Genomic DNA, 275,828 nt, shown 5'->3' with positions numbered 1-275,828 from the left:
GGAGACACCCCCTCCCCCCGCAGCCCTGATCCAGCCCCGGGGCAGCAGCACAAGAGGGACGTGGAGCTGCTGGAGCGAGGCCAGAGGAGGCCATGGAGATGCTGTGAGGGCTGGAGCAGCTCTGCTCTGGAGCCAGGCTGAGAGAGCTGGGCTGGGGCAGCCTGGAGAAGAGAAGGCTCCTGAAGGGGAGACCTGAGAGCAGCTCCAGTGCCTGAAGGGGCTGCAGGAAAGCTGGAGAGGGGCTTGGGACAAGGGATGTAGGGACAGGCCAAGGGGAATGGCTTTAACCTGCCAGAGGGGAGACTGAGATGAGCTCTTAGGCAGAAGCTCTTCCCTGTGAGGGTGCTGAGGCGCTGGCACAGGGTGCCCAGAGAAGCTGTGGCTGCCCCATCCCTGGCAGTGTTCAAGGCCAGGTTGGACACAGGGGCTTGGAGCAAGCTGCTCTAGTGGAAGGGGTCCCTGCCTGTGGCAGGGGCTGGAGCTGGGTGAGCTTTAAGGTCCCTTCCAACCCAAGCTGGTCTGATTCTGTGACACAGCTTTGTTGGGGCTCTCTGCACACGCAGGAGGTGCCTGACAGGACACAGCCTCTAGCTCCACAACTCGCTGATAAAAATCAGTTGTGACAATGTTGCCTTGTAGATGACACCAAGGTGGGTGGGAGCGTTGACCTGGTGGAGGACAGGGCTGATCTGGACAGGCTGGAGCAGCAGGCTGTGGCCAGTGGGATGAGGGTCAACAAGGTAAAGTGTCAGGGCCTGAACTTGGGTCATGACAACCTCATAGAACGCTTCAGGCTTTGGGAGGAGTGGCTGGGAACTGCACATGGGAAAGGACCTGGAGGTGCTGACTGAACACAAGCAGCTTGTGTCCAGGAAGCCCCCAGCATCCTGGCCTGTTTCAGTACCAGTGTGGCAGCAGGGCCAGGGCAGTGGTTGTGCCTCTGCACTGGTGAGGCTGCACCTCAAAACCTGCATTCAGTTCTGGGCTCCTCACTACAAGAGAGACATTGAGGTGCTGGAGTGGGGCCAGAGAAGGGCACTGGAGCTGGTGCAGGGCCTGGAGCACAAGTGTGATGGGAAAGGGCTGAGGGACCTGGGGGGTTCAGTCTGGAGAAGAGAAGGCTCGGGGGGGACCTGATGGCTCCCTACAACTGCCTGACAGGAGGATGGAGCCAGGAGGGGCTGGGCTCTGCTCCCAAGGAACAAGGGATGGGACAAGAGGAACCGGCCTCAAGCTGCACCAGGGCAGGTTTAGATGGAGCTGAGGAACAATTCCTGCCCCAGAGGGTGCTCAGGCATTGGAACAGGCTGCCCAGGGCAGGGCTGCAGTCACCATCCCTGCAAGTGCTCACACAGCGTGGAGACGAGGCCTCAGTGCCATGGGTTAGTGGTGGCCTTGGCAGTGCAGGGAACGGTTGGACTGGATGAGCTGAAGGGGCTTTTCCAACCCAGTTGATTCCATGATTCTAAATCCATATACAAAGAGCACATGGCCATTATTGGGGGGAACACTGTGAGGTTCTTCACTCCCCAACCATGATGAGACCTTAGCCCCAGTGTTATACACCAAATACAGCAAAATTAAAACCAACATCATAATAAATAAAGAACATGGAGAGATTTTACATTCAAATTCCTTCCACAGCCCCGTGACTGAGTGACCCAATGGGGCCATTTTCCAACAGCATCCATCCAAGTTCTAACCTTCTTCCCAACGTCTCCTCAGTCCTTGCCCACAGTAGCTCAAGTGGCACCGTGCACACACAGCACAACATCCCTCTGTCCTCCTCTTGCTGAGGAAGAGATGAGGATCAGGAGTATGTGCATCCTTAGATCTTCACTAACATCAGGGAGATGATGCCATGGCAGATTTTAGGACATTAATGGAGGTTGGGGAGATTTACTTTATAATAGTCTCTCTTCCATTTCTTCTCCCTGGGAAACACACAGGCACCATATTGTGTTGTTGCACCAGCACCTTTTCCTCCCAGATATCCTCCAGCAAAAACATAATACAGGTGTTTGCACCCATCAAGCAAGCTGGAACTTGGAACTGAACCCAACATGGGGTAACAGATCTTCAGCCAGTCCACATCTCAGATGTCTTCTCCAGCCAAAGCCCTCCCTGGGCCCGCAGCCTTAGCGCCAGGCCCGGTTCAGAAGCTTCACCTGTGCCAGTCTCTTTGTGATCATGGTAGCAAAAACCAGCCCAAAGAGGACGCTGCTTATGAGCACGTAGTCATAGTCATCCTTCAGGACGTCAAACTGCTTCGATGGGTACACTCGGGTCTGGTAGATGTCCAGGCCGTATGCAACAACCTGCAGGGATGAGATCATGAGCTGGTAAATGCAGGTTTTAGTGTAGAATCATAGAATGGTTTGGGTTGGAAAGGAGCTTAAGATCATCCAGTTCCAACCCCCTGCCATGGGCAGGGACACCTCACACTAGACCCTGGCACTCAAGGCTCTGTTCAACCTGGCCCTGAACAATGACAGGGATGGGGCAGTGTAAATCTGGTATAAAACCAGATCATGGAATCACAGAATCAACTGGGTTGGAAAAGCCCTTTAAGCTCATCCAGTCCAACCCTCACCCCAGCACTGCCAAGGCCACCCCTAACCCATGGCACTGAGGCCTCATCTCCACTGGGTGCAAACACTTGCAGGGACGGTGACTGCAGCCCTGCCCTGGGCAGCCTGTTCCAATGCCCGAGCACCCTCTGGGGCAGGAATTGTTCCTCAGCTCCATCTAAACCTGCCCTGGTGCAGCTTGAGGCCGGTTCCTCTTGTCCCATCCCTTGTTCCTTGGGAGCAGAGCCCAGCCCCTCCTGGCTCCATCCTCCTGTCAGGCAGTTGTAGTGAGCCATCAGGTCCCCCCTGAGCCTTCTCTTCTCCAGACTGAACCCCTCAGGTCCCTCAGCCCTTCCCCATCACACTTGTGCTCCAGGCCCTGCACCAGCTCTGTTGCCCTTCTCTGGCCCTGCTCCAGCACCTCAGTGTCTCTCTTGCAGTCAGGGGCCCAGAGCTGAGCACAGGATTGGGTGCATCAAAACTGACTGAGTGAAGTCCATAGTTCTGATTAAAAGAAGAAACACTGAAGCAGTGAGCAGCCACTTGATCAGCAGTCACAGAGCTCCCTGCCACAGGCTGCAGCACCTCCTTATCTCTACACTGAAGCTTCCAGCCTGTGCTCACCAGACAAGTAGACTCTAGGCCAGAGGGGGCTGTATAAATCCCTCTCATCCGGGATATGGTTTGATTGTAGTTGATAAACCTCTCAGCATGGATCTGCACATCAGGGGAGTATGGAATCAGGTTCTCTTCTCTGAAAGGCATTTAGAGAGAAATCAAAACCCAGTCGACCAGCACATGGAGGACATCACCTGCATTTCATGTCTGATCATCACAAGCTGACCTGAAACAGCAAATTTAGTGGCTTTTCCCAGTGCAGATTCATTTCTGATGCACGATGAAAACCACACATGCCACTGGGTCAGACTGCACTGCAACAGCCCTCTGAAGTGCTAAAAGTAAGTGTAATTCTAAAAACTTCAGGCACTCACTCTGCCTGCTACTTCTTACAATGGAGATAACACTCATGTTGCTAATGGTAAGATCTATTGTATCACAAACATTTTCCATGGTCACAGACTGGGTGCGGTGACCTCACTTCATTTAATGCAAGAATTGCCCTGAATCTGTCCAGGACAAGGTGTTCTACTTGACACAACTCTACTACACACAAAACAAATCCCTCCTCAAAGCCGTCCAGGAATAGTGGTTATCCTGCTTTCCTTACCTGCTTTGTTCTGTGGGGATCTCTGGGCGGCGAGGATCCAGCAGAGCCTTGGGAAGGGAGAGGATGGCCCCAGAGGGAAGCCCAACTGTGCGTTAAAGAAACACATCTTAAGAATGGCTCTTTCTGACTGTGTTTCCTAGCAGCTCACGTAAGTGCTCTCTTGGTGCCTATCCCTGCTCTTGCCAGGAGGCCAGAGCAGCCCACAGGCATCACTTTTGCAGGCAAACTGATTTTGCTTGAATTTCAATGTGAAACTGCCTTGTGCAGGCAGCATCAGCACATGCAGAACAGAGCAGGACATACTCACCGAGCAAGTGCCGGCTGGTGATGCCCCGCTCAGTGATGGTGGCCTCCATGGCACTGATGGCAGACGGGAAGATGTAAGATTGCTGGAGAACCTGAGGTAAAATGGGGCGGTCCAGGGAGCTGAAGGCTGTGGCATTGTATTGCTCTGTCCCCTCATACAGCTCCAGCACAGTGAACTCATTCCGACGTGCCTTTGTGTTCCAGTACTGGTACTGAAATGAGAAAAGGGTTTTAGGAATACAAGGCAAGCAGAGTCACTGATACAGAGAGGCAGCAAGAAATCCCAGCCTGGCTTGGGTCGGAAGGGACCTTAAAGCTCACCCAGCTCCAACCCCTGCCACAGGCAGGGACCCCTTCCACTAGAGCAGCTTGCTCCAAGCCCCTGTGTCCAACCTGGCCTTGAGCACTGCCAGGGATGGGGCAGCCACAGCTTCTCTGGGCACCCTGTGCCAGCGCCTCAGCACCCTCACAGGGAAGAGCTTCTGCCTAAGAGCTCATCTCAGTCTCCCCTCTGGCAGGTTAAAGCCATTCCCCTTGGCCTGTCCCTACAGGCCCTTGCCCAAAGCCCCTCTCCAGGTTTCCTGCAGCCCCTTTAGGCACTGGAGCTGCTCTGAGGTCTCCCATTAAGGAGCCTTCTCTTCTCCAGGCTGAACCAGCCCAGCTCTCTCAGCCTGGCTCCAGAGCAGAGCTGCACAGCATCTTTGTGGCCTCCCTTGGACTTGCTCAAACAGTTCCATGTCCCTCTTGTGTTGGGGACACCAGAGCTGTGCACGCTACTGCAGGTGGGGTCTCACAAGAGACACATCTCAAAAAATCCCAGAGAATGATCAGAAAGTCTTTTCCAGACAGGTTCAGCAATTGCCCAACCTCCCAGACATAAAGAACCAGCTAAGAACAACTCCTTACCACCACCCAGTTCTCTGAGTGAACCATATGGACAGGTCCCTTCGCTTTCTTCTGCACTGAGGAGTGAATGATCCTGCCTGTGACTCCATCAATCAGATATATTCCAATGAACGTGCGCTCGTGATGTGTATCTGTGCTCTCTGTCACCACAGCAAGCAGGTTGGGATTCAGGGACTGGAGAAAAAGAGAGAATCACCCTCACTTTAGTGCTGTAGGCCCCTTATTTATACACATTTCATCTGGAGCTAAGCATATAATAAACAAAGTATGTGGTCAGTGAGCCATATAGAGCAAAAATGGCACCACAGGGCAGTTGCTCTCCACATAGCACCTAGAAACAGTGCTGAGATCTGCCCCTGAGATAACACAGCAACAAAAAGCCAACAACAAGTTGCAAAGGCACCTTATAGAGAACGCTGCGGTCTCCCATCACCCGGCCCTGGGAGTGCACGTGCTCATTGGACCTCTTCCCCTTCACACTCACTATCCTCTGCACTTCAGTGGGTATGACCACCTCCCAGCTCTCCTCTGTTGTCAGGTCCTGCAGGAACAAAGCACCATGTTGGAGGTTTTACGTTGTCCTCAGAAGACACCGCCTCTGCCCGTAAAATGCTTTTGAAATGCAAGTTTCTTGGGCACATTTTGAGGCTGAACTGTTTCTATCTGGAGCAAAATGCCTTAAATCCAATGAAGAGAGCTACCATTAGCCAGAGGATGTTCAGGACTTGGACTGTAATGAGTCTTCCATACCTTTTTCAGCCTGAATCCAGAGAGTCTTCCCTGCTCAGCATCAACTAGATAAAAAAAGATGGAATGAGCCATTTCTCTTAGCTGGCGAAGGACATTTTTAGTCGCTGGGAAAGCTGTAACCTGGAAAAGAAGAATTGAAACAGAGGTTAAAGACCAACTGACACACAAAATAACCCCAAGCCACCAAAACCCAAGAAAACAGCAGCACAGAAAGATTGTTTCAAACAAATTTATCAGGATGAGGGCTGTTTTACCAGAATAACCTCATCGCTTTGTGGGAACTGTGACTCAATGGCATTTTAATCTTGCTCCAAAGGGAGGCAAATATTAATCAGAACATGAGGAAAACTGTCTCCAGGCAAAGCAATTTACCTTGTACTCATCATCAATGAGGAGTAGTACTTTGGCATAATCTTGATCCATAATAGGCAGAAGCAAAGTCTGAAGTATTGGACGCTTCAAAAGAGGGGGAGCTACTTGACTTCTCTTCCCAAAGATGGGGTTAAAGACATACAAGAAGCTCATTTTGGTTTCCTATAAAACAAACAAGATGCAAAGCTTTTTCTAAGGCAGAAAAAAGAGCTGATTTTCTATCTGCTGCTTACTAGTGTCGATTATTCACAACCTGGATTCAGGGTGTTCACATTCTCCTCCTGTCCCCACGTCAGTGACAACCAGACAATACCCAGAAAAGAGACTTTTTTTCCACTCCTTCAAAGCACACATTTCCAAGCTCAGTAAGTTCAGTGGAGGGAGAGAGGAAAGGCACTCACCTTGTCCTTCACAAGCAAGGTGCATTGTGGAGGGTGTGGGAAATGGGCTGTTGTTCTCTGGACCATCAGCTTAAAGGAGGAGCCTGGTCGCACATTCCTGAGATATTGCTTCCACAGGATGGTGCCAGAGCTGCTTTCAATACCAAAAAGCTGAGCAGAGACACAGGAAAACCCAAGTTTAGAACAACACATGTCTGGCACTCAAGCACTGCATCTTTCTTCAGGCTATGACAAAGAAAGAAGAGACTTAGTCCCTCTCCAAAGCATTCTGCACATCATCTCGCCGTGTTCTGCCCAGAGCCTGACGAACACCAGAGCTGAGACTCCTTGGTACAGGCTAGAAGCAGATTCCTACCCTGGCTTCCTCACCTTTCCTGAAGCAGTGACCATCACCATCATTTTCTGGAGGTTGAATTCATCTCGGGCCAAATTGTCAATGTTAATCTCATTTTTAATCTGGCTCCGGGGTTTCCTGGCATCATAGAACATCTTCCAAAGATGAGCAGTCCAGGCTTGCAGCAGGATGAGCTGGGAGGAGAGCCTCTTCAGAAACATCCCCAGCAAGCCATCTGCAAATGGGGCCAACACAGTAGCAACATAAACCGTTATGCCCCACTCCACAACAGAAATGATGGCCTCAACCATAAAGAAGAAATGCTGCCATGCATGGACCTACGGGAACTCCTTGCCTCTGGCTCCTATTCCAGAATAGCACAGTTCCAGTTACCATTTGTACAGCAGACTCTGCATTTACCAACCTCTTCCCACTTGACAGTGGTACAGCTCATTCCAGAAGACATCCCCATCAACTGAAAGCAAACCTTCATGCAGAATGCAGCACCTCTTCCTTTGTATCCCTTCTTTCTCACTGGTACACCCCCAGTAAGTGCCCACCTAAAGCCTACCCACCTAAAAGGTTTATATCTCCTTCTGTACTCATTATTCAGAGCAAGAGAAGCCTTTGAAGTAAAGAAATACTTAATTCTGCCCAATCGAGGTTTATATTTAGCTCCTTGAAACAAAGAGAACACCAGACTTCAACTATCTTTAACCACTGAGGAAGACAAGCAGAGATCAGACTTCACTAGGAAGCAGTTGTAAGAAACACCAGGAACACTGCATGCAGAGGTTACCTTGAATGGCTGCATCCAGGACAGCAAGGAAAAACAAAACAAAGGGCAAAAAAAGGCTATTGCAAATGAGTCTTACAGAAAGAGTCAAAGGGAAGTATTTAGGAGAGGTGGCCAAAATCCCCACTACTGCTGCTGACTGCTTATTTAATATAACTACGTAATACACTCAAGTCATCTGCATTTGGCATTGGACTTTCAAAGTTCAGACAGAAATGGGTTTGTTTCTGCTTGGTTTAATTGCCATCAGTAGAAAATGGAATCCTCTCAGCTCAGATGAAAAACAATCAATACATTTATTCAGGAAGAAAACCAAACTCACAGGGGTAATCCTGGTATGTCTATGGCTTACCTGCTTTCTTCCCAAATTCTCCCTCCAGCTCAGCCTGGGCACCTGTCAGAGGTAGATCCACCATCTCCAAGCTTACCACTTCTGCTAGGGACTCCTCTCTATTCCACACAACTTTTCCTGGAAAGAAATAAGGAGTCAAATATTGGAAAAAGAAACTTAATATCTGGAAATAGACTCACTCAATATAGAAATTATCTTCCAGGGGACCCTTCAGATGCAAATCACTGCTCTTAATGAAACACAAAACATCCATCCCTCCCTCCATCCATCCCTCCATCCATCCACCTACCTACCTAATATCATGCAATTAGCTCTGTCATAAAAGACAAATATATTGCACAACTGGAACCACTTTTGGGGAAAAGCCACTGGGTCAGTAAAAGCCATTGTATGATGGTATGATTCTAGGATCTGGTGTTTTAAAAGGGTTACAGTCATTACGTCTATTTAAAGTATGAGATACAGAGTGTGAACTACTGGATTCCTTTTCAGCCCTAGAAAGTTCATGTCACTGAGAAGGACCTCGAAACCTTCCTGCAAATGAACATTTTTGCCATGAGGATCTTTTCCAAAGAAACTCTGAGGAAGATCTATAACAGGACTTGGACTCTCCTCCTACCACAAAGAACATGGCAGAATGTTTTCTCAGATGAGATGTCTTGTGAGGGTGAAAGAGTCTCCAGGATCATTCATAGAATCATAGAATAAATGAGGTTGGAAAAGACCCTTAAGATCATCAAGTCCAACCTTTACTCCCAAGGCCACCACTAACCCATGGCACTGAGGGAATGGAACTTAGACCAGTTAAATTCATTTTGGTGGTTTCCAAAGAAAGCAATGATAAAACATAATCATTTGGGACTTGGAATTTTCTCCCTGGCCTACAGGGACAAGGTGTGCACTGTTAAGAATGGAGCAAGCTGCTGTTTGTGCCAGTTACCTGGCTGCTGGAGGAACATTAGCATGTGGTCTTCTGTTTGTACCAAGGCCCGATAGCCCACGGAGTCATCCTTCTTCAGGAAGACTTGGATGTATAGCTGGAACAAAAAGCAAATGAATCAGTGAGGTTAATGATCACATCATGTCCTTAGAGAAAACAAAACTCTTGGGTAAATCAAGAGCAAACAGCATGATTGTGTGCACTAATCCAGCACGCCCTCAGAATGCTTTTCCTCTTGTCCTCCACAGGCACAGCTCCTTGGAAGGCTCTATCAAGTCTGCCACAGCAGGGTAGGGAGGGCATTGCAAGTGTGATAATCTCTCCTCACTCACCTGCTGTGGCTTGGCACCACTCGGCTCCAGGGTAAAGGTAATTGTGGTATCCAGCAATCTTTGTCCAGTTTCAACCAGGTAGAGATTAATATTGTAGGTTTGATTGGAACAGGTCAAGGAGTCCTGTAACACCAGGCAGAAAATAGCAGAGTTAAACACATGTGTCACACCAAGTTCTGCAGAGGGATTTCATATTCAGCAAGAACTGTGGCTGCAGGAGAGCTTTAGATTATATATGTGGAGCTGCTACAAACAGTCTTCAAAAAGATGGTGTAACACCTTTTGCATTCTGTTCCTGCACGCAAAGGAACAAAAGGACTGTCAAGAACTTCTGCTGTTCTTGGGAACCCTTCATACCTGCCTCTGGGAATCCTCCAGAGCACGTCCAGCATGCAGGCCATCAGAACTCCCAGGCTTCTGAAATGAGGATGAGAAGAGATAACATGGCAGTAAGAGGACAAAATAAAACAGGTTTCTGAGTGCCTGACAAGTCACGTTCGGCCTGACTCTGAAACCAGGCAGGAAACAGTCTGTTCTGTTCTATTTCTGATAAAAATGAGAGCTGGCTAAGTTCAGTACCCCTCAGAACTGAAATCCTCTGCAAGTCAGTGAAGCTGATTTCTAGGTTACCTGCCCACCTCAGACAAGGTTCAAACACGCCGCACACAGGACAAGATGCTTCACCAAGCCACAGATAGCCTTATCTGACAATAATCAAGGCCTGCTTGCATTATCATTGTCTTCATATGCCCAAGAAGCTAATTAAATCCTCCTCCATGAAGGAAAGCCCTTATGCAACCCACCCCCCCGAGCAGATCCATGCTAGAGCTGTGCTGGTTCCATAGTACAGGCAAACTGTGCTCACCAGCTCGCTCCTGCAGGTCAGGACAGCAGCCACAGTCTTCTCCCCAGTTGTTGCAAAACTCACCAGAGCTGCCTGAATAGAGAAAAGAGCAGGAAATTACAAAAGAAACAAGAAAACACCCCAAACCCCATAAAACCTACCTGTGCACCAAACTAAACCATTAGAAACAGATGATCTTTCACAGCCAGGCTTTAAATGTCATTGTTTCACCAAATGAAATTACCTAAGACTGAACTAATACTATCTAATACTTCTCACACATGGAAGCAGTTGACCTGCCACAGGGTTTTGAACCATTATGTCCAGTGTTCCTTGGCTTTTTAAAGCTCATTTGCTTTCAAAACCTCTCAGCTGGTGTACCAAAAGTACTGCTGCACCACCAGCCACTTAGACACACATCTGTACCCACCTCAAAACCAGGGCAGCACCCCAGTGCTGACAACTGTTGGCAACAATTCAGTTGTTGGAAATAGTTCAAGTAGTATAAATGTAATCAAATGGTGTTCAAGTGTTGCAGCCAAGAGCACACTGAAATAAGCAGCTCAGCAGCTCCTTCAGAAAGCTCAGTACAGAGGTTTTAAAGAATTTTAAGCTGTATTTGGCCCTCCCACTGGAGTACATTCATCCTGGTTACCTGCTGGAAGTCCCGGAGGTGGCTGAGCAGCCCGTGTTTGTACTGCAGCAGAGAGAAGTGGCTTGGAGCCAGCTGCAGGAAGAACTGAGTCCGTGAAGCACTGACTACATTGGGTTGAGTGGCCAGTATCCTGGGCTGGAAGCCATCAGCAAACTCCAGGTCAAGTGACTGTGAAGGGGAGACACATGTTCATGAGTTTTCCCAACTGAAACTAATAGCTTCCTTTTATCAGCAGCAATATAAGCTTTATGAAGAGATTCCCTGTGTCAGGGTAAATAAAGCAGAAGCAAGGAGGCTAAGCATCCTGTTGGAGCCAAGATCTGAAGGCACTGATCCAGAATGAATGATTAGACAAAGACTTTTCTCTCTCGTCTCAATGTACAGATTCCAATCCCCTCCCTATCTCTTCAATCGCTCTGTATTTTAAAGATAGAACCCCCTCTGCTGCCAAGCACCAAACCAGCCGGACAATGAATTACACACAACTCTTTCTAAGGACTTCTCACCTGCAGTGGGATCTGCCTCATCTCCTGCTCGGTCTCCAAGGAGCAAACATAGAGTGAACGTGTGTCCATGTCCATGCACACCAGCACTGCCTCCCCCACCACGCTGCACACGCCGTTCAGGGTCTTCAGCCACGGGGCTGCTACTCTGATCTGCCAAGTGAGACATGAACAAAGCTCTCAACAGAACTAAATCTTCCAAGAACCAGCTTGGACACAACTAAGAATTTAAGTCAGTCTTTTCTATTCATGACCCTGGGTGAAACTGAGATATCCAGGTTTTGCTTCCAGCAAAATGCTTCCACCCATTTATTGGCCTGCAGCAATGCCATAGTGAAAGGGAATTTCATGACACCACACCAATTACTCTGCACACCACAGCCCATCTAATCAGAAGTACATTTGTTAACATCAACTTCAGTATTTTGGATCCACAATCAAGCACTACCTGTTTTGTAATTTCTCCATCTTCTACACTGAAGGTTAAAATGTTCAGGTGGCTCTGGGGAACAATTCCAAGCACATGGATCACTCCAGTCCCATGGGAATACAGCAGCTGGTACTGAGTACTCTCACTGCAAGAGAGGTAGCAACCATGAAGCATCATCTCCTCACATCAGTTTCCAAAAGCAGAAGGCAAGCACAGCATCCATTCCTCTCCAAGGCAACAAGCTCCCTGCCAGAAGTTTACACTTAAAAGTCGTTCTTACCTTTCTGGCAAGTATTCCACCCATTTCTGGTGCCCGTTGGAAAGGTAGTGAAGAGAGATGGCTGCTTTCTTCAGGACTGCCACGTATTTCACCACGTCCTGCAGCCCCACCAAACCAGCCACCTGGAAACTAAGCATAGGTCAGAGGCAGTGAGTTAGAGAGCTGTTTTCTTCTAGCACAAAATAAAACCACTCCAAACACTCAACATCAGTCGTGAAGTACAATTTCTATCCCGCTTTATGTACCCTTGCTGATCTCCGCAGAGAGCACTTGGCTGAATCCAGGCACCCCAAACTAGATGCATGTGAAACATGTTGTAGGTTTAAAGTGAAAATTAATCTATTTAAAAAAACATGCACCTCTTCCTCTTACTGGTTTGCTAAGCAATAGAAATAGATTTAACTGGAAGGTTCAGCCCTTCCTAAAGAACTCATCCCGATGTTATTTTGGAAACGTACTTCCACCTAACCCGTCTTTCTCCATAATGCAAGCCCAGAGAAGGTCTACAACCCCTTTTTTCCTTCTACAGCAGCATTACAAACAGGAAAGCCTACCTGCCCGTGTCCAGGGATGTCTCCCAGTTCAACCCTCCAATGTTGGTCTCCCAGGAGCGCAGAATACGTCCAGCATTGGACACAGTGATGGCATCTGCCCAGGAAATGAAGAGAAAACGAACATGGAACATGTACCCAGCACAGGTCAACAAGGCAGGAAGTTCTGACAAGTTCAGCTCCTGCTCTAATACATGGTTGAGATCCCATGTATGAAGGCAACCACGAGCCCCAGCACAACACCCTCGTGTTCTCCTTACCCTGTCCATGGATCAGCATTGCATCCACTGCTCCTTCAGAAGTTCCCTTGTCTACATGGCGCCACACTGAAACAAACGGAGCGATGTGAGAACAAGATCTTCTCCCCCAAAGCATTTGTTTGTGGTTATTTTTAAACTCGGCTCTTTCTGGCCATAAATGTACACAGAGAACAGTCAGCCTGCCGAAGCAACAGCTTCTGAACTGCCAGATGAATCCTCTTAGTCTGACAAAACAACGTTGCCAGCATCACTCTCTATTAAAACACAGAATCATGGAATGGTTTGTGCTGGAAAGAACCTTAAAGCTCATCCAGCTCCAACCCCTGCCACAGGCAGGGACACCTTCCACTAGAGCAGCTTGCTCCAAGCCCCTGTGTCCAACCTGGCCTTGAACACTGCCAGGGATGGGGCAGCCACAGCTTCTCTGGGCAACCTGTGCCAGCGCCTCAGCACCCTCACAAGGAAGAGCTTCTGCCTTATCTCCAACCTGAACTTCCCCTGTTTCAGTTTGAACCCATCACCCCTTATCCTATCCCTACAGTCCCTGATGAAGAGCCCCTCTGCAGCATCCTTGCAGCCCCCTTCAGACACTGGAAACTGCTCTGAGGTCTCCACACAGCTTCTCTTCTCCAGGCTGAGCAGCCCCAATGTTCTCAGCCTGGCTCCATACAGGAGCTGCTCCAGCCCCTGATCATCCTCGTGGCCTCCTCAGGACTTGCTCCAACAGCTCCCTGTCCTCATTATGCTGAGGACACCAACACTGCACACAGTGCTGCAAGTGGGGTCTCACGAGAGCAGAACAGGGAGGGGCAGGATCCCCTCCCTGAGGTGCTGCTCACGCTCTGGGGATGCAGCCCCGCACACGGGCAGGTTCTGGGCTCAAGCACACACTGAAGCTGGATCATGCTCAGTTTCTCATCAACCAACACCCCCCAAGCCCTATGTAGCACACAGCTACAAGTCCCACACAGCACAACCCGATCAACCCATTATCCCCCGCACAACAAAACCCACTTCACTCACGGATTTCACCACTCCTGGAGTTCAGGGCAGCCACGACGTTCTTCTCGGTGGCCACAACGAGCTTCTTGGAACCCTGCGAGGCCTCGAGAGAGGCGAACTTGAGCTTCCCCACGTACTGCTGCCTCCTAGGACAGCAAACGTGAGCGGCTGAGATAGGACCGGGGGAACGGAAGGCCCCAGGGAGGCCGCAGCAGCGGGAGGCAGCACGGCGGGCCCCAGGCTCGCAGGAGGCCCCCGGCGCGGTGGGACCCCCCCGGCTGCCCCGGCACTCACCAGTCGAACTTGCCCACTTGGTCCTCATAGACAGCGGCCGCCAGCGGCAGCAGCAGCGCCCACAGCCCCACCGCCATCGTAGCGCCAGGCCGCGCTCCCGGCACCCAGAGGTCCTTAACGCCGCAGGGCTGCCCCCGCTGCTGCCTGCGCCGCAAACCCGCTCGGAACCGCAAGGCGGACACACAGGCACCGCGGGAGGCAGCCCGCCGGCGCTCCCGGCAGCCCGCACAGCGCCGCCTCGGGGGCCTCGGAGCACGACGGCCGCGGAGCCATGCCGAAATCCAAGCGGGACCGCAAGGGTGAGTGCGCCGGGGCCCGGCACCGCTTCTACCGCACTAACGCGTTCCCCGCTCCCCTTCCACACTAACGCGTCCCCTTCTCCGCTCCCGCACTAACGCGTTCCCTTCTCCCCTCCCGCACTAACGCGTTCCCCGCTCCGCTCCCGCACTAACGCGTTCCCCGCTCCGCTCCCGCACTAACGCGTTCCCTTCTCCCCTCCCGCACTAACGCGTCCCCTTCTCCCCTCCCGCACTAACGCGTTCCCCGCTCCGCTCCCGCACTAACGCGTTCCCCGCTCCCCTCCCGCACTAACGCGTTCCCCGCTCCGCTCCCGCACTAACGCGTTCCCTTCTCCGCTCCCGCACTAACGCGTTCCCCGCTCCGCTCCCGCACTAACGCGTTCCCTTATCCCCTCCCGCACTAACGCGTTCCCTTCTCCGCTCCCGCACTAACGCGTTCCCTTCTCCGCTCCCGCACTAACGCGTTCCCTTATCCCCTCCCGCACTAACGCGTTCCCCGCTCCGCTCCCGCACTAACGCGTTCCCTTATCCCCTCCCGCACTAACGCGTTCCCTTCTCCGCTCCCGCACTAACGCGTTCCCCGCTCCGCTCCCGCACTAACGCGTTCCCCGCTCCGCTCCCGCACTAACGCGTTCCCTTCTCCCCTCCCGCACTAACGCGTTCCCTTCTCCCCTCCCGCACTAACGCGTTCCCTTCTCCCCTCCCGCACTAACGCGGTCCCTTCTCCCCTCCCGCACTAACGCGTTCCCCGCTCCGCTCCCGCAGTCTCCCTGACGCGGACGCCCAGGAAGGGGTTGGAAGCCAAGCAGGCGCTCATCGCCGAGGTGAGTGCGGCGCGGCCTGGCCTGGCCCCGCGTGGTGCCGCGGTACCCCGGCCCCCGCTAACGGCTGCCTTGCAGCTGCGGAGATGCGTGGACACCTACAAGTACATCTTCGTCTTCTCCGTTGCCAACATGAGGAACAACAAGCTGAAGGACGTGCGTAACGCTTGGAAGCACAGCAGGTGGGGCAGGGGGCAGCGGTGGGCAGAGGGTGCTGCTGCGGGGGGAGCGCGGACCGGGAGCTGATGGCTCCTTCTCCTCCTCCCGCCGGTCCAGGATCTTCTTTGGGAAGAACAAAGTGATGATGGTGGCGCTGGGACGCGAGCCGAGCAGTGAGTACAAGGAGAACCTGCACAAGGTAGGGGTTGTGTCCTGAAAGCTTTGCCCCCAGAAAGCTGGGCTCCCTCGGGTGCTGTAACAGAAACCACCGGTGTTGTGGCACCCATCCCTGTTGTTGGCAGAGCTTGGCTCCGGTGCAGGATTGATCCCTGGACACTGCTCAAGTCCCGTGATGGCTTCTGTCTTTCAGGTCAGCAAACACCTGCGGGGAGAAGTCGGTCTGCTCTTCACCAACCGCACCAAAGAAGAGGTGGACGAGTGAGTACACGTCAGTGCAGTGAGGGTGTGAAACAGAGCAGCTGCTTGGTTTCCTTCCCCTTGTCTACATCACTCACTGACGTTTCTCTTCAAGCAGTCAGGATCTTGTGAGGCTTTTCCACTCATCTTCCCAACAGCAGGGAAGAAGTCACTGCAGCTAAAGCTCTTGTGACCAATCCCTGTCCCAGGTGGTTCTCCAAGTTCAAAGAGGTTGACTTTGCCCGCGCGGGGAACAAGGCGACGTACACGGTGAGCCTGGACACGGGACCCTTGGAGCAGTTTCCTCACTCTATGGAGCCACAGCTACGGCAGCTGGGGCTGCCAACGGCACTGAAGAAAGGTATGTGATGGGGCTGAGGGGAGCTCAGCTTTCACCTGCACAGGTAATGTCTTTGAAAGAGAATGTTAAATAAGAGTTTAGGAGAAAATGCCATGGGCAGCTTTATTCTTCTTTGGCTGGTGCTAGAAGTCATTGTATTCTTGTGCTGCTCTTCCCAAACCGTTGTCAGAGGATGAGCAAGCAACCAGCTCTCTATCAGGTATTGCCTTCCTTCAGTGGTGACCACCAGCATATCTGTATCCTGTTCAGAAACTAGACTTGGGGGTTTTAGAGCTTATCTCACCCAGCTTCCTGGAGAGCTCCAATACGTGCATGGAATGGTGGTGTTTGTGAGAGCCCCGCTTTTCCCTGGGCTCCTCCAGGATTTCTGAGCCTATTTCAAGAGCTTCTGGTCCCGCAGGAGTGGTGACGCTGCTTTCAGATTATGAAGTCTGCAAAGAAGGGGATGTTCTCACCCCTGAGCAAGCCCGAGTCCTGGTGAGTAACGCTGTAACATGGCATCTCTGTGAGCCCCCAGTTAATTTCTCAGCTTAATTGTGGTGTAGGGTGTGAGTTCTGGGGTGAAGGTGAGCAGCACTGCTGGGTATTGGTCAGTGGGGTGTGCAAGCTTCCTTACCCCTTCCTAACACGAGTGCTAAAACTCTGCAGCAGTTATTTTGGCTCCTGCTTTGCCGCAGTTCCCAGCTGGAAGTGGTACTTATTTCCTTGACATAGTTTTGCTAAGCAGGCTATGGACGTAAGGCAGCAATGACAACTTTGTGTCCTTTCCTAGAAACTCTTTGGCTATGAGATGGCAGAGTTTAAAGTCACCATTAAATTTCTGTGGAATTCGGAGACTGGAGACTTCCAGAAGCTTGTGGGAGATGCAGCGGAGGAGGAGGATGAAGAAGAGGGGGAGGATGATGACAGCAATGAGGACTAGCAGCAGTCCTTGTGCTTGGACACCAGACAGCTCTATTAGAAACAGAGGAGGATGTTTCCCTTCCCTGTTTGCACCTGGAGGACAAGGACAATCTGCTCGAATACACTCTTCATAGAAATGACCTAATTATGCTTTTTTATATATATAAATGTACATATAACACCTCAGATGGTTGTTGCTACTGCCTGTTACTGTTGGAGTACCCTGGGATGTGAGGAAATGCTCCCTCCAAACATGAAAACACATAAATGTAACAGCTTAGATACAGTGTGCCTGCTACTGGGGAAGATCACAGAGTCACAGAATGGTTTGGGTTGAAGGGACCTTCAAAGCTCATCCAGTCCAAACCCCTGCAGTGAGCACGGATGTATTCATCAAGGTGAGGTTGCTCAGAACCACATCCAGCCTGGCCTGGAATGTCTCCAGGGATGGGGTATCCAGCACCTCTCTGGGCAACCTGTGCCAGTGTTTCACCACCCTCAGTGTAAAGGATTTCTTCCTCACATCCAGCCTGAATCTCCCTCTTTCAGTTTATATCCATCACACCTCGTCCTGTCACAACAGGCCCTGCTAGAAAGTCTCTCCCCATCTTTCTTAATGGGCCCCTTTTAGGAACTGAAAGGCCACAGTAAGGCCACCTGGAGTCTTCTCCAGGCTGAACAACCCCAGATCTCTCAGCTGTTCCTCACAGGAGAGGTGCTCTGTCCCCCATTGTTTTTGTGGGTCTTCTCTGGACCCCCTCCAACATGTTGCAGAGGGTTTGCTCCCATCTTCTGACCCAGAGGAGCTGTTAAGCTCGAGGTTGCAGAGCATGGATAAGGAGAAGCCAGCCAGGCTGTGGGTTAAGAGATAGACTGCAGTTAGATGGGGGCAGTGTGAGAAAAAGGTTTTATTATACATAATTATTTAAAATCTCATATTAAGGGTGAACTGGGGTTATGTGTTCATTTTCCCCTGTCCATCCAGTTACGTGTTCATTTTCCCCTGATTAAGTACACGTGTACATCACAGTGTGCTGCACAGAGCTGAAAGTCAGGAGGGCAGGAGGATGAAGGCACAGCCACCACACCAAGTGCTGACAATTGGAGTGGATCCTGCAAAGCTTCATTCATATTAGTACAGGAAAAAAACCACTTGCACATTGATCAAAGCAGCAGGGTTGGCAAGTACCTCTCCAGTGCTCAATCATCCACCCCCATGGCACCCACTTTCTTGTCCCTATCCTGGTCTCTAGCGGAAGTAGTTGGGGCAGTCGGAGGCAGCCAGGCTCCAGGCCTTGTCAAACGCCTCCACCACGGCCGGGAGCAGGGGCCCCTCTTCACTGTAGTTGAGGTTCTGCTCAAGCTGCTCCAAGTTGGACATCCCAACGATCACCGCGTCTCCAAGAGAACCCTGAGAAGTGATAGGAGGTGTTGATCCCAAAAGAAACCTGGTTCACCTCTCAAGCCACAGCTGAAACCCTTCCAGTAAAAAAGGAGGCAGTGGCTCCTTGGTGTTTACACAACTGACACCATGAAGTTCTGTTCATAGGGCAAGAACATCTCCATGTTGTGGCAATGCCTCAAAAGCTGCCAAATCCTACTTTACAAGGAGCTACAGGAACATTCTGGGGAGATGGGGAATATAACCATTAATTCCCTAGTTTGATGAAAACTCATCTCCTTGCTGTCTGGGTGGGAAGCCAATACCCCAGTAACTGCCCCTTACCATCTTCCACTTCTCCCACTCCCACAAACACAGGATATCACGAGGAAATAGAGAGCCAGCTTGCTCCTGCTGCATGGCAGGCAGTCATGTAGCAATATTCCCTTGGGAACATCAGAAGCCCACAGGATAAGCAGATTAAAAAAACCTTGCCCTGGCTGTGAGCCACAACAGCTGCCTGGTGCTCACCTGCAGTTTAGAGTGATGGTACAACCAGCGCAGAGCTGCGGAGGTCAGGCTTGGTGCATCAGAGCCATAAGCATCTTTCAGAACTCTTTCTACTATTTCAATGCCTTCAAAATGGTGCTTTTTCCAATATCTGCAAGAAAAAAAACAACAAAATCACTCTTACTGCCCTCAGGATCTAAAGTGACTGGTACATCTATATTCCCATCTAGTACAAGAGGCTTTCAGGAAGCCTCATGCAACTCTTTGTAGCCTCCAAGGACTTCCACAATCCCCCACTCTAAGCCTGGAGGAAGCTGAACCTAAAAACACTCTGTGAAGCTGTCACAAGCTACAGCCCCAACCACATGCACAGACACAAGTTTTGGTCAATTCTGCTTCCTCTTACCTGATTACTACTGCATTTCTATGCAATCATTCCTGCCCCATCTCCCTGCTCATCTATCAGCTCAAAACATACCTGTCCCTGTAAGCTTGAGCCCAGTCATTCCCAAAAAATCTTCCCGTGGGCTGACGTGTGTCTTTGTCCTCATACTTGTATTTGCCAGTCAACAGCCCTCCTGCAAAGGGTCAGCAGCACGTTTGGGGTTGAGCTGGCTCCTCTACAGCCCCCATTTTGCATAGGTTTGGTTTCCAAGTCTCACCCTTTTCCTCCCCCTACCTGCAAGTGGGTTGTAGGCATAGAACCGCAGCCCGTAGTGTCTCAGGCAAGGGAAGAGCTCAGCTTCCACCTGGCGAGTGGTCGCATTGTACATGCCCTGCACGAGGATGAGGGAGACAAAGAACTGCAAACACCAGCTCAGGGCAGTGGGCACCTGAACAGCCTTTTCCCCACCCTTCCTTGACAGCACTCTTACAGCTCCAGGTCACACAAGGTTATCCTCTGCTTAGGAACAGACTTCCTAAAGTCATTGATTTCTAAGTTCCACATGAAGGGGGTCACTGACTCGGGGAACAAACGCAGACTCAGCTTTCTAATCACATGTGTCCTGACAGGACCTCCCAGGCTGACTGCCACAGCTTCCTCTGCTGTTACCTGGGAGCTGGTCCAAGATCTGGGAGCCCCAGACACTTCCCCACAGTAGCTGTAAGGGCACTGAGAACCATTTCTATGCCGCTCTGAGCTGAACCTTTGTATTCCTCTGGTTGGATTCATCTCAGACTCCACAAAAGATGTGCCAGGCCATGGCCAGCCCCCACCCCTCACCTGGTACACAGTTGGCATCACCCAGTTGTTGTATTTGCAGATGGTGCAGATTTCTGCTACCTCCCATGCTGCATAGTTGGATAGACCAAGTTCCTTAAACTTCCCCTGCAGAGAAATAAAAGGCATATTCAGGTCCTGGTTTTAGAAGTGCATTTGTACCCAGGCAGTGCAAGGTAACAGTGAAATGAGCAGGCACCAAATTTTAGCCCAGAGTTCCCTGGTCATCCGTGTTCGCCTTTGCTATGAATTATAAGACCCAACAGAAATATTTCCTTTTCATTCTGAACTCACACCTTCTAATTTAAATGCCACCACTGGACTAATGCCATTCAGAAATTCTTCTTTCAGCCATTACCAGCACTAATCTTAACCTAGTCAGTTAACACTGAAAGCAAAGTCCAGATAGTCTCATGCTTCCAAGAGCTCTTGGGCACAAAGTACACCACGTGAGCACGCAATGCAGAGTTAGTCAGGGCTTTGCCCTGGCCATTCTGTGTCCCCTCCTCGTGTTGTGCAAACCCAGCGCTGAAAAAGTGCACAACAAGCAGCCCGGGTTTATAAAAGGTTAAGAGAGGGAGGGAACCAAGAGACAGCCCAGGCTTGCTCTTCCCACTTTACCTCTTTGTGCAGCTCATTGCAGGCACGCAGCGTCTCCTCCACCGGGGTCCCGTGGTCAGGGGCATGGAGGTAGAAGAGCTCCACACTCGTCCTCTTCAGCCTCTCCAGGGACGTGTTCAGCTGTGACCGCACGCTCTCGGGCTTCAGCGTCTTCCCATCCCAGGGGTTGGCCTTGGTGGCGACTTGCACTGGCAGAGAGGAAGGCGGAATGAGCAGGGATGGCTCCAGCATCAGCAAAGGGATAAGGGGCACAACGCAAGCGCTGCTTGGGGTGTTTCAGGGGAGGCGCCTCTCCTCAGGAACCACATCAGCCGCTCGGGGGTAGGGTGGGGGGGTCTCTTCTCCTCAGGGACTGCAGGGCTGCCCTAAATGCCCTTCCCAAGGCACAGAGGGCAGGGGAGTCCCTTCCTTTCCTTCAGGGATGGCATCAGGGAATAGGTCCAGGGGAAGTCCCTTCTCCTCGGGAATGGTGCCAGCCCGGCGGAGGAGACCCTTATCCTCATGCAACAGGTCCAGGAGTACTCCCTTCCCCTCAGGCCCGGTGCCAGCCTGTCACGGAAGCCCCCTCTCCTCAGCGCCCGCCTCCTCCAGCCCCACTAAACCCACCCGCGGCCGTACCGGGCTCGGTGCCTGCAGCCAGCAGCGCGCCCAGGATCTTCTCCGACTCTCCCCCCGCGTACATGTACGCGGTGTCGAGCAGGCGGTGCCCGCGGCGCAGGAAGGCGCGGAGCAGCGCGGCGCTGGCCTCCGGCCCTGCCCGCCGCCCCATCTCCATGGCGCCCAGCACCACAGCGGGCCGCGCTCCCCCTGCCGCCATCGCTGCCGGAGCCACCGCGCATGCGCGGGGAGGGCGAGAGGCGCGCCCAACCCAGCCCAGCCCGCCGGCACATGCGCGGTGCTGAGGGGAGCGCTCAAACCCCGGCCGGGTTTGGGGCGAAAACCACCGGTTTCCGGCAAAATTAGGGTTGTGGGATAGCAGCGGCTTGCTGGGGAAGCGGAGGGAGTGGGAGGGCACCAGCAGGTTCTGATAAAAGTGGTGGGTTTGTAAAAAGTTACCTCACAAAGCAGCTGGCAGCGAAGCAAAGCGGGCTCCTGAGCGCGGCTGAGGGACCGGCGGGTGTGGAGGGAGCTTGCGGGAGGCGGAACAGCAAAACACGGGTTTCTGAGGAGAACTAAAGGCGGTTCCCAAAGGGCCGCCGTGGAGCGAGGTAAGGCCCTGTCCTGCAGCGAGCAGCGCTTTGGGGCTCAGTCCTGGCGGGTGGCGGCATTCCCGGCCGGTCATCCCACTGCATCCAAATGAAGGCCAGTAAAGGAGAGGGGTGAATCCCTGTTCCATAGAGGCTCAGTTCTTTGAGGACAAATCCTGCTGGGTGGTGGCATTAATCGCTGGCTATCCCACTGTATCCAAAGTTAAAGCCAATAATGAGGTTTTTGCGAGGCTTTTGGAGGAGCTCCAAGCCTCTTCCTAATACAGCTCTATTTTCCCCCGGCGTTATTAACTTTTCCCTATGTTTTTCCCATGTTTTTCTCACGTTCCCATGTTTTCCCCCAGCGTTATCCCACCTGACCAACACCCGAGCACCGGCGGCCATGGATCCGCAGCACTGGAGGCGTCTTGAGCTCGGGAACCTTTCCGACTGTCCCAATGGCTCCCGCTGGGTGATGGATGTGTTCAATGAGTGTGCCCAGGACGGCCGGGACATCGCCAGTGTCGTCCTGGGGCTGGTTTCCATCTTCTGCTTTGCAGCTGCCTCCTTCCCGTAAGCATCCCTCCCAGACCCCTTCCCATGGGATAACGCTCCTCTCCTCAATCCAGCTTCACCCTTGAGCTCCCTGAGTTATTAACTCTCCCCAGCAAAGACAATCAGGGCTTGGAAAACCGGGGTTTAAGGGGTGCAGAGGGAGCCGGCAGCGCAGCCCTGAAGCCTTGTTTGTTGTTGTATTGCTAATACCGAGCTTGGCAGCTGTTATTATCCACGTAAGCCAACTGCAATGCAGTCCTTGCAGGTCATGCGTGTGGATGAAGTGTTTCTAGGGGCCCTGGGCTTCTTGGAAGTGCTGGGACAGCTGCGGCAGGGGGGACGTGGTGGGTCTTGGTGTATCATCAGGTTATTTCATCACCAGAGAGGCACTTTCTGCAACTGGTGCTTCTCCTCGCTGCTTTCTACCCCTGCATGAGGGACGGATCACAAGGGCTTGAGCCCAGTGTATTGATGCCAGTGGGTCACAGGACTTCTCAAAGGGGTTGGCTTGCAGATGGATTGCCTTAGGTACAAGAAATCTCTGCTTCCCGCCTCCTGGTGCCAAGTGCTTTGCAATTGCAAAATGATCCAGGTGGGAGCAACAGGGAATCCTGGGGATGATTCCCAGGTAGCGCTGAGCCATACAGGGGTTATGGGTTGTGTCTCTGCAGGCAGTTTTACCAAGCCTGCAAAACGGGCATCATGGACCGGGCTCTCTCCATATATTTCCTGCTGGGATGGCTGGGCGGAGACCTCCTAAACCTCATCGGTTCCTTTCTGGCTCATCAGTTACCCCTGCAGGTACCAGCTGAATTGCTGGGGTTGGGTTGGCTCTCAGGCACCCTGAACTGCAGGGAGGAGGGATGGGTGCTGCTTAATCCAACACCAGAGACCCAAACAGCCCCAGGATGCTCCCTGTCCTTCTCCTGGGGATACTTCCTTCTCCTCCTGGGATGCTGCCTCATCTTGGCCATTACCTGGAAGCCTTTCTGCAGGTAGAACCAACCCATCCTTCTCCCCATAGGTTTACACAGCTATTTACTATGTGCTCGCAGACCTGGTGATGTTGGCTCTCTACTGCTACTACAAAGTGAAGAACCGGGGTGGAGGATGTGAGTTGGGGTTACGAGGGTGGTGGGGCTGCCTTTTGGGCTGGCTTGTGCCTTGGCTGTGGATCCAGGAGGGGGAGGAAGCCCTGAGGAGATGTACTGGGGCAGAGGTGCTTTGCAGATGCACTGATATTGCTTACTGCTTACTAGTCTTTTCAAACCCCAACATAAACCTCTTTGTAGGGGTTGTTGTTGCCTCTTCTTGAAATTTCATCATTATATTCTACCTGGGATGAATCAAGAGTAGTCAGGATGGAAAAATGGGATAATAACCAGGGATCACCGAGAGAGGAAATGGTATTGCTGTTCCCGAAACCCAGCATTTCCCCCTGCTGATCCTATGCCTGCTTCTGTCTTCTGCAGTGCAGAACATGCAAATCTAAACATGTGAGCACAGCATCTTGGAAGCCTCTGCACATGTTTTCCCTTCCTACAGTAATTCTTAAAGCAATTTTGCCTTAGTAGCCGTAACAGGCTCTTCAGGGTCATGGCACCAAGCCCATCAGGGTTCAAGGAGCATGTGGACGATGCTCTTGGTCATATGGCTTGGTTTTAGGTAGTTCTGCCAGGAGCAGGGAGCTGGATTCAATGATTCTTGGGGTCCCTTCCAGCTTGAGAGATTCTATGCTAACCTGAGCACCTATGAGAGCCAAAGTCTGCAAATAGCTACCAGCCACGCCTGGGGCTTCTGCAAACAGCCGTGCACAGTATCTGGGTGGAAAATAACCCCCCTGGGACTTGCATTAAGTACAGAAAGAAATTCGGAGGTCAGTGCACCTCTTACAATTAGTGGCAGCCTTGATGTGATGGAGAAGTTCCTCCCTGTTCAAATGGAGTAAAAAGGGAACCTGGACTGTTCTTGCAAGGCTTGAACAGCAAGGGAAAACCCACTTTTTAGCATTGCAGCTATCTCTGACTACAACAGGCATCCCTGGGACCCTGATAAATAGTTAACTTACTAAAGCCATTGACTTACTAAGCCAGCTGGTATTTGGCTCATCAGCTGTCTCGCTTTGTTAATACTGGAGAGCTTCTTGACAGAATACAACCCAAGTCTTGATGTTGAGGTTCTGGCTGGCAGGGATTTGAACATGTGCTGTGGTGAGTTAAGCCTGTGAAAAGCTTCTAGATGGAGGAGATGGTTTTTGAAGAGCCCTAAGCACAAAGAAGCTCAAGTGCTCTCGGCCTGCTGAGATAGGAGTAGTTTCCGACCTGATAACTTGCCAATTGCCTGTATTGCTGTGAGATAAAGTGCCCACAGCAGCTATTGGCGCTGGCTGTGCCACCGCAGAGATAAGAGAGCTTGAAGGGCTCTCAGAGGGAGCCCTGGCACCCACCACGGCTGCTGAGCTGCACTGGGGCCTGGGAGAGGAGCTCTCCTAACCAGCCTCTGCTTGATCCCCTGCAGTCACTGGCCATATCAACGCAGCCTTCCTCTTCCTTTCCCTGGGGACACTGTCTACTGTCTCCTTCCTGGGCAGAGGTGCTGCCGTGGCACAGGACCCAGTGGTGTTCAAAGGAAGGTCCCTGCTCTCCACTCATGTGGGTGAGCTGGTGCCAGAGGTGAGCCGAGTCCTAAAGCTGGGTGATGGGGGGGGGAGGAGAAGATAAAGCTCTGGTGGGGTGGGCACATCCTGCTGGATCAATGCATCCTGCTTGGTGCGGAGATCAAGGGCAGGGGTTTGGCCATGCTATGGCCTGGCACAGAGCTGTGGTGAGGGTGATGAGCGCATCTCTGAGAACATGGGGCTGCTCAATGCCCCCCTTTGCCTTGCAGCCTTTCACCAGGAGCGAGATCATTGGCTTCACAATTGGCTCTGTCTCCTCTGTGCTGTACCTGTGCTCCCGAGTCCCCCAGATCTACACGAATGTAAGTGGTAGGACAGGTCCTGGGGTCCTGAGGTGTCAGATGGAAATGGTGGTGGGATCATCTTTCTCCTCGTTGCTCAGAGGTCCTATCTCTGATCACCTCATAAGAGACTATTTTTCTGTATTTCTGCTCCAAAACATGATTAATTGTTCTCCCTTCCCTTTAACAGTATTTTTAGGGTGGTGCTCTCACTTTGTCTTAATTTATAAGCAAAGGGGGGAACTAAAAGGCTCTTGGCATTGAGTCACCACCTTTTTTCTTCTTTTTTTGGGGGGGGAGAGTGATTAATACTGCTTCCTAGTGAGATTTCAGAGCTGCACCCAAGCTCCTCTCTCTGGCCTCTTTTCTTCCAGTACAAGAGGAAGTCCACCATCGGGATCTCCTACTCCCTCTTTGCCCTGGTGATGCTCGGGAACTCGCTCTACGGCCTCAGTGTCCTCCTGAAGAACCCTGAGCCAGGGCAAAGTGAAGGGGACTACGTCCTGCACCACCTCCCCTGGCTGGTGGGCAGCCTGGGTGTCCTTTCCCTGGACGTGGTTGTATCCTTTCCCTGGCCAATGTTTCCCTCCTGGATCCAGTCCCACCTTGGGGCAGTCAGGGCTAGGCAGCAGTGGGTGGGACTGGTGCTCATCAGTGATTGCTGTGAGCTGTGCCAGTGAGTAATTCATGGTGTTGCAACAGCTGAATGCTTCAGGCCCTTGTGTGCACTAAGCTCATCCTGTGTCCATCTCCTGGCACCAACAGCCTTTTTCCAGGTGGTGAGACCCAATGCATCCATAGACCCGCCCTTGCTTGTGGGAAGAGTCTTAACTTCTTCTCAGATCTCCTTCCAGTTCCTTGCTTATCGGGGAGGAAAACCTGGCACCCATGAAGAGAGGGGTGCTCTTCTCGGCGAGCAGGGGGACAGCCTGGAGAGCTGACAGAGGGACCTACCCTGGAGGGAGAAGAGGAGGATGCAGACACAAAAGCTGACCCCAACGCTGGGCAAACCAGCTCCTCCACCCTGGCAGCTCTTGGGAGAAGAGGACTTGAGCCAGGGGGTGACGTGCTGCTAAAGCCCAGCTGGGTGGCAGAGGGTACTGCTGAGGGACCTTGTGCCTCTTTGATACCAATGATGCTATTGGGATAAACAGAGAATAACTTAAGTACCTCAGAAGGTTGCTCTTCGTAGCTCTTACAGCTGAGCCCAGTCACTTCTCTTTATCTGCTGCCTCTGGGGTGATCTGGAGCTTTCTCAGTGCTGTCAAACATGAGAAGAGCTTGAGGGGCTGTGGGGAGAGGATGGAGATGTGCGACCCACCATAACCATTTACCTCTGTGGGCCTTGTGTCTCCACTGCCTCTTTCTAGAAGATACCTCAGTGACTGGGCCCAGTTCAGAAGGAGGGAGGGAAGGAGCAGCGTAACCAAAGTGTTTCACTCCACACAAACCTGTTTGAATTAGCACGGCTCATGTCTATAAACCAAGTCCTTGCCCATGTGCCTCCTTAGGTTTTATTTGCCCGTTCCTCTGGCAGCTCCTGCCCCTTTCTCGCTGTGTCTCATAATCCCCATTACTGACTTCTCGTTTGAATTGTGTGGGTTTCTTGGGGAAGTTGTTCCATTGCTCTCTGGGAGCTGCGGAGGCGGTCGCCCAGGCTGCTGCTGCTGCCTCCCCTTGCTCTGCTGTTTGGTTCCTACTCTCTTGTTGATGGATTTATCATGCTCCCAGGGCCCTGCACACCACACAGTGGCTTGTTGACCACAGAAGGAAGCAGCACCTTGGGAAAAGTGGCCTCTGCACGTGCTGAGCTCCTTCTGCTGGGGAGGAGCAGCTCCATGTCACAGGGCAAGAAAGAGGAGAATCGACTAATACTTGTGGGCCCTTCAAGGAAAACTAACACGGCTTGTCTTTTTACAAGGGCCTGCAGGGACAGGCCAAGGGGAATGGCTTGAACCTGCCTGAGGGGAGACTGAGCTGAGCTCTTAGGCAGAAGCTCTTCCCTGTGAGGGTGCTGAGGCGCTGGCACAGGGTGCCCAGAGAAGCTGTGGCTGCCCCATCCCTGGCAGTGCTCAAGGCCAGGTTGGACACAGGGGCTTGGAGCAAGCTGCTCTAGTGGAAGGGGTCCCTGCCCGTGGCAGGGGTTGGAGCTGGATGGGCTTTAAGGTCCCTTCCAACCCAAACCAGGCTGGGATCTTATTAACTTGTCCTTCTAAAACCAAGAATTCTCCCTCCCTGCAGTCACCATTAACTCTAATTTCACTCCCTTTTTCTCCACTTCCCCACTACCCAGCACTTCCCTGTCCCCGGTCAGCTTTAGCTGCCTCATCATCCACTTACAGTGCCAGTCCCGTGACACTTGTCCTTCCCGAGGAAGTAGCTTCCTCCTTGCTTCACCCTCGCACGGAGGCAGCAGAGCCACAGCTCTGAGCCTGCACAGCACAGCTTAGATCAAATGTGGGATGGGAGTCCCAGTGCCCATCAAAGTGCACCAGCAGGTTAATTCAGACACTCCTGTGCCCATCTCTGGAGCTGCCAATGTGGTTTTGGAAAGAAAAGGTATTTTTCAGCCTCTCTGAGCCCCTTGAACAAAGTGGGTGGGTTTTTCACAGCATTAATCCATGATTCTCCCCTCCAGGCTCGCTGGAGCTGCTCCGCTCTTCCCCAGCTCTGAGCCAGCAAGATTTCCTTTGCTGTCCTTCCCTAGGAACTGCAGCAGAACAGCCTGCATCCAGCCCTAACACAAACCAGGAGCAGACTCCAAGCAAGGTAGAGAGGACAGCTTATTAGACCTCAATTCCTGGTCATTACAAAGACCCTGGGGCTTGCCTCTATCCAAGGAGGGGTTTTAGCCTCAGCTCTGGAATGCTGGGGAGGGTCTGGCTAAAACAAAGAGCCACATTTCTGCCACTCACAATACTGAGTAACTGCCCTGCTTCACCGAGGCTTTTCTTAGTGCTGGACAAGGATGTTCTAACATAAGAGGTAAATATACACATATATATATATTTTTATGTATGTATGTGTATGTATATATATATACAAACCCCCCAGTTTGTTCCCAGAGGTGCATCCAAAGCACAGGTTAAGGACAAAGCTGATTTCCTGTTTCTTTCCCTCAGGCTGGGGAGCATGGCACGAGGTAGGTGGCTGCTGCTGCACGGGGCAGGGGAGTTAATGCCCCAGCAGCCATCGAGGTAGTGGTGAGTGGAAACTGGTGTCACAAGGAGCCTCTGGCTGAGGTTCCCCTCCCTCTGAGGCTGTAACAGCCCGGTCCTGCACAGAGCTGGGACCTGCAGGTTCTGCACAGGGAAGCTTAGACAAGAGGAGGCACAAACCATCAGTGGCTTTGAGAAGAGAAAGGAACAATGCCCCAAGGCTGGACAGGGCTTGGAGCAACCTGACCTGTGTGAGCTGTGCTGCAGAGCAGAGGCCCCTCAGTGAACACTCCATAACCCCCTGCAGAGGTGTGGATGTGAAAGGGGTCGCACTGGAAAAGCAACATTAGAGCACATTAATCAATAGTAGTGCCAGGTCTCACTTTGCACAGGTTCACCCAGAGGCAAACTCCACTGTTCCACATGCAGGAAGAGCCCCACAGGTATTTGCTGCCTTGGGTTCACCAGGTTCAGTTGTGACCACAGCAGATGGGAGCCAGGCAGGGTCCCACCACGTGCTTATGGAGGGGGAAGTCTACACGAGGCTCACAACTGACAGGGACCCAACCTGAGGAGCTTCTGGGCAAGCATCAGTGGCTGGAAGCCCCCACCTCAAGCTGCCAAGTGAACTGGAATGCTCTGGCACATGGGTTCCCCCCCCAGCCATTTAGAACAGACCCAGCAACGCTGGACTAATCCTTCCCTAAATCCATCTGTCCCATGTTTGCTGGATGCTGGAAGTGCCAATCCCAGCCACGGGATTCTGACATCCCAGTGCCAGCATCCTGGAAGGGCATCAGGCTGGTGAGTGATGCAGCTACACCTATGGGGAGCAGGACATTCCACCCTCATTAAACCAGTTTCAGCTCATCTGGAGATGAGAAGAAAGGGGAAAAAAGCCACTTTCCCACTTTCCATGGCCAGATAAAGAGAGGCTGATGGATTACTGAATTTTGCCATCGTTTTCAAGTCCCATCCACCTACCTCAGCCCCAATGATGGCCTCAGGCACTGCAGAAGAGCGTTGCCAGCGCAACCCCCAAGTTACCCTGTAAGGAAGGGAAGAGAAATAAGAAGGACACCAGTGGCACACACACTGCTTCCTGGGAGGTTTTTTTATTGTCATTTTAGTCTTTTTTTCTCTTTTTTTTTCTGGTTTTTCTATGGAGGCTCAATCTCAGATGTGGATTCGATTTAAGCTTTACAAAAAAAAATAAAACCAAACCCCAAATCAAACCAAAAAGAAACCCCTTTTTTTTTTGCATTCCATAAAAATTGACAGAAAAGCGCCTCGGAACCAGGCTCTGGAAGAGCAGAGCTCTCAGCAGGTCTCCTCATCAACATCTCCTTGCAACGGGTTTACTCAGTACAGTACAACCCCGAGAACACCCTCTCTCCCCTCCCTCCCTCCCTCCCGGCAGCCATCCCCTGTGCCCAGCCCCAGACATACGTGGAATAGATTTATTAGTCTTTTTTTTTCCTTTTTTTCCAGTTCTTCTTTCACACACCACAGTATTTAATAAATTCTTGTTTTACATTTTGTACACCAATGTAACAAAAGGCAGGAGGAAGGGGAGGAGAAGACAAACAATGATCCGTGGTTATGCATATAGATGGGGAGGAGGGGGGGAAGGTGGAAGAGGAGAAAGGGAGGAAAAAAAATACATGGACTTCTACAGACATAGCCTAAGGTCTCAAGAGTAAAACGTGGTGCAAAGTAGGCCTCAGAGACTGAAAAAGTTTGTACAGCTTTATTCATGGGGAGGAGATGGCGTTGCATGGGTAGTACTGAATGCAAATCGTGACGTGACAGAACAGAAAAGGGCAAAGGGGGGGGATGAGTTCTCTAAGAAAGGAATCTAACGAGTGCATGGCATGTCTTGTTAGCATGGAGAGGACTTTAACTTTGCTGCTTTCTCTTCAAAGCCTCCACCAGGTCGTTTTTAAGAGCTTCTTGTTTTGATTTGTCTGCAAAAGTCTGCACAGACCTGCAGGGAAGAAGGAGACGCGAGTCAGAGGCCAGAGGAGGTGGCTCCAGGTTCTCCTGGCACGTGGGGCAGGAGGAAGGAGAAGCACCTCAACCCGGCTCAGCGGACACCGACCTCAGCGCACCTGGTTTACCAAGGGAAGCAGAAGGCAAAGTGAACACTCCAGTGAGAATATCAAAGCAAACGTCACTCCAGCAAGAATGGCACCAAGAGACACGCGCTGCCCCAGCGGTTCCGCTCAGCCTCCAGCTGCTGGAGGGAGATTCCCAGGCCTGGGTTGTGTTAGAGCTTGGAAAAGCCCCAGTGTCCCACCAGCGAAGGGTGTTAGCGCTCCTGCTCGCCAAAGGACCACGATGGGAAGGCAGAGAAAACCCAGCCTCACCCCAGGAAGGGGAGAAGGCTCAGGGCAGCTCCTGAGCCCTTTGCAGACTGTTCACCCAGGGTCCGGCAGCCGCAGCAAAACCTCCCTCCCGTGGCTTCACCAGGGGGAGTTCCTGTTCCCAAATTGGCTTTTCCAGTTTGTACCTTGCCTACAGGCACTGGGGAATCAAAGCAAGCTGAAGAACAGAGATTCTGTCAGCAAGGCTATGGCAGGGGTTCCCTGTTGCTCTGGGTTTGGTTGTGGAAGAAAAACGACATCCTTTAGGAGTCATCTTGGCTCACTGCCCTGGAAGAGCTGTGCAGGAACCTCTGTTTTCAATGGGACAGGAGGAAATGCCCACTTTTCAAAGCCCTTTTCAATATGCTCATCGATAGACTAACACTACTGGACCTTTCAGGAGCTGCTCCCACAGAAGTGGTCAGGATTTGGTAGGATTTCTCCCCACACAGACCCTATCTCACCCCCCTTCCAGGACTCAAAGCTACCTTATTTCCCTGGATGCTGCTCCTGTAAACACGGCTGCTCTTTGTGGCAGTTGTTTTCCTAACAGTTTTGTAACACTATTTCCATTCTCTTGTCTCTGGAGACTTCCACTGCTTTAATAAGAATATATACATTTGCTATTTGCATTTGTCACAGGCTGAAGAAGTGGTTCTTGGCCATTATCAACAAATAAGAGCATTTTTCCCTTCGTCAGCTCAACGTGTTTAAGACAACATCTGCAACTCATTATGGAGTGGAAGGTGAAAGTGGCTCAGGGTTAGTCACTGCTGGACATTGAGAGCTCCGGAGCAAATGTGAGCACAGGAACAAAGCCCTTCAGAGCACGAAGCAGAGACTCAAAATGTTTCATAGAGCTTGACCAGGATGGGATTTCCAAGCTCCAAGGGATTCAAGATGCACCAGGCAAACAGGGATGTGCATGTGGCGTGAGCTCACGTTTACTCAGGAGTCATGGAGGGGGGTAACACTAGTTTTTTTGGGTCCCCCCCCCAAAACTGTGAGAGTTCCAGGATTTCACTCCTTCCTGCAGGGAGGATGCTCAGATTACCAGGAGTTTCTTCACTGAAGTGGTGTAACAAGGGACAGAGTCCCAGGGATCCTGGATCGAATCACTCCAAGCTAACGCCACTTCGGGGATGTGACCACATGCTCCTTCCTTGCTCCCAAGCTAAGAGTGCCAAGTGCTAAATCCTGCCACATCCCAGAGCATGACATTCCAGATGTTACTCAAGCGGAGCAACATCTCCAACATCCAAAATCACAGCGTTTAGTTGGCTGTATTAGGAAACAACCCTTGGGTGAAGCACGGCTCGGACGTCGTTGCTCAGTCTGCGGGAGTTAGGGGTTAGTTCTGGTCTGGGTTATCATGCAGAGGTCTTGGCTGGTGAGTCCTGGTTTAGTGCTGGTTGTCACCGCACAGGCAGGGGTACCTGGAGTGCTTTAGTTATCAGGCTGGATGTAGATCTGGCGCTGGGTCAACACTTGAGAAAGCTCCCTCTGCAACTGCTTATACTTTTGGTTGTCGGGGATAGCATCGACAGATCTACAGAGAGCAGTTCAGAAACGAGGGAGGTAAACAGGGAGAAGAACAGTCAGAAGAACTCAGTACCAGAGCTGCTATTCTGGAAACCAAAGAGCACACTCGGGAGGAATGAGTGGAAATACAAAGGTTAGAAGGAACAGGGAAAAGGCAAGAGAAAGAGGTGGATGCTCTGTGCATTACCAGCGCTGAGCTGATCACCCCACCGCTGCACAGAGTGCCACGACTCAAACTGAGCCATGGGGAGACACAGGAAACAGATTCAATTCCAAAAGCTTCTGGCAACATTCACAAGGAAAAGGACTCTGGTACACATTTAATGTTCATAAATGCCTCCTGGCGAACCCCCTGCACACCACAAATGAAAAGAGAGGCCTGTCCTGAAAGCTGGGCTTGGAGGAAAACCCCAGCCTAGCTGCTCTCTCAGACACCCTCATCTCCCCTGCCCATGCTGCTGCAAAGGCAGCACAATATTTAATCAGCACCATTATTCCATCTTCTTCCACATTTCAGGATGTGAGAGCGGGGCAGCACACGGAGGTGTGAACTCTACATCACCACACTGTGCTTGGAGGTGTGGCTGCAGTCTGAAAGCAAATCATTTGGCATCACAACTACCAGCTTGGGATTTCCTGACCAGAAGTGAGCAGGGGTTGACAAGCAGAGCACAGGTTCCTTACAGAAAGGCCATGGGGATTTATTTGCTTCATCTGGACACTGTCTTTTGACCAGTGGTTTTGAGAGAGGCACAGTGCTTAAAACAAAGTCTAAATACCACAAACCATTAACGTTACAGCCCTGGGACCAACCTGGCTGCTTCTGAGAAGAGTAGAAAGAGAAGTGAGAAGTTAAGCACAGCTTTCAACTGTGAAAAGTAAAACTCCTCATTAAAAGTAATCCTGAAATACAAGTGTGGCCAAGTGGGCTGCTTCCTTCCTGCTGAGGGAACAAAGGATTAAAACATCACTTCAGATCTATAGCTACAAGGTAGAGGTGTTCCATAAACCACACAAGAAATCATGCTTCCAAAGCACAGGGAGGTGGACAATGAGGGACATGACAAAGCTGTGTAGGAGAGCAAAAGCAGATCTGTGCTTGGCAGGGGTGGTGCCATGGGCCCTGTGGGAAGCAGAGTGTTCAATGGGCAGCTGGAAGCCCCTTACCTCAGCCCATTCACGATGTCCTTTGTTTTTCCAAAATAAATCTCATTCAGTGTACTTCTGATTTTGTTTTCCATGTCCTAGAAAGGAAAAGGAAGAAACCAAACGTTCAGTGAGGTCCTTTGTTCTCAGGACCAGGGCCCCCACACTCTTCTGTGCATCGCATGCATTCGTCTTGAGGTACCACACTTCATCTTGGAATCCCAGACTGGTTTGGGTTGAAGGGACCTTAAAGCTCCTCCAGCTCCAGCCCCTGCCACGGGCAGGGACCCCTTCCACTAGAGCAGCTTGCTCCAAGCCCCTGTGTCCAGCCTGGCCTTGAACACTGCCAGGGATGGGGCAGCCACAGCTTCTCTGGGCACCCTGTGCCAGCGCCTCAGCACCCTCACAGGGAAGAGCTTCTGCCTAAGAGCTCATCTCAGTCTCCCCTCTGGCAGGTTAAAGCCATTCCCCTTGGCCTGTCCCTACATCCCTTGTCCCAAGCCCCTCTCCAGGTTTCCTGGAGCCCCTTTAGGCACTGGAGCTGCTCTATACACTTGACTTCAGCCCAGTGTATTCCTACTATCTAAATTCTCACAAGCCTCTCTCTCTGCTCTTACCAAAGGAATGAAAGCTCAGCTCTGTTTCTGCCTTCTCCTCCCAGCCATTACTCCAGACTACAGCACATCCTTGTGCACCACGAGAGGGCAGCTGCTCTCCAGGTATCACTTATGTGCACTGAGCTGCAGAAAAGGGGAATGGATTTCATCCCCACCTTGCTCTGTAATTTCCTGGCACTGAACAGCCTGGAAGTGGCCAGTCCCAGTCAGCCATTCAGCACAGCCACCAGGTCAGCTGTTGTGTGCCATGGCAAACAGTTTTGGGAAAGATCCTGCAAATAAGGAGCAGTTTTTCATTGAGTCACTTTCCTTCAAGCCAAAAACTTGGGACTGACAAAGAAATTCCTGCCCCCTTTCACTTCCCAGTTCCTTCTGGAAATCCAGCACCACCACACAGGACAGTGCAATGAGACAGCAAAACAGTGTTGCAGCAAAGCCCTTCTGGGTAGGTGACACCTTCAGTCATCATCTGAACATCCACAGCTGACAGCAGCCATAAAATCAAGTGCTAAACCCGCTCCAATGGATTTAATGAGCACTTGATACACTCTGAACCGTCAGGGAAAGGGGTGGGCCTGTGCAACAAAGCTTGACTTAAATAATGCCACCCAAAAGTGACTGTAGAAGCAAACAGGGGGGTTGGAAACTGTTAACTACTTCTACTCCACATACAGGAGACAAAGTGCTGAGCAGTGGGTTTGTATCTACAAATGCAAATGCCTGGAAGCCCTGATAGGAGAAATACTGATCCCTCACACACTGAGCAGCATGCAAACCATCAGACTTGATACAACAGAAATAACTTGTTTGTAAAGACAAAGGCAACAAAATTCTAAGGCACAGGACCTGGAGAGGGGCTTTGGACAAGGGATGTAGGGACAGGCCAAGGGGAATGGCTTTAACCTGCCAGAGGGGTGACTGAGATGAGCTCTTAGGCAGAAGCTCTTCCCTGTGAGGGTGCTGAGGCGCTGGCACAGGGTGCCCAGAGAAGCTGTGGCTGCCCCATCCCTGGCAGTGTTCAAGGCCAGGTTGGACACAGGGGCTTGGAGCAAGCTGCTCTAGTGGAAGGGGTCCCTGCCCGTGGCAGGGGTTGGAGCTGGATGAGCTTTAAGGTCCCTTCCAACCCAAACCATTCCATGGTTCTATGACAGGACCAAATACAGGCAAGAGAACCTGCAGCAGGCTGAAGCTGAAGTGGTTTCACAGCACTCACCTCTACCAAGCGTCCGATATTGGCTATGTGTGGGGAGGAGTCACTCACAGTCTCATCTTTCTCCATCTAGAAAGGAAGGACACAGATCCATTGAGAACACGGAAATGTGGCAGTGGCTGCACACCAGCTTCCCTTAGCAAGGGAAGGGATGGAACAAGTGGGTCTCAAATCCTGGAGTAACTTCTTTATGCACAAACAGATGCGAAACCTACTGAGAGTTTCCCAGCATTCAACAGTCTCACATGTTGATAACAGAAACGTAGTGCAATAAACCCCAGGAACCAAAGTGATCCCTGCTGCAGATCCCTGGTGCAGACAGGCCCTACAACACTGTCAGCCCCTACCTACACGAAGGGGCTGCAGGAAATCTGTGATAGTGAACACGGAACACGCAGCAGCACAGCATGGGGATATGAAAACAAGGTTGTTGGTGACGAGACACACACGAGGATGGGGCAGGCAGTGTAACAGATGTGAACTACCCCTACAAAACCAGCTGCATCTCTTCATCGTTGCCTCAAATGCTACTTCCCACCACACGCTGGGGACATTCTCCATTCTCAGCATCTCCTGGCAAAACACTCCTCCTTAGACATTACTTACCTGCCAGTGGAGAAGGAAGGTGCAGACAATACAAACCCCACAACTCCCTGCCACACTGGTGAGGATTTCAACTGCTGCAGCGTTACGGAAAGAGAAACGTGATGCTTTGCAGGTTCTTTTCAGACCAAAAAGCTGAACCAACATTTAGCTCTGAGGGGGAAGGAGGCACAAAGCAGCGAGTGGGGGGAAAGCAGCGGACTTGCCTTTTGCAGTAGAAGTTCAGAGGGGGATCAATGTAAGTGTATAACGACACCGTGCTGTGGCTGAACAAAGGCAGGGAGCTGAACTGGGTGACCCCTAAGATCACAACCTGGGAGCTGGTTCTGCAGAATGCAGCGGTTGCTTTATTTCTATCCTACTTTGCCCCATAACACATCCCTCGTGGCCTTGGCTGACCGTCCACGACACTGCTAAGGAAAAGACTCTCTTCCCCAGTTCATTCTGGCTGGACATGGACAAGCTGCTGACCAATGAACACCAGTCCCAGGAACCTCGACTGATCCAAACTGTGCTGAGGTGGCACAAAAACAAAACCAGGAGAAAAATGTAGTGGGAAGAACAGGCTTCAAAGGGTTTTACTAATCCCACTGGATTCCTGTATCCATCTGTTCACATCCTTCCCTCAGGGTAGAGCTGAAAAATCTGGGCCAGCTACAGGTTTCTTCTCATAAGCCAAGTCTCTAACAGGCTTGGGGAAGCATGTAATTTAGTTGGAACCCTCAAGGCAAAAGATAGCCTAGAAGAGGGGGGGGGTGAAGAGAACAAGGACGTTTCATTTCTCCTTTAGATTGCAGTCAGCTTGTTTACACGGCATGGACACATCCTGCCTGGAGAGCAACCTCTGAGCTACACACACACACATGAACGTGCTGTGGTGAGGACAGAGCTACCAGCAAACGGCCCAGAGCTGGGGCAGGGGCCCATTTACTTCCACAGGCTCCCTACTGAGTGTCCTCCACACCTGGGCAGGCCGAGCTCAATGGTGAGAAGCAGAATCTGAAATTAGAATGATTTGATCTTCTTGCAAAACATCTATTATTACATCTCCATAAAAACTGCTGCCAGAAGGAAAACATTTTCATGTGCTGTGGGAGCCCAGATGTTCCAAGAGGCTGTTTTCATGGAGTCTGGAGTCAGTAAGCAGTCATCTTATCCAAACAGCAGTTGTTGGGGGCTTTAAAGGCTCCTTCCGCACCCAGACCTAGAGCAGAAAGCCTATAGCTGCTTCAATAAAGGGGTTAATTTGCTTTAGGGGGAAATTCCACTCTGGAAGTTGATGTTAACAAGCAGCCCATCTCCCCACTGTCACTCCCCATCTGCTGTAGAGCTCAGCCAAAACCCTGATGCTAAGGAGCCAAGTCCAATGCGCAGGGCCCAGCCGCTCCTCTCCCGATCGAGATACACTGCTTGGCTTCCTCGCCTCATTTCCCAGCCATCTGCTGCAAGTCTGCCTCAGAGGGAAGCTCGCTCTGCTGGGTGCATTAAGCTCTCGATGGCTGGCTGGTCACTTTGGATGTTTCCTGCATGGAACAGAGCAGCTGTTTGGGCTTTCCGTAGATGTGATTTGGAGGAGGAGTTAGGACGAAGAGAGAAAGTTCCGTTGGAGAAAACGCTTTGGTTCATCATAAAAGCATCTAAAAATACCAGGAAGATAAGAAGGAAACTCATCCACCATTTTGCTGTGAAGCACTGACAACATCCACAGCTGCTCTGGCCACGGAGCAACATGGAATCTCTTTAAGGAAACATAAACAGGGAGTGTGAGCCAAAGGCTCCCAGGCCACAGGCAGTGGGGCAGGCTCCGGTCTCCAGGTGGAAAATATGTGGAATTATTTGGATATCAGCAAGGCAAAATCTGGCCCTGCCTCTCCCACTCTTAGTTCAAACTGTAACAAGATAAATGCAGGTTGTGAGCTATACAGGGCTTGCAGCTTTGTAGAAATCGGCTGAGAACTTACCTCACCCTCTCGTGGGTATTTATTCGGTGTAACCAAAGTTATCCCACATCCTTTACCAAATTGTCCCAGCAAAACCAGGAGGAAATCTGGGAATGCAACATCAGCTTTGGATGCCACTAAGTCCAGAGATGTTCAACTCTTCTACTCTCTCTTTTTCTAAAGCAGTCATTATAGAACTGATTATATGGATGTTCGTGTGAGGCAGAAATAACTCCCTGGACAATTACTGTTCAGTTCATCCCTGCTATCCTGCACCCCAAAACACTGCTCAGTTAGCAGTGAAAGAGACAGTGCTTCCAGGAACCTGGACAACCGATGAAGAGGAGCTTAAGGATTGCAACAGCTACAACTGGAAGATCCCTCTGGTAGGAAAACACTCCCCGACTCAACTCACACTCTCACATCTGGAAGTCGGTGGGACAGACCTAACATGAAAGCTCAACTTGATGAAAATATATGGCTCTCCTAATTGCAGAGCACAAGCCGCAGGGGATTTACCTATTATGATAAATGGCAGAATGTCTCTGCTGGTGTTTTATGGAGCACTAACAGAGCACAGGGCACATCTTCCTGAGCACAGGGAGAGCTCAGGCTGCAACAGAGCAGCCTTCATCCAGCCCTGCAGAATGTTCCACCTTCGCTAGAGAGCATTTCAAGCAGGAAAATCAACACCCATCTGTGCTGGTTTAATGTGACAGCCCAGGCTTCACTCCCCCCTGCTTTATATCCTCCCCTTTCCACACCTCCGGGGGTAAATAAACGATAGGTTTGGAGCCAGCTTCTTCCTCAGCAAACCTGAACTTCCTCACAATGGTCACGGTGCTGAAGGAAACACACACAGGTTCTTTGTGCCCAGCCAGGCCCCCGAAAGGCACCTGCTAAGCCTTGCTTTCAAGGAGGGGGCTGCCGAAATCTGTCCCACAAAGTGCAGTTTTGACTCTTTGCCAGAGAACGGGAATGCTACATCTACTTTGCATGAAAGGAAACCGGATCATCCAGCTGCTCTTACCTTAAAGTGCAGCCTCAAAACCTCCAAACTGAGCCAAAGCAACGCAGAGCCACGGCAAACGACACAAGTGATTCCAATGTACACAGAGAGGACGGGACCATAATGTCTGTCAGGGAGAAACCCATCTGCCAAGCATCTGGCTTCAATCAGGAGCAGGGCAGTTACCTGCAGCCACTGGAGAATGTGCAAGGTAACCGAAAGGCTGCTGCCATTCCTCATTTCCCTTGAGCACTTCTCCCTTTGTGGTAAATAGAAGGGAGCAGGTCCTGTCCTTTCCCTTCAGATACAGAGCACGTCCACCTGGGGCCCCTCATTGAGGCAGACGGTGTGGAACACTTTGCTCCTTCTCTATCCCAATTCCAAAACCATCAGGTAAAGTAAATGAAAGCTACACAAAGATTTACAACTTCCCCAAAGTGGCCAAGTCCTCCACCTGCTGTGGTTCTCCCTCTTTACTTATTCTGGCCACTTACAAACATAAAATGCTTGTACAACTACTTTCCCCCTATAAACAAAGGCAGAGACAACTCCTGTAGTAGCACACGAACCACGGCATGGGATACCCACTGAAAAGTAGTAGTTTGATGAACTGGAAGGGATGTGTCACTTCTCAGTGCCATGAGTAGACAAAGTCTAGGGACATGGCCTCCAAGTAGTATCTACCCAGCACATAACATCACATGGCCACCATCAAGGAGTAAGAACAGATACCTGGTGTCCTGGAGGGAGACAAGAATCACTGTTAGCCACTCGGTGCAGCACTGAGGAATGGCCTCAGTGGAAGCCTCGCAGGAACAAGAGTCTGGGGATATTCAAGAAATGCAAAGCCAAGTTCTTCCAAATAGCCTTGACAAAGGTACCAAACCTCCCTCTGTTTGTGTCTGTGCAGGACAAGGGTACTTCAGTGGTGGGAAACGACAGCAGTCTAGAAATCACTGTTCTCAAACTTGCAGACCCCAGCTGAGCTCTACCACACTGTCCATGCACAGACCTCAGTTACTTGTGCCAGGTGTAATGTGCAGACATCAGGAAGGGCAGTTACGGAGCAAGTGTTTCCACCTGAAGCTGCAAATGCTTCCCACAGCATTTCAGTGTCAGCCATGCCCAGCTCTCCGTGCCTTACAGAGGTGGGGAATCAGGAGGCATTCCAGGAGCTGTTCTCTGCGCCTGCTCCCAGCCATCACTCCAGTCACCACTCAGGAGGTGCCTGATGTGCAGCCACGAGGCAAAACTGATTTCAAAGTAATGGCTCTCAACAGAGTTCCCTTTCAAAGCACTCAAAGGTTCTCTCTGCCACCAGTTTATAAGCCAGGATATTACAACGCTTGTGAACACTTCAAAAGCTTCCACTGAAACACAAGGACATCTGCTATTCACATTGCAGGATCAAAGGTGGGCAAGGAGCTCCAATGCCGAGTTGACCAAAACCATGGACAATTTCCCATGGACAAAATTGTGGTCAGGAGATCAGATTACTGGTGTCATCCAGGTAAAACTGGACCACAGCAATCAAGAGATAACTAAAACCTACTTTTGGAGCCTAAGTTTGCTGCAGACCCTACAAAAAGCCTACCAGAAAGTAAAAAATAACCCCTGCTGTCCTTAGGTGATGTAGCAAACTGGATTTACAGCAAAGTTTAGTCCAGCTACAGCTAAATAAATGGCTCAGGACAAACACCTCCTCCTCCCATAGCACAGCTCAAGGCAGCATGAAGGTTTTGCTGTGGATTCTGTCCCCTTAAGCCTCCTATGACATCCACAGACAGAAAATCTCCAGCCCAAAGCTCCACTCTGAAAGTCAAGTTTCCATTGTTTGTGTAGAAGCAGTGCATCATTACCCCAGTGGCTTTTTTATGGATACTTCCATTGGAAGCAGGCCCCTGCTTTAATGCATCACATATGAATGAAATGCTCTGCTGTTCAAATGATGACAGAAGCATGAATCTCCCTGCTGAAGCTTAGAGAGCGAAAGTCAAACTAAACAAGGCCTAAAGCAGTTCAGGCCAAGGTGTACTGAGGACACCCATTCTCAACAGGCTCTTGTTTTCCTTGGCACAGCTCTCGTGCACCGTAAGGCCATGGCCAGAGTCAAGCCCTTGGCCTCCACTTCACAGCTATGATTTCAAGCATTAGGGAGGCCTGCGATTAAGTATTTGTCCGGGTCACCATAACTCGGGTGTAACTACTGCAAAGCTTTGCAATGCTCCAAACCACCTCCACACGCCTCATCCCTGCCTGCTTTTCCATCAGCTTCTTCTGGAAATCAACCACGTGGAAAGAAACATCCCGCAGGTCTAGGGCAAGCTGCTGCAGCTGCAATACTAACACAATCCTGGTTCCTCTTTGCAATCACAGAGCCTTCTTTCCTCCTCGTGCCTCAAACCTGTACATGAACATGAGGTGTTTAACAGAGTCTTCATTGTCCTTTGTATCGAGAGCAACAGCCTGCCCTGGGAAGTCTCATAAAGGAGTTTTAGCTACTGCCAATCTCTCCAGTCACTCATGACCATACAATATGCCTTCTGTCCTCCACAGTTTATTACCCTGCTCGAGCCACTGATTTCCACAGCCCACATCTTAAGCAGCCACACTTCATCAGCAGCATGAGGCAGGGAGATGGCCTCCTCTGGCAGGTGGCTGGGGCAGAAGCACCCTCACCCAGGGAAGTCAAGCCCAGCAGATCCTGCCTGCCAGAGCCTGAGACAGCAGCACTGCCTCAACAGTCACCAGCCTGGCACCTTCCCTGCCAAAAGCAGAGCTCTCAAGAGGAAGCTGAAGTAACACTGGCACAAACCCCAGATGTTTAGAAGAGATTCTCTTCTTCCTCTTCAAGAGATTTTATAAATCAGAGTCTTCGTACTGCAGGAAGAAAATACTGATGAAGGATACTAAAAAATAACTGATGTCTTGAAGAGCAGAAGAATCCTACAGTCAATGCAAAATAGAGGCTTGTTGAAGGCTTTTCAAAGAGAGATGTAACAGAAAAGGTCATCTTGGATTTTTATAATCCTATTGGAATCTTCCAGTGAGAAAGTGGGCAAATCTTACAAATAAAACTATCTGAGTAATGCATATCAAAGTATAAAACCATGGGAATACCAAAGGACAAATGAAGACTTAAAAGCAAGTTCAAACTCCTACTGAATGTTCTCTATGTTTAATTGAAAGCTATACTGCCACCAAAGCAAAGTTCAAGGGGCTTCCCTGTAATCACACACTTACGTATTCACTGTTTCACGGGGCTGCACACACAGCAGGAGAAGAGATCTTTATACAACACCTCACAAAAGCAACCTTCTGGGCCTCACTGGGGCTACTGGGGACATAAAGAAGAAAAGGCATGCCTGGGGGCTGCAGCATCCTCTCATGCCAATATAGAGGCGTACCTGTCTGGTGAGGCTCCCTCCAAGGTTCATAGTACCAGAACCAGTTTTATTAGTCTGCAGCCACAGCATCACTGTGGAGGTCAGCTTGTAATGAGCAGTACGACCGCTGGATTTCTCCTGGATAACAAAAGGGATAGAGACAAAAGGTTAAAATCCCTCCCCAGCCTAGCTGGTGGCTGGCCCTGCAGACCCCACAAGCACTAGGACGGGTATGCGTAACCTCACTCACACAGCACAGCCTGTTTCCTAGAAAGAAGTGTGCACATTCCCCTAATTTTCCAAGGCAAATCTAGTTGGAGCAATCTCACCTCCCATTACCTTGGCTTTATTACCTCATTAGTGATATTTATCTGTAGGCCTTTATGTTAAAAAGAATATCTATAATCTCAGGCTCACATGCACAGAAAGTGACATACTTCCAATTCTTCTGGGATTCTTTTTGATTACAGCCCTGACTTATCTCTATCCAAATTGCTCCAGGGAATATCCAGAAATTAACAGGGGAAAGCAGCCACAGCCCCTCAGACAATATTGCATTGTTCAGCAGAACACCTGTGCTCTTCGACAGGCTGGAATTAACTGGTGTTTGTTTGCACTTGGGTGTATCAGCTACCCCAGAGGCTGTACCTGAACCTCCACCACGTGGATGGAATCCCAGCATCCCTTTATCTTCTTTGATCCATCTCCAGCTTTCTTAATGAGGATCACCCCGGCAAAGCCATGATCCAGATCCCAGAGGTAGACAGAGGAGACTCCACCTTCAAAATACCTGCGGGATGAAATGCAATATGCACGTTAAAAGTAAGCAGGATCCCAGCCAGAGTCAGATATCAATAATAGTCTTAAATAAGCAGAATCTCTATATCCTAGGAAAGAGTTTTCCTGCTTTTACGGCAGCACCCTCTCAGCAGTTACACACCTGCAAACACCGCAGCTGGAGTCCTTTCACAATACAGAGCCTTGCCTTACAAACTCCTGGACGTTTCTCTGAAGGAGGATAAAAGCCTGCTGAGGACCAGAGCTAGTTACAGATTCCTCCAGTACTTGAGCAAACAGCTCCTCTGATTCCAATTAACTACAGCAGCCGGCAAAAGCACAACTACAAAGTAGGCCGAGAGTAAGGCTTTATTTTACAGGTCGGGCCTTCCTCCCCCCTATTTTCTCTCTCTGTTGGGAAAGCCTGGAAGTTCTTTACAACCAAGTCTGCTAATTGAGACAAAAGGGAGCAAGCAGCTTTGTGCTGCTGCCACACAGCTTTGCGTGAAGCCGAGTTATTGATTTATTGCAAATAGAGCTGAACTGAACCCAAGGTTCTTCGAAACGAAGGGATGCTGTGGAGGTTTCGGTGTTATTCCAGCTTTGGATACAACAGAAAAGAAGCTGGACTCCCTAAAGCTCAGGTTTCTGTTAACAAAAAGCACACTCAGAAAACTAGCAATGCCATGACCTCTGCAGAGCCTCACTTCTCCTTTGTAACAGTGGTGCGAGGCGTCCCATGTGCCAGACGGAAGATGCACTCTGAAACAACAGTAAACGACCCAACACCATAGGGAGAAAGATGCACAAGAAGCACCATCTCCTGCGAAGGGGCAAGGGAAGGAGGAGAGGCAACTTCAGCTGAGCCAGCAGATGAGTGATGCAAGGTTTCAGTAGCCAGACATTTCTGTTCTGAGCACTTGCTGCTGTTCTCTATGTAAGGCTCACGGGACACCTGAGAATTCATGGTCTGGAGGACAACAAAAGCTCACCATGCAAAGACACGAGGAGCTGCTATGACTGACAGTCACACAGATTAAACCACTCTATGTTCCTGCATCTTACTCATGAGCAAGATGATCCCATAGACCTGCAAGTGACTGCATGTTTCTCCTCTTCTACAAGAAAGAGGTGTATCACTCACTGTCAATGTGAAGAACTTGCTGAACTCTCCCACCTGCACACTCCCCTCCTTTCCAGCCACAAGCCTCATGGTTGTAAGTGGCACTTAAGATGTGATTTACTGTGCAGTTTGGACTTCATGAAGTGCTGTGGACTCAAGAACACTAACCCATCCTTTCTACAAGTCAGGAGAAAAGATATTGGGAAGTTGATGTGAACACCACAGGAAACTTCCAGTGCGTTCTCTGCACAGAGAAAATGACCAAAAGAGCCCCAATTCTTTTTAAGTGCGTGCATCCAAGCCTGTATCAAACCCAATGCTGATGCCAGGAGGGGTATATGACTTCATAGCAACTCACTACATCATTTTTAATAGGTGACTACTGCTACTCATCACCGGGCTTAACCTGAGCATTTAAGTAGCCAGCACACACTGTCCTATGACATTTGTCAAGTCACTGATTATATACCGTTAAGAAAAGAAACCCCTTTGCTCCACAAGCATGCTAAAGCCAGACTTCCAGCAGGCAATTTAAACCTAACAATCCACGAAACACCCTTTTTATATCCCCAGGGGAGTTCACAGATGGGTTTTGGTTAATGCAGTTAATGGGAATTTCAGTCCTGCAGCAAACCTCAGCTCCAATCGAAGTGACCTTTCCTTTGCCAGAAGGGCAGTGTGAATCGAAGGGCAGAGACCTGAAGCTCTTTGTCCATTTCTAGACCAAGTTTGCTTAAGAAAATATTCTACTGCCGTGAATCCACTCAAAATGACCTGTCAGGCACTGAGAACGGGACTGTGAGCACAGTTTCCCCATTAGCCACTTTATGAGCTTGCTGTGAGCATGAAACGTTCATTAAGAGAGGGACCAAAACAAGGCTTTTGGAAATTTCTTCTTACCTACTGTACTTTGATCCTAATGACATGAAACAGGGGAAAAAATCATTTTTATGTGCTTCACCTTTATGAGATTTTACATAAAGGCTTTTGTGGGTATTTTAAGAATGTGCTAAAATGTTGTCTGAAACCACATAAAACCAGCTGAGGAACCTCCCGCCAGAACTAACAGCGCACACATGGAAACGCTTTAACTTGCCTTTGTGTATTTAATGAATCAAATATAGTATTAATATTGTTTTAAATACCAACATGCTATTTCAATAAAGTTGCTTTGCCACGGCCACATCCAGGATCCTGAGACTCCGACAAAACAGTGCCAGTGATTGAAGCAGTATGAATCCAAGGCACATTGGGGCACGGACTGGCCAAAGCCTCCTCTGGGCTTCAGCATTATAATGTCACTCCTCCTTCCTGGGGAGAAAATACATGTCACTGAGCTCTCTTCACCTTTCCTCACACTAAAACGCACTGTAGTGGGTTTAAGATGATCCAAGCCCAGGAAAGGCATGTTTGGAGAGGGGAACATTCCTTGAAACCTGGTTTTTTTCAGGAAAAATAAAGAAGTGCTACAGGTTAACTGGCTGCTACATAACAGAGAACGGGATGACAGACTGGTAGGAATTTAAGTGTACATTCATGAACCTGGATTTGCTGCAGGAAGGCTGGACTACCTCCAAGGAACCCCTTCAGCACAGATGAAAAAGCAGCACTTAGTAAAACCCAAGCAGGAGAGGTAACCAGCTTGGAAAAGGTTCCTGGAAGGCATCTTCTTCTCTGGTAAAGAACTGGATGGGCAAAGCAGAGCACAGGCTCAAAGTCACATGCAGTGGTTGCAGTAAAACCCTTTGAAGCACTACCTAGCTTCTGGGTTGAACAGAAACTTCACTGATGGCCTGCTCTGGATGCTCCTGCTTGTGGCATGTTCTCCTTCTGCACAATGTAGTCATGGATTCAAGAAAATCCTAAAGCAATCTGTCTTCTGCCCCCAAGGCTCAGCACAACACAATGAGCAGATGCTTTTGAGACGTACAAAAGATCTGGAGGAGGAATTCGTATTGGGACACCTCAAAAACATCTCCAAAAGATAAACCCCTTTCAAAGGGCGGCAATTCAAAGCAAAGCCATTGCTCCTCTTGTGCCTAAGGACACGGAGCTCTCCAGGATGTACCCTGGGTTTACCTATAGACAAAAGATTGCTATGAAACAATGAGAAAAAGCATAGATAGACCTTGAGTTGTCGTGTCCCTTTGTTAAAGACCAAAGCTCTGCCAAATCAGCCACAGGATGGTTTGGGTTGGAAGGGACCTTAACAGACCAAATGCCGTGTATGTCCTTTCTGAGGGCAAACAGTGTTCTTCCACCTCCAGTAAAACTGCTTCCTATGCAGTTGCCCAGGAAGATGACTACAAGGAATAAGGCCCAACGTAACCATTCATTCTCTTTCCACAGCTGAGAACAGCTTTTCCCTCCGAATCAACTGGAGTCAGAACGGCACGCTCAAACACTGCAGCTCTCTATCCGTTACTCGCCAACCACAGAACTCCTGGAAAAAGCTGTTTTATACAAAAAATGTCACACTTCAACCTGACCTACTTTACAAATGCAAGAATAAAAGAAAATATTTAAGCTAAGAGTGATCCAAAGCTTTATGAAGTGTTTGAAGTTGAAGCGGGTGGAGACCCAGGATGGAAACTTGTTCAAGGAACTCCAGCTGTAGCCATGAAATAGAGAGGCTGTGGCCAGAACAAAGCCATAGCTTCAAGAGGGATGTGACAGGGGAGGAAATCCCCCATCTTCCAGCATAGACCTCAAGAAAGGAGGACACATCAATCACTTTGCCTTACCACTAAAGGACATATCAGCAAAGGCCCTTTCCTGATACCTTTCTGCTCCTCACAAGCCTTGCAAGCGAATGCTGGACCCTATACTGAGAAAATGAGTTTCCATCCCAGAGCAGTAAAAACAAGAGCTCTGCCTTTCAATTATACTTCAGAACCAAATCACTCATCCATAAAAGCACATCTGGATTTTCCAGTCAGGAAACTGAGAGCCAGAGACAAAAACCCACCCGGTGGCGCTGGCTTAAGGCTCTCGCAGCACTAAGCCACAAAGCCCTGAAGCCAAAGCACCAGGGCCTGGAAGCTCAGGCTATGCAAACTTTCAAAGCAGCTGCACAGTGTTTCAGACTGGCCCATTTAAAGCAGCAAAATAGATTTGCTTTTTTATTTCCCCTAAAGGTTGCCTCGCTGCTCCTTCCAGCTACAGAAACTGAGCAGGGAAGGAAAGGCAAATGGCTCCACCTATTTAGATCAACAGACTTCCAAGAAACCTGTCATTTAAACAACCTACCCCAAGGAAAACATTGAGCACACAGCTACAAATGTTTTTACAAGTGTGACAATGAGTAAAGTCACAAAGGGAGAAGCTGGTGTCTAAAGGTAACCCCAAAACACTACCTAGCTGAGGCAGCAGCCACTTCAACTGCTATTAAAGCAGATGACTATAATGACAAGTGACTTGGCACAATTTTTCCCTGAGTCCTTCCTCTGTCATTTCAAACCAGCACATAAATAGCAGCAGAAATATGAAGGAAGTGGCAAGTTTCAGCACTCCCCCCTCCACCAACCCCAAACCATCACTAAGGTACTCATTCCAATCACCTGCAACTCACAGCTCAAGCGAGGGGGGAAAGAACATCTTCAAGACAGCACCAAGAGATCAGAGTTGTCACTAAGGAATTTTGTTGCCTGTCCCCTCCATCCAGCTTTCTAGTAATGAGACTCAGGAGCCTGTTCTTTAATGAAAAGGACAGGTTGGGACCAGGAGCTCCCCAGGATGTAACACTTCTCCCACTGGCATGAGCACAGATGATTTACAGTTCCTCTCCCTCCTCCTCTGGTCCCAGGCGTGCAGCTGTGTAACACTTCCAGCACGTTACCTCAACCCTTCAAATGAGGAAGGTAAAATGTTTGTGTATACAGAGCAGGGCTGTTCCACCACCGTTTATGAACACAGCCTGAAGTATGCTTGTGCACTCTGTACAGGTATTTTACACACATTCTTTCCAGCATACACAGGTGCAGAACTCCCTGGAGCAAACATACCAATCTGGTTAGGTATGTGTAACTTCAATGCCAGTTGTACTTAAAAACACACATCTGGACCGCGGTGGGATGACTCAAACAGCGAAGCAGAGCTGTGAAGTGCAAGAACTCTGCAAGGAAGGAAAACAGTATCCAAACAATGGGATCCTGAAGGTCAAAAACCTCCCAGAACCTCCAATTTTGTGCTTTCTAGGACCTGTCATTATTGAAGAAAATTCTAAATGCATTGCTCACATTTGCCTTACCATCCAATTGCTCTTGGCAGATGGAAACTAATGACCCAATCCCTTTTGAGAAGTCACCTGGAAACAGTTCCATTAACCACCTCATAAGCAGGACAATGGGTCACTTTGTAACATGCCCCAATGTGTTCCTGGTTCATTAACTACCAGGAAGCACCGAGTGCTTCCCAGTCTTTCACCCGTAGCCATCTGCTGGCCCGACCTGCTCCGCTTCATCCACCAACAGTCTGGCACGGTTTGGACCCTGCCAGTTATAATTCAGCTGTGGGTCGGAGGGGAAAAGGCAGCAGTAGAAGTCCTCTGTATCAGGGATTAAGATGGTCAGAGTCTGTGCAGGCTACAGATTGCACGTGACCTATTTCTTTCTTCATACAGGTATCAGATGCGCTACAAGAAAGTTACTCTGTCAGCATTAAAACACTGTATTTGTGAGCACATGAAGTGAATTTCTATGAAGAGCAAGCACAGGCACGCGCTGTTAGAGATAATCACATCATAACAAACTGACACGGGACGACTGAGCCTCGCTCCTCTTTTGCAAGCGTGTAAGTAATTTCTTGCTGGGGATTTCAAACCTTCAGAGAGCGGTGGTTAAGCGGAGCGCTGCATCATCAGTGCTGACCTGCTAATGCTTCCCCTCTCCAGCCTTCACGTTTTATGTAATCACAGAGAACCGTGGGAACCCAAGGGAAAAACTCCTCCTCCTCCAAGCACCTCCGATTCAGAAGATAAGAATGTGGTCTGCATCAAGCTGCTCCAGAACGAAGCACCCACAGAAAGGAAAAAAGCAGAAGAAAAGCAACTAATTGAAGTTTTCAAAGCTTCATTTTCCCCTCCCTTCTTCGAAGCTTATTCTAATCCATGTAATATATATCAGCAAGCTCAATGTTGATTCTGGTTTGAGTTTTGAGCTGCCCACAGGCAAATTAAGGAAGGGACCTCAACCCCGCTCTGTTTACTCTTACATCAAAACAATGTCCCTGGGAAAACATCATGCTTGTGATTTTAAAAGCACAAGAACACTAAAGCAGCATCTTGGCAGTTTAGGTCTGTCTTAGGAGACTTCATCTTGGATTTATCAGCCTAACCCAGAGGCAAGAATCTCACAGATGACATAATCCTGATGTCACACCCTATTGTGCAGAAGCCCAGCCAGCAGTGAGATGGAAAGTCAGGTTTCCTTAGTGCTGGGATGCATAACAAATGCATCTGGATTCAATCTGCAGGGCCCTTGCTGTGAAAAACCACAGGAACCACCATGGCCAAGAGAAAGGCATCACAAAGGGCTAGTAACCATTAATGAGGAACAGTGAGCTAATGGCAATAAAGTCACTTCAAAGCTTTCCATGGGTTTTTAGTTTAGGCAAACTAGGTTTACATCTAAACACAGACTGAATGCTTATAGAAAGAGCTCACAGCTGCCTGATCATTTGAGAGCTGCACTGCAGGCAATTGAAGCTCCCTCATGCACACCTAGGGGCACGAGCTCTGGGGCTGTGAAACACTCATCACACCTCTTACATCTGATGCTCTCCTTTTACTAGGTAGAATCCACGCTGTTCCATGCACACAATAAATCAACTGGGTCAAACTGATAAATAGAGCAATTGTCACAAATCCTGCAAAGAAATGCAAGTTAAAGGCTAAGCTCTGTCTCTCACTGGGACTTCACTACTGTACCTGACCAGCAGCCCCTCCAAGCTCCCTAGCAAAAGGCTCCTGAATCCACATGCTCCTAAAGGTAGAGGCATACAGGGAATTTCTGTAGCCTTATGTCCTGCAGCTGAAGGAAGAAAGGTGGTGGAAGTTCAGGTTAGGTGCTGTCTGCACTGCAAAGGGTACTGCAAGTGCTTGGGTGGCAGGGGTGCCACGCTCAGCACTGCTAACACCATTGAGTATCTGAGTGCCAAACTGTTTGCACTGGATTCCAACCCAAAATTCAATCATAAAAGGATTACACACAATGAAGACATTCCAGAGGTCAATCCTCTCCCAGGCTTCCTTCCGCTCCTACCAAATTCCTTACCCACAGCTCTAATATAACAAATTGAAAATGGATCAACAGCAAAACACAGGGAAGCAAAAGTTCAAAAGGCTTCAGCACTCACTGCGGAGGGAACTCAAACCCCTCATCAACGACAACATTTTAAGGAGCAAAGTTATTAAGATGTTATTATCTTTCTTTTCTCTTTAATAAGGTTGTTAAAACTCAAAAGCACCAATAAATCCTCCTTAACCCAAGAAACAAAGTAAGGAAGAGCTTTCTAAATGTGTGCCTGCTCCCTAAAGCAGTCCAAAGTTGCCAAAACTCATCTTGTTTGTAGGAATACTGCGATGAGCAGCATCCTTCCCCAGGGAGGTCTATTTAATCACTTCAGGAATGATTTCTTCCAGACAACAAAGGGCGATTCCATTACTTCATTAAAGCACTGATTATCTGCAACCCAAAACAAGAGTCCCAAATAGATAGATTTACCCAGCTGCCCTGTTCCTCATTATGCTTTGATTTCAATCCATCGCACACACACGGCAAGCAAAGGGCAATAAATTACAACCATGTGTTTGAAGGAATTATCTTCACCATATTGGATGTGGAGAAGCAAGGCTCTAAGTGAAGGGTGTAAGATCCTAGATTTCCATCTGGCAATAATAACCTCCTGAACAGAAACAGAGCAGGGCATTAGCTTCAGGCAGTGTGTGAGTTAAAGCTGGCAGCAGGAGATCAAAATGAAGCAGTTGGCTTGGGGGAAAGTGACATCCATTTTGGCAAAGAGATGCCCAAGAAATATGGCTGTTGTTTAACAGCTATAACAGAGGGAAGGAAAACTTAGGATGATTCCTCTTCAACCCAAAGAGACATGAATGTGCCTCTAGAAATAAAAGGTGGGCAAGTCTAAAGACACTTAAATGTAGTTGGCACTAAACCAGGCACTTACAGGGAACAACTCGGCTCTGGTTAAGAGGTGCTGAACATTCAGCACAGTTGTTCTTCCCAAGCTTCCGTGGTTTGAAACAACCCTGTATGATATTACTTGTTTGCCCACTGTAGTCACACACTGCTGCAGGCCAAGAAGCTTTTGGGGGGAAAACTAAGATTTAAGAGCAAATGTGACCAATCTGTGCGAAACAATCCATTAGCAAATGCATAACAGGCTGTTTCCCTCCAAACACCCACACCAGCAGGTGCCAACCCCTTGGGAAATGGCAACTAAGTGCAATGACTCACTAGATGTAGGTGGATGCTCACCACACCTGATTAAAGCAGAACTCTAGCAAGGAATGGTATGTGGGCCAAATGGGACTGCCACAAGGAAAAAATGAAACTATCTGAAGTCTTGGGAGATCCTGAGATGAACTTTGGGTGGTCTTACCCCTTAGTGTGTGTAAAGGTAAAGCAGGAGATCAGACAGAGGAAGCTTGGACCACATGCTGAGAGCAGAGTTGGAGTAGCACACATTCTCCATAGCACTTATTTTTCTGGAGAAAGCAAGTATCTTCCCCCTGGAATGACCCATGTCAGATGTATTTTAAAGCTGAGAAGTGAAGCAAGCATAGCGCAGAGCAAGGGACACCTCAGACAAGGTATTAAGACACACAACATCCTTCTACAAAGGGCAGTCTGTCCTGGCTAGACTGCAACAGCACAAATCCAGCAGCTTAGCCCAGTGAGGTTGGAAACAGAGCCACAAACTGCTTAGGAAATCACAGCTAAAATCTTCCTTCTAGGAATACAATGTCGAACAGCCCAGGAAATCCAAGCACACAGGGCCTGGTGTTCCCTGTAAACGACTGCCTACAGATTGGTTTTGTATTAACTGTTACCTCTCTCCCATAAAACACAGCAGAGCTGTGGTTAGAGGTGCCCCTCAAAAGCATTCTCTACCCTGTAGAGAGGGGCAGAACAGCCTCTTAAGAAACTGCTGTATGAGAAGCTGATGTATGAGACCTGAGGATTGTCTCTCAGCATCATTTTCATCATCTTAATCTCCAACGCAAGCTCAAAGTCAAACAGTGCAACAGGCACAGCACTTGAACTCACAGTTTCTAAGAAGAACTTTGTGATGTGGAGCATTCAGCAGCTTGGTGTCACCTATGAGCAGTCTGTTTGGACAGAACCCCATCAGAGTGAACAGACACCATTAAGGTCAATGGAAGAAAGGTTTTTCACACACTGGCTACAAAATGAACACTGTTACTGGAAGGTGGCTCTGTTATAAAACTTCTCATGCAACAGAAACCATCATTTCCACAGAATACACAGTACTGCCAGCATGCTACTTGCTGCTTTGCTTAATACATCAATGCTTTTAAATGAGCCTGAAATACTTCACAAAGCTGGAAAACCTCTGCTGTCATTGGCTCTGGAATCTGAAATGACACTGGTAACTCTGTCCTGGAACTGACACATCGTGCACTCCTTTTCCCATGCCACAAGCTGCCAAAGCAGGAGATCAGTGACACCTTTAATCACAGAACTCCAGCCTGGTTTGTGTTGGAAGGGACCTAAAAGCTCATCCAGCTCTAACCCCTGCAGAGACCCCTTCCACTAGAGCAGCTTGCTCCAAGCCCCTGTGTCCAACCTGGCCTTGAACACTGCCAGGGATGGGGCAGCCACAGCTTCTCTGGGCACCCTGTGCCAGCGCCTCAGCACCCTCACAGGGAAGAGCTTCTACCTCAGCCCTACTTCTGCCTTTACAGATACAGTCTTAGTTTCCAGCTCTATCAGACCATGGAAATTACACCCTGCGTTACTGCAGTTGCCCTCTTGCTCCCACTACAACCTTCCCCACACTTCAGACCCTCAGATGGCTCCAGCATATGTTATGTGGGTAACTGTTAACACTAATTCCCAACCCGCAACACTGGCACGAGCAGCAAGCAGCAGTGAGGAAAGCTGTGACCCCAACCTCATCCCCCCTCCAATCTCCAAGTAAAAATTAAGCTTCTGCTGTCAACATACAAACTCCAATTGGCTCATTAAGGAAACTAGAGTCCAAGTAGTAGAACAAAAGCATGTTTCTATCCAAATCTCTGTTGTACGTAAGTACAAATCACTTCCAATTTCAAGCACGAGGAACCCTTCCAATGGCCAGGTTAAGTTTCTTTAGCTTTGCAAATACTTTCCAAAGAATGCCCCAATTTTCGCACCGCTCAGCACAACGTCAGGCACCCTTCTCCTGGTTTTCTGACACATTTTTGAGATCAGAACATGCCCCAAAGCGCAGGGTGCTGACAGATGTGCTTATCTCGTCTGAGCACACCGCGAGCCACAGGGTCTCCGTCATTTCTGGCTGATGACACCAGAATGAAGTCTTTGTGAGCATCACTCCCTGTAACAATGTATTGCCTATAAAGCCTGGACTGGCCAAATGAAAGATGAAATTGGATCTAATCTTGCTTTTTACTTCCATACAATATATTGAGACTACTTGTACCATGTGCTGAACAGGTTCACCTAAACCTGAGAGCAGCTTGCACCACGCTTTCCCTCCAGCAACTGAACCTTCCTAAAGGAGTTATTGTATCCAGCCATGACTTCACACTCGTCTGATCAGAGAGGGGTTTAGAAAGACAACCTTGGTTCCATAAACATCCTCAGTTTCACCTTAGTGTATTTAAGAACCTGTTGGTCTTGGTCTGTTCTGCATCTGGGGAGTAACTGCAAACCTCTCCGCTGCACATACAAAACTCCTTTCTTCTAGTAAGTTCAGATACCAGAAACAACTGTTACTGGCAAGAGGAGTTGGGTATCTGTGAAAATAATGGATGAGAAGAAGCACAGATTGGATACTGTACCAAAAGTGTGAAGATTACACATTTGGACAGGCTACATTCACCTCAAGCCACATCCTAAAATGAGCAGAAACTCTAGCAAGAAAAGTACCTGCCAACCCGCTTCTGTTAGCACTGTTAACAGCACAGTGACACATGACGAGCAACAGCTAAGGATGTGGTTTATGTCCAGTTTTGGGCAACATGAAGCAGCAGTGGAGTTTCTTCACCTTTTTCATGCTCATTAGGCATCTCCAGTAAGAGAGCAGCCCGTCACTGGATAAAGCAGTAAGTTCATTTTGCTTTGCAACTCACGCTTGCTTTTCAGATTCGCTGTTACTATTTCCATTCCATCGCTGCCCAGGAGACCACAACCTGTAAAGATGACAGCTGATGGCATCACCAGCACTGCTCAGATGGGACTGCAGGTGCACGACCAGCATGCTCCCACCTTTTGGAAAAGTTGTTCAACTGGAAAGTCATCACAGAATCCCAGCCTGGTTTGGGTTGGAAAGGATCAGCTCATCCAGTTCCAACCCCCTGCCACGGGCAGGGACACCTTCCACTAGAGCAGCTTGCTCCAAGCCCCATCCAACCCGGCTGGGATGGGGAATTCACAACTTCTCTGGGCAAGTCAGCCAGCTTCCTACTGCTACTTAAAAAACACACTGCCTAATGTACATTTATCTTACACTCTATTAATTCCTTTGCTTCACGCCTCTTTAACAAGGCAGGGCCTAAAACAAGCATCGGAGGATGCCCCTGCAACACTACATGACTCCCCATCAACTGCTGCGTTTCAGTTTGCTAGCTCCTGTCATTTCACTGAAGATGTGAAAGTTGCTGCAGTATATATAGATATTTTGAGAGAGTACAGTCTTGAGGGAATGGAAAAAGCAGATGGTTTAAGACTGAACTGAGTCAAGATCACAGAGAACACAGGTCCTTTCAGGGCAAAGACACCATCAATATCTTAAAGGGGGGAGGGAGGCAGGAAAGCACCTGAGGAACTGCCTTTGGCATCAGCTGACAAATTTGATCATGTTTCCTATCATGGAATCACAGTGGATACACTTCCCAGCAGCAGCTCAGTGGCTGCCTACCCTCCTCCCTCTGCTGCCCCTGGTGTGCCACTCTCAGAGGCAGCCAGTGGCCACCATCTGGACCCACTGTGTGTCCCGCCTGCCTGCTGAAGGAAACAAAGAAAGCAGAGGGCTCTGTAGGGTAGAACTGACATACAAGTCTCTGTACTGGTCAAAGGCATTGTTGGCTTCCACCTCCAGCTTGCGCAGGCGAGCAGATGGCATGGCACCGTCTTCCAGGGGAGGATCGTATTTGTTACTCCATGGTGATCTGCCAAAGAGACAAGGGAAACAGAGGGTTAAACAAGCAAGACAAGCCCTGAAAGGTTGGAGATTGGTGGCTCTGAGCTGAGCCACAGATGCTGACTTCCCAAAAATACCACACGGCACCAAGAGCAATCCATCTGTGAGAATTCCACCCTCAAACGCCACCCCAACACTGAGGGCAAGGGAACACCAACTCCCCACAGCTCACAGTGCACCTGGGGAACGCTCCCCCCCCACTTCAGGTTTTTACTATATAAATAATCGTGTTCAGGTTTCAATCTGTTCCTTCTTAAATAGGCAAAACCCAGGCCTCAGATGTGGCACATTAAATACTCTCATGCAAATACAAATAGGTTGTGCAGTTTCCTTGGGATCTGACATTATGAGAGCTGAACACTGCTGCCTCCAAACTCTCTTCCAGTCTCTCCCTCTGAAATGAACTCTCCTTTTAGTCTAACATTAGGGAAACGCTTGAGCAGTTGGAAGGATTTAACAGGCTCTGTAAGGCTGCAGGTTTTACTATGGTTGCTGCAGGTGTGGAAGAGATTTCTGTGCTCTTAATGAAAGATTTGGTATTAAAAGATTAATGGAAGCCTTTTGCCCATCTGCTTGAGACTTTTATAATTCCCATTCTGTAAACCAGCATTCTCCCTTTCATTTCCCCTTGGAATAACCAACCTACATATATCACTGCTGGTTTCAAGAAGGGTGCCTCTACCCTTTACCTACTCATTTTTCACAACACTCCAGCCTACCAGCACCAGGTCTTAATGCAGTCCATACGTCAAGGCTTTCTCCTCAGTAGCCATTTGTTACTCATTTCACAGAAAGGCATCTAGTTCTGACATCTGTTTAATGCAAAGCATAAAGTAAAGGCCCTGCTTTGCCCTGGCTTTGTGCTTCCAGAGCCCTTCCCTCCTCCCCACCACGTCTGACTCAAAAGGTGAGACAGCAGGAAAAGCTAAATCATTGTGTCACATCTACCCCCAGCACCGGTTTTCACCTGGTGGTTCTCATTTTGAAACAGTTGCTTCCAACCTGGTTGCTCTGGAGAAGAGTGGACAGCTACAGCAGTGCTCCTTACCCAGCAACTCCAAAACCTGGAAGGGATCCACACTAATGCACTGCTGGTGCTACCTGTTGGATTCCAAATGGCACAGCTACACCCACGAGGCAGTACACACAAATCCAACTGACACCATGGCATCCTAGAATGCCAGGTTGGAAGGGACCTCAAGGTCTAGTCCAACCTTTCTAGGCAAAGCCAGGCCTAGACCAGAGACAGGCTGAGAACATTGGGGCTGGAGAAGAGAAGCTGCGTGGAGACCTCAGAGCAGCTTCCAGTGTCTGAAGGGGGCTGCAAGATGCTGGAGAGGGACTCTTCATCAGGGACTGTAGCGATAGGACAAGGGGTGATGGGTTCAGACTGAAACAGGGGAAGGTCAGGCTGGATACAAGGAGGAAGCTTTTCCCTGTGAGGGTGCTGAGGCGCTGGCACAGGGTGCCCAGAGAAGCTGTGGCTGCCCCATCCCTGGCAGTGTTCAAGGCCAGGTTGGACACAGGGGCTTGGAGCAAGCTGCTCTAGTGGAAGGGGTCCCTGCCCGTGGCAGGGGCTGGAGCTGGATGGGCTTTAAGGGCCCTTCCAACCCAAACCAGGCTGGGATGCTATGTCCCAGCACCCTGCCCAGCCAAATCTTAACTAGTGTCCGATGTTGGAGAGTCACCACTTCAGGCAGACAGAGCACTGACTTTGCTATCAAGAAGTCTGCAAAAGCAAAGCCATAGTTTGGATACCAGGCAATGCAGGAGTGTACTGCTGCCTCACCAGCACCATTCATGAGGATGCACTTGCTTTTTCTTTCTCTACATTAAAACACTGATTCAAAAACCCCTGTTTTCTGTGAATTCAGCACGCGATGCTTCTCCTTCATGTAAGAGGAAACCAGTGAGCACAGCACTCATGAAGAAGCCATGATATCAAGATACTTTCATTGTAAACATCAGTTCTCTTCCACAGGGTGCAGAAATGGCACTCAAAGGGCAGCACAGTAACACAGATCTGTCTAACCAGCAGACTGGGGCATTTTCAACCCATTCTGGTTGAGGCCAGCAGCTGCTTCACCTAAGAAACCACCCCAAACCCAACAAAACCTCCTCATAACAGAACCCTGTGCTTTTTTCTCTTCTGGTGGAAGAGTACTTGAAACATGTCAAAGCTTACACTGAGGTTATTTGAAGAAAGGCAGATGGACAAGCGCTTAAATTTCAAAAGTCAGACCTCTAATTTCCCTAAAAGAGAATGGTTTTTGTTTCAGCTAACAGGTTTCAGTGGTGCTGGCACCAAATTCCACATAAGGATTCCATTTAATAGAGTGATCAAACACACTCAGAGTGGAAATGTATGGACAAAGTCAGGGACCTTGAAGTCTTACATTAAACCAGAAAAGCTCTGCCTTCACAATGTGGATTCCAAGGCTGTTTTGATGTCCTCCACAAACCTCTGTTACTACAGGAGCACTCACAGAAGTGCCTGCAAGACTACACGCAGGAGAAGCTGCTCCCTCGAGTAGCAGTGCTGCAGTTGGAAGAAACGGGAAATTATCTATCCATGAAGATCCAAGGGAAGCTCCAAAAATCGACCTTCTGGTCTGATCCATGCCTGCCATGGAGAAAAGCAAGTCCAAATGTGGGGAAGGAGTAAACTGTGATGGGCTGAGCATGAGGATATTCATATCTGCGTATGCTGCCCGATGAGACTTGTGGAGTTATCACCTGAATGGCCAACATCCCACAGCAGCTTTTATCAAAGCCAATTCCCAGCAGGAAGGATCTTCAATCTTTAGCAGGTAATTGCTTTGTGGAACAAATGAAGCAGCAAATGCCCCATCCCTGGCAGTGTTCAAGGCCAGGTTGGACCGCGTGGTATAGTGTGAAGTGTCTCTGCCCATGGCAAGGGGGTGGAACTGGATGATCTTAAGGTCCTTTCCAAACCTGAAGACTGAGATCATAAATATACTGAAGCTTAAAAAGAATCAAAGAGAAAAGAATACCATTTATTAATGTTTTCATTCATTAATTGTAAAACCACTTTAAAAGAACACCTATAAAACTTGGTTCCCAGTAGGAAACCTGACTATCGAGCTCCACCTTTCCTGCTCAAGCAGCACGAGGCTCACTTGTCTGCAGAAGGCTTTGAAATCCTTGGGTTAGTATTAAAAGAAATGCAATTAACAACCCCTCCAATAAGAGGAAAGCCAGTGTTTGGTTTGAAGTGGGCAGTAATTGGGGCTGCAGCACGCTGCAGGTAGGGAATAGCGTTCCTTGAGACTTCTAATTGCCCGTGTGGTTCTGAGAAATCTTGGAAATATCAAAAGCTTTTAAAAGCAGAGCTCCAAGATTTGGGCCTAATTGATTAAATTAGTGTAAGAGGCACTTCCCAGTAACAACTTCAGGTTTTATGAGGTATGAATAACAGTGTCTGAACACAGGCACAGAATGGGATTAACACACGCACATGTGAGCCTTGCCTGGCTTTCAAAGGCTTTTGCTTTGTGCTGAAGGAAAGAATTTACTTCACAAAACAGAGCTGAGACCAATCAATTCCAGCAGGGAGAATCACTTCAATCCAGAACACTTGAATCCAAAGCCTTAAAGAATAGCATTCATTAATGCCAGCGATTAATATATTATGCCTATTCTAGAAGAACAAATGGAATAGTTTTTCTGAAACCCCATTACTTAATAAGGCCTGAAAATGTCAATGTGATTTAACCCCCCCTGAGTCCTCCTGCTTTCTTGTAACTCTTTAAATATCTTCTTAGAAAGAGACTGAGCAAATCTCAGTCGAGCATGAAACTAACCTTAAAGACAGGGCTTCCACATACACTCATTCAACACGGAGGGGCAGGGGGGCAGCAAGTGTTAGTAGTTACTGCAGCGTGTCACAGCACTGTTTAACAAGTACCCATTCAAGATTCCTGTGCCTCTGGTGCTAGATGTCAACAGCCTACACAGGATACAAGGGGACTGCAAGAAAAGATCACAACTGCAGGGAGAAAGCATCTCTTGAAAGGCCCAGAAGATAGACAGGATCTAATCCCTTCTTTTGCATCTGCCAGAGAGGATGCAGCTGCAGGAGTACACCCTGTGGAGGGCAGAAGTGATAAAACTATCCTAGCTACTAATTTAGAACTGATTCAATGCACATAGCTGCTACAGTAGAGCTGAGTGGCTTAGGCAGATGAGCTCAATGCACAAATGCTTTTAAAAGGCACCAGGCTGTTTTGTAGAAGGTTGAACACACTTTCAGTGTTAGACTAGAACCCTAAAGAACACAAGCAAACACTTCACCTTAGAGAACTTCTCACTTCTTGACCAAGAAAGAAAACCCCAGATTTACACTCAGCTGCAATGCAGATACACTGTCAAACTCAGCATCCATTATCATTTCCTCCTACTGCTTCTAGGGCAAAATGAATCTCAGCATGATCTCTGCGTACATCGTGTACAGATATGCTTTCAGTTTAGGTACGTACCTTTCCTACAACTCAAAGCAATTGATACCAATGAATCTAGAATCCTTTGTAAGCTTACCTGCTCCTGCAATGATGGCCTGAGCCAAAGGAAAAATGAATTGTCACAATATTCTCTGGAATTCCACTTTAAAATAGAATTCTTAAAACATTCTGGCCAGATGAACGTAAAACCCTACTGCAAACCTGTACAAAGCAAAGCCGGGTTCTGACTGTAGATCAGTCCCAATTGTTAGCACAGAGAATGTAAGCTGTTATACCCAAGCTACAAGGAGAGCCACCGATGTAACTCTTATAATCACAACCAGAAGCAGAGGGATGGCTGGGCTGTAACTCAGGGCAGAAGATGAGTTGTGGTCATCACTTCAAAGCTTAGTGCCCTTCATTAAGAGAAGAGAGTCAAAAGAAGGTGATGCAATATTCACAGTGTTTCTGCAGTATGAGCATTGTGATTCTTAATTACATATCTGGAACTAGGCCAGGGTCACTAAAGCTGTTAAGAGAAGTCAGGCAGTGCAGAAAACGGGGAAAGGGAGAAGATAACTAAGAGGAGGAAGCGATTATAGCCTCTCAACTGTAATCACCCCAATGGCAAGGTAGAAAATAAACACATTTAAAGAGAGACTCTGTCCAAAGTGGCAGCCAAAATACTGAAAACCCATTGTACCATGCCAGTATTACAGCCCCTTCTACTTCAAAACTCATTTTGTTATAATTACACACAGCTTATATTGGTCAGATATTTTCACTGGGTTTGTCCACAGCTATTTTGGTAGAGAGGGATTCTTCTCCTTTGCTAAACATTAGGGCAAGGATTTTCATCCAGAACTAATGGCACCACATGTCCAAAATCAGACTCAATCCTTTGCAAACAGGAGTGAAAATGCCTTTCCCAGCTGGCAACCCCCCCCCCCCCTTTGTATGGGAAGATGACTTTGTTTAAACCGAGTGCTTGCATCACCTCCTTGTTGCTGTATCCATGCCACAGATTTTACAACCTTGCAACAATAGATGGTTTCATTTCATAACAAGGCCATAATTTTCATCTCAAAGCCCTCACAGTCATTTCTTCTAGAGATGTGACTGGTTTTAATTCTCTAAGACGTAACTGTGCTACAGGAAGAGAAGTATGTTAGTCACCCCTTTAGCAACAGAATCATAGAATAGTCTCATCCAGTTCCAACCCCCCTGCCATGGTCAAGGACACCTCACACTAAACCAGGTCACCCAAGGTTCTGTCCAACCTGGTCTTGAACACTGCCAGGGATGGAGCAGCCACAGCTTCCTTAGGCAACCCATTCCAGTGCCTCACCACCCTAAGAGGAAAGAACTTCTTCCTTATATTCAATCTAAACTTCCCCTGTTTCAGTTTTAACCCGCTACCCCTTGTCCTGTCATAACAGTCCCTAATGAAGAGTCCCTCCCCAGCATCCCTATAGCCCCCCTTCAGATACTGGAAGCTGCTCTGAGGTCTCCACACAGCCTTCTCTTCTCCAGGCTGAACAGCCCCAACGTTCTCAGCTTGCCTTCATGCAGGAGGTGCATACTATGTTGCTATCATACTGTGCATACTGTGCTGCTATCAAGATGTTCCAGTCCCCTGCTCATCCTCGTGGCCCTCCTCTTGCTCTGGAGACAGACCATGGGACAGTACTGGCCTTGTGTGACAAGGTTTTAGTAGCAGGGGGCTACAGGGGTGACTTCTGTGAGAAGCTGCTTCCCCCATCTTAAACAGAACCAATACCAGCCAGCTCCAAGACAGACCTGCTGCTGGCCAAGGCCAAACCTACCAGCAATGGTGGTAGCACCTCTGAGATACTGTATTTAAGAAGGGGAAAAAGTTGCCACACAAGAGCAACTGAAGCTGGAGAGAGGAGTGAGAGTATGTGAGAGCAACAGCCCTGCAGGCCCCAAGGTCAGAGAAGGAAGGGAGGAGGTGGTCCAGGCAACGGAGCAGTTTCTCTGCAGCCCACAGTGAAGCAGGCTGTCCCCCTCCACAGCCCATGGAGGTCCATGGTGGAGCAAGTCTCTACCTGCAGCCCATGGAGGATCCCACACTGGAGGAAAGTGATGCCCAAAGGAGGCTGTGACCCCATGGGAACCCACGCTGGAGCAGGTTCCTGGCAGGACCTGTGGCCCCATGGAGAGAGAAGCCTGCACTGTGGCAAGTCTGCTGCAGGACCCATGCTGTTTGAAACTGAGGCACTCTACAGTGGTCTGGAGATGATGTTTATGCCCTCTCACGTTCCAAAAACACTAAGATCAACTTTCATAGCCAGTGTCTTTAGTACTAAAGAGAAGAGGATTTGAAACAGTCACAGTTTCATCGCAGAGTTTAAGACCCTTAAATTTCTATTTTTGCTAAAAATAAGAGGGAGAAGGGAATGCAAGCCTTAAACACAGCTCTCATTCACAAAGTAAACCAGTTAGCTCTGAGCTTTGGATATGAACTCACCTATATGAGTCTCCATCTCTGTTGTAGTCACACAATAGATAGTCTTTTCCTACCACCTTATCTCGCGCAATCTTCAATGGCTGATCAACGGAGGAGAGGAGATCTTCACAGAGGCTTGGAACCTGTTTGGAGGGGACGGAGGGTAACACATTCAGGTTAAAAGAGATCAGCATCCTGAAGAACAAATTCTGTTCTTCACAGCCCACATCTGCCCCAGAGCCAGAAACCCTTTCAAGTCAGAACTAAAACAAGCTGCACTTTACTCACAACACAGGCTTATACTCCCACCTCCAGTAATTCCAGCTTTCATTACCTAACCACTAGTGTGGTCCAGTACACTTCAGTATATACATCCTCAGTGTTAGCTTCTTGCCAAAGCCAGCCAGTAAAGTGATTGTCAAGGACTGATGAATAAAGGTAAATATTTATAATGGAGGGAAATGAGGGAGCTGCTAATGCAGCATCCACCATCTATCCACCAGAGTGGGCTTTGCACAGGCTCCCACTCTGGGTAGGGTTTGGAATAGTTTCCAGGCAGCTGGCCAAACATTACCACGTTGGCTAATAAAAATCTGTGTGTCTGTGTGTGCACACAGAAAGTCAAACACATCTCCTACACAGGTAGCTTTAATGGCTTCAGATCCCCAGCTGGCCCCTGTGCTTCACATAGAGAAAGACTACAAGATCTGCTCTTAACATGGCAGAGAATCTTTGATGTACTGCAGAGAGATGACACTGTGCAGCCTGAAGGTAGCATGAATGCAAGCACAAATTCCATCCCATGGCCTCTTGTGATCAATATCCATATCAATATCTTATGATCAATATCCATTTCCATTATCAGTATCCATATTCCCATACTGCAGGCTTTGGCCACATGGGTGGTTCCTCCAGGAACTCCATCTCTCTACATATTTCAGGGCACCAAGGGACCATCAACAAATCATTCCTGGAGCTATTACTAAACAATTAGCACATTGTGTGTTTCCCTTGGGAAAAGCATTCCAGATTTCACTGCAAGAGAAAGGGACTCAAGTAAAATGCCCTTTTCCAACAGAAAGCTGGGATTGCAACAGGATATAGGACAACTGGCAAGTTCTTGAATATATTGGTGACAACAGGCTGAAACAGAAGATAAAAGAAATAATGAATGTGGCATCTCTTCCACATTTCATTCTCCATTGTAGAGATGAAAACCTGATGGAGAACGTGAAGACAAAAGGCAATCAAGGGTAAAATGAATCATGAAGTGATGAATTCAGAACTCATAAGAAATGAAAAGGGGAGGGAGGAATAAAGACAATGTGGACATGTACTTTCTTCTTTTCCAGCCAGCTCTTCAGTGAGCTGGTGAGTACATTTTTGAAGGGAAAAAGCCTAGAGGAGAAAAGAAACCAAACAATTTGAGGTGCAGCAGCTCCCAAACCGTAAGCACTAACTATCTGGATGCACTAGATATGACATAAGAGACCCAACCACCTGAAACAAAACCATTCCCAATCCCAAGGCAGTAACATACAAGGGATACTAGTCAGAGTAAGCAGGCACAAACAGAAACCAACATAACCACAAAAGAACCCAAAAAATCCCACAAAACCAAAGGACAAGTAAGAAATGCAACACCTAAAGTTATCCTGCAGACACACACAGACGAAAATCAAGAAATGGTTGGTAACTTTACTGACAGTGATGAAAAGCCCAAACCATTAGTTTGAGGTGTTTTACTTTGGTCTATATACAGCTTAATGTGGCACTGAGTGATAACTGAAAGGCTCTGATTAACAAAGTATTTATATAAAGCTAGATGCTTCTCATAGGGGCTCAGCATCTGATACTCGAGACCTGGTTGAAGCAACGTCAAAACCATTCCACATTCACAGAGTAAATGAAGGTGGGCAGGAAGCAAAAAGCTTTTAGGAAAATCATATTCTGAAGACAGACAACCCAAATACTGCTACAAATCAGCAGTGTCATGGCCCAAGTGAAGTGAGATGATGTATCTGTGGCCACGAGCCCATCTGGTTCCACTTTGACTCTTCCTTCGCTTCTCCATTAGCTATTAATTTTAGGCTGACTCTTCAGGCAGAGAGCAACTTGACATGACTGCTTCCATTTCAGGTGCATGCAAGGCAGCCCCAAAGCACCTCATCATGAACAGCTTTGCTCCGTGTTGTTCCTAAAAGTGACCAGCATGAATGTATTTCTTCTTCTCAGCTGCTCCCTGGCCAGCTGCCCATCAGCAGAGATAAGTGTCCAGGAACAGCCTCTTTAACCTCAAATGCAGTCAAATGATGTGCATTTAAAATGAATAATGGTGATGAAAACACCATTTGGAGAAAAGTGGCATTTTTCCCAGACTCTGTTTGGGTTCCATTTCTTTGGGAAAAGCCCTACACTACGCATGTGGTAAGGGAGCACGAGCGGTCTTGCTGGACATGTCTTCAAGCTCCCAATATATAGATAGAAAGCACTTTCAAAAGAAGCCCCAAACTCAATCCCCTACATAAAAGCTCCCAATAACCACCTGAATTTTCAACCCTTACAAAATCCAAAGATTAATGTTTAGGTTTAACTTCCTTTTAAAAAAGCACATGGCTGGTATGATGCTTCCATAGCACTTAGTGGCAGAGGACAACCTCTCACTGACCAGAAGGAATTCATATTGGTTTCAAGATGCAATCCTAGAATCCCAGCCTGGTTTGGGCTGAAGGGAGCTTAAAACTCATGCAGTCCCAACCCCTGCCACGGGCAGGGACACCTTCCACTAGAGCAGCTTGCTCCAAGCCCCTGTGTCCAACCTGGCCTTGAACACTGCCAGGGATGGGGCAGCCACAGCTTCTCTGGGCACCCTGTGCCAGCGCCTCAGCACCCTCACAGGGAAGAGCTTCTGCCTAAGAGCTCATCTCAGTCTCCCCTCTGGCAGGTTAAAGCCATTCCCCTTGGCCTGTCCCTACATCCCTTGTCCCAAGCCCCTCTCCAGCTTTCCTGGAGCCCCTTCAGGCACTGGAGCTGCTCTCAGGTCTCCCCTTCAGGAGCCTTCTCTTCTCCAGGCTGACCCAGCCCAGCTCTCTCAGCCTGGCTGCGTAGGAGAAAGATACTCACTAGAGTACAATCCTACATTATACTAATCCATTGCCTCTCTGGTACCGACACTACAGGACTTAAGGCAATATATTCTCCTCTCCTCCTTCAGGATAAAACAGGGAAGAAAACTCACTCACCTACTTTGGATGAACTAGACAATTTCAGCAGTGTCTATAAAACGAACAGAGGTATTCCAGCTGATGGAACTCCTCCTGCAATTCTAATTATCAGAAAACCCCCAAGTGGCACAGTTATCCCAAGAGAACCATTTCTGTATCATTTATTACATCAACTTTCAAGAGCTGCTGTACTTCCTAAGAATGCAGTTACAAGATTCATGTATACTGGATTTCCTTTTGAATTTAGGTCCTTTGCATTGTAGAACATGCAGTGATAAGGTATTTGGCCCAGCCAGGCTATGTCAGCTGCTGCAATGCCAGCACTGAGCAGTTACTTTCCACTACACATATACCTTTCCTTCTGTTCTTCTCCATGTCAAGCACTGACCCTTCCCCAAAGCATTTTGGTCTCTTTAGGGCACATTCAGTTTATATTTAGCAAGAAAACACCCAGAATTGCTGATCCCGGCAAAGACAACTCTGCTCAGGAGACCAACCTATGCTCTGAGTTCCCAATCTCAAACAGTGGATCTGTGCTGTTAACTTTCCTTGTTAGCTTGTTCTGTGTTAACTGAAAAGCCAAAATGATTTTAGGTGCCAAGAGTCATTAGATAGGAAACTTGGGACTTCAATTTAGAAAGGCAAGAATTAACCCACTCCCCCAGCCAAACACTGCAATACCAAAGCAGGGGTTTTGTTAATTCATCACTGCACTGTAAATAAGTGTCACTGAGATGAAAACACTGAAGCAACGAGGAGTGTTTTATAAGCAAAGACTAGGCTCCCTTCTTTATTTTGACACAAGGTTTCCCCACCCCAAGCAGGGGGAGGCCACATGTTGAATACAGGCTTAACCTTGTGTCTTTAGCTAAGTCCATCATTAGTTTCCTTTGGTCCACAGTGTACTCTGGACTCTAATGCACCCATGTTTCCATAAATAAGCACTCAATCATCTATTATGGTGCTTGTAGGATAGTCAGGGAGCAAGACCACCCTCATTGGGAATTAGAAAAGAAGAAAGCAGAAGGATCTCTGGGGGTCTGGACTGAGTCACGCAGCTGAACAGCAGCATCAGTCAGGAGCACATACCACATAACAGAGCACTGTGGTTGGGGGACATACAATAAATGTGTAGTACGGGGCGGGGGGAAAGATGAATGAAAAGCAAGTTAAGCATAATCCTGCATGTTGAACAAGGATTCTGTTGTCTTGTGCAACAGTATTCTCCAGCAGAGCAAGGCAGGTATGTGGACAGTGTTTTAATTAAGTCAACTGTGCTGCCATCAAGACAAATAATCACTTGTGCCAAAGCTGAAACTGTACACTTCTTGGAGTAGCCAACTAATAATCCTTCCTTCTTCACTCACTATGGCTAAAGGAACTTAATCAACTAAACAACTGATTCTGAATTAGTTTTATATGATTAAACAAGCATCTAAAAGAGTTCAGCAGTGACAAGGACAGTAATTCAGCTCTTCATGTCTTAAACGCACTCCCCAGCCTTGCTTTGAGCCTGCTGGCTGAATTGCATCAGATTCTGAATCGCATCAGATTCTGAATCACAGAATATGAGGTTGAGGGGACCTCAAGGATCATCTGGTCCAATCCTTCTAGGCAAAGCATGACATAGAGTAGAAGGCCCAGCACCCTGCCCAGCCCAATCTTAGAAGTGTTCAGTGCTGGGGAATCAAATTCTGCACCTTACATACCCAGTGGCTTACTGAGGCACTCAACTAGAGTACATTAAGGCTGTTGTTTTCTCCTACAGCCTTGACTGAAGTGAATCATATTTACAAGTGAAGCAGCAGTGCTGTGTCGCAAGGTTGTGTCCCTGGAAATAGCCTCTTTTTTCCATGTTTATTCAGAGGTCAGCGGGTACAGAGCTCCACAGGAACCTTACACACTGGAAAAATATGCTAAATGCAGCAAAATTAAAGGTGAGAAGACACGTTTTCCTTAAAGACCCAGAAGGAAGATGAAGAGAGCTTCAAGAGCTTAGCAAAAGCAGTGCTCAGATCCATTTGTCTTTCGAATTCACATCTATAACATGCAGATATCTCAGCACACATGTGACTAGAGCAGGTTTTAATGTAACGTCACATCCAAAGAGGAAAGAGAGTATCTTCATTGCATGCAAACCTGATTTTCTTTCATAAGACAACTTTAATCATTACAGAAGCGGACAAAGCCACAGCTCACATCACCTGGGGACACCGCTCCACTGCAAAGAACCCATGCAAGTTACTGGGCACTCCTGCAAACTTCAGCTCAGATCCTTCCCCTCCGGGCCAGCATCTAATAAAATATTATTATACTTTTCCTGAGTCACTGCACAGCCTCCGAATTTCCTGCTCCTGCAGAACACAGCCACGGCCTAACGGATGTTGTGGAAACCCAAGAAGGAAGCCAGGCTTCACTCAGCTTGGACCTGAAACCACTTGGAAAGTCACTCCCACAGATCCGCACATTGCTCAACATTAATTTGATCCATCAGATGTCCAAGGGCCACACATTCTTCAAGCTTTGTTTATTAAATGGACTTTTGTGTTCAAGACCAGATGTAATTGATACTGGAGAAACAGCTCAGCTTTATTCAAGTATTTGCACTGAATCCCAGCACTGCAACAATCAGCAGAACCAAAATGAAAACTAAGCAGCTTCACTGGAAAAAGGCAAATGTTAATGGAATTGCAGATCCCAGTTTGTCTAGTTAGTGAGGGCATGGCAGCAACATCACATTGATTACAGGATTTATCTGGTCAGCTCCAGGAGCTCCATTTGAAAAGCTCAGAAACCAGGATCCTTGGTATTCTTCCGGTGATCTGCTGGATAAAATAGGGCTTTTGCTGCATTCCCCATCCTGTAGCTTACTGGGAAACAAAAGCCAGCCATCTGGCAGCCCCAACTGAAGTGCCCCAGCCTTTGACTAGTGACCTGCAGGTGAAGGCTTCTGTATCTCGTTACCAGTCCCAAGTCCCAGGAGCCACCACAGCATATCAATATCTTGGGAAGTCTTGACTATTTGTATCAAGAGTCCAGCTGGTGTTGGATACATCCAGCTACAATGAAGGGATATGCATGTTCTCACCAGTGATGTTTCTATATCCCAGCTTCCCCCCCCCCCCCAGGTTTCTAATCAGGATTCAAGCTCACCAAGTGATCCCCACACACACTCCTTTAGAAAGATACTTAAATAGGTATTTTAGGGGTCCCTACCACCAGCAGTGCAGAGGCAGGAGCCTGGAAGGAAGGAAAGGCAGGGTTTAGGCTTAAAAAGAACAAGTGACTATGAAGCCAGAAGTGAAATTCCCTTTTACAACCTTCTACAAGTGGGGCTGCAGCTCTAAGCCAAGCATCACATTAACAATTTACATACATTCACTGTTATCTCCTATTACCATCAATATACCCAGAGGTAATCCCTTCTAGCTGGAAAACTCCTGCTTACAGCCCCTCACCAAGTGGAAAACTGGCTCTCAGCAACCATAAACCTATTCAGAGAGCCAGAGCCTCTTGTTTAGCCAACAATCTTTGTGTTCACATCCCAACAGGCTGCTGGTGGCACAGAATCTGTCAGCCAAGGCAGGAAGAACAGGTCACACACTCTGCTTTGAGACCACGAGGCTGGCAATGCACTTCTGCTTAAGTTTGCATTGAGTCTGATGGGGTTTTTAAGCACCACCCCCCCTCACTAGATGCTCAGCTGCCATCTGCACTCAATTATTTTATCTCTCCTCCAGACTGCAGAGGCTTTTGGACTCCAAACACAAAAAGCTCCAGTGACAATTTCATGTTCTTTATGGGCTGTGCACACCAAACAAGGCACTTTGCCTGCGTGGGGGGTGGTGGGGAGGATACATTCTCTAGCTTCATCTACCTTCAGCTACTAAAGGCATGCAGGCAGACTCGAGCCTTGCCTGAAGGCACATCAGCTCCATGAAGCAAGGTCCTGAACATTGTGTAAATATTGCAAAATCCTAAGTTTGTTTTTAAATTCACCATTCTGGGACGTTCAGAGAGTAACACATTCTACTAAAAATACTGCAGCATTCTCCTGCGATGAGGAGGCAAAGATGATCACCTCCCAGCTCTTTAACTGCAAACAGAGCTGTGAAACATAACCAGTGTCATTACTGGCTGCTGTATCTATACAAAACTCCAGCTTTAATTCCTCCATGGCAGCATAACTTGATCCTGTACTTCAAGAAAGCTTCCCCTTTGGGGAATAAGTTGAGCTTTACTTGAGTATCAGGCTTGGAAAAGACAGGAAGGTGATTGCGGCTGTGAGCAACCCCACTCTCCTGGTGAATCTGCTTGTCCAGGTTGTGAGACAGTTCCATAAGGACAATTCTCCATCCCTTTTATTGCCAGCAGATTTTGCTGACTCAGCTACGTTTTTCATTTAAGTTATATTACACACAGGCAAACACCCAAATCAAACACTCAGCAGGAAACTCCTACTTGCAAGGGGAACTTGCTTAACTTCTACCGAGCTTGAGAGCACAGCCATTGAGACAATCGTGTCCCAGCCCCCTTATCTGCTGCACATGGCCCATGAGCACAATAAATCCACCTTCCAGCTCCCACCTCTCCCTTGAAGCCATTTCAGTGAAGCTGCTTGCAGAAACACCCACCAAAGGCTTCTGAAGGCTGTGACTGAGCATCTGTCACTGCCCTGCCCTGTCATTCTGCTGCCAAGGTGTCCTAGGAATAGATCCCATCACTACCTGAAAGCTGATGCCTCCCTCCTTCAGGGTTTCTCTTGGAAAGGACACTAAGCCCTGGCTTAGTGATCTTAAGAGAAAAGAAGCAGGAAGACAACTCTCAGCCTGTTCTATCTTTCAGTATAAAGCATTCAGCCACTCCAAAGGGAGCTCTCCCAGCTTCCTTACTGCGGTGAGACTTCCATGAGTCAGAACAAGATCTCACTCTTAAGTGATACCAAGAAACATCTCCACCCAGAAAACACCCCTAATATTCTCCTTCAGCAAGTGATGAGAACAGATGTGATTCATAACTGACTTCTGAAGAGAAGCACAGTATCAACAGCAGCAGCTTCTGGACAATGTGAGGCACTAAGGAGGAGTATTTATGCTACACAGTTAAGAGTTGTATTAATGTGACAAGTGCTATCACCAGGCCTATCCTCATCACAAATTCATTCAAGAGCAGGACAATCACCTTTAACACTTCTCTTATGCAAACTGCTTTACAATTCAGACTTGCCTCACAGGTACATGCTCCAAAGCTTCAGTTACCCCAGATTCCAAAGGAGCTACATGGAAAACCATTCTAATTTAAATTAGTTGTCATTAAAAAGGTATGTGCCTCCACTGAACTCTTTTTGTGGACATTTAGGACATTCTGGCAGTCCCCAAGTAATCTATTTACAAATAATGGCCCAGTGAATTCCAATCAGTGTGTCCCATGCCAAGGCACATTACCAGCACCAGCACAGCTTCTTTCAGACTGGACCTCTGGAGTCCTGTGATTGACAAGGTCTCTAATGAACTCTAATTGCAGACTCGGCAACAACAGATGTGGTAAAAGGGCAAACCACAAACTGGTTTGCTAATGAATGAGAAGTGTATGTTCTGATAAGGGCCAGTGACCCAAAAATTCTCCTCTTCCACCCACCCTTTCACTTCATGTTTAAGTTTAGGCCCTTTTCCTTGGCAGCCCAACGCTTGGGGGCAGTAACATACAGCCTTGAACACATCCCATGGACCAAGATACTCAGTAGCAGTAGAGGATGGCTTTGACAAAGAGAGACCTCAAGGAGGGACCTTCATGCCGTTATCCTTCCCACAAGGAATTCCAAGCCTAGGAAGTAGACATCAGCTCTTCGCTATATTTGTATATTAAATGTTTTCCAAAACTAAGACAATTTTAAGTCATAGAGTGGGTTGTGTTGGAAAGGATGTTAAAGCTCATTCAGTTCCAGCCCCCTACCATGGGCAGGGACACCTTCCACTAGAGCAGCTTGCTCCAAACCCCATCCAACCTGGCCTTGAACACTGCCAGGGATGGGGCAGCCACAGCTTCTCTGGGTAACCTTCAACCTATGAAAGTCCATCTTCAACTTCCTTCCAATGGATCTTAAGCAAGCAGCAAAAACAGCAGCTACACTCTCAGTCATAGATCAATTCCTATGGAAAGACCATGGGGAGCTGAGCTGCAGCAGACCTCAAAGTAATAACCTAAGCTTCCCATACAAAAAGATGATGTAGGCCTCTGCTTCACATCTACTGCAGCATGGCAGTGTAATGAAGCAAGGAAACCAAGCACAAAGGGAAAAAAAACCTGGGTGCCATCTTTTATAACTGTGTGACATGGTTTAGTGGTGGCCTTGATGATCTTGAAGGTCTTTTCCAACCCAGTTGATTCTATGACGCTATCACAAATGTAATGAACCTACTTACACTTGCCATACATTTGGAGTCTGACCTTTCCTTTCAAGGAGGTTATTGTCTGGTAATGGTACAGGAAATAGAATGAGAACATCAGCTTTAAAGGTTTGGATGAAACTTGCCAAAAAAAAGGTCAAAAAAACTATTTGCTGGAGTCTGGTTTATGCTGTTTTTGGAACTCTTACAGGTGGCAGTGCATCCAGTCTAACTGGAGTGTAGACTTCAGGCTTGTGGAGGTCAGGCTGAGAGCAGCTGCAGAAGAGCTCTACAGATGTCTCAACAATAAAGAAATCACACTGGATTTAACAAATCAGTTCATTTTTCCCCCAGAGAAGGGACTGCAGTGGGTAGTGTGGGAATCACACAGACTCTCCTCCTAACAAGCATCCAACTGCTCTGGTTTATGTTACACTTGCAATAGGAAGAGAAGTCCAGGGAGCGCGTTGCTGATGGAAAGCATGTAGAGCACTAATGAGCATTATCCAAAAGCAATTCCAACCTTCAGAGGTAAGCAGCAATTTTCTGAGTCTTTAAAAAAAAACTTCATACCAATCACAGAGCCAAGCTCAGCACAGCTCCCCAGGCAACTTGTTCTGAATGGTCCTAGGAGCTGCTCAAACCCCAATACCTGTCCAGTCCTCCAAACATCATCCGAATCCCAACCATGTCACCCCAGATCACAGCCGTGGTTTCATTTCTGGGTCCTACCTTCACCAACAGCCACAAAAGTGATGCTTCAGGTTGCCAAGAGTTTTGGTGGCACAGATGTAGCCCATTACTAAATGGTTTCAAGAAGGAGAAATAATCCCTTACTGCAAGAAGCAATTTCTTTCCCCATGCACAGAGCCTTCTTACCCGTACCTTGGCTTATGGAAGTAAAAGCAGTATTGCAGTAGAGCTTGATAAATTTAAGTCAGTCACTACAGCAAAGACAAAAGGCTTAATTCAAAGGTCTAACAGCCCTGTTCCAGCCTCAATATCATCTGTCTGCAAAGACTTAGAAGCTTAGGTCAGAAATAAGGCATATATTTTGACTGGACAACAGCAACAAGTTTTCCAAGCCACCCATACAGTAGGTTCTCTATAGATTAAATCCATATTTCAGGAAGTTACTCCACAGGTAATTGTGCCACACAGTGTTTTAGGGAACAACTGACACTCAGTAGCCTGTTATAGCCCAACTGTGCATCACAGGACGTGAAGCAATCAGAATCCTGTGTGATGAGCATACACCTCCTTCCTACATTAGTTTTCTTCACTAGCACAGACGGAAAAGCAATGTTTCAGGTGCAAGCAGGAAACAGGGACTGGGCACAAGACGGCTGGCCACGGGATACACACAGGAGTGCAGAATACCTGAGAGAAAGCATAAATTATAAACAGATTTGGGTGTTCTGACATATTCTGTCTTGAAAATCTCTTTGAAGCAAGTGCCACAGCACACTCACTGCAGGAGTCCCGTGTCAAGCTACAACCAGGCAGGAAGGTCATCAGGAGACACCACACATGTACAGGGACATGCATCAACTTTGCATAAACTCCCCCAAATTACTTCTACTGAACAGCAGCCTCCAAACCACTTATGACTTCATCAAGAAAGCTTTTACTACCCCTTCATCCCAAAGCATGTCCATGCAGACACAGTAGGATCTGCTGGCTTGCTCAAAGTAAACACATAGATTCCTGACATCGTTTGGGCAATTGCTGTATTCCTCAACATTGCCACTGGACAAGGAGAGAAACAGATCACCACACCTCTGAGATGCTTCAGAAGATGTTCTTACATACCAGATCCCCATCACATCCAGACTCAGGTTGGAGCATCCAATACTCACCAAGTCAATGAGGTCACTGAGATTCTTCTCTATCTGCTGTGGAGGCAGACGCCTCATCAAATCCAAGGCACAATCCAGCTGCTGGTCACTCTGCAGAAACAAGAACAGGGTTACCGATGGTATTCCATCACAATACGAGCAGGGAACACATCACATTGACACACAGTGCTTGCTGACTCCTCCAATACCAGAGATCCAGTTTCTAGTTCTAAGCAGCAGTATGTTTTGTATTAGTACAGATTTCAATAAAGCTCAGTACCATTTGAGCACAGACTACTGACTTGGTGTTGCAACAAGTGTTCCAGACTACGGATTCAAGCACACAGTTTTAACTAGTGTCATGCTGCCAGTTCAACACAGTGCTGTTGATGGAAAGGAGTCCAGTCCTTACCTCACCCAAAAACCGGTTCCAATGTTTGTGCAAATGTTTCATGCACTGTTTTTCTGTGCTATCAATAGGAATCTGGGTTAGGGAACTGAAAGTTCCTCCTCCCAAAGCAGTTTGAACATTTCCTCATCTCCATTGTGCCTTTCAGCCTGAGATAACTCGTATCCAAGACAAATTCTGCTCCAATACAGGGCGCGTTCTCCCTCCTTCAGCTTTATTGAAACACCAGAATGAAACACACACACAGTATGATCCATGATTTCCTTCTTGCTACAAAACACATCCCAAAAGCTGCCTGTATCTGAGAAATCAGAGACTTTAGAGTTATGTCAAGAAATCACAGCAACATATTCCAAAGGGCTTATTGCAGCTGGTCTCACATCCAATTCTGACACACAAAAGCCCCATTTACTTCAGAGGCAGAAAACACAGACAGTACCAGCGACACTTGATGAGCTGACCTATGTTCTTGACATAACTTTAGCTCTCCTTCTCACCAACAGATATAAACAGACACCTTCCTGCAAGCCTAACAGCACCCAAAATCTGCTGGAGTTACTTTGATCAGGTCAGCAGCAGCTGAAGCACAGCCACTTTGTTTCCACTGCTTCTTGCCCTCCCCTTTCCCTTTGCATTTCTCACCACCCATGTACAACAAGCTGTACATGGGTGGTGTACAAGCAGCTGAGCTTTAATTTCTCCCTCCTGTGGTCTGCCAAGCTCCAGAAGTTTTAGTTTAATTAAGAAAGGCTTCAAACCCAAAGCAGTTACATTATCACATTAGTCAAGCAGGAGCCCCTAGGTCAGGGAGAAGCAGGAAGCAAAGTTTCCTGCAATTAAGCCCTACCCTTGCAACGAGGAAAGGAGGGAGCCCTCACTTTGGTAGACATCCATCAGGAAAGCTGCTCGTAGAGGGTACTACCCATTCCCTATCAGGAGATAAGTATTTTACAGCCAGCAAGTCACACAGACTGGCCTGGGGAGATTATATATTTACTTCTCATCCAGTTCATGTTATAGGACATATCTTCCATGTATCTGCAATAACCTCCTGAAGATCTGAGCTTTCAGCCCAAGAAACAGGATGCACTGACACCAGGAACAGTCATGACAGTCTCCTGCTGTCTCTGAAGGAAGATGCCTTCAAGCAACATACATAAATCCACCCTATACTCTTTATAACAAATCCTTGGCTAAAATGAGTCTGGAGAGAAGTTATTTACCTTGGAAAGCCACTCAAATTGATCACTGAACTATCACCATATTCATGCATAAAAGCAACAGCCAAGAGCTTCAAAACTTACTTATCTTCATTAGATGTTCAGGGGAAGGGAAAACTACTCACTTTTCCCTACTAATGTTTCAGTCCCTGGAGGAAGATACTATTTAGATGGCCTAAGCCTGTGCAGCTCCAGCAGCCATGCTCAGGCAGGGGACCTTCTTCCCCAGTATTGTCTTTACCTCCCGCTATCTCTCACATCAAGGAAGCGAAGCTGGCACATGGTCACGGGGTCATGTTCCTCACTTTTGGATCGTGGGAACGCTTATGGAAGTGCTGCATCCGCCTCTGACAGATGGAATTGTTTAATAGACAAAGAAACCCAGGGAAAGATTATGTTAAAACCCACCACTACAGCCACAACCCCAGAGGAAGCGTTTGACAGTGCGACAGTTCAGAAATGAACTGCACTGAATGAAAGAGTATCTACATTAAGTTATAGAATCCCAGCCTGGTTTGGGTTGGAAAGGACCTTAAAGCTCATCCAGCTCCAGCTCCTGCCACAGGCAGGCACACCACCTACTACAGCAGGATGCTCCAAGCCTCATTCAACCTGGCCTTGAACACTGCCAGGGATGGAGTAGCCACAGCTTCTCTCCATACGGGAGGTGCTCCAGCCCCTGAACATCCTCATGGCCTCCTCTGGACTTGTTCCAACAGCTCCATCTCCTTCTTATGTTGAGGACACCAGCACTGCACACAGTGCTGCACGTGGGGTCTCACAGGAGCAAAACAGAGGGGCAGGATCACCTCCTTCAACCTGCTGCTCACACATTTGCACTGGTTTATGGTTTAGTCAAAAGAACCTGGACTGAGTGGGTCTGTAACAATATGTTCACTAGTTGCTGTAAAAAGACACAAGCAAGACTGTTCAAGGCAGAGATTCTTGAAGGAGTTCAGCCATGGCTGTGTGCAATGGAAAAACAAAAACACGTAAGCACACACTAACAGTATTTTCTGTTATCACAGCAGTAAAAGCACAGCTGAGCAGCAGGATTCTCCAGTCTTCTTGCTGGGTATTTAAATAATTCAACAGCTTGTCAACAGATCTCTTAAAGCACCGAAATAAAGGCAGGTTCTGTTGTATTTCTGTCCCTAAATCTGTGGTTGCATGGTCACTTTTAATCGGGTATAAATCCCTGCTGGCACAGTCAAAAAGGCAACACAAAGCACATGGATTACAGAGCAAAGTGGTACCTCGTGGTATTGCACACATCTGGTGTGTCCCATTTCAGAACTGAATGGGCAATTCTACCAGTACACTGTAAGTGAAGCTTTAATATCCAGGTCTGTGGTCAAACACCTCCTTTGGCTCCAGACTCTGGCTGGAGGTACTTCAGGTACAAAGAGATCAGAGCCACATCCCAGGTGCCAAAACCAGCAACACATGGTTCCCTGATTTCACAGAAGAGGGAACACTCCCAGGGATGTAACACTACTGCTGTTTTGAAATGGCACATATTAGTGGCACAAGATGCTCTTCAGGAGCTCATGGTTGGGCTTGATCATCTTAAAGGTCTTTTCCAACCTAGTTGATTCTGTGATCCAGGATATATGTCACCTACCTCAGTACAAGCTGACCCAAGCTGCCTCTGTGAACTTCACCTGTTCTGGATTTCCACTTAATTCTCTTGTAACCTGCATACTGAAGCCATGGTTTCTTAGCACACCTCCAGACAAAAGATCCCTACAGAGCTCTTGCCTTTAGCCATGGAGAGGCTCTTACAAAGCTTTGCTCATTGAGAAGGTATTAGACAGGCTGTCTCCCAGTCTGGGCTGCTCCCAAAGCCAAGCTCTTTGAGGTTGCAGAGTGTAATGAGCTTAGTGTTTACTTGATAGGAGGCTGTCTTCCACCATTGCTCTGTTTCATCCAGCACTGAGCTCCTGCAGGGGAGCAGGGAGCTCAGACAAACTCTAAATGAAGTTTTATTACAGCTCAAGTGCCTGAATGATTTAGAGATCACAAAGACTGGAAATATTAGCTTAGATGAAAGCTCCTTCGTGAGTTTCCTCTAAAGATGTTTGGCAATCCGGGATCTAAACGTCTACTATAGCATTCCCATGGCACCAATACAGGGAAAAATGATAAGAATGTCTATAGGAGTAGCTATGTTTGCTTAACTTCCTTCACCTACATCTGCTCTTCTCTTCAGTCTCTGCTGTACTTAGCTTATTGCCACAAGAGAAACCCTCACAGAACAGCCACAGGTCTCTGGGCACCTTGAAACTCGTGTAGAGGCTCAAAGACAAACAGGTAGTGCTGAAAAGCAATCAGCTCTGTAAGTGTGTAGCTGCACAGAGGCACAGCTGGACACTGTAAGGAATGCTGCTTAAAGGCTGAGTATGGACACACATCCTTCAATGCAGAAAACACCAATTAAGAAGCCAGGAAGTTCCTACAGGTATGCAAATTGTCGGGAATTAAACCAGGCAAAACACTGAACTTCCTTTTAACTCCCAGTCGTCATCTCCACTAAACCACACAACTCCTTTGGATCGTGGAACAGGAATAGCTGCTGTTCCTTAGGGGTCCCCTGGCCAGGATACTGTGTGCTGATAACATCAAGCAACAGGAGCTAACCTAAGATAACCCAAACCTGCAAGTAAACTACTTGCCATGCAGATGCCACAGCTCATGGCACCCAAACATGCTCTGCCAGAGCAAGGGATACCATACCCCATTTGCATGTTAGCTTGCACAGAACTGGCACCTGATAAACAAGGTTATTCCAATCCAAGATACATCCCCAGCTCCTCTCAAACATCCCCAGAACTGGCAAGACCAGTGAACCTAAACTGCCTTTCCTCTTCTCCACCTGATGAGTCCGCAAGCACTCTGCACTTTTATCCTCACCTATTTCACTGCACACACTTAGGAAAATCCACACACAGGAAAATCCACTCACAAGTTTTGACAACTCTCAGTTGCTGCTTCCAAGACTTAACCTATACTCCAGGTTTTAGGAGGGTTGACACAAACCTGTGACTCTACCCATTTCAAAGGCTAAGCCAGTGTGCTTGAAAGGAAGTAAAAGACTTCACTTAAAGCCCCCCAGCTTTACAGCTGGCAGGATTTGCTTCTAGTTATCACAAAGTCATAGAATCCCAGACTGGTCTGGGTTGGAAAGGACCTTAAGGCTCTTCCAGTTCCAGCTCCCTGCCATGGGCAGGGACCCCTTCCACTAGAGCAGCTTGCTCCAAGCCCCTGGGTCCAACCTGGCCTTGGACACTGCCAGGGATGGGGCAGCCACAGCTTCTCTGGGCACCCTGTGCCAGCGCCTCAGCACCCTCACAGGGAAGAGCTTCTGCCTTATCTCCAACCTGAACTTCCCCTGTTTCAGTTTGAACCCATCACCCCCTGTCCTATCGCTACAGTCCCTGATGAAGAGCCCCTCTCCAGCATCCCTGTAGCCCTTCAGACACTGGAAGCTGCCCTGAGGTCTTGCAGCACACAGCACACAGTGCTGCAAGTGGGGTGTCACAAGAGCAGAATAGGGGAGCAGAATCCCCTCCCTGAGCTGCTGCCCACGCTCTGGGGGTGCAGCCCTGCACAAGGGTTGGGTCTGGGCTCAAGCAAACACTGAAGCTGGGTCATGGGGAGCTTCTCCTTGACCAACACCCCCAGTCCTTCTCCTCAGGGCTGCTCTGAATCACTTCCCCAACCTGTAGCTGTGCCTGGGATCCCTGCAGGTTTAATTCCCTGGTTGGCACAGCTCTGTTCTAATAGCTCCTGCTCATTTGACTGTGTCACTGCTGAGCATAAACAGTCAGGTGGTTTCTTCAAGAAGAAAGCCAGGCAGCTTTCACTTCTGCACTGTGTTTCTGTATTAACACTACCCTGAGCTCATGCCTGACCCAAGAGAAACTTGCTGAGGTAGCTCAGTGATCCTGCAGTGGCAGCATCTCCCTAGTTTAGCTCTTTCTCGGAAATAAGCCACCTGGGCCACCAAATCTTTCCTGGCAGAAAGGAGCAAACCTTTTGTTTAAAGTGTTAAAGAAAATACAACACTTCTCCTGAAGGCCCATTCTGGGCCCTGTGATGACAGTGGTCAGGACCCTGCAGCTAGGTTATAACAACTAAAACAGAGGTCTTCAAGCTGCTTCACACACAAGGGTTGCTCAAGACTGGCATCTGAAAAGTGATCCAGATTTGAAGTACAAGCTGGCGTCTCAATTTGCAAAGACCAGAAGTCACAGAACCATAGAACGGTTTGTGTTGGAAGGGACCTTAAAGCTCATTCAGTTCCAACCCCTGCCACGGGCAGGGACCCCTTCCACTGGAGCAGCTTGCTCCAAGCCCCTGTGTCCAACCTGGCCTTGAACACTGCCAGGGATGGGGCAGCCACAGCTTCTCTGGGCACCCCGGGCCAGCGCCTCAGCACCCTCACAAGTAAGAGCTTCTGCCTAAGAGCTCATCTCAGTCTCCCCTCGGGCAGGTTAAAGCCATTCCCCTTGGCCTGTCCCTACATCCCTTGTCCCAAGCCCCTCTCCAGCTTTCCTGCAGCCCCTTCAGGCACTGGAGCTGCTCTCAGGTCTCCCCTTCAGGAGCCTTCTCTTCTCCAGGCTGCCCCAGCCCAGCTCTCTCAGCCTGGCTCCAGAGGAGAGCTGCTCCAGCCCTCACAGCATCTCCGTGGAAATATCAGATAAAAACCTGAAGGGACACCAAAAACCAGACCATTTGCTCAACTGATGCAATCTGAAGCAATCCCACATCAGATCACTTTGGTCACGGATCAGTTTACAGCCAAAATCTCTTCCTAAATTAATCCATAGCCAGAAGTACACAACCAGCAAATGACTTTTTTTCTCCCCTTCCTTTTATGTTGCAGACATACCCCAGATTGTAAATCATATTATTTCCTGTCAGTTCTCCCACCAGGAATGTCTGACTAATGGTTCAGCTTTATGGTACTAACACGCTAATTTCTTTTAATTGAAACAGATCCCCAGCTTCCCCTCCTGCTTGTCATTTTAATCCTTGCCAACTTCCAGAGCCCAAAAGGCAGAAGACTTCCTTTACAAATTACACAATAGGATAGTATTACTACAAGAAGCTTTCGCAAAGGGTTGAATTATTGTAACCCCCATGTAATAAGAAGTGCAGTACTGTGTTAAGTCACAGGATTCCCTTCTCGGCTGTCAGCATTCACTTTTGAGGCTATTGAATGGGAAGGGGAATAACTGTGTGTGCTCCACAAATCCCAGACAAGCTCTGCCTTCCTGACGCTCCCATCAGCTGCACATATTCCTTGCAATCTGGTTTTCTACATTATTTTTCCCTTGATTATTAATCCTCCTCTGGCAGGTCCCATCTAAAGCCATTTGTAATGGGCTTATAAATCACAGCCCCGACAGCAAGGTGGACTAGTGAGAAAAACAGCAAGAGCATATTTAAGAAGCAATCAGATACAATAAAACCTGAAGCTGCACTACGTTGTGCAGAGTAAAGAAAGAACAGGTCAAAGAGTATTGAAAGAACATGACACTGATGGAGACTGTGTTCTCCTTCTCTTGAGATACTTCTGGCTTTGTCTCCTCCGGTTAGGATGTGATCCAGTGGCTTTTGACCATGGGGCATGGTTAGTAACGTGTTTAGCTCCATTTGCTGTGGTCACAACCAAGCAGACAGAGCAATGGTTGAGAGTGCTCGTTCCAGGAATTGCAAGTGAGAAAGATTAAAGATTAAAACAAAAGCAAGAAGTGATGGATTGGTTGATTTTAGCAGAATTTGCTGCACTCTGACTCCCACAGCTCCCCTGTAACCGGCATTTATTTACAGAGCACTTTTATGTCAGCAAACCCCTCTCAGAGATGTTCTCCTGCAGAACACTATTGCTTTCATTCTCCTCTAATGTGTAAAACAATAGAACATGCTATGGAGAAGCAGAACTAACCCCAACTAATAACTGAAACCACCGTCACAGCTTGTGAGAGCTCAAGTGGAGGTGCTGTAGACACTGAGGAACGCACTGGTCCACGCTTGTCAAACGAGAGGTCTGCTCCAAACCTCAGAATCATTGGCCAGCTTTTACCCTACACTGGTCCAGAAACTGAGTACACACTAACTTCAGCAGGACAAGTGCTCAAAAGGGATCTCTTCTTCAAAGAGGTTCTACAGGAAAGAGTAACTTGTACATCTGCTCTGAAGACTCACACAGGGTCTAGTTTAGGGGAACTAAAATACTCTATGGGAAGCAATGAGGCAGGTTAAGTTTCACTGCCATCAGCATGCTGATGACATTGGATACTTCTCACCACGTCAGGCTCACAGCACAACTATGGCAAGTCCTAGACAGAGTGGAAACAGTCTTCTAGGAGCAAGCACCAAAGAGATCTCCTCCTCCATTCAAGTTCAATGAGCCCCTCAAGGTTTGAAATCAGCATTTTGCCAAATACCTGTTTGTTGCTTTACCTTTAGAGAGCTGCTTTCAAGCATCCTTTCAATCATACGCAGTATCTGACTTTGCGTCATCATTCTCACCTCCAAATCTGCTCAGCACTGTTCACAGGACAGTACCCAACATCCTGGTTGTCTAGAAACAATTGTCAAGTGAATTATAATACACTGAAGGCATTTCCAGTCATTAAACCAGAGGTGCTTGCTTGGTAGTAAGAAGCTCTATCTCATGGGACAGCTATTTGTTAAAATGATTTATACCTGTTGAGAAGAAAATAAAAACCCCTGATCATCTGGAGCTGACCACTGACTGCAAGTCACAATTAGCTTTAGAGGTAACAATTCATCGTCTCCTAAAGGATGCTCTGCACTCATAGCTGGCCTTCCACTAGATGCTTTTCAGTTCCCATTAGCACATCTAAAGATGTACAGTACACAGTGAAGAAAATGAACATTTGTTGGCACCTCCTTCCCACCAAGGATGTATTTCAAGACGGCAAATAACTGCACCTACTTGCAAAACTAATTTAACATCTATTGCTTTAGTTTATGTGAAGTCCAATGCAAATCCCAATCACCTCTGCAGTGAAAAGAGCCACCGCATATGAGGAGAAGAGCAGGATGAAGCAGGAACAAGGATTTCAACCTGGAGAAGAGAAGGCTCCTTAAGGGGAAACCTTAGAGCAGCTCCAGTGCCTGAAGGGGCTGCAGGAAAGCTGGAGAGGGGCTTGGGACAAGGGATGTAGGGACAGGCCAAGGGGAATGGCTTTAACCTGCCACAGGGGAGACTGAGATGAGCTCTTAGGCAGAAGCTCTTCCCTGTGAGGGTGCTGAGGCGCTGGCACAGGGTGCCCAGAGAAGCTGTGGCTGCCCCATCCCTGGCAGTGTTCAAGGGCAGGTTGGACACAGGGGCTTGGAGCAAGCTGCTCTAGTGGAAGGGGTCCCTGCCTGTGGCAGGGGTTGGAGCTGGAGGAGCTTTAAGGTCCCTTCCAACACAAACCAGGCTGCAGTTCTGTGATTCCACGATTTCTGGGAATGGGCTCTCCACCTTTTGTCAGGCTCACTAACGAGTTCTGCATCAGCGTTTGTCTTCTGGGTAACAGAAACAATGTTTTATTTATTAAACTTGTCATTGAACATGACAATGCAATTTAGTGACTTTCATCCAGTGCCAAGAATTCCTGCGAAGCATAAAGTTTGCAAAAAGTCATTTCCTAATAAACCACGGCATTGAGTGAATGTCAGTCTTCGAGCTCCACACCAAAGGGTAACACAGGAAGAGGAGCGAAACAGCTACACAGAAAAGTTGCACAGACTGAAAGTTAGAGATGCTTTTTTACAATAACTGGGATTAGAGACACTGAAGTCGACTGCAGAGCTGAGCCTCTTTGCCAGTTAACAGCAAGATGTTTAATTAGGCTCATGTTGCTGCACAACAGTGGGTTCCCCCATTTTATGCCTAGAGTTAACACAAAGTATCATTTTCTTTGTTAGATATAACTACAGAGAGAAAATCTCTGCTAAACAAATAAAACCAAACCTGTTACAACAATGAGATATGAGAACTTGTCCTGACTTTGCAAACACTTCATGAGGAAGTCCACAAAATCTGCTTGATAGCTTTGGTACCAGAGGAGATGCTGGCTTGAACATAAGCATACATGTACTCTAACAAGACAGACATCAAGAGACAGACAGCTTTACTGACAGGGTGACCATTCGGTATCACTTAGAATCATAGAATAATTTGGGTTGAAGGGACCTTCAAAGCTCACCCAGTCCCAAATCCCTGCAATAAGCAGGGGCATCTTCATCTAGATCAGGTTGCCCAGAACCACATCCAGCCTGGCCTGGAACGTCTCCAGGGATGGGGCATCCAGCACCTCTCTGGGCAACCTTCACCACTCTCAGTGTAAAGGATTTCTTCCTCACATGCAGCCTAAATCTCCCTCTTTCAGGTTAAACCCATCAACCCTTTGTCCTGTTGACCTTCTGATGTCTCTTGGTATTTCCCCGTCTCAGTTCCACACTTCAATACTTGGGTATATATTAAGGCATTGTGGACACAAATAAGTCCTGCTTTCTAAAAATCATAAAGCTATGTCCTAAGCACCCTCCTTCCCCACTCACACCAACTCACACCACACAGATCAGTGTCCAGGACACAAGAAGTCCTTCACAGGATCTTCTTCCGGATCTCGACAGCCCTCTTGTAACAACTCCCATGCAACTCACCTCTGCAAGCTCCTTTTGGGCAGCTCTGAGTTCACCCTGCAGATGGATCCCAAATTATTGACGTATACTCTCATCCCCATCCACCCACTCCATTGCTTCATTCTTTCTCTGTAAACCTACTACTAATTGCCTACCTGGGTTCATTCAGCCTTTGAAATGAGCTCATACAGTGGGTCTGGGTTGGTTCTCAAGTCTGATGACCTGGTTTTCAGCCTCATTGTCATCTTGCCTTCATTCAGACATTAATGCCCAACTAAGACTCTTTATTTTTACAGGGACCAATTATGGGTTTTTTAATTGAAACCATAATTACTCTAAATACAACAGCTCTTGAGATTCAACACTGCCCTTTGTCAGATGAACATCTGCAATGTATTTTCTGTGCTGCTGTCGTTTAATCCTCTTAATGCTCGATGGTCTTTCCAAAATGCTTTTATTCCGTGTGCTGCCTGTTTCACATTTGGATCAGCCTGGTCACAAGTGGCAGAAGAGGAACGGCTCAACAGAAATGAGACTTTCCTCTTTCACTTGTAGCAACAGCCAAGTTTGACAGGTTGGTCCTGGCCTGACAGATCCAGGTTCTCCTTCCAGTCAACTGTAACCCACGTTATTTTATGTGAGAAGTGACTTCCATCAGAAACATCTGAGAAAATGCTCATTATTACGTGCATTGTTAGGCACAGCAGGGAGGCCTATACTCTATTACCAAGGTGACAACAAACACTGACATGCTTCTGACAGCTGAACTACCACCACCATTCAACAGGTTCAGTGTAATGCTTTACACAGCCTGGCGATAGAGCCCCTGGTAAGCTGTTGCCAAGCTGCCCAGTTTAACACAGCAACTCAGCACTTCCCAGTGTCCTCAAATGGATTAGCCAGGGTTGTAAATTCACAGGATAACTCTGGCAAGGAACGGGATGCCTGGCAAGGCAGAGAGGACAGAGGGGAGGTTATCTAATTAGCCCTCATCCCTGAGCCTTCTCCAATTGCCTAGAAGGGCAGGAAAGTAGGTTAATATGCCTTGTGCTTGTGTCTAGCAAGACTTGCCTTGCTGACCACACCACAGAGCCTGCAGGACACTTCAGCTTCATCCACAGGGATTCATGCTAAAGATCTCAAGTTTTAAACCAGGAAGCTAATGACTTTGCATACAGATAGAGCATAGGAATACCCCACTCCCACCAAGACATTCATGCTCCCTGGAATCCCTTTCCTTGCCTTAATTCTCAGACTTGCCTGCTCTTTCAGTCGTTTTATGGCTTTCCTCCAAGCTTCTGAAAACGTCTGACCTAGCATCAAGTCAAACCTGCAGACAGTATGCAATCTAACAACACACGTAAGTTCTGCAAAACTTCATACATTTAAGTTGTAGAGGCAGTTTATGCAGGACAGCGCTTCATGTAATACCCAAATCCAGTTTCAATCCATGCCAGATTCCTAATTCAATTTAACACTAAGTTGATACTTACTCCATTTGGGCAGTTTTCACCTTACCAAGCTCTGAAATAGCTCTGCCTCTACCAAGCGTAAACTCATAGAATAGTTTGGGTTGAAGGGACCTTCAAAGCTCATCCAGTTCTAATCCCCTGCAACGAGCAGGGACATCATCTAGGTCAGGTTGTCCAGAACCACATCCAGCCTGGCCTGGAATGTCTCCAGGGATGGGGCATCCAGCACCTCTCTGGGCAACCTGTGCCAGTGCTTCACCACCCTCAGTGTAAAGGATTTCTTCCTCACATCCAGCCTGAATCTCCCTCTTTCACTTTAAACCCATCAACCCTCATCCTGTCACAACAGTCCCTGCTAAAAGTCTCTTCCTATCTTTCTTATAGGCCACTTTAAAGAACTGACTGGCAACACGAAAGCTGTATTTGACCATCCAGTAGGGCACTGTCAACACCGAGCCAAGATCACGCCTCTTCTTACTGTTACATCCAAAAGTCTCTGGGCTGACCCCTAAATTTGCCCAGCGACAGGACTCACTGGGTAAATGCAGCAAGTGCGTGCTGTGGTCAGCACAATGCAGCTGGTGTTTTACCTCATTCCTCCACTTCATGGCTCTCTCCTCTGATGAATTAACTCACCAAAGACCCATCTCTTGTTTCCTGAGCCCATCTCAAGTTGCAAGCAGAGGCACCTCTGCAAGCAGGAAGCTTTATTTAAATCCTGATATTTACCAAAGCAAAAATAACTGGTAATAGGCCAGCACTTCCCAACTCAGCACACTGCCTAATGGGAAAGATAGAGAGTATCACCTGAAGAAATGCAAACCAAATTCCCTGAGAGAATAAAGAGTATTTTATTTATGGTGGCTTCAGGCAACCACTGAGTTTATGTCTTCAATGCAGCCTCAACCCTTTTTCCTTCTGCAGAAAATCCTCTTACTTAAGTGCTGGTTTCAGTCTTGTTTTAGCTGATGCTGCTAAAATTGTTAGATCCTGGGTTCTGCTTTCACCCAGGCTGGGAACCTCCCACTTTGCAACAAGGACGTGATTGAAATTCCAAGTCGATGCATCAGGAAAGAACTCGGCTCCACTTTCTGTAACAGAAAGCCATGGAGGACATCCTCTCTGTACTAGCGAAAGAGCAGCAGCAAGGACAGGCTCTGCAAACACTTGGAGTGATGGCTTTAAAGTCAAGACTCCTAAACCAGCCCTGCACTGAGAAGCAACACAGGCTGTGCTGATGAAATAGAAACTAGAAGGTTTCATTTGCATATAGTGGAATAAAGTGTCATTTATGAGAAGAGCAGCCAGATAAGTCAAGCTGTAATTCTTTAGCCCAACTTGGAAGCTGTGGCACAAAGCAGGAGCTCAAAGCAAGCTGCCCTTTTTCCTTCTAATCCCCAGAAGAGGAAGGGAGGGCAAAAGAACAGCACCAGATAATACAGGGAAATTAATCTTACTAGTTGATGCCAAGGCTCAGGCCACACTCTAGGAAACCCAGCACAACGTATTATTTAATGCAACTACAGTAATTCCAAACAGAGTCTGTTTTGGGCACAAGTAAGAAACAGATCCTGGTTTCAATTCCTCACTCACAACATCATTGTACTTAAAAACCCAGACAGGATTGTGACTGCATTTGGCTTTGCCCAGACACCACCTGCTCTGGAAAATTACTACATTTTAATTGGGAACCAAGCAAAGCACCTTCCTCAAGTACACACTGCCTTTTCTTCCCAGAATAAATCCTCTCAGCTCAACCAGCACTCACCCTTGTGCCCTGTGAAGGACCTTTCAGAAGGAAATGTCTCATCTACCACACAGGCAAGAGCTCAAACTTATAGAACCATAGAATGGTTTGGGTTGGAAAGGACATTAAGATCATCCAGTTCCAAGCCGCCTGCCATGGGCAGGGACACCTTCCACTAGACCACGTCACCCAAGACAGCCCACTTGGATGCACCTGCTTTAGGACGTACAACCATGGAAGTGAATTTTGGCCACTCCATCAAGTCCAGGTGGCAGGAATCCTGTAGTATCCAACTCAAGTAAGCCACAACAGCTTAATGTTGCCCAACTGCACTGCCAGTCTCTGTTACAGTTCTTAGCCAGGTATCCACTCATTGCATGTGGTCAATCCCCACGTTAACATGAACATCTCATTTATGACTATCAAGTACTTAAGAAGGCATTACACAAAAGATGAAGAAAACAATCACTTTATATTTCAGCTTAAAGCAGCCAAACTTCCACCACAGAGGCCTGAATTCTTGATCTTTACATTCAAGGTAGAGAAGCTTTTTAGTTAACACAACCTATCAGCAAACACACCTTGTGCTAAAGCCCAGCTCCAGACAGCAGGAAGCTTGGGAAGCTTGTTGTTCAGATGTGGTGCTCCATCACACCACACACGTTTCATGCAGACAAAAAATTCAAATTTGAGGTCCCTTGATTTTAAATGAGTTTGGGGTTTTTTTTACCCTTTTTTCCATAATACACAAAGGATCAGGAAGAACTGAAGCACACACGTGCTTTGGACCTCGTGCATTAAGGAGAAAGCAAAGATTTCACAGAATCCTAGCCTGGTTTGGGTTGGAAGGGACCTTAAAACTCATCCAGCTCCAACCCCTGCCACAGGGACCCCTTCCACTAGAGCAGCTTGCTCCAAGCCCCTGTGTCCAACCTGGCCTTGAACACTGCCAGGGATGGGGCAGCCACAGCTTCTCTGGGGACCCTGGGCCACCCTCACAGGGAAGAGCTTCTGCCTAAGAGCTCAACTCAGTCTCCCTTCTGGCAGGTTAAAGCCATTCCCCTTGGCCTGACCCTACAGGCCCTTGTCCAAGGCCCCTTTCCTTTTGCTGGAGCTTTCTGAACTCTTAAGGACTCTCGGCAGAAAGAGTGGGAAAGTGGGAAATTAGAATGCACAGTGGCGGAATAAAAATATGAATAAAACCAGATGATTAATGTAATTCTCAGTATCTTCTACTTGTGTAATCATGTCCTTTTCTTAAAGTAAGTCCTTAAACATCACACTGGATTAAAGTGGGGTAAGAAAACAGGGCTTAGCATGGAGCTAAACTCCAGCTCATGCTGCCTAGTACAGGTACCTTCCAGAACTTCACACAACTCAATACTTCTCTCTTCAACACACAGTGAAAGATGTTCAGTTTTATTTCAACTTGAAGTGGCACTACTATAACATGCACCAGCTCAAGGGGGACAAAACACTTCTCTACAAGTTTACTTAGCAGTGTAAGGAGCCATTTGGACTTGACCAAACATCCCTCCAAATGGCAGGCAAGAGAACAAGCATCAGCATTCCCCACCCAAGTCTTCAGAAGTACCCATGAACCCAAAGTCAAACCAGAGGAGTATTCAGTGCTGCAGGACCATGCACAACCCCTAAGTGTCTTTCACTTACAGAAGCCAACAGAGGGCAAGCAGAGCTGACAGCCATACAAGCAGAAACTGAATAGGGCAGTAACATGTCTTCCCCTAAAGAGAGTAATTCCTCTACTCAACTACAGTAACAAGGATTAAACATAGTCATTCAAGAGACTTGAACTGAACTTTCATTTTGCTTTACTCCCAAATGTCAATTAGGAAGATATCAGCCTATACATTTACCATATGAGGAAATCCTGCTTGAACAACTCCAGCTTGCAAATGTTTTCCCTTCGCTAATAAACCACAAGATTAAGCATCACTCCAATGGCAGTATTCCCTATCCCAGTGATATCCTCTAACTTGATTACTTTGGGAATTTGCCTTTTAAGATAACATTCAGTTAAGCTCATGTACATGCCTTGCCTAATAAAACATGGACTCTACAAAACAGCTTAAGTCAGTATTTCTCAGAAGGCACGAGGTGCAAAGGCCTCATTGTGGGCACTGAAACCCTCCCCTGAGCTCCCTCTATACAGCTGGGTTTCCAAAGCCATGAAATCAGTTTGTGAGAGAGCAGCAGAAACAGCTCTATCTTTAGTTGTCCAGTTTGCCAAATCATTTAATACAGTTTTGGTAGTAGATGCACAAACCCAAGTGATCTATCAAGCAGCAACATGCTTGCCCAAGACAAACAGCCCCTACCCTGAACATACTAGCTACTCCAAACAGCACGTGAGGTTGATATACTGAGTATCAGTGGCAGAGCACACATCCTTGGCTGGGCTTCAGTGCTCTAACTGGATGATGTGCAGCCAGCACTACACCAGACATCTGAATTTATGGAAGATTAAATGATAAATCTTTGCTAAAATTATCCACCTTTTCCTGAAGAGTTGAAGAGCAGAGAGATCCTCACTAACGTGCTCAGGCCAGTTTACATAACCTGGAAAGGAAGATTTTTCTTTCTACAAAGAGTAACTCAATTCCATCCATTTATAACCCACAATTTCATCAATCTCACTAGATCCACTCTCCCAAGTCCTGCTTTGCCCTGCACAGTGCATTCAGCTTATTTTTAGCACCAGACACAGCATCCATGCGGGCAGCTTTCAAGCTCCATGTGTTGCCCTGCCCCATTTTACCAAGCACCTGCTTGAAATGCAGATGCACTTCAGCTCACCAGCAGCAACTCAGATGTGAGGTAAAGGTTCCCATCTCTCTGCTCTACACAGATATTGGTAACCCCACAGTCCCAAGGAGGTGTCTGAAATACTCTGGACCATGTCAGGTGCTCTAAGCTTTGGGGAACTTGCTGTAGCCTTCAATGAAAGGGCCATTTCAGCATTCCAGTGCTCCATTCTGGCTTCATAACCACCAAAATGAAGGATCCTGGAAATATCCTGAAGTGTGGCTTTGCACTTAAACTGAATGCTGCAATTGCACTACCTGTAGAACCTTAAGATAATTTTAAGAGTCAGTAAAGCTTTAAAAGGTGTCTTTTAAAAGCAGACAAGTCAGTGAATCATCTTTCACATCCCTACTGCACCAAGATAAGCCATGCTTAAGGTGGCACATTCTGTGAGTGACTCTTCAGGTGCTCACAAAGCCACCACAACACACAAGTAACAGAGAGGTGCTGCAGGTTCATCCCTGAAGTCCACTCAACATCAGAGACCAGCACAGAGTGCTGCAAGTTCAGGTCAGACTTCTCCTACACCTTCTGGTCTCTGTGACTGAACAAGAGAAAATCAGAAGACAGCATAAGCTTGTAACACTCAGGAAGCTTTTAGTGGACTTGTGTACTACCTGCTCCAAAACAGAGTCATGGAATGATTTGTGTTGGAAGGGAGCTTAAAGCTCATCCAGTTCCAACCTTCCACTAGAGCAGCTTGCTCCAAGCCCCTGTGTCCAACCTGGCCTTGAACACTGCCAGGGATGGGGCAGCCACAGCTTCTCTGGGCACCCTGTGCCAGCGCCTCAGCACCCTCACAGGAAGAGCTTCTGCCTTATCTGCAACCTGAACTTCCCCTGTTTCAGTTTGAACCCATCACCCCTTGTCCTATCATTACAGTCCCTGATGAAGAGTCCCTCTCTGGCATCCAGACACTGGTAGAGTTACACTTAAACCCTGACTGGATTCTTCATTTAGCATGCTTTCACATCACCTTAAAAGATATATCACCACTGTTATTTTCCATCAAGCCTACTGTTTTCCATCAGTTCTTCCCATGTGAGGATTTTGCCTATAGCACAGGTTGGGACTGTCTGTTGGAATCCTGACTTCAGATTCTACAGTCAGGTCTCGCCCATACAGATTTCATTCCATTTCATTCCATTCAGATATCTTAAAATAAGATGCACAGCTGAAATAAGATGCTCCATCCTGCCACAACCCACACTGAAAAGTCAGGTAGAGCATCTCATTTGTTCAAACAAGAAGACAAGAACAGAACCTTGATCTTAACCATTCTTCACTTTTCACCAGAAACTAAAGCTCAAAACCAGCAGCCCAGGGAGGGGATCCTGCCCCTCTGCTGTGCTCTGGGGAGACCCCTCTGCAGCTCTGATCCAGCTCTAGGGCAGCAGCACAAGAGGGATGTGGAGCTGCTGCAGCAAGGCCAGAGGAGGCCATGGAGATGCTGCGAGGGCTGGAGCAGCTCCTCTGGAGCCAGGCTGAGAGAGCTGGGCTGGGGCAGCCTGGAGAAGAGAAGGCTCCTGAAGGGGAGACCTCAGAGCACCTGCCAGTGTCTAAAGGGGCTGATGAGCTTTAAGGTCCCTTCTAACCCAAACCAGTCTGTGATACTATGATTGTCCTATCTAATGCAGGTAGCAGGATTGCCACGATGTTCAGTTCTGAAGAGAAAACATAAGGTATTGCTTCTGAAATTCTTATGGTTGAAGGTAAGAAATAAAGGATTACACTTCCTTGCTCAACCAGCCTTTATTTTGCTACCAGAGCAGGCAGTGGGCTGTTCTTTCTGAAAACCTAAATAGGTCTCAACATCCTTAAATCATGATGCTGGAAACCTGAATGACAAACTCCCAAACACTGTAAAATATTCCAGTGATTCCAGTGGTTACATCCTCAGGGGTTACAGTCCCTCAGGCAGGCTCTGCAGAAGCACACATCCACCCAGGCAAAGCCTGGGCCAGTTAGTTCCTGGTCTCAGTCCTGTGTTTGTTTAGAGCTGGTGCAATCTGCCCCCTTTACACATGCTGTCAAAATGAAACGGAAAGGTTTTGTGACCTGGCCTAATCCATTCAGCAAACACATAGCAAGATGGAGATTATTTTGCATGACTGAAGGAACTACAGGTTTTTCCCCTAAAAAAACGAAAGTTCTCATTCATATGAGGAGCATCACCCACCACTGCAGCATCACCGGCTCCAACTGCCTTGGCTTTCTTGGATTCTGCAGATGCCATTTGATCTCAGTACACCTTAACCAGCAAGTGCAGCTGCCAGGGGAAACACCAGACCACGGGTGATAGTTTGGGGTTGATGACCAGCGGCAGGAGCAGACAGGGCCCCCACCACTCGTAATTCGCTCACAACCACATCAAGCGGCAACATTCACCGTTCAAAGCGGAAGCGTTCCCTCTGTAAACACCACCCCAGCCAGCAGGCCCGCAAAGCGGGAAGTAACCGGCCAGCGGAGCAGCGGGACGGGCTCGGTCGCCTAGCGGCCCCGCTGCCCGCCTCCCCGGGCCCCGCGGAGCCCGGGACCGGGCCGAGCGCCCCCAGCCCCCGAGCCCCAGGCCAGGCCACCCCTCCCTTTCCGCTGGCAGCACCGGCTCTGGCGCTCCCTCACCGCCGCCCCGGGGAGCCCGGGCGAGGCCCACCCGCTCCGGGAAACGACCGTGGGGGTGGGGGGGCAGCGAAGGGGGCGGCACCGGGGAGATGGGAGGGGGCGGACCGGCGGGAGGAAGGGCGGCGCGGGGAGGGGCCCGTCCCCTCGCCCTTACCATGGCGGCTCGGCGGGGCTGCGCTGGGCGGTAGCAACGGCGGCGCCTCCCGGTCCCGTCCGGTCTCCCTCCGAGGCAGGCCGCGGCCCTTCCACTTCCGCCGTTGCCTAGGAGTGAACGGGCGGCACCTCCGGCCCGAAGGCGGCTGTAAGCGGTTTAAAGGAAGGCGAAGGAGGGCCGGTGCGAGGCGGGTGAGCTGCCTGCGTGGTGGAACGTCCTGGCAACTGCAGCCTGAACCCAGCAGCCTCGGGCTGCGGGAGTTACGTGGAAAAGCAGAACCCCCCGGGAGTTTAACCGTGCTTCCACAGAGCGCCGGGGGACCGGCCCGAAGCCGAGCAGACGCTGTGGTACTTTGATGATGAGCACCCACTCACATCCCCAGGTACACGGTGGGAATCAGTAAACCTGGGGTACAGACAATAAAAGTCCTGCTGCTCTCAAGCTGTCCCAGAAAGAAACCATGCCCCCCCGCAATGCATTAATCCACATGGCAGTAATCTCTATTCTGGAACCTACGCCTGTACCTCTCCATAGGAAGCTTTGAATTCGGAAGCTGCAGTGTACCCAGTTACCCCAACTCACAGCATGGCATTGCTTTCCTCCCAGCTCTTCTGATCCCATTTCCCACAGTTCTGGTGCCAGGACCACAAGAACTACCCATGCAGCAGAGCTCTCGGGCTCCTGTGCTGCAGATCCAGCCCTGGTGAGCTCAAATCCCTCTGGTTTCCTCACGTTGCCATCAAAACTGGAAATGCTGACCAGGGATGTTGTAAACCGCTGTGATTCTGTGGTTGTGACACCACAGAATCATCTCGGGAAACATAGGAGCTATATTACTTCAAGGAAAAAGAAATGCTCATAAAACCCCATCAATAACCCCCTACCAGATAAACATTATGATGGGAAGTGACTTTGCCACCTCTAGTAGAGGAAAGTATTTATCAAGGAGGGCTGGAACAGCTCTACTCTGGAGCCAGGCTGAGAGAGAAGGCTCCTGAAGGGGAGACCTGAGAGCAGCTCCAGTGCCTAAGGGAGCTACAGGAAACCTGGAGAAGGGCCTTGGACAAGGGCCTGTAGGGACAGGCCAAGGGGAATGGCTTTAACCTGCCAGAGGGGAGACTGAGATGAGCTCTTAGGCAGAAGCTCTTCCCTGTGAGGGTGCTGAGGCGCTGGCACAGGGTGCCCAGAGAAGCTGTGGCTGCCCCATTGCTGGCAGTACTCAAGGCCAGGTTGGACACAGGGGCTTGGAGCAAGCTGCTCTAGTGGAAGGGGTCCCTGCCTGTGGCAGGGGTTGGAGCTGGAGGAGCTTTAAGGTCCCTTTCAACCCATAGCTGAAAGCCCATTTGTAAGTTGCAGCAATATACCAAGAGTCTCCTGTTTTGCCATCCCTCAGATCCTCCAATCCTTACATTCCCTCAGAGGTCAATACCAGCATGAAAAAGAATCCTGTTCTTTACAGAGGGAAAATTATTAATTCATTTTATAGGGATCCGCACATCTGATGTGTGTCCTCCTTGGGGCAGGCTCTGAGAGGACAGAATTGATAAATTTGAAAACATATGTTCTAAACTTCATTATTTGCAACACAAAACTCATGCAACGTATCCAGCAACTACTTTTAGTAGCTTTTATCATTAGGAACAGCAACTGTTTGTAGCTGCTGGTTGAAGCAGCAGAGCAAGAGCAGAATTACACAGCTGAATAGATTTTAAGCAATTTGAGATCCAAATGAATGTTGAGGTCAAGAGGATGTTTTTCTTAGTGGAAGAAATACAAGCATCCCGGATTCTGTTTTCCTGCTAATAGGTATAAAGAAGAATAAACAGCTGCATTTTGTTTTCAAAAAAAAAAATATTTGCATTAATAAGATCTTGCAAATTCCTTTTGAAATGGCTGTAACATCTTTTCAAATGAGGAGCAGCTGCTTGCCCTGCTTGTTTATAGCAGGACATGCTTCAGGGGAAGCTTTTCTGTTTATTACGATGTAGGACCAGACTCTCCCTGGGAGAGCTGCAGTTTGCAGCCTGGGGTGGATCTCGGGAGGCAGAATGCTCCATGTATCTAACTACAGTTGTAGTTTCTAACTACAGGTTGTTGCGATTTGGGAAGGGGTTGACACCAAATACAGAAAATTCAGGGACTTGTGATCAATCTGTGTGGGGTGAGGTGGTGTTACCTGTGCTGCAGGTATTTCCCACACTTCCCAGATTGGAATCATCCACCTGGACAGACAAGGATGTGTTCAAGAGGCTTTCCCTCAGGACTGTGCATCTTTCAATCCAGGGTCTATAAACAAAAGAAGCAAACAATGATGTCAGTTGACAGCTTAATGGCCACATGGCATCAGATTCACATGCAATGAATAACATGGCTTTTGATGTTGCAATCAGCAACTCTCAGTGACATGTGCTTTCCCTGTCCAGTTGATTATATTCAAGGAAGCCAAAGGATAAATAGTTATTAGCATTACAAAGTGCTTTTCACGGTTAGCCAGGACTTTGTGAGGCATTTGTGGTCCAGCATGATGTGGGTTTTATTTTAGCCTCCTGCAGGCATGGCAAAATGGTCTTGATTTTGTTTATTCCAGTATTCAGCCAGGACCAAGAATGCCTGTGAGAACATGCTTAGAAACAAGGTCCTAGAGGAAACCTCCCAGCTCCACTGACTACTTATTTTCCTATTAAAAAGACATCCTGAGCTTTTCTTGAAGGTCAAATTGCACATTTTTGTTCATGGCACTTGAAAGATATGTAAACTTCTCTTAGGGGTTCTCCTAAATTGAATTTACTGCAGTGAGGCTCTTCCAGCAATGGTAAAGTTTCGCTTGCTGGGTTTTATTAGTCAGAGGCAGTAACCCAGCGGCATTGCTTGTGCTGAGGCTTAAAACCCAGTGTTTCTTGGAAACCAATAGAGGAAAAAGGTACCTACAACCCTACCCAATGGCTCAGAATTCCATATTCCAGCCACAGATAGTTCTCACTATGGAGATCTTTGTACACACTGTCAAAATAGCACACAATTCCAATCACAAAGCAACTTTGCTGAGTGCACTCTTGGAATATAAAGGTTTTAAGAGTTTCCCTATTTGCTACAGGAGCTGATGAGCAAATTCAAACACCACGTTTTATGAAAACCAACATCTTGCCCATTTAGAATGAGGTTTGAGGCATTTCCCCCCTCCGATGCTAATGCTAAAGCCAGACTTTTTCCTATTTCAGCACCCAAGGAGATCTGCTCATTTGGTTAATGGAAAAGACAATAAACCTGGCAGCATAAGATGTCATATAGTGGCCAAAAATGAGACATTCTGCTACCAGGCCAGCATTGTCACAGTAACAACAGAGAAATTAAAGGTTACCCATCACTCAGGCACACATACTGCCAGAGGCACGAGGCTCTTCTGGCTCTGAGCATTCTTGTATAACTGTAAGAAAATAGGTAAGACCAAGTCATGCCCCGTATCCTCCTTTCACTTGGCCACTCAACTGAAGCACAGAGAGGGGATCTGCAGAGTCACTTTAAAAGTCCCATCTCCACATTTCCTGCTTGGACATAGGAGACTCCCCCCCCAGCCACGTACAAAGTATGACCCTCATTCACTAATAAAAAGTGCTGCATTTCAGTCCAAAAGTACCTGCCCACATTTTGATGAGGTAGCCGGAGCTGTTTGCAGCCACACTGCTCTCACATATCCCACAGGTTTCAAACAAACTATATTCCACACAATGCCCCATCCCTGGCAGTGTTCAAGGCCAGGTTGGATGGGGCTTGGAGCAACCTGCTGTAGTGGAAGGTGTCCCTGCCCATGGCAGGAGGTTGGAACTGGGTGAGCTTTAAGGTCCCTTCCAACCCAAAACAGTCTGTCATTCTCTGAGAAGTATAATACAAGATGGACAAATGTGACCAAGACACATGAAGAAACTCTTCAATGCTTGTTCAGAAAAGGACTAGGAGGAATTCTCTAAGTGTCAGTCCAGAATAGGGGACTATAGGACTGTTGGGGTTGCTTATTTTCCACTGTAGTTGTATATCTGAGGTTGCTGTTTGCTTCTGTGCTTGCAACTGCTTTTTAACTTTATATTTTCAGCACAGAACCATGATAGAGAGGAGGTTTCAGAGCTGACGTGACCCTAAGCAAAGAGGGTACCGAGCACATTCTTGTCAAACTTGGTCATTAACTGGAGCAATAATGTCTGTAGCGTGTCATTAAAAAGGAATCAAGGAGAAGCTGATTAAACACACCAGAAGGAAACAAAACTTTCCATTCCCTTACTTTTTCCTTGACACGTAGCACTTCATTGGAAGCTTGCTAATACACCAGCCAAAAGAATGGTAAGGGCCTGGATTCTCTCTTAATACAATAGTCACGGTTCCCTGGTTAGAATCTGCATAGAATTAGCCAGTGACATGGACACATGGAAAAACATCCTGAAAGAGCTGAAAAACAGAACTCTCTCACAGGCTTGTTCATTAGAAAACCTCTATTGATGTAACATACACCTTCTGTTTCTATTCCTACTCCTAACCTCAAAAATGATTGCACTTGCAGCACTGTGTGCAGTGCTGGTGTGCCCAGCATAAGAAGGACATGGAGCTGTTGAAGCAAGTCCAGAGGAGGCCACAAGGATGATCAGGGGCTGAAGCACCTCCCATATGGAGACAGGCTGAGAACATTGCGGCTGTTGGAAAAGAGAAGCTGCGTGGAGACCTCAGAGCAGCTTCCAGTGTCTGAAGGGGGCTGCAAGGATGCTGGAGAGGGACTCTTCATCAGGGACTGTAGTGATAGGACAAGGGGTGATGGGTTCAGACTGAAACAGGGGAAGTTCAGGTTGGAGATAAGGCAGAAGCTCTTCCTGTGAGGGTGCTGAGGCACTGGCACAGGGTGCCCAGAGAAGCTGTGGCTGCCCCATCCCTGGCAGTGTTCAAGGCCAGGTTGGACACAGGGGCTTGGAGCAAGCTGCTCTGGTGGAAGGTGTCCCTGCCCATGGCAGGGGGTTGGAAGTGGATGGACTTTAAGATCTCTTCCAACACAAACCATTCTATGCTTCTAAAATAGTACACATAAAATAAAGATGAGAAGTTGTGCTTATGCCTGTAATGTAAGTTAGCAAAACTTCACATCAGTCTTTCCATGCAAGTGCTTTGCCTCCATGGATTTTTGGGGCAAACCTCACCACAAAAGCAGCCTGAAGTAGAAGTAGCATGATGAGCTGCGACACATCTTGTTCTTGGTTTCAGTGTTCCACTTGACTCAGATGTACCTGACAGCTGTAACCAGCAGTACCACACTACTAATACACCTTTAGCTTTGCCAAACCAGCAAGAAAAGACATTAGCACAGCCAGAAAATGGACTTATTAATGTGAATGTGATCACTGTGAGAAGGCTGAATGATGTTTCACTCAGCATCGCAAGCTGTCTCTCCTAATGCTACCTCAGCCTTTAGGTTATTGTTCATCCCCACAGCACCTGACTGTCTTCCACACCAAATCAATAGCAGCAAAGGAGACTTAATGGAGGTTTTGGCACACTTCCCATTTTAGGGCAAAGTCCTGCTGATGGTTTCTTTTTCCTCAGACTTAGACTTTTGTTGGTGTTGCCTGGATAACAAGAAGGCTTTCAAAGAGAAAACCAAGCACCAGTGACTGCACTTGTATCTGTGAGGAAAAAAAACAACCAAAGTGAAGACCAAGAGTTGAGGTTTCCTGCTCAGGTCTGCACCTCTCTGTAACATGAAGTGTTCTGATGTACAGACAGCAAAGTAGGGGCTCTCTACCAAAGCTGTGTCAACCATTTCAACTGGGCAACTCCTACACTGCCTTCTTCCTATGCAGATCACTGCTACTCTTGGCAGGAAAACAAACAATGAAACTGTGTGTGGGAGGTGATTCATGTTATTTAAAACAATGGGAGAACTTACATGTGTATTCTTTGGAAAGGAAGAGATCAGGAGCATATTGGTATGCAGTGGGGAACTTGACAGGAGGGATGCTAGAGGATTCTTTGAGAAACGAAGGTAAGAGATGATACACTCATCTGGGGGATGGGAATTTTAAAGGAACTTCCTTGGGAGCCTTAAAACAAAACCGATTGGGGTGAGAGTGAACCTCCCTATACTGCACTGTAAAAGCTGAAGAGAACAGTTAAAATAAAGTCTCTTACAGTAAAAAGAGGGGTTCATATTCTGGCTGGTGAAGCTCCTCACCTCCACATGCGTGTGGGGACATGCCCTCTGCATGGCTTCTTCCACTATACACCAGGGAAACAGAAAATGGGAAGAATAATAGTGGCACTTATTCCTCTTAGATTTTCCATTCTGCCTCTAGCTTGTTTGATGAGCATCAGTTGAAAAACTAACCACCAGTTTATTTAAGTCAATGCCTACCTTTTAGTCTCTGAGTAGTCTTACTAATTTAAAACACACATTAGTATACAGTTAAAAAAAACCTGGTGATACAGGGTCTGAACCTACAAGAAGTTGACTCCTATCAGAGAAATGCAGGATTTGGGCCTTTTTAAAGCTTTCTGGCTTCACTTCAGCCTCCTCTATTTTTTTTCTATGCTTATTTACTGGAAAGGAGAAGAGAATATGAGAGGAGGGAGGGACAGAACCCTGGGACAGCAAATGCTGCACTCTAAAAAAGAAGGTTTTTCAAAACCACACATTCTAAACATTACCTTAGAGTCGCACAATAATAAATACTCAATATTACACTGAGAGGGTCTAATTGCCAAGTAACTATGGCAATGGAGAGAAAAGGCTGTCTTTGGACACGTTCCCTCCTGCCTTAATCTTTCCCTGGGGTGGGGAAGGGGTACAGAGAATGTGTTCTAGATCCTTCGTGGATAATGTTTTCCAGAGGCTCCCTCTGATCACCAGTGACTGGGATTTAGAAGCAGCAGCCTGATTTCTCTGAAGGAAGCTGAATGTTCAAAACAATTACTCTGAACTATTCCATCTCCTCCAAAAGGGTTCAGTGCACCATGTTCCTGATGCAAGGCTGTCAAAATACATCAAGACCCATTACACAGCAATTCAACCATTTATGAAGCACCTTCCAGTCCAACAACTCACCACAACTCCCTTCAGCCCCAAAGAAACAGTGCTTTCCAGGCAGCCTGAAAGTAAGTGTGAGGTGAGACTACACATTGGCCTGCACTGGGGGCATGTTTTTTGCCAAAGAGAAGACCACATTTCTGGCTCGCTTCTAAAAACCTAAATTTTTGGGGGCGGAAAAAAATAAGGAGGCTTCAGGTATTTTTCCCTTTCCACTATTTTCCAGAGCTGTTTGGAAACGGGAAGGCGGAGCTGGCGCATCAGCCACCGGTTTCACAAAACACTTATCTGGCAAGTTAAAAACCTGCTCCCTCATGGTGGTGCTTTTATAAGTAACCTGATGCATGGTTCTATTTTTGACATAACTCTGCAGCAATGCAAACTGATTTGAGTAAATTGAAGGGGGGGGGGAGAGAATAGAAAGCTCCTTTTACAGAAGAACATGACCTGCCTTCTCCAGGGACAGCTCTTGAACCTGCAAGGACTTAGCTTAACCATATGTCTTCCAAAAAAGGTTTTTTAAAAAGCCATTTTTTAACTATGTAAAAATAAGGGGCAATTGTGATGGTTCAGTGATACGTGAAGGAGTTGAACTAAACCAAGTACAGAAGAAACCTTTCATCATTACTCTAGCTCAAACCCAGTTTTAAGGCCAACAGAAGAACACAAACCATAATAACTTCAGAAAATGTTTGCCAGCTTCCGAGTCTTTTGACTCCTATTTGCTGCTTTAGTCTTTAATTGACTTGCTCAAGAACTTCCAGTTTTATGAAGCAGTAAAGCCTCCTCCTCTGCAGCTTGACGACACAGACAGAAATCAAACCAAATAACTGCAGCTAAAAATTGCCTTACCCAGTACAAATGGGGACATTTGTACTTGAAAAACACCCTCTATTTTTTTCCACAAGGTTTCTAGAGAATGACTTCCAGAAAAGCCCACACAACGTTTGCAACACACATTTCATTGCAGTGCATCTGAAGCTATTCACACTTACGTTGCTGGCTCTACAATGCTGTAGCACACTTCAGGATATGCCAGAGACCCATAAACCATTGGGAACCCTGCCCATGACTCCTTACTTTAAGATTAGCATCCTATTGCATGAAGCAGCTGCTTATTTTTACAACTAAACAAGAAGGTATTGGGCCCAGGTTGCTTTCATTGAAGAGGTGATGGGTAGGGATTGGCAGCAGCTGGTTTTTCACACACCTGTACCTCATTTCAGGCTCTAAAGGTAAGTTGACGCCAACAGGCAAAGGTGCAGGATTTTTGGGGCTGTATGTCCAGTGGGATAGATCCAACCTGAGACAGATGGGACCAAAACCAGGCTCTTACCAAGGATGAAGTGAGAGCCCTGAAGGGAGTTGGTCAACCAGAGGTGGGCCCAAGCAGGGCAGACGGGGCTCTCTGAAGATAGGTATCCTGCCTTAGGCTGAGGGGTATGAGGGTTAACAACGACAAGCGGGAGCCGTGGTTGAAGAGATGTAGCCCAGGAAGGGGAAAACAGGCTTTTGGGCCGGGCCCAAGGTCGAGGGCGGCATCCATCGAGCCCTCCCGCCGGTAACCTTGACAACGGCGGCCCCAGGCAATTCTCGCGAGATCTGGCTCCGCGCCGTTTGCCCGCGCTGGTAGATCTCGCGAGAGTTTCTCGGGGGAGGAGGTGAGGGCACGGCCTGAGGTGGGAGGGGACGGGCAAGATGGCGTCGGAGGGTGAGCTGGGCAGGAAGTGGGACCGGTGTCTGGCGGACTCCGCCGTCAAGCTGGGTAAGGGCGGGGAGGGCAGGGCGGAGGGGGAGGACCCGGGGAGGAGCGGTGGCGGCCCGCCGGGCGCCTCGGGGCTTTGGAGAGCTGCCGCCTGTGTGGCCCCACGGTGCGGCCGGGACGGGCCCTGTGAGGCCCGGTGCTCTCCCGCCACTCCGGGCCCAGCTTAGGCCGGCGGTGTCCTCGGTGCGGCGGGCGGGAGCGGGGCCTGTCCTGCGGCTCCGCTCTCAGCGCAAGGCAGCGCTGCCGCGGGGAGCGGTGCAACGGTGATGAGCAGGGCGGCCCCGGGCCTGGCAAGGTGACCTTGGCCGCGGGCACGGACCCCCTCTGGGCCCGCTCTCATGGCAGCCCCGCGTTCTTCCCCCCCGACCCGGTGTTGTCTTACCTGCGGTCCGGTAGCGGTGGGTCGGTGTTGACCTCTGGTTGCTCCCTCTGTTGAAGATGAGAGGTTTCCGTGTGTAATGTCGCTCAGCGCTGAGCTCCGGGGCCAGAGGGACGCCTCCCGCCGTGAATGAATGGGCCCCGGCTTGGCATCACCGGGGCCGTGAGGGCCGCGACCTTGCCTGCCTTTAGTTGCACTTTGACGACGGCTTGGTTTTCAAAACCTGCTTGTGCAGAGCTGCTCACATCACTCAGCGTACGAGGTGGGCTGTGTTTATTAAAAGCAATGCTCTGCGTGACACGCTGATAGCTTTGGCATGTGTTGCTTAGTACAGTGTGTGGAGTTTGACATTGAGAAGCTTTCCGTCCGGTGTCCCAACCCTGCAGAGAGTTGTGCTTTAAGTAGGGGAGCAGTTGTGACAGTTTGCTTTAAGTAAGACAACAGTTCTCTTGGTTTTCTTCCCTGTTTATTTGTTCCTAAAGTTAGCACTGTGGTGCTAACAAACGTTTCAGAGCATGTCACTTGGAACTGTGGGCTTTGTGAGTGGTTGTGCTTTTCATGTGACAGGCTGGCAAGTTGACTAGACAGAGGTTGATGGCTTTCTGAAATGTGTATATTAAAGCAAATCTTTAAATGCAATGTACAGAGCAAGAAGTGAAGTATCTGACACAAAAGGATGTGTCCCATGTTGGTGCAGATGTTTTTCTTAGGACCATAAATTATATCTGAGAAATGTGAATGTTTATTTCTTGTTGCTGTAGTGGCTTTATGCTTGAAAGCTGATGAGGAATTCAGGGGGTTTAGTTGCCTAATACTCTTCCATTAGAAAAGCTGTTTAATAGTTTTAAGTAAACTGAAACTTCCATTGTTTAGATCAGGCCTTTGAAAAGTGTCAAGTGCTCCAGAGCAATGTTTTGCCTTATGAAATTCTATTCAGGTTGTCTGACAAACACATCCAGATCTGTTTATGTTTCCGTAGCGCTGGTTGCTTTATCATAAAATATTAAGTATGCCAAATTATAAACAAGAACTTGTTCTGTGCTGCAGCTGTACATGAACATGTAGGAATCCTGTGCATGGGAAGTCGTTCTCAGAGGCTGAAAGATGTGGATGCAGGGTTGATTTCAGTGCAGCATGTCTCTTGAGCAAGCCTTTCCTCTTAACTTGTTCAGGTTTTCCATCCTAAAGTAGCAGCAAAGGAAAACATGCTTGGACTTTCTGCACTACTCCCTTGGACCAGGATTCCCAATGTGAGCTTCAGGATGGCATTGGGTAAAGGTCTCAATAAAATTAATGTTTTTCATTAGATTGCCCCAAACCAGCAGGAGCTGCAGCTCTTTAGCACTAAACCCCATGTGATGGCCTCAGACACACATTTCTTTTCATGTGTGAAAGCATTCCTCTATTTTGTGTGCCTCTATGACTGATCCAGTAGCTGAAGCATCTGTGCTGGGGACCTCCTCCACTGTGTTAACAACAAATGACTCTATAGGAACTTTGGAAGTCAGAACAACCTCAGAGTTGCTTCATACTCCAGTAGCTTGTGACTGAAGGTGGTGATGGCCTTTAACTGCAAAGTGAGTTGCATTAACACAAACATTGGGTGGAATGATCTCTCTGCTATTAGTGTTCAGGAAGGATGTAATGAACGTACAGGAAGGAAACTGCAGCCACCAAAAGGAGAAGTCCTACACATAGAATCATAGAATCAAATTAACACAGACTGTTAATTGCATGCTTACAACACCAACTTTCTCAGTCTGTCTCGGTGGAATGAGTGTTTGCAGGGACTTCAAAAACCTGTGTGCTTGTGGTGATTGTTTTCGTAATATTACTGCAAATTTTGCTGGAGTTCTAATAAACTATCCAGAGAAGTTGTTGTAGTGGAAAAAAGAAATAAAATAAACTCTTTTTATTTGAGAATGTTGTTGCTTATTATGTGGGATAAAGAAGTTTACCAAATCCTTGCTTCTTACTCTCTGCAACTACCTGACAGGAGGTTGTAGTGAGGTGGGGCCAGTCTCTTCCCCAAGTAACAAGTGACAGGACAAAATGAAATGGCCTCAAGCTGCCCCAGGGGAGGTTTAAATGGAGACCAGGAACAATTCCTTCCCCAGAGGGTGCTCAGGCATTGGAACAGGCTGCCCAGGGCAGTGCTGGAGTCACTGTCCCTGCAAGTGTTCACACACGGTGTAGAGGAGGCCCTCAGTGCCATGGGTTAATGATGGCCATGGCAGTGCTGGGGTAAAGGTTGGACTTGATGATCTTGAAGGTCTTTTCCAACATCCTTAATTCTATGATTCTGTTTGTAGGACTTCTCCTTTTGGTGGCTGCAGTTTCCTTCCTGTACGTTCATTACATCCTTCCTGAGCACTAATACCAGAGAGATCATTCCAGCCAGTGGCTGGGGAAAGACAAACATTGTCAGTAGTCCTGTGTTTTCACATTCCAGACCCTGTAAATAGAGGGAAGCACTGAATTTCTGTTGCCTTGCACACATGACAGTTCTCCAGTGACTGAGAACTGTAGAGACAAGTAACTCCTGTGGATTAATTTGAGGGCTGGAGGGACATGGGGAGCAGCAGAGTGAGAAGGGGAAGTAGTGGCTCTCAGGATTAGCCCCCTAGTATGTTGTTTGAAGACTAGCTGGTGGCTTTGCAGCCTGTCCTATCTTGTGTGAGTCTGTCTGGCTTACCACTGCCCTTTGGTAAGCCAGTGTGTTTGTAGTTATGCTCTGCTGTTTTAGTTGGAGATGGAGCTCCCAGGAGAAACTTGATCTCCTGCCACTAAAATGTCCAAACTACATATTTATCTTGTAATACATCTTTTGAAATGCTGTATTATTTTTGACTTCTTGAGCGCTACCTGTATCCATGTTGTAATTTGGTATTAAACCTCTTTTTCCTGTTAGTTCAAAACAGAATGTGTTGTCAGGCGTTGGTAAGATGGTATTTCAGTTCAAAGAGTAAAGTGCTGTAAGCCCACACAAAACACTGAAACATTGTTCAGTAGAGTTTATGTGCTCACCTCTCTTTTGGTAGGGTTGATGTTTATTTGGTTTTCTATGATGAGGATGGGGTTAGGTGTTTTGTTCCCTTTCCCTTCCTTTCCCCCTATTTCCCTTTCATTTAAATAATTTAACTATCTGTTCCATCTTTTCTTCCTGATAGGTTTTCTCTTACCCATCAGAAAAGTTGCTCATTTATGTGTGGGGAAGGAGAATCTAAGCATAGTGGCTTTCTTTTTCTTCTCAGCTTGCAAAGCTTTATGAGCTCCTGTGTCTTTTCCAACCTTCACAACCATTTATTTCTCTTTATTAGATGAGCTCTGTAGTGGAGGAACAGGAAGTAAATAGTGTTGTGGTCTTATTCCATCCTACCAGCTCCAAACCGTGGCTGAAGGTTTTGTTTGTTTAACTTACTGGTCTTTCATGCCTGTTTCTTTGGAAAGACTGTTAGTCATGAGGGACTGGCAGAGTTGGTTTTTCTCTGCAAGGCTATTTGAACAAACCATTGTTATATGCTGTTTCCAGTAAACAGGAAGGCAGTAGTGCTATTGACATGCTGGAGGGAAGGGATGTCATCCAGAGGGACTTCAACATGCTTGAGAGGTGGTCAATGCCAACCTCGTGAAGTTCAGGAAAGCAAAATGCAAGGTCCTGCACCCGGGTTGAGGCAATTCCAGGCACAGCTACGTGTTGGGAAGAGAAGAGAGTCGGAGTAGCCTGAGGAGAAGGACTTGGGCGTGTTGGTCACTGGGAAACTGAGTAAGACCCCTCTTCAGTGTGTGCTTGAGCCCAGAACCCCGCTGTGTGCTGGGCTGCATCCCCAGAGCATGAGCAGCAGGTCAAGGGAAATGATCCTGCTCCTCCGCTCTGCTCTTGTGACACTCCACTTGCAGCACTGTGTGCAGTGCTGGTGTTCCCAACACAAGAAGGACATGGAGCTGCTGGAGCAAGTTCAGAGGAGGCCATGAGGATGATCACGGGCTGCAGCACCTCCCGTGTGAAGACAGGCTGAGAACACTGGGGCTGTTCAGCCTGGAGAAGAGAAGCTGCGTGGAGACCTCAGAGCAGCTTCCAGTGTCTGAAGGGGGCTACAAGGATGCTGCAGAGGGACTCCTCATCAGGGACTGTAGCAATAGGACAAGGGGTGATGGGTTCAGACTGAAACAGGGAAAGTTCAGATTGGAGATAAGGCAGAAGCTCTTCCCTGTGAGGGTGCTGAGGCGCTGGCCCAGGGTGCCCAGAGAAGCTGTGGCTGCCGATCCTTGGCAGGTTGGACAGTGCTTGGAGCAAGCTGCTCTAGTGGAAGGTGTACCTGCTGTGGCAGGGGTTTGGAAGTGGATGAGCTTTAAGGTGTCTTCCAACACAAACCATTTTGGGATTCTAGAATAAACAGTGTATGTGTAAGGGGAGGGAGCTTTGTGTGCCTGTGTGTGTTGGTTTGTTTTGAAATTGTAGTAGTGAGTTGAATGCTAATTTACCTGACATTGAAAGGTAATCCCAGGCAAGCTGTTCACTTCTTGCCTTGTGTGTTAAGTTGTTGTGCTGAAGTTCTTTGTTCTTTTTTTCTGTTTCAGCAGTGAAATGTTTTGATGTATGTCTGTGGCTGACCAAAATCCAACCTGGAAGCTTGTAAATAACCCAGTGTAGGGATGTTCATTTTTCTCTAATCCTCTGTTTTGACATCCAAAAAGAAAACACTTCTAATTTCCATTTAATAGGAATTTTGTAAGAGAAAAGGGCACTTTCAGCTCTCCTGCAAACTGATACATGATTTCTTCAAGTTTGCATCATCTGGGCTGTTTCAATGGCTGTTTCTGTTAATAACAGTGGTGTTACTGTATTGTTTGTGTCATTCCACAGATTGACTGTTTCAGAAGCAACCATTGTATGGATTGCACTGTCAGTATTTTTAAATAATCCTTCCCATGGTTATGAATAGGATCAAGTCAGTCTATGTAATGATAAAGCTTGATTATACTTCCTGAAGACTGGATTAGACTTTCTCTAAATACACAAAAATCCTGAAATTCTTGGTTTGAAGTGATGTGGGGAGTATTTTTGCTTGGTGATTGTAATGTGGCTGTTCAGTCTTACCTACCAGGTCAAAAGAGCATGTTCTTCATTTGGGATTTTCTTTCTAATAATGGAGAGCACATATTATGTGAACACAGCTGCATTGTGATGTGCGCTCTGTCTGTAACCTCAAGTTATTTTCCTCCCTTGTACAGAAGATCCAATCCTAAAATCCAGTCTTACTAGTTTGATCTTGCAGCAGCCCAAGTAGTTAAATATTAACTGCTTATGGCTTAGCCTGTGTAGGGAAGCAATGCAGCCAAGAAGATGATGTTTGCTTTGGAAAAGGTGGCTAAACACTGTTCTGAGAACAGGCATTTAGTCAAAATCCAGCAGCAATATTTAGTTATGTTGTTTGCAGACTTCTGAGTGCAATGACTGTCTACAAATTGGGGGCTTATTATCTTATTTTGGAGGAAAAAGGGGATCTTCAGGAATACAGGCCTCTCTTCTGTTGACTGCATTGCATCCTGCTGTTCCCTGGGCTGGCTGTCCCATGGAGTCAGTGAGCTCTGCCCTGCCTATGTGTGCCCTTGCACACTATGAGCAACACTGGGGGAAGCCTTACTCAACCCTTGTTTCACCCTGCTCTTGGCAAAACTTATGGTGTGCTACAACACCTGAGAGATCTGCAATATCCACCCGATAGTATGGCTATTTATAACGCTTATAGCCTATGTAAGATCTCCTGTGCTGTGAATGAATCCAGGGTGCACTGCTTCCTCCTTCTCTGCACTAGTGCATTGATAAGATGTCACCTGGGCCTTCTTTGGGAGGTGGCATGCGGTGACATGGTCCAGGGGAAGGGGGCTCTGAAGTAATGTCCCAAACCACTTGTTTGGTCCTTGACAGCAGCAGGTGGAAACAACTCTTTGTTAAGTCAGAGTTCTCTGGGAAAATCCTTTCAGGGCTGTTGGCCCATCCTTGGTGACAACAAATTAAATAGTGAGAGATTTGAGAAGGATCAGAGGCTGCTTTCTGTAGCCATTCTGCTAGTGAGGTGCCATTGTAAGGCTTCTTGCTCCAAACTGCCTCTTTCTTCTCTGGGCCAGTAGACGTCAGTACTGGTCAACGTACTCTGGATGGGTGTGAAGGGTGATTGCCAACCCTCAGAGCTAGGCTTGCAGAAGCCCTGCATGTGACTATGTTTACTCCAGCTAAACTTTTCTTTTTAGCAGTGCTGTTGTTTCCATTAATGCAATATTTTCTTACAGTAAGGCAAGGTAAAGGTTTCTGTCAGATGTGTATTTTCCATATAATAAGTATCATGCTGATTTCTTATATATGTGCTTCTAAAGCAAGTGCTACCCGGATTTTGTCTAAAAGCTTGATGCAAGATCCTTTGTTGCACAGTCTGTTTAGAGTAGCTTCCACTCTTTTCTCCTTCCCCTCTTTAAAGAAAGAGGAAATCCTCTGCCCTCTCACCAGCTCATTCACTGGTGTGAGGATGGGAAGTTCCTGGTCCTGTGATTGCTTGGAGGTGCTAATAGGGATATTTCTGTCTGTGAAAGTGCTGATATCTATCTCAGTTTAGCCTCTGGGTAGTGGGTGACCTGCAGCAGTGCTTAAGGATGGAAGGCAGCTCAGGATCTTTATATTATAAAGGTATTTGGATACTTGTATTCGGTGTTAGTGCAGTTGAATGCTAGAAGAAAACGGCACACTCTTCCCTGCCTGTTCCTCGAGTGCTTGGTGTATAGTTTCATGATGTTTTTTTCTAGTGTCCTTGCTCATTTTTCTCTCTGCTACATAAACACTCCACACAACAGGGGAGATGAAAATGAAAGCTTCAGAGTTGGAGTCTGGAGAAAATCTGATTCCTGCCATGGTAGACCTTGCTAAGTGTCTGCTTAAGATTAGTTCCCTCTGTAAAGAAGTGATTTAATGGTCTCAGGTTTCTGACCAATGCGTGAAGAAGGGTCTGCTCCCTGTTTTTTTGAAACACATATCCATGTATCTTGACAGAGTGGGATTGGAGGGCAAAGGATGGGACACTGATCACCTTTTTTGTTTTGAAGATCTTGACTTACTGCAGATATTTCCTTACCTAAAGCAAATTTTAGTGCTGGACTGAGCTGATACTCATTTGAAACTTCCAGTGCATCAAGCCCATGGGTGAGATCTGCTGTTGGACCTTGGAGCTATTGTTGTCACTGTCTCCAGAGGGAAACTAACAGAGATTGACACATTTTCTTGATCCTAATGGAAGCTCTCTTCCTAGCTGGGAAGAAATCTCTGTTGGGGCAAGTCCATGACCTATTTTAGAGTCTTGTCTGTGCAGGGTAGTTGCTGTTTTCTTAGAACAAGACATCATCTTCCAGGAGCTCTTTCTTTTTTAGTTCAGTAATTTGGTTCATTTACTTGTCAAATAAGAGAATGTGAAGGGGAAGAGACTGCAGCTCTATTTTGTACTGGTGTGTAAGGAATGGCAGAGGAAAAGAAAAGGTTTTTTTTCTTTTTATCTTCAGATTAAGTAATTGAAAAACTTCCAGTGCTATAGTAACAGCAACACTACAGTAACAGCCAGATGTCGATGAGCACATTTGAATCCTTCTGTTTTAATCCTTCTAAGTTTCAAGCTGTTGAAAAAAAATGTAAAATTCTTTAATCTGGAGAATAGAAGGCTCGGGGGACCTTATGGCTCAATACAACTGCCTGACAGGAGGTTGTAGTGAGGAGGGTTCAGTCTCTTCTCTCAAGGAACAAATGACAGGACAAGATGAAATGGCCTCAAGCTGCCCCAGGGGAGGTTTAAATGGAGACCAGGAACAATTCCTTCCCCAGAGGGTGCTCAGGCATTGGAACAGGCTGCCCGGGGCAGTGCTGGAGTCACTGTCCCTGCAAGTGTTCACACACGGTGTAGATGAGGCCCTCCATGGGTTAGTGGTGGCCTTGGCAATGCTGGGGGTGGACTTGACTTAAAGGTCTTTTCCAACCTGCTCAATTCTATGTATCTAGGTGTGGCAGCCTCACTAGCTACTTCAGCCTGTAGCTGCTTGGGTAGCCTAGGAAGGAGCTGTGTAGTAGCACTGTTGGGGGGTCTGTTAATTAAATTTATAGAAGCAGCTTTTCCCAGATGCTCTTGGGGACAGGAGCCTGTCTTGAAGATTTGTGTTTCTCTCTGAGACACTCTGATGATGTCCTGTTGGGTCTGTGGCGTGTGCTCTCTGTGTGCTGGATTGATTTGAGGTACTGTGACATTTTTCTTGGAAGGTGTATAAGCCAGGAATGAAGACGTTTTGGAGACTGGGCTTAGTGCCTAATCCCCATTCCATGTGGCTGTCCTGGTCCACACAGCTGGGACACTTACTGGAGAGCAGGAGTAAGATGTCCATGGAGCCATCCTGTCCCCTGTTGACGCTAAGTTGAAGCTGAGGTGATAGATGTGGGGTGGAAGAGACTGTTTTTCTAGTTAAACATTTTAAACTGTCAGAGAGGTGAAAAATGAGTTGTACTCTTTCCTGTGGCCTTTTTCTCCAAAGAGTCTCTCATGCAAAAAGAAAAGTGCCCTGCATGGATCAAGCCCTTTGCTTCTCTATGTTCGTTTGTTTTTATTGTAAGATAAACCTTTCATGTTTTATTGTTCCGAAGTTAAAGCCTGGCCTAAAGGTGCTGATCCTTAGTAGAAACAGCTGCAGACTGAGTGTCCCCTGCTCAGGTGGGAGGCTCTTTGAAGCAACATGTTGCCTCTTATAAAGGAAATTGAGCATGTGAGAACTTAAACCTGTAAAAGCCATCAACAGCTCTGCCATTGTTTATCTCTGGTGTAACTTTATATAGAATTAAAGTGAAATGCCTCATTCTGCTTCCAAAATGAGATGGTTTTAGCTCCCTCCTGGTCCTGGAGACACAGGAAATGACCGCATAACCACAAATACTTTATAGTGGAATGAAGATGAGTGACAAAGTATCCACAGAAGTGGGTTCTTCACCAGACAGGCTAAGAAGATACATGTAACTTCTGTTTTTTTAGGTCAACCCGATGCTTAAACATTAAAAGATCCAAATGTTGTGTACGCACTGGCTGGTGTGAGGGGCACAGCTGAGCATTTCTTGGTTGGGTGTTGTGATCCACAACAGTTTGCAGCACAGACTGTAGCCTGTTCCTCAGGAAGAAAAAGGAATGAGCAAAACTGAGGGAAGCTACAGTATGTTTGTGGCTTTGTTTATCAAGTTGCCTTGTACAGAAACAAAAACCCATCAGCTGCCAGATTCTTCTTGCTCTGTAGCATTTAATTACTTAAGGCAAAGCCCTGGATATGTACCATCAATCAGCTTCCATGCTCCTCTTCATACTGGGACAGGGTGCAGAGATAGTCTCTAAATTGCAAGAAAATCCCTTCAGCTTCATTGGTTCCAAGAAAAGCTTTCTTAGGGAAGACAGAATGGGTTTTCCTAACTCAGTCATTCTGGACCACAGCTGCTTTGCAGTGGTGTTGGGTACTGGAGTGGGACAAGTTCTAGGTTTTGGTTTAGGCTCAGGCTGAATTGCAGTTGGCAAAGAGAATAAATTTATCACCTTTAAGAGTATCCTGTAGCTTCCCCCTCAGCCAACAGGAAGCACCATTGATAGCATCTGTGTGGAGCCCTTATGGATGGAGCTGTAATGGGAGAGAGCATTTGAAGGAGGTGAAAAGAGTTTAAGATAATGCCTATTTCTGGAAGCAGTTGGAAAGAAACTTAGTGCTTCCTTAGTGCAGGCTTTTTTTGAAGGCAAGAAAGTAAGCAGTTTACCATCAGGCTGGTAAAAAGAATGTGGGTTTGACTGGGAATGTGGAAAATGTGGTGACATTAGAAACTGCTGGGCTGTGCATGGAGATGATGCAGGATTTGTCATCCTGTAAATCATTTCTTATTGATTAGCTAAACTGTTTGGCTTGGCAGAGGGGATCTTTTCCTAGGAGCAGTATCACCATTGCATGGCAAGCCTTCTGAACTGGGCACTTCAAACAATGCTTAGTGCTGTCTGAACAGAAATTACTTCCACAAAGTCCTTTTTCAGACCTACAGTGCAACAGCCCAAACCCAAAAGGCAGCAGACTGTGTATTACAGAAGACTGACAGAAGGAGCTGGGTCAGAGGGCCAAACTGTTGTCATTTAGATGAATTCTTGAAGATAGTCATTATCCTTAATAGCATAAACATTCTATGAGAGCCAACACAGCTGTATTCTAGCAAAGGTACTGAAGGAAGGCTCTACATGTGGAGGAACCAGCTTGTAGCAGTGATGTCTCTTCCAGTCCACATCTAAATGCCAGTCAGTGATACAGTGTGAGTAGTTAGCTGCACATGTGAGATGCTTCAAGTGGTGTATCTCTGTCTGAAATGCAGAAAAAGTCTGAAGCTCCAACCAGACATCTGAGGAACTGAGACTTCCCCTTAGCTGTGCAAATGATTAGAGCTAAAACCTGACCTTCTGTTTCTGAGGTGGCTGGGGGAGTTGTGTCAGGACCACTTGGCAGGCAGAGTTCTCCCCTGCACTTGTATGTTTAAGCCTACTCCAGAGTTGTAATGACCTGGTAGAGTAGTTACCTCTGTCACACTCAAAAAGTTGTATGAAAATGAAGAGAGTTTTCAAAAGCAACTTGGTTTCCCAGCTCTCAGTAAATGCAGATAGTGAGTCCTAACAGGAGAGTAAATGTAAGGTGTTTTGTTCTAATCATCTCTTGTCACCTCTGGTATAGTAGTTATGCTTTTATAATCAATGACAAACATGGGGTACTAAGTTAACGTACTAATAATGCAGGAAGTGTTGTTTCATTTCAAGCTGCTGTTAATGTGCTTCTTGCAAGGAAAAAAGTTTAAAGAGTAGAAGGAAACATGGGAAAAAAGACCTAGTCCTGTGTGCCAAGAGGGTATTGGATTCTTTGGCATTTTTCTGGCCACATCCCACTTGGTAATGTGTTCAACAGGAGCTGAAATAAGGATCCCGTGCTTCTAGGAATATATGAAAAAGATAATATATCTTTAATTAAACTTTTTATACATCAGTGAGATTTCTTGTAGTGAAGGGAGAGAATTGAAGCCCATAACGGTGTATGTTTGCTGCAAACCTGAAACTCCTGGGTATCTTTTTCATGAGCATAGGCATGACTGATTTATTTCGTTTTCTTTTGTTAAACTTATGTACTTCTGTCCCTTATCTCAAATTCTTATCTTTAGTGGATAGAATTAAAGGTAGAATTTAGCCACTGAGCTCCAAGTTTTCCCTGTTCTATTTACTGGGCTGTGAGGGGAGTTTTGCAGACTTGTCTGACTTCTTGCAACAAATCATCAGCTCACCTTCCAAGCAAAGCAAAAGTCAGTTTTAAATACACCAGCTGAGTTTTTTAGTGGTGCTGGATGGTTTTCCTTTCCTTTTTTTCAACTGCTGCAGTTATTTCTATATATAGTCTTAAGGATGTGAAAAGTCATTCATTCCTAGTGTGTTTAAATACGCTCCATAATGAATGTTGTGGATGTGAAAGATAAGCAGCCTGGAGCTTTCTTTTGTAAGGTATAGGGTAACACAAAGCATCAAAGTTTTGCTGCCCTCGGGTCACACATTGAAGCAGTTAAAGTAGTGAGATAACCGAAATACAATAAGATATCCATCTGCAAAATCTAAAGCTCAAGGACACAATAAGTTTTCGTTTAAGTGTTTCTCATTTGCTGAGAATGAGCCAAATAAATCTTAATTCCACATTGTAGATGGTGACAGAAATTCAGTAACTTTCCCTGGGATGAGTCTGGTTTGGTGCCTAAATCTCTCTGATAATGGTCTATGTTGGGATACTAATCTGAATTAGCTGCTTACAGTTACTTAAGAAAGCAATAATTAGTATTGTTTTAGTATCTAAATATTCCTATTTAGGAACATTTCTGTTTGATGCTAAACTACAGGTAGTCTGTTCTTCCTGAGTTGGAACAAAGAATTCCTGTAAAGAACTAAATCACTTTGCCTTTACTTTGCATTATATCTTAGTTCTCACTCACTGTGTTTGTTCTTACAGGTGCTGGGTTTGGATTAGGAATTGTTTTCTCAGTCATCTTCTTCAAAAGTAAGTATACTGCAGGAAATTTACTGCCTGGTTCCCTACTTTCTCTTGTAGGTGCAGCTGAAAACGAATAAATATCTGAGGCATGTAAAAATCAGCATGCTAAACCAATTAATTATTGGTCATGTCTTTTGAGTTGACATGGAGTTACGTACAGTGTTAACTGTTGTGTAACAAGGTTGTTCCATGAGGCACCTCTCTAAGCTCCTACTGTGCTCAGCTCAAATGCTGGAATTGCAGGAAACCCTGAGCCAAATGACTGGAGCCATGTGTCTAGACATCAGTTTATGCCAGGCTTGCCAGGGTTTTAAAACTGATCAAAATTCCTCTTTAGTTATGCTTTGGTAAGAGAATAGTTTACAGAAATATCTTGAATTGAGAGATTCATTAGAATCCATTGAATTCTCAATGTGATGTCTTACTGTTACTTTTGTTGTTTTGAAGTACTCAGGGTTTTAGCTGATTCTAGAACTTGAAAATGCCTAATATGCCTCTTCCCAGTGATATATTCTTTCTTGGTGCTTATGTAACAGCTCTGTTACTATCATGTGAAATAAACAGCTTTTCTTGACTTGCACTCTTCCTTTCTGCTTGCCTTCCCCCACAGGAAGGACATGGCCTATTGCTTTTGGTTCAGGGATGGGGTTAGGAATGGCTTATTCCAATTGTCAACATGACTTCCAGTCTCCATATCTTCTCCATGGTAAATTTGTAAAAGTAAGTATCAGTACTGGTTACTATTAGTAACTGTTTTAATTTAGAATGGTACATTTAGACACTATTTAAATAGGCATTCCTCTGCCTTTCACAAAAGAGCTCGAGGAAGGAAAAACTTGTGTTGCCAAAGCTGGGCAGTTCCCCTCTCTTTAGTAATGTTTAGTATCTGGTGTGTTTAGCACTAAACTGACTGGACTGAATACATAGACTTAGTTTAACAGACCCTGCAGGTAGGTTTGCCCACGACCTGAAAACAACTATAATAACAATAAGAAAGCTGAAAAACTAAACTAATGGTAAGATTTTCGTCTTCAGACTTAGAAAGAGATGAGCTAGGAAGAAACTGAAAGTTATGTCAGGTAGATCTGCCTCTGGAGGCAGATCTGGGATCTTTTGGGAGTGGGTTGTGGTTTTTTTTGGTTGGGGTTTTTGGAGTTTTTCAACATGAAAATAATAATCTGGTGTAAGTTTTGTGTCTTGTTTGGCTGGAATCTAACAATTAGTCTGAAGAAACTGTATACTTTAAGTAGTTTGGAAGAGGATCTTTTAGATGAGTTTAGTTTTGTCACTGACCATGCCAAGAGAAAGTACTTAAAACTAGATTAATGAGCAGGAACCATTTGTTCACTCACAAACTGCCTGCAGTGCACTAAGCCCACAGACCGACTCCATTCATATTGCTTTTATTTCTTCACATGTAAAAGTTGGGGCTGTTTTTATGGTAATTCATCATGGTGGTGTCTGAGGGGAAAAAAAGGTGTGCATGTTTTGGATCCACAAAGCCATAGACTGCTGAAAGCGCTTCAGTGATAGCACTGCAGAAGCATCCACCAGGACACATTTGCAGTCACTTTAGCACTTCAGGAGGTACATGTTCTGCCAGGAGCTTCTCATGGCAAGTACGCAGAAGTGCATGAAGTGCTCATCTGCCTGATGAAAGAATCCTGAATGTGGTGTTCCCCTTTTTCCTGATGCATCTACAGCTGGAAGTTGAGTTCAGTCCCCCTCAGATTTACTGGCAGATGAGCTTTTGCCAGCCCTCTGCAGCCCTACCGGACGTACCCGTTTATAGACATTCAGCTGTTGAGAAAGGGAAATGGTAACAAGATTCTTGACCAACTTCTTCAGGATAAAATATTTTAAATAGCAGTATAGAGAAACAGTGACTTAGATGCAGCAGCTACAACACTGCAGCTCCAGCCCAGAATGGAAATCATGTGCAGCACCCTGCTGGCCAGATCTGCTAACATTAAAATGTGTTAGCTTTCCACACCATCCTGAGGGTATGCCTCCAATTCACATCTCCAGAAAGAACCTGGAATGACTTGTCTGTGGCTTCATGTGAATGGTAAATGCCCTGCAAGCATTTTTCATTCAAGGATGCTTGTTACTAGGGATGTTGAGCAACAGAAAACTGACTTTGGGGTCAGCCCAGTAAGGGATTTTGTTTGGATTAAGGACTAAGCTGTGTGCTGGAGCAAGGGTGGTCCTTTGAAACATGAGGTAATTGAAAGTACACTTCAGAGAAGCAGCACAGCTGCCTGCATGGCACAGGACTAGACAAATAGTTTCCAGTGCACTGTCTCCACTGGCTTTCTCTGGCACAGAGAGGCTGAACACACAGAGAGGGAGGTCGTGGATGAAACCATCTAATGGTTAATGCTGTTAATCCTCTCCAAAATGTCGTGTCATGGATAATGGCTCTGGGGTTATTATAACAAAATTATTTCATTTCTGTTGGTTAGGAACATGGAAAATATTGTTGCATTATCACTCATCTGTTTTTTTTCTTAGAAAATACGGTTATAACTGAACTCTGTAGAACTTCCTTTGCAAAATGGAGTCCTGCTTAAATGTTAACTTGTCACAATGTGAGATTCTGCAAGAAACTGTTATTGAGAGAGAAATGTCACATGGATTAACTTGAACCAAATTGTTTCTGGTTTTCTGAGCCTGTCAAGTTCATAGGATCACTCAACTTGGAAAGGACTTCAAGGAGGTCATCTACTCTGACCTCAAGGCAGGGTCAGCTCTGAGGTCAGACCAGGTTACTTGGGGCTTTATTCAGTCTGGATTCTTAATTCTTCAGGCTCAAGTTCTTAATTCAGAATCCTAAGTGAGAAAGAGAGAACAGAGGACCTTCGGGATACCAGTCAGGAGATTACAGAGTGACTTTGGAGCTGTTGTAACTGTAACTTGGATAATCAGGTTGCCCATCCTTTGGGTTAGTAATTTGATCATGAAACTCACCAATGCAGGAGCCATTCATCTAGACCAAGAGACTGCTTAAATGCAGACAAGTCTTCATTTGTGGGCATAAGATTCTGAGGGCTTTTTAAGTAATTTGCTCAAGTGGATTCCATTGTGATTTCAGCTGAATTTAAAATCGACCTCTAGCAATTATTTGGAGGCTGAGAATTAGAAGGCCTTGATTTCCTTGCAGGATGGAAAGTATCATGTTTTTCAGGTTATTTAGCCTGTATTATTTAGCACCCCAAATCCACAAGCCTGTGCTTTGGTGCAGTGTGGGTTACACTGATGTGCAAGAATACAGTCTGGCAAATGAAGCCCTTCCTCCTGCCCTTTGCGGCTTTGATTTCTCTCTGGTTTCTATTCAGTCTGTGAATAGTTACCTTGAACGATAATGTTGGGGTTTCTTGAAGTACCCATTTGATCAGAATAGGGAGTTATGTGCATGAAAACATGCTTCTGGCATGAAAATAGCTGCTTAACTTCTCCATGCTCAACTTCTCAGTCTAGTGAAGGATGAAAATGTTAGCCTACCTTCTGGAAACGTTTCGGAGCCAAGTGGCTTGCTTTACATCGAGCAGCACCTTCCACGTAAGGAACCCAAATGGCTTTTTAATAATATAAGCCTTCTTGCTTTACAGGAACAGTGACTAATGACTAAGACTATCCCAGTGGGAAGGAAGGAGAAATCAATGATTATTCCTCAGGAATACTTGAAGTGCCCCTGGAATAAGCCAACATTCTTCAGTAACGATCACCAGTAACTCTTTATACTCCAACAAACTGTTTCTGTACATGAAACAAAGTTCTGTTGCTTGTTTTGTATCGTGTCTGCAACGTGCAAGGAAGAGCTCTTCTGGGAAATAAATGAAACAAAAATGGCCTTCTCTGGTGTGTTGACTTTGTATGTGAGTGAGCGAGAGAATGGAAGGAGAGACCTTCAGTGTGAGTACCTAGCAGCTGTGCCCACATGGGTAAAAGCCACTGCGAGAGCTCCTCAGAGGAGACAGCCGTTGTATGTTCCTCTCCACTCTTGAAAGACAACCCCCATCTAACATAGAGTTCAAAGCAGCATTCCCACCTCATAAATCACCCACCAGACCCCTGCTGCTTGTGCTGGTGTTTGGAGAGGAATATAAATACTCCTATGTCCTGTTTGTACAGTTGCCCTTTAAAATTGGAGTTTTGGCCAAAGAGGCAGAAACCAAAAGGGCAAATCCTGTGCGACTGCACCTAACCAGTGCTGTGTGCTGGAGCTCTGACTCATGGAGTGACCCAGGTTTGAAGCTTCCCAGGATAGTGGGTGAATTAAACAGCTGCACTTTGCCATCTGGCTCTTACCTTTTAGCTTGATTGTTTTTTCACCCCTCTTCTGTGGGAGAACACAGAGGTTTCAGTGTCTGGGAATGGGTCACAGATATTTAAAGCTCTTTATTACCTCAGCAAGTCGCTGCTCCAAGTGCTCCCTTCTACTTTACTCTAGTCCTTGTAATTGTCAGCATGTTGTCTGCTGCTCTTCTGACTTGAGGTTGTCTTCACTGCTGCTTTACTCAGCACTATTGTCTGGCTATTGAGGTGAACCCTTTTATCTCGTCCCATGCTTGCTACATGTTGTCTGCATAGCACTTGATGTAAATGCACGTCTCCTGAGACAGGATGGTGTATATATGGATATAGAGCTTTCTGTTACTGAAAACCTGCTGTGCTGCATGGTGAGTGCTGGCAGATGGAAAAGTGACCAAAAAAATGTCTCTCCAGAAAGGAAAACACAATGGAAAACAAGTTGTGCAATATTTGTGTTTGCTTTAACTGTGCTGAAAACGGAAGGGGATGGACTGAGGGGCAGTGTGCTGAGTTCAGAGAGCTTGAGAAGATCCTCATCTTCCTCAGCAATGGGGCTGAGATTTGGTGCGGGTGCCACAGCAGTCCTGCCCCACCACATCCCCCTGGGGGCTCATACGTGGATCTTGAGCACTGAAGAGCCATGTTGAGCTGTGCCCAGAGTCAACAGGAGCTGAAGAGCTTGCCTGGAGCAATGGACTTGTGAAATTAAATAGCTTTAATGCCAGAGCAGCATTTAAGACTGTCAAAGCATGATACCATCCAGGACCATTGCTTGAGCATGTCCTTGTTTTTCCACCTCCTCCCTTGCCGGACTGCATTCATCAGTCAGGTCAAAACAGCTTATTGGAAACAGGATCTCTTTGCTTTCTTCCCAATTTGGAATCATTTTATCTGGCCCCAATTTTTAATTTGAGCTATGTACTTTGGAGTCATAGCGCCTCTGTGGTTTGGAAAGTGTTTTTATTGAGTTCTCAGTGAGTGTGTGCTGCGGTGCTAGCAGTCTGGGTTCAGCTGAAGAGAAGACCATCAACCTGGGCAAGAAAAAGGAGAACCAAAAGCAGTGCTGAACATAACAACTGCCTATGGGCACAAAAAGCTTTAGCTTAATGCTGTGTCATTTGGGCCACGATGATGGGTTCTGGTTTTTTTTAGTGTCCTTTGATAATGCTTTGTTCTGCCCTGGTGAGAGCTGCTTCAGTTCAAATCCAACACTTGGTTCTGGGGCTCCCAACACAAGAGGGACATGGAGCTGTTGGAGCAAGGCCAGAGGAGGCCACGGAGATGCTGCGAGGGCTGGAGCAGCTCTGCTCTGGAGCCAGGCTGAGAGAGCTGGGCTGGGGCAGCCTGGGGAAGAGAAGGCTCCTGAAGGGGAGACCTGAGAGCAGCTCCAGTGCCTGAAGGGGCTGCAGGAAAGCTGGAGAGGGGCTTGGGACAAGGGATGTAGGGACAGGCCAAGGGGAATGGCTTTAACCTGCCAGAGGGGAGACTGAGATGAGCTCTTAGGCAGAAGCTCTTCCCTGTGAGGGTGCTGAGGCGCTGGCACAGGGTGCCCAGAGAAGCTGTGGCTGCCCCATCCCTGGCAGTGTTCAAGGCCAGGTTGGACACAGGGGCTTGGAGCAAGCTGCTCTAGTGGAAGGGGTCGCTGCCCGTGGTAGGGGTTGGAACTGGATGAGATTTAAGGTCCCTTCCAACACAAAACAAGCTGGGATTCTATGAAATTAACTCCTCCTGGAGTTAATTCTTACTTTGTCTGATCTACTGTGGCCTGTGATCAAGCAGTTCTGGCTCTGGAACTCAGAGGGCTCCACTGTAGATACCATTTCACAATGTGTCCTTTGTTGCTGGAGTGAGAATGATCAGAACAAGTGGTTTTGCTCATTAATAGGAACTCCACTGTGGCGAGTGTGAAATTGGTGTGCAATTATAAAAGTGGCGTTTCAGATTGCTCTTTAAATGCATTTAAAATGCTCTTCAAAACTTGTAGTCTTTTTCATAGCTGCCTTGCTTGTTGTTTGCGTTACTACATGTATATACACACATATATAACTAAGACATAATGGGCCTGTATTTTTTTCTGGTTTAATTAAAGTTGTTTAAATCCTGGTTTTGAACCTGTCTGTGTAAGCTGTGCCGAGTATCTCCTCTTTCCTTCTGTGGGAATAAGACCATACTGTTCCCAACTGAGAATGGAATGGGAATAGTTTCTTGCTGCTTGATTTCTAATTACATAAATGGAAAGGGGAAAAGTGGAAATTCTAAGTACCAAAAGGCATGTTAAATTTAGTATAATACACTCATCTGGAAACTATCACCTTTTTCCTTCGTTCTTAAGCCTGCTGAAATCATTGCTTCGTCTGAACTGTAGCGTGATTTGGATCAGTACCAAAAAGGGCAAACAAGATAGGCCTAAAGAAGTCAGGTGTCCCTCCCCAAAGTTAATGAGACCTTTTAGTGGAGAAGTTACTGTAGCACCCCGGTGCAGTTTTAATAGGAAAACGGTGAGTATACAGTGAGTAAAGAAATGATACCATTGTCTAAGAGAAGGAGGGGAAAAAAGCTGTTTGCTGAATAGAACTGGGTTTGAACGTTTAACAACTCCCTCAGTGCTTGACTGGCCACAAATCTGCCTCTTTAACAGCTTGATTAGATGTCTGCTGAAGCTTTGTGATGGATAAACAAGCCATGGAAAAGCAGAGACTGCAGGGAATCAAGCTGCTTTTCCCTTGTTTATCTGAGTTCTTCATGTTTGATCAAGACACCGTCATTTCTTTGTATTTCAGTCATGCCTTAGCCAAGATCAGGACCCTGCTGTATGTGGTGCTGTACACACAAATAAAAACCAGTCTCTGCCCTGGAGACTTTACAAACTAAACAGATGGGATTCAGGGAGGTAGAAGGATTTGGAATTCCCATTATAAAGATGGGAGAAGCTGTAGACAAGGTCAGTGCTAAGCCTCAGGGGGAATGTGGTGTGCAGCTGGGACTCTAGTTTGAGTCTCGAGCCATTGCCCCGAGCAGCCATTCACTGTGTTTTTACTTAGCAGATGCTGGAGCCTTAGGCGAAGGCTGCTCAATTCCTGAGCTGGGAGACTCCAGCAGGGTATGTTCTGCAGCCATTCACTATCCTCAAGTCATCCCAAATTCCTAATGGCAAAGCTCTGAGAAGGTAGGAATTCTGGTTTAGCATCTGGGAGGTGATTGCGTATGGAATCACTAATAGGTGTAAACCACTGAGATCCTCAATGCTGACTTTTGGTGTAAACCACTGAGATCCTCAATACTGACTTTTGGTGTAAACCACTGAGATCCTCAATACTGACTTTTGGTGTAAACCACTGAGATCCTCAATATTGACTTTTGGTGTGAATCTAAATCTGATGAGGAGGTAAATATTGAAATGTGTTATCAATTCTTTGCATCTCACGGAATAGCACATGGCTGGGTTAGGTGTGATGTAAGCATAATTCCAGAAGACAGTCACTGCCTTAGCAGATGTACCTTAGATACGAGCTTAGGTAACAGATTGAGATGGAGGGAGGAGATCAAGGAGATACTATCGTTCCAGTAGTGGAAACACAGCAGTGATGGTGTAACTCAACTCTTCCAGAGGCTTCACAAGGTGGATGATTCTCCATAGGAGAAGGAATTGGTTTTCCAGATATTTTTATGGGGTTCCCTCTGGAGTTTTGGAGCAGTGCAGAAGAAATCACAAAGGTGTTTGTTTGCAAGCACAAGCAGTGGGTGTATGAGTGGACTAAAGGTGTTGTGGTAGTGATGTGCCATGAGGTACAGTTCTTAGCTAGAAGGGAGAAGCTGGTGGCAGAGCTGGGGAGCGCAGCATCTGGGACCTGGGAGGAAACCCACGTTTCCCAGCAGCATCCTGCATCCACAAGGCACTGCTGCCCATTTGCTGGGAGCTGAATGGGTTTTGATGCTTTCCCCCTGTACCACACACATCCTGACAGTAAGGAATGAACTTTTCCCTCATCTCCCACCCCAGCTCTGCCTTTGTAAATGGGAATAGTGCACATTCTGGCACGGCAGCTCTGGTAGGCAGCTGTATGCAACGTGTCCTGTGTCTTAACTGCTCCGAGAGTCCAGCCTATAGCCCACCCACAGCGAAATGCTTGACTGGGATTGAAGCTAAACGGGAACATAGTTTATGGAAATTCAGCTGTGGATCGCTGTTCCTCCTGTGACTTCTGGCTGTCAGCACTTTGCTGTACAGCATTGCTAGCTGTGTTCCTCGTGGTGGTGGATACCCACCTCCTGGAGCTTATAAAGATGCTGAGAAAGTTGTTGGTGACTAATAAATCACTCTTCATCTGCAGGCTTTATTGGGAGTGCTTGTAAAGACTCCAGCTCTGGGTTAGGAGTGTGTGCCCCTTCCTAGGAAAGGTCATGCCCTTATCAGTTCAAATTCAGTTCATAAATCTCCTGTTGGATGAAGGAGTGTGTTCCCTTATAGCAGTTTTAGAGGATATTCTGCCTCCCCCTTAGTGCTGCACTTGAAGTTGGACTGGAGGTGCACTGGAAGGACTGGGTCTGAATGCCTGCATCGTATCAGGCAGAACAGAGGAAGTTTATTGGGTTCTTTTAAGGCCTGAGAAATAACTCTGAAACCTTTGGGAGCATCCTAGTATGCCACGTGCTTGTGGGAGGCTCTAGTTTGCTATCTGCAACGTTGTGGGGTTTATATCCATATTAGGTAGAACTAGAGGTAGGCTGGCAGATAGAGAGGTCACAGTGACTCCTCTGTGCACAGGATGAGCCTGTGATTATTTAACTAAGGCTTCAACATTAACTCTTGTCCTACACTGCAGCAGCCGCTGAGGCAAGTCCCTGCTACCAAAACTAAACCCACACAGGCCCAGAATTGGTCCAGTGCTAGCACAGATGTCTCAGCCTGTTCAAGAAAACAAGGAGAAGCTCCTGATCAGCTTTGTTCAGTTCCTCACCAGCTGCAATAGTGTTATCTGTTTCACAAACCCAGAAATCGTGACCAGCAGGTCAGAGGAGGTGATCCTGCCTCTCTACTCTGCTCTTGTGAGACCCCACTTGCAGCACTGTGTGCAGTGCTGGTGTCCTCAGCATAAGGACATGGAGCTGTTGGAGCAAGTTCAGAGGAGGCCACGCAGATGCTCAGGGGCTGGAGCAGCTCCTATATGGAGACAGGCTGAGAACATTGGGGCTGTTCAGCCTGGAGAAAAGAAGCTGCGTGGAGACCTCAGAGCAGCTTCCAGTGTCTGAAGGGGGCTACAAGGATGCTGGAGAGGGACTCTTCATAGGGACTGTAGGGATAGGACAAGGGGTGATGGGTTCAGACTGAAATGGGAGGTTAAGGTTGGAGATAAGGCAGAAGCTCTTCCCTGTGAGGGTGCTGAGGCGCTGGCACAGGGTGCCCAGGGAAGCTGTGGCTGCCCCATCCCTGGCAGTGTTCAAGGCCAGGTTGGACACAGGGGCTTGGAGCAAGCTGCTCTAGTGGAAGGTGTCCCTGCCCATGGCAGGGGCTGGAACTGGATGAGCTTTAAGGTCCCTTCCAACCCAAACCAGGCTGGGATTCTATGAAATCACCACCCTGCTTCAGGGCAGGAGGAGCAGGAGGCAATGAGAGCAGATTTCTCAGGGTGCTGTTTTTATGATTTTATGAATCACACCCTCTAAAAGATTAAAATCACATTATCACTTTAAGAGTTATATTGGCATTTGTCTTCTGTACGATGGGGGGCTGTTAGTGAATCCATAGGTACATTCCTTTTCCTCTGTTACCCTAAGTTTAAACCCTAAGTTTAAACCCTAAATTTAAAGAATGCTGACTCTCTCTCTTGCAGCAGCACTTCAGAAACTGGCACTTTAATGCTTCGGATTTTGGATGCTTTTCTTAGAAGCCAGAGAGTTTGTTCAGCAGCAACATGCAAGAGCAGCTCACTATTGCAGTGGGCTGAGTCACCCCGGCTCAGGCGGTGCTGGTTTCCTTTTGGTAATGTGCAAAATGTTCCCTGCACACATGTGTGTGTTCTGTGTTTGTTCTGCTGCTTGACAGTTTGTCGGTGCTTTGGTGCCAGAACTGTCTCTAAACACATACAAACACCTATTGTGACGAGGCCCTGAGCTTGCCTGGGCCCTTCAGGCAGTGCTGCAAGAGAAAGAATTGCTATAAGCAGAGGTTCTGAGCTATTGCAGCAGGGGGAAGTTGTGCAGCAGCAAAGAAGATGGTTATCAGAGGGGATTTATCCCTTTGGAATGGAATTGGAGGAAACTGGTGTTTTGGAAGTAGAAAGAGAGAAGCTGTTTGAACTCGTAGGGAAAAGGGCACCTGCAAAGGAAGCCCAACAGCTTCTTCCCAGCCCTCCCTGTTAGGAACTGCCCCTGCAGCCATGAGCTGAATAGGGGAAGGATTTTGCATGACCTGAGTTGCTGGGGAAGGGAGGGACGGAGGGGCCTAGCATGCCTGGGAGCAGGGAATGATTGGGCAAGGTGGAAAATAGAGCGATTAAACACACTTGGACTTGCTCAGCGATGGGAGGGGTACATGTTTTTACTGCTGCCCCAGGGCCCCAAAATGCACTGGCACAGCACTAGAGAGAAACCACTAATCCCAGTCACCGAGGGGAGGGAAGGGGACGTTCTCCTCCTCTCCTGCCCTCGGAGCGTTCGGACCCCTGTGGAAGGGAAGGCTGATGGGATTAGAGGAAACAGCTGGCTGGAGTCTTACCCTGCAGGAGCTCGCATTCCCCGCACTCGGAAGAGAGGAGCGCCCCGCTGCCGAGTCGCATTCCAGGTCATTTGCTGAGCCCAGATGTTTTCTAATGAGCTCTATGAGAAATCCTTTTCCTTCCCTACCAAGCACGGCCCCTGCCAGCCAGGTCCATCCATAGGTCTCTCCTGCACACGGCCAGGCAAGTGGAGCTTGGCCAAGTTACCCCTAGGACTCGTGCCTTTCTGCTTTGCTTATGCAAAGGGATTCAGCACAGAGCTCAAATCTGTTACCCTAAAGGATGGAGGTGGCTGGTTGAAATTCCTCCTGTGGCTGAACCCTCCCCTCCAGCCTCTCCTTACCTCTGTGTATTATTAAAGCAGATGCTCAGGTGGATTGACCTGACGAGCATGTTGTTAGCCACGTGCTCCTCACATCCTACTTGCCACCATTGTCCCTTCCCTCCATCTACCCAAGATGGTGATGGGAAATGACCCCCCAGCTTTTTAAGTAGCAAAACCTTTGCTTCCATCTCATGGCATGAGTGCTGCTTCCTTCACCTCAGGCATGTGTATACCCTTAGACACAGCAGTCTGAAGTGCTTGGAGGTGTCTTAGAAGCCAGGAAGTAGGAGTTCAACTTAAGCAGGTGATGTTCCAGTGAAGGAAGGGAGCTGGTGAAGAGCCGTCTTTATTCTGAGGAGCTGCAATGCAATTTTGTACCCTTTTTACAAGGGTATGAAGAGATAGGACAAGGGGGAATGTCTTTAAGATGAAAGAGGGTAGGTTCAGATGAGGTATAAGGCAGAAGCTCTTCCCTGTGAGGGTGCTGAGGTGCTGGCACAGGGTGCCCAGAGAAGCTGTGGCTGCCCCATCCCTGGCAGTGTTCAAGGCCAGGTTGGACACAGGGGCTTGGAGCAAGCTGCGCTAGTGGAAGGGGTCCCTGCCCATGGCAGGGGTTGGAGCTGGGTGAGCTTTAAGGTCCCTTCCAACCCAAAACACTCCATGGTTCTGATTCAGGTTGAGAGCCCTTCTTTGGTCCCTGCATGGTGTGTCTTGGGGATAGCAAACAAAACACACGTCACTGGGGGAGACCCGAAGCACGGGCCCAGCGGTGGGTATATGGCTGCTCCCTGCAGCCATCACACACACACATACGCTCTCACTTCACCCCCTCTTCTCCCAGCTCCCTCTCCCCCCATGTTTTCCAGCAGGCAGCTGTGGGCAGGGAGCCTTGGAAGCTCCGCGAAGGCACCAATAAAAGGGATGGGGTTATTTTTAACTTTCAAATACACCCTTTTAATTCTCACGCCCACAGCTCCTCGTCCTGTCCTGACAAGCGGGGAGCCCCTGGCACTGTGGGTGTTTGTCAGCAGGCCCGAAACAGCAGCAGCGGGCGAGGGAGGAGGGAAGGAAGCTCCCGGGGACTGGAGAGCAGGTTTCTGCTGCACAAAAGCCTTGGTGATCCCGCAGCAGGGAAAAGGGGAAGGCACAGGTGGGGGTGTGGAGCTTTCGGGCAAGGCTCTGTTTCCACGTGGTGTCTGTCTGCAGTGGAGAACAGGCTGAAGAAATGGGCTCTTGTTGGGGGGTGAAGGAGGAGAGGTGTGTTGTGTCGCACCTCTCAGGATGAAAAGTCCAGAGGAGGCCACGAGGATGCTCAGGGGCTGCAGCACCTCCTGTATGGAGACAGGCTGAGAACATTGGGGCTGTTCAGCCTGGAGAAGAGAAGCTGCATGGAGACCTCAGAGCAGCTTCCAGTGTCTGAAGGGGGCTGCAAGGATGCTGCAGAGGGACTCTTCATCAGGGACTGTAGCGACAGGACAAGGGGTAACGGGTTCAAACAAACAGGGGAAGTTTAGATTGGATACAGCGAAGAAGTTCTTCAGTGTAAGGGTGGTGAGGCACTGGAATGGGTTGCCCAGGGAAGCTGTGAATGCTCCATCCATGGCAGTGTTCAAGGCCAGGTTGGACAGAGCCTTGGGTGACCTCGTTTAGTGTGAGGTGTCCCTGCCCATGGCAGGGGGGTTGGAACTGGATGATCTTAAGGTCCTTTCCAACCCTAACTATTCTATGATTCTATGCAAACAGCACTGTGGTTTGACACAAATGAGTTAGGGGCCAGCAGTGATCTCCCCAGAGCTGCATGGAGCTGGTGACTTAGGGCTGGATGTGGAGCAAGAGTCTGAAGGTGCAGCTGAAGATGAAGGGGAATCGCGTTAGCCCACGCTGTGCTAGCAGCAGGTTGTCTTCTCCTCCACCCAGCCTGCTCTCACACAGCACCTTTGCCTGCTGCTTCTGGCACCAGAAAACCTCAGCTCTCCCACCCCAGATACACCGATTGCTATGTTCCCCTTGGCTGCTGCTTGCAGAACTGGAACACGAAGGAACAGTGGGCAGCAGTGAATGAGCTGCACGCTGGCTTACAGCTCTTCATGCGGCCTGGTGCTCCTCTAACACTCATCACACCCCAGCGCTGAGGATCCCACAGAACCCATCCAAATACTGAACCACAGACCAGATACACTGGGGTGAATTTCACTTTAATGCCCGTGGTCTGTTGCTTTGTAGCTGGTTGTATCTATGTTTTATTTACCCTCATTTATCCACAGCCATGAGAACTTGATTCCAAGCCTCAGATGTCTCCTCTTTCACTCCTTATATTATTCATAGAATTATAGAATCCCAGCCTGGTTTGGGTTGAAGGGACCTTAAAGCTCCTCCAGCTCCAACCCCTGCCACGGGCAGGGACCCCTTCCACTAGAGCAGCTTGCTCCAAGCCCCTGCATCCAACCTGGCCTTGAACACTGCCAGGGATGGGGCATTTGGAATAAAGTGGTCTCCCAGGCAGGAGCTCACTGCTGGTCGTGCTGGCCATGAGGAGCAGGGCGAGAGCAGCCAAAAGCCCAGGTTCAGCAGTGGGTGACCACACTGGGAGATGAGAGGTCAGGCTCCTGATGGTGAAAGGCTTCTCCTCTGCCTCTTGTTGATACTTGTGGAGCTGAGCACAGTTTGGGCCTGGGGAGTTTGTATCTAACAGGGTGAGAAAGGGATGCTGGCAGCAGGGTTTTGCACCCCTATTTACAGATTCCTGTTGTCCTGGAGCTGAAGGGAATGGAGCAGCAGAAAACTGTTCCATTGCTGGCAGGCTCCAGGCTCCTTGAGCTAACCCCCAGCCCCAAAGCTGAGCCAGCTCTCCTCTCAGCACAGCTGCTGCCTTCTTACCACCTCCTCTTCCTCCTTCTCTGATCTCTATGCAAATCTCCACACAAACAGGAGCCAGCAAAGCCCATCCAAGCCTTGCAGGTATCTGTTGCTTTGGGTAGTGCCGTGCCAGTGTTTAATGTGGAGGCCTCCATTAGATTAATTGCACCGTTACAGAAACAGAGTCTCTTCCGCTCTCTAGCAATTACTGCAGCTGAAAGACAGCAATGGATGGGCTTCACTGGGACTGGGGCTGGCTGGTAGTTCTTTAATGGAAAGAGGGAGAGGAAAAGGGAAGGGAAGGAGAGGAGAAGGGAAAGAACAAAGAGGGAAGGAGAAAGGAATGGAAAGGAGAAGGGAAAGGGAAGGAGGAGGAAAAAGGGAAGAGAAGGAGGAGGGAATGGAAAGGAGAAGGAGAAAGGGAAGAGGAGGGGGGAATGGAAAGGAGAAGGAGAAAGGGAAGGGAAGGAGGAGAAGGAAAAGCAAAAGAGAAGGGAAAGGAAGGATGCGAAAGAGGAAGGGAAGGAAAAAGAAAAGAGAAACCCGTCCTCCCTCGTGTTGCAGAACTTTCCCAAAGCCTGTGCCGCCGCCAGGACTCTACCCCAGGCACTCTCTATCGAGCATCAGGTTTAAACGGGAGCCGTTCGCGTTCAGTGAGCCCTACCCACACTCTGTTTCTGCCGCTGCCGGAGCAAGCGCCGGGCTCCAGCCGCCGCACCCGGCTCTCCTGCTCGGGACACGCCGGCCGCGGCCACCCCCCCCGCTCCGTGCCTCCAGCGCCCAGCCCGAGCTGCGAGCGGGGCTCCCCGCGCCGCGCCGGGGCCGCTCCCTCGCTCCGTCCCTCCTCTCCCCTCCTCTCGCTTCCCGCCCCGATTGTGCAATCGCGAGCGGCGGGGCCGGCGGCACCGCCCGGAGCCCGGCACCGGGGGGAGGGAAAGAGGGAAGCGGGAGGGAGGCGGCCGGTCCCGCCCGCCCCGCGCCTCCCTGGGCCGAGGCGCCGGGGATGCGGCAGCCGCCGGGCACCGCGGGGCTGTAGCCGCCCGCCGCGGCCCCGGAGCCCATGGGCTGTGCCCAACGACGCCTGGGTGGTGAGTACCGCGGCTCCGCGCCGCACCCGCCGCCTTCCCTCCGCCGCTGCTTTTCCGCCTCTTTTCCCTTCTGCTCCCTCCCCCGGTGATCGGTGTGGCCATGGCCAGAAATGAGTTGCAGATGAGGCGGAGGTCGGGGGAGCCGCTGGGCGAGCGTTAAAAACGATTCCCACCGCCGCTTTAGCGCAAATAAAGTAGAAGCCGAGGGGCTGGGAGCCGCGCCGCGCTGCGCTGCGCTGGTCCCCGGCTGCGGTGCCGAGTCCTGCCCGGCGCCTTCGGGTTTCCAACAAAAGTGCGGAGGGAAGAACGGGAGCGTTCCGACTATCCATTAACCGCAACGGCAGAGGACGGGGAGTGCTTCGGGCAGTGTAAAGGAAGGGGATTTTCTGGATGGCAAAGCAGTGAACTTTTGTTACTTGAAAAAGGGGATGAATTTACATCCTTGTAGCCTACAAATAGGTTTCGTGCTTGCTGGTGTATTACAAAGGCTTAGATCCTATAGCTCTCTACCTGTTTCTTGAATTGTGAGGAAGTGTTTCAGTTTGCCTCGGTATTTGTGGCAATTTTCACTTGTTATATACAAGAATCTTGTTGCCCACTAACATTTCTCTTACGAGGGCACTTGTATGAGAATCTTACACTCTGCTCCACAATCTACTTTTTCTATATAGGATTTATATACAGGATTAACCCCATCGACTTCAGAATTCAGCCTGTGTGGAGTGGTTGTGCATTTGGGGCACTGTAGCTTTGTCCTGTAGGTTTTCTTTGGAGAAGAGTCTGAAACGAGTGGGAAAGATACGGCGAGGGCCGGATTTTCCCTTGTATTTTTAGCCTAAGAACTGCATGTCCTCTTTGCAATATCCAACCAGCCAAAACTCGGCCGTGTACAATGGGCACTTTTGCTTTTGGGAGGCAGTCTCCCATCTCCTAAAAGGCAGCTTTGCCTCCCATTTGCAAACCGCAGGATGGGAAATGGAATTTGCCTTTGGTCTGAAAATCCCAAGTGTTTGCAAACAGCCCTGAGAAGAATCCGGGCTCTTGGCTTGACCGCCCCGTGCTGGATTCCAGCTTGGGGAGTTTGTGGTCTTGCAAAAAAGGGTGAATGAGCAAAGTCTTCCCGAGTGCCCGGTCGGTCGCCTTTCCAGAGCGAGGGAAAGCTGGAGGGAATTTTTGGGTGCCCAGGAAGTGCAGGATTGAGCCAAAATGCTTTTAAAGTAGCCTTGAAGACCTGCCCGTGTTGGAGTAACTTTGGGTGTTGGCATCGCTGAGGTCGTGTTAAGCTGGTACAGTGGGAAACCTGCCCGAGCAGCAGAGTGAGCTCCTGGGCAGTTATTCCTCCCCAGGCTCCACGCTGTATCCATTAACGTGGTCGCAGTCTCTCCACCAGCCCCTGTATCCCTGTGGAGCAGGCAGAGCCGGGGACTTGCTCCGGCTCCTCGTTGTTTGAAGTCTGCTGGAAAAACCCCTCCTCTGGTTGCTCAGCTCAGAGATCCTCTGGGATAAAGCAAGGACCAGAGTGCTGGGGGGCTCCAGCACGGCGGAGGGCAAAGGAGCCTCATGGAGGAGAGTCTGAAAACCCTGCCTGGTTGATAACATCGTGCTTTTGGGGCGGGCTGAGGGGTGCTCTGTCCCCTGTTAGCACTCCTGCTTCCGCAGACCTTTGTTCTTCACACAGCGCCGTTCGGGGGGGGGGAGCAACACGGGGTGGAGGGGACCAGGGTGTAAATGAGCACCGATGGTGGGAGCGGAGCAACCCAAGGCTCAGTTGTGGAGCTGTGCTGGCTGCTCCCCCCATTCCAGCCAAAACTGCAGTACTTTGGAGCTGAGCTTTGGAAATGGCGTCAGGATCGGGCCCTCGCGTTGGTCGCTCTCGATGATGTGGCTTAAACCTCCTCCTCTGATATACAGCTCAGGCGACCTGTCCAGAGAGGGGAAAGGGCCAGCATTGGGTTCCCAGTTTGATTTCAGTGTGGTTATGGGGCCAAATCCTGCACTTTGAGGGGAGACAGTGTCTAAACATCAAGTGTGAGCTCAGCCCGCGGTGTCTGGTAGCAGTTGCACATCCCAAGTGGGCTGTGAGATGTTGTGATACCCCCAAAAGCCTCTGGCCCTGCACTGCTTCAGAAATCAGAGCTACTGCGGTCAATGCCATGGGTAGGGAACGCAGACGCTGGGTTTAAAACTGAGGAGGCCGGTGCAGCGTAAAGCAGAGATTAAAAGAGGGAAAAACAGGGCTCCAGCCGACTGGATTTCTGCTGTTGTGACCAGGATATGGCCTAAAAGGGCATAAAGGGAGAGGGACACGGCAGGAAGGATCCTGAACCATTGCTGAAAGATCCACAGCTTCAGCTGCAAACCCTCCTGCTTCCCTCTTGCTCCAGCAGCCGGGAACCTGATCCCAGAGGCACAACCCCGCTGGGTAGGACAGGGCTCCATGTTTCTATGCCAGTTGGGTCCTGACTGACCGAGGGAGGTGAACAGCAGCGCGGTGGCACCCGAGCCACCTCCCGTCCCTGCCTGCTCCATCGCGTGCTCCCTGGGGAACCACGGTCCCGGTGGCCACTATGAGCTGGTTGTGTCTGGTTCCAGTTGTGCTCGTTGTGAGCAAGCCGAGCGGTGCCAGATTCTGATCTCATTTGCACCACTGGAGTCATTCGGAGGAGCCGGTCCCACTTTACCTCACTCCTAAGTGAAAGCAGAACTGGGCCTGCTGGGAGCCGCGCTCCCTGGGGAGCTGGTGCCTGCCTGCAAAGCAAACCCGGGGTGATGTGAGCGGCTCTTGGGACCGTTCCCAGGAGCCCCCCCCTTATCACCAGCCCTGAGAGCTGCTTCAACCGAAAAAGGAGGGGAGAAGCTGTGGCTTCAGCAAGGGGAAGTGGTGACCGCGCTCAGGTGCCTGTCCCCGACTGACAGCGGTCAGGCTCTGGGTTAGTGATGCTGCGGTGGGCGAAAAGGCAGCCCCTTGCCGCACTGGGTGGGAAGAGGCTGCTCGCAGGGGGCTGGGGCAGCTTTAGGGATCATAGCCCGGTTCAGGGGCAGCAGTCACTGCTGGGACTGGGGTTTTCCATGGGGTTTGGATCCATAGTTCCCATTTGGACACCTCTCGTCCTCCCGCAGCCGGTACCCTCAGCCGCAGGCAGCAGCAGTGCTGCTCCAGAGGGATGTGTGGGATGGCTGTGTGGGAATCACCAGCTCCAGGGGAAATGCAGGAGGGACTCGAGCCTCCTTCAGGTCCAGACATGCGAGCGAGGCCTCTGGCTCGAGTGCTGCTGCCAGCTGTGTTTGTAAGTGCCTGTTGCTCATATGAGCTGCAGCGTGGGGACTGCTTCAGCCAAAGCATGTGGCAGGCTCATCCTTCCTTGCACGGGCTCTCACATGGAGCCTGGGCGCTCTGCATTCCCCCAGGCCTCCGAGCACCCCAGCCCTGCTGCTCCCCAGAGCTGGTTCCAGGCTTGTTTCCCAGGTCCCACACAGCAGAGCCCCACATTTCGAGCAGGTGCTTGAAGAAGAGGGGGGCTGGAGGGTGATGTGGGGCTGGGACATATTCCTGTGCTTTCGGTTGATGCTTTTTCCTGTCCATGATTGTTCTTCATGTAGAAATTGAGCAATTGAAATAAACCACCAGGAACAGTTTGGATTACTCTTGCCTCCTCCCCAGGCCATTTGTGTGTCCCTTTTCCTCCTTCAGGACCCCATTCTAAGCCTAGATGAGTCCATAGGTAACTTTCCAATGGCTTTTGTGGGTAAAGGAGCTGGGATTTCTTTTCCAGCTGCAGAAGACCTGAATTTCTGAGTGCTCAGAGTGTGGTCGAGAGGCCAGGTTTAAACTCCCAGCGTACCAAAGGCTTTAGAACTGGGGAGGGGAGAGGGCTTCGAAGTGCTGCAGTGCTTTGCTCTGCTTCTGCTTTCTTGCTGTGAATCACGCAGCCATGCGTGAGTGGAAAGGAATATGTTACAGAACGGGGAGCTCTGACATCTCCTGCTGTGGAAAGGGGCAGAGGCAGCAGGAGCCACTCATGGCACAGCTCTTGCTCCGTTATCAGAGTGGGTTTGGGACCGATTCTTGTGCGTGTTAAATATCGAACGCCCTCCTGTAGTAATCCCCTGTTTGTGTGTTACTCTTTCTTCCCGGCTTTTGCAGCTCAAAGCAAGCCTGAAGCTCTCAGCAGAGGCTGTGTGCTCAGTGGAGCCTTGCTGGCCTCAAGAATCACCTCTACCCATTTTCAGTGCGTCCTTCTCTTCCCTCTCCCCTATCATGGCATCGATGGGATGGATTTGGGCTGTTACAGACAACAGCAGAGTCCCCAGAGGATGTTGTACTATGTTTTTGACAGATGTAGTTTCACCTCAACTCAGATTGCGAAAGGGGGCAAGTGTTAAGGGCAAGCACTGACTGAAGCCATTGGTTTGATAGGTTTTATTGACTTTCCAACTTTTCACAGGTTAGACTGAAACTTTCCCTGCTAATAAAGCTGTCTCGATAGAACTTTTCTTCCATGTGAGCACATAGTTGAAGGATTGCCTTTTAGTATTCCGAAGTTCCTGTAGAGACAAAATCCTGTGTCTGAGGAGAGCTGTGCTCTTTGTGGGCCACATCCGTGTTTCCTCCCAGCTGCCACCAAATCCCTTCCTGGGGCTCTGCTTCCTCTTAGGTGCCTAAGTAATCTCTTACCGTCCAGCACGCACAGCTTCCTGCAGAGAGATCATTCCACACAACAGGAGAGATCCCACTGGAGTCCTTGGCTTTCCATTCTCCTTACCCTGCAGCACCGTGTCCCCACTGGCATTGTGTGGGGCAAGAGCTGTTGGCAGCCTCCCTCCCTTCCTGCCCCTGCAGCCTCTTCCCTGCAGCCTTCCAAAGCCCTCCCTGTGCATTCCCACTCTCTGCACCCATCAGCTCACCCAGCATATGGTGTTCTCCTGTCTCTGCTCTCCCATTAGGGAAGCTGAGGCAGGAGCAGTGCATTCAGCAGCGCATCCTTGGTGCCTCCTCTTCTCCCTGCAGTGCTGTGTGGCAGCTCCATGCAGCAGAATGGCACAGACGATGAGTTGAACACGAAGGCAGGACCCCATAGTGCTGTGGTTCATATCCAGCACCAACTTGGGGCTGCCCTGGGTGCTTGGCGTGAGAGCCGTGCTGGGTGGGAGGCTGGCTCCTTCAGGACACCCCTGTGTCCAGGGAGGCAGGGGAGGAAGGTGGAGAGCCCAGTTCTGATCCACACCAGGAGTTGAAACCTGCATCGTGTCCACGCTGAGACCTCCTGCATCTCACACAAGGATTGGGATCTGAGTTAGGCCTTGAGGTAGGGCAAATTTCCCAGCTTGGAACCTCATTTTCCTTGGCTGCAGCATGGAGCGGACACTGTTTCTGTGCTGTACCCACAGGCTTTGAGCCTTGGCTAAGCAATGTGTGTAAAGCTTAGGGGCTTGTTGTCTCTCAGAACCTGGGATGTGGCTGTGAGCACAACCTGCCTGTGTCTGCAGTTTACTGTGTTAGGCAAAACTGCAAGATCCTGGATAAGAGCAGTATCTACAACTCTATTAACCTACTGATAGAATACTCCCCATGTCCACCTGCAGGCTGCTCTCCTGTGATGGTGTAAGCTTCCCACTGGAAAAAAGAGGGTAAAACTGATCAGATGCTTTGTATTTTCCTGCAGCCGTGTTTGGTTTCCAAGTGGCCGGGAACAGCTGTGGGCTGGATGTGGGAATGCGGCCTCCGAGGTAATTCCCCTCGTTGTAACCATGTAGATTTTCCCAGCTGCTTCCAGGCGTTGGCGGGGTCTGTCCTGAGAACCCCCCGGGATGGGAGGAAGGAGCTCTTCGAGGTGACACGGGACAGCTGAGCCTGCTAACACCAGGTCTCAAAGGGCTCACAAGGTATCACAGGGATGCTGAGGTGGTGCCTCGGGACCCGTCAGCGCTGGGTCATGCTGCCCCTCAGCTCCAGGGACATGGGGACAGGCTGGGAAAGGGCTCTGGAGCTGCTCACCACAAGGCTGCAGCTGTGCCTGCGCTGAGGAGTTGTTTGTCTCCGGAGCCTGGGATGTGCCAGGCTCAAGGGCTGAGTCATTTGATGGCTCCAACGCGTGCAGGAGGGATGGAGGAGGAGGCTGCCGTGCGCAGGGAGCGGGCAGAGACCCCATGGGCTGCTGGCTCGGATGGAGCCGGGCTGAACTTTCTGCTTGAAAAGCTTTGACTCTCAGGAGAAGCCCCGTGTGCCCTGGTGTGGAAAGAGAAAGAAGCCCCTGAGAGGCAGGCCAGGGCCGGGGTCAGCACCGGGGAGCACACACTTGTTCCTGTAGGGGCTGCAACGTGTAATTTAGCTTGTCACAGAGGAATGTGCTCCGTGCCTTTATCTAATGGGGAGTCCGCAGACCTGCTCGGGTGCCTTGTCTTCCTTTTCGCCTTCCCTTCCCCAGCCCGGGGGAGAGGGAACCCGGTGCCTTTGTCTGCCCCCATGTGTCTGCTGTCCGATGAACGGCTTCAGCGGCAGCTCTGTTCGCATGACTGGGTTGAGCTGTGCCAGTGAGCACGCCGGGGTTGCAAGCAGGCTCTTTCCATCCCAAACTCCCTCCCAAACTCAGCTGCATCCGGTGTTTTCCTAAGCACTGGCATAAGCCTCGTTACTCACTAGAGCTGCGGCCGTGCAGGTTCCAGGGCATTCTTTGGGAGGACGAAGGCGCTGTGTGGATGTGGCTGGTTCAAGTCAGTGAGGGATGGAATGGGGCAGAGTTGTAGCTGCTCCAGCTGTAGAGAAGTTCCCCTGCTCACCTCTGCTAGGGTCCTGCTTGCTGAAACGACCCTGCTCAGGAAAGGAGAGGGTTTCAGCACGTGTTCAAGTGCTTTCCTGAATGCCGGCCAGGTGCTGTGCGTTAGCAGAGCACGACCTCGCTCATCTCCCTCTCGCTATCAAAGCGAGAGGAGCCCAGGTGTTCGGAGGTGACCCCTCACGCCTCCGGCAATGGGTCTAACACGCCTCTATTGAACACATCCCTCCGGGGCAAGGGGAGAGCTCCAGGGAAGCCGGTCTGCCTGCACAGACAGTGCACTGCCTGCACAGTGTTTGCCTCTCTGCTGGGGAGAGTCGCATAGAAACCTGGAAAAACCCCAGCCACCACCTTCCTTTGGGAAGGAGGAAGTTGCTCTGTAACGGGGCACGTGGAAGTGAACTTGTGTGCTGACTCCAGAGGAATTCCGGCTGTTCCCCGGGGGCTGGAGTTGCTGTTGGGGTCACATCCCTGCCCTGATCTCGGACTTGCCTTCGGGAGCGAGATTCTTCAGCACAGAGCTGCTGGTGTTTGAGGAATGAGGCTGGTGCTGAGCAAGCCGTGTGTGTGTGTGTGTGTGTGTGTGCAGCTCAGCTGCGTTCTTAGGAACTGCAGAACTCCCCCATTGACATGGAAATGAACCTTCAGGGAGCGCAAGAAAGCCCTAAGCGTTGTCTTCAGAGCAAATGCATTCAACAATGTATTTTGCAGGTTCAGGAGCTAAACCCCTCTGCTTATCTCCAAGCAGGAGCGGCAAACCCTGCTTTGTGCAGGTATTCTCACTGGGGACTGGGGCATTCACATGAGCAAGTGGTGGGAGGGTTAGCAAGCCAGGGCTGTAAAGGTGTTGCTGCATTATACCATTACTGGATGACCTTGAGGTCCTTTCCAATCTGAACCATCTGTGATTACAGTTCCTGTACCACCAGGAAATAGAGGTCAGCAGGGAGACCGCCTGATTCCTCCAGAGATCCCGGGACCAGGGAATGAGGACGCCCTCTTCTTGCTGCCTTGGGATGGAGGCTGGGCAGCATCTCTTGTCTCTCAATTCAGATCCAGGAGTTTGGGCTCAGTGAAGGGGTAACAGGACAAACCCCTTTGCCTCATAATGACCTTAATATACCTGAGCTGGAGCTGTGAGAGGTTCTTGTAGGGTGTCTCGGTCATGTATGAAGAGAAGCTGCATGGAGACCTCAGAGCAGCTCCCACTGTCTGAAGGGGGCTGCAAGGATGCTGCAGAGGGGCTCTTCATCAGGGACTGTAGCGATAGGACAAGGGGTGATGGGTTCAGACAAACAGGGGAAGTTCAGGTTGGAGATAAGGCAGAAGCTCTTCCCTGTGAGGGTGCTGAGGCGCTGGCACAGGGTGCCCAGAGAAGCTGTGGCTGCCCCATCCCTGGCAGTGCTCAAGGCCAGGTTGGACACAGGGGCTTGGAGCAAGCCGCTCTATGGAAGATGTCCCTGCCTGTGGCAGGGGTTGGAGCTGGAGGAGCTTTAAGATCCCTTCAACCCAACCCATTCCATGGTTCTATGCACGTAAATGTGGTGGTCCTGCAGCCGAGGAGGGGTTGGGGAGCACTGTGCAGAGACCAGGGGAACGCCCAGCACGGAGCTGTCTCCGGCACCAGTGTCTGATAAACAAGGCATTTTTCCTCTCCTTCCCCAGCAAGCATTAGAGGACTGAGCCCAGGAGCCCTGGGAATCATCAGGAGTCTTTCCAGTGTGGGCCTTGGATCTTTGTCTGGATAAATAAATAGGAGGAAATAACAAATAACACGGTTCTAACAAATAGCTTAGAAAAGCCTTTCACTGTGACTGCATCCAAACCCCACAGAGGAAAAAATTCCCCTATTCCTATGATGCTTTTCCATCTGCCTTTCCCCGGTCATCGGGAGCGTTAATGCCGGCACCTCGGCTCGGGAATACGCCTGGCCCCAGGGAAACCCTGCGTGGGCTTTCTCTGCCCGACTTCGTGAGCGAGCTTCGTGCTTGTTGCTGAAGGGACCCCCCTGTCCGCAGGCTCGGTTCCCATCCCTGCCGCTGGCTTTGAGCGGCTCTGTACAAGCCCGTTCCCGGCCCCTGGATGGAGGCTTCCCCACCTCTCCCTGCTCGCCGCTGCCTTGCAGCGACCCCTGCTGCGCGCTTCCCGGAGGAGAGAGGTTTTCCTGCCCCTCGTCCCTCCCAGCAGGGCCGGCCTGGGGCTTCCCAGGTGGGAGCAAAGGAAGCGGGAAGTGGGCTCCCCCCTCGCGTGAAACCAGCGCTGAGCTCTGCCTGCTCCGCCCGTGGAGGTGCTGCTTGTGTTCTGCAAACACCCGGCCCGGCTTGGGGTGGGAGATGATGGGAAGCTCCTGGCAGGAAGCTCGGGAGCAGCGGTGCAGGTACCTGCCTGCCTGGGGGCTTGCTCCGAAGAGGGAAGGGGCAGAGCAGGATGTGCTGCAGAGCCTGCTTGGCTTGCGGCCGATGTGAGCACCAACACCGCGGGCACGGCTGTGCTTGGTGCGGCCGGGAGCGGCTGCGGGGCTGCAGGAGCAGCGCTGCCTGCCTGCTGCCCGCCCTCCTAACGCTGTGCTCCCTGTGTGCAGTTGTAGGGTTCTGGCAGAGCTGGCCATGATGTTATGGTTCGTGGTGGGTGCCCTCCTCCCAGCGCTGCTCCTGGCTGCACCCCCCCCCATCAACAAGCTCGCCCTCTTCCCCGACAAGAGCGCTTGGTGCGAGGCCAAGAACATCACGCAGATCGTGGGGCACAGCGGCTGCGAGTCCAAGTCCATCCAGAACAGGTACGGATCCAGCGCGGAGCTGGGGGCAGCTCCTTCCATCTGCTACTGGCGCTGCGGTGGCTCTGGGGCTGCCACTTGCACAACGTCCTGCTCCTGCCTGGCTGCCTCCTGGCACCTCCTCCTGCCTCTGTTGGGAAGAGCAGCACCTCCGCTGAGGTTTCACCCCTCCTCTTGTCTCTGCAGGGCCTGCCTGGGGCAGTGTTTCAGCTACAGCGTCCCCAACACCTTCCCTCAGTCCACAGAGTCCCTGGTGCACTGTGACTCCTGCATGCCAGCGCAGTCCATGTGGGAAATCGTGAGTATCCCTCCCTGCCTGCTCCAGGGGTCCTGCCCCTGAGGGCGCTCGGCTCTGCTCTGCCACCACGTCAGGACAAGAGGTTCTCCTTCCCTGAGGTTCCCCAGTCGCAGTTCCGGGTGTCTCTCAGTGGCAGCACCTGTCTCGAGATGCCTGGTGAAGGGGCTGCTGCAGCAGCGGGACTGCAGTGATGGGCGATGCATGTATCGGTGTTTGCAGAAGCATCCCCATCAGGCCCTGCATTATTCATCCCTGTGCTCATCCCTCGTGCCCCTTCTCGCCACCACTCCTGTTGTCGCCTCCTCCCACTTGGGAGTTTTTGCCTTCTTTGATGTCCACAAGTGCTCCCCACAGCCCATCTCTCCAGTCCAGACAGCTCCATGCCCCATTGCTCCTGGCAGAGCCATAAACCCTGCCTCTGAGGCAAGCCAGGAAGCCGGGCTCAGCTCTGCTGTGCTTTCAGCTCATGCCTTCGGGCAGATGGGTCAGGCCAGACTCTCAGATGCTCAGCAGCAATCTTGGGGGGGCCTTTGAGATACTGCCGAGGTTTCTGTGCCAGCAGTGACTGGGAGCAGCATCCTGCTTGAGCCAGTGCTTAACACAGCCCATCAGTGAGCCCAGAGCCCCTCCATGTGCTGGGCTGCACCCCCAGAGCGTGAGCAGCAGCTCAGGGAGGGGATCCTGCCCCTCTGCTGTGCTCTGGGGAGACCCCCCCTGCAGCCCTGATCCAGCTCTGGGGCAGCAGCACAAGAGGGACGTGGAGCTGTTGGAGCGAGGCCAGAGGAGGCCATGGAGATGCTGCGAGGGCTGGAGCAGCTCTGCTCTGGAGCCAGGCTGAGAGAGCTGGGCTGGGGCAGCCTGGAGAAGACTCCTGAAGGGGAGACCTGAGAGCAGCTCCAGTGCCTGAAGGGGCTGCAGGAAAGCTGGAGAGGGGCTTGGGACAAGGGATGTAGGGACAGGCCAAGGGGAATGGCTTTAACCTGCCCGAGGGGAGACTGAGATGAGCTCTTAGGCAGAAGCTCTTCCCTGTGAGGGTGCTGAGGCGCTGGCACAGGGTGCCCAGAGAAGCTGTGGCTGCCCCATCCCTGGCAGTGTTCAAGGCCAGGTTGGACACAGGGACTTGGAGCAAGCTGCTCCAGTGGAAGGGGTCCCTGCCTGTGGCAGGGGTTGGAGCTGGGTGAGCTTTAAGGTCCCTTCCAACCCAACCCATTCTATGGTTCTATGATGAACCTATGACTTTCCCTGCACCTTGTCCCCTTGACACCCCTAGTGAGCTCTTGCCTTGCAGACTGGCAGTCGAGGTTTCTTTACATGGATAATGAACCACCGCTCCTGGGTTATGCTACACCAAGTGTGCAGGGCACAGGGCAGGTCAGACCCACAGCCCCGTGTCCATCGGGTGACTGAGCCTGCACACTCATCCCCGCGTCCTCCTCCCTCTGCCCAGGTGACCCTGGACTGCCCAGGCAACGACGAGATCCCCAGGGTGGACAAGCTGGTGGAGAAGATCCTTCACTGCAGCTGCCAGGCGTGCGGGAAGGAGCCGAGCCACGAGGGAGCCCTGTTCAACGTCTACCTGAACGCGGAGGAGAACCTGCCCGCCGAGGGTCCCGCGCCCCATCACTACGCCCGCCACCAGCAGCAGGAGGTGGAGGAGCCTCCTGCCTCCAGCCACCACCACCACGAGGAGGAGGGCGACGAGTGAGCCGGCCCCTGTGGACTGTCCTTGTGGGCAGGGGCTGGGTGCGGGTGCGGGACAGGGGTTGGGGAGGGAGGGGGGGTTGCTGGAGTCTTTCCTGTCCTGTAGCTGCCCTCACGCTTTGCTCTCCACGGCCCCCCAGGGAAGGAGGAAGGCTCTGAGGCACAAGCAGGGCTGAGGGGCAGGAGCTGCAGGCTGAGAGGAGGGCTCGGTGGTGCCGGATGCAAACCTACTTGCACATAATAGTACTAATATATTGAGAGGAGCAGGGACGCGGATGAGGGGGGTTTGGCTGCGAGCAGGAGCTGAGCTGGGCTCCCCAGGGGCTGTCTGCAGGCTCCGGACCCGTGTGGAGCCCTTGCTGAGCCCTTCTGGGTTTTCCTCTTGTAAATGGCTCATCCCTGGGGTGCAGGAGGAAGGGACGCATCGCAGGCCCCCAGGAGACGCGCAGCTCTCCTGTGTGCGACCAGCAGCATCCCTTCTGCCTCCTTCCGTCCCTGCCTGCCTCAGGAGCTGAGCTGGATGCTCTGTTCCTCGCTGGATCTTCGCTCAGCCCCAGCCCTCTTGTGTCAGCAGCTCCTGGGGAGTGCTTTGCCCCAGGAAGAGCCGCTGGGGCTGTGGGAGGTTGTTGGGGGCCTTCACCCTCCTGGTCCCTGGGGCCACCACGAGGGAGCTGGATCGTGCCATGGGCACTGCTGTGGCTCACAGGGGAAGGCCAGGAGCAGGCGGGGAGGGGAGCGAGCCCCTCTGCCCCCACCCCCTGCTGCACTTTAAGGGTGGTGGAGGGAGAGGGGGACGAGTGCCAGGCTGCAGATGGAGCCTTGCAGGGGCTGCTCGTGCCGGGCTGGGGGCCCCTCCTGCTCCCCCTTTCTCTCTGTCGTATGGAGCTGATTCTTTGGCGCTGCCTTGACAAGAGCTTCCAGAGCTTGTGCTCGGTGCCTCCCCCTCCGTTTTACAAGGGTTTTGGTTGGGTTTGTGCTTCTGAAATAAATGGGGTCTGACTCCCACCCCTCAGCGCGCTGGTGCCTGTCTGGTTTGTGGCCGTAGGCTCGGTGCTGGTGGGGTGAAGCTGCTTACAGCAGGACAGCAGCGCAGGAGGGTACAGGGCACGGGAAGCAGTGGTTCCCCTTAGCTTGCTGCGTTCCATTCAGGAGGAAGAGCTCTTAAAGGGAAAACCCACCCCGAATTCCCGGCATCTGGGCTGCACGTGGGCACACCAGGCGCTGCTGCGCTCCAGGTTGCTGCAGCCGGGAGGTTTGAGGGCTGTCGGGTCCCGCTTGTGCGGGAAGTGCGTGGGGTCCCTGGGGGATCATGGAGCCTTTCCCAGCTCTGTTGCCACTAGGTGACACTCTTGATCCAGCGCCTTGCGTGGCATCCAGATGTTCCCTGGCCCTGGGAGTGCTGCGGGAGTGGAGGAAGGTGGACATGGGAATGGATGTGGACACGGATGTGGACACGGATGTGGACATGGATGTGGACACGGATGTGGGCACGGATGTGGACGTGGATGTGGACGCAGATGTGGACGCGGATGTGGACACGGATGTGGACATGGATGTGGACACGGATGTGGACATGGATGTGGACATGGATGTGGACATGGATGTGGACATGGATGTGGACGCGGATGTGGACATGGATGTGGACATGGATGTGGACATGGATGTGGGCACGGATGGGGACACGGATGGGGACATGGATGTGGACACGGATGTGGACACGGATGTGGACATGGATGTGGACACGGATGTGGACACGGATGTGGGCACGGATGGGGACACGGATGGGGACATGGATGTGGACACGGATGTGGGCATGGATGTGGGCATGGATGGGGACACGAATGTGGACATGGATGTGGACACGGATGTGGGCACGGATGGGGACACGGATGTAGACATGGATGTGGACATGGATGGGGACATGGATGTGGACACGGATGGGGACATGGATGTGGACACGGATGTGGGCATGGATGTGGGCACGGATGGGGACACGAATGTGGACATGGATGTGGACACGGATGTGGACATGGATGTGGACACGGATGTGGGCACGGATGGGGACACGGATGTAGACATGGATGTGGACATGGATGGGGACATGGATGTGGACACGGATGTGGACATGGATGTGGACACGGATGTGGGCACGGATGGGGACACGGATGTGGACACGGATGGGGACATGGATGTGGACATGGATGTGGACACGGATGGGGACATGGATGTGGACATGGATGCGGACACGGATGCGGACACGGATGTGGGCACGGATGGGGACACGGATGTAGACATGGATGTGGACATGGATGGGGACATGGATGTGGACACGGATGGGGACATGGATGTGGACATGGATGCGGACACGGATGCGGACACGGATGTGGACATGGATGTGGGCACGGATGTGGACATGGATGTGGACATGGATGTGGACATGGATGTGGACATGGATGTGGACATGGATGTGGACATGGATGTGGACATGGATGTGGGCACGGATGTGGACATGGATGTGGACATGGATGGGGACATGGATGTGGGCATGGATGTGGACATGGATGTGGACATGGATGGGGACATGGATGTGGGCACGGATGTGAACATGGACATCCCTTCCTGGGTGAGGAGGGGACCCGAGCACCTCGGCTGGAAACCAGAGGGCTCTTTTCCAAGGCTGGAAAAGGAATTTCCCAAGGGATCGGCATTCCCTGGGCAGGGCAGAGTGTGCCCTCGCAAACCTCTGCTCCCACTGGTGCCCCCAGCCTGGCTGTGCCAGAGACAACCAGGTGATGCTCCCTTGTTGAACCTGGAGAAGGTCCCGGTGCTCCGGTGGGATGTGAGGCTGGTCCGTGCAAGCCACCAGCTCTTAGTGAATGAATCCCAGGCTCTGGGGGCTCTGCACGTGTTTGGAGAGCAGCTCCAAATGGTGTTTGCATTGAGGCAGCAATTGCAGCCCCTGGTGGGGCCGGAGGGGTCCGGTGTGTTGAGGTTATGTCTTTGGCTGTGCGGTGTCTTCCCAAGGCAGGGAGCAGGGAGCTTTCCAGACACCTGCGCTCTCACCAGCCTCTGCCACGGGGCTCTTTCATTGCTGTCAGTGGAAACAGGGCCTGAGTTTGGCCGGGGAACTGCCCCTGTGGTCCCAGGAGCTGCAGCACAAGGGGTTGGGAGCAGGAGGTCCCCCCCTCCTTCAACACCCCCCGAGCCTCAGTGCAGGCTACGGAGGCTGCTCTGTGGAGGGAAGGTGCTAAAGGCTCTGCCCCAAACCAGCCCTAAGGAGCCATCCCACGGAAAGGATGGAACCAGACCCCGAGGACAAACTGCACCGGTGGGGCTGGCCTGGACCGCCCCCGTGTCCTCACCGACCTCCCTCGGCCCTTCCCGTTCTCCTCAGCAGCCCTTTCCTCCGCTGTGTGGCTGTCGAGGACCTGGATTTGCTTCCCTGCTGGTGGTAGGGGAGAGCAGAGCTGGTGGAGCCGCGATGCCCTGCAGATGTGCTCTGGGATGTGTGCAGGGACAGCGCACACAGGGGCTCTGGGGGGCACAGGAGCCTGTGCAGGGGCAATGGTGGGATTCGGAGCTCGTTTAGGGCAGGTTTCTTAAACACGTTTTCACGGAATCAGGGAATCCTGAAATGGTTTGGGCTGAAGGGACCTTGAAGCCCAGCCAGCTCCAACCCCTGCCACGGGCAGGGACCCCTTCCACTAGAGCAGCTTGCTCCAAGCCCCTGTGTCCAACCTGGCCTTGAGCACTGCCAGGGATGGGGCAGCCACAGCTTCTCTGGGCACCCTGTGCCAGCGCCTCAGCACCCTCACAGGGAAGAGCTTCTGCCTCAGAGCCCATCTCAGCCTCCCCTCGGGCAGGTTAAAGCCGGTCCTCATTTTGCTCCCATCAGTTCAGATTCACTTCCCCAGCAGCCGCATCGGACGCGCTCCTGATCCAACGCAGAAGCCGAAGCTCTGGGGCTGAGCTGCTCCCGAGGCTGGGGTGCAGCGGGGCTGCGCGGGGAGCGCGGCTTTGCTCCTGTGGCCCCGCTTCCTCCCCTCGCACGGAGCCAGCTGGGATGAATCTGCTGCTCCTTGATGCGCCCTCGCCGGGAGGCTGCCGCAGGGGGCTTCGCTTGTTCCCAGCGCAGATGTGCTGGGGAAGGGAGGGTTTCCTGGTGCGAACGCTGCTCCCGGATCCCTCCCGCTGCGATCAGAGCCTCGCGTGCCTGCGCTGCCCTGGGCCCCTGCCAGGACACGGTGGTGCCGAGGCGGCCGCGGGGCTTCGGCTGGGAGCAGCCAGGGAGCTCTGGGGAGCAGAGGGAGCGCAGACCCAGCCGCCAGCTCCGGAGCCTGCCCTGGCTCGCCTCGTCCTGCCGCTGCTGGCTGATGTTGCTCAGGGAAGCGGTGCCGGGGTCCCGGGGTGCCCATGGGCTGCATCCGTGCACAGAGCTGAGCCCTGCTTTGCGTCCCCCTGTCCCTTGCTCTGAGATGGTTCCAGGCCTCAAGTGCCCGTTGGGCCACGGGGGAAAGCACAAAGCTGGTGAGAAAAGTGGGGTTTGGTGAAGAGAAAAGTGGGGTTTGGTGCAGCAGGATGGGGCCGGGCGCAGCTGGCTCTCACCCCACATCTGCACCAACATCTGCGGTGGTGCAGGGAGGAAGGGGCAGTGCCCGTGCCCCACGGCAGGCACATGCACGGCTCTGGTCTGTGCTGGGGTGGGTGCCCTTGGCTCTGCTCATCCCCAGCAGAAACTGCAGCAAGGGACTGGAAGGAAAAGAAGGCTTTTGGCAGCTGGGTGGTTAAAACCCCAAAGCAGACCCTGCCGAGCACCACGAGGGGTTGGCTGCGATGTGTGGAGGTGGTGGCAAGCACTGAAAGACTCAGAAGTGCTTAACTAGAAGGGCTGAAGAAGCCAGCAGCACACCCTGGCTCCCACTTGCCGAAGGGCAGTTGCCGTGGGTCCACCCAGGGGTGCTGCACCGAGGGCAGCCCAGGTAACCATGGAGCAGAGAGGGGAGGGCTGATGCTCCCCTGTGCGGTGCAGCCTCTGCTCTTGGCTTCTGCTCACGCCCTCCATCCCTGGCTGCAGATGGGTGGAAAAGCAGCCAGCAAATCCTCCCTCTGCCTCTGGCTGCTCGGAGCGGGCTCTCGGTGCAGCCCTGGATGCTTTTCATGTGGCTTTGCTTCAAATCACCCAGCACAGAGGATGGAGCCTGGCGTGGGCAGGGCTTGCCCATGGACCTGCTGGTCCAGGGGTCACTGCTCACCTGCCCGGACAATGTGGGGTCCCCAGTGCTGGCGTGGGGAGGCAGAGCACGGTGCGGGCTGTCTCTTTAAGGCAGAGAAAGGAACTCTCTGCGTGCCACTTTGTGGAGTTCAGAGCAGATCCCTGTTGTCATCAGCATCTCATTGCATCTCATCCCCTCCTCGCCCTCCCTGGCCCCACCTCCTCCAAATCCGCGTTTCTGCGTCCCTTGCTGTGCAGCGCAGAGCCGCAGGTGAAGGTCTGGCTGGTGCCTGCACATGGACGCACGGACACGGACACCACAGACACGCACCCTGCACGCACCTCTGCCGGGGACAGGCACCTGCCCACTCGGAGCCTGCATCCTCCTCCTCCCGGCGCGCGTGGCTGGGAGCAGCTCCGGCTCTGCCTCTCCTCCCTGGCTCTGCCTGCAGCAGCAGCAGCAGCGGGGGGAGCTCGGTGCGGCCCCACTGCCCCAGGGGACAGAGCTCTGCAGGGAGCCAAGCCCAGCCGGGGGGCGGGTGAAGGGCCTCGGGTCCAAAGCATCCCCAGCATCCCCGGTCCAGAGCATCCCAGTATGTGATGTATCCTGAGGTCCAGAGCATTTGGAGCATTCTTATGTTCCAGCACATCCAGAGCTTCAGAGCATCCCGCTATCCAGAGCATCCCTGGCACCTCAAGCATCCTGCCATCCAGAGCATCCCTGGCACCTCAAGCATCCTGCCATCCAGAGCATCCCTGGCACCTCAAGCATCCTGCCATCCAGAGCATCCCTGGCACCTCAAGCATCCTGCCATCCAGAGCATCCCTGGCACCTCAAGCATCCTGCCATCCAGAGCATCCCTGGCACCTCAAGCATCCTGCCATCCAGAGCATCCCTGGCACCTCAAGCATCCTTGCCATCCAGAGCATCTCAAGCCTTCCTGGCGCCCAGAGCATCCCCAGCGTCCGGAAGCAGTGTCCAAGGGCATCCCGGAGCAGGGGGATTTGCAGGGATGAGGAAACACCTGGCTGTGAGTAATGGGGAGGAGAACCTTGCTCCTGCTGATGGGCTCCTGGGAACATCACTCTGCCCTGATCGCCGGTGAAGAGACAGAGCAGTGGGAGAGGAGCAGGAGAGGAGAAGGGAGGATGGATGCACGGGGATGCCTCTTCTCGCCCTGGTGCTGCCCCCTGCCATGATCACCTAGCACCGGGCGTGCTGGCGAAGCTCCCTGCAACTCCTCATGGAGGGTGACTTGGGAGCCCCCAACTCCAGCGTGCTGGGGGAGCGCTCGCTGCTGGTGGGGAGCAGCTGGGTGGCTGCTTTCCTCTGCTTCATCATCCTGCTGACCGCGGCGGGGAACTTCCTCCTCATCCTCCTCATCGTCACCCAGCGCTCCCTCCGCAACACCTCCAACTACTTCCTGGTGTCGCTCTTCATGTCCGACCTGATGGTGGGGCTGGTGGTGATGCCCCCGGCCATGCTGAACCAGCTCTACGGGCGCTGGGTGCTGCGCAGTGACTTCTGCTCGCTCTGGTACTCCTTCGATGTCATGTGCTGCAGCGCCTCCATCCTCAACCTCTGCATCATCAGCCTGGACCGGTACCTGCTCATCATCTCCCCGCTCAAGTACAAGCTGCGCATGACCTCCTGCAGGGCCCTCTGGCTCATCCTGGCTACCTGGACCTTGGCCGCGCTGGCCTCCTTCCTGCCCATCAAGATGGGGTGGCACGAGCTGGACTTCGAGGTCCGGTCCCCAAACGTCACCTCCCGCGGGGACGAGGACCAGTGCCGGCTGCTGGTCAGCCTGCCCTACGCCCTGGTGGCCTCCTGCCTGACCTTCTTCCTCCCCTCCACCGCCATCTCCTTCACCTACTGCCGCATCCTCCTGGCGGCCCGCAAGCAGGCCGTGCAGGTGGCCTCCCTCGCCTCCAACGTGGCCACCGCCACCGCCGAGGAGGCCACGGCACAGGTAAGGTGCCCACGGGGACGCTGCTCCTTGCTGGCACCCGTGCGCCGGGTGCAGGGGGGCGTTTGTGGCTTCTGGAGCCAGCAAAGCCAGGCTGCGGGGGGGATTTGGGGCAACATCCACCTCGGTGTCCTCTGATGCCCCCCCCCGTGTCTTGTCCCAGCTTTTGAGCTGCTCGGGAGCACAGGAACAGCGCAAGGAACGTATTGAAACCCAGGCGAAACCGAATGGAGCTTCGGCTCCCTTCTGGCTGGGTCCTTCCAGGGGGTTTTAATCCTCCCTGACTTCCCCCTCCTCAGTCCTGGCCGCGGTGGGTGTGAGGCGGATGGGGGAGAAGGGGTTTAAACCACGGCAAATGCCAGGTTCCAAGGGAGCCTTTGGAAGCGGCAGCGCCTGTTCCTGCTCCCTGGTGCCTAACGGGAGCTGCGCGATCCCTCCTTGCATCGCTGCTCAGCCTCGGGTGTGTGGCTTTTATCACCGGGGCTTGTTTGTGTTTCTCCAGGAGAAGGTAATTGCCGCTAAATGTAACAGCTTTAATTCCCTATAATGGGCTTTACTGACCTCGGGTCCTGCAGGGAATGACAAACGTAATTGCCTTTAAATACCTTGATTTAGTTCGTTGCTCTCTCTTAGACAAAAGCAGCCGAGGCTCTGGGATTTGCCCAGCTCCTGCACCTGATGGGATGCGCCAGCCTTTCCAAAGGGAAATGAGGAGGGAAGACCAGCGACAACAGCATCAATGTGCCTTTTCCGCCCGCAAGTCAGGGGTTTGGGTGCTGCAAACACCTCGAGGTGCTCGGGTGCTTTGCTCTGTGTGAAACCAGCACCACCCCCGTGTCCCAGGAGGCTCCTCCAGGGAATCCTGGAGTTTCCCCTTTTTAACCACGTTTTCCTTCTCTTTTCTGGGCCCCAAGCTGGGTGCCAACGGGCCCCTGGTTATTTCTGGCAGAGGGCTGAGCTAATGGCTTCGGTTTGGGTTGCAGGGACAGAGCCCTGAGCTGTGGGCTCTGCAGGCTGACATCTCTGATGTCCTGCCTTTAACCACAGAGTTTCTGCTCTAAGCAGCAGCTCAGGCTGCACCTCCAGGGCATGTTTTATCCTCCCCAAAGCCCTGATGAGCCGCGTTTGTCTCTAAAGGAGCAGCCTGACGAGAAAGCCTCTGTTTTCCAGTTACAGCGCTCCCAATGTTGAGGGCTTCTCTTGCCTCCTCTCCCCGACGCGCGGTGCAGTGCGTGCCCCCTCCTGCCCACTGCCCAAAGGGAAAGAACTGCAGGCTCTGCACTTCCCTGCAGGCTGGGGCCGGTGTTCCAGCTGGTGGGAATCGCTCATTGTCCCTTCTCCCTCCCCAGGCTCCCCGCGCCCCGAGCCAGCCCGCGGCCGGCAGCGAGAGCAGGAGGTTCACCAGCAAGCACAGCAAGAAGGCGCTGAAGGCCAGCCTGACGCTGGGCATCCTCCTGGGCATGTTCTTCGTGGCCTGGCTGCCCTTCTTCGTCACCAACGTGACGCAGGTAAGGCTCGGGTGGGTTTGACATGGGGGTTTCAGTCGGTTTTCACTTCGAAACCAGATGGGTTCAGGCTTGGGCACCTGCAGGAACGGCTGGAAAGGCTCCAGGACCAAAGGGGCAAGGGATGGGGCAAGAGGAAACGGCCTCAAGCTGCACCAGGGCAGGTTTAGATGGAGCTGAGGAACAATTCCTGCCCCAGAGGGTGCTCAGGCATTGGAACAGGCTGCCCAGGGCAGGGCTGCAGTCACCATCCCTGCAAGTGTTCACACCCCATGGAGACGAGGCCTCAGTGCCATGGGTTAGGGGTGGCCTTGGCAGTGCAGGGGTAAGGGTTGGACTGGATGAGCTTAAAGGGCTTTTCCAACCTGGATGATCCCAGGATCTCCCTGTGGAGCAGCATCAAGGCAAAGCCCTTTGGAAAGGTTCTGACGGGTTTCTGTGAAAGGGAGGTGCTGCCACGGCTGGGATGGGGGCTGAGACGGGCCCCGCCGCTGACCCTCGCTGTGTGCCCCCAGGCAGTGTGTGGCTGCGTTCCAGCCGGCTTCTTCGACGTCCTCACCTGGCTCGGGTACTGCAACAGCACCATGAACCCCATCATCTACCCGCTCTTCATGAGGGACTTCAAGAGGGCCATGGGCAAGTACCTGCCGTGCTGCCGGCGCCCCGGGGAGCCGCGGCCCAGCGCCATCTCCCTCTCCATGAGGAACTCCAACAGCGGGGCCCGCGCCGCCACGTCCCTCAGGAACGTGCTCACGCTGCAGGCTGACACCGACTCGGGGGTGCTGGGCAACGAGCACAGCCTGCTCCCGGCCCCCATGGGCAGCCTCGGCGCGGAGCCCCCCGACACGGAGCTGCAGCCCCGGCAGCTCAGCACCCCCCTGGCCTGAGAGGGGGTCCCGGAGCTCCGAGTGCTGGGAAGGATCCGTGCCGAGCCCCGTTTCACCGCCCAACGGACCTGCCTTGTTCTCCTCTCCTCCCATCCTGCCTCTGCTCGCCGTCACCAAGCGCTTGTCCCTCTCCAAGAGATGCTCCTTGGGGCCTTTTCTGGTCACTTGGAACCTTGGGCACCACATCTTCCACAGCCAACATCTCCCCGGAGTTAAACCAAGGCCTGGCTTTCATCTCCCACTCCCACAGCTCGGTGGGTCACCAAATGCACTGAGAGCAATGGGGGAAACAGCGTCCCATGACCCACGGGCAAGAGGTTTGGGAACAGAACATCCCATCTGGTTGGAGGTTAATCCCCTTGCCTGACTGGGGCTGTATCGGTGCTGCAGTGAGCAGCAGCACAGTGAAACCATCGTGTTTAATCACAAACTGCACAACGGGGGTTAAACGTGATGCAGGATGCTCAGCACCACTTCCTGGCTCCTCAGCAAGGTGTGGGTGTTTGCCTCGTGTGTGGCTCTGTGGGTATCCTGACAGGAGATAAGCTTCCCTTTGGATTGCATCCTACAGCGTCCTATTTTTGGCATGTGCCCATCATACTTTGACAATCCGTCAATTTTTAGATGATGTGGTTAAAAAAATAGACTTTTTATTCCCTTTGCAGTGAAAATGTAACCAAACATTGTCTTTTAAACAACAATTCCAGCCCCTCCGCAGCCACCAGCAGAGAGAAAAGTGACTAAGGCAGCAAGTGGGCACTTCAAACGTGTAATAACCCAATGAGTGCTTTTAGCAAATCCCTCCTCAAGTGCCTTCCTGACGTAGCGATGGGCCGGGGGCTGCCCCTTTGGAATCAGACTGCTGCCTTTTTCCAAGCACTCCCAGAACTCACTGTTATCCACACAAACCATCCCTGCGGGACCGGATGCTGGAAGAAGCCACCACACACCAAGCAAATTGCATTGGTTTTCTTTCCACATCACCCACGCGTGTTCCAGAACTGAACAAGGGGTTGGTATGAAGAAATCCACGTTTCCTTGCTATAAATGCCCCCCACCCCAGGGCAGGCAGTGCCTGTGGCAGGACTGAGCCCGGGTCCAAACAGCACAAGGGGTCGTGCACTTTTGGTACCTACCTGAGGACAGATGGGGTTTGGCATCGAGCATGAAGTGAGTGCATCTGCCCTTAAACTGCTTTACACTCTGGCTGTAGCTCCAGTGCAAAAGGAGCTGGCAGACACCGGGTGCAGTGTGTGAGGTGACCGGATCAGCAGGCACAGGATGTGGGAGATGGATGGAGAGAGGCCACTTCTTCAAGCCAAATGGTCAAAAGCAGTACCAGGACTCACTGAGCCAGTTCTTTGCAATGAGGTGCTTGCTTGTGGACAAAGCTTCTGATGCCACGGAGGAATCACCGCCCTTTCCTGCAGGCAACACCACTGCCCTGCAAAACAGGCTGGGGGCTCCCAGTCCTTGGGATGTTTCCAAGGCCCTGCTCTGGAATCAGCACTGAGCAGCACCGAGCCCCCTGACAGCAGGATGTGGAGAGAGGAAAAGCCCCCAACAACGTCAGACCCCAAACCAGCCACACTTTGGACTTCAGGAGAAGTCACCTGCAGGTAAGGTGTGCCCAAAGCTCGGGAAGGGAAGGGAAGGTGGGTATTAAAGTAGCTGCTGGGACAGGGAGGGAGGAGAAGGACTTGGTGTGTGAAACGGGAAGCTGCAGCTGTGCTCCTTCCCCTCTCATGAGTCAAGACCTTCTGATCTGGAGGTGTTTCTACACGAGAAGGTTTCTCCTCCTGCCCTGTTCCTGGTAGATGCATTTGCTCGGGCTCAGCAGCAAAACAGGTCAGAAAAGAACCTCTGATGGAAGATGTGGATCAGTCCCACATGGGTTTGGAAGGCTCTGTGTGGTGGCAGATGTAAAGTGGGGTCCCTCCCTCCGGTGTGAGACTGGGGGAGCGGAGAGCGGATACCAATTAGCTCTTACGGAAGGAGGCAGAAATCAAACAGATTCATCCTATGCCAAGTATTAAGCCAATGAAAAATATGCCTGGAGGGACTTTCAAGGCTGGAGAAGTGTGTGAGACACAAAAGCAAAGTCTCTGTGGGTTGCTGGCTTGCAAAGCCTGGGAGGAGGTTTTACAGAGCACTAAAGCACAACCAGCCCACTCTGTTTGCTCTGCTGTGTTCACCTGGGGTCTCCAAGTGTGTCTCCACCTCGAGCACTCACTGCACTCAGCTCCCAGTCGTGTTGATGGGGAAGTGCCCAAGCCGGCACACCAAACCTACAGCAGGCAGGGAGAGGAGCCAGGCAGCCCCAGCCCCTCACCTCCTCACTCAGCAGAGCTGAAGTGTGGGCACTGGGATGTAGGTGCCTGGACACCAGAGCCTGCAGTGCACCAGCTCACATGAAAGCCAAAGCCAAATCGACCACCAAAAGTGGATTTCATTTCCTAGAGCCCCTCTCCTCAATCTGCTTCAAAGTACCCAGAGACACCTCTTTCCCAAAAGTTCCACAGCAGAAACACAGCCCCTGATGGGGAGAACTGCTTCCTCCCAGGACAAACCCACTTTGTGCAAGGAGGGAAGCGCTTCCTGAGGAGCAGGGCTGATTCAGGCAGGAATCAGCCCCTTCTCCATGGGAGATGCTGTGGGCAGCTGCTCCATAAGCTCTGATCCAGTGACACACTGGTGCCATGCTCCAGGCTCTCAGGAGGGTCTGAAACCTGCAGCTGCAGCTCTGCCAGTGCTACCGATATTCCTTTGGGAATGCCAGTGCTTTGGAAGCAGTTTCAGTGCTGGTTGAGCATCTCTGCCCAGCACAGAGCTCTAATGTGCTCCTTCCCCTGCTGCCTGTTCCTTGGTTCCTCCCAGGACAGGGCTGGGGGAATCTGGGCAGTGAGCACTGGCTGGGAGAGCATCACTTGCAGCCCCATCCTCATCCTCATCCTCCTCCTCCTGCACAGTGCCTTCCTCTTCCTGAGTCCTACTGCCCGCTGCCTGCTGGGACTGCCTGGCTGGAGGGGAGGAGAAGCTGCCACTGCCCTTCTTTTCCTTGGTTTTTATGCCCACAGCTTTGAGGATCGTGTCCATTTGCTTCATGTAGTCCAGGTGGCCGTTGACCTGCAGAAAACAAGAGTCCTGTTAGTGGGGAGGCTGTGGGGAGCCTGGCTCAGGCGAGTCCTTCAGCTCAGGAGCCACCAACATCATCAGACTTGGGGTTAGCTCTGAAAGGCTGGAAAAAAGAGGTCTGACAAATGCAGGTGCCATTGATAACCTGAGCTTGCTGCTCCCTGCATGGATTAGTTTTCCTCTAAGGGTTGTTTAAGTGCTCGGATGTTGCTGAGTTACAAACCCCCAGATTCTGGGTACCACAAAGCATAATCTGCCATGGGCAGAGATACCAGACAAGCTGTTTTAGTTCAGCTCCCCACTCTCTGCTCAGTCATGTGCCCTCATCGTGCCTTAGGTCCCTAAAAGCAAAGATTATCTTAATTGTAATATAGTAATTCAATCTCAGAACAGCTACCAAGTGTGTGAAAGGTTCTTGGCTGGAAACAGTGACCTGGCCCACACTATAGGAAACTGGGAGCCTGAGGCTAGCCTGAGCCAAATTAAAGTCAGCAATACACAAACACACACAGTTTTACTGTGAGTGATTGCTGAGATAAGATAAACCCTTCTGAGATGGAGGCTGGAATGCTCCATTCCAGACAGGAGGCAGGAAGGAGAGAGAACCTCCTCTGCAGGTGATTGTACTCCACTGTGAGGGTGCTGAGGCGCTGGCACAGGGTGCCCAGAGAAGCTGTGGCTGCCCCATCCCTGGCAGTGTTCAAGGCCAGGTTGGACACAGGGGCTTGGAGCAAGCTGCTCTAGTGGAAGGGGTCCCTGCCTGTGGCAGGGGCTGGAGCTGGGTGAGCTTTAAGCTCCCTTCAGCCCAAACCAGTCTGGGATTCTGTGATTATTGTTAGATGCTAAAGGCCAACAGGCTGAGGCAGAAGCTGCCTTCTCTGCTTCAGGTCTCCTGTGCAAGGTATGATTTGCATTCTAAGATATTTAAGCATCTCTGGTAAATTCAGTTTCTAGCAAATTAAACCATTCCTGACCCAGGCAGGAAACTCTCTCAGGCAACACCACCTCTTCTTTTCCCAAGTGTTGCTAGGAATTAAGGAATTTCCACAGCAGGGAATGCCTGACACCACATTCCCAGGTTTCCTGCTTCCCAGGAAGGGGCTGCAAAGAAACCCAGCCTCCTCCCTCCTTGCTAGTCTGGCTGGGTCCTTCCCTGCTAAGCCAGCAGCCAGGCTTAGCAGCGCACCTTGACCCAAGCCTAAAAGAAGCCTCCTTTCCTGCATGGGTGGAATTCAAGCCTCGGAGCTGTTTGCAGGAAGCAGTTTCTGAGTGGTAACATTTGGATGCATTCGGGACTTGGAGCAAAATGAAGTTTTTAATCAGCACATTACTAATGCAATATGTGGCTTTAACCAGCCCAGATGGCTCAATGGGCTCTGCCTGTTTCCAACAGATTAGTTAATTAAAATAACCACTGAAGGGCTAATGGACTGGCTGTGGTGTGCATTGTTCTCTGAACAAGGCTGAACGTTTTACTGCTCACCAGGGGGGCTTGGTGCTAAAGAGAGAAACGAGCAGTGTTGGAGAAACAAGGAGGAAATGGGCTTTTTGGGAGGGGTTGGGAAGGCTCTTGTTTGTGTGTTCTGAAACCTCTGCAGTCACCAACCTGTCCTGATCAGCACTGAGGAATTTCTCAGCCTGTCATGTTCTCTAACTAGGGAGAACAAATCTCCTCTGCCCCCCTAAGGAGAAGACTTTTGTAACTCCGCATCACCCAGCAGCAGGAATTCCTCGAGTGCCATGATCACTGGGTATGAGTGGTTCTGAAGGGCTGAACCTTCCCTGTGCTGCTAAAAGAGAAGCTTAGGCCTTCTGAAAGCCTGTCTCAGATGCCTGCTCTAAACGTCTTGAAAGGAAACTCAATTCTGTCTCCAGGATGGCCCAGGAGAGAATTCCACAAAGCCAGACCAAGGCAAGCCCTGAGAAGAATTAAGAGGAGGTAGGACTCTTTCTCTGCTATAGAATATATGTGCCAAATCCAATACTGTGACCTTAAGTACCGAGCCATCAGCAAAAGAACAGCAAACACATTTTCTTGCTGCTTTCAAGCTGTGCAGCCATCCTGGTGGGAAAATGTAGTGATTCCATCTCTTAAAAGCCTGTTTTCCTGTGCTGAATTCTTCCACTGGCTTGGCTGCACAGGAGATGGGATGGGAACATTGAAAACGTTACAAGGAACAATAAAAGCATTAAAGGGAAATAAAAAGTTGCTTCAATATCTGTCAGAACAAAGGGCAGGAGGAATTCTGGAACAAATGGAATAGAACAGTGTTCTTGTAACCAAAGCAAATACATTTATGCTCGTTATAAGGAAATGCAAGCAGTGGGGTAGGTTTATCAGTGTGCATCAGTGACTTCTCCCCTGTGGTATCTTATTTTATGGCTGCTTTGACGCACTGGAAAGCACAAGCTGCCTGTATCACTAATTCTGATGTGGGACAACAGCACTGCACTGCCTGATCTCCAAAGGGCTACTACAGGTGACAGCACTGCTCAGGTGGATCCATCAGTCAGCTGGAAGGAGCAATCAGTCTGGTACTTTGGAAAGGTTTCCATAGTTCAAATCCACCCCAAAGGACCAGAAATGTCATTGAGAATAATGGGCTATTAAAATTCCAACTGAAGGCTTTCTGTTGGGTGCAGTAAGTGCCATAAAGACACAGTTCAGTTTATGGGAGCTGCAGCCCCCTCCCTGGAGGTGAGCTGAGCTGTGATGCTGCTCTCTATAGTGATGGAGCAGTTCTGGGTGGAGAGGGCCAGGGGACAGAGATCAGTGTGTTTGAGGAGGGATGATAACAGGATCATCTCCAGACACCACACAGATCTCTCCATTTGCAAAGCCAAGGCAGGCTGCACATGCGCTGGTGAAGAATAAGAAAAGGAGAATTTATCTGCCATTAGCAGCATGGGAAAGGAAAGACTTCATCATGTCACCCAAGCCCCTGTGTCCAACCTGGCCTTGAACACTGCCAGGGATGGGGCAGCCACAGCTTCTCTGGGCACCCTGTGCCAGCGCCTCAGCACCCTCACAGGGAAGAGCTTCTGCCTTATCTCCAACCTGAACTTCCCCTGTTTCAGTCTGAACCCATCACCCCCTGTCCTATCGCTGCAGTCCCTAATGAAGAGCCCCTCTCCAGCATCCTTGTAGCCCCCTTCAGACACTGGAAGGCATCATGGCCTATCCATGCTCTCTGCTGGACTTCCCACCACACATTCCTCCTACTCCTTTGCTTTCAAGTCCACTCCTGGTTTCTGCAGCAGTTAAACTGCCCAGAGAAAGCCCTGTTCTTGACTTGTGAACCCGCCTGAGCACACACTGTCTGTGCTCTGACTGGAGCAGCTCTGCAACGCACAGATGTTAATGCAGGATGTCATCTCCAATAGCCCATCTGAACAAGCAGCAATCAGTCTAACCCACCACAGCTCAATTGCTTCCTCGGTCTCTGTAACAGGTGCTGTCAAATAAATCTAGCGGATAAATCAGCCTCATTGTAACCATTAGGAAGGTTTTATAACTGCATTTGCTGAGTGGGAGGACAGTTTTTTCTCTGTTTTTTTAATGACAGCTAGCTAAAACCCATACTAATCACGAGAGACATGCAGTAAATGCCTCAGAGGTGAATCCCTGTTCATACTGGAATCTCTTAGTCCTGTTTATACTGAGAGCTCTTAGTCCTCCACTTATTTGAGGATTCTGAGGCAAAAAGAACCAAGCTCTTTGGACCCAGCCCAGTTTTCATCATGGATGGGCTGGGAGATGCCTAAATCAGTAGGGAGGCTGCCTGTATAATACTTTCACACTGAGCACCTTTGCATCACCTATGCTTTGTTATGGTGGCACAGCTCAGCCTTTCTTATTCCTGGCAGGACACTCCTGGGGATGGGATCCTGCAAAGGCATCTGCAGGGATGGAGCCAGTCCCCATTGCAGAAACTCTCTCTGCACTGTACTTGCAGCAAAATCCATCTTTGCTTTAAAACAGATTGCCCCTGAGTGTTTCCTTCCCATTCCTGCTCCTTTCACTTGTCAAATATTCATCAGAGTGTTCTGTAATTCTTTTCATAAAGCTCCATGGTCTGGAAAATGGATCAAGACAATGATACCTCATCAAGATCGGCTTCTCCTCCTGCGGGAGTTGCTTCCAACCCCAGTGCTTTGCAGTCAGATGAAGCAAGTGGAAGTGTCAGCTCCCTCTGAAAGGAGAGCAGTACTGGGCTGTCTGGGTACAGATGCACAGCAACGGAAGACGAGCAGATAGCAGCTCTGCAAGCTTATTCATTTAGAACTGTAAATACTGCAGCTCTGGGGGCACTGGGGCTGCTGCCAGCCAGGCAGGAGGGAGTCTGCAGGGCTCTGGGGAATTCAAAGTCCAGGAAGCAGAAAGTCAACAGAAAGAGGATTTCTGAAGAGAAGTCAAAAAGAGGAGAGGAACATGGGCTGAGCTGACAGGAGTCACCCAATGCCAACACCGCTTGACACCTTTGGCCATTCTTCTTTTCATGCCAGCAACAGATGTCACTGCTCACAAGTGACTAATGGCAACTCTGGGCATGGGGAAGAACTTGCCTCTGGGCACATGTGGAAATGCAAACCTAGAAAACCCAGTGAGATGCAAAGATACAGGAAAAGCAACAGTGCTGGGCCATGTTTAAAAGCCTTTACTACAGCATTTCCTTCTGGGAAGCCTCTAGTTTGTTCTGCAGGGTCTCTATTTGATCTGTAGAGCATTAAGCCCTGTATTTTCTGGCAAGGGCTGGCCATGGCTCAGGTATAACGAATGAAATGAGCAGGTAACAGTTGTGTACTTATAGGCTCAGCAGGCTGGTGTGCCAACAAATCTGAAAGCACTTGAGTGCTTTTGGCTCCAGAGCAGCATTGACAGTGGGGACATTCAAACTGCAGCATCTTCCAATCCACTTTGCAGAGTGAAAAATGAACTAAAACATGAAGATGTGGCAAAACAAGAACTGTGTGTCCAAGATCACTGTGTATATGGATAAACAAGGAAGTTCTGCATGAATTCCTGTGAAAGAGCTCACTCATCAGTGAAGACAAGGCAATGAGATCATTAGTTTGCTTAAGGTAATTGAGTTGAATATTGCTAGACATGTAATCCAGTGGCTTTTCATTAATGACACCAGATAGCTTTGAGGAAGTTGATGTCTACCAGGCACATGGGTGAGTATCTTTCTGTTTCCTGGAGACCTCCAACAACTCATCATAGAGCTGCTGCAATTAGAGACTGGCTCCTGCACCACAGCACCAGTGCAGCCCAGAGGACCAAGGTACAAGGTCTGTGGACTTGTCCCTGTATGGACCTGAATGATGTTGAAGGCTCCACCAAGACAAGGCTGCAGACTGCAGTGTGTTTGAGCTCCAGGCTTCCCAGCTGCTAATCCTACCTATGTGCCCCCTACAGGGCTTGCAAGACACCAGGATCTTTCTTGGAGACAATGGCATTTTCTGTCTCCAGGATGAGGATTTCACAACAAAAAAGTCCTCAAAATACCCAAAAAGAGAGGCAGATTCTCCTTATTTTGCTCAATACTGAGTGCTGGCTGGGCAACAAAATCTATAGTGAATTGTGAGATCAGCAGGGAAGGGAAGCACACAGAGGTGCTCTCTTCAGGATCCCATTCTCCTCTCATCAATGACTGTGAAGTTGCAGTGCTGCAAGCAAAGGAAACACTGAGAAAATCAGTAGTATTACTTACTACAGATGAAAGGTCCATGTTTACCATCCTCCTGTCCTCTAGGTCGACTGGCTGGAGGCCTGCAACATTGATCTGGGCAGAAGAGGTTCTGTACACAAACCCCAGAAGCCAGTCCCCCCTAGGAGCAGAGCAGAAGAGCACTAATAAATCCTGTTTCCAAAGCAAAGTAATTTGTAGAGATCACAGCAGGTTCCTAGGCCATGGTTGTGTAAGTCTGAATTGAATCCTGAGTCATGGGTGTAGCCTCTATTATGTGCAGCAGGTTGAAAAATCTGACCCTTCTATTCCTTTCTGTATTTGCTTAGAGATTGCAACACATTCACATATTTAACCTTTTTAATGTACTAACAGGTAGAACATTCTCCAGCCTGTAGAGAGCTGCCAGCGTGATGAGGCCTACACCACCAATGTTGCTGACATAAAGATCAACTGTGAAGCTCCTCGGGGTGCTCCTGATTTAGAGGTACAGTACAAACACATGGTTTCAATGACAGAATAAGGAAGAGTCTGTTCCCACTGTACAGCATAGCCATAAGTCACTGCAGCAGTGTCAGGGTGGACTGTAGCATGATGAGTCCTTTGGCAATAACCTCCTGGGCTGAGCAACAGTGTAAAATCTGTGCACCTAAACACTGTGGAGCAGATTTAAGCTGTGATGTTTGTACTCTGTGATGGCAGGAGGTGAAACACACCTGCACAGGTGTCCGTTTCTAGCTGCTCCTGTCCACTCCAAGATGGTCTATGTTAGAAGTTGTAAATCTACAGAGAGCTCTGCAAAATCTTTGCAATGCATCCTTGCTACTCAAGCATGGGTTCTTTCAAAGGCTGAGTGAGTCTGACTCATTTGGTTAAGGTTTCCCACTAGGAATTTGTAACCCTGCTGTGAAATGGGATGGGCCAGCTCTGACAGTTGGGTTTCACTCTCTGTGTCCTCTCAGGCTTCAGAGCTAAAGGAGACAAGTCACACTGGCCTGGAGTTCAACAAATTAACCCAAACAACTGTATGAGTCTGTGAAATCGGGCCCACACCTGATCGTGCAGGAATTCTATTCAATGTAACCCATCTGATCTAAACACAGTTACTCCTAAAGTGACAGAACAAAGCCACAATTGGTATGAGTGAGCGACCAGAGGCATCAGGTGAAGTCATACCACTAAATCTTTGTATAATCCTTCTCTCATATCTAATAGACTCACATAAGTTCTCCCTATCTCTCAGCTACGTCCTCCAGTTGCCCTCTTGCTAACTTAGTAACCCTCAAATCCAACACTGAGGGCAAAGTGTAGAACCAGCAGAGTGGTGACAGGCTCCTCACCTGCTTCATCCTGTCTGGGAGCAACAAGCTACAATTTCTACATCGTTTTGCATTCAACATTCGATTCATGAGCAGAGACAAACCAAACTACTGCACATACAGAGGCACAAACACACACACACTGTTTTATTCCAACAGCACACGCAGACTTTGGAACTATAACAAGATCTTTTGGGGGGATTTCGTACTGTAGGAAATGAATACACCAAGCTTTCTGGAGTGAAATTGGGGTTTGTATAAGACAGGCAGGAAGAATATTTGCCAGGGCAAATTCAGTTCCATGCTACAACTGCATCCAGCATTTCTGGCTGCTTGGAGGACCCCAGAAGCACTGCCAAGGAGGCAGGAATTGCCTTTTTCTTCTGTCACACGCAGAACTCCTGTCAGTGATTTGCACCTCCAGGGGCTGTAAAACCTCCTGTGATCCAGAAAGGACAAAAGCAACAATCTACAACCTCATCTTACACCTACATACACATAGAAATACACATGTATGTGTGTACAGAAAGTACCAGCAGCATTTTCAGCCCTCCTTGACCCAGGCTCATGGCTTTATAGGCTGCCTTGACTTGCAGTTACATGTTATTTACTAACCTTCTTGTCTGGTTATTTCTCACTTTAGTTTCTCCATACTTTTAGTCTTCCCTGCTTCATTCCTTCATTTTAATGTCTCCTTTTCCAATTGTGGTGGTAAGCAGTGTTCTGGTCACAATTATCTCCCAGTACAGAGTCATTAGATTTGATACCATCACTTGAATTCTTGATTAGCTTTTATAAGATTGCTTCAGCTGTTTCATGCCTCTGAATCTCCCTCTCCTCACCCAGCACACTCTGCAAAGCAGTGTTAAAGGCTGCTATTTGGTTTCAAGGTAATGTTTCTATTCTTCCCCATCCTTAGTAAATTTAGTACAACTATTCCAACTGTACCTCTTTTGTAAGTAAAATATCTTGGTCATATGGACTATCCTGACCAGAAACTGACTCTAGATATAAAAAGTCATCAATTTGCTTGAGCTCCTTCTCTTGCTCCCCACCAGCAGTCCCTGGTGAATTGTATCTCAGAGCTTTCTTAGATTTTAATTCTCATTCTTTACCTGTCAGTGAACTAAGGGCCCTGAGATTGAAAGGGGCCTTAGAATATGTCAAATGATGCACACAAATACACTGACCCAGCTTTAAGCTGATATAACACAGCCACTGTACAAACAGGACACACACACTGAGCACCTCAGGCTTCCTTTGCATCACAGAGAGCAGAGAGCTGGACACAGACCAGCCTTCAGTGTCTCCTGAAGACTGGCATCCAAAAGGATCTGAGGGAGAGACCCTCAGCAGGAAGAGGCTCTGACACTTGCCATCTCTGGTGCTACTGAATCAGTATACTCACCAGCTGAACAATTACCCACTTACAAATGTCTAAAAGAGATAAATTAATGAAATAATTTCAAAGTGATACCAGGACAATGAAGCACGTACAGACCTGCAGTAACCATTTATGATCCTGCCCGACACCACTTTTGCAATAGGCTTCCAGTACTTGGGATCTCCTTCCACTGGAGCTCCCAGTAAGACCACATCTTCAATGATGCCTTGGAAGTCTGTAAAGATGAAAGTAGAACAGCTCAGATTGAGCAGACAGATCAGGAAATGTATTTTAACACATCCGTAAAGGAGGGGGTAGGTTCTGATGTGTACTATGGAAAAATCATCACTTCTGTGATTTAAAGACAGGAGCAGCAGAAAGGAGGATCTTGAACATCATTCTGCATAAATTGTGTCTGCAGTTCAAGCTGGAGTCAGTAAATGTGAAAACTGGAAATCCTGACATAGTGAAAGGGGGAAGACTGATGGGAAGAGGGAGAAATGGCCTGGAATGGTTTGTATTGGAAGGGACCTTAAAGCCCATCCAGCTCCAACCCCTGCCACGGGCAGGGACACCTTCCACTGGAGCAGCTTGCTCCAAGCCCCTGTGTCCAACCTGGCCTTGAACACTGCCAGGGATGGGGCAGCCACAGCTTCTCTGGGCACCCTGTGCCAGCGCCTCAGCACCCTCACAGGGAAGAGCTTCTGCCTAAGAGCTCATCTCAGTCTCCCCTCTGGCAGGTTAAAGCCATTCCCCTTGGCCTGTCCCTACATCCCTTGTCCCAAGCCCCTCTCCAGCTTTCCTGCAGCCCCTTCAGGCACTGGAGCTGCTCTCAGGTCTCCCCTTCAGGAGCCTTCTCTTCTCCAGGCTGCCCCAGCCCAGCTCTCTCAGCCTGGCTCCAGAGCAGAGCTGCTCCAGCACTTGCAGCATCTCCGTGACCTCCTCTGGCCTTGCTCCAACAGCTCCACATTCCTCTTGTGCTGCTGCCCCAGAGCTGGATGCAGGTTGCAGTGGGGGACTCTCCAGACCCACTTTGATAATCTACCAAATTTGTTTGATTTTCATAAAGGGCACTTTAACCTGGGTGCCCAGGGCATGATTTGCTGAAAAGGAATGTTGACTTGGATGCATAATCAATCTTCCTCTTATCAGACAGCCACAGCTGGGCAATCCACCAGAAATCATGACTGAATGAGAAAATTTGGGCAGCTCTGCTACTTTCCTAAAATTCCAGTAAATATATTAATATCTATTCATAAATCATCTTGGTAAAGAGCTCAAGAGTGATAGCATAGAGCTAAATGAAATTCAGAGTCCTTGGAGGCTCATGGGCATAGCATGCCAAATCCATACTCGCCGGCCCTGGGAGCCCAGCATTCACAAGCTGTGAGCCAAACCATTCCCAGGCTGGCCTTTGCATGCTGTAAGCTGTATGCTGAAGTTTGTGGGGATGTGAAAGTGGGAATGAGCGCATAGCACCTCAAGTTTGGATGGGGAGGTGCTGCCTGACTTGGTTTTTTACACGTAAATCAATTGGTTTCCTTCCCCTGATAGCAGGAAAGGACTTGGAGCTGCATGCAGTGCCTGGGTCTTTCTCTGCAGTGTAAATCCCAGCACCTGCCAACAATCCAAAAGAGCTGCTGTGGTATTATTTCTTATTGCAACGCAAAGTTTGCACCAATGGAGAACAGCAAAGAGCTATTCCATTTTGGTAGTGTAATCTGAGAGCAATAAAGTCCTGTTCCCAGCAATCATGGGCAATGAAAAAGACGCTCAGAGCTTAGCCAAAAAGAAAAGAAACCCAAAGCCTCTCAAATGGCGAGCTTGTTCCAACCAAGGTACTAAATTCCCTGGCCATAGTGTGAACCAACTGAATAAACACACAGCTAATTCATCAGCATCCTGGACATTTGGGCAAGGCATTGGAAGCTTTTGTTTCTCCAGTGCTTTGTACAGCTTATTTCTTGCTTAGAACTAAAATGCTTGAAAAATACACACTTTGAATTGTTGACAGAAACCTGAGAACAGATCACTGACCTCTACAGTGCTGACACTCTTGTTTCCCAGTTTGCAAAACTGTTCCATGATGAAGAACAATAAAAGCTGCACAGGCAGGAAAATGAAGAAGAGGGGGCAAAAAATAAAACCTGTTAAGATCATAGAATCCCAGCCTGCTTTGTGTTGGAAGGGACCTTAAAGCTCATCCAGTTCCAACCCCCTGCCACTGGCAGGGACACCTTCCACTAGACCAGCTTGCTCCAAGCCCAGTCCAACCTGGCTTTGAACACTGCCAGGGACGGGGCAGATTTGCTGAAAAGGAATGTTAACTTTGATGCATAATAAATCTTCCTCTTATCAGACAGTCACAGCTGGGGGATTCCAGTAGAAATCATGATTGAATGAGAAATCTTGGGCAGCTCTGCTACCTTCCTAAAATCCCAACCAATATATCAATATCTATTCATAAATCATGTTGGTAAAGAGAGACCAAGAGTGATACCATAGAGCTAAATGAAATTCAGAGTCCTTGGGCACCTTCTCTGGGCACCCTGTGGCAGCTCCTCACCACCCTCACAGGGAAGAACTTCTTCAGCATTAGATAAATCAGTACACTGTGATTCGTCACCTAGTTTGGTTTCAAGGTTCAGGTTCTGGTGGTAACAGCAATTATCAATAGTTCACTCTACTTATTCACTAAATGCATGGGAATTGTGATGAAGAAGTATGACCAATAACCACCCTATGCAGTAACTTGTCTCTAACGGGTCATTGCTGCATCTTCTGCTCTAATACCATTTTCTGAAAACCTTCTGAGCTCTGGCTTCCAGAGTCATTTGTGATCAGCTATCCCAAAGGTTACTTCATTGCTTTGCAGAACAGTGTTTTCTGTGAACAGCATCTGAGTTTCTGCCATGGTGTTTCACTGGAGAATCCGTGCTTAGCTGTTTGTCCTCAGAAATGCCACTGCCATCTGGATACAAAAGGCTGCATGTCTAGGCCTTGTATTCCTTTTGTGTGAGACGTCCAAGCCCAAACCCAAACGAGTCTCAGATGTCGCAGGTCCCAGCTCCATTCCTTCTGCGGCTTGCGCTGGAATGTGCCTTGGCAATGTGCACTGAACATGCTGCTTTTCATCTCACCAACAGCTCAGCTTTCATAATTCAATTAAGGAACTGAAAGATCACTGTGCAGTGGGGAGCTGCTCTGATACATAATTACAATGCAAGATTTCCTTAGAATGGCAGCCAACCTTAAAGACCCCTAATGATTTCCTTTCCTGTATTCCTTAGCTACAGTCCCCTTATTCCAGCACGAGGCTGCACACCATTAAATAAAAACCTGGAAATATCCCAGCCCTTGGCATTCTTTGGACACAAGAAGAGTAGATTTAGGGCCAGATTAGGATCTGGGTTCTGGCTTTGGGAGAACTCCATTAGGATCGTTCTGGATTTGATTAGATTTATTTTGAGGCCACAATTCCTGTTTTTGAAGGCTCGGATCTGAAACCAGAAGTGAAGTTCTGGTACACAGCTGTCAAGAGAGAAACTGCTGACCTGCTCTGTCCTCACTTGACTCTATTCCCACCTTCTTGGCCTTTATTGAACATTTTCCTTTAAAAAGCTCTTTATTTATTAGGGGCTCTTTGTGAGGCTGGATGGTTAATGAAGTAAACTGCCACAGAGGGGGAAGGCTGCAGGCACACACTCACTACTGACTCAACTCCAAGATGCAATTTGCATCAACTGATCATCATTTTATTCTCTTTCTAAATCAAAAATAGAATCTATTAATAAACAGAACCACAATGGGTAATAAATTGACAGATGGTTTTATACTTGACTTTGGGGAAAAATTACCATGAAAATAGCAGATGACAGTGGCATTTTAGTGACTTAAATGGAAGGGAGGACTCAGGGAATCAGCTACAATAGCTACAGAGAGCTTCCAATAAAGGCAAGCCATCCTCTGCCAAGATCACAGCATCGTGTGGGCAGCTCACAGACAGATCCAGCAGCTGAATGTCACTAAATGTCAAGTTGTTGTTTACAGACTGGAGACCAAACTGACACACTGAGCACCTCGAGTGAGCACAGTGGATTTAATCCACTGAATGTGCGGAAGTGACAGGAGAATTGGGCTCCAAATGCATTTCAAAACCTTTTTGTTTAAGGCTTTTGTCTTATACTAGAAGACTCAAGCTCTGTTCCAGAACTCTTTCTCTTCTGTAGATAGAAGGCAGAAGTTCTTCCCTGGGAGGGTGCTGAGGCGCTGGCCCAGGGTGCCCAGAGAAGCTGTGGCTGCCCCATCCCTGGCAGTGTTCAAGGCCAGGTTGGACACAGGGGCTTGGAGCAAGCTGCTCTAGTGGAAGGTGTCCCTGCCCGTGGCAGGGGTTGGAGCTGGAGGAGCTTTAAGGTCCCTTCCAACCCAAACCATGATTTGATTCTGTGATTCTCTTGGAAGAAAACCTTCTCTACTGGCAGTGAGGAAAATGAAGGTGAAAAAGGTTAGAAGGTGAGTTTTACCTTTTTCTTGAGCCATTTCCTGCAGGCAGAAGTAAATGACTCTTGCACCCAGACTGAAGCCAATCAGTGTGACAGGTCGCTTGCCCTACGAAAAAAAGGGAAGAAATGCCATCAAATACTATTCTATACCCAGAAAGAGACACTGGCCAGGTGATCCCCAAGACCCTGATCCACAAAACACACTTTGATATTTGATATCTTTTCGCTATTCAAAAAGTCAATTGAAAGAATCTAATGATCACAAGTTACAATAAAGTAGATGCTTCAAACAGAAACAAACCAGAAGCTGTCATTGGCTTGAGGTTTCCAAATGAAACCTAATTCAAGGATCAAAGTCTTCCTAGAAATGTTTCAATGAACAGAAAAAGGTGTAACACAAAAATATTGACTGCTTCTAGATTTGACTGAGTGACAGCAGCACTGTGTGGTTGTTCTACAAATGATGTGGGGTAAGCTAATGAGATTTTCTGTGAGATCTAAGGGAGTCTAAGCTCAACAAGAACATAAAATGCTCTTCGTGTTAAGGAGGGAGTAGGTGTGCAATGGACTCTTTAGCCATCATGCTATCTAGTTTGAGATGCTCCCAACATTGGAATGTGTGTTTTCACAATAGAGGATGCTTAAAAGGCAGAAACAAAAGCCCGCAAGCAAATCAAAGGGCTCATATGAAATCAAGTTTATTGCCTTTCCTTGTATTTATCAGGGTGCATTTTTAACACTCTTTACTCTCTTTCCCTTTTCACCTATCTTTACTTTCTGTTCTCAGGTTTCCACTAGGTGTGCTGGCCAGGCTGTTTGGTGAGCTGGTCAAGCCTCTTGTCAATTATGACCTGGATCTCCTCTTCTTCAATTAGAAAAGCTTAGGTTAAATGGTACAAATCTCTGATTTACTTGGGATCTCCTATTTTCCCCAATGAACCAGATTCATGCAGCATTTTTTTCATATTATTATTAGGGTTTTTGTCTCTGGAAAGATATCACTTGAGAGTTAAGGAGCATGACTCTAAAACTTAACCTCCACAGGCCATATCCCTTCCAGCCATTATTCCTGGATCATTTCTAACCAGTTACCTGCTGTCGACTGAGCAGGATATGTGCTAGGTGCTTGCCTACTTCAGCAGAGCGATGGAGACACACTCCCCAGGGGTTGTCAATGACACTGGCAACAGTCAAGAGCGAGGTTGGCCAAGTCAAAGCTGTCACAATACCTGCCACACACAAAGCAAACAGCACAGCAGAGTCACAAATCGGGGCTGCTCTTGGGAAACATCAAAAGCAAGACAGGTCACTGAAGTTGAAAGCTAAACCTGGGAACTTGTCATTTCCAGTTTCTTCTTTCTCAAGAGCTGATTTAAGCAATGTTTTGCTAGATGGAAGATAAGAAAGAAGCTGATGTTCTGATATGGAGACAAACAGACACTGTGCATGAATGTAACCTGCATGTCTGAAAGCTTTATGTAAAGCAGTAAAACCCAGTGTAACAACAGAGAGAAATAAACACAGTCACACGTCAAGGAAGGTGTTTCCAGCTGTCATTTTGAAGGAATGAGACAATGACACAGAGGCACAGCAGGACAGGAAAGCAAATCTAAACTATAGGTGTGGCTGAGGATCTCAGCTACTCCTTTAAACAGACACCAACACTGAAACTGCACAAGAGCCACTCGAACGGATCTGATGTGATTTAGGTCCTTACCTGACAAGACAGTAAATTTTAGGGCTTCTTGAGCCATCATGTTCACAAAACCATTCAGCAGGGTATCCAAGGCATTGCCAAGCTCCATCAAGTACTTGGATTCCCAGGCCAGACAATACTGCTCACTCGACTGCAACATGCTGCTCCATGGTGCTGTGAAGCTCCCTGAGGAAGGTTGCAAAGATAGAATCTATAGTCAGAGAAAGCACAACAGCGGCTTACTCATGGAAGTCATGCCTGAAGCCATGGCTACAAGAGGTCACCCTGGCTGGATGAGCCCAACAGAGAATTAGAAAAGAACCTGGAATGCACTGATCTACTGTGAAAATCAGGAATCATATTTAAAAATAAAGATTTAGACTCTGTATTTGCACTGGTTTTGGTCTCTGTAAGTAACTGTGTAGCTTTAGCTGCCTTGGCAAAGAGGCTTCAGCATCGACAGGCTCAGAATTCATGACCCATTCAATTGATTCAGAGACTGCAAAGACAGATGGACATTAACACTAATTATGTCAGGTATTAAGGACATTCCTCCTATCATTAGCCATCAGGCTGAGTCCTGCAGCTCCACCTTCTAATGTAGGCCAAAGGAAGGCCTGTCTTGAGAAAGATGAGTGCTGAATGGCTGCGTGGACTGAGCTCAATGGGACCAGAGGCATGGAAAACACATAAGATCTTGTCAAAATCCACTGCAGAGCAATTTCCTAGCACTTGAGTGAGGTGGGCAAAGACTGCAGCAATGATCCTGTCTGAAAACAAGCACATCCAGCCTGCAGTCAGTTTTACTTTGCCATTCAGCTGCTTCAGTCGAGTTGTTTTCCCTCCAGGTGTTAACCCCTTCCCATACTGCTCCTTCTCCAAAGGGTGCAGGGCAGAGAGCCCCACGTCAGATCATACCACAATATACTCTCAGCTCTGTGAACATCCAGAGAGGCAGCTTCTGAGAGCTCAAAACTCACAAGGCAGTGAATTCCCTAAAAATCCCATCCTGTTTTAAGGAGTCATGGGAGTGTGTAAATAGACAGATACAGCTGTAAGGAGGAAAAGGGATGACAATCCTAATTTTGCTTTTGAAAACATTATAGCAGATTGCTAGTTATGGAAGAAGAATGTGTGTCATTTGTAACTCCCTTTTAAGGGCAAACAGACACAAAAGGGGTCCTGAAGGGACACACTTGTCTTTGTAACAGTGCCTGGGAACCCTCCAACCCTGAGGATCTGGACCCCTGGCAAGCAGACAATGAGAGAAACCAAAGCAGAGCACTGCAAAGTGAAAATAACCTTAATCTGACAGCAAGCTGCAACCTAACAAGGGGGAGGACAGAGACATCTTTCTGCATTAATGATACCCAGTGTTAATTATGAGGCTTTGGAAGAAACTGGCAGCTGTTCAGTCAGGTTCTGAACCTATCAGACAGTTGGCATATTTTATGTGACAAGCTGTATTGGCAAACAAAACACTACAGACCTTTGAAGGTTGCTGCCTGGAAGTTTTGAGTGTTGTGTTTAACAGGGTATCCTTCACAGAACTTTCTTGCCAACAAAGCTCATTAGGTGGCAGACACAGGAGAAAGATACTCTTTTCTGTTAATTACTGGAGGAGAAACATAAGGTCTCCAAGCTAGGTGAGACACTTTGTACTAGTGCTGGAAATGATCCACCCCAAACAGACCGTTCCTAGCTAAACCATATAGCATTTATCAACAGAAACAATCCTGCTCTGACTAGCACTCCTATTATCACTACCAATTTAGTGTCCTCTCTCTTTCCTCTGCTTTGACTGCGACTGCAGACTGGGTTACAAAGTCTCATGTTGAGAGGGGATCTGTTTTAGTCGCCAGGCCATGCAAGTATGGGGAAGCCATGGCTATGAGAGCACAAACACTGCCTGGAGTGGGATCCAGACATGGCTCTCAGGCTTCACTTGGTTTCCTCATCTTATTCTTACCATATTTGCCAGGGCACAGCCATCCAGTAATTGCTATGGTGATGTGAAGCTGCTTTCCTTCAGTAAGTGGGAGGAATTCAAACTCTTCTATGGCTCCCACACGCTTCTTCATCTTGTACCCTACAAACAGCAAGGCAGAAACACAAATTGAGAAATCACACAGCAAGGACAGACTCTGCTAACAGTAGATGTTCAGAGTAACTTGGGATAGGGTTGTTTTTCCCTTTCCAAAACCCTCAGCTAGTCCATGCATTACTTAGAACTTGGTATGGAGCCAGCCTGATCCTTCTGAGCTTGTGCAATCTGAAGCAACCAGCAGAAGGCTTTTTTGCTGCAGACCAGACATCAGATGTAGGAGCTGCTGCTTTCCATGGCAGCATCTTTCTAACCTATAGCAGCAAGCTTTCATTTCCTTCATTTCCCATCCCTGGCAGTGTTCAAGGCCAGGTTGGAGAGGGCTTGGAGCAATCTGGTTTAGTGAAAGGTTGCCCACGGCAGGGGTTTGGAATTGGATGAGCTTAAGGTCCTTTCCAACCTAAAATATTCTATGATCTTGTGCCTCAGTAGCTGAGAAATGTGTGGTCACCCTCTTACCAGTAAGGCCAGCTCCAGCTGCTCCAAAAAGTGATGCCATGACAGCAATTCCAGCAGTTGAACCTAAAGCAGCTGCTCCAGCACTTCCTATGACTGTAGCAGCTCCTGCAGCAACCAGGGGGGCAGCAAGACCCCCTGTCAAGCCTGAAGATGCAACAAGTAACATCACTAGATTATTATGACTTCTAAAATCAGGCAGTCGACTCCCCGTGCTGTGTGAGTGCTCCTAATGCTACTGAAGGAGTACAGATGATGGTCTTTTTGGCGTCACTGACAAAGGGGCTTTCTGAGTCCTTCCCCAGGCCCTGAGTCTCTGCACAGATTCTCTGAATGACTTCAGCAGAAATGAAAGTCAGAGTGTGAGGTAGCCTGGGGTGAGATGTGCCCTGTTTGCTTAGGAAATATTGATCTAGTCTCACACTGTTTTGAGTTGAGAGTTGAAGATCTGATCCACTTATAACACACAGGATAAGAGTGAAAAGGGAGAAAACATGTTTTAAGGGTGACAACCTCAGTGTAATACTTCCCCCAGCCAGTGAAGCTACGCTGGAATAACTTTCCCAGCTAATTCTTTCCTTTTTAGAGTTGTGTGGATGAAACTTCTTTTGGATTTGGGGTTTCTCCTGTTGCTGTGGGGGTTTTTGTTGTTGGTTGGATGATTAGGGTGGGTGTTTTGCGATCTGAAGCAACATACTGTCTTCAGTTTGGCAAAGGAAAGCAGTGAATGTTTTAAAACTAGAGCATGGGCTCAAAGTTGTGATGGTTTCTGCTGCTGGATGTGTAACTCAGTCATAGCCTCCCCCCTCTGCCCCTAGTGCTGTGCATGCAGTTCAGGCCTGCAGGTCTCCAAAGCGCCTGGGGCAGCCTCACCAATCACTGTTCCGCCTCCAACGGTTGCCAGACCGATGAGCAGGTACCTCTTCAACTTCTTCCTTCTTTCCTTCTTTTTTCTTGCTGCTTCTGCAGTTCTGGATGGGGATTAGAATCACAAACACTGATGGAAAAGCCTGACGGATTACAGTGCTGCATCAGAGCCTGCTTTTATTCTCCTCAGTGTAATCTCCCAACTGGGAACAATAAAAAGTAACATGCAGGTGTGGACTGTGACAACACACTCAGATTCATGAGCATGGACATAAACCCACAGATGTACACTGAAAGGATTTAATTGCTGACAAAAGCCAACAGATGTTACTTACTTGGAAAACCCTTCCTAATAGGAATGAAGCTTGTAAGAAATAAGAAACAAAAAGTCAAAGCCATTTTAATAACTATATACTGCCTATGTGTCATAAACTAACACAAGAAAGTGAAGTGGGAACAGGGAAAAGTGTTTGGAACAAAAGGGAATAGGGGGAATTTGGACTAACAAACACTGAATTGAACTATTTCCCAGCAACAGAGTGTATATTGAGCTGCTTTCGAATTGCACATCACAATGTAATAATAGAATAGGTATTAAACAGTCATTAGTTCCTTTGTCTGTGTGCATTTAAGCTACATTTAACAGGCTTATCAGGAATAGGTAAATCAACCTAAAAGGAGCAAATATCACTTATTAGGTACTACTTTTGGCTTCTCTCCACTGTCTTTCATTTCTCTTTTACCAGAAATGCTTCCCCCTTCAAAGGAAAGTGCAAGAAACAGAGTATATTGGAATAAGTTGTTTACAGAGGAAGGTTCTTTCCAGCCTGCTTACGCAGAGGTTAATCTGAGCCTCGAAACACGAGAATTTAGCTTGCTTCCAAACTTGGATATTTTCCCTCGTAATCCTAGCCTAATTGTGGATTTCCATTACCCATATAATTGCCTAATCCTTCCTGGAACCCCCTAAGCACACTGTAATTTTGATAAAGACAATTTGAGATGAGTCCCAAACAATATACAGCTTTGTACAACACAGCAGGAGGAGAATGAAGCACAGTGGGTGAAATCCCTGCGTCGCTGAAGTCAGCGGCAGAACTCCCACTGACTTGCATGGCACCGAGGCTTTGTCTCCACAGAGATGTTCCAAAAAAGCCTCCATCATGTATTACCTTCTGCAGCTGCAGACATTAACTGTCTGCAGAGAACAACACTGCAGCCTGCAGTGGGCGCTTCTGCAGTTTCTAAGTATAACTAAGTTCACTTGCTACACCCCCATGGTCAAAGGGGAGTTTGGATGTGCCCTGGTTTGTGCATGCAGTCCCTCATCAGAAGGCTGGCTTTGGAAGAAACCATTCCTGGTGTTCTTCAAACAAGTGCTGCAGTCTAATACCTAAGTTGGCAATATCCAGCAATTTCTGTTCTGCAGAGTGGTTCATCAGCTTTTATAGTCAATATGCTGTTGCTCCAGAGAGCTGAAATACACCTTTATTTCCAATAATGAGCAATTTGTGTTATTATAAAGATAGCTTGCAGCTAAATCCTGCCTGAAGATGCAGTAAGTAAAACTACTGTCATGACAAGTTTTACCTTCCATTGCTTTCCTTCTGTAGCTGTTAGCAACTGCTTTTGCTTCCCTAATAGCTTCTGCATTACAATTATCCCTTGATTGCTGCTTTTCATCCACTGTGGTAATTAACTGCCTCTTCTCATACTTCTCTGCCCTCAGTGATCTTGGTGGTGCAGGCTCTTGCCTGAACCACAAATTACATTCAGAGAGACTTTATGGGTGGAATTTCAGGTCATTTTCCAGTGATGAAAAGTGGCATAAGAACACATGAGTGAGCCACTGATGTCCTGTTTTCCAGTTTCTTGCAGAACCCTGTAACAAGGAGAGGCACACACCTGCAAGTCAGGACAGGCTTGGTGCTGATAATACGGATTTAAGTGTCTGGAGCATTGTTCTACAGAGGACTGTACATTTAGCCTTGCAGGTTCTGGGCCACAGTCCAACACATCCTCAGCAGCAAAGGCAGGAGGACAAATACCAGTAAGAAACACCTATGCAGAAGCTGCCAAAACCCTGTTTGGTTGTTACTGTTACAAAACCTCTTCTAGTGGCTGGTCAACGCTGGAAGCATCCTAAGCAGGTATCAATGTACTCCCTGCCTCCAAAAGGTCTCTGAGATCAAAGCGCTGACAGGTTCATGTTCTGCTTGCCTTCCCCATTGACTCCTAATTTTAAAACAAGCAAAGGGTTATTGATTTCCCACAGATCTCTGCCTTGTTTCAGCACTGCAGAAATGGACTCTCACTATAAAGACATTTTTTTCCTTTTATATCATAGGTATTTACTTCCATGGCTGCAATTTGGGCAAAGAACAAGAGTGAAATCCATAGTTTTCACCATACACAAAACCCACTGGAGCTAGCTGCAGTGTTTGAAAGCCATGTTTGTAAATATGCAGCATAATTCACCAGCTTCTCTTGTCGCTATCAGACACACTGCTATATCTTTCAGTGCTACAGCATCCACAGTCCAGTCAATACAGAATTACCACCCTCAGTATTGGGGTTTTGCTGTGCTAAAAGCCCAGGACTGAGTTTGTTTCCACAAGCCACAGCAAAACAGTCCCCATTAATAGCAACCCTTGCTCCTGCATGCTAGATGGTGTCCCGTTTAGCAGTCCATGATCTCCGAGATTATTCTGACTTTCCCTTTTTACAGTGTGCTATAAAGTTAACCTTTATTTAAATAAAGCTCTAACTAAAAGATCCCCATCACATGCTTGGACTCCACGGTAATATCTGAGCTGTACTGTGTCAGGGACATTGATTAAAGCCTTTATTAGCACACAGGTTAATCTCATAGCCCGTCTGCTGAGCTGACAGGCAAAAATAGTCAATGACCCCTTGGAAAGTCCACTATTGACGTATTTACTGCCTCACGCTAAACCTTTGTACAATTCCTGCCTGATGAGTGGAATGTAAAAAGACTACATTTCTTACAGATACCAACAACTTTTTGGCTGTTTCACATCTAAGAAGTGGTGATCTAGAGAATAGATCTATTAATAACACAGAATTAAGAGTCAGATCTGCAAGTATCTAAAGTTGCAGGCTATTGCCCCCAGATACCATTAGGAATTGGACAACTGTCTTTAAACAGACACAGAGGACAGATCCATAGGAAATAAGCAGCTGAGGATCTAACCCTGACATTTATAGGAACTTCATTCTGCAAGAGGCAGTTCTAGCTGAAGATACTGGGACAAGAGATGAGATACAAGACTCTACAGCCTAGGAGAGGCAACTGGAACAAGGATGTGAGGTAGTTCAATGTGCAGTGGCCCTTACCAGCTTGCAAAGTTGGGTCTCAGCTCAGATTTTAAGACAGCTGAGCCTTCCTGCTCCTCAGTGCAGCTCAAGTGCTGTGAGGGCTCTGCAACCCTAATCAAGCCACAAATCATTACACTAACGGGCACGAGGGGAATGATCAGAGACTGGACTTAGGCACAAGAGATTACTGCTGAGCTTTCAAGCAAGACTCCATAGTCAACTCAAATGTTCTTACTCTGACTCTTCCTCTTTTTGTTCCTTCAGGCTTTCAAGCAGAGATTCCTCCAGGACTTCCAGCTCCTCCAAGGGGATTCTAAGCAGCCAGGTGATGTGGCAGATCAACACCCTGGCTCGAGCATCGTAGTGCCCTGAAAGAGAGGGAAGAGCAGGAAATCAATCAGCCTTCATCAACCAGATTAGACAGCAAGTATCTCACTCAGCTGTGCTAGAGGATCATGTCATATACAAGCATAGCTCCTTCCCTTGGGCCCTCTTCTTCTTCCGTGTCTTTGAACACAACTCCTATTATCTAGAGAAGAGAGTGATAAATGGGAAATCCTCTGCCCTGCAAACCTCCTCCTGCAAACAATCATGGCACCAGGTAATTGCCTCTATGGCAGAAAGAGGATCTCAAATCCTTCTGTCTTTATCCTCTGTGACAGAGGCCTTTTGGCTCTGGATAGGCTGCATCTTCCTTCTCAACAGAGAAATGCTTCAGCAAGGCTAGGAGTAGCAAATATATGTATGTGTAACATGACACAGTACACCTCAACTATGCACCAATGCAAGATATTATATGCTTAAAATGCACCTTTAAAATCTTTATATTTAATTCATCTTGCTGGCAGTAGGAGTTTAAAGCTACCCACAAGCTCACCCAGCAGCATCACTGCATACCTTGCTGCAGGAGATGCTGGAGTGGACAGTGCACTCAGACAACATGTGACAGGAGCAATGATTACTCCTGTGCTTATAAGCAGGTGCTCTTAAAGAAAAGACATTTTCAATGTAATAGATGTTAAATGATTTGTGCAACTCTTGCTTTCTGAATTTGTTTCAGTAGCACCTGCTGCTTCCCAGTGGGAGGCTTTTGACAAAGTTCTTGCTGCACTCTGGGATGAAAAATGCAATTGCTTGTCTAGGGTGTCTGGAAGATACCAGCAAGAACCAACTACAAAAACGGTTTCTGATACCCGCTGCACGTAGATCAAATATGGCATTGGGCAATTGATTAAGTATCTGTGTTTATTACCATCATTACCAAGATACCAAACTACCCTGGTAGGCTTTAATGACACTACTTTAAAGATTTGTGCTTGGTTGAGAAATAAGGATAAGGATTTATCTTCACTTCATCCCTGATATGTGTCACATCTTGCAAGCCCAAGCATGTGTTCCTTCCTTCTTGCTTCCTGTCTGCTAATCCACAACCTAGCTTTTTACTCAGCCAGCTTGGCAGCAAATCAGCCAGGCTTGAAAATATATTTCTTTTCAATTCCAGCTTAGCAAAATAAGTAGTTTTGCAATAACTGCCTTGTTGATTTTCCATGAAAAATAAAGCAAGCACAAAAATGGTACTTAGTTCTGCAGTGACACAGGCTAATGAGCACCCAGTGAGTTCATTCCTGTGAGAACATGTGAAAACAGCGATTTAAACCCTGCAAGTGGTGATATAAACCAGGCTACTTTTAGAAATGAACCGTTTGTTCAGTAGGCAGTCTCCATTTCATGAAGTTTATCAGACTAATCCATGGTACGACTGGAAAGCAGAAAATTGTTTTATGTGTAATGTCATAGATGACTAAAATCACATTTATTTATAACGGGTTCCACAGGACACTCAGGAATTTATTCCCTGAATAGTTTTTGGTTTTCTTTTTAGGCAAAAAGTGATGTGCAGAAAATCTGCTGGCATTTTCCTCCCAGCTTTCCTGTCTTCCTAAAGAAAGAGGTCACCTGCTTGCCTGGAAACACTGGAGAAACCCCATCCCACTCTGGGTATTTCAGTTCAGAACTTCTCTGCCACCACATTTGTATACCAGTACATGGCATGTGAAGGTAAGGAGATAAACAATTCCATTTTTAACAGGTATGATTAATGATTTGTAATAAAGGAGCTGCTTTTCCTGAGGTGGATGCAGGGACAGAGTGTGCTGCTTTTGCCAGAAGGGAAGCTAAGATTAAACAGGATGGTACCTTGAGCTCTTTGAGCATTTTTAAGTACCAAATGTAAACTCATCAACATTATTTTCACAAAGACCAAATGCAAAGTGAACTTACCATCTCTGAGAGAGAAGGACAGAAGGTCCTAAAAGGCAAAAAAGAATATTTAAGTTAAAAGTGATGATATATGAGTGGAGGTATCAAAGCAGAGGCATGAAAATCCATTGGACTATGATTCAATTACTGCAGGATCACAGCTAATCAATATGGGAAGGCAGCAAGCTGCAGTTCAGCGAGGCAACACTGAGCAAAGCCAGGCACTTCTAGTACAAAATTCTCCATATGCAGGTACAAATGGCTGGAGAGAAGTAGATAATACTTGGCATATGCTGAGGCATCCCATAATTTTTGTTATTAGTGATCCTGTTTCAATTGAAAGCACTGTGACTACACTGGACATGGTCATATATTGTCACATATACTCCTATTCTCAGTGAGGAACAGGTCTGAATGGACCAGTGGCCCCTATTTTCTTTGGCATTCTGAGAATTCATAGCTCTAGGCAGTAAGTCTGAACTGGCATGAAGTTCTGTTGGATGAAATGCTCCAAAATAGAAAACTCAGAATTTATGACCATCTGTTAAGGCTGAGGGACTTGACTTCTGTGCTGGCTCTTAACCATAAAAAGAATTTGAAAAACAAATCAATCTAATAGATGGTTTCTATGGAAAAAGCCATGAAAAAGAGGGCAGTGGTTTTACTACTGTGTTCTCTTTTATTGTCCCTGGACAAATGTGAAGTTCTTTCTGTAGCTACAACACTAAGCACTTGCTCAGTCTAGCTGCTTCCCTCTCCTACACACAAAAAAGGCAGAGCTGAATTTTACACGGAATCCTTCAGCCCTTTGGGAACACAAAAAAATGCAGCCAAAGATGTAGGAGGCTGCCAGGGAATTTATGGTTATTGGTCCCAGAAGCTCCTGAGGAAAATTTGTTTTGTAAAAATGTCTCTAATCTTTTCCCTGCTGCATGAGAAGTGCAGAAGGGAAAACAAACCATCCTTAATCAACTCCTGCTACATGAGGGGCAACTGGAGATACTATCCAGGCAAAAGGAGGTGTCTGGGCTCCAACTATCATTTTAACATGAGAAGAGTCTGCTACTTCATAAAGGCAAAGAGAGCTCTGGCATTTTGGGGAAACCAAAGGATTAGGGCAGCTGAGCTCCCACCTATGCATGCTTTTTCACCAGGTATAGCCCTAAAACCTTCACTTCACTGCTGCCTAATGTTTTCACACACCCGTCCTCTACTGCTGAGTATCTGTTCCCATCCACAGAGAAGACTTCTATTGCTTGCCTGTCCTGTAACCTAATGGGATAGGATTTCCAGAAGGTAACCTAATGGGATAAGGGTTTCCAGAAGGTATCTGCTGGGCTGGGCACAAAGCAGTCATCACTGCTCCTTCATCCTGCACCCCCACGGCCAGAGCGCTCACCCAAGAGAAGCCCTGGTTTTCTATTTCCAGTGTGTGAATAAGCCTTTGAAGTTAAGTTAGTCACTGAATCAGGCCTCCTCTGTGCCCCTAACAACAAAGAAGTGTGAGCAGCAGGTTGAGGGAGGGGATTCTCCCTCTCTGCTGGCCTAAGTATTTCCATTCATGCATTTCAAAAGGGGAGGGATGGATACAGGTAATCAGGTGATAAACTGGAACTCCTGTTTTTATTGCATCTGCACCAGTGAGCATTCTCAGCTCTTTGGAGCTGGTTTAGGCTTCGCACGTACTGCTGTGCAGTCATCTTGAACCCAGTCAGCACTGATTAGATTACTTCACAATTAGTTTGGCTTCCTCCTCTAAGCAGCAGTTATTATATTTCAGTCTTATTTTGAGGTTGGTGCTTTCAATCTCCCTGAGAATACCATGCACAAGACTTTCATCTGTAGGACTGAGAAACCTTACTAAAAAAGGGGAGAAATCTTTGTTCAGTCTTACCAGGTTTTGATGAATTGTTGCAAGTTCAAAACCCATTTCTTCACCAACAGAAAGCACCCAAGCACAAAACACAGGAAAATGGGCATTCTGAGTATGTTCAGAGAAAACCCAATGAATTCAGAATAAGATGTTTCAACATTTTCTTACCTATCATCACCTCTTTTTGTAGCACTGCCTTCTAATACTGCACCCACAGCTTGTGTGTTATGACTGCTGTCCTGAAAGGGTGCAGTTAACCAACCTGTATTAGTTTTAAGCTTGTATTAAGCCTGTATTAGTCATCCTCAAAGAATGCAAAGAAAGATAAATATCCATAATCCTCAAATGTTCACTGAATCAATGTGAGCTCACCTCTAATCTCCTGACTTCACGGATCAGCCCTTCAGCACCTTTGAGATGGAGGGCATTCAAAACTGCCAGCATCAGCACAGACAGGACCCTGCCACTGAACACACAGAGCAATTGAAGTGTGTACTTGTTAAAGAAACAGTAAATCCTGCATCACTGGCAGTGAATACAGAGAAATGAGAGCACCATAAAGCAACATAGCAAGAATTCACACCACTCTGACCCATAGCTCGCTTATTTTCAGGTAAGAAGGAAAAAGCTGATCCCAGCTTGATACACTGAGGCTTCCCACACGCCAGTATGTGTTCCCAAAGACATCCTGCAAGCCTCTGCTGTGTTGTCTGACAAAAGTCTTTCTAATTCTCAAAGTCTTTAATTCCATCTTTCTTGGATCACCTTGCCCATAGATATGCGTGCATACGGTATAGATGTTATGGAATTAAACTGACAGCTCTTCCTGCTCTTTACTTTCAACTAATCAAAGAACTGTTATCTCTAGCTCCTGTGTTCCACCCGAATCCAGGTGATAAGTGCCTCAGTTCTCTGGCTCAGAGCAAATACCACATGCTACTACTAATCCAGAGCCGCTTTTGTAAAAGCACATGGCGCCCTCATGCAACATAAACTTAGAGCAAGCACACACTAAATTCCACCAAAATTTCACCCTTAAATTCAGCAGCAATGCAGGAAGACTTGATCAAATCTACAAAATTCATCCTGAAGCAGAGAGAACAAGGGAAACAACCCGGGAAATACCAAGCCATCTAAATGCAGGAAGAACCGAGCGTGGCTTTACTAGTAAAGTTCTGAGCAAACAACATCAAAAGAGCTGCTCTTATTTTAGAAGATCTGTCCTATCTTATTAATTAAGCTTAAGATTCAGTGCTACTGTACTCAGACTATCACAGGACTTTGGGCACTATAACACTGGATCTTTGGAACAGAGCTTCTGAGGCCTTTTATGGCTTAGGAGACATCGAAGATGGCAGAGATAATGGAAGCTGGTTATGATGACCAAGACAATTCACTCCTATCATGTTCTGACATATGCTGCTCTGCCAGACAGGAGTGTGTGATTACTCAATATCACTGTATGCACGGTGTCTTGCTGTTTCTTGTGTGCAGCATGTGAGGTGACAGTGGCCACATTATGCATGGCAGCAGCAGCCTACTGTGCTTTTCTCCCCCTGTGGCACAAGATGAGGCTGGATGAGGAGATATCTTCCCCAGATGAGACTGCAGCAAAAGGTGAATGCCAGTGAAATGCTTCACCTCTTTAATCTTTGTGTCAGCTTTTACATCAGAACATTTATGGAGCAGTCCCAGTCTCACTAATACTTTCTCAGTGGAAGAAAATAAAGTCAAAAATAACTTAATTCCTTCTGGCCAAAGCTGACTCTGGAAAAAAGACTGGATATTCTTAGAATGAAATTGTGCTGTTTGGAGCATAGATGTAGAGGTGTTTTGTCTTACAGATATGGTGAAGGGGTTTTTAAACAAGTGAAAATCAGGTCTATCATGTTCAGTGTTTCACCAAGATCTGTTGAACCCTTACAGGAATCAGAACCATTGCAATAATACAGTCAAAGGAAAAAGTCTGACAGTTTTCTATTCCTTAGAGCAAGAGCATCAAAGGCACAAAACATTAATTCAACAGACAGTAACTGTGCCTCGTGCTCATCACTTTTGTGAGCTCTTTATGGATAGAGAGAATGCCAGTCACCCACACGGCTCCTCAGAAATATATGCATACCAGAAATACTGTGCAAACAGAACCTCAGTGTCAGACAGACACGTATGACAAAGCTCTTCTGCAAAAGCAAACAAGAGCGAGGGGAGCTCATGAACTTACTTGGGTGATGACAACAGGATTTTCTTTCAAGACAGGATCCTGCAGCAAAAGCTGGGCAAAAGTTTCTGTGCCTTCACCTCCTAGGCCATTAGCAAATGCTGTCATGGCAGGTAAGACAGCATCAGGCAGGTGCAGCCACTTCACAAAGCCCTCAATGAATCCCATCCGGAAGGAGCTGTAAGGCAAGAACTGCAGTCAATCTCCACAACTGTGTATTTTGGCAGGTCTCTGGTTTCAAACATTGATCTGTTCACACAAAAATCAAAGCACCGTAAGAGGTCAGCAGAAGGCAAATTGCTACACTAGCTGGCCAAACAAACAAACGAACAACCTGAACGGAGCCAGACCTTGCTTCAAGACAGGCTTTGAAGTCTGTAGTATTGTGCTGAAGTATGAAAGGCTTAAAGGTGTAAGAGAGAAAGTCAGTACTATTAACACCTAATGTCAAGAGGATCTTCCACTCCCCTAACTTCAGAAGACCCCACGCAGAGTCTGATATCAGCTCCATCTGAGCTGCTACATCTCCTTTCCTCACCCCTCGCTACCCCATGAAATACCTTTGCTCTTCTTCAGGGAAGAGCCATGCAAGGGATATCCCACAAAGTGCTGCATAAGCAAATCTTCCTGGCTCAGCCAGCTGCTGGCTCAGAAGCACACCCGGTTCCTTTTCACCTGCCTCTCCAGGCCCACTGTCCTGCTTTGAAGACAAACCTTTCCACTTCTCTTCTGCAGCCATTTTTACCTGCAAGAACAAAGAGAAAAGTAGAAGGAAAAAAAAATCAAAAGCAAACAACAAACAGTTGGAAACCAGGAAGCAAAGACACAAAATGCCAGTGATTTTTCACTGTCACACTTGTATTAAATCAAGTCTGTCAAGGGCCTGCTTGTGTATCCCCCACCACATGGCACTGTGACCAAAGAAGACAACTTTCTTCAGGGACACTTTCAGTTCACCAGTTCTCAGTGCTCAGCACAAAACGAGCTGACAATACTTCATGCAGCAAAGCGTAAGTCAGAGCTCCATTCAGGCATATCCTTCACGTGTTCATCACAAAAATCACATGTAAAATAAAAGCTCTGCAGGGGCTGCCTGGGAAATAATTTGCCTTCTTCATCCTCAATCCAAATTGCTCCTGTATTTGCTGATAGCATCAAGAAAGTGGAGTCCAGCTGCAGCCTCAAATGGAAAGGACATTTAATGCGCCCTATGGACATTGCCATGTTTTGCTTGTGCCATTCTCTCCCCTATACAACCTGCCACTGCTTTGTCCCTAAACATAAATTCCCTGCACCACACAGACCTTGAGCTGAGCCAAAATCCTGGTTTTTAGAGCACAGACATTCACACTTCCAACCAAACATCCTGTAACTGCTCCTCAGGAGCTGCCCTGGTTATACAAGAGGCTAATCAAGCTGACTGAAATCAGGAGATGTGACAACAGCTCGTTTCACAATTCAGTGTAACAACCTGCTCCAAAGCTTTGCTCACATCACCTGAAATGTCTACTGACTTCATCAAGATTCAATTGGTTTCTAAGTATATTTCATTATATACTTCCTATTTAAATGCTTCCTTCCTTCCAAGCCATGTAAGAAGTGGCTAAATAGGAATTAGGAGCCTGTGACATGACAACGCATCTCAGAGGATGCAGACACCATCTATGGGATAGAGTTCTAGAAGAAAGACACGCAGCACAGGAGCAGCTCTTTTTAAATATGCAGATTTGATTATGTGCGTGCTGTCTGTCACCAGGAAAGGTGTCTGTCTGCCTTCCCACTCAAATATGAACTGGAGGCAATTTGTGTTTCTCAAGGCTCACACTATTTAACTGCTGAGGTACACACACGAAGCAAATTCAGCACTCCAGGGCCAATGGTTATCATAACTCATGCCCCTGTCTGCAGGAGAGCTCAGCCCCAATGCAACACAGACCTGATACCTCCTGGTGCCATCCATGCCTCAAAGCTAAGGCATCTCAGTGCATTTCCATGGAAACATCACATTCCAGCAACATGGCAGCACAAAGTCCACAGGAGTGAACTAACTCTGTTCTTTCCAACCAGAGAAGGGAAGGGCCAGATTAGGCTCCTTAATCCACTTGAGTGCCAGCCTCCACACCCAGGAGCTGCAGAGTGGTGTGAGCCATTCCTCTGTGCCTTCTAGAATCTTACTACAAAATCTCAGTGTTGATTTACTACCTCAGGAGCTCCAAAGCCTGCATTTGGACTCCCAAATCCATTTCACATCACTTGCTAGGCTTTGATCTTCCTAAACCATCCAGACTTTCAGAGCAATTTGCCCAGAAATAATCCAACGTAAAAGTTTCAACAACTTCACAATTACTTGGCATGTCTACTCACCTCTGGACACAGATTTATTAGCTTAGTATGGGAGACAAAACCCCCTTCCCTGCTGTGATAGATTTATTGATCTGTTAACACAGGCTCATATGAAAAGTGAAGCAGCTAAAAAGGATGATCCAGAAAGAGTACAAGTGTTCAACCTTGTTTCCTAGTAACACAAAGGATATGACCAGTTATGCAGTGACACCAGAGCAGCTTCCTGCATGCAACTTTATTGCTGTTATGCAACAAATAATTAATGCTGAGCATCTAGCAGAAAGACTTTACTCTGAAGATGCTCTGAAGGGCAAGCTTGATGGGTGTCCCTCAAAAGAGGCATCTATTTCTTCATATATACATAGGAAAAAAAGGGCTTGGAGTAAGTATAAAGGCATAAAAGGGAAAAAAAGTGATTTAGTAAAGAAAACTTAAGCCATAAATTTTGCTATTAATTCAAGATGAGGGAATGGAGAGCTAGAAATATAGCCCAGAAGTTATTTACAGCTTGTGGCACTGGAATTCACATCTCTGGCTCCAGCAGTGTGGTTCAGCAGCCAACAGCATCGCCACAGTCTGAACTGTCACTTGAAATTTGTTATCACTTCCAGCACTGACTTTTCACAGTACCTTTTCTTGAGAGGTGCTGTGTTTTACACAGCGGATACCACAGTCCTGTTTGAGAAGCAGGAAAATAATCCTTTTGTGGATCTGAAGCTGTATGATACACACGTTCCCTACTGCTGGGAGAAGGAATGCAGAGATGTTGGCATCTGTGTCCTGAATTATGGCAAAAGCGACCGAACTGCTGACACTTTGATCTCCAAGAACTTCAGAAGGGCTGGAGCAGCTCTGCTCTGGAGCCAGGCTGAGAGAGCTGGGCTGGGGCAGCCTGGAGAAGAGAAGGCTCCTGAAGGGGAGACCTGAGAGCAGCTCCAGAGCCTAAAGGGGCTGCAGGAAAGCTGGAGAGGGGCTTGGGACAAGGGATGTAGGGACAGGCCAAGGGGAATGGCTTTAACCTGCCAGAGGGGAGACTGAGATGAGCTCTTAGGCAGAAGCTCTTCCCTATGAGGGTGCTGAGGCGCTGGCACAGGGTGCCCAGAGAAGCTGTGGCTGCCCCATCCCTGGCAGTGTTCAAGGCCAGGTTGGACACAGGGGCTTGGAGCAAGCTGCTCTGGTGGAAGGTGTCCCTGCCCGTGGCAGGGGTTGGGGCTGGAGGAGCTTTAAGGTCCCTTGCAACCCAAACCAGGCTGGGGTACAGACAGCGCTGCAGACACGTAAATGTAAAACAGAGATCAGATGGGACATGGAGAAGCTAAAGCTTGGGTTGTTACAAAACCGAGTGCGTTTGACGGGGTTAATCCGGACGCTTACAGCAGCAGTGCCTGAGGAGCGATGACCAGCACAAAGCTGTGGAGAGGGAGGTGCCCAGCAGCGAGGAATCACTAGAACACGAAGGAAAGCCTTCAGCTGTGAGGCACACCACCTCCACAGCTGCCGATAGTCACTTTTACCTCAAGTCTTTTGCGTCTGTAACTCCTGCTGCTAACGTACTGGCTGCTTCTGACAGCAAGCCGCGCCTCTCACAAGCACTGAGGAGAGGAAAAGCCCCGGCAGCAGGGAGCACAGAGCGCTCGAAGGGCAGGGTCCGGTCCGGTCCCGTCCCGCCCGCTCGCCCCTCAGCCCTGGAGCTGCTCCCAGCCGGGCCCAGCCCCTCGCCCCCAGCTCCCGGCCCGGAGCCCACCTGCTCCCGGCCCCGGCCCAGCCCGGAGCCGCCGCGGGGCTTCCGCCGCCTCCGCCCGCCCCTTCCTGCCTTGCCCGCCACGCAGTCTGCGTAGGGCTTGCTCTGGGCAGGCCCAAAGCCCCTTACGCAATCTGCGTAGCGAGGTGCGTCGTTTGCGGAGCCGCGCCGGGCTGAGGCGATGGAGGCGGCGGGCCCCGTAGGCGGCTCCTGCATGGGGCGGGTGGTGGGTTCATACCCATCATGGGATGGGGGAGCTCTGCTCTTCCTTCACAGCTCACCGTTACCTGCAGTCTTGGGTCTTGTCCACCACCTCAGTGGCCCATCCAGGTACCAGCACTTTTGTTCCCTTTAAAGCCTCCCTCGCTGACGGAGGGCAGCAGAGAGAAGCAGGGGCGTGCGTTTGGTGAAGCTGCTGGCAGGCCGTTGTCCTGAGGTGTATTTGCCACCTCCATGAAGAACAGATTGGGGTCTCTGAGGGTTTCCTTGAGGAGAGTGGAAGATTTGGTGTTGTGCTGTGTCACTGGGTGGGATCCCAATGACGTGATCAGAAGCTGAAGTGTGTGTGTGTGTGTTCATACATGCACTCATTGAGCAATGCATATAAAATCATAGAATCCCAGCTTGGTTTGTGTTGGAAAGGACCTTAAAACTCACCCAGTCGCGGCCCCTGCCACGGGTAGGGACCCCTTCCACTAGAGCAGCTTGCTCCAAGCCCCTGTGTCCAACCTGGCCTTGAACACTGCCAGGGATGGGGCAGCCACAGCTTCTCTGGGCACCCTGTGCCAGCGCCTCAGCACCCTCACAGGGAAGAGCTTCTGCCTTATCTCCAACCTGAACCTCCCCTGTTTCAGTTTAAAATATGATGTGTTTAAAATAGGTTGCTTCTGGTAGCAGCAGGGTTACTGGCCCAGGTTTGCTCAATGTGGTGAATTGGCCTTCCAGAAATCCTTACGCTGTGCAGTTAGTTCAGGTACTCAAGCACAAGGATTTTGAGGATTTTAAGTTAATTTACTAAAGAGAAGTCTCAGCTGTAACCCCAAGTTCAGTGTGCAGTCAATTTTGGAGAAATCAGTGTTTTTTTTCAAGGGAAGGAGAGCAGTTTTTCTGTGTGAGAAGCAACACTACTTGAGTTGCTTGGTAGCTGGGTAACTGATGGGTACTTGAAAATGTGCTATGTGGGACTTACTTATAAATAAATGTTGAAAATAGTCTGGGTTCTGGTTATAAGATGATTTCAGTTTGGCCAAATATCTTGTGCTGGTTGCTTGCTACTGACATTAGACCCCCTCGGGTTTACTCACACAGGTACTCATGTTCCATACAGGCATTTGCAGCATTGTCACAGAGTTGTTAAAGGTGACACAGAAGCTCAGAAGGTGAGTTCTGTTGATCCCAGTTATGGTGCAGAAGGGATCTGCTTTACCTGTGACTTTGGTAACTGTGGAATGCGATGGACAAGTTGCAAATGGTTCCCAAGAAGCAAAGAATTGCCTGGACACAAATCTGTGTTCTCAGACCAAGATCTGCTAATTAGTTTCTTGTAGATTTGACAGTTCTGTGTTTGAAGATCTAAGGTTCTCTGTGTACAGAATGTGAGCGATATGGAAGTGTGAAATGTGTTATTTTTGACTGCCTTTAGCTGCCTGATAACACAGAAGAGCTGTTAAAAGTGGACCAAAACATGAGCTGAGCGGAATAACAATTAGGATTGAGTTTTACCAGATGTTGTTAACTCGGGATCTCATTACAGAGTTTAATAGTCAAAGCCCGCAGAATTATGGATAATTTAAAGTTCTGTAGATAAAGTGTGACTTCTACATTTAACAGTAATTGAGAACACCTACACTCGGAATCTTTCAGGCACCTGTCTTACTCCTTATATAAGGAACTGGTGACTCTGGTGGGTGATGGTGGTGCTGGTTCTTGAGGAGAAGCCTGACAAGGGATTGGGGGTGTGAGAAGTGGCTTTGGGAAGGGGGCTGTGGGTAGAGGCAGAGTGCAAGCACAGCATGACAAAAAGAGAGGCATATTTTAACACTTATTTGTGTACATGCATTGTTAAACAAAGCACCTTTGAAGGATTTTGTCTATACAGACTATAAACCTTAAATACTGGTTTTATCATGTGCTTAATGTCTCCATGGGATTCTGTCTTTGTAAATCCCAGTTCTCAGATAGAATCACAGAATCAACCAGGTTGGAAAAGACCTTGAAGGTCATCATGTCCAGCCATTAACCTAGGAATAGTTATGCAGTTTGTCAGGTACAGCTGAATGTTGCTGCCTGGGTCCATATCTCATTATGAAGCTCTCTCTCTTAAGCTACAGCCTGTTACTAATCACTCTCCAAAACTGAGAGCCAGCTAGGTAAGACAAGCAGGGCGAAGTAATTCAGAGCTGAAATCTTGCCCAAAAGACTGGCATGAATGAAACAAATGAAGCAAATCTGTTACATTTTGGACTAGCAATACAATTCTGTTGGCCTTTTCTCCAGAAACTTAGTTGCTGCTTTGAAGATTTGCATTGTCATGGAGCCTTATCTTGTCAGATAAGAACCAACAGATACTTTACTTTTGGGCTGGCAGTACAATTCTGTTGGCCTTTTCTCCAGAAACTTAGTTGCTGCTTTGAAGATTTGCATTGTCACGGAGCCTGATGACTCCCACCAACATCCCTGAACTCTGATCCACTGGTTGTTAGTGGCTCTCAAGGCTGAAGAAACATTTCGGTTGGACTGCTGCATGCAAGCTTGGAAGTAGCAGGGTGGAAACCTGGATTTCCATGGCTGATAGTCTTCCTGTGTGGATCCGCAGGGGTTCTTTCAGAGGGCCAGTCTCTTCCTTCCCACTGGTGTATGCTGCCTTGAGGGGAGCTCTTTTACTGGCCTTTTATTTTGGCACTGTAGAAACTAGAGTAATCAAATTGAATGAGAGTGATGCAGAAGACAAGGGACGTTGCTTCTCAAATCTTCATTCTGTTTCTTGACTGATGATGGCAAACTGATACTGGGTGCAACACACACATCCTTCTGGAGTCAGTGGTGGTTGGTGTCTTGCTTGCTCTCTTAAGAAAAGTTACCCAAGTTTTGTCTTACTTCTTTTTAATTTGGATTGCTTTATGGCTCTAGTCCAGATCATCTTTGTTGTCATCTTATCTTTAGGACAGTCTGTTTCTTACTTGCTATCTATGAGTTCAGTGTTCTGTAGCCATTAGCAGGCAGTTTTCCTTTACCCCTTTGATGTGTTCATGCATGCTACAACTAGGCCACATTTGTTACAAACCTTTAGAGTACCAGTCACTCACTGGTGTTGGTGAAGGAAACTCAACAAGAAACTTTTCTGTGAGCTGAGACACTTGCCAAGAGTTCCTGAACTGATTTTCAGTACAGCTGAGTCTGTGTTTGGAATAATACAGTATTTGGGTTTTAAACTACCTGCTCTTTAGCAACTGAAACCCCTTTTTTTCTAGTTGGTCATTAGGAAATGTTACTACATATGTACTCTGCAATGAGGCAGTGGCTGTCCAAATAGATGAGGGGGGGGAAAAAGCATTTCTTTCCCTTAAGGTTTGTGTTGTTAGGCAGAAAACAGACCTGGTTTTCCCAAGGCTTCAGGACGACAACAGCTCCTTACCCTCTCAGTCTAAACTGGTTTATCTACAGGTGAGACACTGAGTATATTTGTATACTGAGTAACTGCAGAACCTCAGTTTCCATTCTTATCAAACACAAACACTTACCACAGGCTGGATCCAAGGTCTGCTGAGATCTGTGGTGCTCTTAAAGTGTGACAGAACTGTGGCAATCTCCTAAGTTTTGTATTTTCTTCACAACTAAGTGTTTCTTTTAAATAAAGGAAAACACCAACACATTACTGCTTTGCTTTACTCCCCAGCTCAGGTGTGCTGACTCCTTAATACACTTCGCAGCTGTAGTTCCTGTCAATGAGGAAGCTGAAATGATTTGGCATTAATTCAGGTGAGGAATCAAAACACAGAAGTCAATGTGCAGTTAATGAATACTTTTAAACTTTTAATGGACATATTCCATATAAAAATATTGTGTGTAGTATCTCATAGCAGTTGATCTGGGGGAGCCTCTCCAGGGGCAGTGTCCTACTTGGTGTAAAGAAGAGAGGCAATGCAGGTAGCCAGATGAAGGAGTTAGGTGAGAGGAACTGTTTCTGTGCTGGATAAATGGGGAATTTGGATGGTCCTGAGCTTTGAGAGCCCTTGCCCTTGGCAAGCTGCAGACTCACAAGTAGGAGTGTTGATTGTGCCTCTTCCTCTCCAATGCAGTGTGCAACTTAAAATGGTAGCAACTGACATCCCCTTTTCCCAGTCCCTGTGCCACAAGCACTTGGGCAGTGATGGGGGTTCAAGTGGTAATGTGTGTTAAAGCCTCTCTCATCCCCTGAGGCTGGGCACCCACTCCCTGAGGTAGCAGTCCTTCTCCCCCACACTCTCCCAAGAAAAGGTGTAAGAGTGGGAAAAATACAGCCATGGGATTTTCACAGGACATAATCTCTCAGATTCAGATAGTGTTCTGCAGTGCTAATCAGGAGATGACACAAGAACAAAGTGACAAAAGCAAACTGATGAGACAGCTTTGCAGGCAGGACCAGTCCATTGTTGGTTCAGGCTATAGCAGTGATGTGGGTCTCTTTGTGGCAGGAGGTGAGCAAGTCCCTGTTAGACCTCCAGTAGAATTTAGGAGTGCAGCAAAGCACCACAGAGATGACCACCCCCAAAGCAAGCATGAGACAAACCACCCATTTTATCAGCCCAGAGTATATAAAGGGGAGGATGAGGATGGTGAGGATCACCCCCAGCAGCAGGAGCAGCACAAGTCTCTGCACAGCCAGCCTGTTGTCTGCTGGAACGCTTTCATCTCTGTAGAGCAAGTCTTGGCTGGTCTGAGTCCAGCTGTTGCTGGCTAGTCCTATGGCAGAGACATGCACCTCAGGATGTGAACTGGGTGTTTCCAAGTGCTCCATGATGTCTTCTTTGTTCTGAAGCGTGCGGATGAGTCCTCCTGACACACAAGTGGCTTTTCGGCACAGGGGGCAGGTGATCATCCAGGCATTCCCGTCTTTCCTGAGGATGAGCTTGAGGCACACCACGCAGAAGGCATGCTGGCAGTCCAGGAGCTTGGGCACTCTGTACATGTTGTACTTGTTGAAGCAAACCAGGCAGTCCAGGTCAATAGATGTGGTTGAACACTGGTGGTTCAAACCGTGTCCTTCAGGACAGTTCCTGTTTGTTAGCACAAGAGACGCTGCGCTGGGACAGTCTCCTTCCAAAACTGCTGGTTCAGAGGCAGCAGGACTGGCTTGCTCCATGCCTGAAGGTCTCTCCAGTTCTTTAACACATTCTTTGGTGAATCCCAGGCTCTTCACATCCTCTGTTTGGGGTCCTGCTCTGCTCATTCCTGCAGCACATTCCACAGCAGGTGCAGGACTCTGCTTTTCAGCCTGTGGTGCTCCAGGAGCTGTGGATCCAAGGTCCTTGTTCAGCTTGTCAGTGAATTTCTCCATGGAGATACACCTCAGTGCAGTTTTTCTCCACTTAGCTGAAGGATCTGCTGAGTTTCTGGCTCCTTTTATGTGTTGCTTTATCCCTGTTGTAGGCACGATTGGTTAGTGACAGCTTTCAGCATGTTGTGCTCCTCCAATATGATGTTTTTATGAGATGGGGACCAGAGTTAATCAGTAACTTCGTGGCCAAGACATTTTACAAGGGCTGGTAATCTCACTGAGCAATTCCTGTCCAGAAGCAGACCCCATGGCATTAGCAGGCTGCAGCTTTGCTCACTGTGATAGTCAGACTATGATTATTACTAAATGAGTATTTTATGTTGAACGCAGTTTAATTGGTCTCTACGCAGTGCTTTGCTTGCCAGTAGGGGGCTCGGGAGAATGATTTGCTAACACTGGTTGTAGGGCTTTGATTAGAGAGAGCAGAATGACGAATTCTGAGCTCTCTGGGTAGGAAGTCTGCTCTTGCTTTAGCAACACCCACTGTCCTCGAGCTGTTACTCTGCAGCACAACAGAAAGATTGAGATTATCAATGTTGAGTGTTGAATGTCTGATTATTACTAACTTTTATCTGAGGAGCATCCATGATGGAGCATCACCAGAGGGCTGCAGGTGCAAGCCAAAGCATGACGTAGGCTCATATAGGGTCTCACAGGGTGCATGAGAGAGCTGGAAATTAGAAGTAAGGTTCATGTCCTGGTAGGACCATCTTTACTGGCATTCACAGGACCTGGTGTGCTCAGGAATGCCCTGTTGATAGGTGGGTTTGTGAATATTCATCTCATCTGAAACAAATAACGCTGGATCACAATCCCTCAGTCTCTAATTTCTTTCTACCTTTTTATTTTGAGGGGTAAAATGCAGCTGGGTTCTCAGTAAGAATCCTAAGGAAGGCAAGAAGGTAGAAAAGGAAGGGTCACTAATACTGAAAAGCTGGATGAGGTCATCATTCCCGGTAGAAGATACCCCATACTGTGTCTGTGCCCTCAGATGCACCCAAGCACTCAGGCTAACACTGTGCCTCCACGTACCAGCCACTCCCCCCACCAGAGGAACATCAGAAAGAAATGGAACAACTGCAATTTAGGAGGGCAAGGCGTTCAGGAAGAGACTAATCTCCTGAACCAGAGATTAGATTAGGGGATGAGGTGAGAAGAGCTTGTTCTCTGCTGAGAAATAGTAGGAGCTTTGTCGTAAGCAAGCTTCATAAAAGTGCTTGGGCGTTCCTGCTGTATTTCTGCTGATGTGTTTGATGGACTTGTGGGTGACTCCAAATTATTAGGAGCCTGAAGGTCATAGAACCAGACTGGTTTGTGTTGCAAGGGACCTTAAAGCTCATCCAGCTCCAACCCCTGCCACAGGCAGGGACACCTTCCACTAGAGCAGCTTGCTCCAAGCCCCTGGGTCCAGCCTGGCCTTGAACACTGCCAGGGATGGGGCAGCCACAGCTTCTCTGGGCACCCTGTGCCAGCGCCTCAGCACCCTCCCAGGGAAGAGCTTCTGCCTAAGAGCTCAGCTCAGTCTCCCCTCTGGCAGGTTAAAGCCATTCCCCTTGGCCTGTCCCCACAGGCCCTTGTCCCAAGCCCCTCTCCAGCTTTCCTGCAGCCCTTTTAGGCACTGGAGCTGCTCTCAGGTCTCCCCTTCAGGAGCCTTCTCTTGTCCAGGCTGCCCCAGCCCAGCTCTCTCAGCCTGGCTCCAGAGCAGAGCTGCTCCAGCCCTCGCAGCATCTCTGTGGCCTCCTCTGGACTTGCTCGAGCCGGTCCAAATTCTTTCACTTGCAGAAGTGAGACTCACTTGCAGTGCAGGAATGGCTGAAAGCCGGCTGGTGAGCTGCAAGACTCATTTATGTTTAAAACCAGGAGAATTTTCTGTTGGATTTCACAACATTTTACTTTATTAGTAAGTTGAAGCTGTTAGAAGATCTGGGAACGCAGCAGCCAGACCTGCCACTTCTACAGTGCTTTAGAAGCTTCAGATGCAGTCTTGTCAGTTCCAAAATGGAAATGTCTTAAAATGTACTGATTCTTAATTATTAGAACAGCATGAAACCATCTCACAGATGTTGGGAAGATGGAACAGACACCAAGAGGGGGCAACTGCACTCGTGATTGGAGGAGTTTGAAACCAGGTGGGATGAATCCTGTTGTGGGAACTTGGAGCTGTTGGAGACATGGTTATTTTGCTACAGACCTCTGTGAGGGTGGCTCACTGGAGGGAACGGGAAGCATGTTGTGTTGGTGAGTCCTCAAGCTTTTTGGGGACCCCAAGGGTGGAAGTGTGATCTTGTTGGGGGCTCAGGAAGCCACAGCTGTGCACTCAGGCTGTGGTTTCGGCACCGCTGTTCCAACGCTGTGGTCCCTCTGCCCTGGTTTCAGTTGTTCCGTGTAGATACCGGTGATAGTCCTGTGAGCTGCCTTCTGTGCTCAGACTGTTGTGACAACAGGCTCTTCCCAGCAGAGTGAGTCAGGAATAACATGTAATTCCAGTCTGCTCATGGTTGAGGACGGATTCTCCAGCTGCCCACTGTGGTGGAGCATGAGGATGCAGGGAATCCTCCCCAGGTGCTGCACTCTGGTCGAGCCCCATCTTTGTGCTGTGCCCCTTCTCTAGCCTGGCAGGTTCTGGGGGATCTGGGACACGAGGGCTCCACATGGGAGGTGTGTTACACTGACTTGTTCCAGCTGTGCTGGCCCACCAGCCATGTTCCCGTGGTGCCTCCTCATGGGTGGGCAACTGTCGTCTCGTCCTTCATCTCCTTTTCCAGTTCCTGTCGGTGTGGTTGGTTGGCATGGAGTGGACACGGCCTGCAGAGACCTCCTGCTCGGGCTGGAGAAGACAGTGAAGGTCCCCACACATGGGTGGATGCAGCGGTGGGATGGAGACGTGCTGGGGCAGCAGGAACACGCTGGGGGGCTGTGGCTGTGATCCCAAGGGAAGCCCTCTGCTTCCCCTGCCTCAGTTTCCCTCCCGAGCCTAATCCAGCTCCTCCTGGAGGGCTCCACCAGGGGGCAGCAGCGCGGAGGGCGGCGCTCTGGCCGCCCGGTGCAGCTCTCAGTAGTGCTGCGGCCACGTGAGTGGCTGTTGGCGCAAGCGCAGTGCGATGTCCCGTAAGCCGGCAGCCAAGGCCCGGCCCGGTGCCGCTGCCGCAGCCGGGCGGGCGCGCAGGTCCCGGCAGAGCCCCGGCAGGCAGGGCCCGGGCCCCGGCCCCGCACCGGGCGGCGGCGGCCTCGCACGGCAGCTCTGGGCTCTTGGCCTCAAGCTGCGGGAGGTGCCGGGCGATGGGTGAGCACCCCAGGCCGGCGGGTCACGGGTGGTGGCAACCCGTGTCCGCGGCGTTGCGAGCGGTCCCCGCGCGGTGGAGCGGGGCCGGGGCTGGGGCTGGGGCTGCACAGCAGTGAGTGTTCCCCCGGTGCACCCCGCGGGTCAGGAGGCTCTGCTGGGGGGCTGTGCCCCCTCGGGCTGCTGGTCCCAGGCCTTACCGCGGCGGGCTGGGGCTCTGTTGGCATGCCGAGTGTGCAAGGGGAGGTGCAGAAGTACGGGGCATTAGATTTGTCTGCTGAGGGATTGCTGAGTGGGTCATGGGGCTGCCCTTGGCTGCATTGTGTCCTTTGGATCAGTGTCTCTTTAAGACAGCTGAGCCCTGCACTGTTCATCAGTACAGCAAAGAGAGAGGGTCCAGAGGAGGGACACAAAAACGATCCAAGGGATGGAGCACCTCTGCTATGAGGAAAGGCTGAGGTCTGGAGTTGTTCAGCCTGGAGAGACTCCAGGAGACCTTATGGCGGCCTTTCACTTCTTAAACGGGGGCCCATAAGAAAGATGGAGAGAGACGTTTTAGCAGGGCCTGTTGTGACAGGACGAGGGGTAATGGGTTTAAACTAAAAGAGGGAGGTTCAGGCTGGATGTGCAGAAGAAATCCTTTACACTGAGGGTGGTGAAGCACTGGCACAGGTTGCCCAGGGAGATGCTGGATGCCCCATCCCTGGAGACGTTCCAGACTAGCCTGGATGTGGTTCTGGCAACCCGGTCTGGATGAAGATGTCCCTGCTCATTGCAGGGGCTTGGACTGGGTCAGCTTTGAAGGTCCCTTCAACCCAAACCATTCTGTGACTCTTGCTGACCTTGACTTCTGCTGTTGGAGCTGACATTAATTCAACACCTTCTCTTCCTATGAGGAGTTCCACCAGTAGCAGCCAACAAAAAACAAGTGATAGGTGCTGCTTCACATTCATATCCATGGGCAGAAAGAGCAGCTCTTGCCCTTGAACACCATACTCTCTGCTGCTGGATCAGTCTTTTGTTCGGCAGTGTGCTCCGAGCTGTGTGTCGCACACACCAACCTCTGCTTTCTCTCTTGTAGCAACTGTTTGTTTCGGGCCCTGGGGGACCAGCTCGAGGGGCACTCGCGGAACCACCTCCGCCACCGCCAGGAGACGGTGGATTACATGATCCAGCAGCGGGAGGACTTTGAGCCCTTTGTGGAGGATGATGTGCCCTTTGAGAGACACGGTATGGTCTGCACAGGGCACTGATGGAAGGGGTGTTGTGTAATGTGGTTACATCTCATGGGAGTAGCCTCTTACTAAAGAGTTCCTCATCCCAGACCTGTGGTAGGGCTCCTCATTAATGTTTAGAATCAGTGAGTTTACTTTTGGGTCTTTTATGTTTCTGTAGAAAGATGAGCTGTTAAACATGCATTAACTGGTGGTGTTGGTCCATGAGAAGCTCCCCATGACCTGGCTTCAGTGTGCGCTTGAGTCCAGAACCCTTCTGTGTGCTGGGCTGCACCCCCAGAGCGTGAGCAGCAGCTCAGGGAGGGGATCCTGCCCCTCTGCTGTGCTCTGGGGAGACCCCCCCTGCAGCCCTGATCCAGCTCTGGGGCAGCAGCACAAGAGGGACCTGGAGCTGTTGGAGCGAGGCCAGAGGAGGCCATGGAGATGCTGCAAGGGCTGGAGCAGCTCTGCTCTGGAGCCAGGCTGAGAGAGCTGGGCTGGGGCAGCCTGGAGAAGAGAAGGCTCCTGAAGGGGAGACCTGAGAGCAGCTCCAGTGCCTGAAGGGGCTGCAGGAAAGCTGGAGAGGGGCTTGGGACAAGGGATGTAGGGACAGGCCAAGGGGAATGGCTTTAACCTGCCAGAGGGGAGACTGAGATGAGCTCTTAGGCAGAAGCTCTTCCCTGTGAGGGTGCTGAGGCGCTGGCCCAGGGTGCCCAGAGAAGCTGTGGCTGCCCCGTCCCTGGCAGTGTTCAAGGCCAGGTTGGACACAGGGGCTTGGAGCAAGCTGCTCCAGTGGAAGGTGTCCCTGCCCGTGGCAGGGGTTGGAGCTGGATGAGCTTTAAGGTCCCTTCCAACCCAAACCAGTCTGATTCCATGAAACTAGTCTTGGAAATTGTTTAAATTTAGGAAAATCTTGGTGAAACAAAGAGAAGCAGAAAAAGCCAAGGAGTCAAAACCTGGTGTTTTCACAAGGAACTTGAAGGAAAGGTCTGTCTTTCCTTGAATACTGGTGGGTGTTGAGTGGCTGATTTCTGTGGGTTCCCTTTTCTCCTTGACACTTGATATTTCACAGAGGTATCCCAGGGGAAGTTCCAAAGCAGAGACAAACCCAGCCTTTGTTCTAACAGCTTCGAGGATGTGCCAATTCTCATGCAGGTAATGCATGAAAGCACTTGGTTACTTAGCATGTGGCTGTCTTCCCTCTGCACCACCACAGAGCTGATGGCCTTGCATAATCTAAGGGTTTACTGTGGGGTTTGGAGGTTTCTGTGTCCAGTTAAGGCACATTAGCTTCAGTTGCTGCCAAATCCTTGCCTCAGAAGTCAGTTCTTCCCAGCTAGGATTTCCTTTCCAGAATTTCCTGGGCTTGTGTTGAAATTTACATTCCTCACTATCCCTCCAGTGCTTTTGGAAGTGTCAGAAAAGAGGTTTCCAACTCTTCTGAATGTTTTTTCCTTTAGTTTCCAATCTGGCAAAGCCTGGTACCTTTGCTGGCAATGATGCTATTGTGGCCTTTGCAAGGAACAATCAAATGAACGTGGTTATTCATCAGCTCAACGCCCCACTCTGGCAGGTGAGAAACCAGACCTCTGTATTTTGGCCTAATTTTTAGCTGATGACTAAATAGTGTTAGAACTTCTTGATTTATTAAAAGAGAGCAGTCAGTAGCTGGGCTTAGCTGGGCAGGGTGTAAAGCTGAGCTTGATTTTCAGTCCTGGGGGTGGAAAACACTCCAGGTTCTCAGAGAGAATGAAAGACACCAGTGAATGCATGAAAGGCGAGTATGTGGTGACAGTGCAGTGTGTTTAATTTGGTTTTAAGCTACTGGCTTCAGTGGTATATTTCTGCCTCCTGAAGATCAGACTATGTATGACATGACTTTTTTGACAGGAATTTGAGCCAGGCTTAAGGAAGCCTCTGTACAGTAAGGTTCAGGAATAGAGAAATGGAGGTATTGCAGAGCAGTCCTTGCAGGGTCCATCAGTTCTGCATGGGGTTTGGAATGAGGTTTCTGACAGGTTCTGGGCTGGGCAGAAGAGGAAAGGCAGTGTTTAATCAGCTTCTGGAAGGGACTGTGCAGCGGGGTTTCCTCTGACAGACGCACTGGAACAAGTGATCCACCAGGTTCTTCCTATTCCCCTTCTGTTGCTTTATGTGTGGAATGGGTCCATGCTCTCTCTGCCTGTTCCCTGAGCAAGTGAGAACCTGCAAGTCAGGACTGTGTCTGGCCCCAGTTTACAGACAGAACCAAAGCAGTACATAGGTTAAACACAGCAATAAAGATAAAAGACCACAGGGAAGCTCTCAGTGGTGTCTTAAATTCATCTGAAACAGTGTCAGGTGGATTCCAGAGCCCAAATGAGTTTAAACTCTTATTTCTGTGGCAGCCATGGTCAGTAAGACAGATAAGTAATACTTAGCTGCTTGACCTGTGAGTGTTTGGAGGTGTTGACCCTGCAGGAGAGTTCCTGGGGCTGCAGTTCGTGTTCTGTTACTGCTCTGAACTGGACACTCACCTCAGTGTACTTAAATCTTATTATTAGTTTTCCATGTCCTCTTGCATAACTTAAACTCTTTCTTCCCCTCCCCATTCATTGACCTTTCCAGGGCTGCAAATACAGAGTTTGTGATGAGGTTCTGTTTTACCTGAGTGTAGTCTTGCAGGGAAGGGTTGTCTTAGGCTCTTGAGAATGGTGTAGGTGGTAGAGCTGTTAGTAGCTGGAACATAGAGTCTCTTACCTACACAGGATACATCAGGACATCACGAGGTAGTGACAGTGTTAGCAAGTTGCTAGACTTGACTAACCCAGGCCACCCTTTTCTCTCCATTTTCTATACTTTGACATTTCCCCCCCCTTTCTTTCTGCTGTGGAGCCCCAGTAAAACTTTAGAAAGATGAGATTCCAAAGAGAGCATTTCCAGACAGGCAGTTCAGGAAGATGCATAAAGCAGATGCTCTGAATTTATCCATTGGTCCCAACTCTAAAGCAGATGGTGAGTTATCTTTTAATTTTAAGAGAACTGTTTGTATCCACCACAGCAGAGCTGGATTATTCAGGGCTTCCAGCTGTTTGTCAGACCTTGACCTGAGCAGAAGCTCATGGGAGGTGGCATCTCCCCATGGACTTCTTAGGGCTTTAAACACCCTTTACATCTTCTGATAGTGACTGTAAATGCAGAGCTTCAGGTCAGCTCAGACATACAGGTTATTTTATTAGCTTTTGGGATAATTCTCTACCTTCTTTCAGTGCTCGTTCCTTTTTTTATCTGCAGCTATCTTTTACTTACAGTTTCAGTGTGTTGTAGAAAGAGGCTTCACGGCTGAGAGCAAAATTGGCTGATTTTCAGGACAACCTTGCAAGAGCTTTGTGATGGTTTTAGATACCTGTTTAGGCTCTGGCAGAGGAGAGATGTTGAGAATAAATCTTAGCTGAGTTCCAACCTGCTGAATAACTTCATAGGATAAAAGGCAGGAGGGAAGTCTTGAGTTGGAACTTAAAGGTGAGCAAGGTGAAGGGAGAGTGTTGTGCAGTCTGAAGCTGCTAGTGCAGCACAAAGGCTGAAAGGTGACTTGGTGTGTGCTCTGTAAGGGGGATGGGCTGATTGCCCTAAAGCAAGTGTGTCTTGTCGTTTGCTCGCTGCCATCTTCTCCTGAGAGCTCTCAGATCTTTGAACTCCTGACAGGAAAGCAGAGGAGATCTGCAAACCCAGTGGAATTTTCTGTGTTCCTTGCAGCAGTTGGAACACTCTGTAGCTCTCAGCTGCTGGTTTGAGACATGACAATCGGGGTAGGAATTATTCTTGCACCAGTACAGATGACAGAACAGGAATTCTTTACAGAAGCTGCTGTACTTGGTGCTGATGAAAGGGGAAATGACATTGGACACTCAGTGGAAGCTGGCACTGAAACATGACCAGAAAACTCATGTAGGAAGTGTGGAAACTACTTTTGAGCTTTCCGTTGAACTATTCTCACACCATGTTTGGTTTGTTATGGTGTAACTGACCCAACGTTGTGTATCTGGCTTCAAACATCAGCCTTGAGCCTCTGTGCTCCCGGAGTCACATCTGGGTTATTAGACCAGCTCTTCCTGTTTACAGAGTCTTCAGTAGCTCTCTTTGCTGCCATCACATTGTTTATCCTTTGCTTCGGAAAATGAATACTTTGCCAAATGTGATGCTCAAGTTGATCCCAAATCCTTATTTGATTTGCAATTGCTTTCCTTTCTTTAGATTCGTGGTACAGACAAAAGCAATGCAAGAGAACTGCACATTGCGTATCGTGACGGAGAGCACTATGACAGTGTGAGGAGGATCAATGATGATTCTGAAGCTCCAGCCTATCTTCAGATGGAGGTTGGTTATGACAGAATGACCCGAATCAGCAGAGGGTCATAAATAAAACTGTTTCCAGTTGATTTCCTTTCTTGTTTGCATTGAGACTGTGAAATGAGTTTGGTCCCTGTGTGGAGCTGGAGACAGAAAAGCCCCTCAGGCTGCTGTTGCTAGAGGTGCCTGCTCTCCTGAGACAGGCTGTGAAGTGTTTCAGTTACTGGGCTGGAAATCTGGTCCTCTGATGTGGCTGTAGGTGTCTTGAAGCAACTTCACCTAGATTACACACTCATGCACCTCAAATGCAAAAACAAAAGGAAGGAAGAAAAGGGCTGGAAATCATAGAATCCATAGAACCATAGAATGGGTTGGGTTGAAGGGACCTTAAAGCTCATCCAGTCCCAACCCCTGCCACAGGCAGGGACCCCTTCCGCTAGAGCAGTTTGCTCCAAGCCCCTGTGTCCAACCTGGCCTTGAACACTGCCAGGGATGGGGCAGCCACAGCTTCTCTGGGCACCCTGTGCCAGCGCCTCAGCACCCTCACAGGGAAGAGCTTCTGCCTAAGAGCTCATCTCAGTCTCCCCTCTGGCAGGTTAAAGCCGTTCCCCTTGGCCTGTCCCTACAGGCCCTTGTCCAAAGCCCCTCTCCAGATTTCCTGTAGTCTCTTTAGGCCCTGGAGCTGCTCTGAGGTCTCCCCTAAAGGAGCCTTCCCTTCTCGAGGCTGAGATGTTCTCTGCACATTATTGTGGGGTATTGTAATAAAATCAATATGTCATTTAAAGAGCCAGTGATTGTTTTGTAGTAGCCATGATCCTGTAGTACCTGAGAGCTTGCTCAGTGTGAAACGGTGTCAGTGATGGTGGAAGTCGCAGTTTCCAAGATACTTTGACCCAGGATATATCTGAGAAAAGTGTGCCACAATGATTAAAACTATTCTGATGTCAGCTGTTTTATTTCACTGCATATAATGAAATTGCTGCATGTTTGTGTGATCTTGGGTTTGCTTTTCTTGCAGTTGCTTTCCAAAAATGATTCAGGTACAAAGAAGGAAGAGAAGCCACAGAAGGAGGACTCTGAAGATGAAATTGAAATTGAGATGGAAGATGCTGTACAAGAAGTGTGTAATGCAACTGGATTTTCAGTAAGTAGTGACAGCTTTTTTTGTGTTTAGTGTTCAAACCTTCTTGATGAGATGCTACGAAGTACTCCCCTTTGGCCAGTTTAAGTGCCACAGCCATAAATTAAGATGCATTTCATCCTGGACTCAGCCCTTAAATGCAGATGAAATATGTGCTCAGTGTGGATAGCCGATCATTTTCGGTGTTTTTTCTGCAGTCTCTCAGAGAACTCACTTTGAAACAAGTTCTGTAAGATCTGAAATCCTTGTAGCCTTCCAGTGTCTGAAGGGAGCTACAAGGGTGCTGGAGGGGGACTCTTCATCAGGGACTGGAGTGATAGGACAAGGGGTGATGGGTTCAGATGGAAACAGGGAAAGTTCAGGTTGGAGATGAGGCAGAAGTTCTTCTTCTATGATTCTGTGAAATCCTCTGAGGATGTCTGCAGTTGAACATACCAATGACTAGGTGATCTTTGGATCTTGGCCTGTGTTCCTGCACGTTGCTGCTTGCACTGTGTGAATGCGTAGAACAGACAAGGCCAAGAGTGAAGTGGTTACACTGAAACTGATGTCTTCAGGATTTTAATAGTCCCCCTGACCTCTTTCAGGTTAGTTGAAAGGCCAGAAAAGCAGAGAGCAGCCCTCTCAGTGGTGCAGATAGTTAGTAAATTAATGTAGGTCAGTGATTTGAACTCTCTTCAGCTTTAATCTTTCTCTTGTGGACAGGACATTGACTTGGTAAGCCAGGTTCTGGAAGTGGAAGACTACAGTGTAGAATCTGCCATCTTTCAAATGAATGCAGTGAAGAGAATGAGTAAGTACATGGAGTTTGTCACCTGGTACTTCAGAGGAACACTGTCTGATGTCAGGGTTCACTGTCAACAGTGGTTCAACAGCGACAGCAGCAGCAGCAGCTGAAGCTTGCTCTTGGCTGTGCTGCTGCCTCAGCCTTCCAGTGCTCAGGAAGGTTGTTAGTGAGGGCAGGTTCAGTCCAGCTCCCAGAGCCACCCCTCTTCCAGAAATCCCAGAGAAAGGAATTGGCTGGCAGGGAAGCAGCATCTGAGTAGAGTGTGTCTGTTGTTGGTAGGTACTGAGGAGCAGCACGATCCCCAGAGCACAGCTCAGGAAGCGCACAGCAGAACTCTGGGGGAAGAAAACGGAACTGGTTTGAGACTCTTTGGAAATCAGAGCTTGCATCAAGGTGAAAGAGAAAACAACAAGGGACAGCCTAGCTCCTACGAAGAGAACCAAGCTAGCAGAAACCCAAAGGTATGTGAAGGGGGGGTTGCCAGGGGTTTGCACACCCTTTAACGATTAGGGTAATGCTTTGGGTTACTTAATCAGCAACTGTCTTCCCTTTGAATTAAAACCAGCCTCTGTTTACTGGATTTTGTTGCTGCTACAGCTGAGACTTCTCTGATCCAGACATTTAATAGAGACATGTGTTGCTTTCCCCAAAATGCCACGAGATAAAGTCCTGATAAGTAGTCTGGAATAAACGTTCCCTCGCAGCTGCGTTGCTGTGTGCTTATCTCCTTGCCAGTGTATTACTTTCCCCGCTGTGTGTTTTCAACTTTGCGCTTTCATCCTTCCTTTCAGGCATCTAAAAAACAAAAGAAGGAGCAGCAGAGACTGGAAAAGAAGAAGAGGCAGGAAGAGAGGCACCGACAAAAGGTCTTGGGTAACAAAAGTAACTGTCCAGTTAGTGGCAAGAGAGACACACACTCAACCAACCACGTCACCTTGGTGAAGGCCATAGGAGCGCTAAACATATGACTGTGTTCTGAGTGCTCTGGTGAGAAAAGCAAATAAAGCTGAGGAAGACAATCTGCCCTCAAGCAGATTTCCAAGAACTCCTTGTTATCTGTTGCTGCGGAGATCTCTAAGCACACATGAACTTCCTGTTTCCTCAGCTGTGGGGCAGTAATTCTGCATCAACCTGTGTGTGAGAAGAGTTGTTTGAACTTAACAAAAAGTAGAGACTTGGGTGTATGATTCTGGAGGTAGATGAAGGTGAGAACCATTTCTTCACCCAGCAGTGTCAGGTTTGCTCTGACACTTCTTGATGTGCTGAGATGATTTAGATTTAATGTAACTTTCTACTTGGGTTACACTTGGAGGAGCTTTATTTAATCTTGATGTCAGGGAAAGCTTAACAATTCTCAACTCAGGGGTTTGGTTTCTCTTCCTGTTTAAATAAAGCAAAGAGAATCCTAGAATCCTTTCCAAACCGAAGTGTGTCAGCCAGCACTGTGTCAGCTGTGACATTCCTCTTTTCTTTCCCATGCAAGAATGCAGGGATGAGTTTTATTTTAATTAGAACTTCTTGTATTGCGTAGGCTGTTGGAGAAGCGATTAATATGTGGGGGGAGAATGGGATTGCTGCATCCAGTTTGAGATGAGCTCAGTAATACAGTGATACCAGTGAACTCCTGAGACCACAGAGCCAGTTTACCCTGATGAGGTTGTAAAACACAACATGAGCAGGCATGAGATTCCTGTTGAGTGTTATTACTTGGACATCGGGAATCTCATCTCCTTTGCCATACTCTGGAGCATTTGGGCTACTCCAGAGCTTTAATCCAAGCCAGGAGCTTGATAGTTGTTAGTCTCCACATGGAGTTAATGTAGCCAAAGGCCTGGGAGCAAGGTTCCAAGCAGCAGTGCTCACTGGGAACTCTGCCTACTTCGCTCTTCATAAATCAAGCTTTTTCCAGGGTAGGATGTTTTCATCTTAAACCCCTCTTTGGTAAGTTCACTGAGCTCCATAGAATGTACAGCCTGAATCCTGTGATACTTTCTACTATAGGATTGTGAATATGAGCTGAAGCGTGAGGACTGTGGGACTTGGCCCTTGATTTATGGCTTGTGGTGTTTCAGCTTCACTCTGGATTTTAGGCTTGGCGTCAAACACTAAGCTTGAAGGAAGCACAACAGATAAGAGGAGACACCTCATCAGCCAGGGCAAAGATTAGATACATCTTTCTGGAAGTAAGGAATGCTGCTTTTGACAAAATTCCATGTATTCTCTGCAGTTTCCAAATCGGCACAGAAATACAAATGCCTTTTCTGGCTGAACTGCCAAGATCTGAGCTAGTACTTCTTCATATGCTCTGCTACTGTTTATCCAGAGCAGGTGGAGAACAGAAAGGAAGGAGCTGTAAGTACTGGTGGCATAGGAGAACAGGCTTTAATGCTGGTGAAGAAGTTCCTTTGGTTCCTGTAATGAGTTTGGTGGAAATAAAAAGTAATACAAAGCAGCCCTTCTGCTTTATGGTGGGACATAGTGTCTGGCAAGTGAAGCAGTGGGTTGCATGCTGCTCTGAGTGCCTGTGGTGGGCATGGGGGAAGTCTGTACTATTCCATAGGTGGGAAGAGCATGGATGAGCCTTGAATTCACAGTACTGTTCTTACGCTGTAAAGGAGTTAGGTGAAATCTGTTTCATGCCAACCTTAGCCTGTTGTTAGCACTGTTGCTTCCTGGCATTCATGTTCTCTAAGACAGTCACTTTCAGTAATGGAACCACAAGTCATGGCTGGAAGGGAGAAAGCACGAGTCGCTTCACCGGGGTGAGGAGCTGAGGACAGCCAGGTAATGGAGGTGAACATGTCACCTTTGTCTTGCCCAGCTGTGTTTTGCTTTGCAGGTGGGTTCTGCAAGTCTGAAAAGATACGAGCGTGCAGATGTTTGATGTTAATGAATCGCTTTTTTGTCTTCTTGAGGCAGAGCTGATAAAAGGATTATTGTTGCTTGGAGCCTGAAGAGCCATGAGGGGAGTTATGCTGCAGACAGCAGGAAGAAAGCTGAGCTTTCCAGCGTGTGAAGGGACCTGCAAAACTCACCCTGCCCAGGACAAACAGATGAGCCTGCAAGAGCAACACCTCTTCAGTGGCAAAGAGAGATGCTGACCGTCAGCTCAGGGACACCTGGAACCAAATCTGTGGCTGAAAATGCTTTCATTTCCAAGTGTAATATGATTAAAATCTTTTTTTCAAGCGGTGGTCTCCTCAGTCTTGTTAGAGCAGTCCCATTCTCTTTGGTTTAGCCAGGATAACTTCGTACCTACACAGATTCTCCATTCAAAGATGTTAAAGCTTTCATCCTGTCTGGTTTCTGTCTTTCCTTAAGAAGTTGAAATTTCCCCCTGCCCTTTTGACGTGTTTTTTTTTAGGGAATACTTATGCAATGATCCTCAGGGATTTTGTGCTTTGTAAACAGGCCCTAGATTTTTCCTTGCAGGAGGAAGGGAGGCGAGGAACAAGAGAAGAGAAACATCCTGATTCATAGCCCGTGTTTACTCTTTGGTGGAGCTGTGCTTCGGAGCATGCGGTCATAGGACAGGCAGCACTGCGTGTTCCCTGGGTGTTCGAGCGTTGCTGCTGGTTCCCAGCTGCTGGATGACATCTTTGAGGGTCACGGGTGGGCAGAGGGCCGGGTGTGTGCTCAGTGCTGCTGGGGCTGTGCTGTCATGGGCAGCCTCGTGAAGGTGAGCTGCAGCACAGCAAAAAGCTGCGTTCCCTGCATCCCACCCAGCACCATCCTCCCTGGAGGGCCACGGAGATGCTGTGAGGGCTGGAGCAGCTCTGCTCTGGAGCCAGGCTGAGAGAGCTGGGCTGGGGCAGCCTGGACAAGAGAAGGCTCCTGAAGGGGAGACCTGAGAGCAGCTCCAGTGCCTGAAGGGGCTGCAGGAAAGCTGGAGAGGGGCTTGGGACAAGGGATGTAGGGACAGGCCAAGGGGAATGGCTTTAACCTGCCAGAGGGGAGACTGAGATGAGCTCTTAGGCAGAAGCTCTTCCCTGTGAGGGTGCTCAGGCATTGGAACAGGCTGCCCAGGGCAGGGCTGCAGTCACCGTCCCTGCAAGTGCTCACACACCGTGGAGGCAAGGCCTCAGTGCCATGGGTCAGTGGTGGCCTTGGCAGTGCTGGGAACGGTTGGAGTTGGTGATCTTGAAGGTTGATTCCATGATTCCATGAGCTCTCTCTGCATCCCAAAGCCCTTGATGGAACCAGAAAACGAGGTAAAAGGAGAAGCGGGTGCTTTGGAGTTACAAAGACACCGTGTTTACCGTAGGAAGCATGAGGAAGGAGTAGGGATGCTGCTCGTGATGCAGTGGGGCCAGGTTAGCAGCCATATGCTGGGGTAAAACTCAAACAAAACACCCTAAAATCACCTTTGTTTGAGGACCCCCAGCTCTGCAGAGCACCTCTCTGAGGTGGCATTAAAGCCCAGCTGCCTCCCTGGCTCGTTGGTGCCAACTGGGGATCCCATAAAGCAGTGCTGAGGATGAGGTGGCTGCAGGAGCCCAGCCTGGGCACAGCTGCCCGGCTCCATGAGGACCTGCTGGAGACACAGGGAAAGCCAAGCCCCACAGACCCCCCATCTGATCCTCCATGGCCTCAGTGCCTGCTCGTTACCTAAATACTCGTTAGGAGCTGGTTTGGGGCTGTGTTATGGCCATGAGTGGAGCTGGGTTTGGGGCTGGGTTTGGAGCTAGTTTGGGGCTGTGTTATGGCTGTGAGTGGAGCTGGTTTGGAGCTGGCTTGGGGCTGGGTTTGGAGCTGGCTTGGAGCTGGGTTTGGAGCTGGTTTGGGGCTGGGTTTGGAGCTGGCTTGGAGCTGGTTTGGAGCTGGCTTGGGGCTGGTTTGGAGCTGGGTTTGGAGCTGGCTTGGAGCTGGTTTGGGGCTGGTTTGGAGCTGGGTTTGGAGCTGGTTTGGGGCTGGGTTTGGAGCTGGCTTGGAGCTGGTTTGGAGCTGGGTTTGGAGCTGGCTTGGGGCTGGTTTGGGGCTGGTTTGGAGCGGGTTTGGAGCTGGGTTTGGAGCTGGCTTGGGGCTGGTTTGGGGCTGGTTTGGGGCTGGGTTTGAAGCTGAGTTTCGGGCTGGGTTTGGAGCTGGGTTTGAAGCTAGTTTGGGGCTGTGTTATAGCTGTGAGTGGAGCTGGGTTTGGGGCTGGGTTGGAGCTGGGTTTGGAGCTGGGTTTGGAGCTGGGTTTGGAGCTGGCTTGGAGATGGTTTGGAGCTGGCTTGGGGCTGGTTTGGAGCTGGGTTTGGGGCTGTTTTGGAGCTGGTTTGGGGCTGGGTTTGAAGCTGAGTTTGGGACTGGGTTTGGAGCTGGGTTTGAAGTTGGTTTGGGGCTGGTTTGGAGCTGGGTTTGAAGTTGGTTTGGAGCTGGGTTTGAAGCTGGTTTGGGGCTGGGATTGAAGGTGGTTTGGAGCTGTTTAGAAGCTGGTTTGGTGCTGGTTTTGAAGCTGGTTTGGGACTGGGTTTGGAGCTGGTTTGAGGTTGATTTGGAGCTGGGTTTGAAGCTGGTTTGGAGCTGGGTTTTGAGCTGGCTTGGAGCTGGTTTGGGGCTGGGTTTGAAGCTGGTTTGGGGCTGGGTTTGGAGCTGAGTTTGGGGCTGGGTTTGGAGCTGGTTTGGTGCTGGGTTTGAAGCTGAGTTTGGGGCTGGGTTTGGAGCTGGGTTTGGTGCTGGGGTTGGAGCTGGGTTTGAAGTTGGTTTGGGGCTGGTTTGGAGCTGTGTTTGAAGTTGGTTTGGGGCTGGGTTTGGGGCTGGGTTTGGGGCTGGGTTTGGAGCTGGGTTTGGGGCTGGGTTTGGGGCTGGTTTGGAGCTGGGTTTGGGGCTGGTTTGGAGCTGTTTTGAAGCTGGTTTGGAGCTGGTTTGGGGCTGGGTTTGGAGCTGGGTTTGAAGCTGGTTTGGGGCTGGTTTGGGGCTGGCTTGGAGCTGGGTTTGAAGCTGGTTTGGGGCTGGTTTGGAGCTGGTTTGAAGTTGGGTTTGAAGCTGGCTTGGAGCTGGGTTTGGAGCTGGTTTGGGGCTGGCTTGGAGCTGGGTTTGGGGCTGGGTTTGAAGCTGGTTTGGAGCTGGTTTGGGGCTGGGTCTGGAGCTGGTTTGGGTCTGGGTTTGGAGCTGGTCTGGAGCTGGTTTGGGGCTGGGTTTGGAACTGGTTATAGCTGGTTTGGAGCGGGTTTGGAGCTGGTTATAGCTGGTTTGGGGCTGGGTTTGGAACTGGTTATAGCTGGTTTGGAGCTGGTTTGGAACTGGGTTTGAAGCTGGTTTGGAGCTGGTTTGGAACTGGGTTTGAAGCTGGTTTGGAGGTGGTTTGGAGCTGGGTTTGAAGCTGGTTTATAGCTGGGTTTGGAGCTGGTTTGGGTCTGGGTTTGGAGCTGGTTTGGAGCTGGTTTGGAGCTGGGTTTGAAGCTGGTTTGGGGCTGGGATTGAAGGTGGTTTGGAACTGTTTTGAAGCTGGTTTGGTGCTGGTTTTGAAGCTGGTTTGGGACTGGGTTTGGAGCTGGTTTGAGGTTGATTTGGGGCTGGGTTTGGAGTTGGTTTGGAGTTGGTTTGAAGCTGGTTTGAAGCTGGTTTGGGGCTGGGTTTGGAGCTGGTTTGGGGCTGGTTTGGAGCTGGTTTGAAGCTGGTTTGGGGCTGGGTTTGGAGCTGGTTTGGGGCTGGTTTGGAGCTGGTTTGGAGCTGGTTTTAAGCTGGTTTGGGGCTGGGTTTGGAGCTGGTTTGGGGCTGGTTTGGAGCTGGTTTGAAGCTGGTTTGGGGCTGGGTTTGAAGCTGGTTTGGAGCTGGTTTGAAGCTGGTTTGGGGCTGGGTTTGGGGCTGGTTTGGAGCTGGTTTGGGGCTGGGTTTGAAGCTGGTTTGGGGCTGGTTTGGAGCTGGTTTGGGGCTGGGGCGCAGCAGCCGCCCGCTGGTTCAGTCAATCCCAGTTTTTCAGCTCTGACGCTCCAGATTTACCAATTTGCTGCCAAAATGCCACTTCTGGTAAGCGTTTTCTAAGGACAAGATACAAAATTGGGCTTGAATTTTCACCCTAGGAAATCAGCCGCAAAGTTCTGCTGCCTCCCGCGCTGGTTCCTGCGCTTTTCCTCCCCCTTCCACCATCAGTTCCCCAACGCCAAACCCAACGCCAGGCGTGCTTCACAAACTGCCTTTGGAAATGAGCTTTTATTGGCGTGATCTCCTTGTTTTCATGATTGATTTCATTGCGGGGAGCGGGGCCTTCCCTGTGTGCCAGGGCAAGGCACCAGGCACCGGTTTTGGTGTCTCAGGACCAAGCCGGGCTCTGCCCAGCCCCTGGGAAGGCACCGAGCCCGCAGCGGAGCCCGTTCCTGCCGTTGAGGTGCGTTCAACAGGATGGAGTGGAGCCCTTGCACAGGGAGTTGCGGTAGTTCCTGTAGGAGCTCCGGAACGTCCTGGCTGCCCTCTGGAAGCACTCCGCCGCCCGCCTGTCGCACTCGCAGCTCCCTCTTTGACACCAAGTCCCAGATCCTGGAAGGAAATGGGGTGGGATGGGGATGGGAGAAGGGAGGGGGGGAGAGGCAGAAGATGGCTCTTGGATCATCCCCATGTTGAGGTTGGGGCGTCCCCTGACCTGTGGCGCGTGGGGCTATAAACCATGGATGGCCATAAAGGAGCTGTTGAGGTGACTTTATCTATGTATGTATGTACAGATATTTGCCTAGGTTACAGGGAAGTGCTTTGTTTTTAGCCACTCACCATGACAGGACAATGTTTGCTTTGGGGAAAGGGAGGCAGCAGGGCCAGGTCCCCATCTGAGATGGGAGGGTTGCCTCAAACCTTCAGTATTGGCCCTTACAGAAGGGCAACCCCCTCCTTTGGGAGGTCTCTGAGCTCTACACCTCACCATATTCCCAGGAAACATTAATTTGCCCTATTCCAGGTGCTTTTCCCTCCTTTCCACCCTCTCCCCAGCTGGTTTCCAGGCCAGGATAATGGCCCGAAGGACATCTCGGAGGAGAGGTGTGTGTATTTGTGCCTTTGGCCCCGCGCCGCCTCTCACCGCACGTTATCTTGCTTCCCTGGATGGAGTATTTGTACGTGACCAGCTTGGGGCTGCAGCGAGAGGAGGACAGCTTCTTGTAGCAGCAGTCGTGGGCATGGCAGCACCTGCGGGCACGAGAGGGAGCGATTCGGGTGGTGCCATGGCGGTGAGCACCGGTAGTGCTCACATCAGCACCGTGAGGAACGTGTCCCGTTCGTCCTGGGTTAGGTGCTCTCCTCGTGCTGCAGGAGCGTGGGGAGGTGACTCACACCTCTGGCATCACCAGCCCAGCTCGACATGCTTCCCCCTGCTTACAAATGGCCCATAGCTGGATCCCACAGCATCTCTGCCTGATGCTGCCCGGGCAGAAGCAACGCTGCTGTGCCCCATTCCATCACCTGCTGCTCCCGAGCAACGCTTAAGGAGGACAAGCAGTGATGCTTGCATTGGGCTACTGGGAGCAGGGCAAGCATTCCCTGCGCTGATGGAGGGAGAGGGAGGCAGGGAGGGCTGGGAGCACCGGGTCCCGACTCACCTGTCGGTGGCGTCCAGCGGCTGCTTGGATCCCCCCAGGCCGCAGTAGCAGCCGTAGCCGTTGTAGGACAGCGGTGATTTCCCTGTCTTGCGCTTGATCATTGAACCGAACTGAATTACGTTGCAGGCAGCAGGCGCCAGCCCTGCCACTGGGGACAGCGGCGTTAGGAGCACGGGGAAAGCAACCTCCCCTCCCAGCCGTCTGTAGCAAGGAAGAGCATTTTCACCCTCCCCGGTTCACTGCTTAGGGATGCCTCGGCCATGGAGGGTACTCACAGCAGAGGAGCAACAAGAAGAGCTTCATGGCTGGTGGTGGCAGCTCCGGTGTCCGGGTGAGCCCAAGGTGCCTCCAGTCACACCTTTTATAGCCCCATGGGCTGCCTGGCGCGGCCCCTCCTTCAGAGAGCCCAAAGTGGGCAAATATTGACAAATGTCACCATTTTGGTGGCACTGTGTGTGCGAGCCTCTCTCGGCGCTGCTGGAGGCCTCAGTGGGGAGCCCTACGCTGGGACAGCCCTTTGCAGGGGAGGTTTTGGTGGACTGGGATGAATGGGGCAGACCGGGGCTGAGTCCATGCGTGGCTCCTGGGTATCTCAGCATCCCAATGGGAAAACTTGAGGGAAAATGGGAACCACTTCGCTCCTGCACTCTTTTTGATGTCTAGGTTGGAAAACACCACTCTGTATCTTACCCTTTCCATCATGACTTACCAGGCAGGGAGAAAATGCAGGCGGTGCAAAGCATCCTCTGCTTCTGAAGTACCCATTGTGTGAGATGCAGCACCGTGAGCTGGTGGCCCTCCAGAATGGGCTGTGGCAAGAGATGGGACTGAGGAAAGGGTCTGTATGCTGGTTTTCCTGGGTCTTCAGTGCCCAGAGGCTCCTTCTGTATGGGGATGTTCCATTGCTTCCCCTGTGTGCATTTTCCTCCTCTCAAAACAGAGCAGGCGTTGCTCATGGGCTGCTGGGTGAGCTGTTTGGCTCACATTTAGGGCACCGGAGCTGGTGCAGGGCCTGGAGCACAAGTGTGATGGGGAAGGGCTGAGGGACCTGGGGGGTTCAGTCTGGAGCTGAGAAGGCTCAGGGGGGACCTGATGGCTCCCTACAGCTGCCTGACAGGAGGGGTTGGGCTCTGCTCCCAAGGAACAAGGGATGGGACAAGAGGAACCGGCCTCAAGCTGCACCAGGGCAGGTTTAGATGGAGCTGAGGAACAATTCCTGCCCCAGAGGGTGCTCAGGCATTGGAACAGGCTGCCCAGGGCAGGGCTGCAGGCACCATCCCTGCAAGTGTTCACACACCCTCAGTGCCATGGGTTAGGGGTGGCCTTGGCAGTGCTGGGGAACGGTTGCTCTTGATGAGTTTAAAGGGCTTGTCCATGATTTATGTAGAAGGAAATTAAGGCAAGCAGCAGGGCAAGGACAAACAATACCAGGGCTGTATGCTGGAAGGGTGAAGGGGAGGACGGCTGTCGCTTGCAGACAATCTCTAACGCAAGAGGTGATGCTGAATGCCCATTTAGCAGTTTCCTTCTGGCAGAGCTTGCAGGTTCTCAGTGCTCTGCGAGGAGCCCCAGCACCAGCCAGGGCGAGGAAATCCCCTGTCTGTGATGGGGAAACTGAGATGGGAAACAAGGACGTGACTTGTGTGAAACTGGAGTGATGATGGGAAGAAGGAACTTGGTCAGGGCCCCAGCAGGATCTCTTCCCCCTCTGTCGGGAGCCTTTTACACGCCTTTTCTGCCTTTTCTCCAGGCAGAAAAATACATAAATAGTTAAAATTCACCCAGGATTTCAGCAAGGAGAGCGTGTTCCAGCTCATCCTGACCTGCAGTCCACTTCTGTGATGCTCCTGCTCCCATCTCGGCAAGGATTTGATCCTTGATTTATGCCATAGACAGCAGCTGTGGGGCGAAAGGCTGCCCTCTCCTTCCTTGTCCCCCTGAGGATAAGCACAGCTGGCAGAGCTCAGCGCTGGCTTGCAGCCAGAAGGAAGCGTTGCTGATTTAAGGGATATTTCCTGGTGCCACCGAGTTCAGCTTTGGCACAAGCCAGGGTGGGAATGGCAGCTGCCGAGGCCGCGTTTGCTCCCTGTTCCTGTGGCTCTCCATTGCTGAGCCCCACAGGGGGTCACAGAACCAGGACCTCACAGCGGGCCAACCCCCGGGGCAGAAACCCTGCTTTATGGGGACGCTGCTGCGGTGAGGGGGGAAGCAGCCGGTGCCTGAGCCGCCTGTTCTAGGGGCTGTGCTCGGGCTTGCTGCAGAATCAGGCCACAGCATTCCTTTCTAGTGAGAAATGTGTTTTGCTGCGAGGCGAGCTGCTGACCACCCCACTGCAGCAGAGGTTGCCAGCGCCCGGCCCTCCCCAGCATCACTCAGCCCTTTGCGTCGGCTTGGATTGCTCCATCTCGGAACGACCGCACGTCCCGGAGCCTGGAGGCTCGGGGATGAGCGGGGATGTGCAGATGCAGGTCAGGGGGTGTCATTGTCGCTGGTTTTCCGTCGGGAAACCCAGCTAAGACGTTAGCCGCTGCCTGAGCGAGTCACGCCGCGCTGAGGACCGAACTTTTGCGCTCTCTGGTTTTATTTGGGAGCAGCAGAAGGGAACGTGCAGCGAAGCGAAAAGCAGAGGGAGCGGAGGGGCTGCACAGGAGCCGAGGGGAACGCGCGCTGGCTCCATCTCGCCCTTCGCAGCGACGAGGAGCGGGTGCCCACCGCTCCCGTGTTTCCCTGCGCCGAGACCTCGCACCTGAGCTGCTCTCCCTCTTCGGACCCGGTGCGCGCCGGCACAACCGCACCAGAGGGCGGCTGTCCTCGTGTCGAAGCCGGAAAGCCCCACGGAGGAGACCCGGCAGGGCTGGGGTTCGCTGCTGGCCCCGTCCCTTCGCTCACCAGCCCGGATGCGGCTCAATGCAAGGAGCCCCTTTGGCTTCAGCACCGCCCGCCTCGGCCCCGGCACTTGCTGCGGCGCCGGAGCTGCCCCCGGCTGTGCATGCGGCAGAGCAGGGCTGCCCGCTCGCATCGGCAGGCGCCCCTTTGGCACCAGGTCCCGGAGCCTGCGGACACCGGAGGGAAGCGCAGCTGAGCCCTCCCCTTAGGGCAGCTCCGCGAGTGCTGCCCGGGGAAGGGAAACGGGATGCTGGGGAGCGGCGGGGACTCACTGCAGCGGGGCGCTGCTGCCCGGGGCACGGGGAAGGGCTGCGCGGGTCCCGCGGGGCAGCGCCGTGCCGCCAGCCTGGCGTAGCAGCAGGCCCGGAGCCGGCAGCACCTGCGGCGAGAAGAGAGCCCGGGCTCATCCGAACCACGGCACCAGCGGCTTCGGACCTACCTGGCACGGGCCCTGCGAGCCCGGCGTCCTCCTCCTGCCCTGAACCGCACCGAAGCTGCTCCTTCCAGCCCACCCTTACACAAAGCCTCTTCTCTACTCCCCTGTGCTACCTCTGTCCAGCTCTGGGACCATCCTGCCTTCAGGACCGTCCTTCTCCTCTGGAGCCATCCCATTGACTTCAGGCAGCTGCTGCTGGCACAACCCTACCGACTACAGGGCTGGAATTAGGGGTGAAGGCGCCTTCCCTAAAGCCTATTCCCCTCCTGTAGCTGCCCGTGGCCTGGTCTGCTTTTTGCAAGGCTTTAGAGGTTGCTCATGACCCCTGGGGTTACCCTGGGGCCAGCGTTAGCCCTCAGGGGCAGCACTGTCTGTACCGGTCCATTGAAGCCCTCGACGTGCCCCATCCCGAGGAGCAGCCATGGGTCACATTTCCTACGGTGCTCCCCTCGAGTCCCGGTGCAAACGTGTGCGGGAGCTTCCCATGAGCTATGGACACACCTAAAGGGAGCAGAAAGTGTGATTTTTACAAGTTATGTGCAGAAACAAGGCCTGGGGAATGATGGGGACGGTGTCCCCGTGGAGCGCACGGGGGTCTGGGGATGCTCCGTGCATCAGCACAGGGCTGCAGCCTGGCTCCCAGCTGTGGGCCAGGGATGGCTGCACTTACTGCAGGCAAACAGCACTGCCACCATCAGCAGGACCTTCATCTTCCTCTCACCCACGCCTGGGAGGAGAAACAGGACACGCTCAGCAGGGCAGGGTGACAGGCACCGCCATTCAAACCGTGCCTCTGAAGTCAGGTCTGATCACCCCGAAATCAGAGGTGGCAAAGGCAGCCGTGCCCTCCGGCATCTGTGCTGCTGCCCCTTGGCCAGAAGCAAACCCTTTGGGAACCTGTCCCACCCCCCGAGCACCTCCCGCCTCCCGTCCCACTGCTTCCAGCACCCAGGGCATCACTTTACAGGGGCAGTGCCACTACCCCTGGGACGGAGGTTCTATCTGAGAGCAATGGCAAGCAGCAGAAGCAGCTCTGCAGCATCCCCCCCTGTGGTTTCGTTCTGCAGCAGCCACGAGCCCACCCCACAGGGGGAGTTGCTCACCGGGGGATGGCTCCGTCTCCCCTTCCTCGCTGTCCTGGGGAGCAGCCCCTCCACGTCCGGCCCGAAGCTCCCAACTGGAAGTGCTGAAATCACTTCTCTGTCCCAAAATTGCTTTCTGCTACGCCCCTTCCCTCGCTGGCCAAACCCCTCCGTCCCCGTGGGCTGCAGCCCCGTGACGCAGGGGCCGAGACGGAGTTCCTGCATGGCCTGGGGAGGATGCTGTGCTTTCACAGAGGGGATTTCTCTGCTGCCCACAGAGGGGTGGATTAAGCACGTTGTTTATTTGCGCTTTGAGGGAATTCACAGCAGCACTGACGTGGTTCACACAGGCAGGGACGGAGGGAGGTGTGGATGCAGAAGCCGGCCCCACATCCTAGCTCCCATCACCAGCAGGGATGTGGGGATGTGTGGGTGCAGAAGCCGGCCCCACATCCCAGCTCCCATCACCAGCAGGGATGTGGGGATGTGTGGATGCAGAAGCCGGCCCCACATCCCAGCCCTCATCAACAGCAGGGGTGTGGGGATGTGTGGATGCAGAAGCCGGCCCCACATCCCAGTTCCCATCACCAGCAGGGATGTGGGGATGTGTGGGTGCAGAAGCTGGCCCCACATCCCAGCTCCCATCATCAGCAGGGATGTGGGGATGTGTGGGTGCAGAAGCCGGCCCCACATCCCAGCCCCCATCACCAGCAGGGATGTGTGGGTGCAGAAGCCGGCCCCACATCCCAGCTCCCATCACCAGCAGGGATGTGGGGATGTGGGTGCAGAAGCCGGCCCCACATCCCAGCTCCCATCACCAGCAGGGATGTGGGGATGTGGGTGCAGAAGCCGGCCCCACATCCCAGCTCCCATCATCAGCAGGGATGTGGGGATGTGTGGGTGCAGAAGCCGGCCCCACATCCCAGCTCCCATCACCAGCACCGGTGCCTGGGGTAGAATCGGTGGCTCCTCCTGTAGCTCCCGGTGCTTCTCTTGAGGCAAAGGGCCAGGCTGCGGTCGCACTCGCAGGAGAGCTGGGAGCACCACGAGCCCTTTCCTGCAGGCAGAGGGGACCCCTGGGTCACCCCAAGCTCGGGGGTTGGGGGGGGGGGGGGGGGGGGCACCCCCTTTGCCAGGGCCCTACTCACTGCAGGAGGGGCTGCTGCCGGCCCAGTCGTAGAGGTAGCTCTGAGCTTTGGCATTGCACTGGTGGCTCAGGAGGCTCTCGTAGCAGGTATCGTGCAGCTGGCAGCATCTATGCGGGACCTCGAGGCTTTGGGGCTTGGTTTTGTTCCCTTTCCCCCCCCCACATTTAAAGCCATGCTCGGGCAGGGAGGTGTTGGAGCCGCTCTTACCTGTCTGTGGCATCCTTGGGCTGCCCCTTGCCCCCAAAGCCGCAGTAGCAGCCGTAGAAGGAGTAATGCAGCAAAGCGTTTTTCCCCGTCGCCTTCGTGATCATCTTGTGCAGATCCCAGAGGCTCCCATGAGCTGGGGGCAGAGCTGGGGAAGCGGGAATAGGTGGGGTTCGCGCTGACATCCAGCCCCACAACAGCATCTCCATCCCTCCAGCTCCCAGATGGGTACCGGGCTGGTGATGTCTTTAAGACTGGTCCATGGAGCAGAGTACTCGGTGCGGGAGGGTTGTTGTATGTTTGGTGATGGGAAAAGGTCAGGAAATGACCAGCCTGGTCCTAATTTCCATGACTACACTGCATGGAGAGCCGTGGTGCGAGGGAGGACACTTACCCCATGCAACCAGCACAGCGAAGGCCAGGTTCATCTTCCTGACAGCCCTGGGAGAGGAAACCAAACCATTCCCCTGTTCCATCAACCACTTTCCTTTGTACTTCCCCCTCAGTGGGAGCAGAGGTGGTCCCACCTTGGGGGATGAGAGGGTGAGGCTGTGCTGGGGATGGGAAGCGATGGGAATTGGCTGGTGGAGGAGTGGAAAAAGCAAACTGAAGGGATAGGAAGAAAGGTTGGAGGAACGACGGAAAAGGTTGGAAACCCTCGAGGGCTGCATCCACCGCTCCGCTCTGGGCTGGTGTCTCAGGAGCCTTCCCTGATCCTGCTTTCCCAGCATGGGCCTCGCTTCCCGCTCGCGCTGGTTGAAGGCAGGAGCGGCATTCCCACATCCCTGCTTACCTCGGGAAGCCGCCGCTCGCCCCCAGGGCCCTGCAGCTGCCGGGGTGTGCTTTATACAGTTTGCTCCCTGCTGCCAGGGGCTTGTTCTACCCAAATCTTGCCGACTGGGCTCTTCTGCAAAGGAGAAGGCACCATCCTTCCCCTTTATGGGAACGCAGGGATTCCCCTCGGCGCCCTGGCTGTGCTCACAGGGCTGGGGCTGTCAGAGCAGCATTTCCAGCCCAAGGAGGAAGCCAACGCTCTGTGCCCCAGGCCAGAGGTGCCCGAGGGCCTTTTTCTCTGCCCTTGCCAACACCCCGGTGCTGTATGAGGGTGGGGAAGTGCATGGGCTGCAATGCAAGCATCACTACATGTGCCTTTCCCAGGAGCACGGGTTATGCAGCCTCTGGATGAGTGAATGTTCACGCCCCGTGTGAGGGGAATGAATCAAACCCCATGTTTAGTGATGAGTGAATGCAGCTTCCCTCTGTTTCTCTTCCTCCTTTTACACCTCCCCATTGCAGCCCCTGTGCAGAGCTCATTCCCTATGGGGAAAGCACCCAGTCCGCCTTGGGGTGGACGGGGCTTTGACGTCTTCCCTCCTCTGCTGGTTCTTCAGCCTTCACGTTGGCCATATTTGTACCTCAGTGTCACGGGAAGATCCCAAATCATCTCCCACATTTCCCACCACCGTTATTCCCATAAAAACACCTTTTGGCCCTATCCCACCTGCCCCTTAAAGCACTGCTTTGATTTTGCTCCGGGCTGAGCTCAGCTACCGGGAAGGGCTGTTGGGAGAAGCTGAAAAACCCCACTGCCACCAGGGCTCAGTGCTGGGGGATCATTGCTGTCGCCAAGCCCTGTGCGTTACAGCCACTGCTGCCGTTGGGATCGTGCGAATACCGGGGTCAGGCTCTGGTGTGGCTGCAGGGTGAGATGTAAAGTGCCCCCCAAACTCAGCAGCTCGGTTGCCACCAGTGCAGTGCCTCAGTGGCTCTGAGGGAAAACCATCCCGGAGAATCACTTTAAACACCTTTTATTGCCTTTACTGGGAAACGGAATCAAGAGAGAAAAGGGAGGAGGAAGGGACAAACGGCTGGGAGCTGAGGCGTCCTTTTGGGAAGGGGGAGCTCCACTCGTAACGTGTGAGTGCCCTTCCTCACCCTCAGCATCACCGCAGGGGCTCCGGCCGTGTTTGGCCCCCATGTCAGGCTTTTCTTGCCGTGGCAATAGGGAAAGCCAGTGAAACCCTGCAGCCTCGCTTGCAGCCCCCCCTTCCCTGCTCAGCACTGGAGTTTGCTTCCTTGGCATTTCAGCTTGAAATAGAAGAGGTAGGATTTGTTGTAGGAAGGCAAAGTGCTTGCGAAGCACGAAGCCACCGCCTGGTCGCACAGGCAGGTCTCTCTCTTGCACCAGCTCTGCTCATCACCTGCGGGGGGGGGGAAAACACTGCTCTACAATGGCTTTTCTGCTCAGCAGCAGCAGCGATGGGGCCGCTCCGGGCACCCCTGATGCCTGGAGCTGCCCAGGGGAAGAGCAGGGAGCAGCGTGCCCAGTGCTCGCCCCCTCCAAGCTGCCTGCATCCCTTGGAATTCCCGGCTGATTATCATGTGCCGTATCCTGCACGCACCCGACAGGGCACCAGGCTGGATCCATCCCAGGGGGGGGACATCCTCCTGTGTACCTGGGGTGCTGTGGGGACTTGTGGGTGGTTCCCCACCTCCGTGGGACCCCCCGGCTCTGTGGCACTCACCGCAGACGATGTCTCCATCAGCAACATCGAACTGGTAGGGGGTTACCAGCGGGGTGCATGTGCCCTGTCTCAGCCTCCTGTAGCAGCAGTCGTGAGCGTGGCAGCACCTATGGGGGACACCTCGAAGGTGAGGGAGGGTCCAGCCCCAAATTTAAGGTTACTGGGAGGAGGAGATGGCCAAGACAGCAGCAGGGACCAGTGCAAACCCCGCTCCGCAGAGCACACCGGTGCTCAGGGGGGGTTTTGGGGCCCCGTGCCCCGGGTTATCCGGGTACTCACTGGTCGGTGGAGTCCACCGGGGTGCCCCTGCCGCCGATGCCGCAGAAGCAGCCGTACCAGCTGTAGGAGAGCAGCGCGCTTCTCCCCGTGGCCGCCCGGATCATCTGCTCCAGCTCCAGGACGCTGCTGTGGGCCGGCAGCAGCCCTGCAGGGCACAAGGATGAGCTGGTGCGGGGCCGGGACGCAGCGGCATTCCCTGTGCCTTGCACCAGGAACGGGAATGGGGCATGGGAACCATGGGAAGCACCCCCAAACCCCTCAGGATTATGTCTGGTCTCTGCAGCTGCCTCCTTCAGTCTGGAGAATCAGAGTCATGGAATGGGTTAGGTCGAAGGGACCCTAAAGCCCATCCTGCTCCAGCCCCTGCCACGGGCAGGGACCCCTTCCACTAGAGCAGCTTGCTCCAAGCCCCTGTGTCCAACCTGGCCTTGAACACTGCCAGGGATGGGGCAGCCACAGCTTCTCTGGGCACCCTGTGCCAGCGCCTCAGCACCCTCACAGGGAAGAGCTTCTGCCTTATCTCCAACCTGAACTTCCCCTGTTTCAGTCTGAACCCATCACCCCTTGTCCTATCGCTACAGTCCCTGATGAAGAGTCCCCCTCCAGCATCCAACAAGATGTTAGTGCTCTCTGAGGAGGCTGTGCCATGACTGCATCCTGCAACCCTGACCAGCTCTGGCCTTGACACAGGCAGGAAAGCTGGTGACAAAATAACTCTGGATCTCAGCATCCCAAATCCTCCCCACCATGATGACCTCCAGGGCTAAGTCTCATTTGCCAGGCAGGAGAGGTCCCAGCCTGGCCCGGTGAAACCGGGGCACTTACCGCAAGCCAAGAGCAGGGTGAAGAGGAGATTCTTCATCCTCAGAGCGGTCCTGGAGGAGGAAACAGCAACAGGGGGCAATGAGCAGTACCCCGAGCACAGGACCGATGCCACCACGCCTGCGCCAGGGGCACGGAGCACGGTGACATTGGTGTTACCATGGACGTACAGCATTGTGAGGGTACCCCTGTGCCCGAGCGCACCCAGATGACTCCTGATGGGGCCTTTGAGGCTGGTTTTGGGATGTGGCGCGTGGCAGGGATGCGCACGGGGACACAAGGGTTTTAAAACCGGGGCTGGGGGAGCTCACTGCTCACTGCTGAAGAGAATGGGCAATAAAGTTCCCCTCGTCCTTATCTCGCCTGCACCTCGCAGCTCCAAGGCTGCTGCTGGCTCAGTGGGTTTGCTTTATAGAGATGGTGAGGTCCAGCCCCTCCTCTGTCTGTGCTGGCGGCTCCTGTCACTGTGGAGCAGGGCCCTCGGTGAAGGAGAAGGTTCCCATCCTTCCCCTTTCCAAGAGACAGGAGTTTCTGCCGGTGCAGCCCGTGGTGATGCTCCCTCCACCACCTCGCTTCGCCCATCTGCTCGTCGTCTCCATCTCGGGCAGTCTCCATCTCTCCTGGATGAGCTGGTCAAAGCCTTGGCTGTGATTTAATATCCACAGGTTTCAGCGGAGACACAGGACAAAAGGGACTTGTGCTCAGGACACACCGAGGTCACTGCATCCCTGTTCAGCTGCAGACACTTTGGCCTCGGTGTTGTCCCAAGTGGGTGCTTGGCTTTGTCAGCTCACGCCCTGCAGCCTCTGAAGTGGTTCCTCTTGGGTCTTGCCCCCTCTCAAATCCACGTCTGCATCTATTCCTTGTGTCTGTGCTTTTCCTGCCCTCAGGGCAAGGGGTCTGTGAAATGGAATCACCACAAACGCCATGGAAACCCAACTTGGAATGCTTTTGAATGGAGTTTATTTAATCACCACAGCTGAGACATGACACCAAGACACAAGGGAGGCAAGAACCTGAGGAGATAAGGAACAAAAGCTGCTATTTTCCCTGCTAAACCGCAGGGCCAAGAGCAAACACCAAGGTATGCAGGGCTCCACCTCGGTGATCAGCCACACTCCCAGGAAGGGAATTCCGGGAGGGAATGGTAAGAACCTGGCTCAGGGGTCTCTATTCAAGAAGAAAACCCCTTGTTGAATCCCTTGAGAGCCACCCAAGCTGCTCACTGGAGGGATGTCACCTCCCGCCTGTCCTCCAAGGCTCTTCTTCCCTCTATTTCCTGCTGCCAAGTGGAACAAAAAGCCACGCAAGCCCTGTCAGGGGATGCTGGTGAGGAGCAGCTCGCCTGAATCCCCCCTCAAGGGTGCTGAGGGGCTTTCCCATTCATCACCTGCACACGGAACCATCTCATTGCCACTGGCTGCATTGGTTTGCATTGCAATGATGCCAACCAGTGGGGATCACACCGACACCCAAACCCCCTCTCTCCCCACCTGACTTTCAAACCCATGGCATCCCAGATGGCTGATCATTCGCTTCCCACCTCATCCACACAAAAGTCCCATTGGAGAAGATGCCCCCGTGGTGGTGGTGGGGGTGATTTCTGCACTGCTCATGCTCACATGCTTGGTTCGTGTAGGTCCTTGCCCTTTGGGGTGGGTTTGCTCACCTGCTGGCCCTCATCTCCCGAGGTTTCGGTGTGGAGTTTGACTAACCCCGTGTGAAAGGCACCATCCAGGGGCTGGGATCACACAGATCGGGGATCCAAAGGTGCCTTTAAGCAAACCCCCTCATTTTAAACCCTCTCCTTGAGGATTTTTACCCTCTCTTCAGTGGAGGCACCAACCCCAAGGCTTAAAACCCACCCATGGAAGTTGTTATCCCCTTGGAAAGATGCCATGTTCCAGCTTTCCTCTGGAGCAAACAGGGAGGGGCATTAACCTGCATATGTGTTTCTTCAGGGCCTTACTGGAGTGTAAATACCCCCAGTGCTTTGATCTGCAAAAGCACGTGGCTTTGGTGCAATATTCCAGACCCATCCCGAGGATGGGATGAGCTGATACTTAGCCACCTCCTTATGTTTTAGTGCACGGGTCCGCTTTGATCTTCCCCCCCGGCAGGGTGGAGATCCCCAGTTTGATGGTAGGTAAGTTAGTTATTGCTTGTTTCTTGCTCCTTTGATGGGCAGCTGTAAGTGGGAGAAGCTTCTGGTTAGCTAGAGGTGGGTTTAAAAAGGGATTAAGGAGGAGAGATGGAAATGCCATCGTGATGTGGTGTGTTCCCACAAGGAAAACTGACTCAGGGCCCTGCCAGCACTGCAGCCTGCAGCTCTCCCAGCACAAAGACAGCTTAGAAGCCCCCCAGGGTTGTTGGTTTATGTCCCTGGCGGATTTTGTGTGTCATTTTTAAAGGTGTTCTCATCAAAACTCATGAGTTTGGTGCTGATTTGTCCAATCGATTCAGCATCGCTCAGGTGGAGCTCTTCAATCACACCATCGGGAATCAGGTCACAGGAGGGGGAAAGCCCAGTCCCTTTGCTCCCGTTCCTCTGCCTTTGCTCAGGAGAAGTTCTAACGCCCTGTTTAAAACTTTTGGGGTTAAAAAGAAGGTTTTCGGTATTAAAATAGGGCGAGTGGCACCGTTTTGTCTTGTGGGGCACAAGAGATCCTGTGGGAGGGACAGGGACAACCTCGGTATCAGGATCCCTACAGGAACTGGGAGGGGACCCCGCTGCGACCACCCTGCTCACCCCTGTCTGCCTTGTGACCCTCAGGATGAAGCTCAGCCCCACATGAGGTGGAGGAGCTGCCCCACTGCACTGCTGAGGCTGGTCCCTGCACAGAGCAGCTGTCCCTCCTGTCTGCACCAGTGCATCACGGCTACACCATGGAATCCCTGAATCCCAGGTTGGAAGGGACTTCAGGGATCACAGAATCATGGAATCCCAGCCTGGTTTGGGTTGAAGCGACCTTAAAGCTTAACCCCTGCCACGGGCAGGGACCCCTTCCACTAGAGCAGCTTGCTCCAAGCCCCTGTGTCCAACCTGGCCTTGAACACTGCCAGGGATGGGGCAGCCACAGCTTCTCTGGGCACCCTGTGCCAGCGCCTCAGCACCCTCACAGGGAAGAGCTTCTGCCTTATCTCCAACCTGAACCTCCCATTTCACTTTGAACCCATCACCCCTTGTCCTATCGCTACTGATGAAGAGCCCCTCTGCAGCATCCTTGTAGCCCCCCCCTTCATCTGGTCCAACCTTTGCTGGCACAGCAGGACCAGGACTCCATAGCCCAGCACCCGTCCAGGCGGATCTTTAACGTGTCCAGTGCTGGAGTCACCGCTTCCCTGGGGAGATGATTCCAGGCTGGCTGTTCCCAGGGTCAGGGTGGGAAGTTTCCCTCTCGGTACCCAGCCCTTGGATCCCCTCCGCGGCGCTGCCGTGGCCCATCTCCGGACCAGCCTGCCCCGTCCCTCTCACCGTGTTCTGTGCACGGGCACCACAGCTGCGCACAGGACCCCAGCACCACGGCTGTGCCCAGCCCCACACCGGGACCCACCGCCGCGCTCCCGAGCAGCGGCACGGCGGGCGGTAGGACCCTGCGGCGCCCCGAGCGGCTCGGGGCTGGCGGGGAGGGGCGGGGCCTGCCGCGCGACCGGAAGTGCGGCTGTCGCCGTGGCAACGCGGCGCTGTTCGCCGGCGGGCGCGGGCGGCCGGGGCTGCAGGTGAGGGGCGGCGGGGCCGGGCCGGGCTGTGGGGCCGGGCTGTGGGGCCAGGCTGGGCTATGGGGCGGGCTATGGGGCCGGCTATGGGGCCGGGCTGGGCTATGGGGCGGGCTATGGGGCCGGGCTATGGGGCCAGGCTGGGCTATGGGGCCGGGCTATGGGGCCAGGCTGGGCTATGGGGCCGGCTATGGGGCCGGGCTATGGGGCCAGGCTGGGCTATGGGGCCCGGCTATGGGGCGGGCTATGGGGCCGGGCTATGGGGCCGGCTATGAGGCCAAGGCTGGGCTGCAGGACTGTGAAGTTGGGGTATAGGCCTAGGCTCTGCCTGTGGGCCCAGGGCCAAACTGTAGCACTGAGGGCCCTGCTCAGAGCTGGGCTGTGGGGCCGGGGCGTGGGGTGCCTGTGGGCACAGCCCCTCCCTGGCTGCAGCTCCGCAGTGTATAAAGTGCGCTGTGTTTAAACGGCTCCTCTGGTAAAACTGCTCTCCCCTGTGCTGGGGGGGCAGAGCCCCTCTCTCAGGTCCCGCCATGGCTTCTGGAGGGCTGTTTGCTCTGGGGTTCATCCATCGAACTGCTGATATCTCCTAAGTGCTGCAGTGCCCTGGGAGCTCCTCCTCAGAGCGTGCAGCTACAGCTTGGTGTTGCCTTGGTGTTGCCTGTTGGAGGCAGTGGATGAAGGGAGCTCCCTCCTCCGTCCCAGGAGCTCCAGGGAAACTCCAGTGAGTCACTGGAACAGTGTCCCTGTCCTTGCTCCATGCTCACAGAGGGACAGAGCTCTCTGTCTCCAAGCAGCTTCATGCTGGAGCTGCTCAGGGCACATCTCTGCTGGGAGACATGGCTTTGGCTGTGCTTGGTGCTGGTTGCTGTCAGGGAGGTGGAGGGGCAATCATGCATTAAGGATGCCGGGGAGGGACTCTTGATTGGGGACTGTAGCAAGAGGACAAGGGGTGATGGGCTTAAAGCGAAGCGGAGGAAGCTCAGGTTAGCTAGAAGGAAGAAATTCTTTACTGTTAGGGTGGTGAGGCACTGGAATGGGTTGCTCAGGGAGGTTGTGAATGCTCCATCCCTGGTGGTGTTCAAGGCCAGGTTGGACAGAGCCTTGGGTGACCTGGTTTAGTGTGAGGTGTCCCTGCCCATGGCAGGAGGTTAGAACTGGATGATCTTAAGGTCCTTTCCAACCCTAACTATTCTATGATTCTATGCAGTAAGGAGCCCATCGCTGGCAAAAGGCTGTGGAACAAACACAGGGGCTGTTCCCGTCTGTTGTTTGTCCCATCTGGGTGATGGGCAGCAGGTTAGGCCAACTCCATCACTGCTGGAGAATGCCAAGGGATCAGGGTTGGCTTCCGCCCATTCCGTTTGATAACTCCTCCTGAGTAAAGCGTGGAGGAGCTCTGGTACCTTCTCTTTCAGGCTGGATGTGAGGAAGAAATCCTTTACACTGAGGGTGGTGAAGCACTGGCACAGGTTGCCCAGAGAGGTGCTGGATGCCCCATCCCTGGAGACATTCAGGGCCAGGCTGGATGTGGTTCTGGACAACCTGACCTAGATGATGTCCCTGCTCGTTGCAGGGGATTAGAACTGGATGAGCTTTGAAGGTCCCTTCAACCCAAACTATTCTATGACCCTGTTGGACTTCTCTGAAACATTGATGTGAAGGTTGTGGCTCAGTTTCCTGGGCTTCTGGACTGCTTCGTCCTGGTAAAGCACAGAGGAGCTTAAGCTGGAAAACACACAGCAGAATGCGGCTTCATCTTTAATAAGGGATTAATATCAATCTCTGTTGAGCAGCTTTGGTCGCAGAAGTCAGAATGGGCTTCTCTGTATTGAGTCAGACTTATCTCAGAGGTCTTCAGAGATCTTTAGAAAGACAAGTTCAGTCAGTCTTACCCTAAAGTCCACGCCAGAACTTGGTCTGTCACTGCAGGAACAGAAGTGGGAGCTGTAGGGGGGATTAGGCTCTTTAGAAGCTTTCTGGCCAGTTCCTGTAACTCTTCCCTCTACTGCCCCATCCGCAGGTGCCTTGAGAAGCAATGGCTACAGCAGCTCTGCTGAACTCAGCACCATCTCAGCTCTGCTTCCCTTCAAGCGCAGCAGCCTCTTCTCTGTGGTCAGACACCACCACCATGCACGTCACCAGGCCAAAATCTGCCAAGGGACGCACCAGGTCCAGCTTCAAGTACTCTCAGAGCACGGAAGCCTGTCCTTGCCACGTGCCATCTTCACCACCACCACCAGCTCCTCACCAGCTAGTGAGCAGCCGGAGAGCATTGTTCAGGAAACCAGCATTCCCATCCAGCCCGGTGTGTCCCAAGGAGATCCCAGAGCTCCTGCAGCACGTGCCTTTGAGGACCTCCTCTTCCCTGAACAAGTACAGGGTGCTCCCCTCCATCGGCTTCAAGGGCACAGGGAGCAGCACTGTGGAAGCAGTGGCTGAACAGATCAACCGGCTGAAGGTGAGCGGGAAGCGGGAGGACATCCCAAAAGGCAACACTCTTTCTGGAAAGCAAGAATCTGCCAGCATGTCATTGGAGAGCTCACACAAGCAATGTCCTCCTGAGAAGCCAGGATGCAAAATGAGCCCTTCGGCATCAACTCTGGGAGGTTTGGAAGAGCTGCCGAAGGAAGAGTCGCGCTTGCTGCTTGCTGTTCGCTCGCCCTCTGGGCAGAGGTTTGAACATCATTTCCAGCCCACTGACAGTCTCCAGACGGTCCTTGCCATGGCAGAGCAGAAAACATCAGCCAAATACAAGCATTGCAGTGTTGAAACGATGGAGGTGCCCTGCAGGAGTTTCTCTGACCTGACGAGGTCTCTCCATGAATGTGGGATCCTGCACAAGTCCGTGCTGTGCATCCGACAGAAGGAGCAGCACGATGCTGATCTTTAGGGTCCTTCTGCTGGGTGGGATGCAGCACTTCATCTGACAAATAAGAGTTTGATGTTTCCTGGGCCTACTTCTTCATCTTGTCACCTTCCAAACCCTCCCTGTGAAGCAGACTTGTGTATATGTCTTGAGATGTTTGAGGTGTATGTACCTGCTACGTCAACAGCACTTTTCTTCACGTGTGCCATCACAAATTGCTTTCTGAGCGTCACCACCTTTGTTCGTTTGAAGTTGCTGATGTTTCCAAGAGTTTCCCATTCTCTCCTGTATTTCAGGGAGGTACCACTTCCCACAGTGGATCCAGATGCAAAGCACCTATTTGGGAAGGTAGAAAAGGAACTGGTTTACTTTGGAGGACCATTTAGGTTATCATCATCCTCAGCATCTTGAGAGTGACTGAGATGGAGCTCAAACACCCAAACCCTCCAGAAATAACAGTAACTGCTAATGGATGATGGTGAAGTATTCAGTGACATGACTGATGGTGATACACTTGGGAGGGCTCTGCCTCTTCTGAGTGACTTCAGACTTTTAGGAGCGTGACTACATCATCCTCTTCAGAACAAACAGTTGTTATTTTGGCTGTGTTGGCGAGCACCTGGGTTTTCCACTTAAGTTTTCCTTCTCTCCTCCAGCTCGTGTGATCTATAGGTAAGAATAGATGTGTAGTTATGGTGGGATGTTACAAAATACTTTTTTAGACCCTTTACACTGAAATGAGTTAGTCCAAGAAAGCAAGTGCTGCTTTGGCATTTGCCTGAGGACTTACTTGCCTCATGCAGCAGAGCAGGTTTCACCAAACCATCATTAAATAAAGCCTCACAGGGTGATTTTGGGAGGTTTTAGATCAATACAACATGCTTGTGCTAAATAAACCAGATCTTTTAGGTTTCTAACAGAACTTCTTTTGGTTCAGATAATTCCATCTACTAGAAAAAAGGCTCATTTGCCACACAAATGAGCTGATTTTAATGTTTTGAGGTAAACCCAGCTGGTTTTTAACCGCAGTGCCAAACCCATTCAGAGCAGTAGAACCAGAGCAGTGGCAGAATGCTCATGCTGGCATTGACCGAGAGCATCTTGTTCTAAAGCAAGTGTCCAGCAGCTCTCTGCAAGTGGTACCTGGTGAAATGGTGTTACTTGCTGCCACAGGTGACTGTGCAGCAGCAATCTTGGTGTCTTCAGGGGGAGACCAGGACTGAAACGTCCAGATCCTTTTAGTCAAACCTCAGTGGGGAGCGAAGGATTTCACTGTGGTACAGGAACCGTTTTGTGTCTCATTCAGTGCTAGGTGATTAACTCCCTTCTTCTGGTCTTGTGTGTGTTACTGCTGCATTTCAGAGTGTTTTCATGCTGTGCGATAGTGCAATTAATAAAACCTTTTAGGCCGAAGCTTGGATGTTAAATGATTTATGTGAACTGGAGGTGGAGCCATTGCATCTCCTGGGACACAAGAAACTGTTAATTTGATAGCAGATACCTCAGGGAATATCCAACCGGGACTTTGCCTTCAGCACCTTGCATATGCCTTCCTGGAGCTCCTCTCTCCATCCTGTATCAAGTATAGGATGGCAGGAGAGGAAGTGCTAACAGCCAGGGATACAGTGACCACCACACAGGTTTGAGAGGGCACAGGGGCTGATGCTTTAACCAAGGATAGAAGAGGAAAGAGCAACTTGGATTGATATTTACTCCTCCTGAATATTAAGATAAAAGTTAAATTAAGTTAAAAAAATATCCATGTTAAGATAAAACTGAATGAGTTTGGTCCTCAAACTCACCCAGGCTCCAGCATCTCCAAAGATGGGCATATTAGTTATTCCCTTTTCTTAAACTGCATGAAGTCTTATCTTGGCTAGTGCAAGGGAAAACACCTTGTCTCCCCCAGTTCCCCTTCTCTTCCCTTCAGAAGTCTTCCAGGGATGGATGTAGGGGAGATCTCAGTAGCAAGTCTGGCCCAAGAAGCACCAGGGAGGGAAGAACAGCAGTTATCTGACCCCATTTATGGTGTGGAATCATAGAGTAAGCTCTTAGGAATCTCAATCAGGTGAAGTTTACCCCATCACAGGGGTGCTTTGAGAAGGTCATCAAGAGAAAACTCTGGATTCATGGTTGTGAATGGCCTTAATTAAGGCTTTAAACCAACAAAGCATTGAAGCAAGAAGAGCCATTGCTCAGTTAATGTTCTTTATTCCAATTCAAAGTACATTAGAAACAGCACACAGGACCAGCAGCAGCTTTCCTGCCAACTCAACCCCATCCTCTGCTGTCACCAGGTCATTCAGCTGTACTATTAAAGTAGGTGATTGCAACAAGTCTTCCACTCGCCACGCACTCACTCACCGGCCACATTAAATAGGTTTCCAACAGAATAAAAATAGATACACCCCAGAATACAAAAAGTTTAATTTTAAGTTGTTTTTTTTTTTTTCTTTTTTTTTTTTCCACTAAAGCCTTTATACAAATCGATAAAAGGGTGCACGAGTTCCTAAAATTTTAGGTACATTTTTAAATGAGCCTTTTTTTTTTACTTGGTAAAAGGATCCATGTTCCTGTCTTTGAACAGAATAGGATGGCCAAAATTGCAAAGAAACAAAAGTCCTAGGTAAATTTACAATTTATACATTGGTTCTGGAAGTGATTCCTGCACCAAGCACATCCCATTTTCCCCCCAAAAGAAGAGCTGTGCACCCTAAGTTCTAGTTCAGGAGCCTCCTTCTCCCTGGAAACCACGCAAGAATGGTCCCAACCGAGCCAAGAGCCCGAGCATGGAAGTTGGATGTCATTCCTTCTCCAGCAGGGACGCCCGGGATAAGGGACTGCACTAGGAGCACAGTGGAAGCAGAGCACTTCCCAGCTGGGATTTGGCTGAGCCACTGAACTCTAAACTCTGGGACTGGAACAAGGGAAATGTGGTGGTCTAAAAGGGTTGGGTTTGGTCAATCCAAGCTAGCATGATTGATTGATTGATTGATTGCTACCCCTGTGGGTGCAGCCCAGCAGTTCTGTCCATTATTCATGCTGGGCTCCACAGCAGCATCTCAGAACCTGCCTGAAGGTGACTGATCCCCAGTCCAACTATTATTAGCATCGCATGGAGGTGAATCTCGTGATCACATTCATCAGTACAGTTCCTTTCACACTATCCCTCCCCATCCACCTACTCCTTGGCGAGGTCAAAGGCTTCAGGTAAACCTCTCAAGGAGACACTTGAGCTCCATCCCCACCGGACAGTGGCCACTCAAACAACTCAAGGATAAACTCAATGAAAATGCTGCCCAGCAGAAACAACACGGCACCTGTGTTTGCAAGAATGAGCTACTGGAGACATCCTTAGGACAATTTACGTAAGGAAAAGCAGGGCAAATCCATCAGGAAGCTAGAAATGAGGCTTAAAGAGCTCAGGGGAGCGCCAAAGAGAATGACATCCTATTTTGTACAAGTTGAGTATTTCACCCAAAGACAGCTGCCTTGTTTGGGGTTATTTGTGGGTTCTCATTTCTTTCCTTCTGTCCATTATCTATTCAGCTGTTGGATTTTAACTGATCAGGTTAACGCTGAACATGAATTCCCATTCGAGGCAATAAAGTTTTTCTATTCATCTTCAATTTGCTTTAGATAATTTGCTATTGCCCAGGTTTTGGCAAGTGTATTTCTTAGAATTCTAAAGATCTTCCCATTTTAAGGCTAAACTAAGAAATGTTAAAAGCTTCTGTAAACATTTCCTCTTCCTCCCTACAAGTTGCACAATTTGAAGTCCAACTGCAATTTAAAATGAGGTAATTTTTGTATACTCAGATCTTAGAGAGTCCTTTTTGGGACTAGCTGAGGTGTGCCAATCCAAACGCTGATCCAATTGGAGTGGGAGAGCTTCCACAGCAGGGAACGCACCGGCTCCAGCAGCTGTGCTTCAGTTAGTGATCTTCTCAATCTCATCCAAGTCATCAGTATCCAATTTGCTGATCTTTTTGTCTAGAAAAATCAAAAAGAATCTTATCAGGGTTTGTAACACAGAGAAGGGAAAGCTGCTTCCTTCAGCTGGGCTCAGGGAGATGAGGTTTGTCTTTGGAGAAGAGAAGCTGTGTGGAGACCTCAGAGCAGCTTCCAGTGCCTGAAGGGGGCTAAAAGGATACTGGAGAGGGGCCCTTCATCAGGGACTGTAGTGATAGGACAAGGGGTGATGGGTTCAGACTGAAACAGGGGAAGTTCAGGTTGGAGATAAGGCAGAAGCTCTTCCCTGTGAGGGTGCTGAGGCGCTGGCACAGGGTGCCCAGAGAAGCTGTGGCTGCCCCATCCCTGGCAGTGTTCAAGGCCAGGTTGGACACAGGGGCTTGGAGCAAGCTGCTCTAGTGGAAGGGGTCCCTGCCCGTGGCAGGGGTTGGAGCTGGAGGAGCTTTAAGGTTCCTTTCAACACAAACCACTCTCAGATTCTATGACTGCACAAAACACAGCTGATGTGTGGTTAAAGGCTCAACAAACCCATTAGATCTGCTCAGAACACAGCTAGTCAAAACCCTTAGAGAAAGAAGAAAGTCTGAGGGTACGTACTGAAATGCTCCTGGATTCTGTTGAGAATGTTCATGCTGTGCTTGCTGTCTACCATGTTAATAGCCAGTCCTCGCTTCCCAAAGCGACCCGTACGTCCGATCCGGTGCAGATACGTCTCATTGTCTGGATTTCCATCTTTATCCACAGGAAGGTCAAAATTGATAACAACAGAGACCTGCTCCACATCGATCCCTGAGAAACAGAAAGCATCCAATGACACAACGTTTAAACCACCTCAGAGCAGAAGCAGCTGCCTCTGGCCTGACTGATGGGCAGTTTGCTCACCATACCCATGTTACCCAACAGCACAAATGGACAGGACAAGGGGTGATGGGTTCAAACAAACAGGGGAAGTTCAGGTTGGAGATAAGGCAGAAGCTCTTCCCTGTGAGGGTGCTGAGGCGCTGGCACAGGGTGCCCAGAGAAGCTGTGGCTGCCCCATCCCTGGCAGTGTTCAAGGCCAGGTCTCTGTATTTTAGCACATGGTTAAAGACCAAGGCTCAGCAGTTCCAAGCAGGCTCCTCACAGGATGGACTTTCTCATCTCAAGCTGCAGGAATCCTACAAGGAATCCTGTGTTTGCCCAACATCATCTTTATACGCACAGCCCTGGTCAGCAGGAATGACTTTAAGGGCCCCAATTTGTCCAGACTGGGACACTCAAGGATGCAAATTCTTTCCAGAAGCTTATCTGTTATGTCAGGTACTGCTGCTTCAGCCCAGCCCGGCTCTGCTATGCCCTACCTCTGGCACAGACGTTTGTGGTCACCAGCACCTTCTCTTTGCCCTCTCGGAAGCGCTCTATAACCGCGGCTCTCTGCTCCACCATCATCTCCCCGCTGAGCAGTGCCACCTGATGGCCTTCCTTGGAGAGCTCTGCTGCCAGCCACCCGGCTGTCTTCCGAGTCTGAAACAAAAAGTGAGGTTTGTGAGCACCAAGCACCAGCAGACGCTACCGGGATCATTGGGACATTCCCAGAAAGGACTCACATGGCAGAAGATCATGGCCTGGGCAATGGTGATTGCGCCATAGATGTTACAGAGAGCCTGGAACTTCTCATCTCTGTTACTGCACAGAACATAGTACTGCTTAATAGTGTCCAGAGTCTCCTCCTCTCGCTTCAGTTTGATGATGTTTGGGTCAGGAACAACTTTCTGAGCAAACTTCCACACGGAATCCTCAAAGGTGGCTGAGAACAGCAGCATCTGGCAGTCCCTGGGGAGCATTCTGCAACAGAGAGCAAAATGGGCAGGGTTCCCATGCAACACTTCACCCCCCCGATCTCCTGATAGGATTAAAGCCATGAGCAAAGCAGAACAATAACCTCAGCAGAGTTATTCCAGTGGCTGGAAGGGCTAACACTAATCTTACCAACACCTCATCGCTCCCTCACGGACCAGTGGCATCCAGACTTGCCTTCTTACCAATGAATAAACCCTGCTCCAGGGACAGGCTTTTTAATTCTGTAAGAAAATGAAACTGCTTGTCACCCCCTGACACTGCCTCTATTAACCAGCTGGATTAGAGCTAAATATATCAGTTTAATCTTGTTGCTTCATCAGTGAAGACACCACTCAAGAATCTAACCCTGCTGTCCCTTGTGTTACAGAAGAGCTGTAATTAAAGGAACCAGTATCACCTTGGGCAAGGCACAGCCAGTCCTTACCTCTGAATGCGGATGCTCTGGTCCTGATGGCCCTGTGTTGCTATCATCACATCAGCCTCATCCAACACAAACACTTTGATTTTCTTGGGATCTATGAATTTGAGCTTGGAACACCAGTCCAGCACAGTGCCGGGAGTGCCGATCACAATCTGCTCTGAGATCTTCTGACCTCTCTCCACTGTTGGGATAGACAGAACAGCTTTTGTAAGACAAGCTGCACAGTGGAATGCTCTGCCCCTCCCTCAACCAGCCTCAACTGCTCCACTGTTGGTTTAATGTATTGCACCCAAAGAACATTGTAGTCTCATTTCCAATTCTGTACTCACACTTATTGCCTCACTCACTCTGCATCACTGTACTCACACTTATTGCCTCGGACAGCATAGGCAAGTTTCAGCTCTGGATAAAACTTCCCCATCTGCTCAATCACTTTTCCTGTCTGCAGTGCCAGCTCGTACGTTGGGGAAAGGCACAAACACTGGTGGGACAGAGGGATAACATGTTTGAGATGATCAACACCACAGACAATGCTATCACACTTGCTTATGATACCCCCTATTTATCTCCTCACAGATCACCCTGCGTGATGCAAGGCAATGACTAACAGGAACAAGTTGTGAGCAAAATCCACACAGTTTGCATTAAGGGTGCTTTGCTAAGATCTCCAGAACCCCATTCCCTGCTAAGCAACAGATCACAGAGACAGGCTCATCAAACTGTGAATTCACTATCAAAGGTCTCAAGAGAAGCCCAGCTTCTTCACTAGGTGGCCTTTCACCACCACAAGCCCCTGAAACACTCACATCCCAGAAGATTTACCTGTGGATACTTGTTCCCAGGCTCCACACGACTGAGCATGGCCAGGACAAAGGCAGCCGTCTTGCCAGTGCCGGACTGAGACTGTGCAATCAGGTTCTGTGGGCTGCAGAACACACAGCAACAGGAGCTCAACGAGAGGAACCACCCAGACACGTACTCACAGGGTTGAAGGACACCAAAACCCCAGCGAGTGGCACTGTAATGCCTTTAAGAGCTACCACTGCTGTGCAATGGTGCTACCTTTGCCAGCTACACTCCACAGGGCACAGAAGGTGGTTTCTGGCCTTTACCCACACTTTTATGGAGCTTTGGAAGGAAAACCTGTCAGTACTTTTCCATTTCACACATCTCCCCCTAGTGTCTTCCCACTGAATGCATTTCAGCTCAGGGCACAGCAAGCAAATCCACAACGCACCTCAACTGCACCCAGGATTGCTGTATCTCCATGAGTTTCTACCCTACACCAAGTAGGAAAACTGGACTGACCTCAGCCAAGCACTATGGCATTGTGTTCAGTACCAGCCCCAGGAAAGGGGCAAATCCAGGGTGCCACAGAAACACCATGGCACTGGAAAGCTTTCACCACAGCCCAGACAGCTTCCCCACCTTCACCCTCCCATCCAGAGCTCAGTAACAGCACAATGCATCTTTCAAATCCTTCCTGCACTGGAGGGGAGTACAGGATGTGTACATACGGCTCAGCAAGCATCATGGGCAGCGCATTCTCCTGTATCTTAGATGGTCTGTTGAAGCCCATGGCATAGACTCCTTGCAGGAGCTGTGGTTTCCTGAAAACAGAGATTTATACTGTCAGAGAGCAACCCTGAGGAGAAGGACTTGTGACAAGTGACATCCATCAGTGTGTACTCCAGCCCAGAACCCCCCCATGTGCTGGGCTGCACCCCCAGAGCTTGAGCAGCAGCTCAGGGAGGGGATGCTGCCCCTCTGCTGCGCTCAGGGGAGACCCCCCCCGCAGCCCTGATCCAGCTCTGGGGCAGCAGCATCAGAGGGACGTGGAGCTGCTGGAGCGAGGCCAGAGGAGGCCATGGAGATGCTGCGAGGGCTGGAGCAGCTCTGCTCTGGAGCCAGGCTGAGAGAGCTGGGCTGGGGCAGCCTGGAGAAGACTCCTGAAGGGGAGACCTGAGAGCAGCTCCAGTGCCTGAAGGGGCTGCAGGAAACCTGGAGAGGGGCTTGGGACAAGGGATGTAGGGACAGGCCAAGGGGAATGGCTTTAACCTGCCAGAGGGGAGACTGAGATGAGCTCTTAGGCAAAGCTCTTCCCTGTGAGGGTGCTGAGGCGCTGGCACAGGGTGCCCAGAGAAGCTGTGGCTGCCCCATCCCTGGCAGTGTTCAAGGGCAGGTTGGACACAGGGGCTTGGAGCAAGCTGCTCTAGTGGAAGGTGTTCCTGCCCGTGGCAGGGGCTGGAGCTGGGTGAGCTTTAAGGCTGCTTCCAACACAAACCACTCTGGGATTCTGTGATGTATGGAAGGACACTTGAGTTTCATTTGTGTACAAAAAGTTAAGGGAAAACCCCCTTAGAACCACACTCGGAGCTGCCGCTACAATCGCAGCAGTGAAGTCTCTGCCCAGACACAAGAAGTGACAGCAGGAGGTCTGGAGAGGTTTGCAAATCCCCTCTTTACTCAGTGATGCTGCACGCCTGCCTTCCACAGCTACGTGGATAACCTTGTGTCAGAGCTCTAAGGCTGCTACTTGTTCTTGTGCCTGCTCCTTGTTCTAAAGCAGCTTTCCCAACAACCCAGGAATCCCAGAGCAGAAAGCATTAATCCTCTCCTTTAGGTCAATCCCTTTTTCTCAGCTACACCTCATTTTAACACCAAAATTCCCACTCCTTGAAGACTCAAATATGGGGCAAAGCAACCTCAGCATACAAGGAACAGAATGAAGTGGAACATCATGAAAGCATTGTGAGGACTTCAGGAAGCTGTGATGGATTCTGCAATACAAACTGTCACCTAAGAGCAGGGTGACACTGGCTTAGTGCACAAAACTGGCAACTGATAATCAGTTTAGCTCACTGTGACTTCACCCAGTGATCTGTGGCTTATCCCAGCACTCAAACCTAAGGCTGTGGTGGCACTGCTCATCATCAGGTGCTCATCAATTGCTTTCTGGCCTCAGCAGGCGCTTGTATAGACAAGGAGATCCAAGAATAGCCTAAAATTCAGGTTCCAGTGCTAGTGAGCCCTCAGCTCAGAGTTCACTGGAGTGCTGCAGTGGTGCTCAGAAGCAAGGGCTTTCCTTTCAAAGCAGGTTACAGGTTTCCTGCCCAGCACTGCCTGCTACTTAGAACTTCCCATTCAGCCCAACATGCTTTTAAAATCTCCCATATTCCTTTCAGATGATGGCTGAACAAAAGCTCTTTGAAAACGTAACCCTGTGCTGCTCAAAAGCAAAGACACACAAAGCCCAACTCTGCAACAGTTGCCAAGGATACACCAAGCCCTGACAAAATGAAGCCTCAATTAGTCTGGCTGGGCCCATCATTAACTCCCTTGGATTATTTGGCTTCTGGAAGATGGGAATTAGGCTAACAGGCTGCTCAGGAGCTCAGGTTTTCTTTGTGTAGACATTCAACCACTCACATTAACAAAGCAAAATGACATCCTGACGTTTCCCAGTGAAGCCTCATGGGCTCCCACTTCCCTGTGGAGCTTACAAAAGAGCAACAAACCTAAGATCATCAATATAAGCAACAGGACAGCCTCTTTGTCATGTTATGTCTTAAATACAGCTACCACTGCTCTCCAATCCTCACTGGAAAAGGTATTCAACAGGGAGTAGTTTTTCCAGTACATAAATCCGATATCACTGGCAGAGAAAGATAAGCTTTTCCCTTTGCGCTATTCATTGCTGCTGTGGGACCTTCACAACCAACCAACGGAGAACAGGAACAGAAGATGGTCGTGTTCATTCCTTCCATAAATAAAACAAAGATCATGTATCCCAAAACACTGCTGTACTGCTGGAACACCTCCCTCCGGTGCTCCCATATTTGCAGGAGCAAAATGATGGTGCCTCCAGCACAGAAAGGGTCTCTTTGCAATTCACACACCTTGGTGGGACAGCCTTCCCTCCTCTCCTCACCTGAGCTCTGTGGTGCATTTGACCAAAACCCACATGTTAAAACTCAGAGTAGGGCTGCTAGAGCTGATGCTAAAAAGCAGTGCTGGCAGGAATTAAAACGAGCTTGTTTTGATGGAAGCCTTCACAAGGCACCAGGATGAAATCATTCTCCTTGTTTTTAAATCATCAATTTAGTAGGGACAGGACAAAGGGAATGGCTTTAACCTGACAGAGGGGAGACTGAGATGAGCTCTTGGGCACAAGCTCTTCCCTGTGAGGGTGCTGAGGCGCTGGCACAGGGTGCCCAGAGAAGCTGTGGCTGCCCCATCCCTGGCAGTGTTCAAGGCCAGGTTGGACACAGGGACAACCTGATCTAGTGGAAGGTGTCCCTGCCTGTGGCAGGGGGTTGGGACTGGATCAACTTTAAAGGTCCCTTTCAACCCAAACCATTCCATGATTCTGTGATTCCATACCAATAAATGATATGCTAATTTATGAATGATAAATGTGCAGTAACTTGAAGCAGAAAGGCTATCTCCTACCCAGCCAGGGAACGTCTCAGGACACAAGGAGAGGCTCCAGCTCCAAATTCCCATCTGCTCTTGCAACCTCACCACGAGTGAGTCAGTGCAGCTTTCCCTGAGCTCAAGAGCAAGGCTTCCCACGACTGAGTGGGCCAAACAATACACTGCAAACCCCAGTCACGAGGGAGCCTGCTTCATGTTTCTGCTCCCAGGTTCAACAGCTCAATGCAAAGAAGCCTCTGGCTCAGCCCAGCATGACCCCTCCAGCAGCTCTGAAGCAACCAGCACTTACAGTCGCAGCTCCTCAAAAGACTTCACGGAGTAGAGAGGGGATGTGGGGTCCCTCTGCAGCACCTCCACCTGGTTTGTGGTGTCAACCAGGTTACTGCGGATCAGCTTGTTCAGCAAGGACTGGGCAGCTCTGTCCTCTAGGGAGACAGCAGGGAGAAGAAAGAGAACTCAGTCCCAGCCTGCTCCACTGGGCTCTAACTGGCGTTACTGAGCCAGCTAAAAAGGACAAGGTGGATCCAAACACTGACCTTCTTCATTACAGAGCAATGGCATAAGCAAACCTGAGTGAGAAATCTACCACAATATCACAGATTCCCATTTAATAGCCAGGAAGACAAGCAAAAGTGAGCACTGGTTTAAGGGGGAGCTTAACAGATACAGAACACAAGCTCCCTGAACACAGAACTTAAGCTATGATATGCTCAGGGTCTAACTGGAAGGCAGGACAGGGTCTGAAGCCTCACAAAGCCTCACTATTATCCAGCATGTGGGCAGACAGACACCTTTTAGGGCTCCTTTTTTTTTCCTTTTTAAAGGAAGTTGGAGGACAAACTGGACTTTGAAAGATGCCCAGGCTGAAATGCAGCAAGGGCTGAGGATAAACGAGCACAAAGCAGAAGGTTAAACTGCTGCACTTTAGGGTTCTGCTAATAAAGCTTTCTTCTGCTATCCCCTTATTCCTCTCCACTCTAATCCAGGAGGCTCCCAAGTTATTACAGGACCCAGTGGCCTTAAAAGCATTATGGAGGAAGGACCTGTCTTACAATTAAGTCCCTGGGGCAGGATACGAGCTCAGCCATCCCAAGACATAAGGCAGACTTACTTTAAGTACATACAAAATCCATTTCCTTCCAACATTCCTTGCCAAAGGATTTTCCAAGGCACCACTTACCCTTCTCCTCATCCTCTGTCTTCTCAATGTTGTCATCCGCCTTGACAACAGCACCTAAAGTCAAACAGGTTTGGGGTAGATGTGAGCTCAGGCCTCAGCAACTGCCCACCCCGAGGAGTTTTAGGGTTCCAAGACTATGGGACAAGCTACAGAAGGGCTCATTTCCCTGATGGGAACAGCTCTGCTCTGTCCGGGTGTGGAAGAAACCCAAGGTATCACTTGCTCCATGCAGCCAAACTGCTCTTTATCAACCACACAACAGAGTCTGCTGTTGAATACAGCAAACCAGCATTTAACAGGTTAGCCCAGCAGAACCAGCATGTGAGGCTTTTAATCTCAGCTTTATATTTCCCCTTTCCAGAATTCCTTAACTAATTAGGAATTTGGCAATGGAAGAACACCGTCCCCTTCCTGGCACCATTCCAGTCGCTGTCACTCACCATTGGCATCTGGTTTGGATTTTTCCTCCTTCAGGTGTAAACTGCTCAACTACAGACAAGGAAAAACACAACATCAGAGCTGTCCTGGCTTTGGACAAGGGGTGTAGGGACAGGCCAAGGGGAATGGCTTTAACCTGCCCGAGGGGAGACTGACATGAGCTCCTAGGCAGAAGCTCTTCCCTGTGAGCTCTCCTCCAGGACCCACCACCAGCTAAAAGCACAGCACAGCGCCCACCAAACCCCTGTGCTGGGAGGGAAATGGGATGAGGTCCCTGCGGTGAGCTTCACCCCGTGAGCTTGAACAGAAACACAGCTTTCTCTAGGCTGTAACACGGGGAAGGGGGTTGTTTCCTGCCCCTGCACCTCCACTCCCCCCCCCCCCCCCCAGCTCCGCTGGTGGCTGGAACCGGAGCCAAGCACGGCCCCAGCAGCCGGACACGGCCCCGCTCCCCCAGGGCTGCTTCCACCGCCCAAAACGTGCTGGGGAAAGCAGCCGCGGGGCCCAACCACCACCGGGGGCACGAACTACGGCTCCCCAGCCCTCAAGTGCAGCGCGGGGGGAGAGAAAACCCCAAGCCCACAGAAATACCGCCCTCATCAGAAGCAAGCGGAGGAAAGAAAGGGGATGTGGGGGCTCCAGGCAGGCAGCCCGCAGGGGGGAAGAGCAGCAACGGGGCTGCGGGGCCTCGAGAAACGAAAGGGGTTCGGAAGGGGGAGGAGAATAAAAGGGGTTTTGCTGCTCCCGAAGCAGGGCGAGGGCGCGGGCCCGGGGCGGTGCTGCCGCAGGGCCCCGCGGCTGCGGCACGAACAAACCGGGACGGGAACGGGGGCTGCTCCAGCGCCGGGCCCCGGCCGCACTCACCGACTCGGCCGCCGCCTCCTGCTCGTCCACGGCCAGGGCCCAGGAGTCGGTGGCCATGTCCGGGCCGCGCCTGGCACCGGGCTCGCCCTGAGCAGCCGCAATGGCGCCGGGAAGGGGAGAGCGCCTGCGTCGCCCCCGGCCCCGCCCGCACAGCCCCGGGCCCGGCCCCGCAACCGCGCTGTGAGCGCCGCGTTCCGGGAGCGCCGCGTTCCGGGGGGCAGGAACAAGCGATGGGGGGCGATAGGAATGGATGGGAGGGGTAGGAATGGGTTGGGGGGGGGGGCAGGAAGGGATGAGGGTAGGGATGGGGGGGGAATGGATGAAAGGGGGCAGAAAAAGATTGGGGGTAAAAGTAATTGGGGGGCAGGAAGGGATGAGGGCAGGGATGGGGGGGAATGGATGAAAGGGGGCAGAAAAAGATTGGGGGTAAAAATAATTGGGGGGCAGGAAGGGATGAAGGCAGGGATGGGGGGGGAATGGATGAAAGGGGGCAGAAAAAGATTGGGGGTCAAAGTAACTGGGGGGCAGGAAGGGATGAGGGCAGGGATGGGGGGGGAATGGATGAAAGGGGGCAGAAAAAGATTGGGGGTAAAAGTAACTGGGGGGCAGGAATGGGTTGGGGGGTGTGGAGGAGGAGGGTCGGGAATGGATGGACGGGGGGTGTGTGTGTGATAAACACATAAAGGTATTAGGCTTTGTGAGTCATAGGTGTGGTTGTGTGGGTATAACTAGGAGCTGACAGCAACAAAACTGGCTAAAGACAAGGCTAGACAGCAAGTTAAAAACCTTCAGATCTCTTGATAGAAATGGAATCACAGAGCAAAAAGGTAAAAGGGGGGGGGGTGATATAAGGAAAGCCTGGAAAACCAGAGTTAAAGTACTTTTTAGCTTAACTTAGGTTGTAGAAAGAGAACAATGTTTATGTTGTAAGTCTGTGGGATGTAGTGGCCCCGCTAAACATGAGTTAGTTTCACACCAGTCTTCTAAAGTATCTTTAGTTTTAAAGAGCGATGTTTGTGTTGTCTGTGGTGAGATAACAGGCTTTAGTGGCCCCACTAAACATGAATGAGTTATTTCACACCATCCTTCTCATTATCAGTTGGTTTAGAGGCAGAGCCTCCCAAGGCTCTGCTAGCTTGGGATACTCCTTGTCTGCCCATCCTGCAACAAATTTTGCAGGAAGGTCACACTGTTTTAAATCCTTGCTAGTTATCAGAATAATTACAGATATAGCTGGTTGTGTGGTTGCTGGGGGGCCCAACTGTGCCAGAGGTGAAAAGTACACCGTGAGGAAGACTGCTTACTGCATCTTGAAGACCCCTGCTCACAATCACCACAGAGCAGTGCGCAGGCGCCAAGAGGAGGAGACTTGTGATAATAAATTCTTGAAGCTAGTTATAATATCCCCCGCCTATATGCGGGAATTATGAATATGCATGTAACTGATGTAATACTGAAAGTATATAAACCTGTACCAAATGCTAATCCCTTGCGCCTCTGGCTGCGGTCACGCGCCCAGCGCTGTTGCTTTTGCTTTCTTGCCTTTGTCCCTCACTAAACCCTCGTTACCTCGTTTAGAGGAGTGAGTTCGTATTTCACAGGCTGCTGTCACCGCGCCAGCCTGGCCCCAGCGGTGTGGGGCTGTGAAGCGTGTGGGGAGGGAGCAGCCCTCGAGGAGGGGCTGGATCTGGGTTTTACTGAGGCCAAGCCCAGAGCATCACCCAGAAGGTCCCAAGGCGATGGCTGCTTCCCTGTCCTGTTAACAAAGGCATGGAGCCACTTTGTGGCTCCCACAACCCAAACCTGCCCAGGTGAGCTGTTACCTCCTTGTGTGCCCCAGGACACCTCGTGGAGCGTTGCTGGTGTCAGCACATGAGCTCAGGCCCTGCTCTAAGTGCTCCTCAAACACCTCTGATGGTTCTTTTCCATCCAGCTCACCCCCTGATTGCTGAGTGCTGTCACCTGATGCTTTCCCATGGGATTCGATTTCCTCTTTGGAAGTGGAAGCCCCGTGTCCCTCTCTCCATCAGACCCCCCCTCCCCAGGCACACACGTGAATTTGGGGTGGGCAGTTGCATTTGCAGAGGTGACATCAGGGCTTTTCCTTTGCCATGGCAACTCATCGCAGTGCCCAGGAGGATGCTCGATGCAGGAGCTGAACGCGAGGGGGTTTTCAATGGGAACAGAGCAGGGAGCCAAAATAAGTCTGAGACATTAAGTAATGAGGGTAGAATGAAAAGGAACAGGGGGAGACCCCCACTGCAGCCCTGATCCAGCTCTGGGGCAGCAGCACAAGAGGGACGTGGAGCTGCTGGAGCGAGGCCAGAGGAGGCCATGGAGATGCTGCGAGGGCTGGAGCAGCTCTGCTCTGGAGCCAGGCTGAGAGAGCTGGGCTGGGGCAGCCTGGAGACGATGAGTGAAGGTTGGTCCAAGGCCTGTGAGCTGCTTTTGAGCATCCCTTGGTGATGCAACTTCACCTTCAGCACCCACTATCACCTCCCCTGAACCAGCTCTGTTTCTGTTCTCCCAAAGACTCCCATCTCCACGCTGGAACTGGCTCTGTTATAACTAAATGTGCTGCAGCTCCCAGCTTTGTTGGTGTGGATCCCAGGATTTCTCCTGACATATGTTATTTTCTTCCGAGGAGCCAGAAGCCACAGCAAACAAACACTTTAACTGGCACTGGGAACACGGGACATGGGTTTCTTAGTTCTTATTTGTCTAGAAAGAGCCATAAATCCTCAAGCTTCAGGGCTTAAGCCAGGCTCTGGAGCTGGGCTTAGGGACACAGCTCTTGTCTGGGTGACTTAGAGACAAGGGGAGGGAGAAAACGCTCTGGGGCCATCTGAATGCAGACAGAAAGGGAGATGTGGGGGTTAGAGGGTGGGTTGGGGGGCTTGGAGTGCTGCTGGTGGTGACCCGAGATGGGTCTGTGGTGGGACACTGGAACCAGCCAGATGTGTGGTGGATCCACGTCTCAGCATAGGGTGAGGCAAGGGGAAAGCCTTCTGTCCTCCTGCAGCTCATGGAGCTCTTCCCCATGGAGGTGATGGTGAGCTACCTGTCAGCAGCAGCGCCAATATCACTGAATTTAGGTACCAGCTTTACCCGCTCAGAGCCAGGCCCGGGTCCAGCTCTGCTCTGGGGCAGGGTGGTGCCATTCCTGCTGCCTCAGTTTCCCCTTTGCTCTACAGGTTGGGTTTTCCTGCACTGCAGTGTGATGTGCTCGGGGCAGGGGCTCTATCCCACATGAGCGCATCCCTCTGGTCCAGCATCGCTCCCCTTCCCTGCAGGATTGTCCCTCTGTGTGCCCACAGCCAGGCGGTGCTTGGTGGTGATGAGCTGAGATGGGGACAGGGACCACAGCATGGGGGGGGGGGTGTGGCCTGAGGCTGGTGAAGGGTGATGCATCCTGATTTGGGGGGGCTAAAGGAGCATCCTCTGGGGCGGGGAAGTGGAACGGGGTCCTTCCCATCCCGGTTGTGGAACATCCCGGGAATGGGTCACATCCCCCTTTCTCTCCCAACCCTCCATGTGAGGAGCATCTCCTCCACCGCTGAGCAGCACCCCTCGCCCTGCAGCCCCAGGGGGGGGAGCAGAGAAGCCACTGGAGTCTTTAGGGGTGACTGGTGCGGTCCCTCCCGGCACCACTGCCCCATAGAGGACCCCGGGAGCGGGGGGTGATGCCACAGGTTGCTGAGGGCTCTGTTGTGCAGCGCTCCCCCCGCCAGCCCTGGCGCTTGCTCCCTCTCCCTCTCCCTCCCTTTCCCTCTCTGTGCTTATCTCCGTCTCTCCGTGTCTTTCCCAGACAAAAGCAGCCTGAAGCCGTGCCTGACGCCTTCGGGATTTCTCCTGCCCTTCCTGCCCCAAAACCTCTCTGAGGGCAGGCACAGGGGGTGGCTGGAGCGGGTGAAGTTGCTCCAACCCTCCCCATCCCCTTCCTCCTCCTCCTTCTCTTCCTCCTCCTCTCTCTTCTGCCAGGCAAGGTAAGACAAGCAGTGGCTGCTCTCCAGTTGCTTTCCGCACCTCTCTAGCAGGCTGGGCTGCGTGTGCTCCGCAGGGCTCTGTGTGTCTCCGGGTGTCTGTGTGTGTGTGTGTGTGTGTGAGCGGGCTCTTCCCTCCCCAGGCTGTGCACAATCTCAGCACAAAGCTGCTCTCTGAACAGATCTCCCTGTCATAATATTTCTGCAGGCACAAGCCCACACTGTGCAAGCTGCTGCTTCCCTGCCTTGCCTTTTCCCAGCTGGATGCTGAGCCTCCTCAGCATCCCTGTCCTCCCAGAGCTGTGCAGGCAGCAACAGTGACTGCCCTCTGTGGATGGGGAGGATGCTGCTGGGGGGGCCAGGCTGGTGCTCTCCTGGGTGGGATATCCCAGCTGTGGACACATGCTTTGGGGTAAGGGAGGACTGACCTTGGCAGGGCGAGGGGGGACTCTGAGCCGCCTGGTGAGGCTCAAACACCAAAGACCTCGCTTGTACTTGGTGCCTGGGGGGATGGAGAAGGGTTGTGCTGCCCCTGGGGACCCTGTGTGTGTCCTTGGCTCTGGATCCATCCATGGGGCTGGCTGCTGCAGGTCCAGCACACTGAAGGGCGTTTGGGCTACAACCTCTATGGCTCAGCCCAGAGCCCAGCAAGGCAGGGGTTAACCAAAGCCTGTGTCAGAAAAGCTGTCTGCCCATGGATGTAATTGATGGTTCCAGAAACAGGGCCTGGGACGTGAATCATGGCCCTTGAGACCCAGCTCTGGGGCCAGGGGATGACTGACAGACTGCACAACCTGCCTCTGCTCGGGGCTGTCAATCCCGGTTCAGCCGGGTGCTGCATCATCTGTGCCACTGCTGGGTGGCTGGTACCACGCTGTCACCCCCAGCGGGTCCGCAGCGGTGCCGGGGTGAAGCACGGTGCCTGTTCTGCTGGTTTCATGCTTGGAGTTTGAAGTGAGGGAGAAGATCCTGGAGCTTCCCAGGAGAGGTTCCACAGGGCTGCTGTGGTTGTAGAACCACGGGATGGTTTGGGCTGAAGGGACCTTAAAGCTCCTCCAGCTCCAGCCACTGCCACGGGCAGGGACCCCTTCCACTAGAGCAGCTTGCTCCAAACCCCTGTGTCCAACCTGGCCTTGAGCACTGCCAGGGATGGGGCAGCCACAGCTTCTCTGGGCACCCTGTGCCAGCGCCTCAGCACCCTCACAGGGAAGAGCTTCTGCCTAAGAGCTCATCTCAGTCTCCCCTCTGGCAGGTTAAAGCCATTCCCCTTGGCCTGTCCCTACATCCCTTGTCCCAAGCCCCTCTCCAGGTTTCCTGCAGCCCCTTCAGGCACTGGAGCTGCTCTCAGGTCTCCCCTTCAGGAGCCTTCTCTTCTCCAGGCTGCCCCAGCCCAGCTCTCTCAGCCTGGCTCCAGAGCAGAGCTGCTCCAGCCCTCGCAGCATCTCCATGGCCTCCTCTGGCCTCGCTCCAGCAGCTCCACGTCCCTCTGGTGCTGCTGCCCAAGTGCTTGTGTTCTGTGTCCCTTCCATAGGTGCTGCCCTCAGCCAGCGAATCCCCTCCCTGCCCCGGGACTGGAGAGCACTGCCTGTGCCCAGGCTCTTCCAGCAGCGTTCCCATGGCTGCTCCGGGAGCGGGGGATACCGGATCCTGGCTCTGTTGGAGAGCCCCGAGCGGTGTCTCCTGTTTCGGGTTTGCTGCCGTGGGGCTGCCCAGCAGCTACCATAGCCCCCAGGGCAGGGTCGTGGTGCTCCTGCTGTGGTGCAACAGGCTCCGCCACCAGCCGGGCTGCTCCCGTGCATCGCCGCGGGGCACAGGCTGTTATCATCCTGACGGGCCGCTGGATGTCAGTGTTGATCGAGACTGATGGAGAGAGGGATGCCCACCGAGCTGCGATAAACCCGGTCTGAGCGGCGCGGGGTGACCCGGGTCCTGCTCGGACCCGGCGCTGACACATCCAAGGGAACCCATCTGGGGCTGGTGAGGGGCTGCAGTGGGGTGATGCAGCCACTGAGCACCCAAACCCGTGTCCATCGCATGCAGCACCGGGGTGGGCTGCGCACAGCTGCCCCTGGACCCCTTCCCATGGGGATGTGCCGCAGGCAGGACACGGCTTTATCCCGGTTATCCGGGCCTGGTGTGGTTCTTCTTGTTGGCTGTAGGTGCCATGGAGCTGGTGGTGGTGGCACTGCAGGGACCGCAGCCTGCCTTGGGTGCTGGGCCGTGCGCTGGGTGCTCAGTTTGCTGTGTTCCAGTCAATGGGTGAAAATACACCTTAGAAGAGCATTACCCTGCCTCTCTCTGATACACGTGGTCGAAAGCTGGGTGCTTTGAGGGCACGTCAGTGCTCAGGGATGCAGATGGACCCAGGCAGCGCTCCGGGCATTGCACCCACTTTGCAGGCAACCAAACACCCTCTGCGACCCTGCCCTTTGCAGTCCAGCCCCAGACATAACCGAGTGCTGGGCAGTGGGTGCTGCCTGCACTGGGGATGGAAGCTCCGCACGTCACAGGGTCCGTCTGCAGACGTCGGAGCAGCATCAGCACCTTCCCCGTTAATCCTGCACTGGAACTGGCTGGGATGTAAGCTGGAGCAGGGCAGCATGGTGCCAACGTCACTCCCTCCTCTGTGGCCATGGAGAAGAGCAGGTTGTCAAGGAAAAAGCATTTAAAAAGCAAAGGGGAAAGGCAGCATCCTCGTGGGCCATGTCCTGAGTGGGACAACCTGTGCCCCCAGCCCTGAGCTGCTCCCCAGCCCGGTGGCATTATGGATGTGGGGTATTTCTGCTGATTCAGGTGGCTGAAGGCATTTGCCAAGGGTTTTGCCTTCTCCTCCCGTGATGCCAAAGGCAGTGTGAGGATGCGGGTCGGGAGGGGTCTGTCCAGGTCTGGGGGATGGCCCATGGTGCAGGAGGCAGAGAACATGGTGGTGGGAAGGGGACACGCTGAGGACCGGGTGGATGCAGGGATGCTCTGTGCAGCAGTGCTGCTGGGCTGATTTTGGTGATGCCAGCTCCCATCATGGGGATGCAGCCTGAGGCCTGGATGGGGACCAAGTGCCGCTCCCGGAGCAGCACAGGCAGGGTAGGGAGCAGCTCTGGGGTTGGTGGTGGGCTGCTGGGGGGGGATTTAAGAGAGAGATGCCACCCCTCCCACTGCTCCCCCCGCGCCAGCCTCCCTGCTCTCCCCTTTCCACGCTGCAGTCACTGGATGGCGATGCTGACACGATCTGTGTGGAGCAGCCCCCGGGCTGTGCTGGCAGCAGCCTGATGGCTCCCAGCCCCATCCCAAGAGGGAAACCAAGTGGGAAGAGCCCTTGGAGCCCTCCCTGTCCCTGTGGGGCAGGGCTGGGGCAGGGCTCCTCTGAGCCATGCAGGAGCGGAGCTGCTCTGCTGCTTGCTTAACACAGGGCATGGCACCGGGTTCTGCATCCTGCCAGGGGTCCCCTAACGCTTGTACCTGACTGGGTGATGCAGAAATCCCCTCTGGCAGAGCAGCTCCATGGTGGACACAGGCACTCCCTGTGCAGGGGGGGTGAATCACTTCCCAGTATCCCGATGGCCTCTGCCACACCTGGGCAGGGAGATGACCTTCACTCCCTCTCCCTGCCGACTGCTGCCTCTATGAGCCCTGTTAGCGTGGGCTGGAGCACCCTGGTGCATGATGGGCTCATGGAGAACTCCCGTTCCCCTTGGATGCATCCCCCATGGGCAGCTCCTGGCGGGATCAGCCTTTGCAGTGGAAGGTGAGGAGGATTGAACTGGGAATGGCCAAGGTTGCTGGCTGGGATTCAGGAATCTGCCTTGAGTTTACAGCCCCCCATCACCTTCGCTGCTGTTTTACCTGCCCTGGCTGCTCTCCCCACCCCGGCCAGCCCTCTTTGCTCCCTCTTTTCCCTCTCTTAATGCCATTTTCCTGCCTGGGTGCTCGGTGAGCTCGTGGCCTTGATGTCTGCCCTTCACATCTTCCATAGCATTTGCATCTAAAGGTGGTTTTAATAACACAGGGCTGCTAGGAAATGAGAAACTGATGGATTTCAGTGCTCCTGGCTCCTCCTGGGCCTCGTAAATCACTGCATAAAGCATCGCAGAGCCAGCCAGGGAGAACTGCTGCCTAGCAACTTCTCCCGGTGCCCCAGGGGAGCTGGATGTGGCCCTAGAGCTACCTGAAAGGTCTCCTTTGAAACCTCCTGTCTTGGGGGAGACGAGCTGGAACAGAGGAAAACTGCTCCGGGGAAAGGGGAGCTTGAAGTTGGCAGAAGTCGCCTCTTTGCATGTGAATGTCTGTGCTAAGGAGGAGGGATGAGTCAGCCTGTGCGGGAAGGATGTGGTGCTGAGGGCAGCAGAGCTCTGTGCAGGGGGTGAGGGAGGGCAGGAGGGGGCCTGGTGCTGAATGGGGACTCTCGGGATCACAGCCCTGTCCCAGAGGAACCGGTTGGGTCGGGGATGAGGAGGAGCAGGAGGGACACAGAAGCTGCCCCCGCATTGTGCCCAGCCTGGAGCAGGGGGTGTGGGAGCTGGTGGGATGTGCCCCATCCCTGGCAGTGTTCGAGGCCAGGTTGGACACAGGGGCTTGGAGCAAGCTGCTCCAGTGGAAGGGGTCCCTGCCCGTGGCAGGGGTTGGAGCTGGAGGAGCTTTAAGGTCCCTTCAAGCCAGACCAGGCTGGTTCTATGGTTTATGATCCACCACTGCAGTGCTGACCTCTGGGGCTGCCTCTCCCCAGCCAGGCTTAACCTGAGCCTGCTGCTTGTGCCAGCAGGGATGTGTTTGCCTTGTGTCTTCCCACCAGTCTCTATCCCCATCCTCACCAGTGGAGCCATCAAGGCCAGGTCTCATCTTGGCTCAGCCACCTTTGTGCCCCCAGTGCTGCAGGAACCAAACTGAACCGATGGGGACACCTCATCCAGGTTCCTTACCCATTCTCCCCATCCTACATCCCTCCAGCTCCCGGTGTGTGACCCCACCAGCACCCACAGACCCCCGGGAGGATGCCAGGGCTGATGAACCGGAGCACCCGCTGCCCGCTGCCCCTCACCGCGGCCGAGGTGACGTCCTGTGTCCGCGGCTACGCCTTCGGGATGAGCGCCTTGCTCACCTACCGCAACCCAGAACCACAGGCTTTGGAAGGCAAGTTCCATGGGGTGAAACTGCCAGGGCAGGAGCTGCAATGGGAGCTTCGGAGCCACTGCAGGGCTTGGTTTCTGTGTGTGGCTTAAACCTCGCGGTGCTCGTGGGAAGAGAAACCAAGTCGTGTCCTCAGTTGTATGGTCCAAAGCTACAGGGTTTGTACTACCTGGGCGGTGATGGAGTCACCGTCCCTTGATGAGCTTAAAGATCTTTTCCAACCTGGCTGACCCCATGATTCCATGTGTTTTTAACCGTGAGCAGCAGGGCAGTGCCATGGGGCGTCCTGCCCCACTGCGATCCTGGCCCATGGGTCTGGGCAAGGCTTGATGTTGCTAAACCCCATTCTGGCCGCAGGTCTCTTTGTCTACCCCCTGGACGAGTGCACCACCGTTGTCGGCTTCGAGGCGGCCGTGTCCCGGCGTGCCGTGACCGTGCAGATCAAAGACAAAGCCAAGATAGATGACACGTTCTTTGGGAGCTGCAGCTTCCCTGATGGAAGAGCTCGGGATGGAAGTGGTGAGCGGGTTGGGGATGCTCTAATGGATGTGGAGAAGAAGAACAGGGGAAGGGGAAAAGGGAGGTGGTGGCGGGGTCTGGCTGTCATATGCCATGGTGTGGAGGGGGCTCCTTTTGAGAGCCTGAGCCTTGGGTTGTGGTGCTCGTGTCCCTACCTCACCCGTTTTGGGAAGCATTGCTGCTTCTGGAAGGGGCAGAGGGCCGGGGCCTGGGCTCTTTAGGGAAACACCGGTGCAGTGATGGCTGTGACACCGCATCTCCCTGCGTGCGTGTCTGTGCAGGAGGGATTGTGATGGACGAGGACCTGGAGAGGATTGCGTTTGTGGCCAACCTGGGCACGGTGCCTCCCCTGGAAAGCGTCTCCATCTTCATCAGCACCTCCTCCGAGCTGCAGACCCTGCCCAGTGGGGCCGTGAGGGTCCTTCTCCCAGCTGTGTGTGTGCCCAGGGTGCCCCAGCCCAGCCTGGACAATGCCAGCAGCTTTTCCAGCCTCCAGCTCCGCACGTACGAGCAACGCGGGACTGGTCCGAGGGGATGCGGGACTGGCAGAGGAGAAGCCTGCTTCTGCTGCAGGGATAGCATGGGATGGGATGGGATAGGATACAAAGGAACAGAACAGCATAGAATGGAATATAAAAGAATAGAATAGAATCAACCAGGTTGGAAAAGCCCTTTCAGCTCATCCAGTCCAACCCTTACCCCAGCGCTGCCAAGGCCACCACCAACCCATGGCACTGAGGCCTCATCTCCACTGTGTGTGAGCACTTGCAGGGACGGTGACTGCAGCCCTGCCCTGGGCAGCCTGTTCCAATGCCTGAGCACCCTCTGGGGAAGGATCGTGACCTCCACCCTAAGCTGGAGGGATGCTGCAGCTTCTCCTCCAGCAGAGCCACGGTTCCAGGGGGGCTGTAACACGTGCACGGTGTTCACTGGGGTTCATCTCCTGCAGGGACAAGCACCGCTGCGGACCGGGGAGCCCGGAGCCGGGGAGCAGGCTCTGCCTGGCTCAGCTGCTGGACACTGAGGCCACCAACCCCTTCGAGTACGAGTTCAGCTTCCACCTCGAGATCCGCGGGCCGTGCTTGCTGGCAGGTAGGAGCAGGGCAGTCCTGCTGCACCAGGCTGCTCTGTCACTCCTCGAGGCAGTGCCCACACTCTTCCTTCTTCTGTGCCACCCACGATGTGGAGTCTGTTTTGGCAAGTTCCTGTGCTGGGGTGGATTTGCAGTGCTGGTGTTAACGTGGTGTCGATACAGCAGAAGCAGCTCATAGCCCGCTTGGTTCCTGTCCCCTGCCATCCTGCTGCCTCTCCTCCCTGGGCCTCCCCATGCTCAGTGCCTGACAGCACCGTGGTTCCCTGGGCAGGTGTGGAGAGCCCCACACACGAGATCCGAGCAGACGCCGACCCCTGCGCCCGCTCTGCCCGGAGCATCGTGATCACTCTGGCCAACAAGCACACGTTCGACAGGCCCGTGGAGATCCTCATCCACCCCAGCGGTAGGTGCTCTGCTCCTCACAGAGCCACAGCCTGGGCTGGGCTGAAGGGACCTTAAAGCTCACCCAGCTCCAACCCCTGCCACGGGCAGGGACCCCTTCCACTAGAGCAGCTTGCTCCAAGCCCCTGTGTCCAACCTGGCCTTGAACACTGCCAGGGATGGGGCAGCCACAGCTTCTCTGGGCACCCTGTGCCAGCGCCTCAGCACCCTCACAGGGAAGAGCTTCTGCCTAAGAGCTCATCCCAGTCTCCCCTCTGGCAGGTTAAAGCCATTCCCCTTGGCCTGTCCCTACATCCCTTGTCCCAAGCCCCTCTCCAGGTTTCCTGCAGCCCCTTCAGGCACTGGAGCTGCTCTAAGGTCTCCCCAGAGAAGCTCAATGTCTCACCCCTTTCTGGGTGCTCCTCCTCAGTGCTGGGTTAGCTCTGGTTTCACAGATGCTCTCAGGGTTTAGGCTGCCCCGGAGATAACCCCAATCCTCTCAAGTCTGTCCGTGCTGCTCTCACTCTGTTTTCACCACTGAGGCTTCCTGCATCTCTGCCAAACCCCAGGATTAGCTAACGCTGTTCTTCACCCCATTCTCTGCATTTCCAGAGCCCCACATGCCTCACATCCTAATGGAAGAAGGTGACATGACTCCTGCCGAGTACGAACGACACCTGAAGGGGAAGAATGATTTCATTAAAGGCACTAAGAAAGACCCCAGTGCTGAGAAAAAGGTGAGAAGCACAAGCTGCAGGCGGCAGCTGAGGCTGGGACTGGAGCTGAGCAGGGAGGCTTTGCCTGCTTGCCTGCAGCACTGGATGTTCCCCTGGCCCGATGAGCTCTGCAGCATCTTCCCTCGGAGAGGGGCTTCTGTGGAGGATGAGAGGAAGATTCTTCAGTGGTTTTGATAAACGGAGTGTGGAAGCAGCTCTGAGCTGGTTATTGTGTGTATAATTAGTGCTAGTCTAGCGCAGCATAATTAGATAGGTGCATTGTTATAGCATTAAGGGTATTATAGTTATTGCAGTGACATAGAAGAGAATATCCTTTTAATTGCGCAGTAAATGTTTACTGTTTCTGGAGCTGTCAGGGAGGAAGAAGTGGTTTTTGCTTGGGATAATGAGCTGAACTGAAGACAAGGTGGGAGAAACTGCTCTTTGTTCTGCTGATCAGCAACTAGAGCAATATCCGCTCGGGAGCTGTGCCTCGTCCTGCAGCAGCTCTGAGGCACTGACAGCCCAGCACGGAGCTGCCACATCCGTGTCTCTGGGATCAGGGAATGGGAACGGGCTGCTCAGAGCCCTCCCAGTCTCCAGGGTGGGCATCTTCCCTCACAGCTCACATTGCCCCGTGTAACCACAGCCCTGCTGTACCTGTGACACACACCCCGGTGTTAGCACTGGTGACCAGGGGTGCTCATTTCACCTTAAACCCATGGATCTGAGCCTGGTTCCCCCATTTACAGACACCCCAAACCTGCTGCACCCTGTACTGCCGGGATATGGGGATTGCTCCTGTCAGTGGAGACGCATCAGCCCTCTCCTCATCCCTCTTGCCCTGCGCTGTCTGATGCAGGAGCAGGACTGCGCCTGCAGCATCTCCTCTAGTGGTGTGCAGCAGGGGGAACAAAGTGGAACTCCCACGCTGTGGCTCAGATGGATCTCTAATTATTCCTGTCTCTTTAGCATGTCACGTTATGGAGTGTGGGGGGATCATTCCGGAGCTATTTCCCTGCAGGAAACACACCTCTTTGCCCCAGGAGGACCAGGAAACAGCTGCATGATGAGAGGCAAGAAGCAAAGAAAACACCCCCAGTATGGGGGGAGAGGAGGGATGGGGCTTGGGGCAAGCTGCTCTAGTGGAAGGTGCCCCTGCCCGTGGCAGGGGTTGGAACTGAGTGAGCTTTAAGGTCCCTTCCAGCCCAAACCAGTCTGGGATTCTGTGATTCCATGGAGTAGATGTTACACAAGATGTCATTTGGCTGGAGGAGAATGGGGATGAAAGAGCCTTTCATTCCTCAGCGCCTGATTAATGTGCACTGCAAACATGAGAGGGAAATGCAGGAGGATGAGGGTGACAGCGAGATGCTTGTTCCTGTGAATGGGAACCGCATTTCTCCGGGGTCAGGGAAGTGCCAGAGCTGAAAGCGAAGCTCGTGTGTATGTGTTGGTCCTCAGGGACTCGGTTATTCTTCACCTCATAGATCCAGGGATGTGACTCACGGCTGGGGAAGAACCTGGGTGCTGGGGTCTGGTTTGTTCCTGCTGAAACTGCCTTTGAAAGAGGAACTCAAAGGCAACCGAAGCCGCTGAGGCCGGAGATGTTTGTTGTGGAGCGTGTTTCTGTGCTGCCCTCCCACTGAAGTGGGTCCCTCGAAAGCAGTGATGAGCTGATTCACTGCAGCCGAGGCCCTGCACCCGGGACTGCTTTATACCCATGGGAGCAGATGATGAACCCGCCACAGGAGGCTTTGTCCTGTGTCATTTTATCATGTCCTTAACGGAGATGGATGCAAAATGCAGGGAGCCGTTGGAGTTCTGGGGCATACAGAGGCACAGCTCGTGTGGGTGATGGCCTGAGTGATCAGTTCCCAACTTCCCAAAGCATTTCATTCCATGCCAAATAAAACGATAAAGGAACGGGGCAGGAAAACCAGCAAACCAGAGGTGGGAGGCATGAATCAAAGCGGTGAATACAGCATGCTGAGGGCTGTATCACACTTCATTATCGAGTGACCACAGAGAAAACATTCCATGTGGGTTGCTCCTTTCAGTGTGATCCTAAACTGTGCAAATGAGCCAGGTTTTCCATAGGGATCTAGTGAAGTGTTCGGAGAATCACCGCTGCAAGGTGGTGCGTGGGGCCAGACCTTTCCATTTCCTCCCCAGGCTCTCATCTGAGCGTGAAGCTGCTCCATGGGTGCTGGGGACCCTGGTTAAGGCTTTCTACCAGCCTTTCTCCCACCTGCAAAGCGTGAGCATGGCTTGGAGGAGGCAGGAGTCCTGCTCACCCATGGAGCAGCTCCACAGAACAACCTGAGCTCAGGTGTTGTCCCCCCTGAGGCCAGAACAAGGCCACACGCTTCCACCTTCAGCCCTGCTCTGAGTCCCTTCCAAGTGACAAGGGCAGAAGCATCACCTCCTCGAGCTCTCTCCTCCCTTCCTGCAGATGGAAATCATCCGGAAGCGGCTGAGCAAGGACATCCCCCATCACCCTGTCATCATGCTCAACTTCTGCCCCGACCTGAGGAGCGCCCAGCCAGGCCTCCGGAGAGCCCAAGGAGAGTTCATCTTCCTCATAGACCGCAGCAGAAGCATGAGTGGTGTCAACATGAACTGCGTGAAGGTACCACACGGGAGGGGAAGCGCCTGAGTGCCAATGAGGCAGGGATATTAGAGAGCAGTGGGGGTTGCAGAGTGCTGATGAGTGTTCATTATGAGGGGATGGGGGGTAATTATACGCTGTGCCTTTAGTCATCACGACCTTGCGGCTTGTTAGGTACCTGCAGCGAAGCTGCCTCCTGGTTCTGTTCCTCTTCCTCTTCTTCCTGCCAGCACATCAAATGCAGAGGCGTTTTCTCCCCTCTCTTGCTGGCTTGCATGTCATGTGCATCCCTTCCCCAGTTCTCCCTGCCTCCATGAGGGTTTGGGGTGATCGCTGCCTTGGAGGGGAGTCTCCAGGGAGCTTCAAGGGAAGCCTCAGGTCAATGCTGACCATGAATGGGGGGATACTTTGCTGATGGACATCTCTGTGCACCCGCAGAGGGTGTTTGAACACGATGCATCACGAATGAACACCAGCAATGCAGTGGAGGTTGATGGGAGGTGCGCTGAGACCTCTGGATAAGAACAGGGCTGTAGAAAGGCCTTGTCATGATGCTTCATGGGTCTGAGGTTCCCCTGTCAGAGATGCCTCTGATCCAGCTGCAGGTTGGAGGCCTTTGTGCTCCTGCTCTGAGCCCACTGCAGACCACTCTGTTCATCAAGGGGAAATCACTCCAGCAACTCAAGCACGCACTGAAGCCGGGTCATGGGGAGCTTCTCATTGACCAGCATCTCCAAGTCCTTCTCAGGGCTGCTCTCAACCCCACCATCCCCAGCCTGTGCTGATACCGGGGGTTACCCTGACCCAGGAGCAGGACCCTGCGCTTGGCTTTGTTGAACCTCATGAGGTTCGCATGGACCCACTCCCTGAGCTCATCCATCTTCCAGCCCATCCCTGTATCCATCGGTCTCTGGTTTCCATGGGAACTGCTGGAGGATGGCCACCTCCAGCAGCAGGGATTGGGACGCTGGGGAGCCTGAGGATGGTTGCAGCAGCTTCCCTGTTGTCCCTGCTTCCACCAGGATATCTCTGAGGTTGCACCCACTTCCCTCCGCAGGTTTTGGAGCCTTTGAATCAGGAAGCATCTCTGCCCTAGGCCAGACTTTTGCTTTGCTTGCAGCATGAATGTGTTTGGGCACCGCAGTCTCTGCAGCCTCCATAGGGGCTGCTTTGTCCCATGGGGACGGGGACTCTGCAGGGATAGAGCCCTTCTCTGAGAGGTCCTGATCTGAGACTTCCATCCACAGGAGGCTGTAAAAGCAGCAAAAAGGCTGTTCCCCTTCTGGAAAACTGTTTTGGGGGAGATATTGGAGATTTCAGAGCGGATACCTCAAGGTAGAAAACCACTCCTGAGTCTCCAATCCTTATTTATCCCTTGCAAACCCCAGGGAGCTCAGAACAGGGGCTGTTCTTGGGGGGTTACCTTGATGGGGGCATTTGCAGCAGCCTCAGCTCGCTGCAGAGATGCAGATGGGCAGGGGATGGTTCTGCTCCAGGCAGTGGGGAGGACGTGGCTCACTGCAAGCAGGGAGGTGCTTGGCCAAAGAGGCTGGGTGGGAAGTTCAGGGGTTTCAATATCCTGCAGCTCCATTCCCATCCTGATGCAGGCCGGGAGAAGAGCCAGGCCCATGATGATGCCCACATCTCTGGCTAAACCAGGCTAATAACTGGGAATTGACCTCTCTGGAGGCAAACTTCTCTCCTCATTGAGTTGCTGTATAGATATTGAGTGCAAAGGCATCGAGATCAATATTTACCTCAAGAAGCAATAACTCTTTCTGTTTGCTGAAGCAGGAAGCAAACAGTGGATGCCAACTCTGGGAAGCGCTTTCACAAATATTTGGGAATCTGTGGGGTTTTTAATTCTCCTTATAATTAGCTCCAAGCTGGGATGTCAGCGCTGAGGTTTGGAAGCGCTGCCATCCCAGGAGCCATCTGGGAAGCAGCAGTATAAATATATGCTCGTAGGTTTGAGCTAACAGCTTGGTTTGAAGTACTCCAGAGCCTGCTAAAGGGCAGCCCTATTCTCATCCATCATCCTCCAGCACCCTGGCTCTGTCTTGCTGCTGAGTCTTAGTGGTCAGGCATGGTCCTGACCCGCACCCATGTCCCTGGGGCTCTTCCCATGCGGCTCCAGCACTCACCCTCTGCCCTCACTCGGTCTTTGCCACCGCAGATGACAAAGCAAGAAGCTGTTCTTGCTTGTTTGACCTTGGCAGCTCTTCTGGGGCTGGCTCTAGGGTTTCTGCTGCCCTCGGCAGACTGGCAGGAGTCTGCCTTTATCGGCATATAAGCAGAAAGAACCAAGCTTCTCCTGAACGCTGCCAGCACTTGGCTTTCAACTGGCCTCCCTCTCCTGCCACGTTAACTGCTCCTGCTGCCCATGCAAGCTTTGGAGCTCCTTGGGCAGCTCTTGCCCAGTTGCTGCTATCACAGGCTCTCTGCTGGAGTTGTCCACGGCCATCACAGATGCCTGAGGCAATTGAAATCGCTCTTCCCTTATGTAAAGACCAGGAATAGGCATGTTAGATAACCACCTCTGGTGAAGAAAAGAGCTAAAAACTGTCTCTCCCAGTTATTTTAATGGATGGCAGCTATGAATACAAGAGAATTGGGGATGGGGGAGGCTTTTCCTTTTGTGTGACTTTAAGCTGTTTGTTTATTTTCTGCAAGTTTGGACATTGAAATGCATTGCGTGTCGCACTTCTCAATTTCACACTCTGCTTCTCACCCACCAGCTCCATGCTGCAGCACTGGGTTGTGAGCACAGAGCCCGTCAGTTAGAAACAAACAGAAAGATTTGTTCAGCTCCTTTTTTGTCTGGTTTTTGAACGTTCCCCATTTTCCCCACTGCTTTGGACCCAAATATGAAGGAGCTTTGGAAAGAGCAGAGTAACGCGCAGTGATTTCTCGGTGCGATGTGTGTAAAAGGAGCAGTTGGTTTAATACCAAATGCCCACAGCTAAATGCAAATGGGAATAAGGTGTGATGGGTATGGGCAGAGCTTTGACTGGTGGAGCTGGTGCAGGCAGGGAGAGACTCAGTGTGCCTGATATCTGCTTTGCTTTCCACCCCGCAGGATGCCCTGTTGGTCATTCTCAAGAGCCTGATGCCAGCGTGTCTCTTCAACGTCATTGGGTTTGGATCCACTTTCAAGACCCTCTTCCCTGCCAGTCAGGCTTACTGTGAGGTGGGTGAAGGGGCAGCCACGATTCCTTGGTGCTCCGGTGCAGAGGCTGATGATTCTGCTGCTCCCTTGGGCAGGAGAGCCTGGCCATCGCCTGCGAGAGCATCAAGAGGATCCGGGCTGATATGGGTAGCACCAACATCTTATCCCCCTTGAAGTGGGTCATTCGGCAGCCCATCCACAAGGGCCATCCCCGCCTGCTCTTCCTGCTGACGAATGGGGCCGTCAGCAACACAGGGAAGGTCCTGGAGCTGCTGCGAAACCATTCCTGCTCCACCAGGTATGGAGAGCAGCAGGGCCAAAGGGGCAAAAGCCTGGTATGGTGGGGATGTGCTTCCCCCATCTCACAGACATCCCCACTGCAGAGACAGAGGCAGGGGAGACTGCTGGTATGAGCCATGGGAGAACCTCAAAGGGTTTGGAACAGATCCCAGAAGTTCAGATGCTTTTGAAACAATCAAAAGCAGGATAATTGGGCTGACAACTTCACAGGCTCTCGACTGATGCTTCCTGCTAGGAGAGATTGACACATGAACGAGCTTCCTCGCCGTGGTGGGGCTTTAGGTTTTTTAAAGCACATCTGGGTCTGGCCCCAGCTGCTTCCAGGATGGGGCTGTGCAGAATTGAATGTGCTGAAAGACAGCAATGTAAAAAGCAGCTAATTTGTGCATCGAGCTCCCAGCCCTGCTGACGGCTGCTCTGCTTTCTCTGCCTCTTTAAGGGGCATGAAACACCAGAAAAATGTAGGAAAACCTCATTCCTCTTCAATCCCTCAGACTTTGGGCTTGTCAGGGAAGATGCTCTGTGGGGTTTTCTTATATGGGGGTCTAACTGCTGCCCAGCTATATAGGGTAGCCCACCCCTCACCCTTGTAGGGTGATGATGGTGGGCTGAATGCAATCAGAGCGACCCTGGAAGGCAGCACCCAGCCGATCCCTGTCTCAAAAGGAGATTGGAACCTCATTTAAGAGGGGTGTGAGGCTGAGCTAAGATCCGCAGCTAGGGATGAGAAAAGCCTCTGGTGTGGATGCAGTTTGCTGCTGAAGGTGGTTTCTTCCTCAGCTACCCGCAGCCCTGGCTGAGTGCTGCATCCCCACATCCCCATCCCTCCCGTACCCATCCCCACCAGGCACTCTCACTCCTGCTCTCCCTGCCTGGGCTCCATCTCGGCTCTGGGCTTGCAGCCTTCAACCAAACCCTGCCTCATGGAGCTGGGAGTCGGGGGAGCAGCCTCGCCTGGTTCCTCCTTCCTTGGTTTTAACCGTGAGCAGAGACCATTACTGGGGCTTTAGTGCCCGTTGAGCGCAGGCACTCAGCAGGGGAAGAGCTGAACCGGCAGCAAAGCAGCTTGTTTGTGTCTGCAGAGGAGGGGAGGGCTGGGGTCCTGCAGTGGGATGGAGCCGGGCCAGGGAGAGGGAGGGCAGCGAGGGCCGGGCCCTGGATGCCGATGCTCCGTCTCCCTGTGCAGGTGCTACAGCTTCGCCGTGGGGCCCGGCGCCTGCAGGAGGCTGGTTCGGGGCCTGGCGGCCGTGTCCAGGGGCAGCGCCGAGTTCCTGGTGGAGGGCGAGAGGCTGCAGCCTAAGGTAGGGAGGGGAGGGGAGAGGGCCCCCCCCAACCCCGCCAGGCTCTTGCAGTGCCCGGTGCCGCGGGGGGGAGGCTGCGGGTCCCGTTCCCATCATCCCGGCGCTGCCTTCCCGCTCCCGCTCGGCTGCAGGTGGGCGCGGGAGGGGATGAGGGACCCGCTCCATCCCCAGCTGTCAGCGGCAGCGACGCTCACCCCGCCCGCGGTGGGGAGAAGCGAAGGCTGCGAAACAGCATCAAAGGAGCTGCTGCCTCCGGCACCGGCGAGGGCAGAGGGACCAGATCCGAGCAGCCAATTAGTTGTGAAGCCGGGCTCAGCCCCGGCGCTGCTCTGGCGAGGAGAAGGGTTGCAGGGAGAGGAACACGTTGCTATTAAGCCAACTTCAAAGCTAACGGGGAGCCTCCTCCTTTCTCCCCGTGGAGTAAACTGACGTGCTTCAAACAGAGGTTTGAGAACAGCTCTGTCCACCACGGTGCCTGGCCCATTGTCTGCTTGGTGACCAAACCCAGAGACGATCGGGTCTTCAGCTCCTGAAAAGCTGGCTTCTGCCTTCTTGATCTCCAAAGATGGAGATCAGCAGTTCACCCCTCTGCGGGAACCTGGAGCACACAAAAACCTCCCTAACACGGAACGGCATCAGCATTGCTGATGTAAATTAAAAGCAAAGACACTGAAGGGAGAGGGTTTTTTACAGAGCTATTAATAAAGAGCTTTGCGGGCTGTGCCTTCAGCAGTCTGAGGCATCAATTAATGGCCTTATAAAACACAGCCTGGTGTGTCTTCCTGAGCCTGTGCAAAAGCAGGGAACAATAGAAAATAGTGGAGATGCTCTGCCTCAGATCTGGTATTCAGTTTCCCTTCTGTGCACAGAAGCTCTTGTAGATGGCTCCCTATTAGGCTGCTCCGTGGACACTGGTCACCTCCACATGCATAAGTGGCAAAGCATCACTCATCTCCAGCCAGAAAGGTACCAAAAAGAACAGTGCTGTCGGTTGGTGTGTGAGGGTCGAGGCTTGGGGCTCACACAACTGGAGCTCCACAGCGTTTCCTGGCTGTGGGGGGGAGCAGGAGATGCTGCCTTCACCTGAGCAAGATGCCTTTGGCCACAAGCTGCCCCCTTGCTCTGAGCTGGGCAACATGAGGTGTGAGATCATCTCCGTGCTTTATCCGTATCTGCTCTGCTGCCCTCAGTATAACCATGCCAAGGGGGTGGGATGGGTGCAGAGCAGGCTCCCACCTAAGGTCAGGAGAAGGTAGGAACCAGCTGGTGGGTTTCCCTGGGGAAGCTCTCCCCTTCCCTGCAGCACACGGTGTGTGCACCGTGGCACACATAACACCCAGGTGTGGTGTAACCGCTCCCCTCTGCTTCCTGCTCCAGATGATCAAGTCTCTGAAGAAGGCGATGGCACCGGTCCTGAGCGATGTGTCTGTGGAATGGGTCTTCCCCGAGAGCACCGAGGTCTTGGTTTCCCCCATCAGCACCAGCTGCCTCTTCCCTGGGGACCGCCTGGTTGGATACGGCATCATCTGCGACACCTCCTCGTACATCTCCAACCCCAGATCCGTGAGTCCTCGCTGCATGGAGCGGGGCTGTTGGTGTGAGCACACACGGGAGGGTGTCATGGCAGGGTCAGGAGGTGTCTCCTGCCCTCAAGGGAGAGGATGGGGGAGACACTGGGGAGAAATAGGAGCTTGGATACAAGTGCTGGCGCTCCTCTCATCCGATGGACACAGTGGTGGGACCTGTTCCCTCTCTCTGCTTCCCTGCAGGACAGGAGGCGGCGGTACAGCATGATGCGCTCCCAGGAGTCGGGCAGCTCTGTTTTCTTCCATTCCCAGGAGGAGGGAGCAGGAATGGAGAGCTGGAATCACTCCAGAGACTCCGAGGGCTGCTGCCCCGATCGCCTGGTGGTGGGCAGAGAGCCCGGGGGAGAATCGGACACGGACACCGGTAGGAGTGTGGGTGTGATGCCCCTGTCTTCCCAAACAAGCTTCTGTCTCTGCTCTGCCAATTTGCTTGGCTGTGTCTCTGCAAAGAGACAGAAGCTTTGCGGGAGGGATGACAGATCTCCTGAGGCTTGAGCCTGTTTGCTTTGGATGTTTTATCCAAACCTGTCAGGAAATCAAGGGAAGCTCTGGAGAACCGGCTTCCCTGCAGGGCTTCAAAGCAGCTCCTGCTTTGGCCATGTCATTTGGCCAAGCTTCCCAAGCTGCCCTCCTGTGTGCAGAGGAGAGGAGTGAGCAGATGCCCATCTAGAACAGTCGCTTCCCTGCAAGCCCTGATGTTGCAGTCAGAAAAGGGGGAGAATGATCCATTCTTTTTGGTCTACAGCCAGAACTCAGCACGGTACCAGCTATTTGGAAGAAAATAAACCCTATCCCAGCCAAAACCAGGACAGGATCCAAAGCTCTGTCCCCAGAGCATCACCTCTCACTGTCACAGTTTGGCCAGTGCTTGTGTGGTGTAAAGTGGCTGGTTGCACCTCAGAGACAAGGAAACCTGTTGCTCACGGGGTGTTCTCCCTTTTTACCCAGGGAGGATGTGTGCTGCGCATCCCCTCAGCCTTGTCAAAAGCAATGAGAATTCCTGCCTTTCCAAGTGAAATGTTTCCCTTGCTCTGACAGGAGAACGTCTGCACTAATTAAATTGCATTAGTAAACCCTTTGTCTTCTCCAGGGAGGTTTGGGGAGATGCAGGCAGGTTTGTTCTGGCTGAAAACCGCTCAGACAGAACCTCCCCAACCTGCTCTCCTCACGTCCCAGGTATCTTGGTGCAGGCTCCTATCTCCTTTGGTGGTTTCATTGCTTTGCTTAAAGCTGGGCAGGGCTGAGTGCGGCTCCCTGACCCCTGAGGACCATGGGGTTGGACCATGAGCCGAGCGGGATGGAGCCGATCCTCTCTCCCCCACGCAGGAATGGATGTGAAGGCTTCCTCCCGGAGACGGGCGTACAGCACCCCCCCGGCCGCTGACCACGAGCCCTGCAGGAAGGTGCCCACATCCAGTGATCCCGACACTGCCCTGGGCAGGAACCCCCTGCGGAAAACCCACCTGCAGGACCTGCGGCAGCTCAGCCCCGAGCCCTGGCAGGGGGAGCTCCAGGTGAGTTAATCCCAGAGAGGCTTTGCAGGAAGATCTCGGAGGCATAAGGGAAAGAGCCTGCCTCGTGCTGGTCCTGAGGTATAGACATATATACATACATGTGTGCGTGTGTGTGTGTGTGTGCCCATGCCTTGTGCTGCAGCACACCTCAAACATGCAGGGGAAGGAAACTCAGTCCCAAATCAGATCGCAGAGTTGTAGAACCTCAGAGTGGTTCAGGTTAGAAGGGACCTTAAAGCTCCTCCAGCTCCAACCCCTGCCACAGGCAGGGACCCCTTCCACTGGAGCAGCTTGCTCCAAGCCCCTGTGTCCAACCTGGCCTTGAGCACTGCCAGGGATGGGGCAGCCACAACTTCTCTGGGCACCCTGTGCCAGCGCCTCAGCACCCTCACAGGGAAGAGCTTCTGCCTAAGAGCTCATCTCAGTCTCCCCTCTGGCAGGTTAAAGCCATTGCCCTTGGCCTGTCCCTACATCCCTTGTCCCAAGCCCCTCTCCAGCTTTCCTGCAGCCCCTTCAGGCACTGGAGCTGCTCTCAGGTCTCCCCTTCAGGAGCCTTCTCTTCTCCAGGCTGCCCCAGCCCAGCTCTCTCAGCCTGGCTCCAGAGCAGAGCTGCTCCAGCCCTCGCAGCATCTCCATGGCCTCCTCTGGCCTCACTCCAACAGGTCCAACAAATCCATCTGGTGCTCCAGCTGGAAACACAGCCTTTGGGCTGAGCCCTGGACCTGTGTGCTGATAGATCCATGTTATGTCCCCTGCCTGCAGCAAATAGCAGGTGAAACTGGGGACGACATTTTCACTGACCTGTGGAAGGGTAAGGGATGGTTTTCTCCCATCCTTGCCATCTCCACGATGCTCTGCTCTGAAATCAGCATCTGCAGGGCTGGGAGGACCAGCAGCGCTTTTGTTCCCATGGAAACTCAGAGAGGGATGTCTGGGGCTTTGGTTTCTCTTCTGCTGCAGGTTAGAGATGGGCTGGGTGAAGGGGGCTGGAGGTGAGACAAGTGGATATAGGGGAAGAAGGGCCAGTGCTGGGCAGGGAGCAATGAGACCTCTGCCCTCCAGCGGCATCGCTTGGCCAAGCGTGAGCAGTGCTGGGGTTTGGGGGTGTCAGTGACCTCCCTCCATTGCGAAGCTCCACAGAGCACCTTCCTGCCCGCAGGGTGCTCAGCGTGAAGGCAGGGATGGGAACGACTCCGTTCTGGAGGCAGTGAACAGTTAACAGCGTGTATCCTGCTCGTAATTAAATGCTTCTGCTCCCGCTCCTGCGGCGAGGGCTCCCGCAGCATTCCCAGCCCGGGTCCTGCTGCCAGGGCTTGACATTTTCGGGGGTGTGAACGTGAGCCCTCGGCTCATCTCCACGAGCACCGTGCTGGGAAGGAAAGGTCAGAGCCTGTGATGGGCAGCTCAACCCCCAGCTCTGCTCCTGCCTGCCTGGAGGCTTCAGCAGGAGAAGGAGCAGGAACACAGTGAAAAAGGGTCTGGCAGGAGCGTCTGTGACCTCCTGTCTTTGGAATAGCTCAGTCCGAGCTTGGCAGGGAGCTCCTGTCTCCCGCTTTGCTGCTGGTCCCATAAAGCATCAGGAATCGGGTGGTGATGGAGGCCAGGTTCTTCCTGCCACTCAAAGAAAGCATCTTTCCATCCAGCCCTGAAATCCACTGCTTTGTACCACCTCTGCCCCTCGCTGGTGTTGTGCAGAGAACATGGAGGGTCTGTGGGGAGGTGGGGGTCTTCCCAAAGCCCTGCAGATGGGGATAGGAACAGCCGGAGCTCAGTGTCTCTGCTGTGCAGGGGGGGATGCTCCTGTGGGAATTGGCACCGGCGATGCTGGAAGGGGGATTCATGATCCTGAACGTGGAGAAAGAGTCTCATTAAAAAGAAGAAAGATAAAAATTCCCTGCTCGCTCTCCCCTGCGCCTCTCCTCCCGTTACCAAGCAACTGGTCCTTGATCTTCCTGTCTCTTCTTCCCTCTGGTTCCCAAGTGAAGTCATTAAAATGTCTGGAGGGGTGGAACTCATATTTCACCTTCCGCACGTCTGGGGAAGGAGCCCTTGGGGCCAGGGTGCCTTCGGGATGCCCCATCACAGGCAGGAGGGCTCTGTCTGGGCACGGATCCCAGCAGGGGCCATGTTCTGCACCGCTGGGATCAGGCAGGAGCAGAAGGGACAGAGCGGGTCCACGGAGCCAGCTCCAGCCCTAACGTTTGCTCTGCTCTCAGCCCTTCACAGCCAACCCCACGAGGACGCTGGGTGCCCGGCGCCCATCCCTGCTCCACCGCGGCTGCACCTCCTTCTGCCACGACGCCGAGGCCCCGCCGGTGCCGGATGGGCTGCAGCAAGAGGGAAGGGGCTTGGGACCACTCGATGGCAGCGGGAGGCCGCGGTCCTCGTCGGACAGCAGGAGCCCTGGGGACCTGGGTAATGGGGACAGGGGAGCACAGCCTCACCGGGGTGCTGGTGCTGGTGCATTGAACTCTATGTGGGTATTAGGAATTGTGGTTTTGGGGAGCTCAGCTCCCGCAGACGGGATTAACCCCCTGCCTCTCCCCTCTCTGCAGAGTCTGCCCAGCATCCTTCCTTCACGTTTGAAACAGAGACCTCCTCTGACTGGGAGCCCCAGGACCTGGTCCTCAGCGCTGACTGCGGCTCCCCACGCTCCCCCAGGACCCTCTGCAAGGCGGTGGTGAAGGGGCTCAGGATGGACGAGCCCGTGCAGTGGGAGGTCACCTTTGATATCTGCCCTCTCTTCCGAGAGCAGGAGAGCCAAGAGGAGGGTGACACGGACCCATGGAGTGAGACCTTCCATCACCTGGCAGCCAAGTCGGTCACCCGGGACTTCGAGCATCTTGCTGAGAGGGAGTGTGACATCGAGCATGGTAACGTGCAGCCGGCCCTGCCCTGCCTCTGGGTGGGCTCCCCAGCAGCCCCTCCACTTCCTAGAAGAGCAGGCAGTGGTGGAATATTAGGGAATCTCTCACTCGTTCCCAAATGAGATCCCGCTCTGGCTGCCTTGTGCTTTTCTCCTCCTCCTGCACAGTGACATGCCCTCTGGTTCACATGCTGAGGGACAGGGCTTATCTTTAAAGAGTCAGTTACCTGGAGCTGGGAGGTAGCATCAAACTCAGAGGGCTCAGCAGCAGCCACACACCAGTGCTCTGGGCTGCACGTGTCATAGAACCATAGCTCGGTTTGGGTTGGAAAGGGCCTTAAGATCATCCGGTTCCAAGCCCTGCCGTGGCCTTGGGTCCTGTCAAGCTTCTCCTCCATGAAGTGTGCGTGTGCGTGTAAAACAAGAGTGGAAGAGCGAGCTTAGAGGGATGCTTTTCCTACAGGGCGTAGGACCAAGCATTGAGATGGGTCTGGGATGGAGCCCACGGGGTGTGTGGGCTCTGACCCTGGTGTCTCTCCCATGGCAGGGTCCGGGCGGCGGTACCAGGTCAATGCTGTCCACACCAGCAAAGCCTGCAACGTCATCAGCAAGTACACGGCATTCGTGCCGGTGGACCTGAGCACCAACACCTACCTGCCGACCGTCGTCGAGTACACACACACGGGTACTGGAGGGGAAACACTGCCTGGGGGGGAAACATCATCAGTCTGAGGAGCTCATCACACCTAATGTGTGCCAATCCCTCTCTCACACCGGCAATTCCCCTCTCTCGTGCCAAGGGGCAGCATCCAAGCAAGGCAGCCAGCGGAGCCTGAGGTCGGGAAGCAGGAGGCATCGTGGCTTTTCCCCAGGACGGCCCCACTCAGCCTGCTGCCAGAATGAAGATGATGGATTTTACAGCATGAGTAAGTTCCATGGGGTTTTGTCTCCTTCCTGGTGTGCTGCTCTTAGTGCTTTATGAAGGGGCATCCTCTTGGTCTTCTTCTCTCGTGCCTTCCTCTTTGACTACGGTGCTCACTATACACATGTGGCTGGAGTCCCTCTCCTTAACCAGGGAAGAAGCTCCAGTTCACCCTGGAACACCCAGATCACAGGCAGTGCCTCCTGACAGTGCTTGGAAGTTAACTGTCAGGTGTAAAGCAGATAACATGAGGGACGAAACCGGATGCAATCAGAGGCAAAGGGATGGGAGACACCTGGCACTAAATCCTTGGTTGTGCTGGACCTTGTCTGGCATTGTCAGATCTGCAGCTGAATTAAGCTGCCCCTAATGCTTATTAACCTGATAGGGCTGTGGGGAGGGAGGCAGAGTGGCCGTGCTGCAGCCGCTGTGATGGGGTTGCTGAGTCGGGGTGTTGCTGATGTGGTTCCTCCATTGCAGATGCAGAGGAGAGCAGCCTGTCCCCCTGCAGCACCCCGTCCTCATCTGCCTGGGAGCGCTGCGGGCTCCCTGAAGGTAAGGGAGGAGCTGGTGGTGTTGCCAGGGTGCGGGGCCAGCTTGGCCATGACCAGGTGGGAATTCCACAGGGAACAAGGCGAGGAGAAGGGAAGGATTTTCCCACAGGCTCGGCAGCAGCAGGAGCACAGACTCTGCTCCCTTGTGCCCCCTCTAGCACCTCGGTTTACCCCCAGCTTTGTGTTTCTTCCCAGGGCCGCTACCGAGCCTGTCTGCTTCCTCTGCACAAGCCCAAAGATCCATCGAGAGCCTCTTTGCTGCTAGGTATGGCCCAGCTCCACCTTCCTCTGGCCTTAGCAGATGCCTTGCTCTACGGGTCCAATGCAAACGCACGCGGGGGACTGAGCGCGCTGCCGGTGGCTGGGGAGCAGGGATGGTTTGCGGAGGCATCACGGAGGTTAGAGCCACCTTTTCATCTGCTGCAGGCTCACCCTCAACAAAACCAGGCTGCTGATGCGAGCTGCCAAGGGCTTCATGAGTAAACCTCCAAGCAGAGTGGGTGAAGGCAGCTCCGAGGGCGACAATGAGAACGTAGACTACCTTCCCCTGGTGAGCAGCTCCTCCTGGGCCTGGCTGGGCTTGTGGGGATGGAAGCAGAGGGCAGGAGGATCCCCCCGGCTCCTGCCTCGTGCCGTCTCTGGTGGCCTTTTCCCAGAACTGGTATCTCAGAGCTTCCCCATGTGCCACCATTGCAGGTGTCCCTGCAGCTGGCCTGCGGTGCCTTCCTCATGAACTCAGCCTTCTGTGATGCCGTCAACATCCCCATGGAGAAGCTGAAGTGGACGTCTCCCTTCGCCTGCCACCGCCTGGCCCTCAGCCCCTGCGGCTCCTCCAGCACCAAAACCAGCCCCTCCGTGGAGCACAAGAGGCTCGGCTCCAACCAGCAGCTCCTGGTTCCCAACGGGCACGGGAAGAGCCCCAGCACCAGAGACCCCACTCTGGGTGCGGAGGGTGCCGGGCGCCCGCGCCACTCCTCGGGCAGCGCCGTGGAAAGCATCTCCAGGGCCCTGAGAGCCGAGAAGGAATTGTCCCCCCCAGCCATCACCATCCGCCGCTTCTCCTCCCCGGAGAGCACGGCAGAGGCAGCCGGGAGGCAGCCCAGCAGCGGGCAGGGCTCGGACGCCGACAGCAATGAGGTCCAGGCACTGCTCTTTGCCATGGAGCTGCAGCAGCAGACGGAGCCGGAGGGGATGCTGTGGGCCACAGCGGTGGCGCTGGCCTGGCTGGAGAACAGCTCAGCTTCCTACTTCATCGAGTGGGAGCTGGTGGCTGCCAAAGCCAGCCTGTGGCTGAGCCAACAGGACTTCCCAGAGGGATACAGCCTGGCCACGGTGAAAGCTGCAGCCCAGCAGCTCTTTGTGCTGCTCCGTCACTGGGATGAGAATCTGGAGTTCAACCTGCTGTGCTACAACCCAGGCAGTGTGTAAAGAGGGTGAGGAGAGGGGCTGGGGCAGCTCACCCAGGAGGGCACGGGAGCAGGGACCTGTCCTCGAGGAAACACCTCCAAGGAGCTCAGTACATCCAGTACAGGGACAGGGAGCGCTCGTCAGAGCCAGCCCTGCAGACAGCAGCAGCTCAGGCAAAATCAGTGCTCAGCAGTCGGTGTTTTGCCCTGGGAAGGTACCTATTGGTTGCCCACAGCTGGAGCAGCACCTCCAGCTGCAGCATCTCCCTCCGGTCCAGGTCTCAGCCCTGTTCCCAGAGCAGGTCTCCCCAGTGCCTGCTTGGCTGCCTCTGCCCAGCCCCAAATCACTGCCCAGCCCTGCTGCAGTCCCCCAGCACTGAGCTGCTGCTCTGCCGGGGCTCCTGCCTGGCTCCTGCCAGCTCGGATGTCCTTTGGGGGAGACAAGGGCTCGTCTCATGGACCAAAGGGAATCCGGGCTGGCACTGAGCAAAGAGCATCCCTGCTGTCCTGGCCGGGAGGATGCTGCCTTGCCTTGAGCCCAGCACCAAGCCAGGCCGGTTGGAGGTGGCTGGATGCAAACTGCAGCTTTGTTATTCACCATCGTTGACTGAGGGCATCCAGAAGCTGATGGAAAAGGAGGAGGAGGCAGGGAGCAGAAGCTGAGAGTGGGCAGTTCTCAACCAGAAGCTCACTTGTTATGAGTCAGTGGTGTTCCCAGGGGGAAACAGAGGCTCCAGGTTTTGGGGTAGCTTCAGTTTTCTGCTGGGAAAGGCCCCAGTTCTGGTTGGATTTGGACTAGTTTTGGCTGGAGGCTTGGAAACCTCAAAGGAAATGCAGTCAATTCACAGGCACAAGGGTTTGGGGCCCACTGCTGAGGAGGAACAGGTGAGAAGGGGAGTGGAAGAGCTGAAAACCAGCTGCAGAGAGTGGGGAAACTGAGGAAATGAGGGGCTATGGGGAAGGCTGTCTCCTCCTTAGAGAAACCTTCCCATGGAGGAAATGCATCCCCTCATTCCCCAGCAAAGCACCGTGAGCAGGAAGATGCTTTGCACCAAATGTGTGTTTTTTTTCTGAGCAGAGCTGGTGGAGATGAGGAGTATTTGAGGTCTCGAGCAAAACTTACCTCTTGTTTTCTGCCTTTCCTCAGCTCCCTGCCCACCGTGAGCAGGGTTAATTCCCAGGGCATGAGCATCTCAGCCCTCCTGCAGTTACTGTGAGCTGGTTTCTGATCCCTTGCTTCTCCCAAAAGACTCCCAGGAGCTGCCCAGTTCTCTGTTAATCTGGAGCCATTGGGATGAGCGTCCACCCCACTGTGAAGTCAACAGATCCCTTGTTCTGGATTTAGGAGCAAGAACATGGCATTGGTGCAGCCCTTCCTCCATCCCCTTGGCTTGCAGGGAAGGAAAAGGGGATGAAATGGGTGAGCCCCTTTTGGAGCCTGACGCTGCTCTCACTGGAGCTCTTGTTTCTCCAGCCCCAAGCTGTGCTGTCCACGCTGTCTCTGCCCAGTGCTGGGGCTGGCTCAGCAGCAGAGGATGCTCCAGGTGGTCCACGCTGGGACATGAAGGGAATCTCCTCAAACCTGCTGCCCGGGACACAAGGAGCTGGTGCCCTCACCTCCCAGTTCTCTCTCTGTGCCAGCTGGAGCTCAGTGCCCAGCCCCAGCAGGATTGCACCCTGCCTGGTGGCCCCAGGACAGGCTTCCCCGCAGGATCCATCCAGCGGCAGCTCCACGGATCAAGTGCCTATGGAGGGAATCGCACACCGTGGCTGCAATGCCCATGGAGCCTGTCAGAAACCTGTTGCCTTTCACTCCCTCCCTTGGCATGTAGCAGCCTCGTGGTGCTTCAACAGGTTTATGTTTCGTGTCTGTTTGTCTGTGGAGGGCAAGTGGTACCCAGGACCATGAGCATCCCTCTGGTCCCTGCTCTCGGGGTCCCCTCTCCAGGGTCGTGTTCTCTGTTGTTGCTCAGAAGTGTTGTTGCTGTCCCAGTAAATCACAGCTGCTTCACTGCCCAGTGTGAGTCCTTTGTTGTGGGGTGGGCTTCCTGGGGTCCCCTCTTCCATTGGAGCACCCCAGCTTGCTGGAGCATTGCGTGGTTCCCCCCAGAGCCCCCCATTCTGAGTTAGTGCATGAGTTAAGGGCTGGATTTCAGAGAGGAAGATGTTGCCTTCAGGTTCTGAGAGTATTTTCCTTACCTGAGGGTGCTGAGGCGCTGGCACAGGGTGCCCAGAGAAGCTGTGGCTGCCCCATCCCTGGCAGTGTTCAAGGCCAGGTTGGACACAGGGGCTTGGAGCAAGCTGCTCCAGTGGAAGGGGTCCCTGCCCGTGGCAGGGGTTGGAGCTGGATGAGCTTTAAGGTCCCTTCAACACAAACCACTCTGGGATTCTATGATAAAGCAGCCATTGTGTTTTCCATCCCAAAGCAGGAGGTAGGAGCTATGTCACCCCTTACTTTACTGCTGGTGAGCAAGGACCCACTCCAAAGCCCTCCTGCTTTTGGTGACCTACGTATATATATATACATATCTATTTTTCTATAAAAGGAAAAAGTAGTTATGGCCCAATTTACCCCCTTCGGACCAGAGCAGAAAGACCAGCAGTTTCCATCTCTTGATTCATTAGTTGGCCTGTGGTTGGCTAATTAGACCAGTAATGGGAGCAGAACTAGCTGATAGGATAGGCTGGGAACTGCCACCTTCTCTTGAGACAGACTAGGTCTCCCCAGGAGCAGGGACGGGTGTCTCCAGCCACAGCATCTCTAGAAGATCCCATCAGCATTCCCCTTTGCATCCAAGGGGATTTTCACCCCCTTAAGTCATCATCTTAAGGCAGGGAGCTCCGATGCTGTTGCCGGGGTGACTGCAAGTGCCTTATTAAGAGAAATTAGTTTGGATACAGCTTAATAAATGAGCCCCTTTACTCTGTGTACATAAATATTTGCACACAGTGTCTGCACGAGGAGGGGGAGGCTTCGAGCCCCGGGCAGCATCAGCCCGAGATCGATACCCAGGCGGGGGGGGGGGTGGTTTCTGGGGAGAGAAACAACCAAATTGGGGCAGCCCTGATGCAGAACTGCACCCAGTGTGGGTGCTGGGGGTGTTATGGTGGCTGGTGGGACCTCGCAGAGACCCCTCTGCCCTGCCACCAGCCACGTTCTGCTGCCAAACACCCGCAGGGGCTCATTAGGCTGCAGCCGAAGGAGCTTTTCCTCGCTTTGAAGGGTTATGAAACCTGCAGAAGAGGGGGAGGATGGGAGAGCTTAAAAAAGAGCCGTCGTGTCCCCCCCCTCCGCCCCACAGCCCAGCCATCGCCTGCTGAAAAGGGCTGGCAACGTGTCGGCACCACTCAAGCACAGATTGCGGCTCGGCCCCCGTCCGCCCGCCGCCGACAGCGAGAACTTTGATGGAAAAGGAGCTTTTCAACAGCTTCTGCTGTGCTTTGTGTGTGTGCTCCCCCCATTGCTGCCAAGGGGAGTGGAGGGGCAGAGGCCACACTGCAGCCGCAGCGCCCCACGAGCATCCTTAGAGTGGTCCAGGGATGCTCCGGATGCTTTTTGCTCTGCATCTCTCCAAGTCGATGTGAGGTGTGATGCTGGGGAGGGGGTCAGCAGGCACCCAGACAAGTTCTCACCCCCAAGATGTGGCCCAGGGAGCGGCGTGGGGGTTGTTTTATCTTAACTATGGAATTGTTTTGCTTTGGGGATGGTTTTCCCTTTGATTTTCCCCATCTCGGGGCCCAGGCACATCAGTGGGGGATGCAGCCGGTTGGTGCCGTAGGCTTCATCGCTCCCAAAATAGAGCTCAGGGGCAGCTTTTGGGTGTCGGAGGCATCTGAGCGAAGTCATGTGGATGTTATGCAAGACTTGATGATAGGTTGTAAACAGCTATTAAAGTGATTGACAGGCCCAGGACCAAGTTTTGAAAGGGGGGGGGGAAGAAGGGGAAAGATGAGTAATAATGATTAAAATAATTAGCAAATCGAGACGTCTCATGAATTAGGGGAAAGCTTTGTGAGGACAGGGGAAGGTGCGGTGAAGGAGTCGTGTTTGTGCTCCCATGAACGCGGGTGGATGGGGGGGATGCTGGGGCAGATCCTGAGCACATCAAGTTGGGAAAAGGGCTTCCATTTCCAAGCCTCTGGTTCTGGGAGGGTTTCACATCCTCAGAACCAGCCCAACAGCTGAAATGGGGCGGATTTGGGTTCACTGAGCACCACTGGGTCCCGACACCCCCAAACCCCAGGGGCTGAGCATCCCGATGAGAGCAGCCCGAGTTAATTAGGAAGAAACAAGCAGCTTATGGGAAAGACAGCTTCTATTTATATATAAATACTTCAGTAATCAGCAGAGAAGGGCAAGGGAAATCCAATAGAAATATGTGGCTGTTTAAGAAGCTTTCTGAGCAGAAAAGTTACACAATCGGGTGTGTTGGCCCTGCTCTATCCCCAAGCCCCTGAAGCAGAGGGAGAAAAGGGTGAGCCCAAGGAAAGAAAGGATTTCCAGAGGTTCCTACCTATGGGAGAAGGGGAAATGAGGAGCCCCAGGAGCTCCTATTGCTGCAGCTCGCTTTGACCCCAAGCTCCCAAGCTCCAGCTCAGCGAGCTCCTCTCCTCCAACCCCGCTAACGTGGAGACAGAGACACACACATGGATTTCATGGATAAAAATACGCCTGTAGCTTTGCCACGGCTGCTGTCAGTGGGTGCTGACATGGTGCAGAAATAGCTGCCTTCACCACCTCCCTCCGCTCGGCTTCACCCTGAGCCTCCTGACATCAAAACAGAGGCTTCAGTGGGGCTTTAGGGCAGCCCCACACATACACTTTGCTGGGCATCACCCTAATGATGTGCTTTAGGTGCAAGCAGCCTGCCCAGTGCTCACTTTGGGGCTGAGAGCTCTTTAAGAAGCTGGGTTTGGACCCTTTTTGGGTTGTTTTTTCACACCCAGCACAGCCGCAATGGGTTTCTGTGATTTATTTATCCTAAAGGTAACATAAGACCCAAGAGGAGCTCTGAAAGGGCCTCAGAGGATGGATAGGGCACGTGTAAGGCTCTGGGGAGCCTGACCCTGCCAGTGAGTGGTGGTTGCCCTTGTCCCAGAGCTCTGCTGTCCCTATGGTGCCATTCCCCAGCCTACACGAGGACAGACGATGGAAACTGGTTTGAGGAGCTGGCATCCCTGCCCAAGCACCTCTAAAGTCACCTTTGCTGGCGCAGTTTGTGCTGGGATGAGATGCAGCCATGAGCAGGAGTCCTGCGAGTGCTTGTCCCCTCCCTGTGCAGCCCCCCAGGAGGCTGCTTTACTTGCATTTCAGCACTGAACCTCCTGAGCACACATTGGAGATGCTCAAGAGTGAGAGGTCTGTGAGCCTCCCCTCCTGCCCTGCGCATGGAATTAGGGCTTTGCTGTTAACCCTTCCTGTGCACGAGGCAGCAAAGAGAGGGATGTGAGCAGCATGGTGAGGTGAGGTGGGTTTGGGGTGGGAAGGTGTCAGGGTAAAACCACCCCGGAAGGTGGGATGAGCTGGCTGTCGGGTGTAAACCCCTTGGAGAAGGTGCTCTGCTTGGGGCTGTGGATCCTTGCAGCCCTCTCTTGCCATGTGCTGGTGCAAGGCAGGGAGAGGAGTCAATGCCAAAGCACTGTGAAGGGTAGAAGCAATGGATTTTGAGGGTGGCCAAATGCATCCCTGTTTGCTGATGTGGTGCTTGTCTAATGGTGGAGCTGGTTCCTTCTGGAGTGAGGACTGGAGCTGAAGGCTGATATTTGCTCCTCCACAGAGGGAGCAAATGGCGCTGGTCCCAGCCTGCCCAAGCCCTGCAAAGTGGCTCCTGTCCTGCTTGGTTCAAAGGCTTCAGAAAATGGTCTTCCCCTGAGGATACCCCCGCTCATCCCAGCCTGGTTTGGGTTGGAAGGGACCTTAAAGCTCCTCCAGCTCCAGCCACTGCCACGGGCAGGGACCCCTTCCACTGGAGCAGCTTGCTCCAAGCCCCTGTGTCCAACCTGGCCTTGAACACTGCCAGGGATGGGGCAGCCACAGCTTCTCTGGGCACCCTGTGCCAGCGCCTCAGCACCCTCACAGGGAAGAGCTTCTGCCTAAGAGCTCATCTCAGTCTCCCCTCTGGCAGGTTAAAGCCATTCCCCTTGGCCTGTCCCTACATCCCTTGTCCCAAGCCCCTCTCCAGGTTTCCTGCAGCCCCTTTAGGCACTGGAGCTGCTCTCAGGTCTCCCCTTCAGGAGCCTTCTCTTCTCCAGGCTGCCCCAGCCCAGCTCTCTCAGCCTGGCTCCAGAGCAGAGCTGCTCCAGCCCTCGCAGCATCCCATCCCATCCCATCCCATCCCATCCCATCCCATCCCATCCCATCCCATCCCATCCCATCCCATCCCATCCCAATCCATCCCAGGGCTGTTAAGTGAATGCAAGCGAGTGCTGGATGCTGCAGGGTCGGTGTGAGCTGCTGCTGGCTTTGGGGACTTGGCCACCTTTCTCCTGGGGTCAAGTTCCCCTTTTCTGGGTCTCTCCATCAAGGACAGTGAAGGGATGGGGTCGGTCCTGCAGCCAGGGGTCACCCCACCACGTTAGGGATGGCTCCAGCAGCACCATGTCCCCAGCAGGAGACAGGCTCAGGCCATGGGTCCCACCCCACAGCACAGCTTTGGATGTGATCCCTGCTCATTTCTCCTCTCTTCCTGGGGCTGCACATGCTGCGTGTGGCTTATGCAAGCGCCGGGAGCCTTGTGTAACAGTGCTGCAGGCGTTGGGCACGGCCACAGGGGTGGGTGGCTGCGGGGGTCTGCAGCATCTGTGTGCACAGGAGCATCTATGCACCCACCTGGGCTCTCCCTCCTGCCTGCACCCTCCCTGCATTCAGTCCTGGTGCTCAGAGCTGTAAGATGGATGCTCTGGGGTCTTGTAGCTGTTTGCTCCTGGCACACAGGTTAAACTGGGATACACCAGACACAGGCACATACACCCCAAATAGGAGATGGGGATCTGTGCTGAGTGTATTCACTTTCAGGGGCTAAGGGATGGAGGCCGCTCCCCAGGCTCCTTGATGGGGCTGGCCTGGGGGGTCACAGCCCCATCAGCCTGGCCTCAGCCTCCCCTCATACCCTCTTCCATTGCACCAAGGTGCAAAGTGAGATTCTGCTACTATCCCCCTTGTTTTGCTGTGCTGGGTGTCCTTTGAGCTCGCCCCTGCCTTCCCAGCACCCTCGGCCAATTTGGGACCGAACCTGTTGCTATGGAAACCAATTGAGGATGCTGAGGATGCTGCAGGGGACTCATCCCGCTCCCTGCACAGGGTGATTAGCTTCTGCCTTTCCTTAACCTGCGTTATGGGGATGGTGCATTAACGTAGGCATTAACCCCGCTGGGAGGTTAAGCCCTGTGGGTGGTTACACCCAGAGCACAGCTCAGCTTTGCACCATGCTGGATCTCGCACGTCACTCAACCAAGCGTGTAGCACCTTTGCTGTAAGGGTTTTCTGCCCTTGGATTTGTTCAGGTCAGGTGAAGATAAACCCAGAGCAGCTTTCCAAAGGCAGCACCTCCAAACCAAGACCCGTCTGTTGCTGGTTTCCATCCCGCTGGGGATGCTGGGGCTTGGGAAGGGCTGGGACTGGATCCCACCCAGCTGGGAGCTGAGCTTCACCCAGCTCCACTCATCACAGTGTGGGTGCCTCGGGTTGAGGCTTCACACCCTGGGCAGGGTCTCAGAGCTGTATCTGCTTCCTCTGGCCTTGACCCAGGGAATTAGCTGGTGCTTCAGGTTTAAAATGATGCTAAGCCGAGGGAATGCTAATCAATTGGAGCTAGGTGGCAAATCCAAAGTGCTTGCATGCAGTGGCATCAGCAACAACCCCCTGTACATGTGTGTATCTCTATATGGGGGTGTGTGTGTATGTGTGTGTATGTGTGTGTTTATCTATATGTGTGTGTAT

At 50.7% G+C, this 275,828-nt stretch overlaps 17 protein-coding genes and 1 long non-coding RNA gene across 25 annotated transcripts; 8 read left to right on the top strand and 10 right to left on the bottom strand.

Moving 5' to 3' along the window:
• Positions 1-1,580: 1,580 nt before the first annotated feature.
• On the bottom strand, positions 1,581-14,258 carry EMC1 (ER membrane protein complex subunit 1). Of its 2 annotated transcripts, XM_057408112.1 has the most exons (23): positions 14,107-14,258; positions 13,834-13,958; positions 12,811-12,876; positions 12,554-12,647; positions 12,000-12,128; positions 11,738-11,864; positions 11,293-11,442; positions 10,787-10,954; positions 10,153-10,224; positions 9,645-9,704; positions 9,288-9,410; positions 8,956-9,052; positions 8,016-8,132; positions 6,903-7,102; positions 6,534-6,683; positions 6,133-6,294; positions 5,761-5,880; positions 5,414-5,551; positions 5,011-5,184; positions 4,106-4,316; positions 3,799-3,883; positions 3,195-3,324; positions 1,581-2,318 (listed from the first exon to the last, which is right to left on the bottom strand). In XM_057408112.1, exons 1-23 carry the CDS (start codon positions 14,181-14,183, stop codon positions 2,139-2,141), a joined length of 2,955 nt encoding a protein of 984 aa, XP_057264095.1. In that variant the 5' UTR covers positions 14,184-14,258; the 3' UTR covers positions 1,581-2,138. The 2 variants fall into 2 exon arrangements, with proteins under 2 accessions (XP_057264095.1, XP_057264096.1); XM_057408113.1 differs by lacking the exon at positions 14,107-14,258 and having other exon boundaries at positions 13,825-13,959.
• A 69-nt stretch (positions 14,259-14,327) lies between these two features.
• On the top strand, positions 14,328-17,252 carry MRTO4 (MRT4 homolog, ribosome maturation factor). Its single transcript, XM_057408114.1, has 8 exons — positions 14,328-14,405; positions 15,171-15,229; positions 15,305-15,408; positions 15,503-15,584; positions 15,756-15,823; positions 16,012-16,163; positions 16,564-16,640; positions 16,936-17,252. The coding sequence occupies exons 1-8, from the start codon at positions 14,378-14,380 to the stop codon at positions 17,083-17,085; spliced, it is 720 nt and encodes a 239-aa protein (XP_057264097.1). The 5' UTR covers positions 14,328-14,377; the 3' UTR covers positions 17,086-17,252.
• A 779-nt stretch (positions 17,253-18,031) lies between these two features.
• AKR7A2 (aldo-keto reductase family 7 member A2) lies at positions 18,032-21,643 on the bottom strand. The gene is made up of 7 exons (XM_057408111.1): positions 21,419-21,643; positions 20,801-20,988; positions 20,183-20,287; positions 19,637-19,733; positions 19,436-19,535; positions 18,979-19,108; positions 18,032-18,477 (listed from the first exon to the last, which is right to left on the bottom strand). Exons 1-7 carry the CDS (start codon positions 21,615-21,617, stop codon positions 18,316-18,318), a joined length of 981 nt encoding a protein of 326 aa, XP_057264094.1. The 5' UTR covers positions 21,618-21,643; the 3' UTR covers positions 18,032-18,315.
• A 76-nt stretch (positions 21,644-21,719) lies between these two features.
• SLC66A1 (solute carrier family 66 member 1) lies at positions 21,720-26,824 on the top strand. Of its 3 annotated transcripts, XM_057408110.1 has the most exons (8): positions 21,720-21,764; positions 22,353-22,560; positions 23,214-23,343; positions 23,567-23,654; positions 25,060-25,214; positions 25,429-25,521; positions 25,875-26,060; positions 26,343-26,824. In XM_057408110.1, the coding sequence occupies exons 2-8, from the start codon at positions 22,391-22,393 to the stop codon at positions 26,439-26,441; spliced, it is 921 nt and encodes a 306-aa protein (XP_057264093.1). In that variant the 5' UTR covers positions 21,720-21,764; positions 22,353-22,390; the 3' UTR covers positions 26,442-26,824. The 3 variants fall into 3 exon arrangements, 2 of the variants coding, with proteins under 2 accessions (XP_057264093.1, XP_057264092.1); XM_057408109.1 differs by lacking the exon at positions 21,720-21,764 and having other exon boundaries at positions 22,071-22,560; XR_008972034.1 differs by lacking the exons at positions 21,720-21,764; positions 25,060-25,214 and having other exon boundaries at positions 22,067-22,560; positions 26,343-26,468.
• Positions 26,825-30,393: 3,569 nt separating this feature from the next.
• CAPZB (capping actin protein of muscle Z-line subunit beta) lies at positions 30,394-102,616 on the bottom strand. 3 transcript variants are annotated; one of them, XM_057408096.1, is made up of 11 exons: positions 102,483-102,616; positions 93,279-93,385; positions 74,180-74,269; positions 62,732-62,853; positions 55,635-55,748; positions 43,126-43,267; positions 42,499-42,615; positions 35,543-35,608; positions 33,734-33,810; positions 32,461-32,573; positions 30,394-30,645 (listed from the first exon to the last, which is right to left on the bottom strand). In XM_057408096.1, the coding sequence occupies exons 2-10, from the start codon at positions 93,279-93,281 to the stop codon at positions 32,471-32,473; spliced, it is 834 nt and encodes a 277-aa protein (XP_057264079.1). In that variant the 5' UTR covers positions 93,282-93,385; positions 102,483-102,616; the 3' UTR covers positions 30,394-30,645; positions 32,461-32,470. The 3 variants fall into 3 exon arrangements, with proteins under 3 accessions (XP_057264079.1, XP_057264080.1, XP_057264081.1); XM_057408097.1 differs by lacking the exon at positions 102,483-102,616 and adding an exon at positions 101,672-101,772; XM_057408098.1 differs by lacking the exon at positions 32,461-32,573.
• On the top strand, positions 101,989-118,446 carry MICOS10 (mitochondrial contact site and cristae organizing system subunit 10). Its single transcript, XM_057408104.1, has 4 exons — positions 101,989-102,100; positions 114,552-114,599; positions 115,204-115,313; positions 118,205-118,446. Exons 1-4 carry the CDS (start codon positions 102,034-102,036, stop codon positions 118,211-118,213), a joined length of 234 nt encoding a protein of 77 aa, XP_057264087.1. The 5' UTR covers positions 101,989-102,033; the 3' UTR covers positions 118,214-118,446.
• Positions 118,447-129,740: 11,294 nt separating this feature from the next.
• On the top strand, positions 129,741-141,492 carry NBL1 (NBL1, DAN family BMP antagonist). Its single transcript, XM_057408103.1, has 4 exons — positions 129,741-129,892; positions 139,247-139,441; positions 139,625-139,736; positions 141,184-141,492. The coding sequence occupies exons 2-4, from the start codon at positions 139,272-139,274 to the stop codon at positions 141,439-141,441; spliced, it is 540 nt and encodes a 179-aa protein (XP_057264086.1). The 5' UTR covers positions 129,741-129,892; positions 139,247-139,271; the 3' UTR covers positions 141,442-141,492.
• A 6,065-nt stretch (positions 141,493-147,557) lies between these two features.
• HTR6 (5-hydroxytryptamine receptor 6) lies at positions 147,558-151,011 on the top strand. The gene is made up of 3 exons (XM_057408090.1): positions 147,558-148,622; positions 149,969-150,127; positions 150,640-151,011. Exons 1-3 carry the CDS (start codon positions 147,894-147,896, stop codon positions 151,009-151,011), a joined length of 1,260 nt encoding a protein of 419 aa, XP_057264073.1. The 5' UTR covers positions 147,558-147,893.
• A 2,782-nt stretch (positions 151,012-153,793) lies between these two features.
• Positions 153,794-184,767, bottom strand: TMCO4 (transmembrane and coiled-coil domains 4). 3 transcript variants are annotated; one of them, XM_057408085.1, is made up of 14 exons: positions 184,512-184,767; positions 182,414-182,605; positions 181,857-182,031; positions 177,784-177,811; positions 175,739-175,871; positions 172,171-172,268; positions 171,301-171,444; positions 170,707-170,826; positions 168,759-168,923; positions 168,134-168,270; positions 167,063-167,147; positions 162,657-162,774; positions 159,861-159,978; positions 153,794-154,137 (listed from the first exon to the last, which is right to left on the bottom strand). In XM_057408085.1, the coding sequence occupies exons 1-14, from the start codon at positions 184,592-184,594 to the stop codon at positions 153,844-153,846; spliced, it is 1,890 nt and encodes a 629-aa protein (XP_057264068.1). In that variant the 5' UTR covers positions 184,595-184,767; the 3' UTR covers positions 153,794-153,843. The 3 variants fall into 3 exon arrangements, with proteins under 3 accessions (XP_057264068.1, XP_057264067.1, XP_057264066.1); XM_057408084.1 differs by lacking the exon at positions 184,512-184,767 and adding an exon at positions 183,158-183,517 and having other exon boundaries at positions 182,414-182,598; XM_057408083.1 differs by lacking the exon at positions 184,512-184,767 and having other exon boundaries at positions 182,414-182,991.
• A 5,655-nt stretch (positions 184,768-190,422) lies between these two features.
• On the bottom strand, positions 190,423-191,515 carry RNF186 (ring finger protein 186). Its single transcript, XM_057408094.1, has one exon. It carries the CDS (start codon positions 191,471-191,473, stop codon positions 190,574-190,576), a length of 900 nt encoding a protein of 299 aa, XP_057264077.1. The 5' UTR covers positions 191,474-191,515; the 3' UTR covers positions 190,423-190,573.
• A 3,059-nt stretch (positions 191,516-194,574) lies between these two features.
• Positions 194,575-203,259, top strand: OTUD3 (OTU deubiquitinase 3). Its single transcript, XM_057408091.1, has 8 exons — positions 194,575-194,756; positions 195,835-195,983; positions 197,428-197,540; positions 200,201-200,323; positions 201,315-201,440; positions 202,143-202,230; positions 202,504-202,685; positions 203,016-203,259. The coding sequence occupies exons 1-8, from the start codon at positions 194,575-194,577 to the stop codon at positions 203,190-203,192; spliced, it is 1,140 nt and encodes a 379-aa protein (XP_057264074.1). The 3' UTR covers positions 203,193-203,259.
• Positions 203,260-209,509: 6,250 nt separating this feature from the next.
• Positions 209,510-211,369, bottom strand: PLA2G2E (phospholipase A2 group IIE). The gene is made up of 4 exons (XM_057408102.1): positions 211,007-211,369; positions 210,732-210,879; positions 210,215-210,321; positions 209,510-209,682 (listed from the first exon to the last, which is right to left on the bottom strand). The coding sequence occupies exons 1-4, from the start codon at positions 211,032-211,034 to the stop codon at positions 209,540-209,542; spliced, it is 426 nt and encodes a 141-aa protein (XP_057264085.1). The 5' UTR covers positions 211,035-211,369; the 3' UTR covers positions 209,510-209,539.
• A 2,540-nt stretch (positions 211,370-213,909) lies between these two features.
• Positions 213,910-215,297, bottom strand: LOC130598588 (uncharacterized). Its single transcript, XR_008972033.1, has 4 exons — positions 215,157-215,297; positions 214,724-214,780; positions 214,431-214,554; positions 213,910-213,996 (listed from the first exon to the last, which is right to left on the bottom strand). It is a non-coding gene; the product is annotated as an uncharacterized LOC130598588 (long non-coding RNA).
• Positions 215,298-216,037: 740 nt separating this feature from the next.
• On the bottom strand, positions 216,038-216,672 carry LOC130598593 (basic phospholipase A2 Cdr-13-like). The gene is made up of 3 exons (XM_057408115.1): positions 216,491-216,672; positions 216,284-216,390; positions 216,038-216,192 (listed from the first exon to the last, which is right to left on the bottom strand). The coding sequence occupies exons 1-3, from the start codon at positions 216,670-216,672 to the stop codon at positions 216,068-216,070; spliced, it is 414 nt and encodes a 137-aa protein (XP_057264098.1). The 3' UTR covers positions 216,038-216,067.
• Positions 216,673-218,279: 1,607 nt separating this feature from the next.
• LOC130598580 (acidic phospholipase A2 PLA-2-like) lies at positions 218,280-222,516 on the bottom strand. The gene is made up of 5 exons (XM_057408099.1): positions 221,736-222,516; positions 220,117-220,166; positions 219,292-219,436; positions 219,013-219,119; positions 218,280-218,688 (listed from the first exon to the last, which is right to left on the bottom strand). Coding segments are annotated over exons 1-5 (450 nt in total). The 5' UTR covers positions 221,738-222,516; the 3' UTR covers positions 218,280-218,542.
• A 1,235-nt stretch (positions 222,517-223,751) lies between these two features.
• UBXN10 (UBX domain protein 10) lies at positions 223,752-226,953 on the top strand. The gene is made up of 2 exons (XM_057408095.1): positions 223,752-223,833; positions 225,851-226,953. The coding sequence occupies exon 2, from the start codon at positions 225,866-225,868 to the stop codon at positions 226,718-226,720; it is 855 nt and encodes a 284-aa protein (XP_057264078.1). The 5' UTR covers positions 223,752-223,833; positions 225,851-225,865; the 3' UTR covers positions 226,721-226,953.
• A 2,153-nt stretch (positions 226,954-229,106) lies between these two features.
• On the bottom strand, positions 229,107-239,999 carry LOC130598570 (ATP-dependent RNA helicase DDX19B). Its single transcript, XM_057408087.1, has 12 exons — positions 239,848-239,999; positions 238,986-239,034; positions 238,546-238,599; positions 237,655-237,790; positions 234,446-234,538; positions 233,751-233,853; positions 233,295-233,409; positions 232,932-233,109; positions 232,255-232,492; positions 232,009-232,171; positions 231,266-231,457; positions 229,107-230,689 (listed from the first exon to the last, which is right to left on the bottom strand). Exons 1-12 carry the CDS (start codon positions 239,902-239,904, stop codon positions 230,628-230,630), a joined length of 1,440 nt encoding a protein of 479 aa, XP_057264070.1. The 5' UTR covers positions 239,905-239,999; the 3' UTR covers positions 229,107-230,627.
• An 8,785-nt stretch (positions 240,000-248,784) lies between these two features.
• Positions 248,785-268,324, top strand: VWA5B1 (von Willebrand factor A domain containing 5B1). Its single transcript, XM_057408106.1, has 21 exons — positions 248,785-248,954; positions 249,309-249,470; positions 249,752-249,974; positions 250,420-250,562; positions 250,835-250,966; positions 251,557-251,681; positions 254,116-254,292; positions 257,351-257,461; positions 257,536-257,738; positions 258,927-259,041; positions 260,419-260,604; positions 260,811-260,991; positions 261,954-262,141; positions 264,358-264,556; positions 264,697-265,014; positions 265,555-265,692; positions 265,808-265,933; positions 266,410-266,484; positions 266,679-266,748; positions 266,910-267,033; positions 267,180-268,324. Exons 1-21 carry the CDS (start codon positions 248,816-248,818, stop codon positions 267,909-267,911), a joined length of 3,867 nt encoding a protein of 1,288 aa, XP_057264089.1. The 5' UTR covers positions 248,785-248,815; the 3' UTR covers positions 267,912-268,324.
• The last annotated feature ends 7,504 nt before the right edge of the window (positions 268,325-275,828 follow it).

Source organism: Pezoporus wallicus, unplaced genomic scaffold (genome assembly GCF_028554395.1).
Source record: "Pezoporus wallicus isolate ANWC-B61680 ecotype Strahan unplaced genomic scaffold, APGP_CSIRO_Pwel_v1 contig_13381, whole genome shotgun sequence".
Taxonomy (NCBI): domain Eukaryota; kingdom Metazoa; phylum Chordata; class Aves; order Psittaciformes; family Psittacidae; genus Pezoporus; species Pezoporus wallicus.
This window is presented reverse-complemented; position numbering and strand designations above follow the sequence as displayed.

Excerpts from the sequence above, each read along its gene's own strand:
- RNF186 (XM_057408094.1), bottom strand. The coding sequence starts at position 191,473 with ATGGAGAAATTCACTGACAAGCTGAACAAGGACCTTGGATCCACAGCT.
- NBL1 (XM_057408103.1), top strand. The coding sequence starts at position 139,272 with ATGATGTTATGGTTCGTGGTGGGTGCCCTCCTCCCAGCGCTGCTCCTG. Across the intron at positions 139,442-139,624 it reads TCCAAGTCCATCCAGAACAG|GGCCTGCCTGGGGCAGTGTT; the intron begins GTACGGATCCAG and ends TTGTCTCTGCAG. Across the intron at positions 139,737-141,183 it reads CGCAGTCCATGTGGGAAATC|GTGACCCTGGACTGCCCAGG; the intron begins GTGAGTATCCCT and ends CCCTCTGCCCAG.
- CAPZB (XM_057408096.1), bottom strand. Across the intron at positions 43,268-55,634 it reads TTTGACCAGTACAGAGACTT|GTATTTTGAAGGTGGAGTCT; the intron begins GTATGTCAGTTC and ends TTCATCCCGCAG. Across the intron at positions 33,811-35,542 it reads ATATCGGACGCTTGGTAGAG|GACATGGAAAACAAAATCAG; the intron begins GTGAGTGCTGTG and ends TTTCCTTTCTAG.
- UBXN10 (XM_057408095.1), top strand. The coding sequence starts at position 225,866 with ATGGCTACAGCAGCTCTGCTGAACTCAGCACCATCTCAGCTCTGCTTC.
- SLC66A1 (XM_057408109.1), top strand. The coding sequence starts at position 22,223 with ATGAGGTTTTTGCGAGGCTTTTGGAGGAGCTCCAAGCCTCTTCCTAAT. Across the intron at positions 23,344-23,566 it reads CTCATCAGTTACCCCTGCAG|GTTTACACAGCTATTTACTA; the intron begins GTACCAGCTGAA and ends TTCTCCCCATAG. Across the intron at positions 26,061-26,342 it reads TCCTTTCCCTGGACGTGGTT|ATCTCCTTCCAGTTCCTTGC; the intron begins GTATCCTTTCCC and ends ACTTCTTCTCAG.
- MRTO4 (XM_057408114.1), top strand. The coding sequence starts at position 14,378 with ATGCCGAAATCCAAGCGGGACCGCAAGG. Across the intron at positions 15,409-15,502 it reads AACGCTTGGAAGCACAGCAG|GATCTTCTTTGGGAAGAACA; the intron begins GTGGGGCAGGGG and ends CCGCCGGTCCAG. Across the intron at positions 16,164-16,563 it reads GCCAACGGCACTGAAGAAAG|GAGTGGTGACGCTGCTTTCA; the intron begins GTATGTGATGGG and ends CTGGTCCCGCAG.
- EMC1 (XM_057408112.1), bottom strand. The coding sequence starts at position 14,183 with ATGGCGGTGGGGCTGTGGGCGCTGCTGCTGCCGCTGGCGGCCGCTGTC. Across the intron at positions 12,877-13,833 it reads CTCCAGGAGTGGTGAAATCC|TGTGGCGCCATGTAGACAAG; the intron begins GTGAGTGAAGTG and ends CGTTTGTTTCAG. Across the intron at positions 12,648-12,810 it reads AATGCTGATCCATGGACAGG|ATGCCATCACTGTGTCCAAT; the intron begins GTAAGGAGAACA and ends TTTCCTGGGCAG.
- LOC130598580 (XM_057408099.1), bottom strand. Across the intron at positions 219,120-219,291 it reads CCGGTGGACTCCACCGACCA|GTGCTGCCACGCTCACGACT; the intron begins GTGAGTACCCGG and ends TGTCCCCCATAG. Across the intron at positions 218,689-219,012 it reads TGATGGAGACATCGTCTGCG|GTGATGAGCAGAGCTGGTGC; the intron begins GTGAGTGCCACA and ends CCCCCCCCGCAG.
- VWA5B1 (XM_057408106.1), top strand. The coding sequence starts at position 248,816 with ATGCCAGGGCTGATGAACCGGAGCACCCGCTGCCCGCTGCCCCTCACC. Across the intron at positions 251,682-254,115 it reads ACCCCAGTGCTGAGAAAAAG|ATGGAAATCATCCGGAAGCG; the intron begins GTGAGAAGCACA and ends CCCTTCCTGCAG. Across the intron at positions 260,992-261,953 it reads AGAATCGGACACGGACACCG|GAATGGATGTGAAGGCTTCC; the intron begins GTAGGAGTGTGG and ends TCCCCCACGCAG.
- AKR7A2 (XM_057408111.1), bottom strand. The coding sequence starts at position 21,617 with ATGGCGGCAGGGGGAGCGCGGCCCGCTGTGGTGCTGGGCGCCATGGAG. Across the intron at positions 20,989-21,418 it reads GGCTGCAGGCACCGAGCCCG|TGCAAGTCGCCACCAAGGCC; the intron begins GTACGGCCGCGG and ends CCTCTCTGCCAG. Across the intron at positions 19,734-20,182 it reads TGATGCCAACTGTGTACCAG|GGCATGTACAATGCGACCAC; the intron begins GTGAGGGGTGGG and ends ATCCTCGTGCAG.
- OTUD3 (XM_057408091.1), top strand. The coding sequence starts at position 194,575 with ATGTCCCGTAAGCCGGCAGCCAAGGCCCGGCCCGGTGCCGCTGCCGCA. Across the intron at positions 197,541-200,200 it reads TCAACGCCCCACTCTGGCAG|ATTCGTGGTACAGACAAAAG; the intron begins GTGAGAAACCAG and ends TCCTTTCTTTAG. Across the intron at positions 200,324-201,314 it reads CAGCCTATCTTCAGATGGAG|TTGCTTTCCAAAAATGATTC; the intron begins GTTGGTTATGAC and ends CTTTTCTTGCAG.
- TMCO4 (XM_057408085.1), bottom strand. The coding sequence starts at position 184,594 with ATGCCTTTATACTTACTCCAAGCCCTTTTTTTCCTATGTATATATGAA. Across the intron at positions 182,606-184,511 it reads TTTGAGGGACACCCATCAAG|CTTGCAGGTAAAAATGGCTG; the intron begins CTTGCCCTTCAG and ends TTTCTCTTTGTT. Across the intron at positions 168,924-170,706 it reads GCTGTGCCCTGGCAAATATG|GGAGCTTCACAGCACCATGG; the intron begins GTAAGAATAAGA and ends AACCTTCCTCAG.
- MICOS10 (XM_057408104.1), top strand. The coding sequence starts at position 102,034 with ATGGCGTCGGAGGGTGAGCTGGGCAGGAAGTGGGACCGGTGTCTGGCG. Across the intron at positions 102,101-114,551 it reads GGACTCCGCCGTCAAGCTGG|GTGCTGGGTTTGGATTAGGA; the intron begins GTAAGGGCGGGG and ends TTGTTCTTACAG. Across the intron at positions 114,600-115,203 it reads CTCAGTCATCTTCTTCAAAA|GAAGGACATGGCCTATTGCT; the intron begins GTAAGTATACTG and ends CTTCCCCCACAG.
- LOC130598593 (XM_057408115.1), bottom strand. The coding sequence starts at position 216,672 with ATGTCAGCGCGAACCCCACCTATTCCCGCTTCCCCAGCTCTGCCCCCA. Across the intron at positions 216,391-216,490 it reads CCCAAGGATGCCACAGACAG|ATGCTGCCAGCTGCACGATA; the intron begins GTAAGAGCGGCT and ends GGTCCCGCATAG. Across the intron at positions 216,193-216,283 it reads CGGCAGCAGCCCCTCCTGCA|GAAAGGGCTCGTGGTGCTCC; the intron begins GTGAGTAGGGCC and ends CTCTGCCTGCAG.
- HTR6 (XM_057408090.1), top strand. The coding sequence starts at position 147,894 with ATGGAGGGTGACTTGGGAGCCCCCAACTCCAGCGTGCTGGGGGAGCGC. Across the intron at positions 148,623-149,968 it reads CCGAGGAGGCCACGGCACAG|GCTCCCCGCGCCCCGAGCCA; the intron begins GTAAGGTGCCCA and ends CTCCCTCCCCAG. Across the intron at positions 150,128-150,639 it reads TCGTCACCAACGTGACGCAG|GCAGTGTGTGGCTGCGTTCC; the intron begins GTAAGGCTCGGG and ends GTGTGCCCCCAG.
- PLA2G2E (XM_057408102.1), bottom strand. The coding sequence starts at position 211,034 with ATGAAGCTCTTCTTGTTGCTCCTCTGCT. Across the intron at positions 210,322-210,731 it reads CCGCTGGACGCCACCGACAG|GTGCTGCCATGCCCACGACT; the intron begins GTGAGTCGGGAC and ends TCGTGCCCGCAG. Across the intron at positions 209,683-210,214 it reads GGGAAGCAAGATAACGTGCG|GATCTGGGACTTGGTGTCAA; the intron begins GTGAGAGGCGGC and ends ATTTCCTTCCAG.
- LOC130598570 (XM_057408087.1), bottom strand. The coding sequence starts at position 239,904 with ATGGCCACCGACTCCTGGGCCCTGGCCGTGGACGAGCAGGAGGCGGCG. Across the intron at positions 239,035-239,847 it reads AGGAGGCGGCGGCCGAGTCG|TTGAGCAGTTTACACCTGAA; the intron begins GTGAGTGCGGCC and ends CCTTGTCTGTAG. Across the intron at positions 238,600-238,985 it reads ATCCAAACCAGATGCCAATG|GTGCTGTTGTCAAGGCGGAT; the intron begins GTGAGTGACAGC and ends GTTTGACTTTAG.